At 41.0% G+C, this 234,309-nt stretch overlaps 2 protein-coding genes across 9 annotated transcripts; one reads left to right on the forward strand and one right to left on the reverse strand.

Moving 5' to 3' along the window:
* The first annotated feature begins 18,655 nt into the window (after positions 1 to 18,655).
* Positions 18,656 to 48,003, forward strand: CHRNA2 (cholinergic receptor nicotinic alpha 2 subunit). The gene is made up of 7 exons (XM_072633859.1): positions 18,656 to 19,126; positions 30,688 to 30,798; positions 33,629 to 33,780; positions 34,581 to 34,625; positions 40,045 to 40,154; positions 44,197 to 45,208; positions 46,562 to 48,003. Exons 1-7 carry the CDS (start codon positions 19,117 to 19,119, stop codon positions 46,685 to 46,687), a joined length of 1,566 nt encoding a protein of 521 aa, XP_072489960.1. The 5' UTR covers positions 18,656 to 19,116; the 3' UTR covers positions 46,688 to 48,003.
* Positions 48,004 to 48,436: 433 nt separating this feature from the next.
* PTK2B (protein tyrosine kinase 2 beta) lies at positions 48,437 to 214,682 on the reverse strand. Of its 8 annotated transcripts, none has more exons than XM_072633854.1 (33): positions 214,022 to 214,231; positions 179,939 to 180,082; positions 171,730 to 171,782; positions 121,877 to 122,117; positions 98,669 to 98,847; positions 95,285 to 95,372; positions 94,335 to 94,414; positions 87,854 to 87,916; positions 87,569 to 87,623; positions 87,083 to 87,223; positions 86,231 to 86,305; positions 85,455 to 85,556; positions 82,889 to 83,006; positions 82,018 to 82,057; positions 81,571 to 81,617; positions 80,927 to 80,977; positions 79,654 to 79,751; positions 78,386 to 78,470; positions 77,520 to 77,620; positions 76,223 to 76,338; positions 71,031 to 71,131; positions 70,730 to 70,819; positions 67,377 to 67,581; positions 65,263 to 65,371; positions 64,122 to 64,187; positions 60,227 to 60,352; positions 57,685 to 57,831; positions 55,748 to 55,783; positions 54,801 to 54,825; positions 53,517 to 53,563; positions 51,393 to 51,530; positions 50,956 to 51,036; positions 48,437 to 50,004 (listed from the first exon to the last, which is right to left on the reverse strand). In XM_072633854.1, exons 4-33 carry the CDS (start codon positions 122,078 to 122,080, stop codon positions 49,789 to 49,791), a joined length of 3,030 nt encoding a protein of 1,009 aa, XP_072489955.1. In that variant the 5' UTR covers positions 122,081 to 122,117; positions 171,730 to 171,782; positions 179,939 to 180,082; positions 214,022 to 214,231; the 3' UTR covers positions 48,437 to 49,788. The 8 variants fall into 8 exon arrangements, with proteins under 8 accessions (XP_072489955.1, XP_072489954.1, XP_072489953.1 ...); XM_072633853.1 differs by lacking the exon at positions 214,022 to 214,231 and adding an exon at positions 181,150 to 181,257; XM_072633852.1 differs by lacking the exons at positions 179,939 to 180,082; positions 214,022 to 214,231 and adding an exon at positions 214,311 to 214,682.
* Between the last annotated feature and the right edge of the window lie 19,627 nt (positions 214,683 to 234,309).

Raw genomic sequence — 234,309 nt, forward strand, 5'->3', positions numbered from 1 at the left:
TTAGCATGTTATCAAGTGATGCCCTGTTGCATTTGCATCAATATAGTTAACAATACTTATAACTTGTTACAAAGTGTCACTTAAAATAGTAGTATTAGCACAGAGATTTTGCTGATTCAAGATACAATGAAAAGAAATAAGAGCATCTAGATCTGTTAATACTTTTTTATCTGTGCAATAAACCCTTCATGTTTTCCTGTCACTGAGGGTACACCACCTATACGCTCACTAAATTTACCAAATTCAATCCAACTTCACAACATTTACCATGAAAGTTGTCAAAGATACCTATTTCCTGCCTTCTGTTGGCGTGAGTGCCCAAAGCAAGTAACTCTTTGTAGCAAAGAAAATGTTGTTATGACCTGAAGAAAGTATAAAATTTATGCTGTCAGTAGTATCAGTTGCCTCATCTAAAGCGATTGAATAATATCTATTTTCCTTTTAAATTATTGCATGAAGTTGTTTTGTTAAGTTGAAGTCTGCTTCATGCTTCTGATCAGTTGTGGTTTTTCTTGAAAGAGCCAGTTGTTTGTACTTTGAAGAGTTATCAGGGTCTAAGCATCCTACAACTTCGACAATGCATTCTTTCACAATTTCTACATCAATGAATGGCTTCCCTTCCCACTACCTCCGCACCCCCTGAGTATACAAGTTGCTTTGTAAGATGCTTCAGTGGCATTATTTCCAGGTCTTATTGCTGCTTAAAAGAATTATCTTTGCTTTTGCTTTTCATCTTTTAATTTCTGCAGTATGACCTTTCACGTCTCTCCCTCTAATTCAGAATATGAGTGTTATAATGCTGACGAATTTTGAATTTCTTTAATGTTGATGTTGTAGTATCGCAATGCAAGCAAAGCATCTTATCTTTAGCAGAAACAAGACAATATTGCAGTTCCCAATCCTCATTAAAAATGTGCTTTCTTCCTTCAGCATTCTCTGGTCTTCTTTGACATGATGGGCTGTTAAACAGACAGAATTAAAAAATACTGTTGAACTGTGCAACTATTCGCAAATTCAGCTTCGAACAGAAAAAACTGATAACTCAACCTCCATAAACTCTCACCAACCATCCTTGTGTGGTAGTGGTGCCAGTCAAGCGGGGGAAGCTAGAATTAAATAATGAACATAGCAACTGTCAATTTAGTCCTTATGACTTACCAATGTTCTAATTGTGCTGGTTGATCTGGGAGTATTATTTCACTGAAACTTTTTTTAGTCTTTGGTATTTTAAATACATTCATTTTAAAAATAAAATAAAAAAGATAAAAGATAAACAAAAATGTATTAATAAAAATAAAAGGATTTGTTCTGTAAAATTTGGACTCAATCAAAAGGTTTCACTTAAGGATCTAGAAAGCTATATGTGGCCTTAAGGCCACAGATTCCCCACCCCTGGGATAGAGTGTAGGGCCTGGAGTCAACAAGACTCCTCTTCCCAAATTCAGTTCTGGCCTCAGACATTTACTAGCTAAGTGAACCTGAGCAAGTTACTTAATTCTATTTGTCTCAGTTTCATCATCTATTATAAGAGCTGAAGAAGGAAATGGCAAACTACTTCAGAATCTTTGCCAAGAAAACCTCAAATGGGTCATGAAGAGTTGGGAATGGATATGGATATAGACAGTGAAGTTTATGGGTTAAGGTAAGATCTTCAAAAGAATCCTTGGAGGGGCAGAGCCAAGATGGCCAAGTAGAAAGAAGAACCTGCTCTAGCTCTGTCCCAATAGCCCTAGTCTTGACTTTCAGGTCTTCCTCTGATGGTATGCTTTGTTCTTCCTCATCTGAAAGGATGGAAGAAAATACCTTTTCACCAAGAAAGTAACCTTCTATAGTCTTACTTTTTTCCCTTTTGGGGGCATTTTCCCAGCCAATTACTTGACTTTTGAGTCCTTTGTCAAGTGGAGGTTATACTCTAGGGACCTGTAAGTTCTCAGTTCCTCCAAGGTGGCATAATCAAGGGAGAGGAGTTTACCCCTCTTCTGGCCTGCACTCTGGTCTGAGAGCAACCACAAGCACTCGTCTGCCCAGGATTTATGAGTAGGATTCTCTCTCCAGAGCCACCACCAGCTCTGCCAAGCCAGCACTCCTCCTCACCCCAGGACCACCACTCAGAACTGAGACCCAGATAGGCCGCTTGATTCCCCCGGGGTCTTTAAGCTGAGGACTCCAAAAGTGGGTGCTGCCACGTTGAGTGCCACTGCCCTGGGGCTAGGTCTGGGACCTCACTCCCTTCTCACCCAGTTGAAAGAGTTTTCTCATTGACTTTTGAAGATGTCTTTGGCTTTTGTGGGTTGAGAAATCTGAGAACCTCAGCTGCTGCCCATGATTCTACACCCTGAAACTTGCTCCAGTCCTGTCCATGAAGTGCCATACGGCCCAAGCTGGGCTGTACTCTGCTCTGAGCCCGGCATGATAGATCTTTCCTGTCAGCCTTCCAGGCTATCTTGGGCTGGAAATCTGTTTCACTCTGTCGTTTTGTGGCTTCTGCTGTTCTAGAATTTGTTTAGAGTTGTTTTTCTACAAACCTCCAAAAAATATGCAATGGTCTCAGGCCATGGAAGAGCTCAAAAAGGATTTTGAAAATCAAGTAAGAAAGGTGGGGGAAAAATTGGGAAGAAAAATGAGAGTGATGCGAGAAAATCATGAAAAGTGAGTCAACAGCTTGCTGAAGGAGACCCAAAAAATGCTGAAGACAATAACACCTTTAAAAATAGGCTAGCCCAAATGTCAAAATTGGTCCAAAAAGCCAATGAGGAGAAGAATGCTTTAAAAAGCAGAATTAACCAAATGGAAAAGGAGGTTCAAAAGCTCACTGAAGAAAATATTTCTTTAAAAATTAGAATGGAGTAGATGGAAGCTAATGACTCTATGAGAAACCAAGAAATAAGAAAATAAAACCAAAAGAGTGAAAAAATAGAGGACAATGTGAAATATCTCATTGGAAAAACAACTGACTTGGAAAATAGATCCAGGAGAGATAATTTAAAAATTATTGGTCTACCTGAAAACCATAATCAGAAAAAGAGCCCAGACATCATCTTTCAAGAAATTATCAAGGAAAACTGCCCTGATATTCTAGAATCAGAAGGTAAAATAGAAATGAAAAGAATTCACTGATCACCTCCTGAAAGAAATACCAAAAGGAAAACTCCTAGGAATATTGTAGCCAAATACCAGAGTTTCCAGGTCAAGGATAAGATATTACAAGCAGCCAGAAAGAAACAATTCAAGTATTGTGGAAATACAATCAGGATAACACAGGATTTAGCAGCTTCTATACTAAGAAATTGAAGGGCTTGGAATATGATATTCCAGAGGTCAAAGGAGATAGGATTAAAACCAAGAATTGCCTACCCAACAAAACTGAGTATAATACTTCAAGGGAAAAAAATAGAATTTCAATGAAATAGGGGACTTCCAAGCATTTTTTTTTTAAAAGACCAGAGCTGAATAGAAAATTTGACTTTCAAATACAAGAATCAAGAGAAACATGAAAAGGTAAACAGGAAAGAGAGCCTTAAAGAACTTATTAAAGTTGAACTGTTTATATTCCTACATGGAAAGATGTTATTTGTAATTCATGAGACCTTTTTTAGTATTAGGGGAGTTAGAGGGAATACATATATATATATATATATGTAGGTGTGAATGGGTATGTATGTGTATATTACATATATAGGTAAGTATATGTACATGTGTGTATGTGCATATGTGTGTGTATATGTGTATATGTATGTGTATATATACATATACATACATACATATATACATATATGTATATAGACAGAGGGCACATGGTGAGCTGAATATGAAGAGAGAATACCTAAAAAAAAAAAAATTGCTATTGAATAGAATGTACTAGGAGAAAGAGAAAGGGGGAGATACGATATAGTAAATCATCTCACATGCAAGAGGGAAGAGAGAGCTTCTACAATGGAGGGGAAGAGGGAGGAGATGAAAGGAAATAATTGAGCCTTACTCTCATAGGATTTGGCTTAAGGAGGGAATAACACACACTCAATTGGATATGGAAATCTATTTTACCCTGCAGGAAGGCAAGGGGGAAGTGGATAAGAGAGGGAAGATAATAAAAGGGGAAGCAAATTGGGGAAGGGAATAATCAGAAGCAAACACTATTGTGGGAAGACAGGACAAGGGAGAGAATGGAATAAATGAGGGGCAGGATAGGACAGAGGGAAATGTGGTTAATCTTTTACAACATAAATATTATAGAAGTACTTTGCATTGTTACACATGTATGACCTATATTGAATTGCTTGTTTTCTCAGTGAGGGTAGATGGGGAGGGGGCAGGGAGAGAATATGGAACTCAAAACTTTAAGAATGAATGCTAAAATTGTTTTAACATGCAACTGGAAATTAAGCTATACAGGCAATGGAGTATAGGAATCTCTTTTGCCCTACAGGAAAATAGAAGGGAAGGGGGATGGAAGAAGGATGAATAATAGAAGGGAGGACAGACTGTAGGGAGGACTGACTGGAAGGAGTGGAGGGGGTGCATCCCGTCCTGGGGTGTGGAGTGGGGAGAGATGGGGAGAAAAATTTGAATTCAGATTCTTGTGGAAGTGAATGTTAAGAACTGGAAAATAAATTTAAAAATTAATTAATTTTAAAAAAAAGGGCACTTGATAAATTGACCTGTAAAATGAGTTCATTCATTATTTGATATTATCAGAAAGGGACCTCAAACAGGATATGATTTAGAAATTTCTTTGGAACTATTAGAGCAATTCAATATGTATAAGCCCCAACCCAATTTGAGAAGGTATAGAAAATTACTAAAACATACTCAAAGCCTATGTATATAGGCATTTGTATGAAATTCATCAGTTGATATTCTTTTTTTAAAATTAAATAATTTATCCAAGTTTACTAGAGTATTAGCTTTTGAACTTCTAATTGTATACTCATTCATTTGGATTTTTCTATTAAAATACAGTAGAATTTCATGAAACTTATCTAATTTTGTTTTTATAAAGTATTAATAATTTCTTAAATGAATTTGTTTCTAATTTAAGAATATTTAATTTATGGAATAAAACAAGCATTTCCATAACATTATATAATAAAAAAAAGGTGATTTCATAGTAGAAAATCTATTAAGTACAACTTCCTATTCATTTTAAATATATAATAAAGTTATAATGTAAATTTCCTTTTTCCCCTTTTTTCTCCCTCGTCTTCTGGAGAAGGCTTAGTACCTTGCTCCACCTTTTCTTCTTATTATTTTTTTTTGGTTTTGTTTCTCACCAACTAGAACAATCAAGGGTTTTTATTCAATTCAGTTGAATAAAAAAAAGCACTTATGAAGTATCTACTAATCTGAAAGAAATGCAAAAACAATCCTTGCCCTCAGGTAACTCCTGTTCTTGGTCATTATTGTTGAGTAATTTTCCATCAAATCCAACTTTTCATGACACTACAATTTGAAGTATACTTATGTGAAGTTTAACATGTCAGAAAAAAACCTAGGGCATGTCAGCTTATGAGGTAGCACCTCACATCTATCAGACTAACATGACAAAATAGGAAAATGATAAATGTTGGAGAAGATGTGGGAAAACTGGAACACTAATGCATTGCTGGTGGAGTTGTGAACTGATCCAACCATTCTGGAGAGCAATTTGGAGCATATGTGGGCCTCACAAGGCTGTTTTGATTTGCATTTCTGTAATCAATGCTTCACCCTTTCTAGTCTTGTTCTCTGCTACCTCTAAGATGAATTTTTAAGTATATCAGTCAGGACGACCATCATTTTTTGCTTTATCTTTTGTCATTGTTTTCACTGACACAAGAGAAAAAAGCTTCTAATCAATCTTAGCTATTATGAGTCCTTTAAGTATATTCTTTGCTCTTGTTCAATCATGGAGACATTTGGGGTTTTCTTGGCAGAGATATTGGAGTGGTTTGTCATTTCCTTCTCCAGTTCATTTTACAGATAATGAAACTGAGGCAAACAGAGTTGAGTAATTTGTCCAGGGTCACACAGCTAGTGTCTAAGGCAGAATTTGAACTCAGATCTTTCTGACTCCAGGCCCTGCTTTCTATCCACTGCACCATCTACCTGCCCCATATATATGGAAATAGACGGTCCCAGTACCTTTAAAATAACTACATAGGTTATACACAAGACAGTAAAAACTATTTATACTTTGTAGAGAATACTTCAAGGAAGTATTATATTAAAAACTAAATGTTAGCTACATAAATATAGCTTTTGCTGTTCAAGACACGAAGTTAAGAATACAGGGGTATGACTTTTTCACTCTTACACTGCAATTTGAAATATACTTGTGTGAAGTTTAACATGTCAAAAAAAACTAGGGCATGTCAGCTTAGAATTTGTGCTAAACAAGTTAATTTTCTACTCAGACTCTGGCATATTTGCCATTTGAATTGCCAGTCACAATGACTAAGCCAGTTTGATCACTTACCAGTTTTCCCTACAGTGAACAAACATGCAAGTTAGCTCCAAATTAATAATGTCGTAGACAGAAGCATGTAGTGAGAACTGAAAATAGAACCCCAGAATTAAGCTGCCACACTTAACTATGCCTTAGCCAGGGAAATAAAACCGAAGTTCACATTTGGTTTTGGCCAAGAGGTTCAAGATTCATTGTGATTGTCTAGCTTCCTTCTCTGCATTTCTGCTTTGTGTTTGCTGGGTCTTGAAATGTCACCCATTTCAGTCATGTTTGACTCTACAAGATTCCATCTGGGATTTTCTTGGCAGAGATATTTGGCGGAGATACATTTCCTTCTCCAGCTCATTGTATAGATGAGGAAACTGAGGCAAACAGGGTGAAGTGACTTGTCCAGGGTCCCAGTGCTAGTGAGTGTCTGAGGCCAGATTTGAATTCAGGAAGATGAGTCTTTCTGAGTCCAGGTCTGGCACTCTATCCACTGTACCACTTATGTGTCCAGTGTCCTGAAAAGGATGGGCAGAATTCATGATAAGGATATTTTAAAGTATATACATTGAAACAAGCATAAACGAAAATTATTTGCTGCAAAGAATTTGGAAAATAACTGCATCTGAAATAGAATTTTTTACTGCTGATTGATTTATTGCTATTTTCCATAGTTCAGATGAAGCAGCAGCAGATCCTGTGTAGATGCTAAAGGACTTTAGGGTTTTTGTGAAGATAGAAGAGGGTGAGGACAGAACAAGGGCACAGGAGAGGAGGGATATCACAGAAATAGTCTTTAAGATGAACTCTGATTTACAATTGGTTGAAGAATTTAATTCCTCTGGCTTCCCCTTCTCCCCACCTTTAAAAAAAACTTCCAAATTCTGGCAACAAATCTATGATGAGGAAATCAAACTACACCAAGAATATGTGACCCAAATTAATCAATCTTACCCCAAGCTAAACCATTAACTCTTCTATTCAATGGGATTTCCCAAGATTATGATGCAAAAAACCATAAGCATAATATTAACATAAAAACATTATCATGGATTTAAAACATGGACAAAAAACTTGTTGCCAGGATGATAACATTAATCCAGCTGAATGTATCTCTAAATTTTCCTACAGTGAAAACAAAATCTATTCATCTCCAAATTTTAATGTCCTGTTCCAGGACATTTGCATTTAAAAACTATTATAGAGAAATTATCCCTTTTGCTTTCATAGCTACAAAGGTGTGGTCTCACCAGTTACCATTAGAAGCACACATCAAGTTTGCTTAAATAATAATTGTCCTCAATTAATTTATCAAACGCAATGGAAATCATAATTTTAAATCATTAACTTAAAATCCTGCTACATGATTCCAGATACTTTTCTACATTCTCCAGATCATGAAAATCTATGAAATCAAGCTTAGAAATCATGATAAATCACAAAACTAATTTTAATTTCCTGAGGAAGAAACATTTCTCTATGAATGGAAATCTCCCTATTCTCTTATCTCAATGAGGTTGAAAATTTCTTTAAACTTTCTGCAATATTTTGTTAAATATGTACCTTTTTGTCAGTTGGGGGGGGGGGGGCGGGATTGTCCATTCTGGAAATTCTGATGACTGGCAAAAATGAGGACTTGCATATATTCCTATTTTGGGGAAATCAAACTTGAATTGAATTTTTAAATTTTTTCTTTTTCTAAGACCATTGTTACACACTTCTCACTGCCATCTCATTGAGCTTCTTGTCCACACTGTCAGCACAAACAATTTCCAGTTTCCTCCAGTTGTCTTTCTCTTTCTACCCAGAGACTCTGACCAAAGTTCTGCTGATGACAGAATAACACCTCTCTCCATCCACTAATTCAAGACTCCACTTTCCTGCTACTTTCTTAATCCCATACCTCTCTGCTTCCCAATCATACTCAAAGTGTCTTCACAACTAGTTTCCATGTAATCCATTAGATTTCTCCTTTGTACATTTAGCCCTCTTTTCTTATATATCTCAAATACATTGTAAAACTTTACTTTCCCCTTATTATAACTAAATCTTCAAGGTTTATAATGTCTCATTTTGTCAAGTAAAATGCATCCAATTTTATTTCTTACTTAAGAGCTTGCAAATATATAATCTAGGGGCAGGTAGGTTGTACAGTAGATAGAACACTGGCCTTGGAGTCAGGAGAACTTGAGTTCACATTCAACCCTAGACCCTTGACCCTTACTAGCTGAATGACCCTGGGCAAGTCACTTAACCCCATTGCCTCACAAAAAAGAAAAAAAAACCCAATTCCTTTGAGAAACTTTGCTTCTAATTTCCCTAAGCATTTAAATTCTACTAAATCATTCACTGAAGATCAGTGTAGTAAGGTAAATTCTTGTTGCTCAGTCAATTAGTTGGGTCCAACTCTTTGCGACCCCATTTGGGGTTTTCTTGGAGTGGTTTGCCATTTCCTTCTCTATTTCATTTATACATGAGGGAACTGAAGCAAACAAGGTTAAGTGAGCTGCCAGGGTCACACAGCTAGTGTCAGAGTCCAGATATGAATTCAGGTTCTTCTGACTCGAGACGTGGCATTCTAACCACTGCACCACCTAGCTGCCCATGTAGTAAGGTAAAACCCCAAATTATTTGCTTTCTCATTTAAACAAGTCTTTTTTCTTTCCAAGCTGGAGAATTAATCGCTAAACTAAGAGGTTCTAAAGCATCTTACAAGAATTTGAAACTTCAAACTGAAAAACTACTTGCTCTTTTGGCCCTCTACTTTCAGAATCATTGGAGATTAAACTAGCTTCAGTTCTGTTTGACTGAGCATTCTCTAGTGAGGGACATCACAATTCCCCATACTAAAACAATAAATCTTTCACTCTCCTTGGAAGGTACAAAGTAAGAGAAGGGTCTGGGTGCTATTTTTCTGCAAATTTCAGCCTACTTTTAACAATCCTTGGGAGCTGCACCCCCAAAAACTCACTAAGAGATTTCAGCATATATAAAAACATTCAAATGATAACCAAATCATAATTTAAAAATGCATATTAAACAGATTACACTTTAGTCACAAATTTAGTCTCTAGTCTGTAATGTCATAAATTTCTGCAGATAAGGAAAGGATCTCTCCCCTTCCCCCCCTTCCTATTTGGTGGGAATTGTTGCTTGTGGTTTGTTCTCAAAGAGGGCCAAGGACATCTCCAGGGTCATGTCTTGACCTTTAGATTTTAGTGAGGCGGGGCTGCGTGAAGTCATCAGCCTCACTTTCACCTCCAGAGTCATCAGAGTCCAGTGGCAAGATATAGGTCAGGGTGACTGGCAATGTCTCTGATTCAGAATTAGGAACACAAAGATGAGACTATATCTTTTGAAAACTTTGAAACTATCAGCAGAAAAGTTCTGCTTTCTTCCTCTTTCTTTTAGTTGATTAGACCGCTGGAAAAAAGATCAGCTGAGTGTATTGGGACAGAATGTAGACAGTGCTGACAAGATCACTTACTCTACAATACACCAAACAAACAAAAATAAACCTTGCACACTCTCAGAGTCTCAGGGCATAAGATCTTTCATCGTTGTCCTAAGCTTCCTTTTCAGGGAACATTTTAGAAAGGAAAATATCTAGGCAAGAGGTGATCCTGGGATAGGGTGACTTTGTTGATTTCTTATTTCATCCAGTCTATCCACAAACTGGTCTATCCACATACTCCAACCTCCATCCCCATGCCCCAGGAGAGTTTGGCAAGCAATAGGACTCACAGTGTAGGAAGAACCTAGTCTACTCTCAGGCTAGATTAGAAACATGGACTGCCAGGGATTCATTACCTTCCAGATCTTTTCCTGGGTTTCATTTTAGGTTCAGGCTTATATATTCACTCACAGAATTACTGGCAGACTTTCATACATACTTGCAGCCCAACTAAGTGACCTCTGTTTATCTCATTGAGAAGATCAAGGAATATGAGGTTCAGACCAAACCCTTAGCCCTACCAGCTCTGGTGTTGATCAGGGATTATTGGGAGGTGTCTCTCCCACTGAATCATGGACTCCTCACCCTTGTGTTCTACTCTTCTTAAGAGAAATCTTGAGAAGTAGTTGCAACATCCAAAATGGGTAGACTCAGCATTAGCCCCTTTTATGACTAAGACAATCCCTGGGACTGAAGTATCTGTCTTATAAAGTCACCTAAAAACAGCACCTTTTTGATCACCCTTTATATGTGTTCCACTGATGTGGTTTCATGGTGTGTTGTGGTGGGACCATCTCAAAGAATTCGGAATCAGACCACCTCTAATCCAAATATAGACATTTATTGGGAAAGACATCTCCAATGGACTGAGTTCCAAGAGAAACCAGCAACATGGTAAGACAGCCCAGGCAAATTTATAGTGCAATGAAGCTGATTACACAACAGAAATTATGAATATTAAAGTCAGGAGAGATTTGTTAAGGGATTAAGTAATGGGAGAGGGGTCCCAACCTCAGTGAAACTGCATGTGATTACCCATAATGCATACAGAGAAACCCATTTGGGGGGGCTTGCATGTATGATAATGATATTACAATAAGCCTCTCTACATCATATGTTCCACTAAAGGACAGCTTTTGCTTTTACTGCACAGGTGTCTATTTAGTGAAAGTCTCTTCTCTTGTTTTGGGATTCACATCCTGCTTAGGCATCTTGGTGGTTCAGCTTTCTGATTGGCTGGCTATTGTTGTCCTGTCTGAGACTAGATGGATGTGGTTGTGGTTGAGTTCATTGACACACCTGCTGTTCTAGTGAGCAGTGAGGCACATATGAGAAAGTTAGGATATTGAGTGGGGCGGAGGTGGGGTGGGGGGAGGGAGCAGTGGCTAGATAGGGGCAGTGGCTATTTTGAATCTGGGGCCTGTAGTATGGTTAAAACCAGACTGTGTGGGTAAATCAGGGCATGCCTGCTGTTCAGTGGGGCTCATAAGGAAATTAGAATATTGGGGCTAGGGACAGCTTTATTAGGATTCCATCACCACCATGGCCTCCTTTGGAAAAAAGAAATCTAGGAAAAATGGCTTTTTTCTTTAAAAATATGGTTCCATTTATTTTGTTAAATATTTCCCAATTACATGTAAAAATTTTTTGACATTCTTTTTCTTTTCTTTTGGAGACAATTGGAGTTAAGTGATTAGCCCAGGATCACAAAACTGATAAGTATCTGAGGCCAGATTTGCACTCAGGTCCTCCTGACCCCAGGGCTGGTACTCTACCCACTGTACCACCTAGCTGTCCCTTTAACATTCATTTAAAAAATCATTTAGTGCCCAAAGGACTACAAAAATATGCATACCCTTTGACCCAGCAATACCATGCTTCTAGGGCTATATATCCCAAAGAGGTCATAAAAATGGGAAAAGGACCCATATGTACAAAAGTATTTATAGCAGTTCTTCTTGTGGTGGCCAAGTACTAGAAGTTGAGGGGATGCTCATCAATTGGGGAATGGCTAATTAAGTTGTGGTATATGAATGTAATGGAATACTATTGTGTTATAAGAAATGCTGAACAGGTGAACTTCAGAAAAACCTGGAAAGACTTATATAAACTGATGATGAGTGAATTGAGTAGAACCAGGAGAACATACATACTCCCTAATTCTACTTCAATATTAAAGATCCCACGTGCCCAGGAAATGCTTCTCCTGTCCTAAAGAAGGGAAGGCACCAACATCCAGATTGCATTCTTATGTAGGGATGACGTCATTTTCATAGCAAGCACCGAAGCACTACTGTGATTCACACTTGTCTTGGGAACCACTGACCTCCCCAGCAGGTACTGATCCCTTTCATATCATCTACAGACACTGCAACAGCTTTCACTCCAAACTGGTTTCCAAAACCTGCAATCAATCAAATCACCCGTTGAGCATTTACCAAGCCTTCCTAGTGTCAGGCATTTGCTTCCATCTCACTGTAATGTATAACCAGAATCAGTGTCTGTATATTCCCTTTGCTTACTTCTCCAGAGCTATTTTCCAAAAATACCAACCTGGGACTACTTCCCAGTGTTCCTAGTAACCCCAGAGGATTGCCTGCTTCCCTTGAAAACTCTGGGGACACACCTGCTTTTCCCTTTTCTTTCTCTTTGCCCACAGGGTCTCAAGCTCTTGAATATCTCATAAAGATCACAGAACAGCAAGGGTGATAGAGGTTATGGAAGGAGGAATGCTTTTTTATCCTCATGGACATCTCTGTCATTCCTCACCTTAGACCCATCTCTTCATTTCCTTCCCCCATCTCTCCTGCCTCTCTCCTCAGTCCCCTGCATGTAGAGTCATTGTTTCTGCAAGCAAGTCACTTATTCAATCCACTAAAAGAATATTTTAACTACTTCAGAAAGGAGGCTCTGCCTTGCCAGTCACTGTTGAGGCTTGTCATAAATGAGAATCCTCCCATTGCTCTTTATCAACCCTGTATAATTTGATAAGCACAATTTCTATGTTATCATGAATGAATAAAACAATTTTATTAAGTACTAACTATGGGTCAAGCACTGTGCTGGTGACACATATAGCAAACTGAGACAATCTGTGATCCTGAGGAGTTGATATTCTAACTGGAGGAGATATTCACACATGGTAGGGTTCAGCATAAGGGCAGATGCTCAGGTCCTGTAGTCCCTACAGTGCATGTAGATAGCAAGGGCCAGTTGACCTTCATCTTAGTTGGTGATTCCCAGTTCATAGAAGCTGTGTGAGTGGTCATGCCATCCTCAAAGCTAGGTTCTTAAAGGAACCTATCACCCATAATCACTAGGAAGGGTAGGTCAGTATAGAATCTAGGTAAGAGGTAGACTGGACATTGAGGGAAGGCCTCCTTTGTGGCTTGGTAGGGACCTATAATGGATGGGGATGGTGCCTCCAATTAAAGCCTGGTAAAATTTATCTTTATCATACATGCAAATAATTAAAAGGCCAAGGAAAGAGAGTCATAGGTTGCCACACCTCCAATTTTTCCACCAGTGGATAAAGCACGGGTGAAATCAGGAAGATTCAGCCTGAGTTCAAATACAACCTCATACACTTAGCTGTGTGACTCTGAGCAAGTCACTAAACCCTGTCTGCCCCAGGTCCTTACCTGTAAGATGGGCTGGAGAAGGAAATGGCAAACCACTTCAGTATCTTTGCCAAGAAAACCCCAAATAGGATCATGAAGAGTTGGACGACTCTCTGAGACAACCAAGGAACAACAAATATTACCATTTAGCTCACCTTTCATAATCTTATCTACATTCTATTATGGGAGCTTGGCAGACATTTTGGTGAACTCAAGATGTCTGTAATATTCCCCTGAACTATCTTTTTTGGGGGGTAGTTAGGAATATATATGGGAGCTGTTAATCCATTGTTGCAGGTGGATCCACCCTTCCCTGTTGAAAACCAGCAACTTGACTGTGACTTACAATCTTAGAGAAATGCTTGGGGAATGAGAGTTAAAGTTACCTGGCTCATACACATGGCCAATATATAGAACTTGAATCTCATTATTCCTGACTCTTAGGCAGGCTTTCTATGTATTTCCCTCTGCTATTCCTCACTCATATCTAGATTTATTAGAGATGGAAATAAGGCCATTTTGCCATTGATGTCAAACTGGATAGTGACTATTTTCTGGATCCATCCTTTCCTCTTTTTTTATGTGGAAGTTTGTCCATCTTCCATCTTTTATAAATTCTCTTGCTCTCTATGATTTCAGTGAGATGGTCACATCAATTGTCTGACACTATACGCAATACTCTCTATCCCCTACCCCTTGCCTCTGCAAGAAAAGGAAGAGAGGGACGTACATTTTCTCAACTCTTCTACTGGATCAAACTTGGTTATTATTATAGTTTTAGTTTTTTCAATCTTTCTATTTTCATTGTGGTAGTTATTGTGTATATTGTCTATCTAATTTTGCTTATTTCACTCTGCATAAGTTCATATTATTTTCCCTTGAGATTGTCACATTCATTATTATTATTCACATACCACAATTTGCTAATCATCCTCCCATTAATTGTCATTTCCTTTTGCTACCACAAAGGAGTACAATGGCGAATCTGATGTGATGAAATAAGCAAAATCAGAAAAACAATATACACAATTAGTACCACAATGAAGCAGTTTGGAATCATGCAATTAAAGGGACTGAAATGTGCAAACTTTTGGACCCAGAGATGTAGTTACTAGATTTATATACCAAGGAGACCATTGATAAGAAGAAAGTCCCCATCTATACCAAAATATAGCAATACTTTCTGTGAAAGCAAAGAATTGGAAACAAAATAGATGCTCATTGATTGAGGAATGGCTTAACAAATTGTGGCACCTGAAGGTAATAGCATATTTCTGTACTGTGAGAAATGATAGATGTGATAAAAACACAGATGTAAGGAAAGATCAACCTGAAATAATGCAGAGTGAAGTAAGCAGAATCAAGAAAACAATATTCACAATGGCTACGATACAAATAGAAAAAAACAAGAAAAATTTAAAAGGGAATATTCAAAATTAGAAAAAATAAGCATTGACTCAAAAGAATTCACTTTTACACTATCCCCTTTCAGAGGAAGGAGGTCCATACATATTTTCAGACTTTTTTTCAATGTATTAACCAGTTTTGCTTATTTTTTTTCCTTTAAAAAAACTTTTTTTTCATATGGGATAGCTTTCTGGGAGGGGGAGGGGAGGGGAAACAATAATAATATGAAAAATAAAAGACATCAATAAACACTTATTACCAGGAAGTTCCTATGTGTACAATAGCTGGTTTAAGCCAGCTTCATTTCAGCAAGATCTGCAAGACTCTCTCAGTCATATCAGCAAACTTTCCTATTGCAATGCCCTTGAAATCAATAAGGAGAGAAACAGTCTCAGTTCAGCCACTCACTGATGAACTGACTCCTAAGGTCCCCCTCCCACTTGGTCCCAGTAAATCCTCCCAGCAATAGCAATCAGGGATAGGGATGAGACTCAGAGTTCTGTGTTCTTGATCAGACTTCATCCCACTACACACCTACATCACTGGCTGTGCTTGTTGTGGGTCTGAAGAACTGGGGAGCCACACATGTATGTCTGTGAGTAATAGATGGCCTGACTTGTGACCTTTGAAAGCTTGTTTTCCTTCTAGGTCCATCTAGATCCATCATCTCCTCACAGGGACATCATGACATATATGTCACACCCCTTATAGGGCAGCTAGGTGACACCATAGTGTGCAGAACCCTAGGAAGGCTCATATTCCTGAGTTCAAATCTGGCCTCAGACATTTACTAGCTGTGGGACCCTGAGCAAGTCACCTAGCCCTGTTTGCCTCAGTTTCTTCATCTGAAAAATGAGCTGGAGAAGGAAATGGTGAACCACTTCAGTATCTTTGCTAAGAAAATCCCAGATGTGGTCACTAAGAGTTGGATAGGATTAAAATGGCTGAACAACAAAGCACCCCCTATAGAACAACTTCCCTGTCTCCCATTTAGACTTGTGGTTTGAGGTCCCCAGAGTGAGTCACTTTCTTCTCCCCTCTGGGATCTGGGGGTTACCCTGAGAGGTTGGAATTTTGTAGACTTGTGAATACCATTGCCTTCTGTATCAACAACCAACCAGTTGAACCTCCACTAACTTTTAGAAAAGGTATTTAACGAAGAAGTATAACAAGGAAATTTGTATGAAACAGTCCCCCTAAATAGAAACATATTCTTTCCTTTCACACACACTGTGAGGAGAATGGGCTCAAATGTATAGTACAATTGTAGTGAGGCACACATGTAGAGGATACATGTGATTAAGGGGCACTTCTTTGCTCTTGACCCTAGCAATACTTTTCTTGCTTCATGTAGACCTCATGGAGTTACCCTTAGGTATAGCTCTTGACTGGGTGGGACACGAATTGCTCTCCTTTATTAGACTGGACTCTTCTTCTGAGTCAGGCTGATGGTACTCTGCTTGGGTAGTGGACAAAGGGAATATACCAGGCATTACCCAGCAGGCTGGCTCATTACTTATGGGGTCCAACTGCTATTGGGCTAGACGCTTTGACATTTTGTCATCTCTCTAGACCTGGTAATGCCAACAAGGTTGCTGCTAAGTCATTTCTGAACTCCTAAGCCACCGTTATCAACTCTGCTGAACTCTACTACCAACTCTGATCACCAGTGAAAATTCACAAGGTCACTTTCTGGACGTCTACTACAGAATATTCATTTGCCTAATATCGGGAAAGAATAAAGATGGCAAGAAACAGAGTTGCCATGTGTTCACAAACACATGGCAACTTAGTGAAAAAGTGTCACCACTGTCCCTCTTCTACCCAGCTGCTCAAAGCAGCCCTATTCACTTAAAGTCACCAAGGGAAAAAAGACAGAGAGACTGGTGGAACATGTTTTGTAGTTTCATCTCAGGACATCCTGGGTCACTAGTTCTTTCAGTTTCATAGCCAATTAGAAGACTTTCTGTCATCATATAGTACCCACTTATGGCCAGATATAGGCTCATCAAAGATTCCACATGATTGAATTTGAAGCAGGCAAATGTCTGCTCATGCTCTAAGAACTAAAACCAAATGAGGAAATATCTTTGTATGTTTCAATAACTGGCCCCCATTGGGCAATCCCTCCATTACACACATAAATATATACAAAATAGATGGGTGGAGTCACAAACAGCCTGCAAAATCAGAAAAAGGTCTCATGTAGGAGGTAAATCTTGTGCTCATCTTTGAAGGAAAACTAGGAGTTCTTAGAGATGGAGATGAAGAAATAATAGAAATAATTAAACTGTAACCAGGGTCGGATTTAATGAAGTCAGCTTTGGACATGAGTTTGAGATGTGTCTGGAATATCTAGATCAGACTGATCAGTGGGTAAGAGAGAGAGGTTAGCTTTGAAAGGTAGATCTGGGAGTTATTGTCATGGAGATAATAATCATACCCAAGGGAGTTGATGAGATCACAAAGTAACTGTAAAGTGAAACAAGGTTCTAAGAAAGCACATTGGGGTACACTCATGGTTAAGGAGTCAAATATCCCTTTGATATTCTTTGAGAAAGAAGGGCAAACAAAAAATCTGATGTAGATAATGATCTAGAGGAGACAGAATCATCAGTCAGATAGAGGAAGAAAGTAACTGGTTCAAGTCCTATCTTGGGCTCAAATTGTGTCATCCCTGGGCAAGTTACTTCACATATCTTATTAACTCCAGTGGCTTCCTATTACATGTAATACAGGTGTGGCCTTGAGGTCACATATGGCCCTCTAGGTCCTCAAGTGCAGCCCTTTGACTGAATCCAAACTTCACAGAACAAATCGCCTTAATGACAGAATTTGTTCTGTGAAACTTGGATTCAGTCAAAAGGCCTCACCCAAGGACCTAGAAGTCCACATGTGGCCTCGAAGCCACAGATAGGATCCCCACCCCTTCAAGTCTAATATAAAATATCAACAAACTCCTCAGGCAATTAGAGTTCTTCACAATCTGGCCCCTTTCTACCCCTACAGTCAATCTTATACATTGCTCAACTCCATGCATTCTACCCTCCAGCCATACTGGCCTCCTTGCTATACCATCTGTCCCCATGTCTCTGCATTCACTGTTATTCACGCCTGGAATGGTCTCCTTCTGTCCATCTGCTACTTAGGGTCTCTGGTTTTCTTCAAGACTCAGCTCAAGCCCCATGTTATAGATGAGAAAACAGGCCCAAGAAAGCAAAATAACTTTCTCAAAGGCCCCCTTCTTCAGAGGCCTTTCCTGGTCTGCTCAGTTGCTGAAAGCCTTCCTATCCAAGGTTACTTGGTATCTGCCTCCTATATAATTAGATACCTACATGTTTCCCCCCCCCCCCCATTAGAGTCCATGCTTCTTGAGGGCAGTCACTACCCTACTTTTGTCTCTGTACCCCTATCATTTAGCACAGTGCCTGACACATAGTAAGTACTTAAGAAATCCTTGTTATTTGATCAATAGGTGGATTGTTCCCAGTTACTTCAAGTCCTGACGATGGTTAACACATAATAAAGGGCAGCATTTATGAAAAGGAGGGAGCACATCCTATTAAATCCTGAATGCTAGGTTCTTCTTTCATAGAGAAATCTGTTATCAGCTGAAGTAGAAGCAACTCTGCCCTCCCTCTCCACTTGCTAACTGGCTCCCACAGACCCAATAGCCACAGTGACTCCTCCTCTTCCATTTCCTCCTCCTCCTCCCTATCCTGGGATGCTAGTGGAAGAGAGAGAGGGAGGGAGAGAAAGAAAAAGAGAGAAAGATGACCAAAAAGAATGTATGGGTTAGGGGACATCTTCCAGTGAGGAGAGCCAGCTTTTCAGTCTAACTGCTGGAAGTAGAAGAAGAAACATCTATAACATCTGGAAAGAAGCTTCTCATGAGCTCTGCATGCACTGGGCAGCCATAGGAAAACCGATCTTCTTGTGAAACTTCCCTGGCCTTTCTGGATGCCAAACAAAGAACACAGAGAAAAGAACAGCAGACCACTGGATTTGACTATCTAATTTTAGTGCTTCTCCTACCTTGCTTCCTTCCTTTCCCACCCTTAGCCCTGCTCTCTAGCCATTTACTGCTTTGGGGGAAGGAGAGATCTTCCACTAGGCATCTGCCTCTTAGAAGAACTTTCAGCAGCAGCCTGGAAGCCTTCTGCCAGTCAGGTCATTGACATTCTCTGAATGGCCAACTCCCTTTGATGTCCCCAGGTAAGAACAATAGTCAGTCAAGGTCATCTTTCCTGTGGGAAACAGATGGAATATGGTATCAGTAAGATACTCATAGTTCTCCAGCTTTCTACTGGTGAAGAGGGAAAGGTTGTCAGCTGGGGTTTGATGTTAGAGGGATAGCAGCCGTGCTCTGCCTGTAGCTAGATAGGAGGTAGGGGTGTTGGGGGACAGTTTCGAGCTGTCTGCTCCTAGCAAAATGTTAGAGTGTCTGTATGATGATACTTTTCTTTTGGCCAAACTGGACTGTTTAGCTTCAGGGACTGCATCCACTGCACTACATCTGCATTTGTCTTTTAATTAATATTTTCCAGGTGCACCTTAATAAAAGCAAACAGATATTGGCCAATCAATTGAACGTGATTGGTGCACAGATGTAGAACGAAAAGGACCTTAGAGATCAAATGCCCTTATTTTACAGATGAGGAAACTGAGACCTTAGGAAATAAAGTAACATGCTCCAGGTCACACAGCTGAGAAATGGAAGAGACAGAATTTGAACCCAGGACCTCTGACTCCAGGTCGAATATTCTTTCCTTGACGCCACACTGCTTCTTTCTTATCCCCAAGGTAATAGAACAGACAGAAAAGGAATGCTCTTTTTCCCCCATCCCGAGGGGATTGCCTTTGGTTTCTACAGCAGACTGGAAACTGGGGGAAAATTAAGCTAAATCATGGTCTGAGTGAGGTTGATATTACTGCCTTACCCTTCACTTTAAGCAGGCTTCTTGGGGGAAATGGAATTAGAGGGCAGTGTTAAATCAAAGTAGAGTGTGGCTCAGTGATGCAGTGGGAAGGAAGGAAAAAAGGAAGGAAGAAAGGAAGGAAGGAAGAAAAGGAAGGAAGAAAAGGAAGAGAGGGAAGAAGAATTTATTAAGCACCTACTATGTGCCAGGCACTGTGATAAGTGCTTTACAAGTATTTCATCTGATCCTTACAACAACCCTGGGAGGTAGGTTCTATGATCATCTCCATTTTACAGTTGAGGAAACTGAGGCAGACCAAGGTCAAGTGACTTGCCCAGGGTCATACAGCTAGTAAGTGTCTAAGGCCAGGTTTGAACCCAGGTCTTCCTAGCATTTATAGCTAGCACCTCCATACAGCCTACTCCATATAGCACCAGACACTGTGCTAAGTGCTTTGCAAATATCACCTCTTTCGATTCTCACAACAGTCCTAGGAGGGAGGTGCTATTAATCATTATGCTATAATTATTCCTGACTAAAGGCCTAGAACTCTATCCATTATACTGCTCTAGCGAGGCTCAATTGAGAGCCACAGGACCTGGGTTCAAATCTGAGCACTGCCACTTATTACAATAACGCCTTTGAGAAAGTTATTTTGCTTTCTTGGGCCTGTTTTCTCATCTATAACATGGGGGCTGGAGGTGGGATTGTGAGGTGGAACTAGGGGACCCCTGAGGGACCTTCTAACTCTGAATGTGTGATCCCGCGAGGAAGGGAGGAATACACTGTGACACGGACCAGTGTGGGAGAAGACAAAAGGGCTAGAACAGAAGCAAACTAGGAATCAAGAGGAAAATGACTTGACTAGAATGAAGTCAGGAGGCCAAAGTGATGGGCTGGGGGGTGAGGGGGTGGGTGGAGATCATTGAAACCCAAATGTGGAAGGAGATGGCTGAAAAAAAAACCACTCTCAGTAAGGACCTTACCTTACTCATGTAAAGTACTATGTGCTCATGTCCACATTCCCAGTCCATTTATGTACAGAAACCAGCCAATCAAGGTCTCTCCTTGAAGGATTAAAGGAATATGTCCTTTCCCTACTCACATTTTTCTTGCATTTAGGCAAAGGACAATTAGTGCCAAACATCTGGAACAATTTCCTCTTTTGGTTTCCAGTTATAAATTAATGAATTTGCCCCCATAGGTTAATCATTTCAGAGGAGAGAGGGAGAAGATTTGACCAGTACTTCTTATACATACACTGGCTCCTTCATTTGTAAGAGGAGGTTAGATTGAGCGATTTCCTGGGAGTCCACAATTTTCAGACTGAGATTGCTCCAGTGTGAATAGAAGCTTGCTTCCTTATTAACCCTCTTGAAGCACCTGGGCTTCTTAGCTTTGCTGGTTCCATTTGGAGTGTAATTTAACTTACTTGACTCTTTACTGCTCCTCATCTGACCCTACCCTCCTGACAAGCTCTCCCCTACCTCTCCACCTCCCATACAGAAGTGGAAGGAAATCAACATTTTAGTCTAACTGCAACAACACTGGCCTTGGAATCAGAAAGCCTGGGATGGAGCTCCCAGGCTTACCACTAACACAGATAGTGGCTGTGGGACCTTGAGCAAGTCATTTCCTTAGCTTCATAACCTTGCGGGTGAGGGTGGAGACAGTTGGATTAGATGACTCTAAGGTGTCTGATCCGGCTCTGACAGGCTACAATTCTGGAATTCTATAAATTCAGATTCCTCTGAATTTATAGAATTCCCGAAGGGACTGGAGAGATCATATAATCCAGCCTCCTCATTTTACAGATGAGTAAATTTCGAGATCCAGGGAGGTAAAGCAGCTTACCCAAGAGCACATAGGCTATAAGTTGCACAATTGTGATTTGAACCCAGGTTCCAGCAGAATCAAACCTCATTATATGGAAGGAGGATACATTTCCCCCTCCTTAAAGTCCCATTCTTAGCATGGCTCATCTCCCTTCCCCTTCTTTATTGTGCTCAGTGAGAGTAGCAACAGATGATATGAATTGTAAAGCAAGAAAATTAGCGGTCTGCTGAGTTATTTTGCCTGTTGATGGCATGAATCCTAGAGACTTAATGAAGCTCCATGTTCTGCAGGGTACGCTTCACGTGAAGGGCTTTTGTAGTCAACATGAAAAGGGATGTGGGAAACTCTTTCCTCCAAGGCAGCCAAAGGAGCAGGTCACTAGCCCCATTCTCAAGGAGAAAATAAGAGATGAGAAGGGAAGAAAGAAGAAGAGAAGGGGGATGAGAAGGGGAAAGGAGAGGAGAGAATAAAGGAGGGAAGAGGAAAGGAGTGGAAAGGATTAGAGAGAAAAGTAGGGGAGAGAAAGAAGGGTAGATGAGGGGAAAAGAGAAGAGAGGAGAGGAGAGAAAGAGAGAGAAGAAAGAAGAGGGGAGGGGAGAAGACAGGAGAGGGAGGGAGAGCCAGGTAAGGGAGCAGAGAGGGGAAGAAAGAAATGGAGAGGAGGAGAGGGGTGGGAAAGAGAAGGGAAGGGAGAGGAAAAGAGAGAAGATAGGAAAGGAAAGGAGAGGATAAGGGAGAAGAGGGGAGAGGAGGGGAAAGGATTAGAGAAGGAGGGAGTGGAGAGGAGAAGAAAAGACAGGAGAGGAAGAAAGGGGAGGGGAAGGGGAGAGGAGAGGAGACAAGGAGAAGGGAGGAAAAGGGAGAAGAGAGGAAAGAAGAGAAGGGGAAGGAAAGAGTAGAGAGAGAAGGGAAGGGGGAGGTGAAGAGAGAGGAGAGCTTCCAGATATGAGAACTTTCAGGCAATCCATTAGCTATCTATCCATCCATCTATCCACTGATCAGTCCATCAATACATTCCAGGCACTGTCTTGTATGCTGGGGAGACAAAGACAAAATAAAGTTTTCTTTGCCTTCAAGGAGTTTCACAATATATTATCAGCAAATTTTTCTTGAGCAGCTGCTAAATGCTATGCTAGGCAGGCAAAGGCACTGTTCTTGTCCTTTAGAAGCTTCCACATTGACTAACCACATTAAATGGTTTATGGGAAGATGCCAAAAGAGTGATGCTACCCAGGGATGGGCTGGATTGATCATAAGGGCTCATGGAATAGGAAGGACTTCAATGGAGCCTTGAATGATAGGTAGGAATTGACTAGGGAGACAGCAGGGTGAAGGGGCGAATCATAGAAGCAAAGGGCTGAAGGAAGCAATGCATACAGAACTTATAAGAAAATATTAAAATCTATCCTATTCTGTTGATCCATCTTGTCCTATTCCCAGAATCCTCTGAGGAAAAAATATCATTCTGCCATTTTCCATTCTGCCATTTCCTGCCATTCCAGCACCTCCAGTTTGGTGTGGTGAAAAGCCTTGAGGACTAGGGTAATTAAATTACAGGATGCTGTCAAATTGCCAAGCAGGAACTTGAAGATCTGCCTCTTCTTCTTCTGGGCTTTTTACCCTCCCTGCACATAGGTACCTCGTTTACCTCAGTTTTCTCATATGTAAAATAAGCTGGAGAAAGAAATGGCAAACTGCGCTATTATCTTTGCCAAGAAAAACCCAAATAGGGTAATGAGTTAGAAACAACTGAAAAATGACAACACCAAAATTACTTTGAACCAGCCCTTTCTTGGCAATCCAGTGCTGCTGTGGGTCTCCTAACTGGTGTCGTGTGCTCAGTCAGTCACATTGTATTGTAGGGAGCTCCTGAGAAATATTATTAAAAACCCCAATTTCTCAGGGGACCCCTAGAACTCTGAGGGAAGTCGTAGTCATTGCCTTCTGAGGACCTGACCTGCCAATGGTTGCAGAAATTGGGAGAGCAATCCAAGAGGAAGGCATAGGCCAAGTAATCTCTGTTCTCCAAGTCTGTCATTCTTTCCACAATACCCCACATTCTCCGCCTTTTGGAGAAAGCTCCTACTTCAGTTGGGAGTCAGACCCTCAGAGATCCCTTCTAGCTCTGCGATCCTGGGATCCTGTTTCTTCGTACCTAGGTTGAAAGAAACTGGCATGGATTCCTAAGGAAACTTGAGAGTTCCCAGGAAATCTTCAGAACTATCTGGAAGGTTTGAGTGAAATACTAGCTCCCAGCAAGGAGGATTAAGTGATTAGAACTGAGAATTTAGGGATTACCTTGTCAAGTATATTCCTTCTTGATGACCTATTACTTCTCCTGCTTTGTTTTTCAGCAGGTTTGTTATACTTCTTCCTCCGGAAGGGGCATCTCAGTGCAAATGAAGTTTCTCTGCCATGATCACATCCTCATTTACTCCCAAATTAGAACTTGGAATGTGACATCAGGATCCCAATCAGACCTTCCTTCCCCAAGAAGGGGTGTAATAATTAGCTGGCATTTGTATCTGTTTGGTTTTTTTATGGGTTTTTTAAGACTTGCAAAGCACTTAAAAAGAGCAGACATTTAGAGCTAAAAAAGATCTCAGAGGTCATGGAATCCATGTTTCCTCATTTTGGAAACTGATGTCCAAAAGTAACTCACCCATGGTCACACAGGTAGTAAGCACTAAGTATTGGGATTCAAATGGGTATGGAGAACACAAAATGTATACTTAAGGCATGAACTGTACAATGACAAATCCACAGACTCCTAACTTGATATTACCTAAAGATTTAGCAATGGGCAGCTAGATGGTCACTCCTAGGACTGGAGACAGGAAGACCTGAGCTCAAATCTGGCCTCAGATGCTTAATAGCTATGTGACCCTAGCTTAGTCACTTAAGTTACTTCAGTTTCCTCATCTACAAAATGAGCTAGAGAAGGAAGTGACAAACCACTCCAGGATCTTTGCCAAATGGAATCATAAAGAGTTGGACACAACTGAAAAATGACTTAACAACAACAGTCTTTCCTTTTCTTGGAAATCCAGAACTGGGGGGGTCTCCTAAGCGGTGTCATGGGTTCAATCATACTATAGAGAGTCTGAGTGGTACAGTGGAAAGAGATCTGGCTCTGGAATCAGAGAATCTGAATTTATATCCTGTCACTCTCACTTAACACCTATGTGGTTGTGAACAAATCTCTTCACATCTTTGGGCCTCAGTTTCTCCATCTGTACAATGAGAGATAAGTTTGGATCCTATGACCTCCAAGGTCCTTTCTGGTCCTAGATTCGAGCCTATGCTTTCTCCTCTTCTGGTTCCCCATGTTTTAGCTCCTTTTCTTTTCTCTAAAAGCTTCCCTTTGTGGTTTTTATCTTTACATGCCCTGGGTTACCTACCAGCAGGTATGGATGGAGGTAATTTTCATGTCTTCAGATTTCATCATCTTCTAAGTTCAAACAGAATTTTTTTTGGGGGGGGGACATCCACAGTTTACAAATTACTATTCATGCCCATGTAGACAAGGATGGTTTCAAATTCATACAAGGTAGAGGGGTAGGAGGCTGGTGTAGAGAAACTTAGTATCTTCTGTTGCCTTAGCTCCCTATTTACAGAATGGCCATCAAAATACGCTCAATTCAACTGTGCTATGATACAAAACAAAAAAAATTTCCTGTCTTCAAGGAGCCTACATTCTACAGGAGAGAAATAATATATAGACATATAATTCAAAACAGGATAGATACAAAATTAAAAACAAAGTAATGGTGATGGGGTGGGGAGCCAAAAACTGGAGGAACCAGGAAAGGTCTCTTATAGCACTTGATCTGAGCCTTGATTGGAGCTGACCCATCTATGAGGCAGAGGTAAGAAGGGAGAACATTGATTGAAGGCAATTGCACAGGCAAATCCCATCTGAGTCTTAAAATTTTGCTATAATCCCTGATTAACCTTTCCATGCCACTATCCCTTGGTTCTGAGATCATTTCTCACTCTGTAGCTAATGACCGTCAAGGTGCCATCCATGAATGGCTCTTAGGTGAGAACTGAGACTTAGTTTTCTAGTGAAAAGGCAACTTAGTTTGTTCAGGTCCTTTCTGGGAAGGTTAGAAGTCAGGCTGATGAACAGTAGGTTGTGACCATATTCACATTCAGGTGTGTCCTCACCCATCACAGTGAGGAGACAGATCCACTGAACACCAGAATTAGTGTCAGTCTTTTGTATTTATTGTTCTAATCTTTGTCCAAATATCCAAACTGTTGGCTCATTCCATTGAGTTTCTAGCCTTCTTGACACCCTTTTGTAGTTCTAAGGAATCTGTTCTCTAAGTCAGCTAGCACAGTATGCTAGGAAAAGCAATGGATTTGGAGTCAAAAGGACCTGGCCTCACATGATGCCTCTCATTTACTGTGTGATTTGGGCAAGTCACTTAGTCTCTCTTGCCTCAATTTCCTCATCTGCAAAAAAAGGAGGGTTCAGTTCCTTGTCCTGTAAGGGTCTTTCCATTTCTGAGATTTAGTTTTCTCATGTGTAAAAGGAAGAGGCTGAATCCCATGATCTCTAAAGTCCCTTCTCATTAGAAATCTATGATCCTGTGATCCATGATCTACAAGACTGTTGTCCCTGCTTTGACTGGGCATACAGTGAAATCTCCTTACTTTAGACTTTGTTAATAGAAGAGTTGTGATCACATGTTGGATTGAAGGAAAGGAAAGATGTAGGGAGGGTAATATGTAGCACCTCAGGGGCAACGATCTTCAGGCTGTTATAAGGGGTAGAGAAGCAATAGTCTTTCAGAGAGCCTGACTTCAACTGAGTACCCACTCCCCAGCTCCACTAAAATCTCTGCTGCTCCTCTAAATCTCAAAGATTGCCTGCAGCACAATCACTTTCACAGTAGAAATGCACACTGAGTCAGGTGAAGGTCATGGATTTTATATGAGGAAAAGGGATTTTGCTGAATTTTCCCTGCTCTAACGTCACAGGCAGAGACAAGTCAGGTATTGACTAATTTGAGAGCTGAATTATTCAATTGGCTGAACATACAAGGAAGGATAAACATGAAGATTAGAAGAGGGCATCAGTCATGAAGAAGGATATTCCTGGTTTCTTGGGCAGATGCAGCCTGCCATTTGCGAGCCCCCGTGGGTCTGAGAGAGGCTCATGGGCTCCAGCTTAATTGAAAAATCATATGACCTATTATTCTTAGCCACCATTAACTTAGGCCCTCTGAAAACCTAGCTTTGGTCATCATTAGTATCTGAAAATAATGAAGCTTCTTTCTTTCTTCCTTCCTTCCTTCCTCTCTATCTCTCTGTTTCTCTTTCTCTTTCTTTCTTTCTCTTCCTTCCTAATCAGCATTTCTCTGTCAGACAGGTAAACTTTACACACATCCCAGCTAGAAAGTCGGAGTAGAGCCAATTTCTGAGGGAAACGGGGGTGAAGTGTGTGCATGTATGTATGTGTGTGTGGGGGGGAGGGTGACCACTGATAGAGGAAAGTTCCTCAGGGCTCTCCAAAAGCAATATAGATTATGTGAAGCCTGGCAGGTGACTTAGCACACAGGGTGGTTTGGATTGGGGGCTATAATATCCATGTTCCTCACAGCTACATTAGGCAGATTAAACTATCTGCTAATGATCAAGGATCTCTCTAGTCCCTGCTACCACTCAGTTGCCTTAAATTCATTAGTACTTGCTCACAACATCTGAGAGCCAGGTTGGGCAAGGTTCACCCTCCTGCCTGACGGGGCATGGCAGAGAAATTCCCTCTGATTTGGGGAAAGCTTCTTTTCTTTTCTTCCCTAGTCATTATGTGCTCTAGCACATGGGAAGGAAATTTCTTCCCAAGGTTACTCTAGAACTGCTATTATATAGATTGCCTGCTACCTGTAAAGTTTGGGTAGAAAGGAGAATGTAGCAGCCCATTGTCAAGAACAGTAAAAATAGCTGCCATCTCCATAGTGTTTTAAGGTGTGCAGAGTAATTTATATATGTTAACTCTCTCGATTCTCAAAACACCCCTGTGAGGTAGGTGCTATTATTATTCCCATTTCAAAGATGAGGAAACTGAGGTTCAGAGAATTAAGTGACTTGCCTAGGGTCATACAGATAACAAATATTTGATGGAGGAGTTTAATTCCTGGAATATCTGAATCCAAGTCTAGCACTCTACCCATTATACCACACTGCCTGCCCAACCTATCTTTGGTAAATAATCCAATCCTGACTTCTCCTAAAAACTCAGTCCTTCAAGTAAATACTTAAGTATATCTGTGATCTTCTCAGCTTGTGATTCCCTTCAGCAATGCAGATTGCAACCCACTCATATCTTCCTATCCTGAGCAACTCAGGTCCATGTACTTACAGCACAGGGAATCCATCCAAAATATTAGAGCCTTTTTTGGATTTCTCCCAACATTTTGAAGGTTCCAATAGAACATTCTGACTGTGTGTCATCTCTTGATCTGCTCATCCTTGTTTGTTCCTACCTGTGGTTTCACTGAGGAATTCCTAGTGAGGAAACTCTCATTGCCAAAGTAAACTGTCATCTTTCTGGCAGCTTAGAGTGTTGAGAGAGGTTCCTGGGACACGGACAAGTTCAGTGCCTTGCTGAGAGTCCTGTACCTATCAGCAGGTGTTAGATGCAGAATCTGAGCCCAGGTCTCTTTGACTCTGAGGCTGGCTGTCCATCCCCTGTATCCTGTGGCTTCTCATCCTCATCCTCATCATGATGAGATCCAGTATTGTATAGATAGAGAGTCAGATTTGGGGTCAGGATGACCTGGGTCGAGGTTGACAAGTAAATAGTGTGCATAAGTGGAGGGAATTTCTTCACCATGACTTGTATGCATTAAAGAAATCATAGGTTCTTTTCCAGAAAAAAAGAAAAGTCCTTTTTTAGGGGCAACGTGGTATAGGAGATAAAGAGCTGGCCTTAGACTTAGGAAGACCCGGGTTCAAAATCTGCCTCTGATGCGTATTGGCTGGGTGGCCCTGGGCAAGTCTTAACCTCTCCCCAGCAAGGTAGGTGTAAATCTCATGGGTGGAAGACATTTCCTCATTTTATTCTGAACACAGAGTTTGAGAGACCCCAATGAGATGCACAGAGTCCCAGAAATGCAAAGGACACCAAGGGTCATCTAGTTCAACCTGTACTGGAAGGAGTACACTCTATACAGTATCTCCAACAAATAGGTATCTAACCAGAAGCCCTCGAGGGAGAGTTACCCCACTTCCCCAGACCCTGAACCCATTACACTTTTATATGTCCCTGATTGTTAGGAAGTTTCTTCCTTATATTGATCGCAAATCTACCTGACTGCACCCTGTACCCATTAGGTGAAGCAGAACAAAGCTGATCCCTTTGTGTGCCAGCCCATCAGACCTTGAATACAGCTGTCCTGTCACTCCATAGGTCTTCCTTTCTCTGAGCCAAATATCATCAACTGATTTCAGAGACAGAAGAGACCTCAGAGAACAGCTGGTCCAAACCACCCCAGTTGTTAGATTGCTAGACCAAACTGGCTTTTGCAGAAGAAATGAGAAAATGGACCTTCTTCCTTTCTTGACAGAAGTGAGGAGACCATGAGTGTGCGACTGAATATACTGTCAGACTCAGCTGATGTGTCAGTTTTGCTGACCTGCTTTCCATCTCTTGTCTTTTTCTGTATCTCTCTGTCACCTGGTCTCATCTTTGCAACAAGGGATGCTAACTAGGAGAGAAGAGAGAGATATTTAAAAGTGGAGATGATGTTAAAAAAAAAAAGATACATCAAAGACAGGGAAAAGACCATTATATACAAAAAATTATCGTAATGCTTTTTTGCTGCAGCAAAGAACAGGAAAGTAAAAGAATGCTCACCAGTTGGGTGAATGGTTGAACAAATTACAGTATGGGATAGAATATTATTGCACAGTAAGAAATGATGAAAGGGATGGTTTCAGAAAAACCTTAGGGTGTATTTGTATGAATTGATGCAGGGTGAAGTGAGCAGAACCAGAAAAAAACAATTTATAGTACATAATGACTGCAATATTGTAAAGGAAACCAACTTTGAAAGCCTTAAGAACTCTGAACAATGCAATGATCAATCGTAACTCCAGAAGATCGATGATGAACCCAGTTTCCTACCTTCTGACAGAAAGGTGGTGGACCACAGGTGCAGTGTGAACCAGAAGTGTTTAGAAATGATTATGGGTGAATTTGTTTTTGCTACTACTCTTACTTGTTACAAAGGAAGGTTTTTGTTCTTATGTAGGAGCACTGGGGAAGATATTGATAGAAAGACCAAAAAAAGAAGGGAAAAATGTATCAATGAAGCATTCAAAATGCACAATAGAGAAAAAAGTTAGCTCAGAAGGGGAGAGAGAAAAAAGCAGGGCAATGTTGGTAACCCTGTGTTTGACTTTAATACACTCTTTATAGCAAACAAGCTTATATAACAGGGATTCGCAGTTTTCTATATAGTTTCTTTTCTGTTCTTTTATATGGAATTGTTCATGTTGTCAAGTTTATAATTTTAAAAAAGGAAAGAAAATTTGGACAAAAGTCAATCTAAGATTTTAAAATGCCAAATCTGAGGAACTTGTATTTTATCCTGGAGTCAATAGGGACCCACAGAAGCTGAGTGGGGGAATGGTGTGGTCAGAACTGTAATTAGGAATATCAGTTTAGCAGTTATGTGGAGAATGGGCTGGGCTAGGCAAGACTGAAGGGGACCAATTGCATGGTTATCATCGTAGTCTAAGAGAGAGATAATAACAGTCTAAACCTGTGTGATGTGACTACACAGGAGGGGATACATTCAAGAGATGGTACCTGCAATGGGGCGCCCGACTTTTCCAAGAAGAAGATCCTTGAATCCTCCTAGAGGACTTCTCTGAGTAATTGCTTCCCTGACCCTCAGGATCTGTGCTAGAGAGTTTCCCAAAGACTACCCAGGAAAATTAGACTCAAGCTAAGCCCACCAGCAAAGGCCTGGCCACCCAATAATTAATCCACTTTCTGATCTGCAGGAGAAACCCGTTCTCTGGCCTTCCAAAGTATGGGTCACCTCACCTTTAGACTTCCATCCATCATGAAACTTGTGGTATGGTGCTTCCTTTTGACATCCCATAGCTTGGCAGGTAAGTGGTCTTCATTAGCTATATTCACATATGAGAGGCATATATTCTATAACATATAGAAAGCTAGCCTCAGGGTTAGGAATATCTGGGTTCAAATTCCACCTACAATACAAATTACCTATGTGACCCTGAATATATCACTTAACCTCTCACTGCCCTTTAGAAAATTCTGAGAATGTGTGGTGCATTTAGTGATGGAGGAGTTTTCTCACTGAAAACTCATACAGAACAAGGGACTCAGATGGAGTTCTACAAACCCATGAAATCATAGGTGTGGACAAACCAAATATACAGAGTGCTTTTTTTTTCACAAGGATCCTGCAAAGCCAGTAGTGAACAAGAATTATTATCCCCATTTTACATTTGAGCAAACTAAGGCTCAGTGAAGTTAGAGGAGTTACTCATGATCACCCTTCCAGTAAGTGTCTGAAGAAGGATTTGAAAATCAACTCCATGTCCATCACTCTTCCCCCTCCTGCCTTTACTTAATAAACTTCTGAGATTTCTTGCGGGTCCATGTGGAATAGCAAAGAGTCACCCCTGAATACAGGATGGCCTGGATTCAAGTCCTGTCTCTGATTCAGACTGGTGGAGTCTATCAAGTCACTTAACCCTTCAGTAGCCCAGGCAGCTCTTAGAGATTTTAAGTTGTGTTTGTCCTTTATTTTTTGTTATTATCTTCGAAGAGGACCACGATATCAGAGAAATAATGACATGACTTGCACTTGACTTTGTTTTGAGTGAGGGAGGGCTGTGCAAGGTCACCAGCCTCACTTTCTCCTCCTGATCCATCTGGATCCAGTGACCAGATATTCATTAGGATGACTAGAGATGGCTCAGGATGCAATGGGAGACCTTGGCCTTTTAGGCTAGAGATTTTAAGTTATAGCATGATTGTCTATTTGTGTTAGGAGAGGGAGTTTCTCCACTAGGAGTGATGAAATCACATGTGTAGACAAAATATGTGTGTATGTACATGCATGTGCAAGTACAGACAGTCAAACACCTGTCACTCTAGAGCTACCTACATCAATACGCCCATAGTTACCAGCTTGAGATTTGTGCTGTGGCTAACTGGTAGGTTGAAGCTACTGAACCAGATTAGGAAAAAAGACTAGTAATCATTTGGAGGCTGATGACATATTGACCCAAATAGTGAAGATTACCTAGAGCCGAACAGGGTATAAAGCATCTATCCTTGTTTAGGGATCAATTTTTCTTGGAGGTGGGTAGATGGGGTGAGGTGAAGGAGGTGAAGTGTGGTTAAGAGAACACTACCTTTAGAATCAGGAGGCCCCAATGTGTATCTCAGCTCTGCCTCTAGATTTAGAGCTAGAAGGATCTTGGAGATCATTGGGTTCAATCCCTTCATTTTGTAGATGAGGAAATTGAGGTAGAGCAAGCTGAGGGGACTTGCCCAGAGTCATACAGAAGCCAGAGTTTGATTAGAGGTTCTCAGACTCCAGAGCCTGGGTATTACTCTCCTCAAAGAGGAGCCAGGCAGCTGTGACAATCTTTACAAAGAGGACCTACTAGCCCCATGACTAGGACAAAGTGCCCAGAACTTTAGCACGGTGCCTGGCATATTTGTTACTGTTAGTTGTTTCAGTTGTGTTCAACTCTTTGTGACCCCATTTGGGGTTTTCTTGGCAAAGACACCAGAGTGGTTGGTCATTTTCTTTTTCAACTCATTTTTACAGATGAGGAAACCGAGGCAAACAGGGTTAAGTGACTTTCCCAGGGTCACAGAGCTAGTAAGTGTCTGAGGCATTTTTTGACTCCAGGCCCAGGGCTCTATCTACTTAGCCACCTCACTTTCCTGCCTGACATATGGTAGGTGCTTAATAAATGTTTATTTTCTGACAATTAGTTTTTCTGGGCCTCTTTTCAGAGATGTAAAATGGGGATGATAATATCTATGCCACTTATCTCTCAAGGTTGTTGAGAAGAATGGACTTTGTTGAACTGTAATGTGACTTATAAATGCAAGCCTTAATGTGTACTTTTTGGAAGCACAAGGTGCAAGGCAATGATGATCTAAGACTTGGACATTTACTGCCTGACAAAGTCAGGCTTTTATGTTTTGATAGACCTATGACTGAGGGAGATCATTTTGACCAGTGTATAGAGGATGTACTGGAGAGCAGAAGACATGGAAGCAAGGAGATCAATCAGGAGATTATTGCAAATAGTTCAGGAGAAAAGTGATGAGGCCTGAGCTGGGGTCATTGTCACATGCATAGAGAGGAGACAAAATATAAAAGATTTCAAGGACATTGAATCAACAAGATTTGGCAACCAGTTGGATAAGGGGGTAGGGACCATGGTGAAAGAGACGATCGTGTATAGAAAGACTACAAAGGCATGAACTTGACTGACTGGAAGAATGGTGGTGCTCTCAAGATCTATAGGGAAGTTTGGAGGAAAAACAAGTTTTTAGGGGAAGAAATAAAATACTATTTTGGTCATATGAGTTTCTGATGCCCATAAGTCATCTAGGAAGGGATATCCAGCAGATAATTAATGATGCAAGACTGGAATTTAGTAAAGAAATGAAGACCTAGAACTAGGAGTAATCTGGGTTGAGGTGATACTTGAACATGGGAACATATGATATTATGAAGTTAGAGAAGAAAAGGAGATCCTGGAGAGTGCTATGGGGAATATGCACACTAAGGAGGGAGGAGAACATGGATGATCAACTAGAGAGAGACAGCATGATACAAAGGAAAACCCACTGGATCTGGAATTTACTCTGCAAAATGAAGGGGTTGAATTGCAAAGTCTCCTCCAGTTCTGAGTCTACACTCTTCTCTCCCTTCCCTTACAGCTCCAGAAAAGCAAAGCTCGCTTGCTCTTGCTGAAGACCGCCTCTTCAAACATCTCTTTAGGGGCTACAATCGCTGGTCACGCCCAGTTCCTAACACCTCTGATGTGGTGATCATTCGCTTTGGGCTCTCCATTGCCCAACTCATTGATGTGGTGAGTCTTTATCCCAATATGGGACTCTCCTGCTCAGCCCCACCAGGGTGGCCCTCTACTTTGCACTCAAGCTGCTCTCTGTTCCACCCAAATGGTCCTTTCTCTTCCATTCTGTGTGCTTCCTTTTCTTTTCAGTCTCTCCCATCCCTGTTCAACCCAGATCCTTCTCCCTACTCCAGTTCCGCTCAGTTGTAGCTAACTTTACAACTCAATGTGACTTAGCTTGGACCCTTTCCCCCTAAAGATAAAATAGGTATGATGAGAAATCATCTCCTTTCCTCCTTTTTCTTGTCTTATTCCTATAGCTAGTGTTTCTACAGATGTCAGACTTTTTTTCACTACATAGGCTAATTCTGTTAAATTGTTTTTCTCTTTTTCAAATTCTTTATTATAAAGGGAGCTCCCCAGAAGGGGAAAGAGGTGATGGATACTCTATGGCATATAGGTGATATGAAAACACAAGATATAAATAAAAAAATTTAAAAACATGTAATACTTGGAAGCCTACTTTAGGAAGGTGAGGGAAGATGGACAAAACTGTGTGGGTGGAGAAGAAAACTAAATACAAGTGGAGGTGGAGTCTGCCACTGCTTGTCACTTCTACTCCTATGGGTGTACTCTTTAGTGGGATAGAAAACATTGCCATTGTGTTCACAGGAGAGATTAAGGAGTAGCAGGAGAAGTAGTGGGTGTTTCCTTTGGTGAGGGAGCCTGTTATCAGCAGTTGTCCCCCTTTTCCAGTCTGGTTCAGTTGCTTCACACTGAATGAGTTCTCTTGTTTCTCTCCACCCAAAAACCAGGATGAGAAGAATCAGATGATGACGACCAACGTGTGGCTGAAACAGGTGAGATTCTGCCCTCTGCAGAGGTAAATTTATCTTGGTAGGGAAGATGCCCAAAAGAAAGAGTCAGGAATCTCCAGGGAAAACTTTTGGAGTTTCCAAGAATCTCATGGACAGCTATCATGCAGGCCTATCTCTCATTTCTCAATTCAATTCAGAAGCATTTATTAAGCACCTACTGTGTGCTCAAACATTGTACCACTTCTGACTCCATCTTCATCAGTTCCCTTGTCTGTGCCTACCAGATGAGAAAGGAAGTGCCTTTCAGAGAAGGAGGAAAACATCCTAGACTGCCTGGGCCATCCATTCTATCTCATTCCCTCCTTTCACCCTCTCTAGCTTCCTATCTATGCACCAATTGCTTTGTTTTAGCCTGACTTGGAGCAAGTACCCCATTCTGCTTTCCAGATACACACTGCTACCTGACATCTTGGGATGACTCTGCCTCAAATCTGAGCCCCCAGACATAAGGTACTCATTTCTCATAACTCAATTCTCAATATTAACAAACTCCCACCCTGTCATACCCTCCCCATCCCAATGATTCTGAACCCCCAGATATCATTGTTTCAATTTCATTCTCTATTCCTCTTTAACTGCTCCCTCATTCCCATTACCCTCCTCCTTCTGCCTAACATCCTACTCTAAAGCTATCCACTCTCTGGAATGCTCCATAGGTAATAAACTTATTTTCATCTTTTCCTTTCTAATTCCTTCTGTCTTCTTGTACTCACTGAGACCTGACTGTCTTCTGAAGGAATACTTCTTGGCCATCCTTTTCAGCATTGGTTGCATTTTTACTCAAATCCCCCATTATGATGAGAATTATGATGGGGGAGTAGGAATAGTCCCTTGTTCCCCATTGCCACTTCCAGGCTCTCCCCCTACCATGATCACTCAGTAACCTCTTTCCTCCTCTGAGGTCCATACAAATCTAAATTTATTACCCAATTAAAATTCTCATAGCCGTTATCTACTAACTTTCAGGAGTTCAGTGTGTGGATCACAGTTTCTCTTCTTCATAATTCTTGCCTTCATACTAGGGAACTTTAACATACATATGAACACTGCTTTAAACACCCTGACCTCCTAGTTCCTCAATTTTATTCATTTCCTGGTCATACCCATAATCTTGCCACTCGTCATCCATAAGTGTTCCATCTTCCATGATGACCAAGTTTCCATCTTCTGAAATTCCTTTATCTAATCATAATCTATTGTCATTCTCCCATTCCCTCTGCCTTGCAACTCCAAACTCCTAACTGCAGCTTTCAAACCCTTGACCCTTTAGTTCTTTCCCAAGACATCAACAATGCACTGGCTGCGTTCTCCTTCCCTCTTCCTCTTGATCCCTTGATGATCGAGTTAATCTCCACACTCTTCTCTTCTCTTGAATCCCTTGTCTCTTTATTATTTCCCAAATATGCCCTTACCTACTAAGTCTCAGCCTTGGATTACTTCCACCATCTGCTGCCTCCAATCCTACTCATATACTGCTGGATGAAACTGGAGAAAAATCACAAAACCAGGGCTGGCTGCAAATTTATGGACATAATCTCAATTTGGCCCTCACTGAGACAAGGTAATGCAATCATACCTCACTAACTGTCTTACCAAGTCACAGCAGCAACTTTTCTAAAACTTTTCATTCTTTCTCCAACCTCTGATGACTCCTCCTACTCCCATCCTCTCAGTTGAGAACGTGGTCTCATATTTCAGTGAAAAACTTGAGTACATTCACTGAGAGCGCCCTCTTCTTCGTCTCATATTACTCAGATGCCTTCTGCTACCATCTGCTACCATCTTCTCCTTCACCCCATCTCACATGAAGAGATGGCCCTTATCCTTGCCAAGGCAAACCCTTCCACATGCACAAGTGATCCCATTCCATTATATCTTCTCCAACAAATTTCTCTTATTGCCCCCACTCTCCTTCTAATCTTCTACTCTCTACCTTCTGGTTGCTTCACTACTGACTACAAGCATAGCTTTGTCATCCTCATCCTCAAAAATCCCTGCTACTCATTATCTTCTATCTGCCCTCCCTTTGGGGGATAAATTTCTTTAGTAGTTTGCCTACAAGTGATATACTTACTTCCTTTCCTATGACCTCAACTTTTTGTAGTTTGGCTACAGACTTCATCAATTTACTGAAATGGTTCTCTCTAGTTTACTAGTTGTTTTTTTCTAGTTGCATTCCTATTTCATCGATCTGTTCCTTCTTTCTTGTTGAAGAAAATTTGGTTGCCTTCCAAAAGTTTTGTTATTTTGCCTTGTTATTTGAAATATGCTATTGTTTCTATGATTTTTACTTTTACCCATAAAATTTTTACAAGTAAATTATTTAGTCTTCAGTTAATTTTAATCTTTTATTAAAAGGTCCTTTGTTGAATATATTTTTATTGCATTGTGGTTGGCAAAAGCTATGTTTAATATTTCTGTTTTGCTGAATTTATTTGCAAGGTTTACATATCCCAGTACATGGTCAGTTTTTGTGAAGATGCTGCACACAGCTAAAAGTATATCTGTTCTTTTCTGTTCCCGTATAGTAATTTCCAGAGATCTAACATAACTTCATTATCCTTTAATAAGATTTTTCTCCCTCTGAGAGGGATATATTGAAATCTCAAACTATTGTAGTTTTACTGTCTGTCTCTTTCTAGGAATCAATTAGTTTTTCCTTTATTTAGATTCCTCCATTTTGTGTCAGCTCTCTAGGCAAGCGCTATGCCCTTCAGTCCACATGTATGTATATACATATATTAATATGAATTCACTGTCTACAGTACCTTTAAACATTATGACATTTTCTACTTGATCTCATTTAATGGGGTTTATTTTTATTTTTGCTTTGTCTGAAACCATGATTGCTATTCTTGCTTTCCAGGGTTCACTTGAAGCATAATACATTTGCTTTAGTTCCTTATGTTAACCGTGTGAATTTTCTATTTCTATTTCTTATAATCAACAAGTTGTTACATTCTGCTTGATAATTCATCCTGCTTTCTCCCATCCAATTTATGGGTGTTCACCCTATTTACATTTATAATTATGACTGTTAAGCGTATTTTCTTCCATTATATTTTGTTATAATTTTTTGAAGCCTGCTTCTGTTTTATTATCTCTCTTCTCTTTCTCTCTCCAAGTCCTTGATCATAGGCTTTGGCTATTTCTTTCTTTCCTTTTATGGTACACTTCATGCTTCATTTTCCAAAAATGTAATTTATTTTGATTAATCCTTCGCTAAAATTCCCTTGCATCTTAGCCTCCTTCTATTTCTCAGCCCCTGCCTGACTCCCTGTTACATTTAATTCAATTTTATACCAAACTTTTTGTAACTGTGTGGTATTCAACCCTTTTTTGTCCAATTCAGTTGAAAATGAAATTCATCTATATCTCAATCTCCCTCTCTGTTCCTCCTTGAGTTTAGACCTAATTATAGTAAGTTCTATACCTTTCTTCCCTATTTTTCCCTAGTATATTCTCCTTTCTTTCTCTTTTATTTTTTTTCCTTTTAAAAAATATCAAAATGTAACAAAACTTTTCCCACAAACTCTGTCTTGTTTGCTCTCCTTCTGTGATTCTTGATGACAATAGGGTTCTGAGGATACACTTTTCTCCTATTAGAAGATAAATGTTTCACCATCACATATACCTTCCAATTGCTCAAATATATTTATCTTTTAATTCTTGTCTTTGCATTTCCAAATATCTATTCAGCTCTGGTACCTTCATCCGCAACATCTGGAAGTCCTTTGTTCACTCCCCTCACAGCAGTATATTCAGTGTTCTGGTTTTTTTTTTTTTTTAATGTTTATGTTTTGCCTTCTGGAATGTCATATTCCAAACTCTGCTCTTCTTTATAGTGGTCTAAGAGGTCTTTTGTGTTCCTGACTCTGGCTCCTTAGTACTTGAACTTTTTCTTTATGGATGCCTATATTATTTCTACTTTGACCTGGAAGCTATGAATTTTGGCTAGGATATTCCTGGGAAGTTTTACTTAGAGATTTACTTTTTTTTCAGGAGGTGACTATTGTATTCTACTTTCACTCTGCCCTCTGGGCTGTTTTAACTCATGATTCTTGAAATATGACATTTAAGGTTTTGCTTTTGCTTTTAGTGGAGATTATCAGGTTGTTTGATGATTTTTAGATCAATTCTCCTTGTACCCATTTTCCAGGGCAGTTGTTTTTAGTAAAAGACACCTTATGTTTTCTGATTTTTTTTTTTAGCCTTTCAATTCAGTTCTAATATTTCTTGTTGTCTCATGGAGTCATTGACATTTGTCTGATCCTATCTAATTTTCAAGGAACCTACTATTTGGGCATGACTTTGAGCTTTCTTTACTAAGTTATATATTATCTTTTCAGTTCTTTACTCTAGAACATTTTCCCCTTGCTCATTCTTTCCTCTAGAGCTCTCATTTCATTCATATCATCATTTTTAAATGCTAGCTTCATTTCTTTCAGGAACTCTAGTACAGGTTATGCAAAATATGTAATTTTCTTTAAGCTGTTATTTGTAAATGAGGTGTATTCTTACCTTCTGCTAGATTTATGCTTTGAATATCCCTGACTCCAAAACCTTTGTTTATTGCCACTATTTTCTTTTTTTCACTTGTTTCTTCAATCTTACTTCATTAATTGAAATTTTGTATTGGGGCCAGGCTTTGTGCACTTCTGGAAAAAAAATACTGAGGCTTGCTTTGATATTGATCTATATTATCTGGGGTATGGATAATGCATGCAGTATCTTTCAAGGACCTCAGTGCAATGCGCTAGAAACTCTGCACAGCAGATAGGACACAGGTCTGCAGAGGGCAGCATACTTGGGATGATCTGCATCAGAGAGGTCTGATCCAGGGAGAGCCATGATCGATGACATTTTGATCTAAACTTCACAATCATCTGAGCCCCAACTCAGGGTCAAAGCAACCCAATTGAAGCCCCTTTTCTCTATGCAAGAAGATTTCTATGTACTGTGCTCCTTGGCTGGACTGTTCTATTCTGGCTGGAGCCTTTTCCTAGGACTCATAGCCTCTTTATGTGGAGTTGGACTGACAAAATGAATTCACTGTAGTCTCTCTTTGGATTTCTTGCATTTCCCTGTCTGGTGCTCCTTTTACTTATCCATGCTGAAATAATTGCGAGAGAGTTGGTCCTCTTCCACTTACTCAGATGTCTTGAGGAGAGCCTCCCTTTTTTTTTTTCACTTTATATATATTTTATTTATTTATTTATTTGTAAACATGTTACTCCCTTCAAATCTCCTGGAAAATGTAAGTTCCTTGAGGGTAACAACTATTTCTTTTTTTTTAATCTTTGTCTTTTCAGGGCCTACCACAATCCTTGGCACATAGTAGATACTTAATAAATGTTTGTTGAATTAAATTGAATTGAAACTTCCTTTCCTGCCTGCTTAGGAGTGGAGTGACTACAAGTTACGCTGGAACCCAACTGATTATGGAAACATCACATCCATCCGGATCCCCTCAGAGAAGATCTGGGTTCCTGACATTGTCCTCTACAACAAGTAGGCAGCCTTTCCTTTTTAGCCAGAATCTGAATTTTTTGACCAGGTTTTGCCCTCTGGATTTGGGAGGGGTTAGTGCATGTAACAGTTCCAACTGGAGCTGCTGCTGTGTATAGCTTGTCCTCTCAACTAGATTGCCTTGATGGCAGGGAGAATGTCTTTTTCACCTTTGCATCTCCTTTAAAGTGCACAGCAATGGGTCTAGTATATATTTGTCCAGCAAACACTGATTGATGGTGATGGTGACGATGACAATGGTGATGGTAACAGTGATGATGCCTTAGCCACCAGATGAGGAAACTGAGGGACCTGTCCAATCACTTGTGAGCTATTTTATTCCTTGAAGCTCTGTAGTTCTTCTGGGCTTTTTTCTACTTCTAACCCCAGAATGAGGCAAAAGGAAGAAGGAAGGAGACACATCTGTGGCAGTAGACCTGACTTCCATGGAGCCCTAAAGAAACATTAGGGTCGCCTGTGAGATCTAGATTTGTTCAATGTACTTTGATTTTAAATGTGGCCTTTTTAGACGGGGGTGGGAGAGAAGTAGAGGTATCAGGAGGAAAAGTAGCAAAACTATCTATCTAAAACCCTCAGACAGATAATTTTGGAAGAGTCCTCTCTGTTTTTTTCCCAACTGCTAAACTAAATTTATTCTATCCTAGCTTTAGAGTTGGAAGACACCTTAGAGTTCATCTAATCCAATCTCTTTATTCTACTTTTCTGAATCCCAGAGAAGTGGTGGAGAGCTTGGGCCTGGAGTCAGGAGGATCTGAGTTCAAATTTGACCTCAGACATTTACTAGCTCTGTGACCCAAACATATTTGCCTCAGTTTTTTCATCTGTAAAATGAGCTGGGAGGAAATGCAAAATGCTCCAGTATCTCTACCAAGAAAACACCACATGGGGTCACAAAGACTTGGACATGACTGAATTCAAGAACTCTGGCATTAAATGGCAGAGCTAAGATTCTAACCTTATTCTTCTGACGCTAAAGCCAGAAATTATTCCATTGCACTAGATGATCTCTATTACTGAATAAAGTCTCAAGTCCTTAACCTGGCATTTTAGACTTATGTGTCCAAGTTTTCAGGATTGACCCAAAGGAATTTATACTTTTCCCCCCTTCCCTTGTTTATAATTATATTAACAATAGCTGATATTATACAGGGCTTTAAGACTTTTCAAAGCACTTCACAAATAGCATTTTGTTTAATCTTCTTGGATATAGGTGATATTATTATTGTCATTTTAAAGTTGGGGAAACTGAGGCTGGGGAGATTTAGGTGATTTTCCCAGGGTCACACAGCTAGTAAAAGTCTGAGGTAAGATTTGAACCCAGGTCTTCCTGACTCCAGATCCAGCGCCCTAAACACTATGTCACCTATAGATATTTCCTATTTATTTCTTGGTTCATCATAGTCAAAGAAGCCTTTATTTAGGGACCAAACTGTTTGGTTTTCCCCTGTAACAGGGTGCTATCTTTGGACACTCCTTGGTCTGCTGCCAGTCTCTCCTTAAAGCCTTTCCACATATGTAGGTTCCCTACATGCTGGGCTTTGCGGGCATAGCCTTAGAGATGCCCAAATACAATAAGCCATGGAGGGGAAAGAAATATGTGACACTCCCTTGATCTAGCCAGATGCTGAAATGGTACCTCATAAGCAAAAATGAGGTTTATGCTGCCACCTAGCGGTAAGTTCAAATAACAGAAAAATGGAGACGTGCTTCTAACACTTTTTTTTTTAATTGTTCATCTTTAAGCTCATTTCCTTGGCGTATGGAACTCTGACTCCGGGCCCTGTAAAAAGGCAGGGAGGATTTCATCTTTGCTTGTTACCTCCAAGTGGGCACATGGTGTATGTTTTCTCTGATTCATCACTTGTATGTCCTTGGACAAGTGACTTGCCTGCTCTGGTCCTCAGTTTCCTTTCCAGTAAAACAGAAGGGTTCAATGGAATGATCATTAACCTTCCTTTCAGCTTTTTATCTCTCTTCCCCTCTTTACTATCTACCTCCTCACACTTCCCCCTTTTGTTCCCTGCCTACACCCCTAACTTTCCTATTAATCTGTAGAGGGCTCCACTATCCTTTTGTTCCCCCAGGCGGGCATCATAGGAGTCTTCCTAGACTCTTCGCTCTCTCTCTCACTGCTCCCATCCAATATGCCACCAAATCCTACTGCTTTTACCTTCCTACCAGATGGTTCTCTCCTGAAACATTGCCACCACCATGGTGCAATCCCTCATCATGTCACAACTGCACTATTTCAATAGGCTTCTGGTTCCACTGCCTGTTTCAAGTCTCTCATTCAGTCACAAAGTGATTTCCCTAAAGCATATACCCCTGTCCCACCCCCGTTCAATAAACACCAGTGATCGCCTTTCACTTCTAGGACCAAATATAAAATCCTCTGTTTGATCTTTCCAGTCTTCTTACATCTTACTTCTGGTTGCTGTTGTTGTTTAAGCCATGTCTAGCTCTTCATGACTCCACTTGGGTTGGTTTTTTGGGGACGTGTTTTGCCATTTCCTTCTCCAGCTCATTTTACAGATGAGAAAACTGAGGTAGAGTTAAGTGACATGCCCAGGATCACATAGCTAGTAAGTATCTGAAGTTGCATTTGAACTCAGCTCTTTCTGACTCCAGGTCCAGCGCTCTAGCCACTGAGCCACCTAGCTGCTCCCTACATCTTACTTTCTTAGATCCGGTGATGCTGGCAAGACAATTCCATCTCCTGACTTTGTGCATTTTCAGTGGTTGGCCCCCATGACAGGAACCCTCTTCATCCTTCCTTCATCCTCATCTCTGCCTCTTGGTTTCCCTCTGCAAGAAACATTTCCTGGTTCTCTTCCATCATGGCATCTTCTCTCTGACAATTGTTTCTGGTTTATCCTGTATAAACCTTGTTGATGCATACTTGCAGTTGTCTCCCCCATTAGAATGTGAGGTCCTTGAAGGCAGGAAGTATGTTTTGGTTTTGCCTTTCTTTGTATCTCTAACGTTTGGCACAGTCCTTGGAACTTAGGTGCTTAATAAATGCTTTATTGACTTGACTTGATCCTATAAAGTGGGTAATAAGGGCTATTGTCAAGAGTTGAGTCTGGTAACTTCTCCCAATATGAAATGGTTCCCAGGATTCTCCAAGAACAAATCCTTCTTTAGGATCTGATGCAAGTTACCCCTACCTTTCTCCCAGGCACCTCCTTTCAGAACCTTGGAGTCCCCTTTGTCTCTTCCCTTATCTTACCCACTACATTCAGTCTATCACCAAGTTGTGTTGATTCTTTATTCTCAAGCTTTTTTGAATTTCTCCCTTACTTTCCATTCCTGTTGCCTCAGTACCTCAAAATGGTAGTATTCTAACATCCTTCAAGTGGTCTCCCTGCTCTGCCCCCATTCCTGCCATTTTTCTCACTTCCAATGTCTCCTACACATCCTTACAGATTAATTTTGAAACATAGCTTGGTTCTTTGCCTCCTATCCACTGAATAAAGTCTAGGCTCCTCAAAGCTTTCCACAATTTATCCTTAACCTGTCTTTCTAACCCGATCTTTTGATGTCCCCCTACACACTTTGTTCTCCATATAGAGCCAATCTAGACTACTTTCCACTCTCTGAACATTTGTTATTGTTCTGGAACTGTGATTTTTTCAAGGCAAGGAACTTCTGGGAAAGAAATGCCCTCTCTAACAACTTACATAGGCAACTCTTCTATGATAGAGTGATGTGCACAGCATCACACAACCCATAGGTTTTGTAGGAAGGACTTGAAACTACATTCTCCTGATGCCAAGGCCAGTTCTCTCTCTCTTCTACCACTTGCCTCTTTCTGAGTGTAACAATGACAAATCTTTATATTTATATAAGTTAAGCACAAAAGAAAGATTTAGGGACCAGGCATTCTTAAGTGATTACAGAAAAATCCATATACATGGCCAGAAAGGACTTTAACCTCCTCCCTCACCCAACTCAGCTATTCTGGACCAAGACTGACCTAAAAAGGTGTGGATGGTTTTCTAATTCTCCCTTCTTTTTCTTCTAGTGCTGATGGGGAGTTTGCAGTGACTCACATGACTAAGGCTCACCTGTTTTTCACGGGTACAGTGAAGTGGGCACCCCCTGCAATCTATAAGAGCTCCTGTAGCATTGATGTGACTTTCTTCCCCTTTGACCAGCAGAACTGCAAGATGAAGTTTGGCTCCTGGACCTATGACAAGGCCAAGATTGATCTTGAGCAGATGGAACAGATGGTAGACCTGAAAGATTACTGGGAGAGTGGGGAGTGGGCCATCATCAATGCTGTGGGCACCTACAATACTAAGAAGTATGATTGCTGTGTCGAGATCTACCCTGACATCACCTATTTCTTCATTATCCGGAGGTTGCCTCTCTTCTATACCATCAACCTCATCATCCCTTGTCTTCTCATCTCCTGCCTCACTGTCCTAGTGTTCTACCTGCCATCAGACTGTGGTGAGAAGATCACCCTCTGTATCTCAGTTCTGTTGTCACTCACTGTCTTCTTGCTGCTCATCACTGAGATCATCCCTTCTACTTCCTTAGTCATTCCTCTCATTGGGGAGTACCTTCTCTTCACCATGATCTTTGTGACGCTCTCGATCGTCATCACTGTCTTTGTCCTCAATGTTCACCACCGCTCTCCAGGAACTCACATTATGCCCTATTGGGTGAGGGTTGCCTTTCTGGGCTGTATACCTAGATGGCTTTGGATGAATCGGCCCCTTCCTGTCCTGGAGCTCCATCACAGACCTGGCCAAAAGCTCAGCACCACTCATCATTGGCTGGACACTAATATAGATGAGGATGAGAAAGAGGGTGAAGAGGAGGAAGAAAGCTGGGAATTTTCTGACCATTCATCACCAGTAATTGATACCCTCTATTGTCACTGTGGTCATCACCACGGGTCTCCATGTTCCAAGGCAGGGACTCAGTTACTAGAGACTGGATTCTTTCTAACCCCCAGCATCCAAAAAGCCCTGGAAGGTGTGCACTATATTGCTGACCATCTGAGGACTGAAGATGCTGATTTTTCGGTGAGTTGGGAATAGGAGAAAAGCAAGGCATCGCCAGATCAGATTTCATAGTTTCTTAGATCTAGAGTAGAAGATCTTGGAGGCCAACTTAGAAGCATCTATTCTATAGCTAAGCAAATGAAATCTCAAGGAGTTTAAGTGACTTGACTTGCCCAAGATCCCATAGATAAGTGGAAGAACCAGGATTAAAACTCAGATCAAACTCAGCACTCTTTCCATTGCACCACATTGCCTTCAAAGAGACTCTCATTCAATGGCATTGGCATTTTCGTTCTCAGACTCCTCCTTTGAGGTCCACTTCTCAATCATACATAACCCCGCATTGCAACCTGATGTATGTCTCATTTCCTCAACTAGATTGTAAGTTTCCAGAAAGCAGGGACCATAGCATACATTTTCTCATATATCTACTGGTATCAAATACGGTGTCATATTCTTAGCAGGTACTGGACAAATATTTGTGGAATGGTTAAAACTATCAGTAGTTTTATGATAGAGCTATCTAAACACTGACTAATAACTCCACAACAGAATAGCCCAAAGGCCATAAGACCATTTTATATAGTTGGGTGCACTGTGATGTCTCTACCATTCACGAGAATGAACAATGCTCACTTTTATGTACCACTATTGAAAGCCTGATTCCACAAGTCAGGTCATAGCTAGAGATTTCCTTCGCCTTGACTTCTGCATCCAGTAGGGAATATTAGTTTTTCTGGGTGACACTGGGGACTGGGTTACACTGGGGCCACTGCATATCACTGGGGACGTCTCTACCTTCTCTTATCTAAAACTCAAAATCACAATCATAGAATTTTGGAGCTGGAAAGAATCATAAAGCCTTTAGGACAGGGGTTCTTAACCTGGGAGTTCATGAACTTATTTAGATGTTTTGATAATTCAATTTCAATACAACTGGTTTCCTTCATAATATGTATTTGATTTGATGCATTTTAAAACATTTCTGAAAAGGGTGCATTGGCTTTACCAATCTGCCAAAGAGATCCATGACACCAAAGTGGTTAAGAAGCCCTTATCTAGGAGCTGGGGGGGAGGGGGGTTGGGTCTGAGGAAATATTTATGGAAAAATTGGGGGATTGATTATAGGAATTGGTAGGCTGTTTAAGCCTTGGAATAACGGAGACTTCTTAAAACAAAAACTGGCTTCTGGGGTCATCTTTTGAACCCTTCTTTCACAAATTGTTATCCTTTCTAAGGCCTCAATATGGTAAGCACTCACCTAAGCTGTGGCCAAGGTTAACCATTTATCTCATTGTCATTTGGGGAAACATTCATGTGCTACCTTTCTCAAATGTTCTGCTCCTTTCATGATGCATTGGTTTTCTGCCACAGGTAAAGGAAGACTGGAAGTATGTAGCCATGGTGATCGATCGAATATTCCTCTGGATGTTTATCATTGTCTGCTTCCTTGGGACCATTGGCCTCTTTCTTCCTCCACTCATAGCTGGCATGATCTAAAAGCACAAGTCCTGATCCAAGGGTGGCATTTCTGAAGCCTTGTAGCATCTCTGGATATCTATAACTATATTTGCACCTTTACTAAGACACTGGGGGAATAGGAGGCAGTCATTTAAGAGTTGGGTGTAATGAGTCCATTGGCTATTCCATTGTGGAGTTATTGTACTAACCCATACTGGAACTTATCCACCATGAAGCTATTGAATGTTTCATTCATTCATTCAGCAAATATTGAGTACCTACTGTATGCACAGCATTATTCTAGATATCAGTGGGAATATGAAAAAAAAAAGATGTATCCCTGCTCTCCCAGAGCTTCCAATCTAGTTGGGGAGAGAAAATATACATGGAACAATTAAGATACAATAGAAGGTGTTGATTGGATTGGGGAAATGAATGATACCAACTACAAGATCTATAACAATGGAAGGGGAGGGGAATTACAAATATAGGCTGATGTAGGGGGGAAAGATAAAAGTTGGACTTTGAAAAGTAGAGATGATTTGGACAAGTGGAGGGAGGAAATTCTAGGATTGCTGGTGTGAGGGAAAACAGAAATGAATTCATTGTGAAAACAAGCAAGGATTATAGGATCATAAACTTAGACCTCAAAGGTCACCTTGCACATCTTCATTTTCTAGATGAGGAAATTGAAGCCTACAGAGGTTATGACCTTTCCAAGGTCACACAGATGGTAACTTGCCAAGTCAAGGTTTGAATCCAGGATCTCCAAACCCAACACTCTCCACTGAACTTCTCTGGGCCACTAAGGAGATTAGCCTTGTTGAAGTAGAGAGTAAATGTTGGAGAATAATCAGAAGCGCCACTGGAAAGGTAGTTTGGGGGTTCATAATAGAGGGGCTTGAATAGCAGTTTGAGAAATTTGAACTTTATTCTGTAAACTGTTTACAGGATAAGGAAAATATTGGAGATGTTTGAATAAATGAGCGACATGGAGAAATCAATATTTTGGGAAGCTTTGTCTAGTGGAAAGGCAGCATAGTATAGTGAATACGCAGCCAGCCTTGAAACCAGAAAGACTTGGGATCTAGTGCTATGCCCAAAATATCCTGGCTGTGTGACCCTGGGACAAATCAGTTAACTTCTCCACTCTCCAGTCAGCTCTCTAAGATTTTAAGTTTCAGAGTAGGTGCCAATCTTTACTTTAACTCAGAGTCTTAGAAAGTTGTCCAAGAATGTCCATCTAGTCCCTTTACACATACCTCTTGATTCTGGGGTACTCCTTGATTTCATTCTTATTTGACTTCTCTTCTGATTTGTGAATAAAGGATCTCAAAGAAGGCCTAACTCTCATACCCATTTTGATGCCATCTTTACCTGATGTATCTTTATAAATTATTGTCCAAGCCCCACCATCTTGGTCAAGAATTTTCATTCCTTTCCACTGATATCTGATGGCATATGTCCCCGCTTCCTGCCCTTGGTCCAGCAACAACTCCCAGAATCCCAACTGGGCTAACACTGACTGATGTCAGGTTATAACCACCCACCCTGATCAAACACCTCTGGACCAAAAGCTTAAGAACACCTTAACACCCTGTGGCTAATTCATTGCCCTCAATCCAGGATCAGTGCCTGCCTTCTATCCTCTTCGTGCAGCAAAGGAAGGTACACTAAACACTGAAACCAATTCATGTCTTCCAGGAGCATAGTTCAATGTCAATAGAAATGTCGAAGAATAGGGTTGGGGAGGGCAGGCGGAGCAGAGGAATCAATCCAACCACAAAACAAATGGTACATTTTTAATTCAACCACAAATCAAATAGGAAGAAGATGGAAGAGTGTTTTATGTAAACAACCAAAAATAAAGGAGGGAAGGGAGGGAGAGAGGAAAAAGGAAAAGAAGGGATGAAAGAAGGAAAGGAGGGAGGAAAAGAATGAGGGAGGAAGGGGGAAAGGAAGGGGGGAGAGGGAGGAAGAAGGGAGGAAAGGGGAGATGGAGGAAAGGAGGGAGAGAAAGAGAAAAGGAAGGAAGAGAGGAGAGGGGAAAAAGGAAGAAAGGGGAGAAAAGGAAAGGAAGGAAAATGGGATGAAAGCATGGAGGGAGGCAGGGAGGATGGAAGGTGTGGGAGAGATGGAACAGGAAGGGGAGAAGGTATGGAGGGAGGTCAGAAGAGAAGAAGGGAGGTAGAAAGGCAAGAAGAAAGGAGGGAAAGAGGATGGAAGGAAATAAGGAAAAGAGGGAAAGAGGCAAAAAGAGATAGACAGATGGAAAGAGGGAGGAAGAAATGAAGGAAGGTGAGAGGTAAGAAAGGGAAATTATGGCCAGAATTCTTGTTCTGGCCTCTTCCTTCTCCCACTTTCCAGATCCAGTGCTTGTATCATTCACTCTACCAGTCTCCTTTCCCCACCTAGGCTCTTCTTGGCTTGTTTGGGGTCCCTTTTAGCAAGAGACATTCCTGGCTGGGAAAAATGGTCATCAAAACAGATCAATCCACACATTAAATAAACCCTTCTCTCTATACACTATACAAAAATATCAGTTCAGTCTGTGTTCTCGCAAGGCCAGTCCCTAGAACAGGGCTCCCCTGCCTCTGTACTCCAGAAGGTACCTCTGCTAACCCTGAAGGTCTCCAGGGATTCACTAATTGATCACAGAAAAGTAAGAATGAACAGCTTAATTCCAGCTCCTGGCTGCTGTGTCCATGCATGAGGCCAGGGCAGTTTTCACAGACACTGGGAATCCACTGATAAACACACTATGTAAAAGAAGAGGGATGAGCGTGGTAGGATAGACTGGGGTGGGGGGAACAGGAGCAGCTACCCTCAAGCTCCCATTGCTACCATCCCAGCTTCTGTAGTCCAGTGTCCTGTATATACAAATGCCTTCTTGGCTTAACAGTGTTTGGGTGTAGGGAGCCCTTTTCTGACTGGGGGCTAATGGAACAGGGACAGGAAAATGGGGGGAGATCGTGCAAAATGGCCCCCAGGTCAGCCCCCTAAGAAAATAAACATTACTATAGGCAAGACAGGAGGCAGGAGAAGAGGGATGCATGACACAAACATTGGGAGTGGGGGCACACAGGCAGGAGAGCCGCCACATCCAGGACCAGTGTATCTTGGGGGATGCTGCCTGCCATTCACTCGGCTGGGGGGCGGGCCAGATTGGCCACCATTTTGGCCTGGTCCACAGCATCCAGTAGGTTCTTGGCATCCACAGCCAGGGTGTGGGAGGCTGTGAGCATCTGGCGCTTGCATTCTTCACTCAGTGAAGTCACCGCGTTCTGCTGCGCTAGACGCATCTTGTTGATTAACTCTGCTAGATCTTTGTTCAGAAGCTTCTGGGTTCCCTCAATCTGTGATCAGTTAGAAAGAATCATGGAGGGTTAGAAAGCTGAGTGATGGGAGGCTGGGAGGATGAAACCCCTGCTAATTCTCCACACTTGTCCAATAATAATGGCTTCATAGACAGATAGCTGGCAGTGATCTCAAGACCACTTAGGCAACCCTACTTCCACCCCTGCTTTCACAGTCTATATAGGAAGAAGCTAAGGTCTAAGGAAATTCAATTATTTACCCAAGGTCACACAGGAAGAGTCAGAGGCAAGATCTGAACTCAGGTCATCTGAGGCATTGTTCTTTCCATTGTAATTGGTTGTGTCCCAAAGCAACTTACATACATTATCCTCTTTGATCATAACAACTCTGTGAAGCACAAGCTATTAGAACCCCCATTGTATAGATGGGGAAACTGAGGCTCAGAGAGCCCAGGGTCACACAGGTCTTCCTGAGTCCAAGTACAGTGTTCTATCCGTTAAGCCACACTGACTCTTCAACACTTTCACTGTCCCATAGTCACCAGCCTGATAATCAGTCACCATCCTGCCTTGGATGGACAGGCAAACATCCATCAAATGTCCATTAACAAATGGGTCACAGGACCGAGAGGTGGAAGGGACATCAGGGACAACTGAGTCCAACCCCCTCATTTTACAAATAAGGAAAGAGGGGACCAGAGAGAAGAAGGAGCTTGTAGAACCTGAGGATTGGCCTTAAAAAAAAAACAACCCAACTTTCTCAGGTTGTTGGTCCCTAGCATACTCCATACAGCATACTCCATCTCTATCCTCTCACATCGTTGTTCTCCTAGGCAAGCTCTTCAGACAGGTCAGCCCCAGGGCCCAGGGGGAGAAATAAAGTGAGCTATGATGGACCTCCTGACTCTTTTCTTGGGAATAAACACATCCCAGGGCAGGGGAGGATGAAACAGCAAAGGGCACAGTCCAGCCAGGCCCTAGGAAACTTACTTCTGTGCGTGAAGTCAGAGGCAGAGTGGGCAGAAGGTCATCCACACTTCCAATCAGCTTTCGCAGGGTTAGGCCTACATTCTAGGAAAGAAATTCACCCATGTGAGGGTAGAATATCAATTAGACTAGAGTGGGTTGAGTTATTATCTCTTCAGTCTCAACACTAGAAAATGTACCCCCAGCAAATGACCTTGGGAGGCAGCCCCAGGGATAACAGACTAGAATGTCAGGGTTCCCTTAGTCTTTCTTTCTGAAATCTCACATAGAGCTTTGTTTCTACCTCCCCCATTCACTTAATACATACTAATGTATATTCATGTATATATCATCACCCTTCCTAGGGCACAGGCTCCTTGAGGGCATGCACCACAGAGCATCACGCATCTAGTAGGTGCTTTCATTAAAGCACTGCTGAGTTTTCCCTCTTGGTTTCCCACCTTCACCACAACAACATAGCCTTCTGGGGGCAGCTGACTGAGTTCATTTTTGAGATCCAGGACAGCTCGAACCAGCTCCATGACGTTGATGTACACCATGTCATCCGTCCGGTCCAGGTTGGCTGTAGGTAGGATTGACTGAAGGGGAAGAAGTCAAGAAGAAATAAAGAATACCTACGAGTAAAGGACAGTGTCTGAACCCCTAACCATGAATGGGAGGAAGGAGGGGGAAGGCAGAGGCAGGAAGGTCCATAAGTCAAATGGGGCTGTCTCACTGGCATTCTGTTTCTGTCTTTGCATGATGCAAAAAATTGTCAGTAGTTACAGCCCCAGGCTCCGCTCTCTGCATTGTTCCTGAGACATTTTGGGGACATCTAATGTTCCAAAACCTAGATCATACTGTCTTGCTTAGCCCCTAGTTCTGTTCCCCAGTTGTCTTCTGGCTTTGGTCTTTGCACTGGCCTGATGATGGCTTGTTCCATCGCTGGAATGGTGAATTGTGTGCTTTGACCCCGAAAGTCCCTATTTTCTACCTTTTGACTGTTCTTATAAACCCCATAGAAAGCTGGCCTCTTCCCTAATCAAAAGAGGGCCAGGGTATTACGTATGGCTCCCTCAGGGGATACAACATTTTCCATGGACCAAAAGTCAAGCTAGGTTAATAGCCGTTATTATGGATAACAACAATAATAATTAATATTTATAGTGCTTTAAGGTTTACAAAACACTTTATCTCTCTCTAAATATATTTATTTATAGTGTTATATCTATAATTAAACATATTTAAATACAAATTATATTTCTACAGTAATTATATAATATAGTTATATATTAATTATATATTTATATACGAATAATCACATCATATATAATTATATTATCTTATATAAAGCACATATTTATAATATATTTGTATATCTATAATACATTTATATATTTGATCACATTATATATTTATATCTCATTTCATCATTGCAACAACCTGTTAAGGGAGACGCTCTTATTTCCTATTTTACAGAAAAGGAATCCGAGGCCAAGAGGTTCAATCGCTTGCCCAAACTCACACAGGTAGTACATGTCTGAGTTAGGACTCACACTCAGATCTCCCTTACTCTTGAGGCCAAGACTCTGTCACCATACCACCTGGTTACCTAGAATTCATTGTGCATGAAATTACTGTTCCAGATTTAAAGCTCGTTATTTGATTGTTGTTCAGTCACGTCAGTCATGTCTGACTCCTTTTGACTCCATTAAGGCTTTCCTTGGCAAAGATTCTAGAGTGGTTTGCCATTTCCTTCTCCAGCTCATTTTACAGATAAAGAAACTGAGGAAAACAGTGATAAGTGATTTGCCCAGGATCACACAGCTAGTAAGTGTCTGAGGCCATGTATGAACTCAGGAAGAGATTTATATAGAGAGAATTGTTTTGTATGTGGCACTCCTTCCCCACTGATCTTCTAGGGAGTAGAAAAATCATCTCCTTGTGCAGATAATGGGCACTGTGGGTACTGAAAAAAGAGGCAGGTTCAAGGAAAAGGTCCAGGGGGTGGGGAACCTACTTTCTCATTGTCATCTCTCTGGTCAATTATCATTGATCAGTAACAAGTGCCTGGCTCAATCATCAACCCTGATAAAGAAGGTGTTGTGGTATAATAGAAAGAATGCTGGGCTGAGGGTCTAAAGACCTGGGTTCAAATCATGCCATTTAGTACTCATATGACTGCAAGTCACAACCTCTATGACCATCAGTTTCCTCATCTACAAAGTGAGGGAGTTGGACTAGATGGTCCTTTGTAGCTTTAAATCCATAAAGTGTGAAAATACTAGACAAAAATGAGTTGAAAATTATTTCAAATGCTAACAAATTTTCTAAAATTGTACTTTAAAAAAATGCATTAAAAATGAGGCAGATGTTCCTATAAATTCCAATAAAGTTTGCCAATTTTTGAGTCTAGTCACTATGATCTCTCTAGGCCTGAGTTTTCTCTTCTGTAAGATCTGAGGACTGGATTAGATCATCATTAGCATCATTAGATCCTTGTGTCTAGAAAAGTGCATAGTTCTCTGTCCGCCCAGGCTTGACCCTAAGGTAGTTTACCCACTATTGCTAAATATCTCACCCACCTGAGCTCCCAGTCGTGGTGGCTTCTGAGGAGGTCCCGTGAACTCAGCTGTGACCACAGGAATAGAAAAGGAGAAATGAGTAAGGGGCAAGTCCGTAATCTACCATCCATTTTGGTCTGGGAATGATTTTTTTTTTCATTTTACTCAGGGACCTCCCCCATCCTCCACTTGTTTCCATTAAATTCCAGAAAAGTCAAGCAAAGACGCCCATGTGACTCAAATGAGAAAAACAGTAAAAAACAATCAGATCCCTTGGCTTGGGAAAGCATGAGTCTTCTGAGTCTGACCCAGCCCTTTTCCCACATGCTCCCTGGGCTTCTACACCTAGAAAAGGGGGGTTTTGACCAGATATTTTCTTTGATTCTTCTAAGATCAAATGTGCTGAGTCTGATTTCTAGCTGTACTCCAAGCTCTGGTGAAAGTTAAGCAGTCTGAATCATTTACTCTTGGTTTTCCTCTCATCTTTCACACAGATTCAGATGATGGGAGAGAAAGAAGGGAGGGGGAGTAGTTCTATTTCCTACTCTGTGGCCAGGAAGCACACATTCTCCCCACTTCCTTGTCTCCCATACTCTGTGGGCCAATGTAAGAGCATGAGCAGGGGCAAGCAGAATATGAATCATGCCTTTGCCCTCACTAGCCTGGTAGTGACAGAAAGGATAGGAGGGATAGGAGGGAGGCTTTGGCAGAATAAGAGACAGGGAAGGGGAAGAAGAGAGAAAAGGGGGTGAAGAGATAGAGAGACAGAGATGGGGGAAGGGAGGGAGACAGAAATACACACACACATACATACATATATTGGGGGCAAGAAAGAGAGAGAGAGGAAGAAAGGAGAGAGGAGGAGAGAGGAGAGAAGGTGAGAAGGAGGGACAGAGTCAGAGAGACAGAAAAAAAGAAGAGAAAGGAAGGAAAAAGGAAGAGAGGGGAAGAGTCCTAAATAAATGAAAATAATACAAGACAAAAATAAACACCAGAATGGAGGATTCAATGAGAGAAGGGAATTTAGGGAGATATGGGCATATGAGAGAGGAAACAGGATGACATAAGCAAGATGGCTGGAGAACAATGGACAAAGATGAGTTGAAAATTACCTCAAATGTTGACAAATTTTCTAAAATCATACTTTAAAAATAATAAATTAAAAACAAGGCAGCTGTTTCTATAAATTCCAATGAGCTTTGCCAATCTTTGAAACTAGTCAGTAGCACAGCCATCACACTGACAGCAGGCACCACAAGGGTGGGCCCCATTAAAAGACAATAATGACACTGGATAGAAACTTACTATATCCAGCCTCCTTCTCCGGGGTCTGCAAGAAAGAAGAAGAAAACTGATGTTACAAACATAGCTTTGAGAAAAGCATGCCTTCTACTTCCCTCCCCTGTCTCCTTTTCTTGAAGGTGGAACAGTTCTGACCATGGCCCAAGGGAGAATCCTAGGGAACCAAGAAGTGATTGCTACCTGACCATGTGCAGTTCATAGCCTCCTAGGCCTACTGGAGTTGTAAACAAAAGATCTTAACATGTATCTGTTGAATGAAAGCTAAGCATCCCTGAGACAGAACAGTAAGGACTCAACGCTACACATTCTATTCAACAAATATTTACTGAGAACCTACTGTGTATAATCTGCTGCATTTGTCACTGAACATGAAGATGAAAAACAATGCATGGTCCCTGCCCTCAGAGTCCACACTCTAGTAGATGACCACCAATAACTGACATAAGGTAAAAATTGAAAGGCAAAGATCAGCGGTGCCTTGAAAATTATGATTGAGGGAAGAGATTATTTTCAATCAAGAGTCTGTGTCTGTATGTGTACAGGTGCAAACTTTGTAGCATTCATTCTTTATAAACATATATACATATATACACATACACATCTCTCTCATATATATGCATGTATGTATGTATGTATCTTGTGTCCTTCAAGCAAACTATGAGCTGCTTAAAGGCTTAATATATATGTAATGCTTAATATATGCATGTTCTTAGATTAGAGAAAGTCAGGAAAGGTTCTTAGAGGAGATTTTCCATGAGGTGGGTCTTGAAAGGAGATTTGGGATTTTAAAAAGAATTCTTTGCTCTACCAAGAGAATAGATGTTGCACGGTTAAGCTTGGAAAAGGAAATGTCATTATCCCCCTGTGCTGGGGGTGATAGAACTCCTGGGTTGGTCATAGCAACACTTCCAGCATGTATGGTCTTTGTATTGCATGGGCTCATCACTTACCAATGGAGACTTATCATTCATGTACACCATAGGGTCCTAAAAATGAGAGAAGCAGAGGGCAAATTTTAGACCTTCAGTTTACTTCAGTGAAAGAGGGTAATTTTTTTATGAAATATGGGGAGGAAAACTGGGTTCTGGATTAATCATTTATCCTTTTTTTAGATGATGGACATACCGCATGAGGTCTTTTTAGCCCTCCCCTTAGAAGGAACAAGACATCGTTACTTGAGGATTACAATGGGGGGTAGTGAGTAGAACAGCAAAAACTTGAGGTCTCTTGACTGGTTAAGGGTGAGTTTTGGAATTGAAGCCAATGGATGAGCAACTAAGTGGGCCAATCCCATTTAAGTGGGCAGTATTCTGGAGCAAGAGATGTCTTTCTTGTCCCTAGAGGGATCTCTAGGCCTATAGAATCCTAAGCCAAGTCTGGGGACTTTAGATACAGAACAGTTTAGCAAGTTTGGGCATTGTTTTATCTGGAGTCATTTATTTTACATACACTTTACACTCTCTGCTCTCCTGTCATTATTATTTCTATATATCCTTCTTTTTCTTTATGAATAAATTCAAGAAAGCACACACTTCTGGGCTAGAGCGTGTGACAGTTGAATTAAAACAGAGTCAGTGGATGATAGAACCCATTATCAAGGTTCAGGGGCAGCAGTTGCAGAAAGGGAGAAAGTGACCAGAGAATAGTATGGAGATACTCAGGAAGGTGAACCCATGTTGACTAAAAGGCTCTGACAAGGTAGCTGGATCAGGATTTAGAGTGAGACATTAGACATCTGGCAATGAGGAATGGTTGACTTGGGAGTCAGGAAGTACCCAGTTCAAATTCTAGTAACTAATAAAATAGTTGACAATTATATATAGTTTTAAGGTTTACAAAGCACTTCTCATATATTGTCTCACCAGATCCTCACTACAACCCTGTGAGGTAAGTGCTGTCATGATACTCATTTTACTAATGAGAATATTGAAAGAGGTAAGGTGACTTGTTCAGGGCCACACGGCTAGTAAGTATTTGAGGCAAGATTTGAACTCAAGTCTTCCTAACTCCAACTCCAGGCCTCTATTTAGTATGTCATCTAGCTACTACTATAAATAATTAAGAGGAGAGGGAGAGGCAGAGGGAGGGAAAGGAGAAAAAAGGAAAAGGAGAGAAGAAAAGTAGGAAGAGGAGGAGAGAAAAGGAGAAGAGGGTCTTGGAATGACAAGCCAAAGGTCTGAGGTCTAGTTTCGACTCTGACAGTTGATAACTGTGTGACCTTAGGCAAGTCACTCTACATCTTTGGGTCTCAGTTTCCTCATCTGTAAGATGAGGGGATTGAGGAACTGTGCCTCTCCCTTTCACTGGAAAAGTGGGGGACTATGAACGTAGAACATGGTGAAAGGTGTTGGGCATTAGATTTGTTGCCAGGTTTTGCTTAAGTGACTTTTTCTTATTTAAACAGACAGTTTGCTTGTGGAGGGGGGAGGGCATACCTGGAAATCAATGATTGTGATGCAAAACAAAAGGTGTCAGTAAAACTTGTTTAAAAATATAAGAAATAATTCTAGGAATTGAACTAGATGATCTTTCAGTTTTCTCTCAGTCTTGTCACAATACGATTCTATAACTCAATTTCATATTTTTCCCCTCCCCCAGGCTCTCCAAAGCGTTTCACTGCCTGTTATTGGGTAGAAAGTCAAACTGAATGATTTCCAAGACTCCTAATTCTGATTCTGTGACTTTTTTTAAATAAAAGAAGCTTCCTATTTTTTAAAAATTTAAATAAAATATTTTAAAATAATTATTACCTATTATTGGGTAGAAAGTCAGACTGAATGATCCAACACTCCGTCCAACTCTGATTCTGTGATTTTTTAAAATTTAAATAAGAGAATATCCTTATACAGCTTCCTGGGGCCCAGTTCCCATTTCAGTTCCCACTCACCAGGGACTTTTCCTCCTGCCTGAGCCATTGGTAATCTTCTACCATCTGCTTCTGCTGCTTGTCCAAGATCTGACGCATTTTTGCTCTCTCAGCTTCCCACAGCTGCTGGGCCTCCTCTCGACTGCTAGGGCGGACAAAGTCCTCTTCCTGAGATGGCCCAAAGGAGAAGGAAAGGTGTCCTGAGAACCAGTCCTCAGGCTGGTCACAGCCTGAGCAGAGGGCTTTGGTCCAGGCAAAGTGATGACAGAAAGACCACTGAGGACACCCTGGGAAGTCCTCCATCTGCTTTTATTCCATGCAATAATAATATTAATATAATATAATATGATATAATAATAATATTCCATGTTTTTGTTTGTTTTCTTTAGGGTTGTTAAAGATTGAGCTGCAGATATAGGTCTATTATTAGCATTCCTGGAAATCACATACCTGCCTGTGTGGTGGTAATACTGAAGATTATTAGCATTAGGGAACACTGTGTAACCCATGCTTAGGTAGTTGGTTATATGTCACCTTATCAAAATAGGGGTTATTACCATAAAACGAGTTTTCCGATTGGTGCTATAACTAAATGGGTTAAAACATTATGTAAACGTCAGTCATTATTGTTATTATTAAAAGTGCAAGGTGATTTCCACTTAGAAGCCATAACTGTAATTCCAGTAGCTGCCAGTGGGTGACTTAATGGGCCCTATTAATGATTGTGTAGGTCTGATAGGCTCTTACCTGGCATGGGTATCTGAGAAGTACAAATAGCACATGATCTACCCAATGATGTATTTTCCCCCATAAAAATAGAATTCTTCATTAAAATAACAGCATTGTTTAATTAAAACCCTAGAATAAATGTATAAACTAAAATATAGACCAAGATCTCAAAAACCAACAAATAATTAAGTTCAAGTGAAACACCCTTTCTCCTAGGCATAATAAACTTAAGTATTGCTCAGTTGAATCCAATCCTGATTTAATTTTCATTCACATTAAGTGTTTTGTACCTATTCACAACTCAGCTTCTTAAAGAGGAAGGCATCAAATGCGTAGTTCACTGGAATTACTATTGTAATGATCAATCCAGTGTCTCCCTTCCCCATCTGCCAACTTTCCTTTAAAGCCCAGAACTGGTTCTCACTGCCTCCGACAATTTTATATGCCTTCCAGTATTTCAGCTCCCATTTCCTTCAACAGAAAGTATAGACAATGGTCACTTCTGACTTTCCGTATCTCTGTATAAGATGTAAGACCCAGTGTTTGTCTCTTCCAATGAGGAAGCCCTGACAAACAGGGCTACATGCTTTTCCTTCCTCTCCCTTTGACTTCCCTATTGACATTCAAATTATTTTGAACAGAATGCTCAGGATTGCATGTGAACCAGCCTAATTGTGAATGAGGTGGAACTTACCTATCAGAGCTGCTCTCCGCCCAAGTCCTACTATGTCTGAGGTTGTGGGCTGGGCTCCTGGCTCTCTTGATCCCTTTGAAAAGTTATCCTAACCTGACTCCTGCTGTGATTGTCTCCTGGCATATCTATATTTCCCTGTTACTGGTTCTGAGATAACACTGTCTAGATCTCCAGGCAGAACTTGGACTTAGCACCTCCCTCCACACATCTTACTTTCCCTGACCCCTCTCCCACCCCAAATCTCTCCCAGTTATTTTGGAACAAAATTCAACAGGAAAGCAAACTCTCTTCTATAGGAACTTTGCTAGAACATATCTACAAGCACTTAGTAAAACCACAGCTACTTGCAATGTTTGTTCTAGCTCACTTACAAGGAGGCTGGTGTGTAATTTTTGGCTGAGTTATTTGTTATATGTTTAAAATTACCTTTAAATGTCTTTGGATACAAAGTGAAGGGATTAGACTAGATCATCACCATGGACCCTTCCAACTCTACCATTCCATGGATCTATGAAATATATCTGCCAGAACTGACAGCAAGTGTGTTCAGAAAAGCAGCTTGTACCTGACATGCCCTGGAAGTAAAGTGACAGGACAGTCACTTTGCCACCCTGCTGGGCTCTGCTGAGTGACACCACTGCTTAAGAAACCAACATTCCCACAAGTCCCTCCACAAATAGCACTGCTTGCAAGCAGGAGGCAGCAACATCAAAGAAATGGTTTCTTTGGGCAATTCAGCACAAGTAACCAAAGGAAAGAGGTGAGAGAGAATTTCCCCCTTGGGGTAAAGAAGAGCAGCTACTCTGGAGTCGGCTCCTTGAGTCAGCTGGTTTTTATTGCTCACTGAACCTATGCCATTGCCTCTGGAGAGAGAGCCATTCCCCAGGCTCAAAATGGTGAAAGAATGTCATCTGACTGGCCACACCAGAGGGCATGCCCCTGAGAGAAGCTGGCTCATATCCTAGATTCCAGTATTCATAATGGCTAGAGGGTGCCTTCTGTAGGAACCTCAGGCCCACTCCGTGCCCTGGGCACTCCCCAGAGAGTACGATTTCAATGGGAAGTCACAGGGCATCATGCTCCTTCCTGTGAGTTACAACTACATCAAAAGCCAAGTCCCAGCATGCAGATTGTTCTTACCCTCATGCTGTGGCGTTTGAAGACATTGTGCCGGTGGAGAGGTGGGGTATGCAAGGAATTAACTGGTGATGGATACTCTATGGGGCTGGTGAGCGTAGGCGAGCTGGCACATAGACCCTCTGGTACCTGTTTGAGAGAGCAAGGCAGCAGGAGGCACAGGGACAAGGCAAGCGTACACAACAGTTAGCAGCAACATATACGCACACAGGCCACACACACAAGAACCAACACAAGCCAAAAGGAAACACCTGGACAATTCTCAAGAAGTACTTCATCCCTGAGAGACAAGAAAGAGCATATTTCATTGACCCAGCACTTCAGAAGCAGCAGGGTCAAGGTCAGAGCTTATTAGCCTAGTAATCAGTGTACCTAGGTTCCACTTCCAACTCTTATCACTGACTTCCTCATGGACTTGGAAAAGCAACATCATGTCTATCTCTCCTTAGTCAAAGAACAGAGAAACCTAATGCCACTTCTGTCTTCTGTTCACAGTGGGTACTGCAAAATGTTGCTGATTCAATGAAACATGCCTGCTTTCCTAGCTCTGAGAAGGCAGCTTTCCTTCCTCCCTCAGGTGCAGAAGTCCTTTTCCAACCTGGTAAATCAGGTTTGTTCAGGTACAAAGTAAAGCTTAAGTTAGGGCTTCAAGCATCATGGAACCAATTTTTAAAATAATGATGCTTAAACTGTTTTAAATTCCACAAAACATTCATCTTGATTATTTTGTTTATTTTTAAGGTCTGAAATAATGAAAAGAGCACTGGTTTTGGAAATAGCGGACCTTATTTCAAATCCTATTAATTAAAATCTATTTGAGCTTGAGCAGAATTATTTTAATTTTCTTGGCCTCTGTTTCTCCATTTGTAAAATGAGGGCACTGGACTAGATACGCTCTTGGGTCCTAACTCAAAATTTAGCATTCTATGACTTCCTATTATAAGTTATGAAACAATTTCTTGAAGGTATCTGGAAGTAGTGGGAAGAAGGCTACATTAGAAGGCAAAGAATTTTAGGTCTGGTTCCAACTGGGTTACCTACACCCTGTGCCTGTGTGATCTTGAGCAATTTGATTCAATTCGATGGGCATTTATTAAGAGCCTACTTTGTGCCAGGCACTGTGCCAGTATTGGAAAGGCATCATTATAAAGACAAAAAAATGAAGCAGTGTCTGCTTTGAAAACTTTACATTTTAATGGGAGTAAAACAGCATATTCACCTCTTTGGGCCTCAGTGAGTTTCCCGATTTATAAAATGAAGGTGTTGGACTAGATCACCTATAAAGTCATGTCTATTTATGAACTTAAACCAAGTTTTCTATTCCTAAGGGCAAGTTAGACCTGCCAATTTATTTTCCCCCATTGACACTTTTTTAAAATTTAAATTTAATTTTTTTCAATGAACATATATTTTTCTTCCTCTGCTATCCCTTTTCCCCCAAAAGAAAATAAAAACAAAATCCTTGTAGTACATATATTTAGTTAAGCAAAATCTCACATTGGACACATCTAAAAAATATATTAGACCTGCCAATTTGTAACTTTGTTGGTTTGAACCAGTGAGCAGAACCCTGTGGAAGGGTAGACAGATACTTGAACAAAGATGCTGTTGCCATTATCCCAAGAAGATTACGGTACTGTTTCACTCAATTTTGTTTGCTAGAGCCACCTATAAACTCGACATCAAAAGGTAAGAGAGAGGTAGGAAAGGCCAATCACATTCCTAGGAAGATGTGATTGGCATAAGATGATGTAGCAGTAAAGGTCAGAAAGGAACATGAGAGTCCCCCTTTCCCACTTCACACCTTTGCCCAACCACCCAATGCCCTTAGGTTGATAACTATAACTATCTGGTCTGCAGCACCATCCAAGCTGTGGAATTGTAGGAAGCATCAGGGTTGCCTTGACTGCAGAAAAGGATTCTCATAAGACAGTATAGTAGAGGTGAAAGAACCCCAACTCCATTCAAGACTCAGCTCAAATGCTACTTTGCTCAAGAAGCCTTTGTGGATTTGTCTAGGAACTGGTACAGCTTGGAGTTTAAGTGTTGGACCTGGAGTCAGGAAGACCTGAGTTCAAATGCTCCCTCAGATTCTTACCACCTAGACAACTTATTTAAACCTCTGTTTGCCTCAGTTTTTCCATCTATAAAATGGGGATAATAATGACATCTACCTCCCAGAGTTGTTACGAGGATCAAATGAGATAACGTTTGTAAAGGGTTTTGCAAACCTTAAAGCACCATACAAATGCTAGTTATTATCACTATTTTTAGTTCCCTTGCCTCCAAACATTGTATATTTTTAAAAAATCATATCCTTCATTTATATCTGTGAATATGTTGACTCCCCCTAGTACACGTAAGTTTAAGGGCAGGGACTGTTTCATTGTCGTCTCTTTATCCAGCACAGTTTGAGTCACTTGGGGGTGGTGGGGAGGTAATAATACTTATTGATTCACTAACTGAGGAGGTCTAGGCTTGAATCCTAGTTCTGATACGTTTTCTGTGAGAACTTGAGCATGTTGGAAAAATTCTCTAAGCCTCAGATCCCCACATGTAAAAAGGCGACAACAATTCTTAGACTTTCCCAGAGCTGTAGCTGGTACTTCTGGCACCTGTAGCAAAGACCCCAAAATATGCCCAGCCAAGGAGCATGGAAGGTACTTAAATCAACTTACTGAAACAAAATCAGTTGAGGGGGGGGGGGTGGAATGGGGAGAATCCCTGTACCTCTGAACACAAGACTTCATGAGTAGAGAGACTCCAGGACATTGACCTCCATGAGCAGAGGCATGGGGGACCCTGGTATCTTGCAAATGGGAAGGCCACTATAAGAGGAGGGGGTAATACAGGATATGATTGGGAAAGTGGCTCACCATCCAGTAGCTTATTATTGCAACTAATTATTTTGGTTAATTTGGTACTAATTCCAGTTGTTTCTATCAGCTGGAATACAGATGCTATCAGTTCCTTCTAAATTTTGCCCTGGGACAAGGTCAGGGTCACCTCACCCACACCAAATCAACTCTGTTTTGTTACTGGCCTTTACTCTGTCTCATCAGTTACATGTCTACACTGCTGATCTCACAGGGATTTTCAGAAAAAAGCATTTTGTAAAGCTTAAAGTGATAGACATTATAAGCTATTATAGAGGAAGAATACTAGATCTGAATCTGAGCTAGGTGGCTCAGGGCATGAGAAGCTATGTGTTCAAATCCTACCCCAAACCCTTACTAGCTATGTGACCAAGGTTATGTCAACTGACCTTTCCTAGCCTCAGTTTCCTCATCTGTAAAATGAGGGATTGGACTCAATGGTCCCCTCTAGCTTTAAATCTATGATCCTGTAATCACTTATTACTTGTGTGACTGGGCAGGTTCTCTCAGTATCCATTTCTTCATCTGAATGAGGGAACCATACTAGATGATCTCAACGTTCCCATCCATCTCCAATTCTGTAACCCAATTCTTCTTCTTTACTTACTACTAGATTATTACTGTAGGAGATGCTTGGCTGTGAAAAAAAAAGCTCAAAAGGAGGCAGGCACTTACTTAAAGCAAGCAAACATTGCGAGAGTTCTCTGAGGGCAGAGGAATGAAGATTCAGCTTTCTAAAGTGAGGCCCCAGCAGTCCTAAGCAATCGTCACTCAGTGGGGGAGAAGGGAGATGGTAGCTACCAGCTGTTCACTCTTGGGGCCTGGGATGACTCACAATCAAGTTCTGCCTTGGGTTCCCCACGCACAACAAAACAGATCAGGCACACATCTCTTCTTGGATCACCCTAATAAGTGGCTTCAGTTCTTCTTGGACACAAAGCCAGAATTTCGGGCATGATTCAGTGTGAATCAGCCTGAATTCTCCAGCATGTCCCCTGCAGATGCTCTACTGCTGTATTTACCTGGAACTGCAGCTTGGGAGCCAGAAGGTTGGTTTGTGGAGGCAGCTTGTACTTGGGCCGGCTGGGCTGGAAACAAGAAACAGATGAGTTAATCCCTGCAGTTTATCCTGCTCCTTGAGAGGGAGAGCTGAACCATACAGGAAGGGAGAACACTAAGAGGGCAGGAATCCTGGGTTCTATATGAAAAGGTACCTGCTAGACAGGGAGGGTTTAGGAGAGATGAGGGCAACATTAATAACTGTCAGTAGGGATCATCATCATTCTGAAAAAATATTCACTGAATGTATATCACGAATAATGAACTGTGGGGATACACATTTTGAAGCCATGGTGCCTGAACTTAAAAGGCTTATGGGGACAGGATACACATTTGAAAAAAACAAACCATAAGGCAGAGTAGAGAGTGGACAGCTAGGTGATGCAGTGGCTTGAGCGCTGGGTCCGGAGTCAGGAAGACTCATCTTCATGAGATCCAATCTGACCTCAGATACTTACTAGCTAAATCATCCTGAGCAAGTCACTTAACCTTGTTTGCCTCAGTTCCCTTATCTCTAAAATGCATTGAAGAAGGAAGTGGCAAAGCACTCCAGTATCTTTGCCAAGAAATCCCCAAATGGGGTCATGAAGAGCTGATCTCAACGAAAAAAGACTGACCCACAATTCCCTGTGCCAATGAAACCTTAGGTAGGTCCAGTTTTTTTTTTTGTTTTGTTTTGTTTTTTTAATGAACTGAGCATAAAGGATCAGGGTAAAGTAGGGAGAAAGGGTAGAAGATGAGAGAATCCAATTTTCTGATCCACCAGGGCATCAGCTCCAATTCTTGCCTCATAGCTTAGTGGCTCCTCAAGGTTATGTAACTTGTCCCTATTGGTCCCTAGGAAGAAAGATTCCCCAGCATCCTAAGGAAAGCTGATCTCATGTATTTTATTGACTTAACCATCCCATACTGTCACTTGCTGCATATGAATGGTCCAAAGCCTTCTGTGTACACATGTGAGAGGAACTAAGTGGAGGCAAGAGATTGAAAAGCTAAGAAAGAGAACAGCTATAGAGGGAGGTTGGCTGATCCATCAAGCTATTCAATATTCAAAGAGGCCCCTGTATGTATCTCAGCTCCTAGAGGCAGTAGGGTCTGACTTACCTTGGGTGGGGGATCCTGGAAGGCTGTGGGCTCCAAAATTTTGGGTGTCCGATAGCGGGTATTTCTCTCTTGTTCTTTAGCAATCTCCTTCTCCATCTGGTAAACATCACTACCAAGGAGTTGATAGAATTAGGAAAGACAAGCTATAAATCACAGATACCAGGGAAGTTCTCTTTTGCTCTCTGTAAATTTCCTCTGTCTCCCCTCTGAAGTCAGAGAAGGACTTAGGGTCAGATATTAGATTCCCTTTCCATCTACACAAAGCAGATCCTCAGTAAATCACCTATGAAAGGGACACCACTAAGAGACCTCCATGTTCAACAAGGTAGGTTAGTACTTGTGGCTCCTAGAATGGCCTCCTTTCCCATTAGTATAACAGAAATGAACAAAGAGTGGTACGTGAATATAATGGAATAATACTGAGCTGTAAAAAAAAATATGAGAAACTTCAGAAGTCATGCATAAACTGATACAGAATGAGATAAGCAGAATCAGGAGAAGATACACCCAGTGACTTCAGTAATGAAATTAAAGACTCCCCAGATATACTCAAGGATCTAATCCAAGGCCCAGTTTTGCATAAAGTGAAGTTTGTGTTCAATACTCATCTAATTATAAACCTATAACTGTAATAGCATCTCATATTCTTATGGTATTTTAAGTTTTGCAAAGCAAAGAGCAACCTCAGTGAGATAGGTATTGTAAATGTGATTACTTTCATTTTGTTTTTCAATTAAATTTTCTTTTTCAATTATCAAAGATTTATTTGTTCCTTACTGGGAGTCCCCTTCACCAGAGATATCAAACATGTGGCCCAGTGTCTTTTACTTTACTGATTTGCTTGGCCTGCAGAACTCTTGAGTGTGTTCTAAACAAGATTAAAATGTCATTGGGAAATACTTGAAATATTTGAAGTAACTAAAAATACAATAAAACCATTATAACATTACACTTTAAAATGAATTCAATATGCAACCCACAGGAATCCTTATGTAGGGATCAGTGCCCCCATTTTTATGAAGTTTGATACCACTGCCCTACACCAATGAAATCCCAAGTGTGAGCCAAGTAAATCAGTTAATTAATAAGTATTAGTTATTACCACTGCTGGGAAACTAGCCCTGTGATCCTGACAAGATGATGCTAACAGCATAGTATGGTTATGCTTCTTGTCTGCAAGGTAGGCAGGGATGGACAACCTGATGGACAGTTTGTAGACTCTAATGGTCAGGGGTGAAACACTGGGTTGGACATCTGTAGTGCTAGCACATTGTCAACGGGCAAAGGACAGGATCATTTCTAGGGGTGCAATGCAGAGCATCCTTTGGTTTATTTTTCATTTATTCCTTTTTCTTTGCATTAACATTTGGGAGTGAGTTATACTAAACAGTATCATGTAATAGACAGAGTTCTGAGCCTGGAGTTAAGAACATATGGGTTCAAATCCTGATTTAGACATTAGTTGTGATCACCTAGGCAAGTGATCTCTTTGATCCTCAGTTTCCTCAATTGTAAAATGGGAATAATAATACGTATGTATCTTTGTCACAGGGTTGTTGTGAGCCTCAAATAATGTGATATGGTGTGTGCCTGGGACAGAGTAATCCATTAAAAATGCTTTATCTATCGATTTTAAACTTTATAAAATCAATGCTTATTTATTGGGTGCCTACTATAGGCAAAGAGGTTGTTAGGTGACTCAGTGGGATAGAGCACTGGGCCTGGAGTCAGAAAGACATAAGTTCAAATCTAGCCTCATACATTTACTAGCTGGGTGACCCTGGGAAAGTCATTTAACATCTGTTTGCCCATACACACTGGAGAAGGAAATGGCAAACCACTCCAGTATCTTTGTCAAGAAAACTGCATGGACAGTATTGGTGAACTATGTTCCATGGAGTCATAAAGAGTCAGACACAACTATAGGTAAGACCTTGGGTTTGATTTGGGAAACATGGGTCAGTTTCATTCCAGGAGGGTTCACCATTACTGGCTATTTTGGGTTGACTTCCATGCAATCTTGTCTTTTGAAGTTGTCCATCACTGCCTCCCACAGGGTCAATCCCTTGCCCCTCTCCACCCTCTTCCCAAAGCCTCCCTGGCTCCCCACTTACCTAAGGCTGCATACAAGTTCTGTGAAGCGGGGTCGGTCACTAGGGTCATAGTCCCAGCACCTTGTCATGAGGGTATAGAGGATAGGAGGGCAGAGGTCGGGTTTGGGTAGCCGGTCCCCTTTCTCCAACACTCCAATTACATCCTTGTTCTCTAGCCAGAAGAAAGGCTGCTTCCCAAAACTTAGGATCTCCCACATGCACACAGCTAGGAAGAAAAAGGGATACAAAGAGAAAATGGGCTTAGCCACTAGAAGGAAGGCATTCTCACCCAAAGACTTCCCCAGGAGCTGCTTTGACAACTGATATGAACCTCCCAAACCAAATGCCCCCCAAACAAAGGAGATGCCCATCAATTAGGGAGTGATTAGACAAATGGTAGCGTGTGAATGTAACTGAATATTATTATGTCAGAGAGGTGAAAAATAGGAATAATTCAGAGAAACCTGGGAAGACTTGTATGAACTGATACAGAGTAAAGTAAGCAAACAAGGAGAGCAGTTTATACACTAACACACTGTAAAAACAATTTTGAATGACTTAGGAACTCTGGTCAATGCAAAACTATCATTGCAGAGGAGTGATGAAGATTATATTTGCCTCCTGACAAGAGTCATGATGGACTCAAGGTAGAGAATAAGACGTATATTTTTGGACACAGACAATAAAGGAATTTGTTTTGCATGACCATACTTCGATGCTATACGCTATGTGTAATTGTTACAAGTGCTTTGTTCCTTACCTCCTCAAGTTGGCAGGTGGGGAGTGAGGAGAGAAAAAGATTTTTATTAACTGAAAATAAATTTAATTTTTTAAAATGCCCTAAGAAATGACAAAGATAAATTCAGAGGGAAGTGACAAAGACAGAATGATTTAGATAATTATTGCAATAACATAAAGAAAAATAGAATAGGGACTTCAGGAGACTAATGATGAATTCTGCCCACCTTCTGGCAGAGAGATGATGGATTAGAGGTGCAGAATGAGGCATACTTTTATGGATATAGCCAATGGATGGATTTGTTTCACCTGATCATACTCATCTGTTATAAGAGAGGTCTTTTATTGGGAGAGGTTAGTGGGTAACAATGCAAATACTGGGTAATAATTAAAGAAGAAAAGAAAGAAAAGGATGCCAATGAAACTGTAGTGAGTCCGAAAAAAAGTCTATAGAGGTTTTATATTTGATACAAAATGTTAAATAAGTGTGCAAAAAAAAAAAAGCAGAAGAAAGTTCAAAAGCAGACCCAGATAAGCAGGGCAGTTTTATTATTACCTTCAAACATGACCCTGCATCCTCCATCCTTAAAATCTTTCACTATATCTTACTATCTCCTTAAATTATTATCCTATATTTCTCTTCCTTTTTTCACCTAAATTCCTAGAAAAAAAACTACTTTCACTTTCTCCTTCATCCCTTAATCTTTTGACTTCTGATATTCTCCCTCAACTGAAATTACCCACTCCAAAGCTATCCAAAATCTCTTAATTGCCAAATCTGGCCTTTCTCAAACCTCCTTCTTCTTGACCTCTCTGCAGAATTTTACACTATTCAAGACCCTCTTTTCCTGGATTTTCTCTTCTCTGACTTTCAATGCCTCTCCTCTCTCTTGGTTCTTCTCCTGTCTGATTTATCAGACCTTCTCAGGTTCCTTTGCTAGCTTTCTGATTGTGTGTGTGTGTGAAGGTCCCGTGCTGGGACCTTTCTTCTCTTTTCTCTCTCTCCACTCTCTCAGTAAACTTAGCAGATGTTTTCGGTTTAATTATCATTTCTTTGCAGAAAATGCATAGATCTAAATATCCAGCCTCGGGTTAATCTGCTTTAGTCCTATACCATTATCTACTTATTGGACATTTCAAACTGGATTTTCCAGACTTCTCAAACTCCACATATCCAGAATAGAACTCCTTCGTTTTCTCCTCAAATTCATCCTTCTTCCAAACTTCATTTCTGTAGATGGCACCACCATTCTACCAGTCTTCCAGGTTCTTAACCTTGGCATTAATCATCAAATCCTCCTCTCCCTTGCCTCATGTACACAATCAGTTGCCAAATATTGCCTTTCCTACCTCTAACATTTCATGTATGTGACCCCTTTTCTCTATTCACTCAGCTGCTAGCTTAGTTAACCTTCCATCACATCTTGCCTAACTCATTTTATAGTCTCCTAATTGGTGTTCCTGTCCCATGTCAATCCCCACTCCTGACCATCCTCCATACAATCGCCAAAGTGAAGACTAAGTGCAGACTTGGCTGTATTCAATCTAGTGGCTTTCATCTTTTAAGATATAATTTTTGTCTTTTGTCTTTAAGATATAATATAAATCCAAATTACCACTAACAGTCCTGTATGATCTGACCCAAATCTATCTTTCCAGCCTCATTGGACATTACTCCTGCTGCACTTTGAAATCCAACTGAACTGTTCTTCATACAACTTGTCATCCATCCTCTATTGCTCTGCTTTTGCACTGGCCAAGTCCTGTGTTGTAAAATCTGTCTTGTATAATCTCTTCCTTCCTTCAAGATGAAGCTCAGTCAGCCCCTTCTATATGAAGCATCTTGTCTTTGGGTCTATAGGCATAAAATAAGACATATCTTTTCTAAAATGGCCAACATGTGGATTTGTTCTGTTTTATCATACTTGTTTGTTACAAGGTTGGATGAAGATGGTCACTGGAGAAAGGCAGCAATGTAAAGGAAGAAAAGCACTTCAATAAAACATTTGAAAAGGGTGAGTGGGGGTGGGAAAAAAACCCTAAATAACATATAATTTTTTAGAACTAATGATTTCCTGTTCTTTACCCATCCTCTGTGCTGGCCTTACTTGGCAAGTCACTTGATTTCTTTAAATCTCAATTTACTCATCTGTAAGATAAGGAGGTTTGGATTAGATGATCTCTAAGGTCAAGCTCCATGACTTCTTAATAATTTCTGAATATGGAGTTGCTAGTAATGGGGAGTCAAAAGAAAGGACCCTGAGACCTCAGGCCTCTTCTCTGAGAGCTTAACTTATGCAATTAACCCCCTTCTCCAAAGTCACAGGACTATTCTTCAGCCTCATCCACTTTGAATCTTCAGAGCATTCCTGAACCTTAACTAGTTCCCAAATGACTTTCCTTTCATGATAATTGTTTCCATGAGTATCAACAGGCATTGCCCATGGTCAGTCCTTGACTTCACCCAGACCTCAACCCTTCTGGGATTCATTAGTTGTCATGGCTAAGCAGGCAGGACAGGAATGAGAAATGTACTGGCTTCATCCCTAGCATGAATCTGGGATGCCCAACCATTCACCATCAAGGAGAGAAGAGATAATAAATACTTTCCTATGCTTCCCTATGCTTTTACTCACCAAACATCCAAACGTCACTGGCAGTTGTGAACCGACGGAAGTTGATGGATTCCGGGGACATCCATTTGATTGGGAGGCGAGTAACAGAGGCTTTAGGGGGAATGAATATTGAAAAAAAGTTATTTTCAAAACTGGAAAGATCAAAGATGACAATATCCGTCTTTAGAGACCCTCAAGCTGAACTCCCTTCCCTCTCAATCTCTCAACCATTTACCAAACCTAGATCTTCCCAGTTCTGATTCTAGGTTTCATCAGCAGCTCTTGGATGGTAGAGTAAAGATTAGGAACAGTTACTTCTCACCTTTGTAATACTCTTCATCTTCAATGTACCGAGAAAGGCCAAAATCCCCAAGTTTCACGCATTCAGGAGAAGCCACCAAAATGTTCCTGACTGCAATGTCCCTATGGAAAGGATGATGATGATTGATGACAGGAAGAAGAATGATGTTAATAGGAAATGTTGTAGTGCTTTAAAGTCTGCAAAGTATATTACATGTATTATTTCATTCGCTCTTCACAACAACCTTGTGACTCAGGCACTATTATTACCTCCATTTTACAGATGAAGAAAGTGAAGCTGAAAGAGGTTAAAGTGACTCTCCCAGGGTTGCATATTTAGTAATTGTCTGAGAAGAGATTTAAACTCAGATCTTCCTGACTCCAAGTTGAACACTCTATTCATAATAGACAAAAAACTCCTGGAATGGGATGAATGGAAATGAATTCTGGCCAGGCCCTCTGGCATGTGTTACATATGCCAAAGCAGGATCCAACCGCCACTTGTTTCACTCCAAGGAAATATAGTCCCAGGATTTTGGCATCTGGCTCCAACATTCCTTCAGCATCACATCTCCATCACCAATGAATGGAAACCACATTTCCCTCTCCCAGGTAATCTTCCCTCTATTCTATATGGATCATATATGTTATACACACACACACACACACACACACACACACACACCTCCCCCATTACAGTGTTAACAAGCAAGTCAGTCAGCACTTATCAAGGGCTTGCTGCATCGCAGGCACTGTGTTAAGCACCGGGGATGCAAAGAGAGACACATAGTCCCTGCCCCAGAGCAACTCACAGTGTTTTTTTCTTATTTTTTTTTGATAAATACTAGAACCTAAACACATAATAAGAAAAGAAAAAGAATATGTCATGTGCACAACAGAACATAGGAGAGGATTCAGAATATACAGCAATAACTATCATTTCAAGAAAGCCTATTTATAAAATACTGTGCATTATGTTGAAAACTGTCCATCTTTGCTTTCTTGTGGGTTCTCTTTTGTCTCTGCTGTATACTTTTTGCTTTGTTCTTTTTTCTCCCCTTCCTCCCCCCTAAGGAAACAATGTACAAAGAATTGTGCAAAGGTGACCGGATTGCTTCAGAGTGCCCTCGATGGTGTCTCTTCAAATGCAGGAGGCTGGGAAGCCCACTTCTAAGAGAATTGGAATGATGTGAAGAGAAGTGCCTTGGAGAAGCATTGGGGCATTTGTAAGCATTCTGTAACTTGTTCTGGTCTACTAACCATGGGGTTGGGTGAAGCCTCTTTGATTGTCTGCATGGTCAGAACTGGGAGGGCCCTCAAAAAGTGCTAATTAGAACTTCAATCACTCTCTTTGCCTGATTTCTCTTGATGGCTCTCTCCTCTTGGCTCGACTCCTTTGCATTCAGTGAGACAGTGCTATAAAAGGAAAGTCAGCAGCTCCTTCCTTTCCTCACCGAGGCCAACATGTGGTCTATGAATATAAGGCTGAGTTCCTTGCCTACCTTGGCATTTACTGTTTCATTTTAGGTATGGCCTTATGGTTTTCCAAAAGTCAGGAAAATTAATCCTGACCTCAGTCAGGGAAACTAGGGGTCTGGGAGTATGAGGATCTGGGAGTCAGAATTCATGCCAGATTTTGCAGTCAGCCCAGCATTGGTGTCCCAAGGAGCAAGGACCTTTGGGGTTTAGCCCAGAGGTAGTTGAGACAAGGACTCATTCACATTTGACATAACCTTGGTAGGGCCAGAGTTATGTGGAAATTTTGCTAAGTCTGAGCTCACTCTCCCCAGAGATAGAGATGGTATATGAGAGAATATGTCCTGAGGTTTGGGGAGGAAATATTTGATTTTTGCCATTGCAATATCTCCAAAGTAAACATTCCTTTTTAAAGGCCAATTAAATGGAATTTGGGCATCCAAGTGGGGAGAGACACAATGAAGGGGGGGGCTTGAGCTGACAGCATTAGAGAAGAGATACCCCAGCTCCCCAGGGTGCCCCTAGAACCCTGAAGATGAGGTGTAACTGACTTTACTCTGAGGCAATAAGCCCAGAAAATACTCACCACACATATAATATATAAATGTCATGAAAGGAAAGTAACCTCAGAACATTAGTTCCTTGAAGACAGAGATTGGGTTGTTTTTATTTTTTAATTTGTCTCCTCAATACTGGCACATGCATCCAGGTCACAATAAATGTGAATAGCGAATCCCACGAAGTAGTCACATGTATTCAAATCTGCACTATTTGAAGTTAAATTACATAAAATATTGAGTTGGTTCCAACTCAATTGGAAATATGCAGTGTGAATTCCAATTCAAATATATGCAACCATTTCATGTTTCATATTATTCACACTAATCAGGACCTAACTATTGTAAGTATTTAATGAACGTTTATCGATTCAGCGATTGATTTTATTTTTAGAGGTTCTAAGCTTTCATGGTTTGATTACACGTCTTAGAGCTAAGACATGCAATAAAGTGAGAAAGAAATAGTTCCAGACCAGTTTTGTAGATCAATACAAGCTAGATGGAGAAAAGATGATTTTTGTGTAGAACTTCAAGTGGGAGAGCTGGGGAGATCAAGATGCAGGTAGGAACTAGGGCAAATCATTTACGTCAATACTTCAAAGATCTGTGGTTTCACAGGTGTGAAAACTCCCTTCACTGGTGCAGTTCACAGCTTTAGTAGATGGTCACCATGAAGTGAGGTGGCCAAAGAAAAAAAATCTTTATCTGGTGTTCTATCTCCTAATGATGAACCTCACCCAATTTAGCTGGCTGGTCCTTGAATGATGGACATATATATAGTCAGTCCATCATCCCCTCCTTGGAATCTTCTCCTACTTGACTTGAACTGGTAGTGCCCATTCTCCACTGACAAGGTCTTCAGGAGCCCAGGGTCACCTCCCTGGCATGAGGAGACAACCAAGGAAGACTTCAGCAGACCAGGATAAATGTCATCTCTTCTAGGAGCTTGATTCAGTGAAGGACATAGGTACTCTAAGCTAAGTTAAAAGGCCCTCTTCTCCCCAGACCTAGCAATTCCACATCATCCAGAATGAGTTATGAGAACTGACAGCCAAGATGAAGAAAGCAGATCTACACAGGTTAAGAGACTATCTCTAATAAATTCTTAACCAAACAAGAGATAAAGACACTTACAAAAGATCAAAGTGATCATTCTGGTGACATCAAATTGGAAAGCTTTTGCAATGTCAAAATTAAAGTTTTTAGGATAAGAAGAGAAGTGGCTAACTGGGGGGAAAGCTTTTTATCAGATTTCAAAGATACCACCAAGATAGAAAGAGAACTAACAGAAATAATACGGCCAAGAGCCATTCCCCAATGGAGAAATGATCAAAGTATCTGAACAAACAATTCTGCAAACTATTAATAACTATATGAAAGAATGCTCCAGATTACAAATAATAAGAGAACTGAACATCAAAACAACCCTGAGGTTTCACCTCACATTCACCAAATTGTCAAAGATGGCAAAAGATAGGAATAGGCAACGTTGGAGGGGTTAACGCATTGTTGTGGAGCTGCGAATTAGTACAATTAGTCTGGAAAGCAATTTGAAATTATGCAAATAAAGTGAATAAAATGTCTCTCATTTTGACCCGAAGAATCCACTTTGAGGCATATATTCCAGAGGTCATTAAAAAAAGGAAAAGCTCCACATGCATCAAAATACTTATAGCAGCACTCTTTGTGGTAGCAAAGAATCATAAACAAAGTAGATGCTCATTAATTGGAGGATAGCTAAACAAATTGTGATATATGAATATAATAGAATATTACTGTGTTGTAAGAAACAACCAGAGAAGCATAGAAAGATGTACATAAATTGATGCAGAATGAAGTAAACGGAGTCAAAAATAACATACATAATGACTTAAATAATGTGAATGGAAGGAATAACAAGCAGAAACAAAAATGAAAGTTGCAAAATTACAGTCAACAAACATGGCCCTAAAGAAGAGATATGGGAAGATATCTCCCCTATTGACTCCACTCCACTCTTTCACAAAGGTCCATGGGTGTGGAGCACTGCATATGTTTGTAGGCTTTTTCTATATATTGATTAATTTTGGTGACTTTTTTCTGTTACTGTTTTTCTTTTGTTTCTTTAAAAATATTATTTGTAATATGAAATGGCCATCTGGGAACAATGGGAGGAATTCTGGGACATGTCTGGTGATCTTATAAGAAGCAAAAAAATCAATAAAAATTTATGTTTAAAAAGGAACTGATAAACTCAGTACAGAATGAAACATATTTTTTAGAAATTTTCACTATTTTTCTTGCTTTTTTTAACAACATGGCTAATATGGAAATATGTGTGGTATGACTTCAAATGTATAATGGGCATTGTATGCTTGCCTTCTCAATGGGTGGGTGGGGGGCCTGGAGGAAGGGAAAGAATTTTGAACTGAAAATAATTTTTTAAAAAAATGAGAATTTAAAAAAATCTTTTCTTAAGGGATGACCCTCTGAGATGGGGGACAGGAAGGATATAGGGGGATATTTGGTGATATAAAAACAAAAGATATCAATAAATAGTTTTTTTCAAAAAAGAAACCACCTCAGATCAAAAGCAAAAGTAACAAAAGTATAAATATTAAGTGGGATTCAAATGGAGAGATATGAGAAGATACCTCTAACCTACCCCTTTCTGGAGGTGTTACGCATTGCACGTGATAAGACTTTCTCAATGTATCAGTCAGTTATACTAACAATTCCCCCTTCTCTTGTCATATGGGAAGACTGTTGGGGATACGTAGGAGTAGGATACTATGGTAATATAGGAAACAGAAAACATCAATTTTTAAAAAAGTATCTTTAAAAAAAAAATCTCCCCAAATTAAGGGATGGTCCTCATCAATAACCTTGCTCCAGCTCAAACCTCCTGGAGAGTGGGCTACTACAGACTTTCCCCTTGACCTGTTTAGCCTTAAATCAGCACAATGGAGTTGGAAGAAACCAAGTTCTAGAGTCAAAGAACCTGAATTCAAGGTCAAATTGTGAGGCTTACTATTGAGTGACACTGGGTGAATCACTTTATTTCTCAGGCCTCAGATGTTTCATCTTTAAAACAAAAGGGTTGGACTAAATGACCAAAGGTCTCTTCCAGGTTTGGGCCTATGCTCCTGCAGTTCCCTGGACTCTACCACTCTCCCTGTTGTTATTCCCCTCCCCCACCTACCTGTGGACACAACTGATGCTCTCCAGGTAAGCCATGGCTTTGCAGATCTGCAGCGAATATAAGATGAGAGTGAGCACCTTTAGGGAATTCTTATTGTGCTCCAGGTAGTGTCCAAGCTGTGGGAAAAGGGGAAAACATACCATAAGAAAAATGGGCTTGGACTTCTACCAAAAGTGTGAGTATAGGCCTTTAGGTTCCACGCTGTGGTCAGAGTTTTTGCTAAGTCCAAAAGCTACATCTGAGTCAATCCAACCAACACTTGTTAAGCACCTTCTCTATTCTAGATACAAAGAAAGACACAACTGGAGATACAAAGACAAAAATGAAAAAGCCCCTGCCCTCAAGGCACTACATTCTGCTGGGAGGGAACAATGTATATACAACAAAGTAATTACAAATTATAGATCAGACAAATACGAAGTGACTACAGGGATGAGGGAAGGGAGAGAGAATGCCACCTAAGGGGATCAATAGGGTCTTGCAGGATCCTCTTGTAGTATATAACTGACTCATGATCAAAAGATCATAGTCTTGGGAGCTAGAAACAACCTCAGAGGCCATGGAATCTAACTATCTCATTGTTCAAATGAGGAAACTGAGGCACACGGGGGTTAAGTGACTTACATGGAGTCACACAGCTAGTAGGTATTTGAGGTATTCAAAGTCCCCTGGCCTATCTATGACACCATACTGCCTCTCGGTAGGCTATGTTGCCTTCCTCAAAAACTTCAAAGAAGCTAGAGGTTGGAAGTGGAAGAGGTGAGGCAGAACATTCCAGGCACGGGGCCCAGAGAGGTTAGATATTATGGAATGGTATGTATAGTCAAGAAACATGGCAAGTGGAATATGTGAATGGGAGTGAGATGTAAGAAGTTAAATTGTGAAGGGCTTCAAATGCCAACTAGATATGTTTGTATTTTTTTCTTCAAGGCAAATAGGAGCCCGCGAAGGAGTCATATAGACAAACCTATGCTTTAGGAATATCAGCTTAGTGGCTATATGGAGGGCAAATTAAAAGGCAGGGCAACCAAAGGCAGTAACACCAATTGGGAGGTTACCACAATGGTCCAAGTGACAGGTGATGAGGCCATATATGATTATCTAAGGATCCTTTTCTGATGACAGCTGGGAGTCTAGTTACCTGGCTGCTCCTACTGAAAAAAGAAGGCACAGTGCTCAGATTCAGAGCCCCTAATCCTAACATGCCCACACCTAAAAGCCCAGTGTAAAAACCGATCACCAGGTCATTAAGTTGCCCCTACAGAAGCTTCTTTCCTCCCTCCCTCTCTGTGCTCACCTCTCCATATGGGTACAGCTCCATGATAATCCATGTGGGCTCCTCTTCAATGATACCAATCAGCTTCACAATATGCGGATGATCCAAGTTCTTCATTAACACTGGGGTGAGAACAAGAGAGAACACGGTCACAGAAAGCTGGGAGCATAAACAGAAAGATAAAAATGAAACTGAATACTGAGTGATTATGATAACCAAATTTAAGAGATAAAAAAATGTATCTTCTTCCCCGCTTTAATAGAAGTGGGGGACTATGGGTTTAGAACATGACACATATTGTCAGAATCATAAATTGATGTATTGGTTAGTTTTGCTATACTAGTCTTTCCCCCTCCCTCACTTCCCGTTTTATTCCTTTTTATAAGGGATAGATCTCTGAGTAGGAGAGATACATCAGGAACTGAAGGTAATATTAAAACAAAAGATATAAATACAAGTTGAAAAAGATCCATCTTAAAGACTACATCCTGCCCAAAATTAGGGGAATAGTGGAGATGATTGGGGGGGAGGGGGAGAGGCTCAGGTAGAAGGGACTACTCTTCCTTTGCTTCCCAAGATTCCTTGCTTGGACCTCATCAGCAATTCCCTCCCAGTCCTTCTGTCCCCACTGATTCCTCTTCCTTCTCCTCTTGGCCTTCCTATCTCTGAGACTACATTCCAACTTGGAAGCTCTGGGCCTGACAGGATTTTCCTCTTTCTGCCAACATGTACTTGCCTTCCTCAGCAAAGATCATCATCATGATGGGAGATAGGGTGGTTTAGCTCCAGAGTCAGAGGACCTCAGTCTGTGTTCCACTTCTGTGGCTTACTTCCTGAGTGATAGGTCTAGAACCATGATCCTATGACCTATCAGATAGCTGACTTACCTGCTTCACTCATGAACTTCTCTTTATTTTCAAAAGTGCAGTCCTTCTTACAAGTCTTCACAGCCACATTGATCCGCTCTCCTTTCTGCAACCAGAGATATGCTCAGGACCCTTCAGTCCAGTTTGAGAGTGTAGGAAAAGTGTTTCTGCCTGCCCACTTCCCATGGCATGACCCCCATGCCTCACACCCCATGCCCTTCCCATCAAGACTGTGCCCAGGTAAAGTCCAGAAAAAAAGCTCTGGTTTTTCAGTCCTAGTCTTTCTCAGACCAATTATCTCTGTCCTAACTATGCTCCCTTTTCCAGACTAGTACCCACCTCACTTCTGGAAACTCCCCTCCCACTCTGGGATCGTCTATAGACACTTCCAGTTTCCTAGCTGATTTGTGTCTATGTCCTAAAAGATGGGAAACCAATCAAACCAGGCTAGACAGAATTTACCCTCTCCCTATAAATAAAACACACAAATGACCCAGGTCTAGAGCTTCCTTGACCCCAAAATAGTTCCAAGTTACCCAGAAGGTTGGAATAGAGGTACTATATAGAAATTTAATTGTCAAGAATTCTCTCCTCCTGCCATTGGATCCCTGGCTATATGCCTGGTCTAACCCATCCCTGCTCTTTCTCAATCTGCTTTAGACACCTCAGTCCCAGCTCTAGTGTCAGGTAGTCAGTACCCCAGTATCCTGCCTTCCCTGGCTGTCCTTGCCTCCCTTTATGAGAGGCATTATGATATGGTGGAAAGAACCTTGTCTCTGGTTCAAAAAGTGTAGGTTCAAATCCCAACTCTACTATTTACTACCTATATGACCTTGGGCAAGTTAGTACACCTAGCTGAGCCTTAGTTTCCTCATCTGTAATATTAGGATGTTGGATCAAATGCCTGCTACCATCACACCTTATTAGAATTTAAGCTCCTTGAGGGAAGGGACTGTCTGCTTTCATCTTTGTATCCCCAGCGTCTAGCACAGTGCCTGGTACATAGTAAAAGCTTAATAAATGATTTTCACATGTTTCTCCTAGTCAACACTTCCTGTCTCCCTCTTCCTTCAAACTGTACTTCCATTCTATTCTTGGCTTTTGTACTGTTACGTTTCTTATCACCCCCATGACCTCAAACATTTCATGACCAATTCTGCTATGAGATGGTCACAGATTCAAGCTCCTCATGACTTATCACTTCTGCCCGTTACATGTTAATGATGTGGGCCCCAGACCATTTGGTTAAGTAAATGAGAGAGGAAGGGGTTAGACTGGTCAGTACTTACGTGGTTTTGGTAAACACCTTCGTACACTTCCCCAAAGAAGCCTTCCCCCAGGATGCGGCCCAGAACTACATCTTCCCGTGCAACACCATACTGCAGACCTGCGGACAGGAAGAAAACAATGAGCCCCAAAAAGGGGAAAATGTGGTTCTTTCCAGAAACCTTTCCAGGAAATAAAGTACTAGAAAATAGATAAAAATCCAGAACTTGCAGGGACTTTGGTGGACCTTAAGACTAGCACTTACATTTCACAAATAAGGGATCTGAGTCCCAGAGAGGCTAAGTGATTTTCTTAGAATCACACAGAGATACAGAGTCAAGATACTAATAAGTATCTGAGGTAGGATTTGAACCCAGGTCTTCTGAACTCCAAATCTAGCTCTCTAACCATTATATACACTGCCATTTACCTTAAGGCTCCAGGCTTCCTCAGTCACCTAGCCATAGTAACCCTGACCAGGACCCAGGAGTCTAAGCATGGGAGGGGCAGAGTAGTAATATGGAAATCAAAATGAATTGTCATCACTTCAGAGCACCTAGGATAGTCAACGGGTGATTATATGCCCTTGAGCAAGTAATTTAATCTCTCTGGCCTTTAGTTTCCTGGCCTAGAAAATGAGGGAATTGAACTAGATGACCTATGATAGACTCAGAGATTGAGAGCTGAAAGGGCACTCAGAGACAGTTTAGTCCCACCTCCTTAGCTTAGAAAAGAGGAAACTGAGGCTTAAGGAGGTTGTGACTTACCCAAGGTCATGCAACTGATATCATAGTTGGGGTCTGAACCCACATCCTCTGATCACAAAGCCAGTGTCTTTCCATTGTTCCATTCTTATCTCCCTCAAGTCTCATCTAGCTCTGAGTTTCTATATATCTGACCTTCCCTGTTTTCTCAGACCCAGAAAGAGTTTTCCCCTTGGAAGGGCTGGGACATGTCTATTTGTGTTTAGTAGAACCCAGCAGAGTGTCAAGTTCAATACATGCTGAATGAATGAATATTAACATTAATATCATTCAAATTAATAGTGACATATGTGTATCCCTGTTGATGCCCAGGGCTGTTGGTGCCAAACATGGGAAAGAAGGAAGGAGAGTTCTTTTCAGGACATTCCAATCACCTTATCTGTTCACCCAAGGTCTGGACACTGACTTGTGGTTTTCATCATTCATTCGGCAAATATTTTTTAAGCACCTTCTATACGACAAGTGCTGTGCTATGCACTGAGGATTTCTTTTGGGGGGCAGGGGAACACTTGTAACTTTGTCCAGGACCTACCTCCAGTCCTCCGCAGGGTTTCGTCAGGAATTTCTGCATAAATGTCTGACTCTAGAATGACAAAGAGAGGTTCCACCCCATTGTCAAAACATCACCAAACAACCTGAACTCAGCAATCCAGTGGGTGGCTCCATTCCCTATGGCTCAGGGATGATGGAGCTGGCACGAGTCCTGTCCCTATATTTTTGGAGGATCCGGCACCTTACTGCATGGTAATTCTCTCCATTTTCTGACAACAGAGGGGTCAGGAGGTTTTGAGAGGGAAAATGGGAATGATAGGTATGGATGAAAAAGCAGGGACAATGCTGCTCCCTGGACCTTTTGCCCACCTGTGGCTGAATCTTTCCAGTATTTCCTGCCCACCATCATCAGACCTGGTCCCGAGAGTGGGGCCAGCAGGTAGAAGGACCTCCCCCTCTCCTGCCTTCTTCTTCTTCATTAGCCTCAGGTAGGCATTGAAAGTCCAGTGAGAGAATGAAGTCAACCCTTGGATTAAGGCCTTTAACTGGAATCATGGTTACTGAGGGCAGAGCCAGCCATGGGTTGAAATTGCCTTTCTTTCTATTCTGAGGGAGTCTTAGAAAGGTTTTGAAGGAGGCAGAGCAGGGAGGAGAGAGGTAGATTGATTAATATATGGGACTTACCAATGCTGCAGCTTTCTGAGAATGGAGCTCTCCTGTCTCCAAAGTGTCTAAGCCAAAATTGAAAAAGCCAAAATTAGAAGTTACTCTGGGTTTACACCTTTGGATCAGACATCACTGAGTGCAACCCAACCCCCTCTTCTGTAGCATAGTCTCCTCTCCAGATAGTCTGACCCATGACCTTTGAAGGGGCTAAGCCTCTTCAAGAGTAAGAGATAGCTATTTCTAATATAGAAAATGGCCACCACTCCCCATTATCTCCAACTCCAGCAATGATTTCAATTATCAATGCCAGGTATGGTGATGTAGGGCGAAATGAACTAACCCATTAGAATGACCCAGTCTACAATTAAGGCATGAGAACACCCCAGGAAGGAATTGATGAGGTTTCTATTTGTCCTTCCTTCTTTCACACAGGACCCATCCCAGGTCCTACTCCCAGCTACTCACAAGGTAGGGATCTGAGGCAGGCTGTTCCGCTTCTCACCATCTAAAAGAGATAAAAGGAAGTAAGATTGGGGAGAGAGAAGGAGCCTGGGTTCTGGGTGGTCACCTGCCATCCCCACCACTCTTAGAGATCTGTTTCTGTTAGCTAGATTGATTCAACTCTTGACTCCAGATCTTGGAGCAGAGTTTAGATCTGAAGGTAGTCATAGAGTTAGAATTGGGAGAGGGGATCTCAGTGGCCATGTAGTCCACTAGTGGTTAAGGAACTGAGACTGAGAGACCCAGTTAGTTTCCCAAAGTCATCCAGTTAGTAAGTAGAAGATCTGGGATTCAAACCCAGGTCGTCTGACTCCAAATCCAGCTTTCTTTCCACTCTTCTTCATTCAGGTCTTGCATTCAATGTGATTTAATAAGCATCATGCTAGGTAGATAAAACAAGTCCTTCCCCAAGGAGCTTGCATTTTATTGAGGGAAAGAACACATATGTCCAAAATATTAATAGAATAAATACAAAGTAATTTTGGGAGGATTGGGACTAGCAACCTGGGGTTTCAGAGAAGACCTCTTGTAAGAAATGGCATCTAAGCAGACCCTTGAAGGGAGCAGTGAAAGGGAGGAGGGAGAGCATTCCAGGCATGGGGAACAGGGAGGAAGGAACCAAAATGATGAGGAGTTTGGACTATGGCCCATGAGCTCCCACTAAACGCAACAGCTCTGAGTCTATGCATCAGGAGAAAAGGCAGGGCCCAACCTAAGGACAGTCCTACTTCCCCAAGGCTTCTCTTCCATTGTCCCATTAGCTTCTTGCAGGCTTGACCTCCAGGATTCCTCAGCTCCACTCCCATCCCTCAATTACCTTTTAAAAGATGCTCACCTTTCTTGGAGGAAACAATGAGAGAGCCCTTATGTTCACCCTGTATCCGGCAATAACCATCAATCAGATCAGCCATGTTCTCAGCCTCAGCCAGGGAGGAGGTTTTGATGGACAAGGACTGCAGAGGAAAATGCAGTGAGGACTGAGATCCATGGGGGACTATGGTGAAAATGTAGCCAGTGTACATGTGGTGGGACCAGTACAGCACAGTCATCAGAATCTTCCCATGCAAGAGCTGAGGACAGCCCATGGTGTCTAGATATCCTATCTAGGCTACTTCTCCTTTCCTCCAATTCTCTTTCTCAGTTCCTCCTTCTTTATCATCTTTTTTCGTTGTTGTTGAGGCAACTGGAGTTAAGTGACTTGCCCAGGGTCACACAACTAATGAGTATCTCAGTTCACATTTGAACTCCTGACTCCAGGGTCAGTGCTCTATCCACTGCACCACCTAGCTGCACCTAGCTTCTTGAGATCAATCTCTTTGACCAGCTCCCCAGTAACAATGGTTGCTGGTGTTTACACAGCTCTTTTAAGGTTTGCAAAGCATTTTACAAATCGTATCGCATTTGATTCTCACAAAAACCTGGGGAAGTAGGTTCTGTTATTTGAATTCCCATTTTACAGATGGAGAAACTGACGCAGACAGAAATTAAACAAATTGTCCAGATTGATGCAGCTATTAAGCATCTGAGGTCACATTTGAATGCAGGTCTTCTTTACTCCAAGTCTAGTGCTCTATCTACTTCACCACCTAGCTGTTGCTAGCCTTGAGTCCTATTTACCTTCACCAACCCTAAAAATCAAGCACTGATATCTTCCACATAAGTACTGACCTCCTGAGACACTGCTCCCCTTACCCTTTCACAACCTGAAACACTCTTGAAGATCTGGATGTTCTTTAACCAATTAATAATAACAATCAGTTCAAATTTAATTTAAATTGTTTGGTGGAACCATGGGTAGAACGCCAGACTTATAGTCAAGAAGACCTGAGTTCAAATTCTGGCTCAAACACTTACTAGCTGTGTGACCCTTGGCAAGTCACATACCTCTCCAAGTCAGTTTTCTCATCTATAAACTGAGGATGATGATAATAGCACTTACATTAAAAGGTCAAATGAGAAAAAAAATGGAGACCTATGAGAAAACAGATGAAGTCCTTTGCAAACCTGAAAGTGCTACACAAACGTTTGCTTATGTTACTATTTACTGTATTGAAGTTTGCAGAGGACTTTTGTAGTGGATACCACATGTTTTCCCTAGACCATAAGCCTTAAGGGGCTCATTGGGCCAGATGGTGCAGTTGGAAATTCAGTGTACATGCGCAGCCCCTGCTCATGATTATGTAACATGGGAGACCCAGAACAAGGATACAGTTATCATAAAAGAAGATACAACAATAACACTCAGGGGACATTGAGCCTATTCAAGTCACAAATTAGGCAAGAGAAACCTGCCTGTTTCACTATCTGGCTAAACACGCTAAGTCCCACCATTGGTGACATAATGAGCCACATAAAAGCCAACACTGAGAAGTGGATATAATTCTTCAGACCTGATGGACTCCTCCCTTCCTCCCTATAAGCTGCCATTGTTACCAATCTGCACACATCCCTATGGGGAACTGGGGGATGTGGGGAGATCAGCATTCATCAATGCATCATGTAGCCTTGTTAAATATCTGCATGTATTGTTGCTGCTTTTACCTAGTTAAATCATTTTAGATTTTGCTTATTTATTTATTTTGCCAGCTGCTTCTTTGTCTCATTCTCACCAGATTCTAACCTTGCATTCAGGACCATTCCAGAACAATTTTACATAGATGATCTTATCTGATTCTTACAACAATTTTGTGAGATTGGTACTATTATCATCATCATTATTATTCTCTATTTCATAGAGGAGGAAACTGAGGCTCAGAGAAGGTAGTGACTTGTTAGTGACTCTTAAGTAGGTAGTAAGCTAGTAAGTATCACACGACCCAGAACTGCTTTCTATACTTTATCTCATCTGATTCTTACAACAACTATGTGAGGTATTATTATTATCATTCCTCATTTTAGAGGTGAGGAAACTGAGGATTGAAGAGGTTAATGACTTGTCTAGGGTCATGAAGCTAGTATTAGAAACAGAATTTGAACACTGACTATAAGTCCAGAGCTCTATCTACTATACCATACTGCCTCAGTCAACAGTGGGAAATTGAATGGTTAGAGTGTTGGACTTAAAGTCAGGGAGACTTAGGTTGAAACCCAAAGAAAAGGAAAAACTCCCTCAGCTCGCAAGAAGCTCACATGACAGCATGTGTGTGTGTGTGTGTGTGTGTGTGTGTGTGTGTGTGTATATACATATATATATAATATATAAAGTAGACCAGAAGTGATTTCATAGGGGAGCTCCCCCACAATGATGAAAACACAGGTTCTTCATGTATCCTCATAACCAGAAGCTAGACAGCTCTTTTCTCAATTCCAGTCACAACTAAATAGGACTTATGAGAGAGTCTAACCTAATTGCTCTTGATGGCTCTCACAGAGCCAACGGACATAAGGAAACGAGATCTCACCTGAGGTGCGCCTTCAATCCCCAGCTGGAGTAGTGCTTGTCCATCTTCCACTGGTGTGCACTTGATGGACTTTATCTGCTTGAACTCGGCCAGGCAGGTGGGCTACAGGAGATGTGATTACATTCATTCAGAGAAATGGAAATGACACCTAGACTTTGTTGGCTACTCAGAACCCAACTGGAACATTTGATAGGGGGAGATGTGGGGAAGTTCACTGAGCAGGAAAGAGGAAGGGAAAGTTCTCCTCTTGGGCTACTCTTACAGGTGATGTTTGGTCCTTGTATCTTGGCCTGGCATTTAGAAGGTGCTCAATAAATACTAGCTGAGGTAAAGTGAATTAAATTTCTTTCATGGCCATCTTCAGAGGACTCTTCTATGTCCCTTATTTCTTTATACCATATCTTGTGTCTCTATCCCCATTCTGCCCACTACCTTCCATTGTGCCCTCTGAAATCCTGTTCTATTATTAACAAATTACCTATCATATTAGACACATGCCCTCCCTTCAGAAATTATTTTGTAAATATCTGGTGTTAAACTGTCTCTGTACATGCTGTTTTCAAATAATGTAAGGACTTTTATTTCGGTTTTTGTATCCCAAGTGCCTAATACAATGTCTAGCACATAGTAGGTAGCACTTATTAAATGTTTGTTGAATTTCTATCCCCTTCTATTGTCTTATGGAGAAGGGAATAATGTAGGGGCAGCTCTGACTGCTATGCCATAAAAAGTTCCCCATCTCCCCTGTCACATGTGCCTTATTACCCCTGGCCTACCTTTGCGTCTGGACTTGTCAGCTGGCGGATGCCCTTGGGCCCGATGACCAGGTCTACAGTAATATTCCATCCTTGCTGGAAAGAAGGTAGAGAATAGATCATTGAACTTAATTCATTCTAGCCACACCTCAAGAACAGGCCTCCAAAAAGATAAGAAGAAAACTTGCTTAAAATGGGTCAGCCTTTGATTTTGTTTTGTCTTTGTATCCCCATGTAGGCACAAAGCAAGTCCTTAAGAAAAGCTTGTTGAATTAAGTTGCATTCAATCCCTCTACAGGCTTAGAATGCAAACTCCTTAAATTTAGGGACTTTCACTTTTGTTTTGTATTCCCCTCACCCAGCACTTTGCATGATCTGTAGCAGGTGCCTGGTAATGCTTGTGACTTGAATTTTTCTAAGAGAATGAGACAGAGATTTCTTACACCTCCAATGTCCCTCTTATTTTCCCTTAGTTCTGTTGGATTTCTATAGTCTTTTTCTTCCCTCAAATAGAGCCCCCCATATCCCACCTCTATATCTACCTAACACACACACACACACACATAAACACACACAAACACAACAACAAACAGTAAAGAGAATCATAGATATCAGAAGAGACTTCAAAAAACCATCTGGTTCAGTCTCTCAGATTGAGACAGGTAAAGTATTATATAATCGCATTTTATAAAGGAAACAACTGTCGCCTACTTCAGTAGATATACTTCATCTGGATGCTCTGACCCTCAAGAACTCCCATAGCTGGCTGTTGATTTTTTTGGTTTTCTCTCTGCTGGCCTCATTGGGCCCAGACACTGAGAGACGTGGAATCTAGCACTTGAAGGAGTTGAAGAAAACTGGAAAAGTCATTACTATGAGTTCACAGTGATAGGTCTCCTGGTCAATGTTGGCGAATCCAGCAAGTGTGTTGAAAAATTTCCTGACACATTCCTCTTCCTTCAGTGAGGCATACTGCTGAAAGGTTTGCTGGATCATCTTTCGGAACTGTTTGGGCTGTAGAGGAGAAGTGGTAAGAGATGGAGGTGAAAAGGTGGAGGCTTTGTAACTCTGCTTCTCATGATCCCTACCTTACCCTATAGGCCAGGTAATGGAAGGACCATAGTATAAGCATGGCCAGAGAGTATACTATTTATAGAAAAAATCCCCAAGACCCCATTGGCAGGCCCTACAAATTTAAACATTTGACTTTACATAGAAACATAGCTGAGAAAATTACTCCTTTCTATGGGCCATTCTGCCCCTAAAACAATATTCATTAGTTTCCCAAAGAAAATTTCTATCCTTCCCTTTGCCTAATGACTAATTTGGGGAATTTCTCTTCTCCTTACTCCTCCTCACCTTCAGATTCTCCTGCATCTGTTTTGGGAAAAACAGGTCCAGTCCCACCTCCTTCCTAGAAGAGAAATCAACCAATGGCAGCTCATTCAAAACGCAAAGCTTCTTGTCCAATCAGAGATAAATAGGAGGACTTGGATTTGGGGGGAAAGGTCCCACTTGGTCCAGAATGACTGGATTCCCCCAATATGGTTCATCAAAATCATTAAGGATCTGGGGAATGGTAGAAGAGAAGAAAGAGAATGCAGAGACAGAATGGGGCAGAGGGGAAGCATTGTAGATACTTACTCCAAGAGCTCAAAGTTGGATTTCTTGTCAAGGGCATTGTGGGGCATGTCTTTAAAGAATCTCCTATGGAGAACAGGAGAGGTGATGGTTAGTACACCAGGGCTCAGCAACTAAATCACACATACTTATGCACATTGGCCTCGGGGGATTCCAGGCACCTGGAGAAACCCTCAATGGATAGTTACAGAGTTCCAAAGTCTGACTTTAAAAAAAAGATCCCTCCCCCGGGGCCATTCCTAAAACGAGACCCATTACCTATAGCTCTAGGGTGCAAGGCTCTCACTACCTCAACTAGATCCATAGACATTGGCTCAAGAAGGCATTTGGCATGGGAAGAAGAGGCAGTTTTGTCAGCTGGTGTGGATAAAGAATTGAGATTCCTATATACACACCACTTTTCCTTCTTCCTATGACCAAGGAGAAGCAGGTAGATATTTTCAGACGTAGCTAGCATGGGAATTTGTTTTACTTGATAATATCAATATTTGTTATATGGGTCTTATTTTTATTTTATAAAGAAAGAGTGTCAGAAGGGAGTCTTTTTTTAAAATTCAGAGAACAGAAAGAAGACCAGAAAGAAACACAGACAAACAGGATAGCTTTGAAAGGTACAGGTTGAACTTACATACTTACAAAGAAAAAGAAGCTGTACATAACAGAGACTTATAACTTCTTATACACTCCCCCTTCTGATGTATGTGTGTATGCAAATGCTCATTTTATTTAGTGTTTGTTAAATTCAGAATAAAAATTAAAAAATTTAAAGATAAAAGCAGACAGAACTCCCTCTTCTATTTCCTCTTCCCCTCAATCCCTTTAGGCTTCATGTTGTGTGATGTTTTTTGTTTCCTTCAAAACTGCCTTGGATATTCATTTTAACTTGATTTCACCTACTTGGGGGCAGGGGTGGTACATAGAGCTGCGCTATGCTAGGGATGGTCCCAGGCCATACACCCACCTAGGCATAGTATTTCTTATATATATTCCCCAATATATTAAGGACCCCTAGGTCCTATCCAAACTTGGATTAGCCCAGTGGGCAGGGCTTTCATTTCTGTGGAGAGAAGTCAAGGAAGCAGCAGCTGATGATATTAGCTTGACCTTTCCTGGTGCTAAATGGCTGCTCCATATTGACCCATCTAAATATGTGTCTCTACTCCCCTCTGACACTGGTTACCTCAGAGGTCAATCTATCCAGCAATCCCTGCTTTTCTGTGGACCTCACATAGCTTCTCTTGCTATATTCTTATGTCTCTTTTATCTCCACAGAAGTCCTCTGGAAACCTTTCTATGCTACAGTTCAATTTTTAAAAAACCATTGTCACTATAGAAAAGGTAAATAGCCAAACCATAGTAGGAAGTTTGCCTGAGATGGCTATCTTCCCAGACTCTTTGGATTAGAAGGAACCTTAGGGGTCATTTAGTCCAATCTTTCACTCCAAGAGGAATTTCCTCTTCCATATTCCTAACAGACAGTCATCCTATCTCTGCTTGAATATTTCCCCTGATGGAAATATTTCCACTCATTATCCCTCAAGGCAGCCCTTCACACATTCAGACATCCCTAAACTGTTAGAAAATTCTTCATTATATTGGGCCAAAACTAGCCTCCCATAGGTCTGGTTGCCTCGTGGAACTGAATTATACAAAACAAATCCCTCTTCCATATGACAGCCCTTCAAATATTTGAAGATGTCAACTGCCCCCCCACAAATCCTCTTCTCCAGACTAAACATTCCCAGTTCCTTCAACTATTTTATTTAAGCAAAGAAAAAATGGCAGGGAGTCAGAAGAGAGAATTAAATAAAGAATAACAAAGACTGAAGGGTAGCTAGGTGGCTCAGTAGATAGAGTGGTGGGCCTGAAGTCAGTAAGACCTGAGTTCAAATCTGACCTCAGACACTTATTAGCTGTGTGACCCTGGGCAAGTCACTTAACGCCTGTTTGCCTCAGTTTCCTGTAAAATGAGCTGAAGAAGGAAAAGGTAAACCACTCCAACATCTCTACAAGAACTCCAAATGGGGTCACGAAGAGCTGTACACAACTGAACAGCAACGGAAAATAGGGACTGACCCAAATAGAAAGACTTTTATGAACTTATCCTCTTCTCCCCACCCCCACAAGTCACTCACTCTACAAGTTTAGTAACTTTTTGGTCTCTTAAAGACTGATGTTGATGTTCATTTTAACCAGATTTCACCTGAATACAAATACCTGATGGGTAAAGGCTGGGGAGAAGCAGAGCAGAGGAAGACCAAGGCTGATGGAAAGTTGGGGCACAGACAAGAATATTATTAAGGTGTAACCGTAATGACAGAAAACACCATTGACCTTGATGGGTCTCCTCTTCCTAATCTACTCAAACTGAGTTACAGACTTAGTCTGGCTAGTTTCCTAGACTGTGCCCAGGCTATTTGGCAGTCAAATCCCTAGACCATTTCCTGTAGTCAGGGTAATTACTTGGACGACCACGTTCTGGATTAACCACTCTTCCTCCACTAAACTCTTTCCTTGAAATATGGCATTTATTTATAGGATGAAAGAACGAATGAGAAATATTTATTGTATGCTTATTTTAAGCCAACCACCCTCCCCTGCTAATTGTAGGGATTTGTTTTAAAATTGTCCAATGTAGGTTTATAAAAAATATTTAATCCTCTTCACCTCTCCCCTCCCCACTCTTCTGAATCATCTAGATGCATTATGAATTGTCATGCACAGCTTCTTTTAAACATAGTTTCATAATAGAATCATGGGGTCTAGAGGTGAAAAAAACCTCATGGAGTCCAACCCTCTAATTCTATAGATGAGAAAACCCAGGCACAGATAATTTTGACTTGCCTAAGGTCACGAATTTAAGAAATAGCAGAGTTCTGATTCTAAACTCTCAATCTGCTTTATAAACTCTATTTATTACATCCTACAGACTTCCTCTCTGAGTTTCCTCTTATTTGTTTCTTTGAAGATGCCATTCACTTTCTCCCCACCCATACGTATATCTGAAGAATCACTTAGAACCAATCAAAACTCAAAAGAGAAAAAGTCACATATAATAATCCAAGTACAAATTGATCTCTGATCTGATCTAAGTAAAACAAATCCCTACAGAAATGGGAACTGATCAGTCGTTGCTGTCAAGGTCTCTAAAACAGCACATCTCTTGAGTGCTTTCTAATAGGTTTATTGTTCTGTTTACTCAGCTTACTTGATGTTTATATTATGTCTCAAAACTTGGACAAAGTCCATCTCATCATTAGAAAAAGGAGCATTCTTATCTCCCAATGGAGAAGTTTCTGGATAGAAATCACCAATTTCAAATCCCAATTTGTGTGGGGGGGGGGGGGGAGGGAGAGAAGAAAGAGAGAGGGGCATGAAGATGATAGGGGCAATAATCAAATATGTAATACACACACATCTGTATATTTCTTCTTAAGGTAGGCAATTAAGACTTATTGGAAAAGAAATAGTGGTGATTTCATAGCTGACGAGCTGATTTCAATGCAGTCAGTATTCACTGTTATTGTTGCTACAGTTCAGTTGTTTCAGTCCTGCCTCACTCTATGTGACCTCATTTGGGGTCTTCCTGGCAAAGATACCAAAGTGGATTGCCATTTCCTTCTCTAGCTCATTTTGAAGAAACTGAAGCAACCAGGGTTAAGTGACTCGCCTAGGGTCACACAGCTACTAAGTGTCTGAGGCTGGGTTTAAACTCAGGTCTTCCTGCCTCCAGGCCTGGTACACCATCCACTGTAGCACCTAGCTGCTCTGTAGTCAACATAGAGGATTCTTATAGATAATCCCTTTCATCTAACCCCTAGCACCTAAGATTAGCGGTTCACGATTAACTGAGCAAAGGATAATATAAATTAGCTTGATTTCTCTTGGAAAAGAAATTTTATGTAGGACCAAAGACTACAGAGGCCCAGGAATGTCAAAAGATTTGCCCAAGGTCACATGGATAATAAGAGGCAGAGGAGGATCTGCCTCTAGGAACCAGTGTCACTAGGAACCTATTAAGGTAGATAATGTCATCTCTGATTCATTCCAGGACAAATAATCCAGTGACTTGTTGGCTTATTGTGAATCTTTCAGGAAATGGAGATGAAGGGAACAGGCATGGGTCTGGTATCAATCTCAACCAATCAAAAAAATAAGCATTTATTAAGTGTTTACTATGTACTAGGCACTATGCTAAGGGCTTGGAATACAAAAAGCAAAAGCAATTCCTGTCCTTCAGGAGCCTACATCCTAACAGAGAAGACAATATGTACCTATACAAGATGCAAAGTAGTTACAAGGTTCCCCTAGAAAGGAAAACACCAGCAACTGGGGCAGGGGAAGTGGAGCCAGAAAGTGGGAGGTGAGCAAAGTCTTAAAAGAAGACATGGACACAAGGCAGCAGTGAAGGGGAGAGCCCTCCAGGCATGGGGACAGCCACTGCAAAGGCATGAAGACAGGACATGGAGGCTTGCATGTGAGGAACAGTAAACAGGCTTGGACAGTGTAGCTAGGCTGGACAGGAAAGTGGGTGGAGGTTGACTGAGAGGATGCCAGTACCCTTGAGAGTAATAAGGAATTTTAGATGGCAGTGGATGGGGTGGGGGACAGGTTCAGGGAGGGGAGGTGCTGAATTTTGGTTTGGACTTGTTGAGTTTGAGATGCCTATGGGACATCAAGTTCAAAATGTTCAAATAGACAGTTTGGAATGCAGAACTGAAGTTTAGTAGAAAGACTAGAGCTGGGTATATGGATCCAGAAGTAATCTACATAGAGAGGATAATAGAATCCACGGGATCTAAGGAGATCACCTGATGAAAGAGAATAAAGAAAAAGAAAAGAGGGCTCAGGCTGGAAACTCAAGGCTTGGCCACAGTTAATGAGGGCATAAGATGGGTGAAGATCAAGCAAAGGATGCTGATGGGGAGCAGTTAGACAGAAAGGAGGAGAGATCATGGAACCCCAGAAAGAAAAGAGCATGCAGGAGGAGAAGGTAGTCTACAAAGTCAAATGCTGCAGAGAGGTCAAGGATGAGGAAGCCTGTCCATTAAATAAGAAACTTGAGAGATCACTGATAACTTGGGAGAGTTTACATCCTCAAATCTGTAGGAAAGGACTTTGTACTCTGGCTTGCAGAGCTGTACTGCTTTGCTGAATGTGTACCATGCTGAAAATATTCTGGAGTAAGGGAAACAAGGAGAAATGATGGGGAAGGCCAAGCATACTGTCCTTGGAGAAGAAACACCTATCCCACATCCTTTTGGGTACATTTTGCCACAAAGCCAGCACTCCCTTCTGGCATGCTGGATCAGTTGAGGGGATTCTCCACTCTCCCCAACACTCATCTGTCTCTGAGGATTTATGGGAAGTTCAAATCATCCATAGCTGTGATGTTGAAAATATTGGATTTGAGGTCAGAAGATCTGAATTTGCATGCTAACTCTGCCTGTGTGGCCTAAAGTTCTTATTGGCCCTAACTGGGCAGGAATTTCTTTCTCTGTAAAATGAGAGGATAAAAATTTCTAGATGGTCTTTAAGGTCTCCTCCTGCTGTAGCAACCCTTATGGTCGTACCTGGGCATCCTATACTCTGTTTTTTAGAACAAAAGCCTCTAGTCAGTAGGAATAGAAAACATTCCCAGAATCTCCCAAAGATTTGGAATAACCAGTGAGCTGAATAGCTTTCCAACGCTAATCCCTACCCCATGACTCCCTCTCTTTGCAGCAGACTGGGGTGACCTTGAATAGAATATGCAATAACTTGGAGATGTAACTAAGTGACAACGTTCTGTCTCTGTCACCACACGGTGCTAAATATAATGTCTAGACACAAGTGGGTATTAAAGACAAAGGGGAATTAGTGAATGAAGAGGCATTCAGACAGTGAAAGAACAGATAAGGACAGAATATCAAAGATGAGAGGAGCATTAGAATTCATTGTGGAGGTAAGGAGGCTGAGACATAAAAAAAGAGAAGTTACCTGCCCAAGGTTACTGAAGGATTTAATGGCAGAGCCAACAAGGATAATGAAATTAGACCCAAATCTTCTCTGCACCTCCCCCCCCCCCCACCCCGCACCAGACCCACCCAGGCTAGGGCTCTGTCTATTCTACCACAGTGGAATGCCTTGTTCAGTATAGTTTGTAAATGAGGCTAGACAGATGGGTAGAAGATAGGCTGATTTTAGATAGCAAGACAGCTTAGGGCTAAGTGCTAAAGATGCAAACAAGAAACTGGAAGCAAATGCAGGAGGGAGGCAGGGATAGTGAACAAAAAAACAGGTCAATATGTACTACCAAGCAGCAAAGTCTTAGTGCCCAAGTCTTAGATCTTCTACTATTTCTCCCCTTTCCTATTCCCTCCCTTTGTCCCTGGGAAGGAAACCTCAGTCGATTGTGTGCAGGGAAACCAAGAAGAGATGGGCAGACCATGGTGACTGGCTCACATGCAGATGGTACCCTAGGAAAAGACAGGAAGTCACATACCTGAGTTCCAGACAGCCCAGCTGGAGTGCCATGCCTTCACTGACCTTGCTGGCATAGCGTTGCATGTAGTCATTCCGTAGCTGTGGAACAAAAAGAGACATCAATTTATCAGTGAGCATTTTTTAAGTGTCTACTATGTGCTATGCACTGAACCAGGATAAGACAAAACAAATAGTCCCTTTTCTCAAGGAACTCACATTCTATCAGAGGAGACAATATGTATATACAGTATATTGCATTCAGTAAATGCAATATACATGTATATATACATATATGTGTATATATATATATGTATATATATACACATACACACACACAAATTAATGATAAGGTAATGGGGGAGGAAAATGTACTAGCAGCTAGGGAGATCAAGAAAGGACTCATGTATGATGGGGCACTTCAACTGAGCTTTGAAGGCAGCAAGCAAGGGATTCTAAGAGGCAGAGATGAGGAGAGAAGGCATTCCAGACATAGAGTGAAGCCAGTGGAAAGGTATGAAGAAAGAAAATGGACCCAGAATCCCTATCTCTTTCTTTTTCATACTCCTCCTCATTGAGAGCATAAGATTCAATTTCAGTTTTGCCACTGACTTGTAATATGCCCTGGGGTAATAAACTCTCTTTCCCAGGACCTGTTTTCTCTTCTTCAAGAACCTGTTCTTCCAGGCAAGACAGTTCCCCAGGAAAGCAGAAGAGGCAGTGGGAGTCTTGAATATAGGTTAAACTAGGGAGATAGAAAGATGATAGCACAGAGCTGCCTGGGGAACCAGCTCTGACATTCTAGGATTCCAACCTAGGAGTAGAGTACGGAAACTGGACAATAAGGTCAGGGAATGAATGCCATCGCAGAGCTGCCTGCATTGGCTCCCTGCAAATGCTGGCTTCATCATGTCCTCCCACCTCTGCTCCCAAAGAAAGGACAAATGAGACTCAGGGTTCCCGAAGCCTCACCTGTTGGTAAAAGTAAAGCAGTGTGGTTCTATCTTCTTTCAGGGCCTCCATGAAGTCCTCGGGTAAGTAGCGGATCTGCAGGTCATACCTAAGGCAGAAAATTCAGAACCTCTGGTCTGGGGTGGGGCAGTTAGTGCCTGAAGGGGGTAAAGGGGCCAGCAGAGGAGGGGCATAGGCAGACAAGGAGCCTGGCATGCGGGGGGTCCTCCTTGGACTATGCTGGGCTTTCTCTGAATTCTTAACCGAAACCTGTTCCCTCCCAAGGAGACAACATAAGATGGTGGAAAGAGTGATGGATTTGGAATCAGAGGAACTGAGCTCAAAGCCCCTGTCTTCTACGTGTTAATGGTATGACTTTGGGCAAGTCATTCACTGCTTTGGACCTCAGTCTCCTCATCTATAAAATTATACTAGATGGCCTCTGAGGTACATCCCAGGGCTAGATTTATCATCCAGTGATCACTGGGGTGGGGCAGAGGGTATAAAATCACATACTCCAGGTTCTTGGATTCTGCTTTAGCACCTGCCCCATCACATGATGACTGCCTCTCTAACCACTAATAATAATAATAAATAATAATAACCAACATAAAGCACTTAACATTTCTCAAATCACTCTTCATACTCTACCTCATTTGAGCCTTACAATAACCGCATGATGCAGATGTTATAATATCATCACCTCCTCTTTACAGATGAACAGACTGAGGCTTAGTGAGATTAAGTGACTTGCTCATGGTCATCCATTTTGTGTCTCCAGCAAGATTTGAACATAGGTCTCCTCGCACCCTCTTCATGAAGTCATGTTGTCTCTGACAACTCCCTAATTATCTCTATCTTGAGCACCCTTCGAGAGTTCCAACAGAGTGCTTCTATAGCACTTCCCAACTGAGGAAGTTTCTGGATCACCAGCTTGGAGGCATTGTGGTACAGAGCGAAAAGCACTGGCTTTGGAATCAGAAGACTTAGGTTCAAATCCTGCTTCCGATGCTCACTAGCTGTGTGACCTTGGATAAGTTATTTAATCTCACTAGGCCTCAGTTTCCTCAATTACCAAATGAGGGTGTTGGACTGGATGGTTCTTGAATCTCTTTCAGAACAAAATCTATATTTTTAAGTCCCTATAAGCTCCATTAAGTGAGAATGGTAGGCTCATGGTGAGTCCAAGATAAGCTTTCCAGAACTCAGTGTAGGGGAACTATGGGAGGATATGAAGCTATGCCTCTGCTCAAATTCCCTAGAATCCTCTCTCTCACTTGACTAGGATGAACCTTGGCTATGAGACAAAGAACTCTCCCCTTATCGTTAATAGTTGGGGCCTTTCTAATGTTGGGAACTGGACGGATGGTCTCTGAAAGAGCTAATCTTGGACCTGGATGGAAGGAACCCAAAAGGTGTCTCTGAACAGGAAGAGGGACCTAGAGCTGGATTTAGGTGAAGCCTTCCAAGGCAGCAGGAAAACTAAAAATATAGCAGTGCCAGGAAAAAAAACTAGCTACATGGGAGTGGAGCTAGTTAGCTCAAGCAGTGGATGATGCCCCCATGGTTAGGACAGGACTATCTTAAGATGGGTTCTGAACTCTGAAACTCAACAAACTCCAAGTTTTATTTTATTATTATTACCTTTTTTAACTTTGGCAGAAAATAGAGTATTTTTAAAAACCTCACCTCTGTCTCTGATGGAGTAGAAAGTGGGGTATCAAGTAAGGAGAATTCAAGGGTATAACCCAGGAAGCTTGAACATGGACTGGTTACCATGGTAGAGAGTAGCATAAGGGCCTCATAGTAGCTTTGGTAAAGTACATTTTTTATTGTGAGGTTTTTTTTTGTTTGTTTGGTTTGGGACCAAGACTATGATTTCATTGGTATAAGGAACTCCCAGTGAGGAAACTCCCTGTACCAATGAAAACCAGTGACATCATCTTAGGGAGTACCTGGTATAATGAAAGATTAAATAATTAACCCAGGGTCACAAAGGTAACAATTATTTTTATGATAATGGCGAGCGTTTATGTGGTCCTTTAAGGCTAAGATAGTAACCTAGTGATATTTGCCAAGTGCTTTATATTCTGTCATCTCATTTGACGGAGTGGGTATGATACATATAGTATCAGGGACAGAACTTGTATCCAGATCTTATCCTAGGCATGAAATGGATAGATTAAATTGATATAGCAATGATTACAGATTTTGAGTTAGAAAGGATTTTCGGTCTGACATAGTGGTTAGAGTGTTAGACTTGGAATCAGGAAGTCCTGGATTCAAATTCTGCCTTAGACATTTACTGGATGAGTGATCCTGGATAAGATACTTAACCTCTGTTTCTCAATTTCCTCATCTGTAAGATAAGGACAACAACAGTAGCTACCTCCCAGGTTTATTGTCTGTGTTCATCCTTCGTTGCCGAAGAAGACCATGCCATTAGAGAACTCATGACATGACATGACTTGCACTTGACTTTGATTTGAGTGAGGGAGGGCTGTGCAGGTCACCAGCCTCACTTCTCCTCCAGAGGCATTTGAATCTAGTGACCAGATATTCATCAGGATGACTGGAGATGACCCAGGATGAAGCAGTTGGGGTTAAGTGACTTGCCCAAGGTCATATAGCTAGTGAGTGTCAAGTGTCTGAGATGAGATTTGAACTCAGGTCCTCCTGACTCCTGCACTGGTGCTCCATCCACTGTAGCACCAGGTTTGTTGTAAGGATTAAATGAATTAACATATACAAAGCTTTGAAGACTTTAAAGCACTATCTAAATTCTAGCTATTAATATAGAAATGCCAGCTATTAATAATGTCACTTAGGCAAATTTCTTCTCTTTTTAGTTGAGGAAAGTGAAGTCCAGAAGTCAAGTAATTTTCCTAGGATCACAGAGGAAATAAATGGCAGAGCCAGAATTTGAACCTAGGATTCTTTCTGATTCTGAGGTTAGGTCTCTGGAGAAGGAAGAATACCTCTGGACTAGGGCTTCCCAAACTGATCCTCTTTCTGTGGTGCAACTACTACTTAGGAGTCTCAGAGAAAGTACTGGGATGATGGAGAATTCCCTTGGCCTCCAGTCAGCCCACTCTATTACATTCTCTACTCTGCTGTTGTTTTGTCATTTTCAGTCATATCCTAATCTTCATTACTCTATTTGGAGTTTTCTTGGTAAAGAAACCAAAGTAGATTGCCATTTCCTTCTCCAGCTCATTTTACAGATTAGGAAACTGAGGCAAAGAGGGTTAAGTGTCTTGCCTAGTGTCATACACCTAGTAAGTGCCTGTGGCCAAATTTGAACGCATGAAGATGAGTCTTCCTGACTTTAGGCCCAGCACTCTGTGCACTGTAGTGCCATCTGGCTGCCCATTTTTACCCCATGGATTTGCTTCTCCCTCCTACCTCCATTCGGCTTCGACGTGTAGACACTCATACTTCTCCTGTACCTCTCCCACTGTCAGCTGCGGGTGCAACCAGTGGATCTCATCAGATTTCATGTGTTTCAGTCTCAGGCCATAGCACTCAGTCAGTTGGATATTGGGCCCAATCCTCCCACTTAACAGGATAGAAGTGATGATCTCCTAAAGAAGAGATGAGAGGGAGAATGTGAAACTGAGGGAAAGAAAGCAAGGATCATAGATTTAGGGCTCAATGAGAGGTCATCTAGTCCAATGGCCTCATTTTACAGAGGAGGAAACGGAGACCCCAGTGAAGTTAAGTGACATGTCCAATGTCACATAAGCAATAAGCCACAGAATCAGAATTTGAACTCAAGTCCTATGACTCTTTGCACTGTCCATAAGGGAGGGAACAGAAAGAAGAGGAAATATAAAGATAAGAAAGGATAACATGGGGAGGGGGGAAGGAAAGGGATTCATCAGTAAATTCCTGCAAGGGATTTAAATCAAAATGCCAAGTATCAATTGAATTCATATGATAATAAAAGGCATTTCCTTGAACACAGGAGAATAATAGGAAAGGAGAGTAGAATAGGGCAGGGATTGAAAGTGAAGCCTATTTGGCCTGAAGAGACCAAGTTCAGCTGAACTGGACATCATCATTGTGACAGAAGAGCTGATCTGGGAGTCACGAGACCTGGGTTCTGAAATAGGCAAGTCACCTATCTCCTTGGGCCTCAGTCTCCTTATCTGTAAACTGAAGGGCTTAAACTAGATGACTTCTAGGGTTTTTTCTAGCTCTCACATTCAGTGTCCTATGTCTTTGATTATGAGTTACTCCCAGTTCATATCTAATTGACTATTGTCCATCTCCCAACCCTGGGCATTTTTATTAATTATACCCCATGCTTGAATGCTTTCCTTTCTCATTTCCTCCTCTTGGCTTCCCTCAAAATCTTACTTTCTACAAGAAGTCTTTCTTGATCCTCCCTAATTCTAGTGGGTTCCTTGTATTAATTGCCTCCAATTTTTCCTATACAGAGCTTGTTTAGATGTAGCTGTTTGGATATTTTCTCCATTAGACTGTGAGATCTTTGAGGGCAGGGACTGTCTTTTACTTTTCTTTTTATCTCCAGCACTTTGCACAGTACCTGCCACATAGCAGATGCTTAAGAAAATATTTATTGACTGCCTGGGATGCCCTCCTGCCTCCTTTCTACCTGGGAGAATCCGTTGCTTCCTTCAAAGCATAGCTCAGGGATCAAATCTTATGCAAGTTCTCTCCAGATGCCCCTAGTTGTTAAATGTTCTTGCTTTCTTTTGAAATTACTTTGCATTATTTTGTGTATATTAGGTATATGCATGTACTTCACTGCATAATACTATATCCAAGGGATTGTGTAGCCAGCTCAAACCAGCCCCTGAGACGGGACTGGTAAATTTTCAGTGTGTGCATTTAACACCTTGGAAATCAACAAATGCTAAAAATAACAAAAAAGAAAGAAAGAGAGAGACAGAAGGAAAGGAAGGAAGGAAGGAAGGAAGGAAGGAAGGAAGGAAGGAAGGAAGGAAGGAAGGAAGGAAGGAAGGAAGGAAGAAACAAAGAAACAGAAAGAAACAAAGAAAGGAGGAAGGGAGAAAGGGAGGAAGGGAAGAAGGAAAAAGAAATCAACAAATGCTACAAATCATTGTTTTATTGTTTTGTTGACTGTCTAGATTTAAGAAAGTGATGGAGAAAAGTGATAATAATGCAAATTAGACTTAGAAGTATGTCCTGCTTTTCTGGAGAGTTAGCAGTTAAACATTTACCAGCACACCCCTTTACTATCTTCTCAGTAGAAGGAAAATTCCTTGAGGACACAGAGTCTGTTTTGTTTTTGTCTCTGTACCATTCCAACACTTAGGACAACGTCTGGTACACAAAAGGCACAAGATAGGTGCTTACTGAATGGAGTTCAAAAAGTACATGGTAGGTATTAGACAAGCGCTTAATATGATCTCTCCTTTTTCTGAATGTCTATAATGCTCAATAATAGCTAACATTTACGTAATGCTTTGTGATTTACAAAGTGCGTTTTATCTCTTTTGGTTCTGGAAATACTGTGAGATAGATGTTATTTTTATAGATCAAGAAACTGAAACTGAAAGAGCATAAATGACTTGTCCAAGATCACACAACTACTAGGTGTCTAAGAAAGGATTGGAACTCAGATCTTTCTGATTTCAAGTCCAACACACTATCTACTGTACCGCCTAGCTGCCTATAATACTTTGTTTGCATCTCACATTCTGCCTTTTATCATCAATACTTACTAATTCTATTACTTTACTTCTACTACTAGACTGTGAGCTCCATTATGGAGACCAGCCCTATTCATCTTTGTACTCCTACAGTCTACAGTATAACGCTCTGCCCATAGTAGGTACTCAACTCATTTGTTCACAAATGAATGAGCCAATTAAATGGGTATAGACTAAGTGTGAAAAGTAGCGTTCCTCAATGGAGAAAAAGAACATCAACAGGGAGTCAGGAATCTAGGATTCTAGTGTTGTCTCCATCACTGACTGGTAAGTAAGTCACTTTCTTCATTCCCTGCTTTAGTTTACTTGTTTGTGACCAGTTTTTCCTAATAATAACTGTTATCTATCTATCTGATCTACCTATCTAATCCACCTACCTATCTAATCTATCTATCTCAGTTTAGGGGTTAAAAAGCACTTTAAAAATACTCTAAACTTCCCTTCAATCTGTTAGGTAGGGACTCATTCCTATTTTATAGATTCATATGGATAACACTGTGCTAATTTCAATCAGCCATAGAATATTATAGAGTCTCTTAGATGAGGTCCATAACCATCCTAACCATCCATACAAGAAAAACTGAGAGCATGAAAAATGCCTCTTGTTCAGATTATGACAAGCAAATATACAGACAACCTACAGAACCCACTCATATTTATGGAGTCCCACATGCTTGGGTTGCTAGATGGAAAGAGAAAGAGAAAGAGATACACACATATATATATACAGACATATGTGTATGCATTATATATAGACATATATGCACATAGAAATGTATGCATATACAAATTTATGCATGTAGATGTACCCATATATATGTGTATGAATACATATATATACACATATACATACACGTACATACACCATACACACATACATACATACATATACACCCACATAAATATATGGGACAGCTAGGTGCCCCAGTGGATAGAGCATTAGATTTGGAATCAGGAAGACTCATCTTCATGAGTTCAAATCAGGCCTCAGACACTAACTAGTTGTGTGACCCTCGACAAGTCACTTAATGCTGTTTGCCTGTTTCCTCATCTATAAAATGAGCTGAAGAAGAAAATGACAAACCATTCCAGTATCATTGCCAAGAAAACTCCTTATGGGGTCATGACGTCAGACATGACTTGAAACAACTCAATAACAATAAAACGTATATACATATATATGCATATGTGGGTACGTGCAATCTACATGTAGACATGTACACCTATATACAATGCATATAGATATATGCATATATCATACACATACACATATATACACATACATCAATATCTATATTTGTTTGTTTATGTGGCAGACATTGCAAATAGACAATGAATTCAAAGAGATGGTTCATTTCTTTTTCCATATACTGTTTCAAATCTGGCTAGCCAGGGCAACCAACTCTGAAATACCAGCAATGGGAGTTTATCTGGAGACCATTTGGCTGCTGATGGTGTGACTGTACCACCACCTGGTGGGCAAGTCATGCACTATATCCTCTTCGAAGGACCATAGCTTTCTAGTTGGAAAGGACTTTAGAGATCATCAACTAATTAACTAATTGATTAATCAATTGGTTGAAAGCCTGCTTTTCTGTAGGTTTGTAGAAAGTTGAAAAATATCTAGGTCTAGAGCAGAACTGCTATGGAAGTATCTCAGGTGTCACCTGAGACACCAACCAAGTGTATACTGAGGGCACACCACAGTTATCAAAATAATAATAACTGACATGTATATAGCGTTTTAAAGTTTTCAGAGCACTTTATAGGCATTATCTCATTTGATCCACCTAACAAGCCCAGGAAGTAGATGTTAGCATTATCCTCATTTTACAAATGAAAAGAGGCTAAGGGATTTGTCTGTGGTTGTATATCTGTTAAGTGAGGTAAGAGTGAAATTCAGTTCTTCTTGACTTCAAGTACAGTGTTCTACCAGGATACTACACAGAGGATGCTGATGGCACGATCTATATAATCATCAAGTTCACCACCCTAATTTTTAAAAGGAGGGAAACTGACTTGCTTAGATTTAGTTAGTGGTCAGGGTCATTACTCAATCTCCTTAAACTGCCTATGTGCCTATGTGCCTATGCCTAAATGACTTCTCCTAGTGCTTAGCAAAGTACGGGGCATATAGTTGGTGCTTAATAAATGCTTGTTCACTGACTGATCCTTCCACAAGTAGGAAATCTTACAAATTGCAATGGACACTGGAAAATATCAACAGCAGACCCAAGGAGCCTACAGAGACAATACCAAGCAGGGGGGTTAAACAGGTTGTGACCTCTGAAGTCAATTCCACCTTTGGTTCTAATTTATTCTAATTTAACTAAATTCAACAAGTATTTATTTAGTGCATACCATATACCAGGCACCATGCTAAGCAGGCACTGGAGACACAAAAAGAGATTCCATTCTTCTAGGGGCTTCTATACAGTTAAGTAAGTACAAGGTCATTTGAGGAAGGAGAAAACACTAAGAGGATAAAGAAGAGGGCTCTTCAGATGAGTCTCTTTCTTTTGTTTTGTTTTTCAATTATTTATTTTATTTTGCTTTTGTGAGGCAATCAGGGTGAAGTGACTTGCCCAGAGTCACACAGTAAGTGTCAAATGTTTGAGGTGAGATCTGAACTCAGGTTATCCTGAGTCCAGGGCTGGTGTTCTACCCGCTAGCTGCCCCACCTAGCACCAGCTAGCTGCCCCACTTTGAATGTCTTAAAGAGAGATAAGCCTTATAAGAGCTAGAAGTAAAAAGAGAGGGTGTTCTAGGCAGATGGAGTCACCTGTGCAAAAACACAATGGTGGACAATAGAATGTTTGAGGAACAGTAAACAGGCCAGTTTAAAGGGAAATGGAAGGGAACAATCATTTATTAGGCACCTACTATGTGCCAGGCACTCTGCTAAGTATTTTATAAATATTATATCATTATCCAGTTTAGCTGGAGAAGATATTGCAGGGAAGGGTCTAATATGAAATAAGTTTGGGAAAGTACTCTGGAGTCAGACTGTTGTAATATTAATGTAAGGTTAATGGGGGTGGAAGGGGAAAGTTAAAGATCTTACCTGTCCACTAATAGGCCTCAATACCTTTTGTTAATTTCTATTGAGGTATTGGGTCAGAGGGTTGTACCTTCAAGGTCTGAAAAGTATATAAATACTCTAAGGTGAGTTTTTACTTTGGGGCTTACTCATTGGAAGTGTTTTTTTGGCCAGATAAAACTCTGGGTAGCTGCTAAGGAGCCCCCCAGCTTTGAAAACCTAGATGTTGAAAACCTCTGGTAACTATGTATGTATGGTTACACGGTTGCATCTGTCTGTTTATCTGTGATGTATGTATTACTTACTGTCAGACAGTTGGAAGCCCTGTCTGTTGTTCTTTATTTCTCTGCTTGTATTTGATTAAAGTGATTGTTGACCCCTCAAAAGTTGCTTTACTTTTAGAAAAGCAGATCTAAGAATTTGTACAGCAGGCCCTCCTGTGAATGCCAGGGTCCTCACTGTTACAACTATTAAAGGTTTTAAACTTCTAATTGAAGAGTTGATATTTTATCCAGGGGAAATAGGGAGCCAATGAAGCTTGTTAAGCAGGGGAGTGATAGAGTCAGACCTGTACTTTAGGAAGATGCTAGGGGTTGTTGTATGGAGGATGAATTGGAGAAGGGGGAACCTAGAACCAGGTCACTCCTGAAGTATTTTAGGCAAGAGATGATGGGGGACTAAACTGGGATATTGGACATATGAATGAGAGAAGGGGACAGATGTGAAAGATGTTGAGTACTACTTTCCATTTTCATAATGCAATTTTGGGTGTTTCACACCCATATCTTGGTCAGAGTCATGTGGTAGATAGAAGAAGGCCAGTCTTAAAGTCAGGAAAACCAAGGTTCAAGTCCTACCTAGGACACATAATGACCCTGTGTCTTGGTCATTTTACTTCCATCCTAAGACCTACAGGCAACTCTCCAAAACTATATGTTGGAGAAAAAGTGTCCATCTGCATTGGTACAGGGAGGTCCCTACCCTGATAAATGCTCAGGTCTAAAACAAAGGGCAATTTCCCATAGGCTCACAAATTCATAAATCTACAGCTAGCATTTATTTATATGGTATCTTAAGATTAGCAAAGCACATTATATACATTATCTCATTTGTTCCTTACCACAACCCTGGGAAGTAAGGACTAGCATTATCCCCATTTTATAGATGAGAAAAATGAGGCAGAGAGGTTAAATGCTTTGACCAGGATCATGCAGCTAAGAGGAATCTGAAGCAAGATTCAGTCAAGTCATCCTAACTCCAAGTCCAGTGCTCTACCCAAAGTACCACCTACTGCCTCATAGGCTACCCAATCCAACCTCCTTGTGTGACATAATAATAACAAACATTTACACAGCTCTAAAGGTTTATAAAGGCTTTACATGCATTATATGACTTGTAGATGAAAACTCCCAAGTGTATTATCTCCCCTATTAGAATGTGGGCTCCTTGAGAGCTGGAGATTGACTCCACTTTTCTATTTGTCTCTCTAGTGCTTAGCATGAGTGCTTTGTCTATAGTATATATATATAATAAATACTTTTTAATTCATTCATTGATCACTTCATTTGATAGTCACAGTAGTCTGACAAGGTAGGTATTATTATTACCTCAGTTTCACAGACAAGGAAATTGAGGCTCAACGAGTCTAAGTGGCTTGCCCAAAGTCTCAGAGCAAACAACAAATGTCTGTGGTGGTACTAGAACCCAAGGATCTCTGAAGTCTACTCCAGGACTCCACTTACTGTATAGTAAGCACATACTATGCTATGGAGGAGGAGGCAAATGGGGGAAGAAAGAGGGGAAGAGAGGGGGAAAGAGAAGTGGAAGAGACAGGGAAGAGGAGGAAGAGAAGGGGGAGATGGAGATGGATGGGGAAAGAGAAGAGAAAGAGAGAGAAAAAGGAAGGAGAGAGGGGGAAGAGATGGGAAAGAGAAGAGGAGACAGAGGGAAGAAAGGAGGGAAGAGAAGGGGGAAGCAGAAGAAGGAAAGGGGAGAAAGAAGTGGGGAAAGAGGAGGAAGAAAGGAGGGAAAGAGGGGAGAGAGAGGGGAGACAATGGGAGAGAGAGAGAGGGAGGGAGAAAGGGGGAAAGAAAGAGAACACGCTAACAATCAACAAATAATTAATTAGGCACCAGCATTTTAAACCAGTGTCATCCCATTTGGTATAAGGATCTGCAGCTTGTTTCTTTATAATCAAGGAGAAAGGGTGGGGGAGATCCTAATGGGGGAGTGGGGATTCAAGAGATCCATCGGGGAGGAGTGTTGGACAAACTTGGCAAGACTCAGAGACATTCCTGGTACAGAGTGTTCAGACTGATAAGGGACAGACGTGGAAGCTGTAAACAGAGACCAAGTGAAAAAATGGAGAGTGCTTATGGCTTAATCAAAGAAGGCCGGGGGTGGGGGATGGGGAGCAAGATATTTCTGTTGACCCAGGGCCTGGGTTTGATCTTACAGTGGACAAAAAGGGGAACTGCCATTTTCTGGAGTAAAGCTTCTTGTGGCCAAGATGTGAGGAGTCTGAAGTGTGTACGTGTGTGTTGGGGGGGTGTATGTGTGCATGTGTGCATGCGTGGGTGGGTCTGGGTGTGGGTATGTGTATATGTGAGTGTGTAGGTGTAGGGGTATGTGTGTGTGTGGGGGGGGGGGGGGGGGGGGTTAAGCAGGGGCCTGGCCTTTTGGCACAAAAACCACAGGAAATCAGACAACTGTGTCTGAAAAGGACCCATAAAGTGAAGAGGAAGAGTGTCCAGGCCAGAGAATCAGACCCAAATGACACAGAAGCTGGGAAGGTGGGCCTGGCCAGAGAGAAAATCATAGTACTAGGAGGCAGGATTCCTGGATTCCCAGCTCCCCCAGGCTGCCTCATTTCAGAGTGTGTGTGTGTGTGTGTGTGTGTGTGTGTGTGTGTGTGTGTGTGTGTGTGTGTGTGTGTGTGTGTGTGATACATAGATCATTCTCAAAAACTGAGCAAGAGAAGTCCACTTTATTGCCTGTAAAATTAGGGGTTGGATTCACTAGAAGATCCCTGCCAGTTCTAAACTTTTGATTTGGACCTTTACTATGGTTCTACATTGGTCAATCAGCACATCAGTCGGGAAGAATTTATTAAGCACTATTATGTGCTGAAGACATAAAGAAAAGTAAATAACAATCCCCATTTTCATGAAGCTTACAGTCAAAGGGAAGAGATAACACACATGCACAAATAAGATTTAGACAGGATAAGCTAGAGATAGTCAGCAGCGGGAAGGTGCTGGGGCTAAGGGATATTGCAAAAGACTTCTTACAGAAGGTTTGGCTTTAGATGAGCCTTGAAGGAAGCCAGGGAAGCTAGAAGGCAAAGGTGAGGATGGAGAGTCCCAGCCTGGGGGACAATAAGTGAACGTCTAGTCTGAGAAACAGCAAGGAAGCCAGTGTCACTGGATCACACAGTATGTGAGATAGGAGAGAGTAATTTAGGAGGGACAAGATTATAAAGGGGTGTGAATATCAAATAGAGGATTTTATGTTTGAACCGGGAGCTAATATGGAAACACTAAGTTGACTAAATGGGAGGATAACATGGTTAGCCTTATGCTTTAGGCAAGATCCCGCTGGCAGCTGGTAGAGGATGGACTAGAGTGGGGAGAGACTTGAGGCAAAGAGAACCAATGAGCCAACTACTGCATTAGTCTAGGTGTGAGGTCATGAGCGCGCACTCCAGGGTGGTAGTAATGTCAGAGGAAAGAAAGAGTAACATGGAGAGATGTTACCAAGGCAGAAATCAGAAGCCTTGACAACAGATTGGACTGGGGCAGGGGAGAGGTAAGGGGACAGGGTGGTGAGAGAGCATGATATCTAGGCTGAAAGCCTGGGAGACTGACAGGAAGGTGGAGCCCTTCATAGTCTTGATTCCTTTTCTCTTTAAAATACAACATCATGGCAAAGAATTTGAAATTGAGGGGACGCCCTCCAATTGGAAAATGGCTGAACAAACTGTGGTATACGATTGTGATGGAATACTATTGTACTATAGGAAATGATAAGCAGGATGCTCTCAGAAAAACCTGAGAAGACTGACATGAACTGATGCAAAGTGAAGTGAGTAGAATCAGGAAAACATTATACACAGTAACAGCATTACTATGTGATGATCAACTGGAATGACTTTGCTATTCTTAGCAATACAATGATCCAAGATAATTCCAAAGGACTAATGATGAAAAATGCTATCTACCTCCAGAGAAAGAACTTATGGAATCCGAATGCAGATTGAAGTATACTTCTTTTTACTTTATTTTTCTTGTTTTGTTGTCTTTTACATCATGGCTAACAAGGAAATAAAAATGAAAGAAAATACTACCTCAGTCCCTGCTCTGTCCCAATTTAGATCTAGTTCCTATAACTCCCCCACTCCCCAATTACTCTGACCATGAAATAAAAAGAACACTTAGGCAGCAGTTGAATGGATGGAAAGCCATAAAAACTTTGAATCTAAACTCCTCAATTCCAGTCACTCTAAATATTATGAAAAAGTCTTTCCATCAATCAGATGGAACTATCAAGGCTTTTGAAGCTGTGGACTTGACTTCCAGTTCCCTTTTTTTCTGGAGAGGGTAATCATTGGATCTTTTTTCTATACCTGAATTTCCTTGGCTTCCACAGGGAGAGAAGCAATGATAAAGTAGAAAGAGGATTTGGAGTCAGAGGATGTAAGTTTTAATTCCAGCTTAGCTTTTTGTTTTTGCTTTCATCTGTAAAATGGGGGTGCAGCATGATGGAAAGAATGCTGAGTCAGAAGGCCTGGGTCCCACCTTTAACTTCTTACTACCTTTATGACCTTGAGCAAGTTACTTAACTTCCCTCAGTTTCCATTTCCCCATTTGTAAAATTAGGGGATGGGTCAGGGAGCCCCTGAAGTTCCTTCCAGCTGTGGTTCTATGATCCTGTCATGTTTGTACTATGCATCTCAATGTTATTGTAGAAGAAGGATAAGGATGGAGACTGGACCTGTGATTTCACCAGTATAAGGTGAGGAAACTCAACATACCAATTCAAGTAGGCACCTTCAGTTTGGAGTCTTACAGAGTTCTCAAGAATAGTGTTGTCAAACTCAAATAGAAATGAATTGAGGCAGATAGGTGGTGCAGTGAGTAGAGTACCAGCCCTGGAGGTAGTAGGATCTGAGTTCAAATCTGTCCTCAGATACTTGACTCTAACTAGCTGTATGACCTTGGGCAAATGACAACCCCAATTGCCTTACTCCCCCCCTAGCAAAAACAAACAAAAAAGAAATAGATCCCTGTGGGCTACATTTTGACTTAGGAAACCACACATCAACATTATCTATGTTATAGCAATTTTTATTTATTTTGTCAAACTTTTCCCAACGACTTTTTTAATCTGATGCAGGTAACATTGGGGAGTTTTTCTGGGCATGGCAGGCAAATCTGACTTTGGCTGATTAAATGAGAGGCTAAATGCCTTGCCTAGGCTCTCATAGGCAGCTAGGTGGCACATGGTCAGGATGACCAGATTTCAAATCCAGCCTCAGATATTGCTAGCTGTATGGTCCTAAGCAAGTCATTTAACCCTGTTTGCCTCATTTTTCTTATCTGTAAAATGAGCTGGAGAAGGAAATGGCAGATCACTCCAGAATCTTTGCCAAGACAACCCCAAATGGGCTCACGGATAGTTGGACAGGACTGAAAACAACTGAGTAACAAAAGTTTTCATGGGGAGTATGTGTCAGAGGTTGGCCTTAAACCTAGGTCTTCCAGGCTTCTGTTTAAGGAACCACATAAATGCAAACTATAGTCTTTACAGTTATTTTGTGTCCTCTCACTCCCTATCTCTTCAAAGCCATCCCAGCACCCAGAGAAGTGTTCCGAACATCATAGGCATTGATCATTAGATTAATTAAGCAGCAAAGGATCTATCTGAGGCCTTTTTTGATCCTACTCCCTACCCACAATCCCTCCCCCATGTTACAAAAATTCATCTATTGTTTACCTTTTATGTATTTTGCATTTTGTGATCTGTGGCCATGTTATTCTCCCCAGTAGAATTCGAATTCCTTGATGGCAGAACTGATCACATTTTGGAGAGGCAGTTAGGTGATGCAATGGAAGCTGTGCTGGGTCTAGAGGAAGATTTAAGCTCAAATCCACCCCCCAGACACTTACTAGCTGTGTGACTCTGGGCAAGTCATTTAACTGCTCTGCATCTCAGTTTCCTCGTCTGTAAAATGGGGATAATAATAGCACCCGTCTGATAGGGTTGTTGTGAGTATTAAATGAGTTATATATGTAAAGCGCTTTCCAAGCCTCAAAACACAATACAAATGCTATTATTACTATTACCATGTTCATACCCCAATGTATAGAACAGTGTTTAGCACACAGCAGGTACTTAAAGATGATTGAGAGCAGCCAGGTGGTGCAGTGGATAGAGTGCTGGCCCTGAAGACTCATTTTTCTGAGTTCAAACCCAGCCTCAGACAGTTACTAGCTGTGTGACCGTGGATAAGTCACTTAACCCTGTTTGCCTCAGTTCCCTCATCTGTAAAATGAACTGAAGAAGGAAATAGCAAAGCAGTGTAGTATCTTTTCCAAGAAAACCCCAAATGGGGTCATGAAGAATTGGACAAGACTGAAAAACAACTCAACAACAACATTCCAATGTCTGCAATGGTGTTTGGGCCAGAGCAGGCACTTAAGAATTACTGTTGGTTAATTAATGGGATCACAAATTAGAGTTAGAAGGGACTTTGGGGGTCACCTAGCCCAACCCCTTCATTTTATACAAAGAAAATTGAGTCTCTAAAGTTGAGGTGCCATGGAAGGTGAGACCGACCAGAATTTGCCTGTGAACTGGATGATGGAAACTAAACTAAGATGAGAAGGACCATGAGACGAGGCCAGAGACAGGCGGGGAGCCTGGGCACACCTGTTTCAACCATGGAGATCAAGAACAAAAGGGCAATGGAAGACTATGAGAGCAGAGAATGAGGTGGGATATGCACAAGGACGTTTGGAGACAAAAAAACTAAAAGTGAAATGAGAATAGGGAGAAAATTCAAGAGAGGAAGGAAGAGTTGGGATGGGTGCCCAAACTCCCTTCTCTCGCAACTCCTGTCGACTTCTCTCCTTTAGTCACTGCAGCCAAAAGATATTCATGTAGCAAGCTATAGACAAATCACTTTCTATTACTGCATTAAAAACTTATGATTGGATTAGTTACATCTTTAGAAGTAAGACCTGGACAAAGTGGTAAATATGAGGTACGTGGCTAGCAGAGCAGGAAAACATGGCACTGGTTGGCATGTGGCAATGCACATTCATAGCATTTGCCAGCAAGAGGTGTCAGGGGAATTTGTTTATAAAGTCTAAACTCTTTAACCTGGCACTCAAGGATTTGAAAGATCTGTCCTCCATCTACCTATGCAGCCATATCTCATACCACCCTTTGATGCCCAACACACCACCTCAACCTGCCATTCCTATCACACACTTCCAAATGTTCCCCTCTCTATCTTTGCACTAAAAGATAAAATGTCACAATAGGTGGAAAGCCTGACCTGGTGTCTGGGAGATCTAGGTTCGTGCCCTGCCTCTAAAACATAATGACTGTGTAGTCATGAAGGAATTCATTTAATTTTTCAGTGGTCTAAGCAATCTTCCTAAGATTATAAAGTATGGATAAGTTGCACACCTGCATTGGGGAAGGGAGGCTTCAAAATAGAAGTTTCTTACACTGACAAAAACAACAATTTATCCTTTGCCTGAAATGCTCTTACTTCTATCACTGTTTATTGAAATAGCCTGCTGATCCTTCAAGGTGTGGTTCAAATACCATTTCTTCTCTGTTTTCCAGCTTACCCTCCTCCCTGTCCAGCCAGAAATAATTTCATTGTACTTTATACCCCTCTTAGAGCACTTATCTCATTCTCCTGAAATTGAAAGCCATTTACAAGGCTGGGAAGTGAGCCCTAACTTCCCCATTACAAAAACTAATTCTTCCTAAATGCCAAATTTCTGTCCATCTCTTTACTCCTAAATCTAACAAACATTATGAGCAATGCATTATGATGGGTGCTGGACACTAGGAATACAAAGATGAAAGAAGATATTCAAGGAATCCTAAGCCCCTCATGTTCCGTTTGGTTCTGTGTAATACCTCTAGCACTGTGTAAATAATGATTGTTGAATTATTCCGTGGAAGATTTAGAATGTCTGTTTCTACATACTTTTTGGCTAGATAGTTGCCTAAATAGGAGGTAGACTACCCAGCTCCCACAAACCTACTCCACCAAAACCCTGAAATTCCAACCAGACAAAATAATGATGATAAAAACAACTAGGGTAAGTGGATTTTTTTCTACCCCAGAAATACACAAAAAGACACTTAGAAGTGCATGGACAATAGGAAAGAGGGATGTCAACAAATTCAATGCTAGCACAGGCCATCTGGCAGCCTCCCAGACTGAACAGAGACATGTATGGTCTGCATGTCCAGAGGCAGCAAGAGTGGAAGGTTCCCCTAAGGACTCAGGGTGGTGAGAAAGACCTATCATAGTCAGAAAACCCAAGGAAAGGGACATTGGAGTTCTCAGAGACCAGCAGTGACTTGTGCTGGCATGAAAGTATTCGGAATGGTCCAGGCCCAGTGGATCTGAGATCTTTAGCACTCTGTCCTAAAGATGTATCACTACAAACTTCAAAGATCTAGGGAGAGCCTAATTTTAGGAAGCAGAGATCAGTACAGTGACCCAAAGGATTCAGGGTAAGGCCAAGTAGGACCAACCACCCTTCCCCCAAAGGGTAGCATGGGGAAGAGCTTGGCCCTTGAACAAAACCTCAATTCAGGAACTAAAACTGAAGAGATGTATAAATCAAAGAAAATATTGATCAATATAAAGAATTATTGTAGATACAGAGATTCCGTCCAGAAGAAGCAAGTCCATAACAATTGTAAGAAGTGACCCAAATGGAAAAAAAATGTTTTCCATAAAGAAATGAATACCTAGATAAAAAGCATGAGATTTAAAAAAAGAAGTCAAAACTCAAGAGGAAAGAATTGAAAGGAGAATTAATAGATAAGAAGAGAAAGTGGAAGAGCTTACCCAATCAATGGACTCCCTGAAAACTAGAATAGACTAAATAGAAATTAATGATAGCAAGAAATATTAGATAAAAACCAAAAGACTGAAAATATGAAAGAAAAGTAAGATATTGGATATAAAAATAATTAACCGGCAAAACAGGTCAGAGGGAAGTAATTTAAGAATCACTGGATTATTTGGTAAAATTTTTTCTCCTGTCACCTGCAATCTCCCTTCCGTTCTGATTGCCTTGTAATTCACTTATGCAATGTTGCATATTATAGTTATTTCTTCATCTTATTCCCCCATCACATTGTGAGTTTCACAAACACACGGTCCCAAATTTGTATCTCCTCCAATATCTGAAACAGCTTTGAGAAAAATAATAAATGTTTAAAGAATAAATCATTAAAGAAAGAATCATTGAATTCTCTAAAAACCATTTTTTAAAAAAATCTGAACACTATATTTAAAGAAGTTATAAACAAAAACTGCTCAGATCTATTAGAATCAGAGGGGAAATTAAAGATAGAAAGAATCTACTGATCATTTCCTGGGGAAAAAATGCTCTACGGAAAAGTCCAAAGAATATCATAGCCAAAATCAGACCATCTTTGTTAAAAAAAAAAAATCAAACACTCAGAAAGAAGTTGTTCAAGTATCAAGGAACTATAGTCAAGATCATATATATAAAACCAGCCACCTTCTACCATAAGTGAGAGAAGATTTTAGAATCTAACTTTGCGAAAAGTTAAAAGATATAGGCTTACAACCAAGAATAACTTACCCTGCAAAGTTGAGTATAATCCTACTGGTGAAAAAAGAAATGAACCTTCAATGAATATAGGACCTTCAGTATATCTGATGACTAGACCAGAGCTGAGTAGGAAATTTGAAACAGAAAAACAAAAGTCCAGAGAAATATAGAAAGGTAAATATATTGAATCAATTTTAGGGTTTTGAATGATGATGTAGTGCTAAAATCCTACTAGGGAAAGAAAAAATATGTATCCTTTCAGTATCTTAATATCTTCAAAAGATATTGGAGGAATTAAATAAGAAAAATGGAGGAACTGGGGGTAGATTGGTTCTATTTTGACCGTCTGAAAATAAGAAAATGAAAGAAAGATAAAAGGAACACACTAATCTAGAAAAGAGGAAGAAGGGGACAGAATTTGCTATTTCTCATAACTAGAGATAGAAATCAGACAAACCTTACTGTTATATGAAACAGACAAAGGAGGATTGAACACACACACACACACACACACACACACACACAGGCTTGGTGTAGAAGTTCATCAAACAAGCAGAAATGGGGAGGGGAGAGGAGGTTAAAAGAGAGAATAATACAAGGGAAGAAATATTCACAAGTAAAACAAACTTCCTAATGTTGATTAAAGGATTAAATGGGAAAAAGGAAAAGCAAAGACCAAGAATCTGGGGAGGTTTTCATCAATTAGGCAATGGCTGAAGAAATTGTGATCATAAGAAATGATGAAAAAGATTATTTCAGAGATTACTGGTAAGATGAACTAATGAAGACTGAAGTGAGCAGAACCATGAAAACAAGTTATAGAAGGACAACACTATGAAAAAAAAATCTTTGAAAGATTGAAAAACTTTGGTCAAAGCAATAACCATCCATGTATCCAGAAGACCAATGATGAAACATGTTACCTACCTTCTGACAGAGAGGTGACGGATGCAATGTTCGGGAGAAGACAAACATTTTCGGAAATGGTTACAAGTGGATTTGTTTTGCCTAACTTGTTTGTTACAGAGGGTTTTTTTCCCCTTCTTGGTTTTTAATTGAGGGTGTGTGTGTGTGTGTAGGGGAATCAGGGGTAAGGGTAGCTAGGTAGCACAGTGGATAGAGTACTAGGTCAGGAATCAGGAGAACCTAAGCTCAAATCCAACTTCAGACACTTGCTAGCTGTGTGACCCTGGGCAAGTCACTTAACCCTGTTTTCCTCAGTTTCCTTATCTGTAAAATGAGCTGAAGAAGAAAATGGCAAGCCATTCCAGCATCTTTATCAAGAAAATGCCAGATGGTGTCACAGAGTCAGACATGACTGAAACAACTGAACAATAACAAAATTAGAGTTAGGGGGAATTAGTCATAGTGATAGAGAGAGAGAGAGAGAGAGAGAGAGAGAGAGAGAGAGAGAGAGAGAGAGAGAGAGAGAGAGAGAAACATTTAAAAAATTCACAGAAGGAAACAAAGAAATTTGGAAGGGTAGTTTTGAAAGCAATGTGGAATTATTACTTGGTCTTTTGTTTTAAGTGAGCCTAGATCTGTAAGCCAAAGAGATGATAAAAAAGAGAAAAGGAACCACATATACAAAAATATAACAGCTCTTTTTGGGGTAGCAAAGAATTAGAAATTGAGGGGAGGCTCATCAACTGAATGGCTGAACAAGTTGTGGTATATGAATGTAATGAAATATGATTGTGCTATAAGAAACGATGAGCTGGCAGACTTCAGAAATACCTGGACTTACGTGAATCGATGCTAAGTGAACAGTGTGACAGCAATAGCAACACTGGGAGGTGATTAGCTATGATAGACTTAGCTCTTCTAAGCAATTCAATCATCCAAAACGATTCCAAAAGACTCATGATGGAAAATGCTAAAGACATCCAGAGAACGAACTATGGAGTCTGGATGCAGATCGAAGCAGACTATTTTCCCTTTTTTGTTGTTTTTTGTTCTTTCTTTCCTATGGTTTTCCCTTGTGTTGTTCTGATTCTTCTTTGACAATGTGACTAATGTGGAAATGTGTTTACTGTGATTATACATATCTAACCTGCATCAGATTTGTTGTGTTCTTGGGGAGGAAGGAGAGAAGAGAGAGAGGGAGAAAAATTTGAACCTCAAAATTTTACAAAAATGAGTGTTGCAAATTATCTTTACATGTAATTGGAAATAATAAAATACTATTAAGGAAAAAAATAGAGAAAAAAAGCAAGCCTAGAAAGATGCTGGGTAAGGATCACAAATTTCAATCTGAGTGATCCCTGAGAGACCAACTAGCCCAATCCCTTCATTTTACTGAAGAGGAGCTTGAAGTACAGAGAGGTTAAGTGACTTGCCCATGGTCACACAGCTAGTAAGTGTCAAATCTGGATACAATCCCAGGCTGCTCCTGACTCTTAAGTCCAATGCTCTTTCCACTGTGCCACACTGCCTTCCAAATGGAAGACATGCTCTTTGCCATCCTAGAGGGCAACTTAGAATCCAGTTAGGGAGTCCTTCATACTACCTTTCTAGTCTTTCTATGCCTTACTCCTCCCACATACTCTGTGATCCAATGACAGCAGCCTCCTTGCTGATTCTCTATTTCCCAACTCTAGGCATTTTTATCTCATGCCTGGAATGCTCTCTCTCCTCATCTCCAGCTCCCAGCTTCCCTGGCTTCTTTCACGTCTCAGATAAAACCTACCTTCTACAAGAAGTCTTTGCTGATCCACTTTAATGCTCATGCATTCTCTCTGTTGGTTGTCTCCAGTGAATCCTGTATATATCTTGTTCATACATACTTGTGTGCAAACTGTCCCCCCCTTTAGACTGTGAGCTCCTCGAGCAGAGACTATCTTGTGCCTTTCCTTTTATTCTCAATATTTAGCACACACTTGGTACTTAATAAATCCTATTTACTGACTGACAGATGAAAGACTGTCAAATAGAAGCAAGGTAATGGAAATCATCAGAGGACTGTGTGACCCGTTTGCTATGCAATAAGAATGAGGAAGAAATGGACAGCCCACGTGCTCCATCAGTATCTACCCAGGCTTCGGAGAACACAAGGAAGGCCCTGAAAAACACTAGGAGGGCATCCCCATGATGAACATATTGGGGGAAATGGATGAGGATTGCACAGAATGGGGAAGCATAGATGGGTTACAATTCTTATCAGTAGTGGTAATACTCCCAACAATGAGATCATAGATCTGTTGAAACTGGAGTATTGGATCACTTCTCAATTTGAAACTTTTCTCCTTTAGTTTCTGTGACACTATTATAGTTTGCCTTTCTGGCTGCTTCTTTTCTGACTTTTTTTGTGCTGTAACTTCCTCCTGCAACTAAAATCAAGATGTACCCCAAGGTTCAGTCCTCACCTTTTTGGTTTTTTGCTGACATTTGGAAGGCTCATTTACTGTATATCTGAACTCTAGGCCCATATTTGAAACTCTACTATCAAAAATTGAACTTACTCTCTTCCCTAAACCATCTCTCCATTCCCTCAAACGTCATCACTTTCTCATTCACCCAAGCCTAGAACATCAATTATCTCTGAGTCCTTCCATTTCCTTGCCTTCTTGTGTCTAATTGAAAATCACACCGGTCAATTCTTATTTCAAAACTGCCTTCCCACAAAGTCATAGAACCAAAGATTTAGAGCTGGAAGGGACCTTAGAAGTCATCTAGTTCAAGCTCCTTATTTTTACATCTAGGGGTTAAATGTTTTGCCCATAGTCATTCAGTCCATATTAGCCTTCTGACTGTTGCTCGAACATGCTATTCTATTTTGTCTGTCCATGCCTGGAATGTACCCAATCAGCACTTTTGTGTCTAAGAATCTCTATTTCTTTTAAATTTGTATTTAAATCTCAGTTCAAATGCTATTGCTACATGAGAATTATTATTATTTTTGCCCTTCTCCTCCCTAGTTGATGGTGCCTCCTTCAAAAACTTACCTCATATTTCTTTTGCATACATTATGTATATACGTATTTATGTTATACAAGTTGTCTCCCCTGAGAGAATATAAGCTCCTCGAGGGTAGGGACTGTTTCATTTTTGATTTTGTATCCCTAGCTCCTAGTACAGTGTCTGAGACATAACGGGTGCCTTATTAAGCTTAATAAAGCACTCAGTATATGTAAATGTAGGTGCTTAGCAAAGCATCTGTTGATTGACTGATGAGTGACAGTCAAGACTGCATCTTAATGCTGAATCCTACTCTCTTTCCACACATCTTCCTTCCTTTCTTTCTCTGCTACTACCACTTTAATTCAGGTTCTACAACCTCATAGCAGAAATTTTGCAATAGCCTCCTAGCTGGACTCCCATCCTCCCACCTGTGATCCATCCTAAATGCCACAGCCTGATTAATATCCCCAAAATAACAATTTCATCACATTTTTTCCTGCCAAAAATCTTCAGTTCTCTAAGTACTTATAGAATAAAACCAAACTCTACAGTCTTACATTTAAGATTCTTTGCAATCTGGTCCCTATCTACTTTTCCAGCTTCGTATCTTTCTATTCCCCACACGGACGGTCTGCTCCAGACAGACTGACCGACTCGATATCCCCTCTCTCCCAATGCTGGGCACATTCTTGCCTCTGCAAATTTAGCCATCCCACTCCTCTGCCTAAAATATCTTCTTTTCCCTTAGCAACATTAGAGATGCTGAAAAATGTTTTATTGGTCCCTTTTTTCTTTCTTATAGTGTTGTCAATTCCCAATGACAGCCCCTTTCATTCTTTCCAGCAGAATCCTTGAAGCCATATAGCAAAGAAGAAAAATCAAGCAAAAACATACCAACATATTAGCCATGTCTGACAATGTAGCCTCATTCTACAGCCATAGTCCACCATCTTTGTCCTGAAGAGGAGGCATCCATCACTGTTAGTCCTTATTGGTCAAGACTGATTATTACTTTTAGTTCCTCCGTCAAACAGTCTCTGGATAATGGCCAAAGCACCAGGATTTGGGCTAATGGGATTCATTTTTCTACTGACAATACAATAATGGATTTTAAGCTATTTTTTCCAGTTTTAGGATCAAAGACCTGAAAATTCTAGAAGACCAGAAAAAGGTCTCAACTACTAACAAACAGGAGTCAAGTTGCAAAAACAGAAACAGTAACTGTGAAGCAACATGGAACATCTCACTAGAACTGCTGAGTATTTAAAACATGTATATTAAGTTTCTTTTTGAGAAATTATCATCTTGAACCTTCTCATGACTAATATGTTAACAGTTCCCCTATGTTTTCTTTACTGTAATAATAAGAATATTGATATTTTTCCATTTTTTACATTATTGTGACGATTGTGTGGATTACTTTCCAGACTCTGCTGACTTGGCACTGTATCAGTTCATGCACCTTTCCAAAGATTCTCTTAATTCTTTACATTTGTCATTTCTTGCAGTTCATTAATATTCAATTACATTCATGACCACAGTTTGTTTAGTTACCAGCACTTCCCAGTGGATGGCATCATGTCGTTTCCATTTTTTCTGCCACAAATACTACCATAAATGTTTACATGAAATCCTTGTTTCTGTCTTTGATGTGCTCTGATAATGTAAGTTTAATACTTTGTCAAATATAGCTCACCCGTAGTCATTCTCTAAGGAGCAGTTCATGTTCTTCACGAAGAAGAGGGATTGTATATACTTGTTCCACTATGCCCGAGAGGGCAGAAATTGGTTGAAGTACGTAGTTGTTGTTCAGTTGTGTCTAACTCTTCATGACCCTATTTGGGGTTTTCATGGCAAAACTACTGGAGTCTTTTGCCGTTTACTTCTCCAGCTCATTTTTCAAATGAGGAACGGAGGCAAACAGGATTAAGTGACTTTCCCAGGGTCACGTAGCTAGTAAGTATCTGAAGCCAGATTTGAACTCATGAAGATGAGTCTTCCTGATTCCAAGCCCAGCACTCTATCCACTGTACCACTTACCACTGTACCATTTTCTTGTCAAAGATATTGGAGTGGTTTGTCATTTCCTTCTGTAGCTCATTTGATAGATGAGGAAACTGAGGGAAATGGGATGAAGTGACTTGCCCAGAGTCACACGGATAGTAAGAGTCTGAGGCCAGATCGGAACTCAGGAAAATGAGTCTACCTGACTCAGGCCTGGTGCTCTATCCACTGTACTACCTAGTTACCCCAACAGGTAGAAGTTACAAAAAGGAAAACTCAGATTTGATGAAAGAAAAAATCCCCAATAATTAAAGTCATTTGAAGGTGGAATAGACTGCCCAGAAGGTAATCAGCCTAATAAACATGTAGGACAAGCCTGGGGATTTATCCTAGGAAAATCCCTACCAATTCCATACTATGCCTCCCTAGTACGTCTTCCGTGCCTTTCTCAGTTTAAGAATTTGATTCTAGGTAGTTTAGATACTATAGAATTCTGGACACATGGTCCTCTGGCCTCTGCCTGAAGACTTCCAAGGAGAATGAACCCACCTCACCTTGAGGGGATTCTCATTGTTAGGAAGTTTGTATTGCCAATAGAAAATTGAATCCCATTAGCTCATATCCTGCTGCTTTGGCCATTACTCACAGAGAGTGATGGGAGAACCATTTCTTAAAGTAGTTACCATTCTGGCAAGGATTCATACATGGGGGGAGAGACTAGAAGCAGGGATCCTGAAAAATAAGGACTAGGCCTTCTAACAGGACTCAGACTACGCGTTCTAAGAAAGCTTACAATTCATCTCATCCATCCTTTTCATCTTACAGACTGGGATACTGAGGATTAGAGAGTTCCAATGAACAAGTCATCAGGTCAACCAGAATTTATTAGGTGCTTACTGTGTTCCAGGTACTGTGATAAACTCTGGGGATGCTAAGAAAGGTAAAAAACCAACAAAAACAATGACAAACCCAATCCATAGTTTCTGCCCCTACTTTCCATCAAAGAGCTCACCTACTCAGTGGAGAGAGAATACATATAAACAGCCATGTTCGAACAAAATATTTGAAGTGAGGGTGGGTGGTAATCTCAGAGAAAGGCACAATAGGTCAGAGGGATCAGGAAAGGCCTCTTGAAGCAGCCAAGCCTTGAAGAAAGCCAGGGGAGCCAAGAGATGGAGGCTGGGGGGAAGAGCCTCCCAGGCATTGGTGACAGTCAGTGAAAAGTCATGGTGAGCCATGTCTGAGGAATAATGAGGCCTGTATAGACGGACAGCAGAGTATATAGAGGGTGTAAGGTGTAGGAAGTCTAGAAAGGTAGGAAGGAGCCAAGTTATTGAGGGTTTTAAAAGTCCTTTAAGGAGAGAATTTTATATTTGATTCTGGAGGTAACAGGGAACCATTGCAGTTTATTGAGTGAGGAAAGGGGTGGTGATGCGGTCAGACCTATGCTTTAGAAGATTGCTTTGGCAGCTGAGTGGAGGAAAGACTGGAGTGGGGACAGACTTATGGCTAGACCAGCCAGAATGGTGTCGTAATAGTCCAAGTGTTAAGTGATTTGTCCAAGGCCTTACAGGTTCTAAGTGTGGGCTACATTAAGAGGGATATACCTTCCAGGAATAGGGAAGAGATAGATACACTGAACTCTGCCATCTTCAGATCAAATATCGAGTGTGGGATTTAGTCCTGGGCACCTCAGTTTAAGAAAGATATAGATAAGATGGAGAGTGCCAAATCAATCAAGTAAGTAAACATTTATTAAATGCCTACTATGTGCCAGGGCACTGTGCTAGGCACTGGGGATACAGGTACAAATAATGAACCAGTACTTTCTTGCAAGAAGCCTACATTCTAATGGGGCAGACAACAAGCATATCAATCAATAAAAATGAATGAATGAATAAGTGAATGAACGAATAAAAGAAAATTATATAGCACAACATATATATTGCTCAAAGGAAAGAAAAGATCATGGGATGAAGAGCTGAAAGTCATCTAGTCCACTTCTTTCATTTTACAGATGAGTAAACTGAGACCCAGAGTGGTTAAATTTGGCCAAAGTTCACACAGCCATTAAGAGACAAAGGTGGGACTAGCTCAGTCCACCTCACTCATACCCAACCCTTACCTGGATCTCTGTCTGCACAGTGCACTTGACCAGCTTAAAGTTCTTCCCAGGGTTGAAGCTGTTGCTGTAGAAGCAGACCTTAAGGATTCTCACGTCCTCCTTTTCCACATCCACAGGCACCACCACCACAGGTTCTGGGGGAACGTCAGGCCGGCGCAGGGTGCCCACCCTCACCCGGCTCAGGGGCTCGGACACCCCAGACATGCTGCCAGAGAACAGCTAGGGCCAGCGCATCTCAGTCCTGTTAGGAGACAGCAAAGGGAGGAGCTTGAGTGAGACTCACTGCAGAATGGCTCCCCTCCCCCACAGGGAAAAAACCCAGTGCCCCACACACCCAAGGGCCCTTGAAGCTTCCCCTAGAAAGCAGAGAGGTGTAGAAAAATGATCCTTCCTACTCTATAGATTAGGGAAATTGAGGTAAACTATTATAGCATAAGTCATGGAAATGTAGAAGTTGAGCCTAGAAGAGAATTTTGAGAATATCTACTAGAATACACACTGCTACAGGTTCCCCACTCCTCAACTAAATCCTTGTACCTGAGAGTGACAGATACACTTTGGGAGCCCAAGAGTACAAGTTGGGGCAATAAGAGAAGTGGTTCCACATAAGCACATATACAAAACCTAGTCCAAAAATAAATTCATCATCTTCTATTCAAAACCCATGGGAAGTGGGCCAGAAAGGGCTCTAGATTTAGAGTAAAAATAGCTAGGTTCAAATCCTGACTCTGTTACTTATCACCTGTGTGACCTTGGACAAATTATTGAATCTCTTTGGACCTCACTTTCCGTATCAATAATAACAGATGAGATTTATTCAGAATTTTTAAGTTGTTCAATGCTTTACATACATCAGGTCTCTTGATCCTCACAACAACTCTAAGATGTAAGTACCACTTGAAATTTTATATCCATTATGTAGAAAAAGAAATTGAGCCTCAGAGCTCAAGGCTGTCACTGCTGTTTGTTCCTTGTTCTCGAAGAGGACATGACATCAAGGAAGTGATGCCATGATGTGCAAGTGAATTGGATTGAAGTGAGGCAGGGCTTTGCAAAGTCACCATACTGTCTCCTCCAAAGCCTTCTGGGTCCTTTGGCAAGACACAGACCAGGACAACTGGAGAAAGCCCAGGATGTGTTGGGAGACCTTGGCTTCATTTGGTCATTGTTTGGACTCTGATGACTCAGAGTAAGTATAAAAAGCAACTGTTTCTGTTTGGGCCAGAAAGCCTAGGGGTCTTCCTCCTTCCAATATATGTATGTATGTAGGTAAATGTATATATATGTATATGTATGTATAATTTGACTAGGTAAAAGAGGCCATGCTTTGCCTTGATTCTTACCTAATCTCGAGCACTTGAATGGGTGTTGCTCACAGTCACAAAACCAATAAATGTCTAAGGTAGGATTTGAACGCCAGTCTCCTATGATTTCAAAGCTTAGTGTTTTTTCTACTACTCCACATTGCCCACTGATATTACGGAGGCATCTCTTCCTTCATACTCATTCACTTGTATAAGGGTGAACTATTTTCAGTTAAGTGTTCTTTCCCTCTGTTTATGCTCATGCTGTTCCCTTTGCCTAGGATGCCCTGTTCTGCCACCCCCACCACCGTTTTTTCTATCAAATTCCTATTCATCATTCAAGGCTACAAAGTCACCTCTGATCTGTCCCAGCCAACAGTTAGCTTTGTTTTCCTTTAATTCTCCCCTGGCATCTTCTGTACATTTCTCCAATGATGCTTATTCCATTTTGTCTTGTATTACAATTCCTGAGTGTCTTATTGCCTTTCTGGGTTTTAAACTCTAGCAGGGCTAGTACCAGGTCTACTTCACTTTTGTATTTAGCACACTGCCTAGCATAGCACTTAGTTTATTGCATTGAATTTAATCTGTTTCCAACAGCTAGAATGGCATGGGTATTCAGTCTTCATCTCCCAAGAACTTTTCATCATATTTTACTACTTATCAAACACAAGGAAAGGAGTGAGTGGTAGATTGTACAGAGTGCTGGAACCAGAGTCAGGAAGACTCATCTTCTTGAGTTCAAATCTGACCTCAGACACTTATGAGCTGTGTGAGCCTAGGCAGGTCACTGAACCCTGTTTGCCTCAGTTTCCTCATCTGTAAAATGAGATGATGAAGGAAATGGCAAACCACTCTAGTATTTCTGCCAAGAAAACCCCAAGTGGGGTCACTAAGCATTGGGCATGACTGAAAGAACTTAACAACAACAAAAAACATAGAGATAGGAATGCAAAGTTTAGTGGCATCCTATCTCCTATCCGCTCAAAGCATGGAAGTCCAGATGGAGAAAGGGCTCAGTCCAATCTCCTTGGCTGGCCTGAAGGCCAAATCCTGCCTGATTGTTTTTGCATGACCTTCAAGAAAATATCTTTTGTCCCCAGCTATTTCAAACACAACAAAACTTTATTTCAAAATGTAAGAGCCATTCTTAGCTTACAGATTAGATTTGGTTTTGCTAAAGTCTGGCCCAAGAGGGCCAGATCAAACCTGTTTTAGAAAAGCACTGCAGGAGGCCATATTTGTTTAGGTATATTCCAGAGTGGGCCTGACAAAGGTATCCACAATGACCGAGGCTTCTGAATATGGCCCAGTCAATTGGAGGTTATTATGAAATAAAGTAGGTCTAAAGGATCCCTCTCAAAAGATAATTACACATTTAGGCAAAATTTAGACCAGTAGGTTAGGAGTTGAGTGAAGGAGTTATCTCTGGACACCCAATAAAGCTCCATACTCCCCAACCACTGCAACTCCATGTTTATCCCAAGGCTTTATCCCATTTATCCTCTCTATACCCTAATCTCTGGAAATGAGCAGTCTTCACTTTTAGACCAGGGCCTCTGCCTTTCCACTGGATACGGTACAGTTAGAAAGAACCCTGGTTTTGGAGGAGGAAGACCAAGGTTCCGTGGAAGTACCCCTGAGACTGACATATCTGTTTTCTATGAGTTACCTTGCCAGCCAGATGCACTGGACACAGAGCAAGGCTACTTGCTGAAAGGAGCCAGTCAGGAGCCTGCACAGAGCCAAAGTCTTGCTCACTCAGATGCTTTTGCTGTTCACTCACTGACCTTGCTGAGCTGTGCCCCCCACCCCCTCCAAACTTGCCCAAACCAGCCTTGCAGTCAACTGTTCCTTCAAAATACCCTGCCTCTATGTTTACCTGTTCCTGGGAAAGACTATCTGTTCTTTTCCCCAACCCCTCCCTGAACTTCCCCTTTGTGGTTTTCAAGTATAAACCTCCCCTGTCTCTCCTGGGCAGGGTGCCTCCGTACCTTGTGCCAGGGACCTCAGCACTAGTATCTGATTTTTCTTCTAATAAAACTGTTCCACTTTCAACCCAGCTTGGACTCCTCTACGTTTTGAGCAGTGGGTTTCACCTGGTTGACAGTTCTAATCTCATCTTCTAACATTTAGTACCTATGTCACCTTGGCAAAACCACTTAGCCCTCTGAACTTCTTAGCTATAAAATGAGGATTTTGAACTATATCCCTGCCAACTTTGTATCTCTGACCTAGACTCCTATGATAGTCCTACATCCTATCTTTTTCTCTTTTAAAATATTAGTCCAATTCTTATCATCTTCATCTTGTAGTGTTTTCTGACTCTTAAGTAGAGGGACCATGAGGTACGGGGTTTTGGTCACAATAACTGTCTTGTGGGCAGAGCACTGACCAGCAGTGTATGATAAATTTTATTTTAATTTTGAACCACTTCCCCTCTAAGGTCTGTGTTCTCTGAAATGAGGTCTTTCCTACCAAAAAGGGCCCCAAGCTGACTAAATCAACTAATTGGCAGTAGCTTTTCAGTACCGAAGAAAACCATGGGTGTTTCCCAATGTCATGGGCTTTTTGCAGTGGTATTATGGGTAATGATCAACCTTTCAAGATCTTTTCAGTCTCCATTCTGGAGTTGCAGTCATGCCTTGTGCTCCAGAGAGTCAATTGTTGGGCCAACCCCTTCCATACCTCTACGTGTATGTCCCACTGACTTGCAAGGGAAGAAGCCAGCAAGAAATTGATAATGATTGGCTTTCTTTCAATTCCTCAAATCCTTAGCGAGCATCTTCTGTCAGGGGCCTGCCTTGGCTCTCCCCCATACCCATCACCCAGCAAGCTCTTTTCAGGAGCCATCACCCACAGGCCTCCAGGCCTGTCTAATTCAGAATTAGATCTCTGTGGAGATGAGTGGGGCTAAAAAGCTGCAAGAGATGATTCTGCTATTTCCTATTTTCCTCCTCTTCCTTATATTGTTCCTGCAGATCTCCTAAGAATGGATCATTTATCAGACTTTGAATGTCCTGCCTTGCCATGGACCTTTCCACTTACTGATTTCTTGGGTCCTGTCTCAGTCTGGCTACTCCTATGCCCCTGACTTTGCCCTTGCTGCTCTATGACTAGCTTTGCTCAGATCTTTGGCTTATCTTAACTTTTTGTAAGTATGCCAGCTTGGATCTTGGAATCATCCTTGATAAGCTGCCAAATCATCAATTCTAACTCCACATCTTTCACCATTCCCTTCTCTCCACTCATAGCCATCATCTCAGTGCAGACCATAGAATATTGCAACAGCCTCCCAAATGGTCTCCTTGCTTCCATTCTCTTCCCTCTCTAATCTATCCTCTGTCTAACTGCCAAATAATCTTCAAAAACTCAGGTTGGACCATATCAGTCCCATGCTCAAGGATCTTTAGGGCATCCCTATGACTTTTAGGAAAAAATACAAATGTTTCACTTTGGTATTTGGCTCTTCACTGTCTGGTTCCTGCTGGTTTTTTCTAGCCTTCCTTATTATCTCCTATTTCTTTATCCCATTACTCTCCAACATGAGCCTGACACTCCAACAATGTTGGTCCATTCCCAAATATAGCATACTTATTTCTGCCTCCCAATATCTGCTCATGTTCTATTCCCCCTACCCCCACCTTTCCAATTCTTTCCCATCCTTCAAAGCTTTATTCAAGTCCCTTATGCTTTAAACAGCCTTCCATTACTTCTCCACCAATCCACCAATGATCTCCCCAATTCTATTCTCCAATGATAATGTAAACTCCTTGAGGGAAAGTATCATCTTGTTTTTTGTATTTGCATCTCCAGAGATTGGCATGGCATCTGGCACAGGGTAAGTAAACATTTAATAAATGCCTTTTCACTTCTACATTCATTCATTCATTCATTCTCAAAGGGCAGAGGCCATATATACCCATTCATCTCCCCCCACACAGGGGTTGGCAGTGGATAGAGACCTGAATCTAGAGTCAGATGATGGGCTGTCAAGTCCCCCCTTTGATGCTCATTATACAGATGACATGAGGCGAGTCATTGAAACTCTCTGATCCTCAGTTTCTTCATCTATAAAATGAGGGGAGCAAAGTTGGGGCCGTTCCCTTCCCACTCGAAATTTATGAGTCTTTGAGAGGACTTATGCCCATATTAGGTTCTCAATAAATATTAATCAAGGAATGAATGAATTTCATTGAGAAGTCAGGGAAACAGTGAAATCTTACAAGACAGGTTGGAGTGATAAGCAAGACTTCCAGAGGACTCCTACACTCAATCTGGGCCTAGAAGGAGGGGTAGGATTTGGATAGTAAAGAGAAGGGGAAGGAGGAAGGGGTTATTCCAGGTACTGGCAGAGGAAGACAGCCAAATGAAGAGCCTGCCTCCAGGTTTGAAGGAAGCTTCACAGCTACTCTTTCCTTTCCATCCTACAGATTAGCAGTCACCCAGAGAATTTAAAAAGATGTCAGACTAGTTGTAAAATAATGGTAATATTATGGTTTGCATCCTCACTGACTATTAACTCAATTACAATCCTATAAAGAAAAGGTTCTACACAGACTTCATTAACCTCGTTCATTTATCAGCCAAACAACCAAGCATTTATTAAGTGCCTATGATGTGCTAGTCCCTGAGGCTACAAAAAGAGAAGGGAAACAACCTGTACCCTCACGGAGCTTATTTCTACAAGGTGAGGCAATGCATATGCACAAAAGTATCTACAAAACAAATACGCACAAAATATATAGAAGATAAAGAAGAGGTAATTGGTGTCAGGTAAGGCACTAGAAACTGCAGGGATCCAGAGAGGTCTCATGTGGGTAGTGAGGCCTATGATGATGTTCAGTCATTTTTCAGTTGTGTCCAACTCTTTGTGACCCCATTTGGGGGTTTTCTTGGCAGAGATACTGAAGTTGTTTGCCATGTCCTTCATCGGCTCATCTTACAGATGAGGAAACTGAGGCAAACAGGGTTCAGTGACTTACCCAGGCTCACACAGCTCATAAGTGTCTGAGGTCAGATTTGAACTCAGGAAAACAAATCTTGCCTACTCCAGGCCCAGAACTCTATCCACTGCCCCATTTAGCTGCCCTTGTTTTTCTACATGGCTAAAGAGGCTTGATTAGATAGCTTCAAATCCTGTCTCACAGACACTTATTTGCTATGTGATACTAAGCAAGATACTAGGCATTCAATTAAACTTCTGTGAACTTCAGTTTTTATATTGTGTTGCATATAATATCTTTATAAGATAATAGTGTATGTGTACATAGCATCTCCAGACCTCTGAAAGTCCCCTCAAGCCGTAAGATTCTATCAGTCCAAATACAACTCCAGAAAACCCGGTTGTGTAACGGGCCTTATGGACCTTTGCAGATGAATTCCCCTGTGGGTGGAAGAAATAGTTTAAAACAGGGACTCAACTATTTTTTGTGACATAGCTCCTTTTGGAAGTCCTGTTAAACCTCCAAAGCCCTTCTCAGAATAAAATTTTTAAATGTATAAAGTAAAATACAAAGGAACAAAAAGGAAATAGTTATTAAAATATTTTTTAAAAAACAAATTCATGAACCCCAGGTAAAGAACCCATTGTTTAAACCTGTACTGAGCACCCTGGGATTTGCATCCCCTCTCTCCCATCCTGGGGGATGGGAATTTGGAGAGCAGGGTTTCCACTGCAGTATGTCTTTAAAAATGCTCTGCAAGAGTCAAAGGGAGAAGTACGGAAGAGAGATGGGCCTTGGTGGTTACGCCATACATGTGGGTACTTACTGACCATGCACATTGAGCAATTGAAACCTTTCCTTGCTTGGTGCTTCACTTAGGAAAGAATCCTAGTTCATTGTGCCTATCCTCAGATGAGGCTGAGACTTTTTGAAATTCTTCACTATTTTTTTCTTCTGCTCTGTTGCCTATTAGCAAATGAGTGACACCGTTTCTTCTCTCTCTCTCTCTCTCTCTCTCTCTCTCTCTCTCTCTCTCTCTCGCTCTCGCTCTCACTCTCTCTCTTTCTCTCAATTGGAGTCAAGTGACTTGCCCAGGATCACATAGGTAATGAGTGTCTGAAGCTGGATTTGAATTCAAGGCCTCCTGACTTCAGGGCCAGTGCTCTGTCCACTGTGCCACCTAGCTGCCCCTGACACTGTTTATTCTTAAGCACTTCCTTATTCTTTTAAATGTTTATGCTTGCTGTTTTGATACTACTGGCAATAATGTTTTTTTCCCCCTAGATAAAGACAAAGTGATCTTAATTCCATTTTGAGTGGTATCTTTGTGGATTGGTTGTGTAACACAAGGTTGTGAAACAAAGAGTATGGATGATGCAAACTTGGAGACTATTTGAATACACAGAATTTAACAGGTCAGGTGTCTTAATCTCTGGCCTGACTATTAGAGGTCCCTGAGGTCTGAGGGCTTTGAACTTTTGTGATTTTATTAATTATCTATACTTTTCACCTCCCTAACTCCCTTAAGAAAAGAATTCATGTGGACTCAGGCAAAAAAAAAATAATAATAATCCTAGACTACACAGTAAGGTGATCTCTTTACCTGATGTGACATGAGTAAGGGCACACAGTGCCTGACACATAATAGGCAGTATATAAATGCTAGCTATTATTACTATTGAGGGCAGCTAGATGGCCCAGTGGGTAGCACACCTAGGCCTGGAATCAGGAAGACTCATTTTCCTGAGTTGAAGTCTAGCCTCAGACACTTACTAGTTGTGTGACCCTGGGCAAGTCACTTGAGTTTGCCTCAGTTTCTAAATCTGTAAAACAAGCTGGAGAGGAAAATAGCAAACCACTTCAGTATCTTTGCAAAGAAAACGTACAATGGGTCATGAAGAGTTGGACACAAACAAAATAACTGAGCTACAACAACGTTATTACTATTATCATAAAGCAGATTTGAACCCAGGTCTTTCTGACTCTAAGTTCAACCTTTTTCCTTTATATTTATCTCCTCCATAAGGCCATTCCTAATCCTACCTGCTGCTAGGTATTTCATCCTCCCATGAACTTACCCTAGAATTTACTTTGCATATATGTTGATCGTCTCCTCCTTTCGCCCTTTCCCTCCCCCAACAGAATGTAAACACCTTGAGAGCAGGGGCAGTTTCACTTTTACCTTTGAATCTCTAGTTCCTAGCTATCCTCTAAGTGAATGTTTCTTGACTGACTGCTATGTGGCTATACAATCTTAAATATTCTTTACAAAATTTGAACTGCTTTTCCAAATGCTTTATTCATGATATCTTGGGGAGATAAATGTAGTTTACTAATAAAACTCAGAAAGAAACCTGAATTTCAATACTAGCTGTAACGCACGCTAGCTGGGTGACCTTAGCCAAGTCACTCAAGATAACTCCCTCACAGAGAAAGCTGTTATTCAGTTGGGTTCTACACTTCGTGACCCCATTTGTGTTTTTCTTGGCAGAGATCCTGGAGTGGTTTGCCATTTCCTTCTCCAGATCATTTTACAGATGGGGAAACTGAGGCAAACAGAGTTTAAAATGACTTGCTCAAGGTCACACAACAAGCAAATGTCTGAGGCCAGATTTGAACTCAGGAAGATGAGCCTTCCTGACTCCATGCCCAGCACTCTAACCACCGTGCCATCTAGCTGTCCCTGTTATGAGGATCACATAAAACAGAGGGTGTGAAATGTATTGTAATTTGAAACGAATGCTTGTTTGATTCTAGCTGTTGGTGCTGACCTTTCCCTTTGGTCCTAATAAAGTGTGTCACATTGTCACTCCCTGATGTATCTAACCTGATTATTATGGCTGTCTGTGTATGTGCCTTCTCCTTCTTTCTAAGCCATAAACTCCACAGTCTTGTCTAACCTCTGTCGGTCTGGTGTGATGCTCTCTACACAGAGCAGGAGCTGTGCTGAATGTTTGGTGAGTTAGTTAGTGAATGGATAAAGAGAGGACTGTTGGCTGTGACATTTCCCATCCTTAGAACAGCTATCACAAGGCTGGGATCCAGGGCTTTGCAGCCCAGTGCACTCGAACATAACGAAGTTCTCATTGATTCCTTTTTTAATCAAATTTCCTTGCCCAAGCCCCTTCTTTGATGACAAGGGAAGAAGTTTGGCAGAACTCTGAGAATTCTGGCGACTCCACTCTTTTCATATCCCAACTAGGAGATTTTCCAGGTTGAAAATCTCCTTAGTTTGAATTTTCAGGAATTTACAGCTTATCAACTTGGTCAATTTGCTTCATAAAACTTAATGGACCATATAAATGCTAGGTGGCATTATCATTATTATCACTATGATTTTAGTTAATTTAACATTCATTCAACATTCAATAAACAACTATTGAGTTTTTATGATATGCCAAGCACCATGCTAGGCCCTGGGGATGGAGGTAATGGAATGGGTTGTCATTTCCTTCTCCAGATCATTTTACAGATTTTGGAAACTGAGGCAAACAGGGTTAAGTGAATTGCCCTGGAGTCACACAGCTTATAAGTATCTGAGGCCGGATTTGAACTCAGGAAGATGAGTCTTCCTGACTCCAAGCCTAGCACTCTATCTGATGCGCCTCTTAGCTCTATTAATAAGTACTTAATAAATGCTTATTGATTGATTGAGGAAAGAATCATTTCTGCCTGGGTGATGTAGGGCCAAGGTATGAAAGACTACATGGAAGAGGCATCATAATGGCTAGGATGTCAACTACAGGAGAAAACAGAAGAAACGTTCAAGCTTCTTGCTTGATTGCAATGGGATTTTGATAAAGTTTTCTACACTGAGTAAAACACTATTCAGTTCAATTTAATAAATGCTTATTAAGCACTTGTTAGGTTCCAGGCACTGTGACAGGCAAAGACAAAACTGAAAATAGCCCCTACCCTCAAGGGGCTTATCCTATTCTTGGACTGTCGGGAATCAAATACCAAGGGGAAAACCCAACATCTAATTTCCAGAGCCTGTGGCATAGTAGATGTAGCTTATGGGACTTAAGAAGATCTTAGTTCAAATTTCACTTCTGACACTAGCTATGTGACTCCAGATGTCCCATAACGTCTTTTAATTTCACTTTCCTCATCTGTAAGTTGAGGGGGTTGGGTTAGATGGTTTGTGGGGGGAGGGGTCCCTTTCATCTCTAGATCTAGAATCCTATGAACATCCTTGAGAAGAATGGAATTTCCTGAGCACAAGGCAGCCAGGATGATGGGGGGACAGAAGTAGGCTTGGGAGGAAAGGACCAGATAAGCAAAAGGCACTAAAAAGTTTCAGAATCAAAATGAACCAAGCCTTTCCCTCGGCTGCTGGGGCCCCACCCCACCTGGGCTCAAAGCACCTTAGCTACCAGCCAGCAGAGGATGTATTTGACTGGGCCCCATACATAGAGGCCATCCTCCACAATGTTCTGTAGAAGGTAGACCATGGGGGAGGGGAGAAGGCTTGGCAGGAAATGACTGGTGTCACCACACCTGGGTTCTATTTTTGGTTGTTCTACCGTCTTTAAAGTAATACTATGCTCTTGGCTATACCAGATACAAAGCTATGTTTAGCAGAACATAACCAGCCCCTCCGACCCAACACCTCCGCTTCTGCTGAGGTTTCTAAAGCACACAGGAAGTCAGAGCCTAAAAGATGACAAAAGATTTTCCCGGTCTCTCCCTCCCCCTCCCCATTGATACAAAGCAGGAAGGCAAGAAGATTAAACAGGGAGGGAAGGGGAAGTCCAGAGCATCTGACACAGAGGGAGAGGAGAAGATGAGAGGAAAGAGGAGGAGAGGGCAGGGAAAAGAGAAAAGGAGAGAGAAAAGGGGAGGGAAGGGAAGAATGAGGGATGAATAGATAGGGACTCTAACAAGGGACGCTATTCTAATAAGACTCAGAATCTGTTTTCCCTCTCTGGTTGAGGTAAATGGTGAAAGGGGTGTGTGTGTGTGTGTGTGTATGTCTGTGTGTGTGTGTGTGTCTGTGTGTGTGTCTGTGTCTGTGTCTGTGTCTGTGTCTCTGTGTCTGTGTGTCTGTGCCTGTGTCTGTGTGTCTGTGTGTGTCTGTGTCTGTCTGTGTGATGTGTGATTGCCCTACTAAAGTTTTCCCAGGCTCTAAAGGCAAGCCAATTCTTTTACATTCAAAAAATATTCATCTAAAGCCTACCATGGACCAGGAACTATGCACAACAAAGACAAAGTAACTGTTATATAACTGTTCTTAGAAAGCTTCCTGGAATAATCACACGTTAAGTGACTTGTCCAAGGTCACACAACCAAAGTGAGTCAGAATCAGGTCTTGCTGAATCTGAGTCCAGTTCTCGATCCAGTTCTGTTCTAGTCCAACTCCTTGGTTTTACAGAAACTGAGATTCAGAGAGGTGAGAGCACTTACTGAAAGTCATGCACCAAAATTTTCTTCCATCTCCTTGCATTCCATCTAAAAGCAGTCCCTGAGACTTTCAGGTCCCCATACCTCATGTTTGTCTATGAATAGTAACAAAACTGACATTGACAAAGGGCTTTTGGTCTACTTTATCTCATTTGAGCCTCACCATAACCCTGACAGATAGGTTCCCATATCACAGATGAGGAAACTGAGACTCAGGGAGGTTACATGATTTTGTTGCACAGTCATTAAGTTTCAGAGGGGAAATTTGAACCCAAATCTTCTTGAGTTCCTCTCCAACATTCTAGTCACTGCTGATGATTCTTCCCTTGTCCCTTCATTGCCTTCTACAATATAAACTGAGCACCATTTAACCTCCAACCCTCAGGACTGTATTCTTGGCTGCTTCATTTGATTTGCCTCAGAACCATTTATTAAGTATCTAACTGCATGTGGAAGAACGTCAGAAATAACGTCAAAAGGGAACTAGGGGACATGGACTCAGCTGCTCTTGAGTTGATAGCATTGCTGAACAAAGGGGGCATCTTGATGGAAGAATTGGACCATCCAACCACTGCAGGCACAAATGATATCTCTTGGGTAGATGAAGGGCATATGTCATCTTATGGCCAACAGAACAGGGGGAAGGAGCGAAGGGAGAGCGGCTGTGGGAGAGGCAAGGTAGGGCCTGGAAGGAGCATGCAGGAGCATGCAGGAAGCATGGGGGTCATCTCTCTGGGACCCCGCTGACTCCTTTATAAAATATAGATTATAGCATCCTAGGCCTCAATCTAGAAGGGACCTCAGGAGCCATCTGTCAAATTCCATCATTTTACAGATAAGGAAACTGAGGCCTACAGAGGCGAAGTGACACAAGGAGAGGAGTTTAACCCAGTTAACTCTTTACTCCAGAGCCAGTATTCTTGCCACTGAACCTGTACCTTGCTTGCCTAAGGCAGTAGGTTAGACCAATTAATGATAATGATCATAATCATAATTAATAATACTATATTATGTATTATTTATATTATATAAAATTATATATCAACATAGAAGATATGCCCACATATTGGCAATAGTTTTTAGTTTCGGAGGTAATACAATCCACAGAAGAGAGGGCTAGATATGTGATCAGGACCTGGGTTTGAACACAGGCCCCTGCATGACTTTGGGCAAGTCACCTTCTTCAGTTCCCTCATCCATAAAAAAGAGGTTTGGACTAGATCAGTCAGTCAGTCAATAAGAATTTATTAAGCACCTACTCTGTGCCGAGGACTGTGCTAAGCACTGGAGATACAAATAAAGGAAAAAAAGTAGTCCCTGCTCAAAACCCAGTGAGGGAGCCAACATGAAAGCAACTATGTACAAACAAGATCTATGAAGAATAAACAGGACGCAATCATCAGAGGGAAGTCCCTGTGACTGAAGAGGACTGGGAAAGGCTTCTTGCGGAAGGCGAGATTTTAGCGGAGTTGTGGAGGGAGCCAGAAGGCAGAGATGAGGAGAGAGCATATTCTAAAATTGGGAAGCGGCCAGAGCACAGGCCCAGAGTCAGAGGAGAGAGAGTCTGGTGCAAGGAACAGCTGGGAGGTTAGGGTCCCAGGGTGTCGAGTACATGGAGAAGAAGCAGTAAGAAGACCAGGAGAGTAGGAAGGGTGAAGAGGGGTTTAAACACCAAACAGAGAGTTTTATAATAGATCCTGGAGGCAACAGGGATCCAATGGAGTTGATTTAATAGGAGGTGGCATCATCAACTTATGAGCCTATCATGTCCCTTCCAACTCTAAATGTAGTCATAAGTAGAGAACAGTTCCCTTTCTACACTCCATATTCTTAGGGGGTTACCTGGGTCCACTGAGAAGTTAAGTGACTTGCTCCGGGTCACACAGTCAGTGTGTGACAGAGGCAAGACTGTGAACCCAGGTCTTTCTGACTCTGGGTCAGTTTGCTAGCACTGTCTCTCAATTTTTTTTTTAATTAGACCGATGATCTCATTGGCACGAGAATGTCTGGTGAGGAACTTCCTCTATCTTTTCTTGCAATTTACATTCTTAGAGAGCTGCTTTCAATAATAAACCTAATTATTATAATTACATTACACACACATCATTAAAATTATATTTCCCATTTATGGTGATTTAATGTTTATGAGATACTTTTCTCACAATTACTCTGCGAAGTAGGTGGTGCCCATGTTATCATCCCCATTTAACTGATGGGAAAATGGAGGCATAGAGAAGGTGAGTCACTCCAGATTACAGAGATAGAGAGTACTCTCACCCTTAGATTGAGTCGTTGTGATTTCAAGGGTTCCACATTCCTGAAGAGTAGGGGGAAAGGGTCATGCTCTGATTTACCAGAGAAAGGAGATGCTTGAAAAATTCAGTCTCATTCCCTACTCCTTTTTAAAATAATTATAACAGAATGCATTTATATAGGATATTCTCTCTCTTCCTCTCTCTCTCTCTCTCACCCTCTTTCTCCACACACACACACACACACACATACACACTTGCATATGTGTGTATCTATGCATATATGTATATATACATGCGTACACACACATATATATGTATACACACACACATATAGATCTATATTTATCTATGACACCTGGATGGTGCAGTGGACAGAGCACCATGCCTGGGGTCAGGAAAATCTGAATTCAAATACTGCATCAGACACTCATTAGCTGTGAGACCCTGGGCAAGTCACTTAACCCTCTTTTCCTTGGTTTCCAAAATCCGTAAAATGACCTGGAGAAGGAAGTGGCAAGTCATCCTAGTAATATTTGCCAAGAAAACCCCAAATGAAGGGTCAGAAACAGTGCAACGACTGAATAGCAACAGTGTGCCCAAGTACCAAGGATACAAAAAGGGGTAAAAGTCTGCTTTCAGGAGCTCACAATCTAATCTAATCATAACCATTTTTCTCTGCCCAGATGCCAGCTCCTCCTTTCCCAAAAATAACTGCTTTGTGTATGTTCTATATACCTGTATATGGATATGTTGTCTCCCTTGACTAGATCTTAAGCAGTTTCCCTTTTTTCTTTATCTCTTCAGCACGTGGCATAGCACCCAGCACATTGCTGGTACTTAATAAATACTTGTCGAATTACTGTCACCTTCTACCAGTCTGATAAACATGGCCACCTCTGCCTAAGACTTCTCCCCATGGCCTCTGCCTTCTTTTGCCTTCCCTACCCCTAACCACAAAGCACTAGTTCATGGAGGAAGTTGGAAAAGACCCTGATGGGCCCCATGAGCCCCATTACAACCACTGTCACCTCCGTCTTTTATACCTGCCACTGCCCCCAGCCCCTGACCTACTCAGTCCTGTTCCTTTTGAAACCATTGCCATCTGGATGCCTCAGGTCCCCAGCTCAGCCGGAGTCTGTCCCCAGTTGCCACATCAATGGTGCCACGAATAGAGCAGTGGGCCAGGGGTCAGGAAAAATCAAGCTCAAATACAGCCTCAAATACTTACTAGCTGTGTGATACTGGGAGAGTCATTTGACCTTTGTCTGTCTCAGTTTCCTCAGCTGTAAAATGGGAGGAATGATAGCACCTACCTACCAGGGTGGTTGTAAGGATCAGATAAGATAAACTTTGTAAAGCACTTAGCCCTCATAGTAGATAGTAGTAGATCCTCAGCAAATGCTTGCTGCCTTTCTTTCTGCATTCCTTCTTGTCCCATCCCCTAGGTTTCTCTCAGTTGCCTCTGCTGCAGTTCAGCCCTTGGAGAGAGCCCACAGAGTAGCCTTTGCCAGAAATCAGCGATGCTAGCTTTGCAAACCTCCAACAATCTTATGTACTCTCCCGGGGTATGTCCAGTCATTGACTCCTTGGAAATCACTGGTTTAAATGATCTCTAAGCTCCTGCCCAGCTCAGACATTCCAGAGTTTGTGTGATCCATTTTAAAACTAAGTCAACATGCAGCTCACAAGGATCCTGATCTACAGAGGAGTGGCCCCCACTTCCACTTGAGCCTTGAGGAAGACAGTTTGCTGGGAAAGCTTGGGGCAAAGGACTAGTTGGCAGAACAACCAGGAAATCCTGGAAATTTGTCTCTATCCCATGTCCCATCCCTATCAAGAGTCAGTAGGCATTCATAGCACACACTTGTCCCATTTGCAGCTGACCTGATCTTCGGATTAGGGAGTCTACCCTCCTAACCTCTGTCAGCATCAGGAAGTCTTTGAGGCCAATACTACCCAGGAAAACCAAGACATCTTTACCTCTTCCATCTGGATACTTTGTATTTCTTCCAAGGGCAATATCATCTTTCCTCAGATCAAGAATATTGGGGTCATCCTCTGCTCTGTGTTCTCACTTATTCCTCTTCCAAGAGTCCATCCAAATGCCAAGTCTTGTTGAATCTACCTCCACGTCACCTCTCCTATTTGCCCCTTCCTATCCAATTACATGGCCACTACTCTAGTTCAGGTCCTTTTGCCTAAATAATTACAAAAGTCTCCTAAATGTAGAGGTCACCTCTTGCCTTAATAATTACAATTGTCTCCATTGGTCTTCCTGCCTCAAGTCTCTCTCTTTTCCAATCTCTCCACACAACTGTCAAACAAATATTCCTAAATCACATCTCCTGATGCTGCCATTCCCCTTCTCAAGAAGCAGACATAGCTACCTGTTGCTTCTAGGATAAATTAAATTGCCTCTGTCTGTCATTTAAAGCACTTCACCATCTGTTTCCAATCTGTCTTTCCAGACTGATCACATATTACTCCCCATCATGAACTCTGTATTCTAGTCAATATGGCCTGATAGCTGATTCTTGTACACAATATTTATCTCCCGCCTCCACACCTTTGCACAGAACTCCTAGATCTCCAAGATCTGGAACACTATCTCTCCTCACCTCTGTCTCATAGAATCCTTAGTCTTCTTTAACACACAGTCTAGGTGCAACCTCCCAGGGGAAGCCTTTCCCTGCTGTACTGCTACCTCCTCTTCTCTCCTCCCCAATATTTCATATTTACTCTGTTTAAGAAGCAGTTTAGCATAGTGGATTGAGACCCAGTTTTGGAACCTGAAGGCCTGAATTCAAGTCCTGGCTCAGACATTTCCTAGCTGTGTGACTCAATGTTCTAGGCAACACCTCAAGATCATAATCTGCAGAAAGATGCTGCCTTTCATTGATAGAAAGAATTTTCACACTTGGGAGTTCCCTACACAATGAAATCAAAAGTCCATCCCTATCAATTCCCATTTACTCTGTACATATTTTTTATAGAGAAACAGTGTAAAATAATGGATAGAACTGGTCTTGGGTCTAGAAAGAATGGGCATAAGTCCTAACTCAGATACACGCTGCCTGTGTGACTCTGGGCAAAAATTTCTCAGGGCCTTTTGCAACACTGTAAAGCCATCAAGAATAAAGTACAGAGGAAGTTCTAACTGGCATGGGTGAGGGAATTGCTTCATCAGGATTTCCCTTTACCAGAAAAGTACTGATCTGGTTCAAAAATATTTTGACCATTTTATCTGTATATATACTATTTCTCCCCAAAAGAATATTATCTCCTTGAGAATGGGGACTCTTGTTCTTTTTTCTTTGTATGCTACAGCATGCAGTAGACACTTAATAAATTTAATTACTTAATTGAATTGAACGGGCTCCTCAAAATTACAAGATGAAAAAACTGAGATTCACTTGAGCAAGGCTGCCTTTCCAGCTGCCCATGAATTCCTGTTCTAAATGATTCAGACCAGCTTTTTGGTACAGAAGAGACTGTATCTACACTCTACAGGATCTGGCCACAACCTGCTGATATTTTTATTGACTGCCTAGCTATCGACCTGTCAAACACCCAAAGAGTTCAGAAACTTCATTAGATCAATTTCAAGACAGCTTGACTACTAGATCTTTCTGAAAGATTTCCAAAGGCCAGTTTATGGTAAGATTACACTTATTTGTTTTTCCTTAAAAATCAGAGGGAAACCGGTGGAGCTATGGATTGGTACAGTTATTCTAGAGAATAATTTGGAACTATGCCCCACACTTACTAAACTGTGCATACCTTTGGCCCTAGTGATACCACTGCCAGACCAACCCTAACCCTACCCCCAAAGAGAGCAAAGAAAATGGAAAAGGACCCATATATACAAAAATATTTAAGCAGATCTTTTGGTAATGGCAAAGAGCTGGACACTAAAAGGGCACCCATCAATTCGGAAATAACAGTAACAAGGTATGTTATGTGAATATTGGTCCTCTTTGAGCGGACAACCACCAAACCTAATGAGTATAATGTAATGCTACTATGCTGTAAGGAACCATTTCAGAACAACTTGAGAAGACTTCTATAAGTAAGCAGAATGAAAAAAATAATTTCTACAGTAACAGTAACACTGTAAACAACTTTGAAAGACTTGAGAACTCTGATCAGTGAAATAACTGTAGGATTAGTGATGAAGTATGGTACCTACCTCCTGACAGAGATGTGATGGAACAGAATAAGACACATTTTTTGAACATGGTGAATGTGGGAATTTGTTCTGCTTGATTGTGCACATTTGTAAGAAGAATTCTTAGTTTTCTTTTTTTCTTTCTAATGGACAGGTGGTGGGAGGTAGGAGGGAGAGAAAATAGATTTTTGTTAACTGAAAAAAAATTATTTAAAAATCAGAGGGAAAAAATGGGGGAAACTGTCTTATGATGAGACAAGAGAAGGACACAAGATACCATTCCCCCTCTTTCTCCTAGCTACTATAGGAGTCAGAAGAAACCGAAGGGTTTTATAGCAAGACTAGAAAACTAGACCACAAACAGAAGCATCTAAAAACAGCACACAGATAGAGTCTGACGAGCCATGAACAGGAAGGGCACAGATGTTTCAAAGCAAGGTGTCTTCTTTCCTGAAGCTATCTCTCCCATGATGTTGTTCCATTCCCTTAATGTTGAGCCAAGCTCAACAGCAGAACTAGGAGGGTGATGAGATGGTGGTAAAGTCAAGGAAATCAGATGGATAGTAATGATGAAAAAGGACAAAGTCAACAATTTGGGTAGGAAAAATGGGGTAGGAAGGAGAGAGTGTAGATGGGGCACTGCCCTCAAAGACAGTAAGACCTAAGTTTACATACTGCCTTAGACATGAGGCATGCCACAGACTAGCTGTGTTGTCCTGGGCAAGTCACTTAATTTCTATCAGCCTCAAACACAGAGGAGCAGGGCTCCCTGAGGGAGAGACAGGAGGGAAGTGTATGTCAGGCACAGCAAATAAACCGCAGTCACTATCTTAAACACCAATGTCCTTTAGACACTGGTGGAGACAGCCCAGGACCCCGAGTCCAAGCACCTTGGGAACAGTAGTGTCCCCTAAACCAAGAGACCTGCCTCCATGCTCCACAGTCATCACTGAGGGGACCTGCCTTCTTCATCACTACCAGTAATAACTACTAACCAATTGGCAGCAACAGGCAGATGAGCGCAAGATTCCTGAGAATGGCACAAGTGCCTCTTCCAAGATCACCAGCCCTGCCCTCATAACCTCCATGCAGGGAAAACAACTCCTGTGGAGGAGTCAGCCATCCCCACCAATCGCTGACCATCTTACAGTCCACTAGTTTTAAGCTCCTTGAGGGTACAGACTGTTTTTCTTTTTTTATTAACTGTATCCCCAGTGCTTAGCACAATGCCTGGTACCTAGTAGGCACTTAATGAATGTTTATTGGATTTCTTGGAACTGCTACTTACAGGGCCAATGGGTCAGCCCAGATGAAACAGTAAGACACCCTAAGGAAGAGAGAAGAGGCAGCACATGCCAGGCAAGTGAAACCACCATCACCACCACCAGCACCACCATCTTCCTTTGGACCATGATGGAGACAGTCCAGGAAACTGAGCCCAAGAACCTTTGGAATAGCAATGCTTCCAGCCCACTGCCCACAACTATCATCCTGGGCAACAATCACTGCAGAGATACAGCCTGATCACTACTCCTACAGGCATTACAGTAATCTCTATTGAAGACCCAAAAAAGAAAGTTCTTGTCACTAAAGTTCTTGAAACCCTCAAATGGTTCAACATGAGAAACTGATATAATTTGATCAATGGAAGTGACATTACAGAAGAGGCATGACCATCTACTGAGCTGCTATACCTTGAGGCCCATGGGCCTTTTCCATCTGCCTTGCAGCAGAAACTTTCCATATGTTGTCTCCTGCATTCCAACGTGAGTTCCCTGAGGACAAGGCCTATTTTACTTTTCTATTTGTATCTCTGTGCTTTGCATATACTAATCAATTACAGTTAGGGCAGAAGTAATGAAGAGAGGAGCAATAGTATGTAGACTTTCATGCCCTTTTACTTTCCAAGACATTTAGTTACCAAGATTTGCAAAGACCCTCACGTTCCTCATCCCAAGGAAACTGGAAGGCACCCCCATTTGTATTCCTCCATCTTGAAAGCCACTGTTCTTCATGAATATGATATATAAAAAATGCTGGCTTCATGTAACACCAATTGCCAGTACCCTGTGTGGTAGCCCAAAACACCTCTAGGGACCATAGAACTTATATGGGTAGACTGTTTCTGCCCTAGATAAGCCCTTTCCTTCCACTTGCCAACCCTTTCTCTGTCTCTTTTTCAGAACCCTCTGTATCTACAATCTCTCATGCCCTATGCTGTATTCAACTTCTCTGAATGGTATCTCCCCATCTGTGATATCAGAGGCAAGAAAATTAACCAGACTCTCATGAATGAGACCTTCCTTGTCTCTAAAAATCCCCCTTGTTCTGGTCTGTTTGGTTGATGTACTAAGTTGCCCTATAGAGTAGGCCATCTAAGTACATATGGAGAGTCACAGTCTGTTGTCCATCTAGCTACCTTGATGTGTCAAAGATAATAATAATTGGGGGCAGAGCCAATATGGCAGAGTAGAAGGATGGACCTGTAGAAACTCCCCCCATAACCCACAAAATGACTGTAAAAAATGACTTTAAACAAATTCTAGAGCAGCAGAAGCCACAAAATAACAGAGTAAAAGAGGTTTCCAGCCCAAGGCAGCCTGGAAGGCCAACAGGAAAGGTCTATCACACTGGGTGCAGAGCAGAGTGCAGCCTGGCCTTGGCCATGAGGCAGGGACAGGACCAGAGCAGGCCTCAGAGTGAGTAGAATCCCTGCAGGAGCTGCAGTTTCCAGATCCCTCAACTCACAAATGCCAAAGGCAGCTTCAAAAGTCAGTGAGAAAGCTCTTTCACTTACATGAGAAGGGAACATGGTCTGACCCCAGCGGCCCTAGGGCGGCAGCACTTGCTGCGGATCAGTATCCATTTTAGGAGTCCTCAGCCTACAGCCCCTGGGGGAATCGCGAAGCTGATCTAAATTTTAGCCCTGAGTGGTAGCCCTGAGATGAGGAGGAGCTCTGGCTGGCCTGGTGGAGCTGGTGGAGGCTTTGGAGAGGATCCTGGGAAGAAAAGAGTGCCTGTGGTTGCTCCCAGACCAGAGGGCAGGCCAAGAGAGGAGTGAACTCCTCTCCTTTGATTAACTACTCTCCTTTGATTCTGCCACCCTGGAGGAACTGAGAACTTACAGGTCCCCAGAGCATACCCTCCTCTTGATAAAGGCCTCAAAAGTCAAGTAATTGGCTGGGAAAATGCCCCAAAAAGGGGAAAAAATAAGACTATATAGAAAGCTACTTTCTTGGTGAGCAGGTATTTTCTTCCATCCTTTCAGAAGAGGAAGAACAATGCACGCCATCAGAGGAAGACCTAAAAGTAGCCATGGAAGAGCTCAAAAAGGATTTTGAAAATCAAGTAAGAGAAGTGGAGGAAAAATTGGGAAGAGAAATGAGAGCAATACAAGAAAATCATGAAAAGCAAGTCAACAGTTTGCTAAAGGAGATTCAAAAAAATGCTGAAGAAAATAACATGATTAAAAATAGGCTAACTCAATTGGCAAAAGCAGTACAAAAAGCCAAGAAGAAGAAGAATGCTTTAAAAAGCCGAATGAGCCAAATGGAAAAGGAGGTTCAAAAGCTCACTGAAGAAAATAGTTCTTTAAAAATTAGAATGGAGTGGATGGAAGCTAATGAGAAACCAAGAAATTATAAAACAAAACCAAAAGAATGAAAAAATAGGAGACAATGTGAAATATCTCATTGGAAAAACAACTCACCTGCAGGAGGAGAGACAATTTAAAAATTATGGGACTACCTGAAAGCCATGATCAAAAAAAGAGCCTAGACATCATCTTTCATGAAATTATCAAGGAAAACTGCCCTGAGATTCTAGAACCAGAGGGCAAAACAAATATTGAAAGAATCCACTGATCACCTCCTGAAAGAGATCTGAAAAGAGAAACTCCTAGGAATATTGTAGCCAAATTTCAGAGTTACCAGGTCAAGGAGAAAATATTGCAAGCAGGTAGAAAGAAACAATTTGAGTATTGTGGAAATACAATCAGGATAACACAAGATCTAGCAGCTTCTACATTAAGGGATCAAAGGGCTTGGAATATGATATTCCAGAAGTCAAAGGAACTGGGATTAAAACCAAGAATCACCTACCCAGCAAAAGGGAAAAAATGGTCATTCAATGAAATAGAGGACTTTCAAGCATTTTTGATGAAAAGACCAGAGCTGAATAGAAAATTTGACTTTCAAACACAAGAATCAAGAGAAGCATGAAAAGGTAAGCAGGAAACAGAAATCCTAAGGGACTTACTAAAGTTGCGCTGTTTACATTCCTACATGGAAAGATAATATTTGTAACTCTTGAAACTTTTCTCAGTATTTGGGTAGTTGTTGGGATAATCACATATGTGATTATAAAATTAAGGGGTGAGGGAGGAATATATTGGGAGGAAAAAAGGAGAGATGAAATCAGGCAAATTATCTCTCATAAAAGAGGCAAGAGAAAGCTTTTTCAATGGAGGGGAAAAGGGGGGAGGTGAGAGGGAAAAAGTAATGCTTACTCTCATCACATTTAGCTTAAGGAGGGAATAACATGCACACTCAATTTGGTATGAAAATCTATTTTACACTACAGGAAAGTAGGGGAGAAAGGGACAAGTGGAGTGGGGGGAATGATAGAAGGGAAGGCAAATGGAATGAGGGAGTAATTAGAAGTAAACACTTTTGGGGATGGACAAGGTCAAAAGAGAGAAAAGAAAAAATGGGGGGCAGGATAGGATAGGGGGAAATATAGTTAGTCTTATGCAACATGACTATTATGGAAGTCTTTTGCAGTTTTGCACACATATATAGCCTATATTGAATTGCTTGCCTTCTCAGTGGGGATGGGTGGGGAGGGAGGAAGGGAGAGAAGTTAGAACTCAAGTTTTAGGAATGAATGTTGAGAATTATTTTTGCATGCAACTGGGAAATAAGAAATACAGGTAATGGGATATAGAAATCTATCTTGCCCTACGAGAAAAGAGAGAAGATGGGGATAAGGGAAGGGAGGAGTGTAATAGAAGGGAGGGCAGATTGGGGGAAGGGATAATCAGAATGTATGGTGTTTTGAGTTGGGGGAAGGCAGAGATGGGGAGAAAATTTGGAACTCAAAATTTTGTGGAAATGAATGTTAAAAACTAAAAATAAATAAACATTTAAAAAGATAATCATTATCATTATTATTAGTAATAACTAGCATTTATATGATGCTTAAAGGTTTACAAAGTACTTTATAAATACTATTTCATTTTATCCTCACAAACATCCTGGGGGATAGGTACTATTATAATCCCCATTTTATAGATGAGGGAACTGAAGCAGAGATGAAATGACTCAGTCAAGGTCACACAGCTAATGAGAGTCTGAGGACAAATTTGAATTTATATCTTCTTGACTCCAAGCCCAGAGCCCTATCTGCTTTGTCACTTAGCTGTCCCTAGTCCAATGATCCAAGTTCCCTACCCATCAAGCAAGAAAGAGTGATGGGAGCCTGGCATACCTTGGGTGTAACAAATCAAAGGGGCAATCTTTCATAGAATCACCAAACTCCTTTTCTTCTTCAGAGCCTGGCCCCAGGAATCCAGTTGCATCTCTTGCCCTGAATTCTCTTTCTGTTCCCTACCTGCCCTACCCCCTCCTCCCCTTTGGTATCCCAAATTAGTCCTCAAGTTTTTTATCCTGGAATTAATATGTGCCTTTAGTGAAGGCCTTTGGATTTATCGTTACCGGCCAATCTGCTTCCTTAGTTAAAGTGTCTTAAGCAGCTACGATGGCTTTTCTGTAAACCATAGCAATAAGCTTCCATCTTAACAGCTTGAATACATGATAGCAATTATCTAAAGACATTAGCATGATGCAAAAAGGAAGAGCCAAGATTGAGGAGATCTGGGCCCAGGTCCCAGTTTTCTCTGTATGAAGTACTGAACAAGTCATTTCTTTCTGGACTCAATTTCCTCATATGTAAAATGAGGGGGCTGGGCCCAATGATCTCTAAGGTCACCTCCAGCTCAGCATGGGGTAATGGAAAGAGTACTGGCCTTGGAGTAAGAAAAACCCTGGCTTTTATTGGAGATATGTAAGATATTTGCTTAAGATTGGTGTGTTTAAAGCCTTTGTCATAGGCTGTTACGTTCCAAGTACATAAGCAATCATTCATGATGGAACTGAAGGGTTTCCCTGGACAGCTCTATTTGGTGTGGAAATAAGCTTTGTAATCTGGTAGTATTTTGCTCTTTTTCCTATTGGCTTGTAAATAAATTTTAGAGAATGAAGAAAAAAGAAAACTGGTATTCAAATTCTCTCCGAACCTCAATAGTTATTAACAATGTGACCATAGACAAGTCACTTGATCTCCCTGAGTCTCCGTTTCCCCATCTATAAAATGAAGGCAATGATACCTGTACTGCCTCAAGGCCTTTTGTGAGAGACAAATGAGCTAATGTTTACAAAATGCTTTGAAAAACTTACAGAGCTATAAAAGCATCCGCTATTGTTATTTTGAGATTGAAGAAGCAAAACTAGAGGAGGGGAAAGCATTCTTAGAACCTGGCAGATTGGGGAAAAGAGGAGGCCAGAAAGATGACAGAGGGAAGGGGGAGGGTACAGAGAGAAGATGATTTTTTCTTTCTCCTTATCGCAGTATCACAGCTCCGGTTATTCTCAGCAGCACCAGCTGCAGGTTCAAAATAGATGTGCTGAGGAACATCTCAAAGGACAGCGAGTGCTGCAGGGAGAACCGAGCCAAGGTTAGACAGCCCTTTTCAAGGGATGGGTGAAGAGGAAAAGGGGGGAGAGGGGATGGCACCCCTGAGGCATTTTTTGCTTCATTCCAATGTCTTATTGACCTTTCAACAGATCTATCTGTAGTGCAGAAAAAAAGACTTCTTTCCTAAAAATCCTAGATTTAAAACTAAGAGGTGGAAAGGTGGCACCCCAGACATCCTCCCAGGTTCATGCACAACCTTGCTGGGATTTAGGATTAAAGTCTGAGTCAGCAAGCATTGATTAAGCACCTACTATGTGCCAAGCACTGTGATAAATTAATGCTGGGGATACAAAGAAAGGCAAAAAATAATTCCTGTACTCAATGAACTCACAATTTAATGGGTGAGAGAACAACGCAACAATGGGTAAGAAAGAACTCTGGATAAACTACAGATAACCACAGATGGAAGACACCAGCAATAAGAGGGCTAGGGAAAGGTTTCTTGCAGAAGGTAGGACTTTAACTGAGGCTTGAAGGAAGCCAGGAAAGGCAAGAAGCAGAAATGAGGCGGGAGAGAGTTCTAGTCATGGGAGACAGACTCTGAAAATGCTTAATCTTTTCATCACATCCTATCTGATTTTTCTGAAGGCAGGGAGGGAGACAGAAAAACAGAAGATACTAGGGGATTCCCTCACTTCCTTTAAAATTCAACTTCTATGCCATCTCCTATATAAGGCCTTGTCCCTATCTCTCCAGATGCTAGGGCCTCTAGTGAAATGCCTTGTATTTATTTTATATAGATGCGCGCGTGTGTGTGTGTGTGTGTGTGTGTGTGTGTGTGTGTTGTTTTCCTAGATAGAATGTAAGATCCTTGAGGGCAAAGGACAGTTTGGGTTTTTGTCGTTGGGTTCCCAGAACCTGGCACCTAGGTACTTTAGTACTTTATTAAATGTTTATTGATTCAATGATTGACACAGCCACTCTAGGCACCAATAAAAAAGAGAAAAGCAATGGCAGAAGCAGAGCCACAACTAGAGTGGGACAGCCCAGGGCTTGTTCCAGGAGCCAATGTGTTGGAGCACACTTCCTAGTTGCCTTTAATGAAGAGACAATGAAAGGATAGGATTTACTAGGCACTTGGCTTGATGCGGGGCTGATGGGAAAATGGCATGTTCCAGGAAGTAACTGACTCCCATACCTACTGTTGTGACTAACAATAACCCACATTTGTCTATAGCTCTCTACAAAGCACTTTCCTCACTACAATTTTGTGAGGTAGAATAATTATCTCCAATATATAAATGAGAAGAGACAGGGAGAAGCAGGAGTGATCTTCCTGTTCCTGAGTCTAATGTCTTCCCACTGTGTCACACTGCCTTTTGACTCTCCAAAATATTGACTTCAAGCATCAAGTCCTCATCATCACCACATCCCACCCCCACCCCCACCCCAACTTCCTTTTCATTTGGCAAACATATTGGCCTACAGTGGAAAGAAGGAAAGGACAGAGAGCAAGAGGAGATAAAGACAAAAGGAAGGGTTAAAAGGTCATCCTAGGATACTTTGGAGAAGCATCAAAAATTTATGAGATAGATGAGGACTTCAGATATGTCCCAGCAACCACACAAAGCCAGTCTGGCACATAACATTGGCAACCAAGTCCTTCCTAATGTCCATGATCAATGCTTTGGATTATACGAAGACCCTGAACAGCTTTGAAAATAGCAGTGGATTGATTATATTCTTTATAAGAAAAGCAAATAATAATAATAGAGATAAATAATAAATAAATAAGAGATTCTTGGTTTCATGTGCAGCCCTCCCAGTTGCTACTGTGTATATATGGAAGGGTTAAAAGTTCAGAATTCTTTAAGAGGGAATAAGCAAGCAGGTCAGTGTGGTCAAAGTGGAGAGTACAGAGAACGGCACTCATACTATGAAATAAAAATGGCATGGTAGGCTGCTGCCATACTGAGAAGGGCTGAGCTCTCATGGCTGGCCTAGATGCCAGTATGGCAGATTTTCTCTAATCTCTCATCTTCAGCTAGAAGAAAGCAATAATCAAAGGAGCCTGTGGGCATTAGAAGTGCTGGAGCAAAATTCTAACTCCACAGAGTGAGATGAGACTGGCCCAGTTACAAATATTGGATTCTACTCTTAGTTTGTCTCTGCTCAAAAAATGCTATGGTTCTTTGGAGATCAGCCTTAGGATCATAGCCTTCATTCCTCACCAGAAATACCCCCAACCACCTAACTTTATTTCTTCCTAAGTCACACAACCTGGCCCCCTACCTCTACTTCCTACCTCCCCCACCCACAAAAAAGAGACGTACACTCACAGCAGAAGACATTCAGCTGGCAGGATCCTCTGCTGGGCCTTATACCCCTTTAGAAGTCAGTAGCTTCAACTAGGCCTTCCTACCTCCTCTGAAATTCTAGGACTAAGGCAGAGTAAATTTGCATATTATAGACCAAAACCCGGAACCTCAGCTAGAAAGCAGCCTCCCCCACAGGTAGGAAGTGAGCAGTCAGAGGGAAAGGAAAATGAAAGGAGCCAGAAGAAAACATCAATTAATTTAAAAGCATTTATTAACCTTGTGCTATGGGCAAAGTACCAGGGCTAAAGGATGGGGATACAAATAGGAAAAGCAAGATTGTCCCTTCTCACAAGGATCTCACATCTTAATAGAGGAAGAACACCCATGGAGGGAATTTCTACTTTAAGCCAGATGGGCAGGCTTAGCGGTCCTTGGAGAATAGTGGCAAAGAAGGTGCCAACGCATCTTCTTCCATGTTATTTTCATTGATAACACCCTATCTATTTGTAACATGGAACCATTTGATGATGCCAGTGACTTTCTTTTCTGAGTCTTTAGCAGCTGTGGCTACAGAGGAGGAGGTCCCTGAAGCACCTGCAGAAGCAGGTGCTTCACATCTCCATGAGGCTCATTCCCCTTGATCTGAAGAAATGTGCTGGTAGCAGGGCCAAAGGTTTGGTGTTCTTGGGCCTATTGTTAGCAGCTGGTTGGTAGTTAGTGTTGGTGATGGCCAGAATTCTAGACCCTCTTTCGTAGGGGCTGCTCACCTTAATGACATAGTAATATTCAAGAAGGACTTTAACAAACAGAGATGGGAAGAACTGAGATAAAGGAATGACCAACATGGTGGCCTGTTCTAGCCTTCTGTCACTCACTGCTTGCCAGAACAGCTTCTGCCCCTAATAGACTTGGTCACATTCTCAGTCTGACTCAGCAGTGGGACTAGCAGGCAACAAATGGTTTTTAATAGAAAGAGCGCTGTACTTGAGTCAGAAGATTTGGGCCTGAGTTTAAACATCTCTCTCCACTTACTATCTTCTGACCAAGGTCAGTTCCACCTTACTTCCTGTTTGACCAAGGACAATTCATTTCATCTCTCTGGCCTTCTGTCTTTTTCTATAGAAAGGGCACAATAATCATCCTACTTGTTTTATGGGTCATTATGGGATTCAGACAAATGCTTGGTATGAATAACTATATAAGATATGAGCTATTACTATTATTTCTGATAACATACAAGTTCCAGTAGAATGTAAATTCCTTAAGGATAGGGACTGCTTTTAAATTTTATCTTTGTATACTTCTATCCCTTAAATAGCCCTATTCACTGAATGGGTGCTATCTCAGTCCAAGTGAGAACTCAAAAGACCTTAGCTTTAAAAGGTCAAGGTCTCCGACTGCATCTTGGGCCATCTCCAGTTATCCTGAGCTACATTGGACCGCTGAACTCAGATGGCTCCAGAGGAGAAAGTGAGACTGGTGACTTAGCACCCTTAAATCCAATTTCACTTGAAAGTCATGACATCATCTTCTGATGCTATGGTCCTCTTTGAAAACAGATGATAAATCATAATCTTTTCATCCCTAAAACCTAGTACACAACCTTGCCCATTTGGGGGAGGAGAGAGTAAGGGAAGGTCCAAACCTGTGATCATTCAACAGCAGAGCTAGAGTTTGAACCCACATTGTCTAACTACAAATCCAGCATTCTTTCCACAATACAACGTGGGTCCTATTTTGTGCTTTGTTATTGTTTTTCCTATGGGAAAGATTTGCTCTGTGTGGGCTGGTGGTCAAGACCTGACAAATACAAGGCCATTTTCCTCAAGAATATCCCTCAGAACTGCTCTTCCTTCCCCACAGATGGAGCCTAGGCTTGGCCCTCTTGCTGTCTTGTAAGCTGGTACCCAAGACAAGCTCTTGCCACATTCAGAAACTAGGGAGAAATGAGGAGAGCATGCTTTCAGTATGAAGCTTCTGGTCCAACAGATAGCCCACTATTTCCTTCTAGGTGTCCCTTTAAATCATATCATTTTTGTCTGAAGGTACCTCACTGGCTAACTAATTCAAGGAAAGCTCCAATTGTTAGGATGTTTCTCCTGACATTAAATCTTAATTTGTTTATTTTGTACCTTCCACCCATTTATCCTAGTTCTGTCTTCTGGAGCCAGGTAGAACAAACCTAACCCCCTCATATACTTGGGGGTAGCTCTCATGTTTCTTCTGGAGCAAACTGGACAAACACTAATGTGTCTTGTATCTCATAAAATCTATGGCTAATATTTATGGGATCTAGGAACAAAGGAAAGTGGAGATATTAAGTCATGTGGTTTTGTTGAAAGTTCAATAATATATAGTCATGAGAATGCTATATGATTGTGATTATACATCTTTGTCCTGGAAAAAGAATAAAGATATGCTTCCCTCCTTCAATAAAGAGGTGAGGGACTATAGGTGCAGAATGTTGCATATACTATCAGGTATGGTCCCTATGTCTTTTGGTTTTGCTTAACTTTTATTCTTTGTTATAAGGAACAGTTACAAAACTGTGGTGGGGAAAAGTAGAGTACAGCCAAACATGACTAATATAAAAACACATACAGAGGGCATTATGTCAAGAACATTAACTATTCAGATCTGTGGACAAGGGAAGTGTTTATAACAAAACAAGACACAGAGAGAACCACAGGAATAAAATGGATAATTTTGATTACATCAAACTAAAAAAAGTTTTTGCACAAACAAAACCCAATGCAACCAAAATTAGAAGGAGAGTAGGAAACTGTAGGTGGGGTGGGAGACTTAACAGCAAGTTCCTCTGATAAAGGCCTCATTTCTCAAATATATAGGGAACTGAGCCAAATTTATAAAAATAAGGGCCATTCCCCAACAGAGAAATGGTCAAAGGATATGAACAGGCAGTTTTCAGAAGAAGAAATCAAAGCTATCAGTAGTCATATGACAAAATGCTCTAAATCATTATTAATCAGAGAAATACAAATGAAAACAACTGTGAGGTGTCATGACACACCTATGTGTGACTAGTTTATGTGACAGAAAAGGAATGCTGGAGGGGATGTGGAAAAATAGGTACACTAATGCACTCTTGGTGGAATTGTGAACTGGTCCAACCACTCTGAAGAACAATTTGGAACTATGCCCAAAGGGCTATAAAACTACACATATCCTTTGACTCAGCAACATCACCACAGGTTTGTATTTCCAAAGAGATCAAAGGAAAAGGATCCATATGTACAAAAAGATTTATAGCAACTCTTTTTGTGGTGGCAAAGAATTGTAAACTGAAGGGATACTCTTCTTTTGGGCAATGGCTAGACAAGTTATGCATATGATAATAATGGAATACTCTTGTATAGTCAGAAATAATGAAGAGGATAGTTTCAGAAAAATCTGGGAAGACTTATATGATGCAAAGTGAAGCGAGTAGAACCAGAAGGTTATTGAACATAGTAATAGCAACATTGTAACAATGATGAAAACTGTGAAAGACTTAGCTACTTGAATCAACACAATGATCCAAGAAAATTCTAAAGGACTCAGGAAGAAAAATGCCACCCACTACCAGAGAGAGAACTGATAAACTCAGAGTGCAGATTGAAGCATACTTTTTTCACTTTATTTTTCTTGTTTTTCTCTTTTTTTGCAACCTAGCTAAACATGGAACTATGTTTTGCATGACTTCACCTGTATAATTGATATCTTATAGCTTGCCTTCTCAATGGGTAAAAAAAGTGCTGGAGGGAGAAAATTATGAATGTGTAAAAAAAAATGAATGACTTAAAAAAAAAAAAAGAACAGACTAGTATCCAAAGATCTGTGTTCAGATTGTGCCTCTGATACTACTTTTCACCTTAGGCAAGGTACTAACTTTCCTTGGGGAAGGCACTTAATTTTCCTGGGCCTCAGTTCCCTCACCTATAAAATGAAGGGATTAGATTAGATGACCTTTAAATCCCTTCCAACTCTAAAACTAGGATCCTATGAAATTATTTAAAACAACAACAAATTTATTGGTATAACCTTATTTCGATTTCAATTGTTGGCTAGAGATGGGCAAATCAGAAGGTTCATGGGGTCAGTGTCATCCTCATGTGTAACTAGACTCATAAATTAAATAATTAAAATTAATTAATGTAAAATATTAAAATATTAAATAATTAAATTTTATAATTCACTTTTCTACTTTAGGCAAAAAAGACAGGAGAAGTTAGAGGCTTCAGGCACCAAGATGCTGAGGTCCCTAACTTCTAACCTGAATTTAGCAGTGGTCTTTGTCTATCTCCATTTCTCAGTGAGTCACATAGGGAAAAATAATCTTGACCTATAAGCCCCACAGGAGGAGGAATGACCAACCAATAAAAAAATGTATATTTAAAATGTAGCAGAAATGCTAAGTGACCCACATAACTCATCAAGAGACAGGTCCTTCCCAGGGCTTATGCCAAGAATCAGCACACGGCTCACCACAAGCACCGGCACGGACACAGACAAGAATGACTAACAGTCTCATTCTGACTCAGGGGAGAAGACCCTAGTCTGAAGAAGGAGATAGGTAGGCTATAGCGAAGGTGTCTCTGGGCTTGATAAATAGGCCGAGTGGGAGGAGAATCTGAGGATAGAATCTTAAGATTTGATGGGACCTCAGAGGGCAGCTAGCTTAGCTCCCCACTCCATGCTAATACTCTCTTTCTAGCCTCCCTGGCTGATGACCAGAGGGCCTGGGTTTGAACAGTCACAGTACAGAAAGCTCACTTGGTATCTCTCAATGCAACCTGTTCTATTTTCTAACAGCTCTTTCCTTTACTGAACCAAAATCTTCCTCCCTAAAACTTCCACCCACTGGTCCTATTTCTGTCCTCTAAAATGGCAAAAGATGTCTCCTCTAAATGATAAGCCTTCAAGTATTTGATGACAGCCTATCTATCCCCCTTCCTACCACCCCTTTTCCAGGCCAAATATCTCTAGCTCCTTTGATCACTGTACCTTGTTATGGTCACAGAATGGTTACCCTTAACCATTCTGGACATCCTGTCTGTAGATGCTCCAGTAGAATCCTCCCTTTGCCCCCAATGAGTAAAATATTCCAGATATGTTCTATACACACTGCTCTGAAGATGCTACAATTAATCTAGGTTTCTTTAAAATGAAAATAATTATCCATAGGAAGTCTGTGTGGTATAAAATGGAGGTAAGATGAGAGACTAAGTGAAGCTTTCCTTAGTGGAGAGGGTACCTGAAAATTGTGTAGTGAACTGGTATCATGATATACCTACTTACCTGCACTACTTTGGAGCTGGACTGTAGCAACAACTATAATAATAACTAGCAAAATTATAGAGTGCTTTGAGGTTTGAAAAGCACTTTACAAATATTATCCTATTCTTCACCTTCACAACAACCCTGAGGTAGGTACTAACGGAGGCTAAGAGAATGACTTACTGGGGGCACAAAGCTAAACAGCTGCAGCAGGATTTGAATCCAGCACTCTATCCTTGGTACCACTCAGCTGCTTCATAGACATAGCACGGTTTGAGGAAACCTGAAATTTCATCTGCATATTATACTTTTTTAATGTAGCATAATATGCAGGGCCTTGCAGTTATAATCAGAAAGACCTGGGTTCAAATCCTGCTTTAGACACTTACTAGTAAGACTCAAACCTGGAGAAATGGCCTTACCTGTCTTCTCAGTTTTCTCTTCTATAAATCATTGTGGAGGGGAGGGGGTCGGATTCAATGGACTCTAAGATCCCTTCCAGCTTTAAAACTATGAGTCTATAATCTGCAATACTTACCTCAAAGGGTTATTGTGAGGATTAAATGAAGTAAGGCATACAAACAACTTGGTAGGCTCTATATAAATATCAGTTGGTAGTTTCCCCAATGACTCATTTTTAATGAGGAAGAGTGGTACGGTTCTGAAAGAACTGGGGCTCAGAGGACACCTTGGTCCTAGGGATAAAAAATCCTTACAGCTCAGAGTTAGGTTTTCATTGTGCTGGAACTCAACACCCATTCAGCCTCCTTCAGAGAAGGCTAGTAGAACTGAGTTATTTAGAGCACTGCAAGTAAGTTTCCAGTAAACTATACAAAACTCAAACCCTGCCTCTGTGCCTTTGCCTAGACTGCCCCCCCATTCCTGGAATACTCTCTATTCTCATAAAATCATTGCTTTTTAAGTTGGAAAGGATCTTAGGGATCACTTAACCCAACTCTTTATTTTATAAATAAGGAAACTGAGGCCCAAACATTTGCCCAAGTCTACACAGTTAGAAATTAGAAGGCTGGAATTTGAATCTGGGTCATCTGACTCTAAAGCCTTTCCAACGAAGATGAGTTTCCAATGAATATCCAAAACTCTAACCATTCTTTCCAATGCACTGCTCCTCACCTCTGTTTACTATGATCCCCATCTTCCTTCCATCCTCAGCAGGTGATCTCCCTGCCCTCTCCCACCCTGGAAACTACCTTGCATTTGTTTTATATCCACCTATCTGTGTATATGTTATTTCCTTCTAGTGATAGAATGTAAGTTCTTTAAGGTAGGGACCGTCTAATTTTTTGATGAACCTCTCAGCAAACAAATATTTATTAAGCATCCTACTATGTGCCAAGCACTGTGTTAAGCACCGCGTAATCTCAATAAATACTTGTTGAATTGAACTGAATACATGTTTTAATCATTTTCAAAATCTCACAAGTCCACAGATCAGGTTGCTGCTATGGAACTCTGAAGGGATAGATGACAATACAAGGAAGAAGAGGTCTCTTGGAGGACGATGAGGAAGGAGGTTTAGGGCTATAGATTAGAAGAAGAGAGAAAGCTCTCAGGAATGGGAAAGACTCAGAGAAGAATGCAGAGGGCACACCTACAAGGTCCAAGTCTTACCTTCCGTGAACCCAAAGTCAAACAATTCATCTTATCAAGAAATCAGGGAACACTTCTTTATACAATTGAAACAGCTTGAGCTCTTTTGGGGCAATGGGGACTAGAACGATGCAGTCCTTAGCCCTAATCTCCCAAGAGCCAGTCACATGGGGACCAATGCAAGTCTGGGTTTCACCAACATCAGGAAATGACACATAGCAGCCAGGCAGAGTTGGGAGGAGGGAGGCATGAATCACACCCCGGAAGTGGCAAAGGAAGAAAGGAGGGAGGTCCTTAGGGAGAAAGAGAATGGGAAATGCCCTGGGAGAATCATACTAGACATGGGACTGCCAGCAGGTCCAACTTTTCTACTCCTGACTCTGCTGGCAGGGTAACTAACCCAGGAAGCCCTGAGTGTGACTGAGTGAAGATACCTGCTTCAGTGAGGTGATCATTCTGTACATGCAGGGAAGTCTCAGAGTGAGACAGATGCCTCACCTTCCCCAAGCCAGTCATGTTAGCAAACATGAGACATAAATCATTATTTCACTATGTGCATTATTTTATATTAAATAAATTATTTTCTGACATGTTAAGCAGACCTTGAACTTGAACCTGAAATGGGGGCAATTCCTGACTGAGGGGATCTTTGATTTTTGAGCCCATGAGAGCATATCTGGGTAAATCAGAAACTCCCATCATTCAAGATAAAACAGAGGTTTCTAGGACAACCCCACCTGAAGCATGAATTCCCCCTTTATACCATCTCTACTAGGAGATAATTCAGCTTCTTCTTGAGTATTTCCAATAACTGAGACTTTCACAGTCTGGCCCCATTCTTCATTTCTCTCTATATACCCTATGTCACATACAAACTGGCTTATTTCCTGTTCACTGAATTTGGTGTTCTATCTCTCACCTCCATGCCTTTGTAGTATGTCTGAAATGGATTCTCTCCTTAATTATGCCTCTTAGAATCTGTATTTCCTTTAAGGCTTGACTCAAGCACCACTTCCTGCATGAAGTCTATCCTAATCTGCACTACCTCGTCTCCAGCTGCTAGTGGCTCCTCCACAAATTACCTGTTGTTTACTTCATGTGTTTTTTATCTGCTTATATAAGTATATATTTCCTCCTCCCCTATAAGGAAAGCTGCTTGGGATCAGGATCTATTTTATTTTTGTCTTTTTATCCACAATGCTTCTATATCATGGGTTCAAACCAAGATATGGAATTCAACAGTCTCCAAAGAATTAAAAATAAATGTCATACAGAGGACAATAGAGAGGCTCATGGTGGGTGTGAATAAACTGCAACATATAATCTACAAGAAAATCCAAAGAAGAAAAGGAGTAAAGGATGCTATTGAAGAGAAAATGAGCTAGTCATATGGAAAGTATGAATGGTGACAGGTGGATAGTCAGAGGCCTCCACTAATGTCCTACTGATATAAGGAAAAATTAATAAGTGGTCCCCAACTGGTAAATGATCAAAGGATAGCAACAGGCAGTTCTCAAAGGAAGATATCCAAGCTACCAATATTCATATGAGAAAAAAAAATGTTCTATATCCCTACTGATTAAAGAAATTCAAATTGGAGCAACTTCAAGCTTTCACCTTACAATCATCAGACTGGCAAAGATGGAAAACATTAGATGTTGGAAGGGTTATGGAATAAACAGTCACATCAATGAACTGTTGGTGGTGCTGTGAATTGGAAGCAATTTGGAACTATGACCCCTCCAAGTCACTAAACTGTGTATATCCTTTGATCCAGTAGTACAACTCAGGTTCTACCTCATACTCATCAGATTGGCATAGTTGCAGAAAAAAGGTAAATGGCCAATAATGGAAGGGCTGTGGGAAAACAGGAACATTAATACACTGCTGGTGGAGCTATGAGCAGGTCCAACCATTCTGGAAAGCAATTTGGAACTATTCCCCAAAAACTATTAAACTGTACATACCCTTACCCCCAAAGAAGTTAAAAAAAAAAAAGAGGAAAAGGACTCATATGTAAAAAAAAATAATTGCAGCAGTTCTTTTTGTGGTAGCAAAGAACTAGAAAATTAAGTGGGCACCAAGGAATGGGTGAAAAATTTATAATATATGAATGTAATGAAATACTACCATGCTACAAGGAAGGATGAAAAATATAATTTAAGAGGAACCGGGGAAGACTTACATGAACTGATGCAGAGTAAAATCAGCAAAACTATAATAATTTACAATGATAATAACATTGTAAAGATAACTTTGAGAGATTCGAGAGCTCTGATTCACGCACTGACCAACAGGGATTCCAGAGAAAAGATAATGAAGCATGCTAGCACAGTACCTAGTACATAGAAGGTGCTTAATAAGTAAATACTTGTTGACTTGACTCTGCAGATGCAGAATGAGCATGCCCTATATTGCATACAAACTGGTCTCTGGTTCCCAGAATTTGAGATTCCACCTCTGTCCTCCATGCCTTTGTAGTACATGTCTGAAACCTTAATTATGCCCCTTAGAATCCATATTTCCTTTAAATCCTTATCTTTTGGATATGACCAAAAAGGAAATTTATTTTGCTTAACTATGCATACTTGTTACAAGGGGTTTTGTTTTTCTTTGTTTTAGTTGTGGGAAAGGATAGATGTTGAGAGGGAGGAGAGAAAGCAAACACTTATTCATTGGGGAAAAAAGTAAAATAAAAGTTACATTTAAAAAATAAATCAAGAAAGTCCTCTAGCATGTTGGGTAGCCCTCAAAGACAAATTTATGGGGACATACGGACAAGCGTCAGATAGTACAGGCAGTCACGGATGGGTTGAAACTTGATGAAATCGCCGGTCCATCAAGCATTTGGGTTCCCCAGTGCTTGCCTAGAAAAGTGTCTTGCATCTAATAGGCAGTTAATAAATGTATGTTAATTGATTAATGTAAGTCTAGATTCAGGTGCCACTTCCTATGGGAAGCCTAAATGTTTGTTCTCTCTCCTTCCTTAAATTTTCTTGCATTTACTATTTCGTGCATGAAACATATCTGCTGGGATGCAGCAGCTGGTTTGTTTTTACCTTTGTAGTGCCTGTGTACAACACAGTACTTTGCATATGTAAGATGCTTAATAAATGCTTGATGAAACCAGTTCAACTGTATGGGAGAACAGGGATCCTCACTATTCTATTTCACAATGCAGCTATTGTAATTGTTAGGAAGTTCTTTACACTGAGTTAAAATCTCCTTCCCAGAGGTAGCCAGGTAGAGCAGTGGATAGAGTAATGAGCCTGGGTCAGGAAGATCTAAATTCAAATTCAGCCTCAGATTATATGACCCTGGACAAGTAATTTAACTTCCATCTGTAACAGGTTTTTTATCTGTCAAATGGGGATAATAATAGCATCCATTTCCCAAGAGGGTTGTGAGGATAAGATGAGATGATGTTTGCAAGACACCTTTGCAAACCTAAAAATGCCATATAAAAACTATTTGCTGTTATCATTATTATTATTTCCTATACATCCTACATCCTAGTTCTTCATCTGGAGCTACATGCTACATATAAGTTAAGTAATCTTCCGTATGACAAACCTTCAAAGAATTCATGATGGTTATCATACTCTGCCTGTTTCCTCCTTTCCAGGCTATAAACATTCTCAGTTCCTTCAACCTTTCTTTCACATAGTATGGTTTCCACAGCATCGCATCATACATAAATCATTGAAGGGACCTCAAGGAAAACTAAGGCCTAAAGAAGTTAAATGAATTGCCTAAGATCACCAAGTAACATTTGAACCTTTGTGCTCTGGCTCCCAATCCACTCCTGCTTTCGTACAATGGTGTTATCCACTCTCCAACTTGGGCACCCTCCTCTAGACTCTATATGATGTGTCAGTATGGTTTCAGAAATGTAATCCTAAGAACTGGATATGGTGTTTCAGATGCATGCTGACCAGTCCAGAGAACACTGACAGCTTAACTAGCACCTCTAGCCTTAATCAAATCTGAATTCCTGGCTGTCAGAGTACAGAGGTCCAAAGAATAAGTAGATAGCTAGGAAAATTGAAAATGTAAGATAACCAGACTTCAATAGTACTCTATTTCTATCAGTTACTGAGAGCAGATCTGAAGGATCTGAGTGTACAGGAAAGTTTCATACCTTTCTTCCTACTACCTCATTTCCTAAAGACCAAAAACCACAAAACATCTCACAACTTTTTTTTAAGGTAATAACATACCTGGTAAATTGCTAGAATATCCTGGGAGAGGTAATAGGTGTGACCAATCTTGGTAACAGACCTATGCACCCACAAATTGGAGGTCCTGGGCTATTACAGAGACTAACTAGGCAGCTACAGTTTCACAGTGGAAAAAAAAGGAATTTTCACCACTGGACGTTTGGTTGTTTCAATCTTATCTGACTCTTTGTGACCCTATTTGGTGTTTTCTTGGCAAGAATACTGGAGTGATTTGCCATTTCCTTCTCCAGCTCATTTTACAGATGAGAAAACTGAGGCAAACAGGGTTAAGTGATTTGCCCAGGGTCATATGTGTCTGAGGCCATATTTTCTGTCTGCGTTTGTCTTTCATTTTTGAAGAAGACCGATGACATCAGAGAAATGATGACATGACTTGCACTTGACTTTGTTTTGAGTGAGGGAAGACTGTGCAGGTCACCAGCCTCACTTTCCCTTCCTGAGTCATCTGGATCCAGAGACCAGATATTCATCAGGGTGCCTGGAGAAGGCCCAGGATGCAATGGGAGACCTTGGCTTTTTCAGGTACTCACTTAGAGTGAGATAATGCCCTTTCAGTGAATAGGCTTCTTTAAGAAGTAATCAGGGAATGGTCCTTTTAATGAGCAAAAGAAAAAAATAAGTAAATCAAGCTGGGAGGGAAAGAGCCATAGCTACTATTGACAATTACTGTGAAGCCAGGAGAGTTCCAAAAAAAAGCCATTAAGTGGAATTTGGGGCACGGACCTATTGTTGTGCAATGTATAGTCTTCAGAGTGCAGTGAGTTTAAGGTTTTGGGAAAGACAGAAAGATGGAAGGAAGGAAGGAAGGAAGGAAGGAAGGAAGGAAGGAAGGAAGGAAGGAAGGAAGGAAGGAAAAGGAAGAAAAAGAAAGAAAGAGAAAGAAAGAAAGAAAGAAAGAAAGAAAGAAAGAAAGAAAGAAAGAAAGAAAGAAAGAGAGAAAGAAAGAAAGAAAGAGAAAGAAAGAAAAAGAAAGAAAGAAAGAGGAAGGAAGGAAGAAAGGAAGGAAGGAAGAAAGAAAGAAAGAATCTGGCCCATAAACCCCAAGATAACTGGGAATCCTGTGGCCATCCAAATTTACCTTCCTTTGGAGAGGAGAAGGAAGTGGGGGACAGAAGGGATTGGATGAGCTCAGTTACCCAGCTAGCTGGGTCCCCATTCAGGCAGCTCAGTCTACTCATAAGTCTGTTCCCTCACTCAAAACAAAGTCAAGTGCAAGTCATGTCATCACTTCTCTGATGTCATGGTCTTCTTCAAAAACGGAGGCCATATTTAAACTCAAGAAGATGAGTCTCCCTGTCTCCCAGTCCAGCACTCTATCCACTGTGCCAGCTAGCTACCCTATTGTCATCACTAGATAATGTTTAAAAACACGAGAGAGAGAGAGAGAGAGAGAGAGAGAGAGAGAGAGAGAGAGAGAGAGAGAGAGAGAGAGAGAGAGAGAGAGAGAGCAGGAGGGAGTCCTAACAGCCTTAGTTTCCTCATGGCATTGCTTTTCTATGGCAAGGCAGCATGTTACTGTGAGTCAAAGCACCTGTGTGTCATCTTGGGCAAGTCCTTAATCTTTCTGAACTTCAACTTCCTCATCTGAAAAATCAAGGTATTGGACTGAATGAAAGACCACAACGTACATTCATGTGTAATCAGCCACCAAATCTCCAAAGGGCTGACCCACCAGCCTTGGACTGCCCAAGCCTTCATGCTACTGCAGAGTTTTCAGACCACAATGGGGATCTCCTGCTCTGGCCACATAAATCCTGTCAAGCCTTGAATATTCTCCCATCATGTTTTGCTTTACTAAGTGTAGTTGTTACAAGGATTTTGATTCTCATGTCTATTTCTAAGAAGGAGGTGGATGGGAGAAAGCATACATTTTTGTTCATTAAAAATATTAAATTAAATTTAAAAATAGAGAAAATTCTCCCATTTCCTGGGACAGTTGTCATTGTTGGATCATAGACTGAAAAGAACCTTAGAGGTCATCCATCTAAACCCTTCACTTAATAGAGAAGGAAACAGGCTCAGAGAAATTGATTTCACTGGTTTGTCCAAAGTTAGAGACCCTGTTGATACAAAGGTGAAGCAGTCCCTGTCCTGTCAGAGAAGATTTGGTGGCAGAGCCAATGTTTGAATCCAGATTTTCTGACTCCAAAGATCGCATTCTATATACACTGTACCACAAATACTAAATGGACCTCAGAAACATTGCTTGGCTGTGGTGCCTCCTGTTAAATATTAGCTCTTTAAGGGTAGGGAAGTAGTCCAAAGGATGGAGTGCTGAGCCTAGAGTCAGGAAAACTCCTCTTCCTGAGTTCAAATCTGGCCTCAGATTCTTACAAGCCTTAGACCCTGGGCAAGTTATTTAGCCCTGTCTGTCTCAGTTTCCTCATCTGTAAAATAATATAGAGAACGAAATGGCAAACCAATATCTTTTTCAGGAAAATCCCAAATTAAGGTCATGAAGAGTTGGACACAACTAAACAACAATGACATTTATTATTCTTCGGGGCAACTAGATGGTACAACGGCTAGGGTGCTAGGCCTGGAGTCAGGAAGACTTGAGTTCAAATCCAGCCTTAGATACCTAACCCTATGACTCTGGGCAAGTTAATTAACCCTGTGAGTCTCAGTTTCCTCATTTGTAGAATGAGCTGGAAAAGGAAATGGCAATCCACTCCAGTATCTTTGCCAAGAAAACTACAAAATGGGGTCATGGAGAGTGAGACAGGACTTAAATGACTAAGCAGCAATTAAAAGGGCAGAGATTATCTCACTTTTTGTATTCCCAGTTCCTCACATGGTGCCTAGCATATAAAAGGCAATTAAATGCTCATTGGGTTGGATTAGATTGCTGCTTTCCAGCTATAGGTTCTGGGCTACATGGAGCAGAGTAATGAACCTAGCAAGGGGAAATAATATGGAGAACTGAGAAATCACTTCATCCCCAAACCTTCTAGTTCTTACCCTCCCCCCCCCTCCCTACAACAGTTTTCATGATTTCACAACTAATATGTAAGGACAATGTCAAATTGTAAAACATCCTTGGTGTGTCATCCTAGGCTTGGTTTCCTCACTCCTCTTTGCTGATTTGAAGTCAGAGAAGTAGAAGTTGGGGTAACTACAGTGTGGTCTAGTAGATTAGGCACCAGACTTGAAATCAGGTAAGCCCTGGGTTCAAATCCCCCTCCTCAAAATATGTTTTACTTTATTGCACATGCATAACCTATATCAGGTTGCTTACTGTCTTGGGGAGAAGAGAGGGTGGAAGGGAGAAAAATTTGGAACTTAAAATCACAGGACAAAATGAATGTTGAAAATTGTCTTTACATGTAATTGGAAAAAAATACTATTAATTTTTTTAAACCCCATCTCAGATAAAATCTGTGTATATGCCTGGGTAAGTGAATTAATCTCACCAGGTTGCAGTTTCCACATTTGTAATGAAGGACATTGGGCTTAATGTTCCAAAGGTCCTTTTCTATGCTAAAACTATGATTTTAAAAATAGGGAGTAGTCTTGCCTCACTTGCCCTTTCCAGACACACCCCTCAGACCACCTGTAACATCTTATAAATTGTTAGAATAAGAACATACCAATATAGATAGACTCAGGAAGACCTGAGTTCGAATTCTGCCTTTGGCCCTTGCCTCAAGCACTACCCTAGGACTTTTCTTTTAAGGTCAGATACATTTGGATCTGAGTCATTTCAAGGAGTTTCCCCCCAGGGAGGTCTCTTTGATGAAGTCACAGATCCTTTCAGTTTGGGGCTATAACCTTTTAGAGCTGGAAAGGACCACAGACATCATCTAGTCTAACCTGTTCACTTCACAGAAGAGGAAATTGGAGCCCAGAGAAGCTGAGTGTCTTGTGCAAAGTCACACAGCTAATAAAAAAGAATTGGGACAGAAGTAATAGTTCAGATCTCTTCTTTAGAAGCAATTGTGGCATCCAGATCTTAGTTTTAGAGTTGGAAAAGACTTCAATGGTCAACTCATTTAACTCTCTCATTTTACAGATGAGGAAACTAAGGGTCAGAATGGTTAATTGATTTGCTCAAATTCACACAGCTGGTAATTAGTGGAGCCAAAATTTGAACTCATATACTCTGATTCCAGTTCCAGGGATATTTCCACTGTGCTGAATTGCCCCTTCTCTTTCCCTTTAAGGCTGCCCTTGATGTTCAGCCTAATCACCTGCATAAAAATGTCAGCACTGGGGAGAGGGAACCCAGAGAGATCTACCTCTTGAGAAGGATGGCCCTACATGTGTACATTTACCAGTCTAGCCTAATCCCTATTTGTAACAGCACCCTCCCTCCACCCTAACCCCTTCTTCTCACCCCTCCTCCATTATTCTGCTCATACCTTCCTCTCTCCAGTGATCACAGGATCATCTGTTTGGAGATGGAGGAAGCCTTGAAGTCTACCAAACCCAAAGAGGAAACCCAGGTCCAAAAGTTATGTGACTTACCGAGGCTCATACAGATCATGTCAGAAATGTGATTTGTACCTAGGTCCTAACTCTAATCAACCACTCTGTCCACAACACTACACTTCCCCTCAAATGACATTTATATGCAAATAAGAGATGTACAGACCTCAAACTTCATACATGTGTTTTAGTGGGAAAGAATGGACAGGAGAATTAGTGAAATTGAGGCCATCCTCATTTGAAAAAGTGGAATGAAAAGTAGAGTCTGGATTTGTCAAAGAAAAGTAGAAATAAACAATTCCTGAAAAAAAAAAAAAGTAAGGGTTTATCCAAGAGTGTCACCAGGAAATGATAAGGGCTGTAAAGTCACTCTTTCTCAGCCCTCCCTGTCCTAGGAGAGTGATACTTTTTTTTTTTAACTTAGCAGAACATTTCACACCTCATTAGAAAGACATAAAAACACTTACCAGTTAATTGTCATGGACTTTTAAAAGGGAGCTTCAAAACATGGCTTCTAGTTCCTACTCATCCTTCAGTACCCAGCCCAAAAGTCACCTCTTTCATGAAACCTTCTCAGATCCTGCCTGTGAGCTCTAGGTCTTCTCAGTCCTTATATTGCTTCATAGCTATCTCTTGTTGCTTCCTCACTTCCACTTTGGTAATTATTTGCATATGAGTCATCTCACCTACTTGATTTTCCCCTTGAGGGCAAGAACTATGACTTATTCATCTCTATGTGCCTCCCCACAGCTTAGAGAGAATGAACTTCCCCCAAAATGCTAAAACCAGCCTAAGACTAAATGTGAGCTGTGGCCTTTGTGTGCTTGGATGGTGCTGAAATCCAATGGTGGAATGGGAATATTTGGTAGAGATGGGAATCAGACAATGAAGAATAAAGACAAGCAGCTCTGAAAGACACTCCCAAAGTCCTGAGAAAGCTTGGAGAACCACTAGTCCAACCTCTTACTTTAGAGAGGAAACCTAGACCCAGAAAGATGAAATGATCTATCCAAAGTCACACAGGTATTAAGTAACAGAGCCCAGCCCTCTAGGCACACCTTGCTGCCTCAATTCTAATCAACCAATCAGGAAGCAATTGTTCAATGTCTCCTAGGTGTCAGGCTCTGAGAATACAAAGATAAAAATGAAACATTTCTTCCTTCAAGGAGGTTACTTTCTAGCAGGGGAATCACAAGTATACAGAGAAATAAATGCAAAATACGTATAAAGGAATTATGAGGCAAGGAAATAGGAGGAGATGGCCCTAAACTCTGGGTGGGGAGGGGAGGAGGGTAGAAATTAGGAAAGGCTTCCTGTAGGATGTGTTCCCTCTGGTGACTTTTGAAGGAAGCTAGGGATGCTAAGAGCCTGGGGTGAAGAGGAAATACATTCTAGACAAGAGACTATGTAAAGGCACACAGGGGAGGTGGAATATTCTAACAGTTAATAAGATGTCTCAAAAGGGCCACATGCAGCCTGAGAAATGTGGATAGAAACAGGAAGGCAAGACCAAAGTCTTCCTACTTCTAGGATGATGTTTAAATACAAATTCGGGAAGTGTAAACAAAGCGTTCTATGTACACAAATGGAATTCTGCAGTAAAGAAAATGCCTCCAATAGACTAAGACTTAGATCTGGCAAAGACTTGAAATAGCATTTAGTTTCATTCTCTGACTTTTCACAAAAGGAAACTAAGGCTTACTTGAGGAGTCATTTGTCCATGTCACCCCCACTAGTCTCTGGCAAAAGCAGGATTCAAACTCAAGACTGAGTAGACTATGGGGTGGTTCCTTCCAGCACTAAATATATATTCCTATGATCCAAATTCACCTCTCCCTCCCTGTGCCATTTTTGTTCTTATAGAGAAAGAATCCTTTGTAAACAAGAGCCTTTTCTTAAAATAAAGAAATCTCATACCAATAAAAAACAACAAAAAAAATTTTTGTAAACTACTTGAAACAGGGCTGATGCCTTTGCAGCCAGGAGATAGCAGTAGCTTCATGTACATGTAGAGTGTACCTCTCCGTCCCTGGTGAGCGCAAGGTCAAGAGAGCCTACCCTCAGCAAGGCTGCACAGCCTGTCCTCCTGGTTCCTTACATTCACATGCCATTTCCCCCTTTTCTGTCCCCACTGGTGACCCTTTCCCTACTTTAGGCACATGTGATGCCCTATTCTTTGCTTCCATAGATCTCCCATTAAAATGACTTCGGAAGAAGTCTATGACATGTCATCAATATTCAGTGAATGGTTCACTGTGTGTGTCGATCAATATTAACAATAGTAATAGGTAGCTAGGCAGTGCAGTGAATAGAGTATTGAACTTGGATTCAGGAAGCCCTTACAAGTGGCATTACCCTACCTCCCTCAGCCTCAGTTTTCTCATCTCTAAAATGGGAATAATAATAGCATATACCTCAGAGAGTTGCTGTGAGGATCAAATGAGATAATGTGTCAAGCACTGGGCAAACTTTAAAATGATATAATCACTAAGTATTATTATTAATATTATTATTACTATAGTTCAAGTTTATGTAGTATTTTCATATTAAAAGCATTTTCCATGCCATACTAAGAATTAGATTCTCAAAATTAGCTAATATTTATCTAGTACCTACTATGTGCCTGGAATTGTGCTAAGAACTTTGCAATTATCTTATTTTTTCCTCTCAACAACACTGAGGGGTGGTGTTATTAGTATAAACCCATTTTACATATGCTATTACATATATGTCATTATTATCATTATCCTTATTTTACAGCTGAGGAAACTAAAGCACACTATGGTTAAGTGACTTGCTCCGAATCACACAGCTAGTATCCAACCATTCCCACAAACAGGATAGTAGAAACCTTATCTTTTAATAGGAAGAACTCCCTAGAGAAAAAAAGACTTAAATGTATACGTGCGAATATAGAGAGAGAAAATATACCTGAAGCTAAGGGAAAAACAATTAGCAAATATATTCATTGTCCTCTTTATATTTCAGGCAGAAGAGCTAACACATAAGAAACCAATCAATAGGCAAGCTTAATTAATACTTAGTAACAGCTATAATCAAGTCAAAGAATACTACTTAATAAATAAATTAGTTGAAGTACTATTTATAAATTTACTAATTGTTCTTCAGTTGATAAAAGCTTCATTTGGTCTTTTGCTTTACCGTAATGGATCTACAGGGGTCCATGACCAGTCATCTTGACTCATATCTTGCCGCTAGATTCCAATGACTCTGGAGGAGAGTGAGGCTGATGACTTTGCCCAGCTCTGCCTCACTTAAATCCAATTCACTTACAGGTCAAGACATCACCCCTCTGATATCATTAGTCCTCTTCCAGAATGAAGGATGAACAACTACAACAATGGATCCACAACTTGTTCTCCATGATTGCTATATGACCCCCTCTTCTCTATTTCCCTATATTTACACTTTAACCAGGATAAATAAAATTCCATTTTAATTATTGTTTTTGTTCATTCAGTCACACACAATTCTTCATGACCCCATGGAACATCTTATCCTTGGAGTTTTCTTGGCAAAGATACTGGAGTAGTTTGGCATTTCCTTCTCCCATTTCAGTTATAACACAGTTTAAAAAAAACATTGAATCTTGGAGTCAATCAATCACAAAATTTTAGCCTTGGAAGGGACTTTGGCAGACATCTAGTCAACTAAAGTCCATACACATAAAAGATTCCCCTTCTATAATTTACTGTACAAGTGGTCACCTGTCTTCTGCTTGAAGACAGTCAGCTCAATACCTCCCATTTCACACTGGGACAGCTTTAGTTCTTCCTGAGGCCTACAGAGGCTGTCCTGCTTTATGAATTCAAACAGACCAAGCTGAACATGATAATGCTACAAACACTTGGAGACAACTGTTGGTTTCCTTCTGGCACCTTGTCTTCCCCAGGTTCCATATCCTTAGTTCCTTTACCTGATCTTCACACGGAATGAGTTCAAGGCCCTTTACCATCCTGGTCATCCTTGTTTGAATGTTCTTCAGTTTATTATCCTCCTTAATTCATAACATAAATACCCAACAAGTAGATTCCTCTCTCCCCCACAGTGAGACAAGACAACCAACAAATTCTTCCGTGGAATCAGTCCATAGAGTCAGAGGACATGGATTCAAATCCTTCTATGCCACTTAGTACTACCTGTGTGACTTTGGGCAAAGTACTTGACCTCTGTGGGCCTTAGTTTCCTTATCTAAAATAAGTGGGTTAGAGCAGATAGCCTCTAGTTTCACTTCCAGCTCTAAATCTGTGATCCTTTGACCTGTGGGACCACCCCACCTTCAACGTCCCTGACATCTGCTCAAACTCCACACCTGAATATTTCAATGGCTCATGATCTTACTCTTGAGGACACTCCCTCTGCTGGTACAGATCACCATCCACCCATACCTTCTCATCCTTTTCAATCTCTTTCTGTAAGTTCTCTGTTGAGGATCTACTCAACATTCAAGAAAACTTCCTTTGTCTTAGTTCATGTAAACAAATCCACAGCATAAGAGCATGATGTACATGGTCAATGTGAAAATATTATTTGCTTACATTTTATATGTATAACCGATATCATATTCCTTTGCCTTCTAAAATGAGTGGGACAGAGGCTGGAGGAAGGGGAGAATTTGGAACTCAATACATTTTAATGCTATAAATAAATGAACCAACAAACAAATAAATAATATAACATGATGTGGAAAGAATGATAGACCTAGAATCAGGTGTCATGGATTCTGGTCCCAGGTGTGTCAGTAATAAGCTGTGTTGCCTTGAGCAACTCATTTAACTTCTCTAGGTCTCAACTTCCTCATGTGTGAAATGAGTATTGGATTGAAATGGGATAATCTCTAAGGTTCTGTGTAGGTGCAAATTCTGTGACTCTATGAACTTCTGTGGGAAGTTTCCTCAGTCTGTTGTCATTCTAGTGAGACTTGTGGTGTTGCTGTTTACTCACTCAGTCATGACCCCACTTGGGTTTTCCTTGGCAAATATACTGGAATGGTTTGCCATTTCCTTCTCCAGATCATTTTACAAATGAGGTAAATAGAGTTAAATGACTTGCCCAGGGTCACACAGCTAGTAAGTGTCAGAGGTTGGAGTTTCAACTTGGGTCCTCCTGACTCCAGGTCCAGTGCTCTATTCATTGCACCACCTAGCTGTCCTTCTAGTGGAATTAGGACTCCTTTAAAGCCATGCTGCCTAGAATATGATCCTATGTCAGGGAAGAGTAGAGGGAAATAGGGGACGCAATCTAGGACCTGGCCCATTACAAAGCCCTTGGCTTCAGAGTCAAGACTGGTGTCTTGCTCTGCTGACCAGAGTTTAGATTCAGTTCAACCCCTTCTGCAGTTTTTCCTCAACCTCCAATAGCAAGTGTCTTCTCCTCCAATATTATTATTCACCTATTTTTTATGTATCTTTTATGTACATATTATCTCCTTCATTAGAATATAAATTCCTTGTAGGCAGAGATTCTTTCATTTTTCTTTTTGCATCCCTGGTACTCAGTGTAGTGTTTGACATACTAAAATATGACTCCCATTAGAATGGGAAGAACCATGTCTTCACATGAATTTATAGCCTTAGAGTCTAGCACATAGAATGCACTGAGTAAATGTTTGTGGACTGCCTGACTGACATCTAACATTTTCTGACTGATTGGACTGGGCTGGTAACAATAGGGCATAAGCAGAGTGACCACACTAGTTCCTAGATGGAAGGAAAACCAAATTGGTCCTGTGCTTTGGTTTCTTTGCCCATGGTTAATGTTCCTCAGGCATAGACATACCCCTGCCCTTTATCAATGGGAACAGTCAGCCCAAACTTCTCCCCTCTCCATTAAACCTTCATGGTCCACTGCACATGGCCAGCTCTTGGTAAATTTGTGAAGTCAATCAAATTTGTCTGGAAATTCCCCCTCCTTTAGAGGGAAGGGAGAGTAGGAGAGATTTTGAAGCTCAAAATTATAGAAAACATGAAGGTTAAAATTGTTTTCACATGTAGTTGGGAAAAAATAAAATATTAAATTTAAAAAAAAAAGAAATTCCCCTACCTTCCTTCAGCAATACACACTTCCTTTCCCTAGGCATTCAGCTTTACATTTTTTTTCTTGTCTCCCCACACCTAAACTTACTCTAAGTTTTCTGATAAACTCATTTGAATTGGTAGGTATATCTGTAACCCCTTTCAGTCATCATCTCTTTTTAACTTTGCTATTTCTATCAAGGGTACCACAATCCTTCCAGCCACCAGGTCACCAACCATGGGACCATGTCTCCTTGACTCTTCACCCTCAATCAGCCCCCATCTCCAAGAAGTTGCCAAGTCCTATCAATTCTACCTCCACAACATCTTTGACATTCATCTCTTTATTTCTTCTTACATGAGCATCACTCTAGTTCATACCCTTGTGACCTCTTGCCTGTAATATTGCAAGAGCCCCCAAATTGGTCTCCCTGCCCTCAGCCTCCTCATGTTGCTATCTATTTTCCACATAGCTGTTAAATTAATATCTCTGAAGCCCAGGTCTGACTCACTTACTCAAGAAGCTTTAGTGGTTCTCTGTCATCTCTAGAATGAAATAGAAATGCCTCTATTTGCTATTTAAAGCCTTTCATAAGTTGATACCAGCTCATGTTTATGAACAAATTGCATATTTCTCTCCCCCGTGAACTCTATGTTCTAGCCAAATTGCTTTGCTTGTTGTTCACAACACTCCCTCACTAAGTCTTTGCCCAAGTCATCCATCATGCCAGGAATGCCTCCTGCCTCACCTTGATCTCACAGAATCTCTGGATTCCGTTAAAGAACACCTCGTCGCTCTCACTTGTCAGGTATGGTACAGTGAGAAATCCTTTGGTGGATGGCATGGATTAGATGGTTGCTGAGGTCCCTTTCAATGACCAAATCCTATGTATCTATTCTTACCTGGGTTTTTAACTCTGGGACCTTTTGCATGTTCTGCTTAGGAATGACTCCAAATTTATGGAGAGAATGCGGATATAAAATTGCGTGCCTAAGTGAGGGGGAAAGTTGGTGTGAGAGTTTTGGAAAGAAGAAATACGAGAGATATGGCTAAGATGTAGTAATGTGAGTGTGTATGTGTGTGTGTGTGTGTGTATGTGTGTGTGTGTGTGTGTGTGTGTGTGTGTGTGTGTGTGTGTGTGTGTGGTAAACAGAAGCCAAAGGCTGTACTTACCTAATACCAGGAGGTCACAGGTCAGATCTCAGTTAGGCCAGGCTTCACTGGAACTGTGGAAAGGAAGAAGATAGGCATATCAAGGAAAGAAAAGGGATTGTAGATTATATATTGAAGGACATTAGAGTTGAAAAGGTCCTTGGGGGTCATCTAGTCCATTGGTATCAAATAAACAGAATATAAACCAAAAAGGAGAATCTCTATGGGCCCCATATTGATTTAGAAAACTATGCATTAAGAGTATCTATATTCTATTATATTTTTATTCATTTTGTTCAATATTTCCCAATTACATTCTGCGTCATCCACACTTGGGAGTGGAGTACAGGCCTCATGGTGGTCCATAGGCCATATGTTTCATACCTCTAATCTAGTCCATCTCCCTTGTTTTATGGATGAGGAAACCAAAGCCCAGAAAGGAGAAAAGACTTGTTCAGGTGACAGTTAGTTAATGGCAAGGATGGGACCCAAATCCAAGTATATTGACTCCTGGTTCAGGGATCTTTCCACAATGGTAGACTTCCTCTTTAATCCCTATTCTGAGTACCTCTAAGATTAAGAGGGCAGCTCATTGGTGAACTGGTTACAGTGTGTGGGGCTGGCCCTGACCTTGGTCCTGAGTGGTTTCTTTTTGGTAAATGGATTTGGAATCCAAGCAGCAGTGGTAGGAACAGGTTAATGAATTGACTGGGGCTATATCTTTTTCAATTGTCACATCCCCAGCACCCAGCATAAGTTTCTGCACATGACAGTGCTCAATAAACTTCAAAATGATTTACCATATGCAAAGTTCATCACCTTTACTGGCATGATCTTCAGTTTGGCATAGTGGAAAGAGTGCTGGGGAGAGAGTATGGCAAAGACCTAGTTCTGAATTGGACCTCTGATACAAACTCTCTGATCATGAGCAAGTTCATGAAATCTTCTGAGTCTAGAGGAGATAGGATGATACAGTGAAAAGAATACAGATCCCAAAGTCACAGGACTTGAGTTTAAATCCTGGCTTCGTATGAACTTGGGTCAAGTCATTTCATCTCTCTAGGCCTTAATCCCTTCGTGTGGAAAGTGAAGACAGTTGAACTTCTATGCTTTTTCAGATACATTCCAACTCTAACTCTATGATCCTCAATTTCTTAACCCAGAAAATAGGAATATTACCTTTGGGAACCAATTCATTAGAGTCATAGTGAGTATCAAGTAAGAACATATAATTCAAAGTGCACTACAAACTTTAAAGTGATATAAAAATGGCAGCTGATGTCAGCCTTCATCCTACTCTGCCTCTCCAGAATTTCAGTTCTTACTCCTCAATTATCTACCATGCATTTCAAATGGAGTGTCCCAACAACTTCTCATACTGGGCATATCCAGGCCTGAATGCCTTATCTTTCCTCCTAAACTCCCTCCTTCCTCCAAACTTCCTTATTTCTGTCACAGATGCCACCATCCTTCTAGCATCCCCAGTTTGTAATCTTAGTCCCCATTCTCCCTCACCCCACATATCCAAGCCATTGCTGAATCTTGCCTTGTTTACCTCCTCACCATCCATCCCGTGTGACCCTTTCTGTCTATGTACAAGCCTATCCCCTTCAGGGAAGTCCTCTTCACCTTTCCTCTGGATTGTTACAGCATAATCAATCTCCTAGACTCACAGGCCTCACCACTGTGGATCAGTCCACATACTACTGACAAAGTAATTTTCCTTAAGTGCAGAGGGCAGACAATAATAATATTAGCATTATTAAGCACTTACTAGGTGCCAAGCGATGTGCTAAATGCTCAGGGTACAAATATAAAAATGGAGACAGTGCTTTCCCTCAAAGAGCTTCCATTCCAGTATGTAACGCAGTGCCTGACACATACTAGGTGTTTTATAAATGTCGACTGATGGATTGTTTCTAGTAAGTAGAAACAATATATGTAGGGAAGTGGTGGCCAGCATGGCTTATTTTAATTGGGAAAGTCACTTGGATGGTAAATGGACTGACACATTCTTTCCAGTAAAAATGGCATATTAAGTTGATTACCTTTCCAGGACTAGAAAGAGGGAGAGTGGGAACGAAGTACCTGAAAAAGGCAGTTAATAAGAAGATACCCGTATTCCAGTGAATGTAGCTAAAAATGCTATAGATATAGTGCCCAAGGAATGGAACCAGGCCCTGCTGAACAAGAATCTGAATCATATTTACTGAGAACAGCAGAAGAGAAGTGACAGATGAGAAGGAGGAGTTAGTGTTGCTTTCGTAATACCATTAACAATGATTACCTCTCCTCTAATTGGAGGAGTCTACTGGCTGTGGGCTAAGGAAAGCCAATATAGCTTCAGTTCTCCTTCTGAGAATGTTTTTAGCCTTAATAACGTGTCAATAGATTTTTTTTTTGCCTTAAAGGTGTTTTATTTCTTAGGTTTTCACTCTTAGAATAAGAAACATTAACTTCTACTGATATCACTCCCTGGTACCTTGTTGTGATATGGAAGTGACCCTGTACCAGGGGCATGCTGGTAAATGTTTAACTTTCAGCTATCTAGGGCAGGGGAAGGGTAGAGGCAGGGGTAAGGAGGAAATGTCTATACAAGACACACTTTTAAGTTTAATTAGCCTTATTAACATTTTCTCCATCATGAATTCAGGGGAAACTTACTGTAGTCAATTGGGTTCGTCTTAGCAGATCATAAAACCTGTCTACTAAGGTGTGGAGGGGCTGGGAAGGATCTTAGAAGAGAGGATACCTACGTTAATAAAAATAGTGAAAGAATAGATCTCTTGATACATGGTAGGAACATGTATCTTGTGCGTGTGTGTGTGTGTGTGTGTTTGTGTGTTAGCTCCTGAAGATCACTAAGTAGTCCCCAATAACCAAGGACCCCCCCCCCTTATAACCATGGAAGGAGTATTTATGACATTCAGTTCCAAATACAGAGATTAGGGACTGATTTCTAAGCACATGAACTGCGTCCAGGGCATGTACAAACTCATTTGGTGGTATGGTATTTTTTTCTTCCTCAAGTTGGGAGGACTATACATGCATACAAGCTACAACTAGAAGTCTCAGACTAGACACCAAATGTTCCTATTCAGGGTTTTCACCTGGTAATATCTTTGGCTTACTTGGTCATTAATTCTAGAAGGCATCTGGGACAGTTGGGGGTGGGGAACTGTGTGTATAAAATTCAAACTCATTATTAAATTATTATTTACTAATTTATTATTAAAAATTAAAATTAAAACTAATCATACCTGTAACTAATAGCTGAGGGAAGGGGGAGGATATGGGTGGTACTCCCATCATTTCTTAGAACCATCAAGTGATAGGGTTGTCAGACACCTTCAATGGGTCTCAAAGTGGGGGCTGTACCACACAAAAGTGCATGGGCACATGAAGAACGTAAAGACCCAAGTCCTCCCTACTTTGGCACATCTTGTTGGCTGCTGTGGCAATGGGATGGATACAGGTTTCTCACTCCCTGTTTACCTCCTTCCAAAAAATGGGCTATGGCAGAGGCAAACTGGGCAAAGGCAGGCTGAATGAAGGCCCTGGGAAACAAGATGGAAAGAACCTGAGGGAGGGGCTTGGAAAGGTAGGGTCAGACTGAGTGAGGACCTAGAAGGCAGGGACAGATACAAGTTGACTCAAAGACCTGGGCAGGGTAGGTGCCTAGGACTCAAGGACCCCTAACTTTGAGAGGCCTGGGGAAACAGCTGCAGGACCAGGACGCTGACCAAGGGTAGGAGTCCTATATGGCAGCAACTGCAAGAGACTGGGGAAAAAGAGGCGGAAGGAACAGCACAGAAGCGTAGAGTCCATAGATGATAATGATAATAGCTAACATGTATATAGTGCTTATTATGTGCCAGGCTTTGTCCTAAGCATTTTGTACTTATTATTAAATCTGATTCTCACAGCAACCCTGGGAAGCAGATGCTATTATTATCCATATTTTACAAATGAAGAAACTGAGACAGAGGTTAAGTAGGGACTTGTCCAGTCACACAACTAGGAAGTATCTGAGGTTGGATTTGAACTCAAATCCTCTTGATTCTAGGGCCAGTAGTCTATTCTCTGTGTCTCTGTCTTCTTTCCAACCTCCCTTCAAGTATGGGATAGTGGGACAGTGTCAACGCTGGGAGAGGGGGTTGATGTTGGATATGAGGAAGAGAAGTCATAGATGAAGGCTCAGAAAGGGGCCAAAACAGCTGAGACGCATCAAGATACTGGACTCAGGGACTGGTAAGAGGTAAGAATATCAACAAGCACTTATTAAGTGCCTACTTGTGTCAGACATTGTGTTCGGTTTAGAGAGTTCAAAGACAAAAATGAAGCAGTGTGGTCTTGAGGAAATTACAATCTAGTTGGAAGAGACAAGCCGTAAGTATATGGGTGTATGCAATGCACATACATGGTCATTATTTGGGAGAATCACAAGCAGCTGGAGAGTCAGGAAAGGCTTTTTGTAGGAAGTGGCATTGGACTTGAGCCTTGAAAGGAGCTAAGGAGGATGTGCACAATTTTTTTACCAATAAGTGTACAAACAAAAACGGTTTGGAAACCACTGCCTAAGGAATGTCTTCAAAGAGTACTGGATTTGGAATAAAATGACCTGGGTACAAATAACATTATTATCTCTTACTATCTGTGTAGCTCTGGGCAAGTTACTTAACCTCTATGTGTCTCAGTTTCCTCATATGAAATATAAAGGAATTGAACCTGATGAGTAGATTTTACAATTCCTTTCCAGCTCTAAATCTATAATTCTATCTCAACCCCCTCATTCTAGAGATAAGGAAACTGAGGCCCAGAGAAAGGAAATTACTGATCAAAAGTCACACAATGGATTAATGGAAACAACAGGATGTGGAGCAAAGTTTCCTAAACCCCTGGACCATTGTTTCCACTGTAGTAGGGATCCTCACAGGACCTGACCAGGTATGGTTCTAACTCTGAGGGTGGGAAGGTTTGTGGGAGAAGTTGAGAAAAACAGACAGAATAGCTGGTTATTATGCCTCTGGGTTTGGATTCCAAATGTTGTACCCTAGGACTGACTCCCTCCAATGGTCACCCCAAAGAATATGGTGACTATACTGTAGAAGAAAGCCCAGAAACTGATTGTGGAAGGGGGAGGGGAGGGCACTCTGTGCTCAGAATGTAGAAAACACCACCAGGCAGTGGGAAAAATAACACCATACCTTTACGGAACAAGTCACTACCTATAAAACATCTCTGCATGCATTATCTCATTTAACTGTCATAAGGCAGAGGAGATGGTGCAAGTATAATTATGCTCATGTTACAGATAAGAAACCTGAAGCTTAGTGTGGTTGGGTAAAGGTATGGTACAATAGAACAACGCTGGGTTCAAATTTTGACTCCTCAACTTACTATCCTTGTGACCTTGGCAAATTATTTAACCTCCTTGGGCCACAATTTCCTCATCTGAAAAGTAAAGGGGCTAGACTATGTGGTGTGCAAGCTCCCCTCTAACTTACCCACCCAACTTGTTTGACTAGTAAGAGGCAGGACCAGGACTTGGAAGGAGGATTTTTTATTTTAAACCCTTTGCTAAATTCACAGAATCACAAATCTAGAGTGCAAAGGGACCCCAGAGGCCATCTAATTCAGCCCCCTTATTTTATCGATGAGTAACTGGTGCCAGGAGATATTGTCTGACTTCTTGTTGCTTCAGTTGTGTCTTGCTCTTTGTGACCCCACTTTGGGTTTTCTTGGCAGAGATACTGAGGGGGTTTGCCATTTCCTTCTCCAGTTCATTTGACAGATGAGGAAACTGAGGCAAACAGGTTTAAGTGGCTTGCCCAGGCTCACACAGCTAGTAAGTGTCTGAAGCCAGGTCTGAACTCAGGAAGATGAGTCTTCCTGACTCCAGCCTTGGCACTCTATCCACTGTGCCACCTCACAGCCCCATTATCTGACTTACCCCAGGTATTAGAGTGAGAATTTGAATGCCAGTCCTCTGATTCTAGAACCAGTGTTCTTTTCCACTGCATCATGCTGCCTTTCAATAGACCACACCTTTACACTGAGTTATGTATAAACCAAGGTCAGGAAGAACCTCAAAGATAAAGGGTAAAGGAAGGGATTACAATGACGGAACACAGAAAAGTACCCCAAGAATGGAACATGAGGGGGCTCTGTAAACCATGGGCAGGCAGGGTACAATGACAGGCTGCGTGGGAACAGAGACAATTATCTAAGCTGCCCTGCCTGCATCACACAGCATCAAGAAAGCAAGAGCAAGTAGAGAAATACAAGGCTCTGAGAACCACCTACCCAGACGCCCCCACACAAATATTGCCAAACTCAAAAGGTAACTGACGCAGTAACCAATCCTGGCCCCAGGAAAAGGAACCTCTATTTCCAGAACATAATGCTGTCCACCTCTGAAAGCAACCTTTCACTGGTTGGAGAGTGACCAGGGAACCGTTTGTATTGTTAGGACACCTGTGCCGTGTTGGGAGGACGGGTGATCCCACATCCCTTATTGGTTGCTAAGCACATGGTCGCTAAGCAACAAAATTAAATGAAGGGCAAGGCTGAAATTTCAGGCTCTGTGTGTGTTGTGGGGGGGGGGGGAGGAGTAATGAGGTTAAAATTAGGACCTGCTGATGTTGATTTGGCTGGGGAATCAAAGCAGGTCGGGTCTTGGAAGGACCTAGTCCAGCTCATGTGGGTGATGGTGGATGCGATAAGAGATCTGAATTGTGGAAATTACCAGAAAGGATGTACCAGAAATGACTCCAATAGCAGGAGTTAGGTTCAGACCTCCCTCTCCTTTGAGCTGCTGCCCTTCACATCTGCCATCTTCCCAAGACCATGGAGAACAACTGGCCTCACAAAAGATGTGTGGGCCCAGAATCCCAGTCATGGAATGTTAGTGCTGGAGGTACCATTAGTGACTGGCTTCCCTTCCTCACTCATCACTTTATTCAGAGACACCACTAAGGGGAGTTTCTCAAACATCATTGCTTCAAGATACTCTTAAAGGTATCCACCTCATTCAGTTCAGATTTTTTTTAATGGAAAAGATAACACATCACCATCTCTTGTACTTAGTAGCATATAGTAAGTGCTTAATAAAAGCCTGGTGACTGAATTACTAAACAAGACACCTGAAATTCATTATCTCATGTACCTCCGTTAACTCATGTGCATCCATTATCTCATTTAACTGTCATAAGATGGCAATAGATGGGATAAGTATGACTATCCCCATGTTATAAATGAGCAAACTGAGGCTAGGAAGTTTAAGTGACACACTAGCAGCAACCCATACACAATCTCCTGGTGAAAGGGCTAACTAACTCTAAAGGTAAAATTACTCAGTTTCTAACTTTTTTTTAAACTAAGTCTCACTATCTTGCTCAGTCTGAAAATGGAGGAGCCACTCATGAGCCCTGTCCCACTCTGGCTCGGGAGCATTGACCTGCTCCATTTCCAACCTTAGGCAACCTGTTCCACTGCCCACCATGTTCCCTGACCTCACCATATTAATGCTAAACTTGACCAACTTAGCCCAGTGCTGCTCAAAATTCCAGAACTTAAGAGATCTACCAGCCCCAGCCCTACTCAATAGCTAGCTGAGATTATAGGCATCACTATCATTTTCAGCTCAATTCCTAATTTTTCAGTCTGATGCTCAGCTACTGGTCTAAAAGAATCTACCACCTCTCTGTTCTAGCCTTCCTTCCTTAAGAGAGATATGGGAAAATAGTCACAGACATTCCCTATTGTAGCAACTTGGGGGCAGGGTGAGGGGTTTTCAACTCAACTTCTAGCTTTTATTACTTAGTAAATATTGTGTTCAATTCTGGGCATTAAATTTTAAAAGAGATAGTGGCAAACTAAAGACCATGGAGAGAAGAACCACCCATTTGGTTGAAGGACCTAAAAAACATATCATATGAGAAATAACTAAAATAAGAATTTTTAGACTGAAGAAGATTCATGGGACCATGTTAGCTACCTTCAAGTGTCTGAAAGTTTGTCATGGGGAAGAGGAAGCCTTTTTTTTGGGCTGCTCTAAAGATCAGAATTAGGGAAAATTGATGGAAACTATATGGAGGTGGATTCTGTCTTGATATAAAAGAGAGAACTATCTAGTAGACCTCACCACCTACAGGGAAATGCTTTTCAACTTGGACCATCACAGTGGTAAATATCTTCAGCAAACACATCTTCCTGTTTCATGACTCACCTGATGTTTACAAGAAGTCACTAATCATATCTTCTAATGTCTTTTAAGGCATCTTGGAGGATTTTAAAGGATGAATTGGAGCCTTCTTGTTGAGAGAAGCCCTTTGAGATGGTATTTTGCTTTATCCAATCAAATGCTTATGTTCTGATGGAACAAGAAGTTGATGACAAACTTAGGGGAGGAGATGGACAAAAGCAGCATAGGACGGGCAAGCATATATGAGCTGCAATCTGCATCATTGGAAAGAATAAGCATTCAAATCTGTGAGACTAGAGATCCATTGGAGTGTCCTGCCAAGTGTCCTCTCTATAGCATATCAAAAAGAGGTCACTTCATCTTTGGAGCTCCTTACATAGCAGGAATCCATGATGGCACAAAGGAAATCATTCTATTCTGGGAGAGTTATATTTGTTGGAATTTTCCCTCTTAAGTCAAAACATGCCTCTCTACAACTTCTACCTATTGGTTCTAATTAGTGAAGGCAGGGTAGTACAGTGGAAAATGGGCTTTGTACTCAGAAGACCCAGGTTCAAATCCTGGTTCTGCTAGTTACTTCTTTTGTGATCTTGGGCAAATCTATCAATTTTTATGGATCATAGTTTCCCATTTGTGTATTAGTCTCTGAGATTCCTTCCAGCTCTAAATCTACGTTCCTCCATCCTCTGAGCCCAAGCAGAGCAAGGTTAAAGCTCAGACCTAAGCCCATTCTGCTACTGTGGCTCTCTTCTTAGGAAGATGAAGAAAAATGGAGTCCTGAATAATTAATGATGGCCCCAGAGAGTACGTAGTGAAACAGACTTCTCATGGTAGAGAGGTGGAGGACTACTAGGACAAATGTTGTATATGTCATCAGATATAGTTACTGTTTATTTTCTTTCTTACAAGGGCAAGTTCAACCTAGAGAAGTGGGAGGGTTTTTTTTCCTCTTCCAGGAATGACAGTTCTATAGAGACAAAAGATGTAAGTAAAATGCATTTTTAATAATTTTTTTAAAGAAAAGTTTTCCTCTCTATGGAAGCCATCAAAGCCTGTCTTCAGCCTTATTATCTATGGTTCAATAATTCTACTGTTCTTAGATTTTTCCCAAAGGTTGAATGTAATTGGGCTAGAATGTCCTCTTTGGTCTATATGGAATTTCTCCTAAGGAGAGAAGGGATAGGATAATCCCACAGTGCTAGAGGCAAGCAGGAAAATTATATTTAGGGTCATACTCTTCATAGAATGTTGGGCCTGGAGTCAGGAAGATGAGTTCAAATCTGGCCTCAGATACTTCCAGCTGTATGAAGTCATTTAACTGCTTTCTGCCTCAGTTTCCTCACCTGTAAATAGAGATAATAATAGCACCTGTCTCCTTGGGTTGTTGTGTTGATCAAATGAGATAATATTTGTAAAGCCATTAGCACAGTACCTAGAACAGAGAAGGCACTAACTAAATGCTTTTTCTCTTCCCTTCTTCTTTTAGGGGAAACAGAGGCAGACAAACAGTGTAATATAGTCCCCCAGTGGAGATGTCAAAGAAAAATATGGGGACAATCTATGTGGACAGGTTACTGAACATGAAGTCAGAAAATTATGGAGTGTTAGAGTTGGGAGAGACTTAATCATTTCTAGTAAAAGCAGGGAAGTAGAAAATCCTAGGAATCTTTCTAAATTGTCTCTTTTCCATTAGCTGAGAGAAGAGGATGACAGGAAAAATGAAACTTGAAAAGAATAACAATATGTTATTATTAGTTAACAAAAAATGAAAGAAGAAAAATTAAGAAGAGATGAGATAGGAGACCAAAAAAGGGGGTATGAGGAGAAGATGTTATTGAGACTAATTCCTTGGAAAATGAGTTATTTGTCTCTCAAGACATGTTCTAAGGTATCAGCAATACCTAGGACAATGGTCTCCAAAGGAGTAGCTCCAGACCCTCTGGGGCAAGACCCCAGTAAATATGTAATCAGCCAATCAGAGGGTCAGAAGATAGGATACATCCCACCTTCCCCTCACTTGATAGCCAGTCAATTATAAGACATCTCCAATACAACCATATCTAGTCTTCATCCTATTCACCCAATACTCCCCCATTTCCCACCATTATGCAAGCCCCCAACTACCCAGCCTCAGAGCCAGGCTTCAGCCTCTTAGGACAGCTATAACCTGCCTATCACCTAGACACCCTCAGTAGCAGCTATGCACATACCATTGGGAACTACCCTCCCCAACAAACTGCCTCCTATCTCCCCCAGGGTGCTATCCACAGGCAAGCTCCATGCTCTGGAGTCAGGGAATAAGATCCCTACCCCCTCTTTTCATTGTAAATGGCACAAAAGGAGTCCTACAGGATAAACAGACATGGATGGACAGCAATTTCAATTCAGGTTCATTATTTCGTCTTTCCCTCCAAACCTATCCATCTTCCAAACTTTCTCACTTCAGTCAAAGGCACTTTTCTCCCAGTCACCTAGGCTGACAACCTAGGTGGTGTCCTGCATTCCTCACTCTTACTCATTGGGCCCATCCAAACAGCTGACAAGTCTTGTCCTTCACAACATCTCCATCCAGCCCCTTCTTTCCACCACCCTGGTCAAGGTCCTCATCACCTCTCATATGCAGTGGTTTTCTGATTGTTTCCTCTGCTTTGAGTCTCACCTCAGTCTGAAGAATTCTTCACTCAGCTGCTGAAGTGATTTTCCTAAAGTTCAGCTCTGATGATCTTACCTTTCCCCTCCAACTCCATCAACTCAAGAAACTCTTTATTAACTAGACCCTTCCTTGCTATCTTCATATCCGTACCCCACCCCAAAATATCCAAACATGAACAGGAAATTAAGATATAGTACTATCCATTAAGCCAAACCACACAAAGAAGAATGGGTTTATATTTAAAACTTTCTGTTGAATTGAAATTAGAAACAATTTACTTTTGCTGTTGCATTGCTTATGAAAAATATTTCTATACAGAGAAAAATATAATTCCTACTTAAAAGCTGTTATGTATACTTATTATCATTTGACTAATATATATATCTTTCAACAAAAAGTATCTAAAAGAAAGTAATTCAGCTGCATGTCTAGCTTCATTGATTAAATTAACTAAATAGTTATTTACAAAGTTATTTGCAAAGAATTTAGTACTTACATGTTCATCCAGGATAAAATAGGAATTTTTCAAAAATAATGAATATTATAATAATAATTTCAAAAGTAATGAAATTGCTCTCACAAATTGTTATTATCATTTCTTATAACTGTTGTCGTTGTTCACTCATTTCTTACTCTATGTGACTCCACTTGGGGTTTTCTTGACAAAGAGAATGGAACGTTTTGCCATTTCTTTCTTCAGCCCATTTTGCAAATAATGAACTAAGGCAAACAAGGTTGTTTCTTGCCCAGGATCATACAGCTAGCAAGTGTCTGAGGCTGGATTTGAATTCAGGTCTTCCTGAATCCAGACCTGTCAATCATCTATTGCACCACCTAGCTCCCCAATAATATTTTAGTAAGAGCAAAAGTATTTTTTCTTCTGTTAACAAATCAAAAAATTAAATGAAGAGTTTATTTCATCTTTATCTCATTCCTTTTTAATTTCTATATTTGTGTACACTACACAATGTTTATAATGTCAGTACAGTAGTACAAAATACACACATACATTTTATATGTGTATGTGTAGCATGTATCTATGCTCAATTATTTTTTTGTGCATGCTCAATAATTTTTTTCACAGATAAGAGTACACAATCAAAACATTTGGAGATCATTGACTGAGTCATGAAGAGAGGAGGAAAAACCACAGAGTAGTACTTCTAAAAGATGCGTCTGGGGCCTTGCTATGGGTCCCTAGAATTTCTTATGTTAGTAGGGGAAGTAGCCCTGGATATAGTTCAGAAGTGAGGGCAATTAGGAAACAACTTAGGAGAGTGGAATGAACCTTGGCCCAGAATTTGGGAGACCTAGGTTTGAGTTCTTGCTCTGACATGTCAAATTCAACAAACATTTATTAAGGGCCTGGTACATACAAAACAGACGCAGCCAAGTGGTGCTGAGAATAGAGTGCCAGACCTGGAGTCAGGAGGACCTGAGTTCAAATCTATCCTCAGACACTTATTAGTTGTGTGACCCTGAGCAAGTCACTTCATCCCACTTGCCTCAGTTCCCTCATCTGTCAAATTAGCTAGAGAAGGAAATGGCAAAACATTCCAGTGTCTCTGCCAAGAAAACCCCAAATGGGGCCCCCAAGAGTCTGAAATGACTGAATAACTGTGTGCACAATGACTATGGGCAATTCACTTAGCCCCTCAGTCTCAGTTTTCTTGTCTATAAAATTCGGACAATGATATTTATACGACCTCATAGGGTTATTCCAAAGAAAACACTTTATAAGCCTCAAAGCACTGAACTTAATGTTATAGGAAGAATCTAATTATCATAGATAGACACCAAATAAGGTTACCCTGACCAACGTCATTTCACAATAACATCACTCATATATTTACAGAGAAAAAAAAATGAGACAAAGCCTTTTCACTGGGGAATAGCTAAACAAATGATGTTACAAGAACATTACGACATTATAAGAAGGAATGAATGTGAATATAACCCATGTCCCAAAGCCCATTGATATGGGACTCTCCTCATTGGTGAAGATGAAGGTCCTGCTTATCTGAGGGATGAGGCAGAGTTGATGAGAGGTGAAAGAGTCTCAGCCTTCGCCAGTCCCCTTTGGGATGTTCCAAGGGCCAGTCCTCCTTTGGAACTTAGCAAGCTTCGCGTTTTCAAGTTTTACTGAGCCTCAGGAGGGAAGAAGAAACAGACCAAGCCCACTTCGAGTTGCTGAAGGAAAAGATTCTGGGAAGACATGAAGACAGCTGGCCATCTCCATTGTGCCCCTATCTCCAGCTTGCTACTTTGGAGACTCCATAGAGTTTCCCTTTGGGTGAGATCTAGGATACTCTGTCTTGGTTGAAGTAAGTTATCTTACTCCCAAGGGAAAGCTCCTTCATTCTGTATTGTCTGGTACATATTTCTCTATGTAGACCTTCTCTGATATCTGTTTTGCTGCCAGTTTGGATAAATGGGTTTCTTTGCTATTCAATGTGTGTGTTCAATGCAGAACTAATATTTGGTAGGAAAGGGGTCAAGCCTTGGATATAAAGCTTGGGGCCTTTTTTCCCCAGCCAAAATGTCAAAGTAATCAGATAAAATCTGATCATATCTCCTAGACAAACAAGACTTAAAGAAATAGATAAATATAACTCTAGCTTGGTACCCCTTCTCTCTGAGAAGAACAGAGCAGCTTCTGGCCCAAACCTTCTGCCTACCCTCCTGTCAGGAATGAAAGCCTTCCTTGGAAAAGGGTGGTGGGATAAAAGCTTAGAGATATCTATTCTGCCTCCCTATGAGCCACACAAGAGCATGTGGGACTCAGACCTCACCATACATGGGCCCTTCTCTACAAGTGAAGCTCTAATCTAATGAGAAGAACTCCAAGAAGCAATGAGAAGACTTATACGAACTAAACCAAAGTGAAGTAGACAGAACCAAGAAAACGATATACATGATGACTACAATATGAATGGAAGCAACACCTCCCCCCTACTCCCCTGCCAAAGGAAACCCAAGTAAATACTGTGTAAGTATAATAAATAAACTTATCCCTGAAGAAGAGGAGGAAAAGTACATCTGCCTCCCTCCATTCTTTGCAGAGGTGGGAGACTATGATTAGGGAATGCTTAATATACTGTCAGGCTCACCCGATGTGTTGGTTAGTTTTGCTGAAATGTTTTTCTTTCAAAATCTGTTTTTTATTCTGTTTCAAGGGGTGGTTTTCTGGGGGTGGGAAGAGGGAAGGATACATGGGAAAATAAAGGTGAGGAAAAACAAAAGATATCAGTAAAAATTATATATCATAGCTAACCCCTACTGTAAAGTCACAAACAGCCACGTCTCCCATGGCTCCTATGGAGCTAACTGCCCACCCTCACTCCAAATAGCATTGTTTAGTCTAGCATCATGTTTTTATGAAATCAGCTAAAGATATTTGGTACAGAATGACTGTAGGAGGTAAGGAACAAGAACTAGATGATTTCTAATGGGAGGAGAGGACAATGACTAGAGGTTATTTAGGGAGTGGGAATGAACAAGGGTAAGAATCATGTAAACAGAAAGAAATCTAGTCTGTAGGATCAGGAAGAAGAGGAAGTTGAGGGCTCCTACCCATGCCAAGGGATGGATGAAACTGATGCATACTAAAGGTGAAAAGCATTCAGAAATACTGACCTCAGCAAAGTCCTAAAGAATTTTCAGGGCTGAAAATTCCCTAAACGTTGATCCTGAATAGCCAGAGCTAACCAGTTTCAATCAAACGTTGACATCCTTTGCTCCTTTCACCTTAGCCTCTTCTATCCTCTATTTTCCCCCCTCCCTAATCCCAAACACTCTGATCTAGGACATACGTGCCACTTACCTTCCTAGCATTTAACAGTCCTAAGGAAATAATATTCAGTGGAAAGAATGATGGATGTGGAATCCAGAAGTTTTAGATTCAAATCTCTAACACTTGCTACTTGGTATGTCTTTGGGCAACTCAATAAACCTTCCTGGGCCTCAGTTTCCTCATCTGTCTTCCAGTGACTTGATTAATTGGTTCTAAACTTCAGTCACTCATTCATTCAACAAATATTTACTGATCATCTACTATATCTGTATGAAGCACTGTGCTATGTTATGTAAGAAGTAAAAAGAAGTGTGAGACTCCTGACCTGTCCTCAAGGAGCTTCCATTTTAGTTGAGGCAATAAGACAAATATTCTCAAAAAGACACTAGCAGCACAGTATATAAATGTGCATGCCAGATGAGTATAAGGGGTAGGGATGCAATAAGAAGGCTCAAAGAAAAGAGAAGTAATTGTTGGGGGCAGGGAAGTTGGAGGGACAGAAAGAAGAAAAGATTTTTTTGGTAGAGGTGAAATGGAAATCCCTGGCATTTTCTAACTTCTTTATATTCCAAACCCTAGTTTCCCCTATCTCTTATAGAAAGAGCATCTTCAGGTCCTGAGGATACAGATATGCCAAGGCCTCCTTAGAGGAATGTTTCCCAACTTTTGAACTACAAGGAACCTTTTTTAATGCCAAAAAAGTTCACAGACTCCCCACAGGAAAGCAGTTGTATCCTTTAATTAAGAAAACCTGCAAAGAACTATGACCAAAGGGCTACAAAAATGCACATACCCTTTGACCCAGCAATATCGCTACTAGGACTGTATCCCCAAGAGATCATAAAAATGGGAAAGGGTCCCACATGCACAAAAATATTTATAGCAGCACTCTTTGTAGTTGCCAAAAACTGGAAATCAAGGGGATGCCCATCAATTGGGGAATGGCTGAATAAATTGTGGTATATGAATGTAATGGAGTACTATTGCACCATAAGAAATGATAAACAAGAAGACTTCAGGGAGACCTGGAAGAACTTATATGATCTGATGCTGAGTGAAAGGAGCAGAACTAGGAGAACTTTGTGCACAGCAATGACCACAATGTGCGAGAGTTTTTTCTGGTAGACTTGGACCTTTGTAATAACGTAAGAACTTAAAAAAAAAAATTCCCAATGGTTTTCTAAGGCAAAATGCCTTCCACACTCAGAGAAAGAACTATGGAATTCATTCGCAGAACGTAGCACATCATGTTTGTGTGTGTGTGTGTGTGTGTGTGTGTGTTATATTTTGATTTGTTACATTATTTCTTCCACTTATTTTAGTTCATCTACATAGCATGACTATAGTGAAAATGTATTCAATAGGAAAGTATATGTAGATCCTATATAGAATTGTATGCCATCTTGGGGAGGGAGGGGGGTGGTGGGAGATAGGTGGGGAGGGGTAAAAATCTAAGTTTTATGGTAGTGATTGTAGAACATTAAAAAAAAATAAATAAAATAATTTAAAAAAAGAAAAGAAAACCTGCAATGGCAAAAGGTTACTGTGAATTTAAAAATTAATCAACAAGCATTTATCAGTTGAGTTAAGTGTTCATACCAGGATCTGAACTCAATCAATCAACAAATATTTATTAAGATTTACTATGTGCCAGGTGCTCCCAATATAGGATAGAGACTAAACCTGTGATTCCAATGATCTGGAGGATTCTCAAATGAGGAAAGTCCTTCTGTCAACGTAGAGTGGTACCTTCTCTGCATTTGAGAGTCTTACACTTGCCTGAAACACCAAGAGGTTACATGATTTGCCTAGAGTCACTTGATTAATATATGTTAGACTGTGGGGGTTGGCAAACTCTAGCATGTTCCTATTTTTTTTATGGCACTCAGCATTTACATTTTGAAATAAAGTTTTGTTGTATTTTAAAATGTAAAAACAACTCTTAGCTGGAGCTGTACAAAAACAGGCAGCAGGCAAGACTTGTTTGGCCATAGTTGCTGACCTAGAGGCAGGTCTTGAACCTATATCTTCCTGGCTTTAAGGCCAGCACTCTATCCACTATGCCATGCTGCCAAAGACAAAAAAAAAAAAACTGAAACAGTATCTGCTCTCAAGGAACTTACATTCTAACTGAATTTGTATTTTATCCATCACAAGCATCTAAATACATTTAAAAAATTACATAGTGAATTCAAAACATATCTTTTATTCAGTCCACAGAAGAGATGTTTAGTTATTTATTTCCTTAAAATGCTTAGACACAGTAACCCTTCACAATAACTTCATGGACCCCAGGAGACTGCAGTTCCCAGGCTTGGAACCACTTTTCCAAAGGTAATTGTTTGCCCTAGTGATAAGTGCCCTGGTTTTGGAGTTAGGAGAGAGCTAGTTTCAAAACCCACCTCCAACACTTAACAGCTATGGAACCCTGAACAAGTTACTTAGATGCTCTGTGCCTCAGTTTCATAATCTGTAAAATGATAATAACGATAACTGTAGTATTTACCTCCAAGGGTTGTAGTAAGAATCAGAAATGATAATTATGTAAACTACTTCACAAACTTTGAAAGTATGAATATGTGTGTGTGTGTGTGTGTGTGTGTGTGTGTGGGTGTATTAGAGCTCTTCTCTGAGCGTTAACAGTTTGTTACTAACTTGGAGGGAAAGTTGAGCCAACACATAGTTGGCAACAGTGGAGCACAAAAGGAGTGGGCAGCTTTCAGAGATTTGGTGTACAGAACTGCATTTGCTCATCTGGGTCAGAACACTCGCAAACACCAAGACTGGTTTGATGAAAATGATGGGGAAATTCAGAAGTTGCTAAACAAAAAATGAGAACTCCGCAGGATTTACCAGCAGGATAGTTCATCCACCTCTAAGAAGGCAGAATTTAATTCCATCAAAAGCAAAGTACAAGCAAAGCTTAGAGAAATGCAGGAATCCTGGCTCAGTAAGGAGGCAGATGAAATTCAGTTTTATGCTGATAGTAGCAATCCAAAGTGCTTTTATGATTCTCTGAAAGTTATTTATGGACCAAAAACCTATGGTGCATCACAACTACTCAGTGCTGATGAAGCCACATTGATTAGTGATAAGGACATGATCCTAGAGAGATGGGCTGAACACTTCCATAATGTTCTCAACAGACCATCATCAATCAATACTGAGGCCATTGACCCTTTACCTCAGGTTGAAGGCAATTGCTCCTTAGCTGAACTTCCAACTGAAGAAGAGGTTTTGAGGACCATTAGGCTCCTTTCATATGGCAAAGCACCTGGTGCTGATTCTATTCCAGCTGAGATTTACAAGGTAGGGGGACCACTGCTCATACAAAAGTTGACTGAAATTTTCTAGTTTATATGGCAAAAGGAGGTTATCCCCCAGGAGTTCAAAGATGTCCATCTCTATAAAGGTAAAAGGAATAGATTGTCCTGTGACAATCACAAGGGATCTCTCTCTTAAGTCATTGCTGGCAAAATTTTGCTAATAATAAGCTCCTTAATAAGCTGATCCTTCACCTGGAAGATGGTCATATACCTGAGAGCCAATGTGGCTTCAGAAAGGGCTGAGAAACAGTTGATATGGTGTTTGCTGCCTGACAACTCCAGGAGAAATGCCAGGAGCAGAACAGAGAGGTCTGTACACAATGTTTGTAGATCTGACAAATGCCTTTGACACTGTTAGTTGTGAGGGCTTATGGAAATTATGTCAAAATTTGGTTGCCCAGAGAAGTTCATCAGTACTGTACATCAGTTTCATGATGGTATGTTTGCCTAGGTTCTGGATAATGGGCAGTGCTCTGGTGACTTCTCAGTCACCAATAGAGTGAAACTGGGCTCTGTGCTTGCTCCCATGCTTTTTAGCATGATATTTTCAGCTATGTTGTCAAATGCTTTCAATGAAGATGAACACAGCATCAAGGTCAACTACCATACTGATGGTAAGTTCTTCAAGCCAAGACCAAAGTGAGGGGAGTGTTGGTGCATGATTTTCTGTTTGCAGATGATTGTGCTCTCAATGCAGCCTCTGAAGCTGAGATGCAACAAAGTGCGGATCATTTCTCTGCTTCCTGTGCTAATTTTGGCTAATAATTAACACCAAAAAAACACAGGTGCTCCATCAGCCACCATCACATCATCTATACGTGAAACCACTAGCTACAACAAATAGAGAAGTTTTGATAATTTCATTTACCTCGGTAGTGTACTTTTCAGGGATGTACACATTGACAATGAGGTTGACACATGCATTGCCAGAGCTAGCTCAGTGTTTGGGAGGCTCCGATGAAAAGTTTGGGAGAAAAGAGGTATTAGATTGACTACCAAACTGAAGGTATACAGAGCTGTTGTACTGATCTCATTGTTGTATGCCTGTGAAACATAGACAATCTACAAGTGCCATGCCCGGAAACTGAATTGCTTCCATTTGAACTGTCTTAGGAAGATTCTGAGGATCACCTGGCAGGATAAGGTACCAGACACTGAAGTCCTTGCTTGAGCTGAACTGCCAAGCATTCAAACTGTGCTTCAGAGAACACAACTGCAATAGGCTGGCCATGTTGTTCAAATGCAAAATGTACTCTTGCCAAAAAGACTATTTTATGGAGAACTCATATGCGGAAGGTGATCACATGGTGGTCAGAAGAAGCAATAGAAGGACACTCTCAAGGTCTCTCTCAAGAACTTTGAATTCACGGGAACACTCAGCATGGCGTGCCCACATCAGAAAAGGTGCTGTGCTCTATGAGCAAAGCATAATTGAGACAGCACAAAGGAAACATGGGATGTGAAAATTTGGAGTAACCACCCCAAATATTCACATGAACTATCTGTGCCCAGTCTGCGGCAGAGCATTCCGAGCTCATATTGATCTGATCAGTCACAGTCGGACACACTGAAACTTCACTTCATCATGATGATGTAATTTTGGTCCTCTTAGAGAACAAAGAACAACAACCAACCAACCATATGTGTAAAGCCTACATATACAAGACCTCTTGAATTATAGGAGGTCTTCTAGCAAAAACTGAAGAAACCACTTGTCATAGTAGGGCTTCCTTTGGTGTATACATTAAAGTAGATGGCCACCAAAGTTCCTTCCAACTCAACTTCTGTGCTGCTACTATTCCAACTACTAGACAGAACTACCAGACAGAAAGGGTTCCTATTAGAGAAAATTCCTGAGCTGAGCCTTAGAGAAAGCTAGGCATTCTAAAAAACACGTTAGGAAGAAGCGCATTCTGGGCATGAGGAAGAGGCAAGGCAAAGACTTGAAGGTGGGAGAGTGAGTGCTATAATCAGGAAATAGCAAATAGGCCATTCTGGCCAGAACATAGAGTCCGTAAGAGGGAGAAACAGGAAATGAAACTGAAAAAAAAATAAGCTCTGTCCATCTTTTCTTGCCAGAAAACTCTAACCATATGGATGGCATCAGGGATGCTGCAATTTGCTCCCCTTGGGTTTCTAGCAACTTCCGTCAGTCATGTCATTATTTCTGGCAATCAAGACCACAGAGAGAGTACGTAAAAGCCACTAGATTGCTAATCCAGTAGAGGAAATATGCAATGGCTCACAGAGGGAGGCTATGGAATCTCCTACCTTGAAGACATTTAAAACTGGTGACATATTCCTTGGTTGTCTGGTTTAAAGTCTGTCACAAATCCATAGAATTAAGGAGTTGGAAGAAACTTCAGAAGACATGCAGTCAAATTCTATACTTCAACATCTAGTCAAACAAAAATGCCCTCACCACAGCTTTTGTTTGAAGAATTACAATGATGATTACTACTTTCTGGTTAATCTTAGCCCACTTTTGGACAGATCCAGTGATTAGGATGCTTTTCCTTATTTTCTGACAAAATCTATCTGTGACTTCCCCTCCCTGCTTTTCACTCTACCTAACTCTTCTCCAGGCTATATACCTCCAGTTCCTAGCATGGTTTCCAGTACCTTTGTAATCTTGATTTCCCTACTTTGGGTACATATCTTATCAATATCCATCTTAAAACATGTTATCCAGAACCAAAAAAAAAAAAAATACTCTAGATTGGCAGGGCAGAACAAAGCCAGCCTGTGATCTCCCTGGAGCTGGACCCTGGGCTTCTATTAATACAGCCCTGTCTATAAAGAGATGTAGGGGTCACAGGATGATGGGACCATAGATCTAGACCTAGAAGAGACCTTAGAAGTCATCTAGTCCAACCTTCTTATTTTACAAATAAGGGAACTGAGGCTCAAAGAAGTGAAATCACTCTGCCCAGTGTTACACAGTGTAACAAGTGATAGATGTAAGATTTGAATGCAGGTCCTTTAACTCTAATTTTAGCATTTTAAGATCTCCCTTCCAGTTTGAGAGTCTAAGGATGAAGTCAACTCTAGAGGAAGGAATGGAAGCCTGAGTCTGTCTATCCCACTTCTAACCCTCCCACCGCTAAACAATGATTTCCATAAGGAGTGACAAAAACCCTCAGTCTATTTTATTGCCACTATCCAGAGACAAACTTCCCATGAGCCTTTGCTCCATCCACCACTGGTCTAATCTCTTGGTTGACTCGTTGGCAAGTGTGTCTAACTTCTTCTTTTCTCTCTCCTTCCCCTTTCCTACAGCGAGAAACTTGAAACAACATCCCCATTAGTTTCCTTCCCCGAGTCTGCTTCTTCTTGACTTAACTGACTTTCTCATTCTCTCGCTTTATATCTCCTTGGATCATGGATCTCAAGCTGGACTGAAACTTAAAATCCATCTTCATTTTATTGATGAGGAAACTGAGACGTAGAGATTAAATGATTTGACAATGATTTGACACCATAGTAAGTAGCAGAGCTGGGATTTGAATTCAAGTCCTGTGACCTTTGAGTTCACCACATCACCTTCTTTTCTCTTCCCTCATTTCTCCAAGGTCCATCTTATCATAGATTTATGAGATGTTAACACTAGAAGGGGCTTGGATGATCTCTAGATTTATCTAGCCCTACGCTTTCACTTTATACATAACAAAACTAAACTGTGAAGCACTTGGGAGAGACTTGTGCAAGTTGTAGCTGTTGTTCAGTTATTTTAAGTCATGACTCTTTGTGACCCTAGTTGGGTTTTTTTGGTAAAGACACTAGCGTGGTTTGCCATTCCCTCCTCCAGATCATTTTACAGTGGAGAAAACTGAGGCAAACAATGTTATGTGACTTGTCCAGGGTTACACAGCTAGCAAACATCTGATGCCAGATTTGAACTTAGGAAATGACTCTTCCTGACTCCAGGTACAGCACTCTATCCACCATGCCACCTAGCTGCCCCTTGTCTAAGTTACCATGTGTTATTAGTGGTAATCAGAATTAAGTGCACATCTCCTCATATCAATCAACAAACATTTATTAAATGCTTTACTATGTCCCAGTCATTTTGCTAAGTACCAGAGCACAAAGAAAAAGCAAAAACAATCCCTGCCCTCAAGGAGTTTACATTAAGTGGAAGAGTCAACATGTACACTAATAGGTATACACAAAATACTCTACTATCCCCCTTCCCAGCTTATGAGAATTACTTTTTAAAAAGAGGACTGAGAAGAAACAGGGAATGATTTGGTTCTAGTTAAGGCCACCATGATAACTCTGTTTAGAGTAGAAATAATACTGTTTTTGAAGTCAGTGGTTCACAATCAGTTTCTGCTACTTACTATCTGTATGCTCTTGGGTAAATCATTTAACCTGTTCCTCAGTTTTCTCATTTGTAAAATGAGTAGGTTGAGCTAGATGGACTTTAAAGACCCTTGCAGCTCTAAATCTATAATCCTGTGATCTTTGAGCCTCAGTTTTCTCCTCTGTAAAATAAAAGAAATGGACTAGATGGTCCCTAAGATTACTTCCAGCTCTAAATTTACAAACCTCTGATTTCATGATTCTGGTCACATCTTCATAATCATACAACTGACTGAAAGACATTGTAATTACAAAATCCCACTGTATCTATTGTATGCTGATTGGGGAAAAAAAACATTTGACTATAGATCAAAATCTTCAAACACAGTGTCTCCTGTATGTATGAAGATCACCCAAGATTCTGTAACAGTTGCAACCACAGGTATAAGTGACTTCCTGTGAATATCCCCATCAAGTCAGGCACCCAATAGGGAGATAGATATTCACCAACAGTGTTCACCATTATCACAGAGGGCTGTTCAAATAGAAGGGAGATCTCCTATCGATAAAAGAGATTCTATGTATACTCCTGTTTGTGGGTGACATTGTGTTGCTGGATTCCAGCCCTAGAGTCCTACAAAACTTTTGTCAATGAACTGGTCACTCAAAAGAGCCTGGCCAAATAATCTAAGCAGGAAGAACCAAATGCATGAAGAATTACCCAGGTTACAACGTGTTCCTTGGACAGTGCTATAGAGAGATAGTGAGCTGGGTCCAGAAATGAATAGGAGGAAGAGATCTAGTGGGTTTGTATGGGGTAGGTACCTAGTACCTAGTATTGTACCCAGTAGTCAGCCACAGGATGTAAAGGGTCTCAGGCTAATCATTTCCAGAAAGGAATAACTTTTTAATAGCAATATTTTCCCAGTGATGCCCTATGATAACAAACCAGAAAAATCTCAGAAGAAACAAAGTATAAGGGGACTTAGGATGGGTATAGGAATGGTACAAGAGGAAAGTAACCAGAAACAAGAGAAGAAACAATACAATGGCCACAAGAAAGCAAAGGAAAGTATTTTTAAAAAATAAAGAAATAAGACCCTAGCAGAACTCTAATCAATGCCAGGATCCAATCCTTCCTTTAGAATGCTAATGGTAAGACATATCTCCACCTTCTTAGCAGGTATGCGGTGGTTCATAGGTGCAGAATCAGTTGTCAGATGTGGCCAGTGAGTTAGTCTTTTTTGCTTAACTACATTTCTTTGTTACAAGGGAGGATTCTATGAGGTTGGGGCATTAGGAAGGGATAACAATACAAAGGAAACAAAAGCTTTGGCAATTTTAAAAAAGAAAAACATTGTAAACAGTATAGAGGAGAAAATCTGGGGAAGGGTTTTAAAGGAAGAGATCCATTAGAGGAAAAGATGGGGGTTTTGAGGATGATGTGATTTTAGATGCAAAGGATAGATTTTAGGATAAGAAAAGGATGTATACGTTAGGATTAGTTGGCTGAGGAAAGAGCTATCAAATTAATGCTTTATAATTAAAAGTTTTTGGGACAGTTCTATCCTGTTAAATATAGCTTTGTCTTGCATTGGATCAGATTACCACTGATAACTGGCCTGAGATGTGGTACATGAGACATGATCAAAGATATCTATCTATCCATCATTTATCTATTTATCTATCTATCTATCTGTCTGTCTGTCTGTCTGTCTATGATTTTTCTAAAATACAGCTCTAACTATGTCATTTCCCTCCTCAATGTATCCCAATGACTCCTTATTACCTCCAAGATAAAATATAAAATCATCAACTAAAGCTCTTTACAAGCTGAGATCTTCCTACCTTTCCAATCTTCTTGTATTTCCCAGCCCTCCAGGTACTCTATTGTCCATCTACGCTGACCTACTTGCCATTCCTCAAACATGACCTTGCATCTCCTATCTTGGTGATTTGTTCTAGCTGGTGATTTTCCGTTCTTAGAATGTTCTCCCCCCTCACTTCTGCTTCTTGGTTTCCCTGACTTCCTTCAAGACTCAGCCCAATGCCTATCTTCTGCAGGAGGTCTTCTCTGTCCCCTCCTTTACTATCATCCCCAGTTACTAATGCCCTTTCCCTGAGATTGGTTTCCATTTACACTGTAGATATCTTGCAGCAAGGTGGTGCAGGATGGAGCAATGGGCTGGAAATCAGGAAAAGTCATGTTCCTAAGTTCAGATCTGGGCTCAGACACTCATTAGCAGGACCCTGGGCAAATCATTTAACCCTGCTTGCTGCAGTTTTCTCATCTGTGAAATGAACTGAAGAAGGAAATGGCAAATTACTCCAGTATCTCTGCTAAGAAAACCCCAAGTGGGGTCACAAAGAATCAGACATGACTAAACATCCTATGTTGTGTGTACATAGTTATTTCCATGTTGTGCCCCTTATCTGAACGAGCTGTTTTTGCCTTTCATTTCCCCCCAGCCCTTAACACATTGCCTGACACAAAGTAATCATTTAATAAATAATGGTTGACTGATTGTTGACCGAGCACTGTACCTATAGTCACAAAAAACATGAAAAGATCCAGAAGGTGATCTTGAGTGTTCTCAGAAGGTCTCCTATGGAGGGTTTCCAAAAAGACATGTATAAGAATCTCACAACATTTGAAGGCATGGATGATTTTGGTTCTATACTAGCAAAAGAAGTCACCATACAACCAAAGCATTTATGTCATGCTGCCATCTTATGAATAAGTAAGAGAAGAAAAAGTCTTCAAGGTCACCCCATGGAAAGAATCCATGGCCTTTGCATGGGAGGACTGGGAGATGGGAATATAGATACATCTAAGAAGGTTGCCACCTGACCCTACCTCTTCTGAGTCCACATCATATAGCTCAGGTCTCCTGATCCTTGACCTTTACTACTATACCAATCTACCACTTCTAGTGAGCTTCTAAACAATAAGTTAAAACTTAGCAAGATGAGGCAATCAGGCTGAAAGTGAAAGGAAAATGTCACAAGATGCTCACAGAGTACACTAAATTCAATTCCATTCAACAAGCATTTATTGAGATGTACTATGTGTACTAGGCATAGTTATATGGCTATAGAGAAAAAATAATTGGTCCCTGACCTCAGGGAGCTCAGAGAGCTGGGTAATACATGTACAAAAATAAGCAAATAGAAAAATAGACAAACACAAAGGAATTTGGAGGAAGGATTGGGGAAAACAGGAAGGGCTTCTCAAAGAGATTGACCTTAAGCTGAGCCTCAAAGAGACCTAGGAGTTCTAAAAGGTAGAAGTGAAGAAGAAAAGCATTCTGGATTCCATCTGAGCCTCAAAATTTAGCTATAATTCCTGATTACCACTCTGGGTTATTGCACCAATTTGAGCCAGTGTGATTTGGGAAGGGAAAAGATTAAGAACTAATATAGCAAGTACTTATTGTGTGCCAGGCACTGTGCTAGGCACTTTGAAATAATATCTTTGATCTTCAAATAATTCAAATAATATCTTTGATATTCAAAAGATAATATCTTTTGATCCTTACAACATCCCTGTAAAGTTAGGTACTATTATTATCTCCATTTTGCTTGAGGAAATTGAGGCAAACAAAGGTCAAGTGACATGACCAGGATCACACAGCTACCAAGTGTCTGAGGCTGGATTTGAACTCAGATCATCCTAACTCTAGGTCCAACACTTAATTCACTGCACCACCTGGTTGCCTGTGGTTTGACCATGGGTCCACTTCTGTAGCGAAGTCTGTTCAAGGTCCTTTTGTGAATGGATCTCAGATGAGAACTTCCAGAGGTCTGCGAAGATGGCTCTCTAGGGAAAAGGGAGGCTAGTTTGGTTAGATGTTTCAAACGGCTACAGAACTAAAGTGGGAGATGGAATGCAGTTAAGCCAGAAGGTTGAGTCTATGCAGGGGAGTGATGTGCAATAAGTCTGGAAAAGCAAGCTAGATTCAGAGTCTGAAAGGCTTTAAATGCCAGGCAAACAAGTTTATATTTCATGCTAGAGGTAATAGGGATCCCTTGAAATTTCTTGATGAGAGGAGTGATATGATCAGACCTGCATGGTTTTAGAATATCAGTTTGGTCACTGTGTGGCAGATGGAGAGAGGGGAGAAATGTGAGGCAAGCATCTCTTAGGGTTAGGAGACTCTGACAATAGTCCAAGCCGGAAGTGATGAGAGTCTGAACCAAAGTAGTGGCAGAAAGGTGCCAAGAAATGTTTAACAACCGGCATTTGAGGAGGGGGGGCGGGGCTTGCGGAAGGGTAATATACCCAAGACTTACTTTTAAGTTTAATCTTCATTATTAAGATTTTCCCATCATTTTGTTGTCTAAAAATCAACAAAACAATAAATCAAGCTGGATTTATAGTGTTTGCAGATTTCTGAGGTTAAAGACTCACACTGAAAATACAACAAAGGAGGCCCAAGGGGAGTACGGTACACAAACTGGCTCCAACAGGCCCCTGGTGAGTGGCAGCCTACATGGAGAGAGGGGGAAGGATACAAGAGATGCTGCAGAAGTAGAAACAACAGGCCTTGGCAAATGATTGGACCTGGAGGGTGAGGGAGACGGAGAAGGAAGAGCAGAAATGACTTTTAGGTCAGGAACTTAGATGATGGCAAGAACAGTGGACACTGCAACAAAGACAAATCAATCTAGGGGAACCCAGGTGGTGCAGTGGATAGTGGGCCAGGCCTGGAATCAAGAAGACATGAGTTCAAATCTGGCCTCAGACACTTACTGGTTAGGTGACCCTGGGCAAATCACTTAGCCCTGCTTGCCTCAGTTTCCCTGTTTCTAAAATGAGCTGCATAAGGAAATGGCAAACCATTCCAGTATCTTTGCCAAGGAAACCCCAAAAAGGGTAACAAAGAGTTGAACTGAAGGTAACTAACAACAAAGATGATGAAATCAGGAGGAAGGGTAAGGTTTGGAGAGGAAGATAATGAGGCTCAAAGATGGGACTAGGAATAGATGAATAAAAGGGGCAGTAAGTAGCCTTGAAGGGAGTGGCATTGGGGCCATTTACCTCCCTGTGGCACCACAGGGATGAAGGAGTTAACAGATGCTGGGAGAGCAGAAACCAAGTTCAAAGTCCACTCTCCAAACAACAGCTCTTACCAGCTGTATTGTCTCTAACTGTTGGGACAAAGTCCAAGTTATTGAAAAAATCAAGCCCTAGGACTGATTCCCTCCCCCTTCCTGCACTGCCCAAGCTGTGTGTCACTGTCTATCCCAGAGATTCTTCACACCAACCATCTCTCCCCCACCTCCACCCCCTTATTGCCTTCCTGGGCTCTCCAGACCAGACCAGACTTGCCAGGCAGCAAGTATTATAGAAGACTGACAGAAGGGAAAGGAAAGAGGACTCAGCGAGATTAGTGGAAGTAAATGAGTGGATTGATTGATCCTTGAAGTCAGGGCCAGGAATCACCGGTTCCTTCCCTCTGACTTTTGTCTGCTAAACTGCTGCTTTCACTGAGAAGCAGTATAGTCAAGGGGAAAGCAAAGCTGGAGTTAGGAGTCAGGAGAACTGGGTTCTCATCCCTGATCTTCCACTTCCACTAACTAGCTGGGGTGACTCTACGTCTGGGGAATGAGGAAGGCAGTGTCTGGACTGGGTGAGTAGCACATGACTATTTATAAAACATTAAATCACACTTTCCCAGCACTTGAGGAGTTAGATGGGAAAAAATACTGTTTGTTGCCTATCAGCCGAGTGCCAAGCATGACACAGGGCAGTTAGTTACAGCTTAACACAGTCCCTGCCCATGAGGAGATTACACTTTAGCTGAAGAGACAGGACACAAATTCACTGGCAAAGCAGGGAAATCCATATAGCTACAGGCTACATATACTTGAAGAGATCAAAAGGAGAGGCCACATGGGACCAGAATGGGTCTGGAGGGCTTCACAGAAGTGAAGTAACTAGTTAGGCCTTCAGGAGTAGGTAGGATATAGGCAGGTAGCAGAAGAGTACAAACAATGTCTCTCCCATTAGAATGTAAGTTCTTTGAGGGTAAGAATTTCTTCACTTTGTCTAAGTATCCCCAGCCTTGAACACTCATTGCAATATAGTAATTATAAATAATAACAATAAGTACTTACATAGCCCTTTAAGGTTTGCAAAGTGTTTCATGAATATTATCTCATTTATTTTTTCACAACATTCATGGCAGGTTGGCGCTATTATTCTATCCATTTTATAGATGAAATAACTGAGGCAGACAGGCATCAGATTTGAACTTAGGTCTTTCTGATTCCAAGTTCAGACATTTTTATTGTTGTTGTGGTTGTTATTGAGAAATAGATTATAAACAAAGAGTGTGCAGTGATTGATTGGCTGTGGACAGTGAGATAGGGGAAAGACTGAAGAAGACTGACATTGTGATCCTGGATGATTGGGTTAAGGAAGTCATTTTGCAACCTAACCTAGTAGGCCCTCATTAAGTGCTTGTTAATTGATTGAAGTAAGAATGTCCAAGTCATGTACAGGGGACGGTAAGCAGACAAAGTTGGCTAGGGCAGAAGGTTTATGTAGAATGAGTGATAAACCTGGAAAGGTAGAAAAAGGGAAAATTGTAAAGGCTTTTGTAGGGATTATAGGGATAAAGGAAAATTGAACTGCATCCTGCAGATGGTGAGGCCCCAGTGAAGGTTTTAGAGCAGAAGAGTGACATGAAAAAGCTTGATGGAGCATTTTTAAACTCTCCCATCAGTGTTCATATCTTGGACAGACTCTGAAAATGGACAGAGAGTTGGGCCCAGAATTAAACGGAAGGAGGAAAATGGGCTGGAATGCTTTGGGGGAAAGTGGAAAAAGTTGCTCTAATGACTCTAAGTTTCCCCCTGAAACAAAGGTCCTTCTTTTTGATACTAATATCCTTCTTGGGATATTATGTAGCTGCTGGAATCACTGGAGAACTGAATGAGAAATCACCCAGAAGGCAATGGAAAGGCTCAAGGCTGGTATAGGCAGGTGGCAATACATTCCAAACAAGAAGGGGAATAAAGGATGTCATCAAAGAAACTTTTATGGGAAGAAAAAAGTGGGCTGGTCATATGGTAAGAGCAACCAATGTAACAAAACCCAAAGTAACATATGGCAAAGATAAATAATGGGGAACTCATATGTTCCACTGGGACTGATGGGGGACTTGAGTGCCTGTGCTTGGACCCCAATTCTAAGTCACATTTCTCTGTAAAAATCACATTTCTCCCCAGCCTGTCCCTGGCAGCTTCTCCCCAGTCCAAGGGCAGCCTGCCCTAGAAAAATCCTTTCTCTCTCTTCCTGTTATAGTAGCCAGTTGCACCTATAGAATTTATTAGTTTGAACCAGCTGTGTACTGGCTGAACTGGCTGTGTACTGAGTCCTAAAGATATTTGCTACTCACTGATGTATCATATGTATCCTAGACTTGGATATATGTATACTCCCTTACGTTTGTCTTGTCTAACAAGACATTGATGGGAGCAGCCTGGGTATTTCTCAGTCAGTCCTGACCGTTGGTTGACTTAGTGATGTTTCAGGCCTAAAATTATACTTCCATGTAGCACACCCCCTCCTCCCTTGGGTTATTTCCCACTGAACTCTGGGTAAAACGCTTTCCCAGTAGATACTAAATGTGCATGTTCCTTTAAGCACTAACCACTCTTTAATCCCACCCTGAATCACCTAGTTAGCAGATTTGGCACATGTCTTACTAGAGAATATCCTATATAAACTTCACCTGTACCCCTTTCAAATTGCAGGTTCCTTAAGAACTCTTGCCTGCTAAAAAGTGTAGCAATAAATCTTTGCTACTTTGACTTCAAGAATGCTTGAGTCCGAGAATTCATTCTAGATGACCCTGCCCCTGAACTCTGGTCTTTGGGGGAATCCCTGAATCCCTTCCTTTCCCAACCCTCATCAGTACCCTCATAAGGTCAAAATGAAAAGTCCCCAGCATGTTGAGTGGATCCCATGTGGGAAATGTAGCATAAGGCATGGATAAGGATTGTACAGAATGGGCAACCATGGATGGACTGTGATCTGCACTGTTGGAGGGAAAACCCCCATCCACAAGATCCCAAATCTGTTGAAGTTCCTAAGTACAAGATGAATTTGAGATGGAGAAAACTGGAGGTAGAGAGACCAGAGGCATCTGAAATGAGGTCTAATCTAGGGGTGTGTGGATGGAAATGGGGAAAGAAGAGATGGACAAATACATTATTTAAAAAAAGAATCTGTAATCTTTAGTGACTGATTGGCCGTGGATAGGGAGATAGAGGAAAGAGTGAAAGAAGACTGACATTTGGAATCTTAGGTAGAACAGTGGATTGAGTGTTGGACTTGGAACTCAGATAACTTGACTTCAAATACTGTCAGACATCAGGTGATCCTGGGCAAGTCATTTATCTTCTCTCAGCCTCAGTTTCCTCATCTGTAAAGCAGAGATAATAATAGCACTTACCTCATAGAGTTGTTGTGAAGATCAAATGAGCCATAAAACATATATATGCAAACCTTAAAGCATAAAACATATGCTGGCTATTATTCTCATTATTAAAATTACAAGAGTGGAGATTGGGACAGGGTTCTGAACTAAAGTCATACACCTCGAAGTCATCTTCACAGCAGCACGTTCTCGGAAGAGGTACATGGAAAATGAAAAAATAAAATGAGGAGACCTTGCGGTTCAGAGTGGTAGATGCTCATCTTACAGAGTTAAATAAACCTATTTAATCACATCTTTTCAGAGTCAGAAAGGACGTCAGAAGTCACCTATTCCAACCCATACCTGAACAGGAATCCCCTCTGTACAATGAGTAGCCACTCAGCCTTCAATTGAAGTTCTCCAACATGGGGGAAGCTACTGGCTCCTAAGACAGCCAGTCCCGTTTAGGAATAGTTCTAATTTTCTTTCTTAGTCAAGCCCAAATTTGGGCTTTGCAGCTCTTTGCAATTTCTACTCTTTGTCCCTAGCTATTCCTTCTGGGTTCAAATAGGATAAGTCTAAGGTCTTTTCCCTACATTTTTTTTTCTCCTCTGGGCTAGTCATTATCAGTTCCTTCTGCATTCTTGCACTGCATATGGCCTTCTTTCAAGGCATTCCACCATCCTCCTTGCCCTTGTAAAGATACTCTTTTTTCATCTCATCTCTAATGTTCCTCCTAAAATATGGTACCCAGAATTGAATCTATTACTCCACATATGTTCTAGCCAGGGCAAGACACAGCAGGAATATCACCTTCTACTCATTACACTGCCATATTTTGACTGACTCACTAAGCTTACAGTGCCCTAAAAACCCCAGATCTTCCTGTAGGCGACCACAAACATTGACTTTCAATGCATACGTGACAAAGATAAGAGGGCACAGAGGAAACAAAACTGAAATGTGGATTATTTGAAGGAAGACTTCTTCATAAACCAAGCACAGAGAAAAGGAGAGCAGTGGGGGGGGGGGGGGGAAGGGAGGTAGAGGATGATAGCTTAAATACCCAAGACAATCTTTCCTACCATCCCCCACAAACCCTATATTACATCCATAATCACCTTACTACCCTTCTCTGAGGTATCTAGTCAGCTGAAAGTAGAAAGTGGTGACTCAAACCCTTTGTCATGCCCTCAAATGAGCCAGTAGACATATTTCAATCCCTCCCCCTAATCACAGATTAAACAAGATTATCAAGATTATTAAACAGATTATCAAGAAAATATTTTAAATCAGTGTTTATCTCCTAAACATGTCAGCTCTCAAAGGGCACAGCCTATACCTTCCATATCTTCCACATTGCTGGTTACTCTAAAACATTTATCACAGAATATGTTTTGTAGCAAGGACTGTCCCCCACACATAGCATGGGGTGTTATTTTGTGGCTCAAAGGGAGATAGAGTAGACATCTCTAGTCTCTTCTCCCCCTCAACCTTCTCCAAAGTTGGGGAGATTTTATATCTTGCCAAGGGGAGAAGCAAGAGAATGGGGCCAGAAGCCTAGTCACTCTGTTCTCCTCAGGGAAAGAGGATACCAGGCTACAATTATACACACACACACACACACACACACACATTATATATACACCATATATATATATATATACATATACATATATGTATATATACCCTCATATATATACATATATATGTATATATATTATATACACATACATATGCTTCCTTAAATAGTATTAGTCTAGGGGATGTGGTTTTCAGGTTAAAATTAAACTTTTGATCACTGTTCATTAGGGGGAAACAAGACCCCAAGCTTTATCCCCAAGTTCCATTCCCACTAAATACCAGTTCCATAATGAATACACATACTAGGTAACCAAGAAACCCATTTACCCAAGTCAATAGTAAATCAGATATCAGAGAAAGCATACATAGGAAAATAAATACCAGATAATACAGAGTGAAGGAGCTCTCCCATTGGGAGAAATAGCTCAATTCATCCAAGAGAGACATTCTAGATCTCAAAGGCTTTAGAGTAGCAATCTGGGGATAAGGACATGATGGAGATGTTGGCTACTGTCATGTCAGCTTCTTCCCAGAGCCTTATTTTCCTTTTAGCAACCTGAAGCTTTCTCAAAGCTGGACGTAAGAAGCACCCAAAGTGATTATAGAAGCCAAAGAGACTAGAAGAGCCTGGTTCTCTTCTCTCTTCTGCTCTTGCCAGCGCCACTCTGCCCCTCACAAAGGTTTATCTCTACCAATAGGCAAAGTCTAAACAACTGGTTTTAAGACAGTTTGTATTTTATTTCTATAACTCCTTTCCTTTAAAAAATCCAAAAGTTCTTTCATACAAAACAACACACCTCCCATAACCTTCTTATCTCCTCTCATAAAGGAAGTAAGTTCCTTGAAGACAAGGGCAGGATTTTTTGTCTTTATGTTCCTAGAAACCAGAACCAAGCCTCAATCATTTGGGGGAAGGGAGTGACTAGAGATTTCATCAGTGAATGGAGTTTCTGGCAAGGGCCTTTCTCTGCCAGTGTAGACTGGTATGTTCTCTACAATTTGTAGTCTGGTAGGACCATCTCCAGTCATCCTAATCTATATCTTGACACTGGACCCAGATGGCTCTGGAGGAGAAAGTGAGGCTGGTAACTTTGCACAGTCCTGTCTCACTTAAATCCAATTTAATTGCATATCATGGAATCACCTTCTTTTTGGAGAATAACAATAACAACAAGTTTCCTGAGTGCCCAGAGTCACACAGCCAGTTTACCTCAGAGGCCAGACTTTAACCCAGGTCTCCCTGACTTACACTCTGCTGCTAAGGCACACTGCTCTTTGGCCTTGAATATATTGGCCATTAAATAAATACTTGTTGAATTGAATTGAATTGAACCAAAAAAAAAAAAATCAAAGCACTTTAGAGGTAGAAGAAAAAACATCTAGTCTCAGTTTCTCCTTCCCCACTTTCCCCTCATTTAATGTGATAAATCCTGAAACTAGAGCCAAGAAAGACCTAGGTTTGAATTCTTCTTCCTCCAATATTAGCTGGGTGATCTCTCTGAGCCTCAGTTTCCTCATCTGTAAAATGGAAATAGCAAAACCTGTAGTGTTAACCTTACAAAGTCATTGTGGGGTATCAAATGAGATAATATATGCAAATTGCTTTCTAGATTTTAAAGTGATAAATATACATACATAACATATATACACATGTATGTATATGTATATCTACGTGTGCGTGTATGTGTGTGTATATCACTGATCATTATTGTCTTTGTTCTACTTTGCCAAAAGACTAGGAATTAACCTCCTGAGAATATCTCACAGAAAGTCAATGGCAAAAAAGTGACTAGGAATCCTACTTCTGGCTGTGCCAGCCTTTCTACTGGAATACACCATCCTGACCTGTGAGGTTCAGCCAGAAACTCCCGAGAAATCCAGGAAACAAAAAACAGAATGAAAGCTTAGGTCTCTGAATTTGAATCCCAGCTTCACCAGGGAGATCCTATGTGACCCTATCATGAGTCATGGCTCCTCTCAGAACTCCATGTCCCTCAATCTGCATAATAAAGAGCTAAAGGAGGGGGTGGAGAAGGGGGACAGAGTGGAAAACAGCCAGAGCCCCAAGATTATGATACTAAGAACAAATGATCATCCTGGCTCTACTTGACCAGTGGCAGAATCCTTTGCCACCTGAATTATACCACAATTTTCTGAACCTCTGGCTTCACTGTACCTGCATTTTAACAGGGTCTCCTTGGAAACAATGTTTTACTAACACAAAGGAATGATCTGATGGGGACAATTGCATACACAATGTCAAACAAAATGGAGTCAGTCAATAAATGTTAATTAAGTTCCTACTATGTGCCACTCACTGTGCCAAGCGTTTTACAAATATTATCTTGATTCTTATGACAACCCTGTAATTATTTTTGTGATTATTATGTTTTTATTATTATTATGTGTTATTATAATCTCCATTTTACAGATGAGGAAAATGAGGCAGACAGAGGTTAAGTGATTTGCCCAGGGTCACATAGGTAGTCAATGTCTAACACAGTATTGAACTCAGGCCTTCTGGCTCTAGGCCCTGTGCTCTCTGAAATGCATTGTTTCCACTAACATAGTTAATGATTCTCTACCTTTTCTTTGCAAAGTTGATCAACTGATCAACTTTGAGCTAATAGCCTCACCAGCAGGTGAAAAGGTTGTCCATTCATTCATTTACTCCTCTCCAAAAGCACTTAATTAAGAATCTACTGTGTACGATGTTTCAGATAAGAAGACAGAAACAATTTCTGCCCTCAAGAAGTATGTATATGTGTATACATACAGAAACATGTATAAACATATGTGTGTGTGCCCCAGAGGAGGCAGATGGGAAGGTCTGAGGAATGGTTCAGTTACGGTAAGAAAGAACTATGTGTGTGTGTATGTGTGTGTGTGTGTGTGTGTGTGTGTGTGTGTGTGTGTGTGTAGAGTCATTCTCTCTCCATATGTTATATTGTACATATACTTTGTAATATATCAATATAGTACGCATACACATATATGTATGTCTTCTTTTTATATAGTTCATACATACACACAAAAAACCAGAAAATATATAAAAAGAAAATGCAAAGTAACACGGGGGAGGGGAAGTGGAGGAACTGGACAACTGTGAGAAAAAAGGAAAATCTGCAGCAGGCAGAGTCGGTTGATCTGAGCCTTGAAGGAAGTTAGGGAATAGGCTCTGATGAGATAGCCCCTTGTTCCCTAAATTGGAGGATTTCAACTCTGCTGAAACCTTGAGAAAGAACTTTAAACGTTGCTTTGAAAACTATTAATAGTTAGGCTATTAAGTAATAATTAGTCAAACAGAAGTTATCTAGAGAACAAAGACCCAAAAAGCACAAAATCAGGAACCAAAAAAGTATTGAGAGCTCAAAACATCAATGGTGGAGGTAATTGACATTAACTAAGACATAAGAGCAAGAAAAATAGTAACCGTTCTTATTAGTAATAATAACTGAGATTCGCAGAGGCTGTTAGAGCCCTTTTAAATTTGCAAAATGCCTTTCATATGTTATCTCATTTGAGCCTCATAACAACCTGATGAGGAAAGTACTGTAAATAGTATTGTCCCCATTTCACAAGTGACACTGGGGTAAAGAGAGGTTAAATGAACTTGCCAAGGACCAAAGCTTCTAAGAGTCCAGAAGGTTTAGGCTAGATGTTGCTAGAATGAACCAGGAAGGGAGGTGAGGGTGGTTTAGGGGTTACAATGGGAAAGAACACTAGCTCTAGGGCAGAAGGCTTGGGTTCAAATGCTGTTTCTGATGCTTACTACCTATATGACATCTTAATTTCCTTGGGGACTCACTTTCCTCATCTGTAAAGTGAAGGACTTGGATTAGATGATCTGGGGTCTCTTAGAGCTCTAGGTGCTAGTAGAGAGCCATCTGGGCCTTAAAGAATGGGTAGGATTTGGGAGGGTAGCAGAAGAGCACAGAAGATGTTCTCTCCATTAGAAGATTACGCCCCTGGAGGGCAGCGATCATCTCATTTTGCTTTTGTATCCCTAGCCTAGCATACTCCCTGCAACATAGTAGACACTTGATATGTTCTTGTTGACTGATTAAAAGTAGGAATATTCAAGAGAACATGCCTACAAATAGCTCAGAGAGATGCATGACAGAAGGCGGAACAGAATCAGAATTCTTAATTCATTCATTCAGAAAGCATTTATTAAGCCAGGTCGTGTGTTAGACGACAAAGATACAAATACGAAAAGGCTCACTGGGAATACATTCTCTAAGTTGCAAATATGTTTATACCTAACAACACCTCACCATAGTAAAATTGTTCGCCATTTTATCATCATCTACACAGAAGAAAAAGGGATGGGGCAGAGAAAGGGAGGAGAGAGGGACAGTGGGGCATAGAAGATGGGTCATGCAGAATACTGGGGTACAAAAGGGAGAGAGGATTCTCCCAAATTTAGTAGTTAGTGGGAATAGCAATTTAAGGGGTTCATATGAGAAAAAAAGAACAAGCTAAAGAAGACTCAGGAAGCCAAAAAACAGTAAACTCCCATGATCCCATTTTGCTACAAAGTGACTTAGAAATAAAGGAAAACAGAATTGGCAAGGATCTGGGTCATCTAGTCTAATCCCTACCCCCCTTATCTTACACTTGAGGAAACTGAGACCCAGGTATATTATGTGACATGCCCAAAGTAGAGAGTAGCAAGTTCAGGATTTGAACCTGAGCCACTAGCCTATTCTACTTCAACACACTGTCTCCCTTTTCCAAAACCCAAGAAATCTGCCCTACTCTGAACATCCTTGTCCCATAGTCAGTAACACATACATACATACATACATACATACATACATACATACATACATACATACATACATTCTGGAGGAAAGCAATAGAGGAATGCAATATTAAGGCTCTGTTCTCTTAATCAAACTGCCCTCTGAGTAATAATTATAGGGGAAACAGCTGAGTCACTCAAAAGGCTTCCCCACCCCCCACTTCCACCCCCTCAGACCTCTCCATGAGAGTTGCCTGTCACCAGAACACCACCACAAAGGTACAGTCACCATCTTCTCTGGCCTTGCAGCATTTCAAAGGATTGCTTCCAATCAGTGGGAAAAGCTCCTTACTGGGGTAAGGGTGGAGAACGGGGGCTTGGGGAGAACAGAATCTGTCATGGTATCCCTACTAATAGCAGTGGGTCAATGGGTTTGAAAGGCCAGAAGTAGTGCTCAGTTTCTTCTCTAGGAACAATGGACAGCCTCTGGTGGAAACAGAACACTATGGGCCTCAAAGGAAAACACTCCACTTTCTCCTCTTGTCTCTAATCGTTTGTTTCCTTTCCTTGTCGAATCCTCTAGTTCTAGAACTGGGAACAGCAGCATAGCTCTCACACACACATACAGTTGCACACACTCTCTCACACACACAATTTCTGATAATGTAACCAATAAGGATCTGAGAGGGACAATGGAGACCATCTAGTCATTTTGTAGATAAGGACACTGAAGCCCAGGGAAGTTAAAGTAGCTTGCCCAGGGTTACATAGGTAATAAACACCAGAGGTCGGATTTGAATCTAGATCCTCTGACTCCTGGGCAGCTAGGTGGCACAGTGGAAAGCCAGGCTTGAAGTCAGAAAGACTCAACTTTGTGAGTTCAAATCCAGCCTCAGACACTTAGTAGCTTTGTGACCCCAGGCAAGTCACTTAACCCCATTTACCTCAGTTTCCTCATCTGTAAAAATGAGTTGGAGAAGGAATTGGCAAATCACCCCAGTACCTCTGCCAAGAAAATCCCAAATGGGGTCATAAAGAGATACAACTGAAATGACCAAGAACAAAACCTCCAACTCCAGAGCCAGTACTTGCAGTATTCTTTTCACTGAGCTTGGTTTAGTTCTTTTTCTCAATCCTCAAGTAGTCTTATATTATTTATGAATAGTTGGCAGTGTAATGCCTGGAATAGTGGCCTTGGAGTTAGGAACATGAGTTTGAATCCTGCTTCAAAACAATTATTAAATATGTGACTCGACAAGTCACTTGACCAGCTTCAGTTCTCTCATTGATAAAGTAGTAAATTAGTAAGCAAATTCTAGCTACAATAATAAAGTATACCTCAAAGGGTTGTTGTGAGGATAAAATGAGTATTGTAAAATGCTTTGTAAGTCTTAAAGCATTACATAATTAGTTAATAGTAATGATAAGAATAATAATCATTATGGATTTCAAATCACCCTTTGTGGCCATGACATAGCCCTCGGTAGAATGGCTAGGCTTGGATATGATGACCATGTAACCTTCATGGAAAACCCAGGTCTAGGGGTACCTTTCAAAAGTGGCACTGGCTCAGCCACAATCGGAGCTGATCACATAAGGCTCTTCTATCTTATTTCATGTTTGCTGCCCACTCATGTGTTAAACCCAATACAATATATAGTGGAGCCATAGTCACCATTATTAGAAGACTTATAATGTCCCCAGTCTACTGAGGGTCAGAAGTTTGGATATTCCTTCTTTGTCTCATTTGAATAAGGGGTAAATCATCATGCCTTCCACAAAGTAAGCCATTTAATAAACGTTTTTTGAATGAATGAACAAGAATTTCCTGATAGAAAAAGATATGAAGAATAGTAAAGTACATTATGACTGGAGCCATGAGTTCAGTAATAGCCTCTAGAAAATCCTCAGTCCCAGAAGGGTAGGGATAGAATTTATTTTGCTTCAAAAAAATTCAAAACAGCAAGTATAGCAATTATGATCTCAAACAAGACAATAGTTAAAAACAGAGATGGTTAAAATAAATAGGGAGAATATATTTGCTTAAATACACCATCAATAATGAAATAATATCAATACTTAATACATATGCATTGAATGGCACAGACCTAAGTACTTGAAGGGAAAAGTAACTGAACTACAGGGAGAAATAGACAACAAAACTATAGTAGCTGGGGACCTTAACATGCCCCTTTCAGACCTAGACAAAACTAACAAAAATAAAATTGCAAAACTACTAAGGACACAAATAGAAAGTTAGATATGTTAGCTCTGTGGTGATTAGTAAATGGGATTAGAAAGGAATATAAATATTTCTCTACTGTGTATGGCACCTTTACAAAGGGGAGAGATGGAAGAATACTTAGAGGTACAATTCTTTAACTTATTAGCTAGGTTTCACAGTATATAGAGTGCCAAGCCTGGAGTCAGGAAGACCTGAGTTCAGATCCAGTCTCAGACACTTGCTTGTGGTCCCAAGCAAGTCACTTAACCCTGTTTGTCTCAGTTTCCTAATCTACCAAATGAGCTGGAAAAGGAAATAGCAAAGCACTCCAGTCTTTGCCAAGGACCCCCAAAATGGGGTCATGAAGTGTTGAACATGACTAAAGCAACTGAAAAACAACAAGCTCATAGAAAGGAAAACCCCAGAGACAAACATGACTTTACATGATGTTTAACTTCTTCTCTGTTCCCTTATAGAATTAATAGACCCCCTCCTAAGTTTGCCCCTAAAAAAACATCCCACAGAGAATCAGAATCATAGCTCTTAGTCATTCCATAAGACTGGAAGCTGATATGCATCTCTGAAGCAAACAGAATTCACCATAATGCTAAGGACTTGCCTCTCTTGGAACCCCAAGTTTGCTTCCTGTCCAAGAAGAGTCTGAGGCATAGGGTGGCATTATATATTGAGGGAACTACATAAGGCCCTAGCAGAAAATTGAAATTCACTAATGAAAGCGGAATAACTGTGTTATTTACATATTATTATATATGCTTGATGTGTTTTCCATATTTACTGTGGAGTGAAATAAAGGTTGCCCTGTTCTTAATATGCATCATTACCTTCAGTGTTTGTATAAAAGTTGGGGACTCTTTTACCCACATTTGTGGAAATCTACATAAGAAACACTTCACATTTTAAGATTTCCAAGACTCAAACCTAGCTGAGGGCAAGATGAATCAAGGAATCCTCATATAATGGGCAGCCTCCAAGATTGAGCTCAGTCTGCATAAATGCAAAGCCTTTAGTACTGAACCACAAGTTATATATATCCAAAATTAAGAACAGTATAATAACCTCTATAAAACTAAACACTGTCTCTCCCTTCCTCCAATAAACTACAAGCTTCACTTTCCCTCCTGCTGGTCCCACCTACTCCAAATCCCCTCCAAAACAAGACTGCAATGAATATTTGAACTGAAACGAACCAAGAGAGAGAAAAAGAATTCTTGCATCCAGATTTCAACATAATAAATCCTGTTTTTAGTCAAGTTTCAACCCACCACTGAAAGATGCACAATAATACTGAAATATGTTTTCCTTGTGCCTAGTAAAGAGCCATTAATCCTCCGAAAGATAAGCAAAAATTGTATTTAAGGAACTCCAAGCACTTCCTGGTGACTTATTTTCTTAGTCATCTCCTCTATGGGAGATATCTATGACCAAGGTGTCACCATGATACTCTATAAGTCTATCATGCTATGATCTTCTTTCCAACCCTAAAGAATCCTCTCAATAGTTTACATGAGTGAACGGAAGTCCAGTCCTGGGAGGTATCCTGTCAAAGTTCATGGTTTAGCTTAAAGAAGAACTGAGGAGAACTGATTCTCAAACAAGAGATCCGTCTCCTGGAGTCTTTCTCCTTGAACTGAACACTGCCCACATTAATTACCTTGGATGTATAACATCCATAGCTATTCTTAGAGCCAGTAGCATACCTGGGAAATCTCAGGCCTGGTGCAAAATGTCCAACACTGCCACATTAGGAGTAACAGGGGAAGGAGTAGATCCTGTTTGTGTCATCTTGGGTAAGTCATTGCCTTAAGTATCATCTGTATGCCCTGGTCAAAGCATTAATAGTAAAATGTCTAAGTTCTGGTTTCCAGATCAGAATAGTTTTCTTGGCCTTGTTGAGAAGTCGGAAGTGGGTGGACACTCTACGTTCCCCCTAAACTCACTGTCCCTAGTATAACTGGGAGTTTTTAAAGCCATTATCCCTCTGGTCTAGAAGTTAACAAATGTTATATCCACATCCTAATGCTGACCCAGCATACACAGTATGTCATCCTTCTGGCTGCAGCCTGCAGTCCAGCACCTGGAGGGAGCCCAGGTGCGTCAAACTCCCATCCTCTAAGAGAGACCAGAAGGTAAGGGATCTTCATGTCATGTGATGGAGGGCTAAGGCAGGTGGTAGAATTCGGTGGGCATGGAATATCACCCATATGTTCTGCATTCACCCACCAGGAGGCTGCAGCCCTGGGCTTTGCCCACGCACAGCCTGACAGCCAGAAGATATGGGAGCACAGAACTTAACCCTTTAGCAGTTACAAGAAGGAATGAGTTTAAGAAAAGTACTGGCCTAGAAAGTGTTAACTTTGTCCCCCTCCAAAGAGATCAAGCCCCATAGATACCACCTGCTTTGTGATACCATGTTCATAACGTTCCCTATCAAAAGACAATAAGGAACTAGGGGCTGGAGGATGTGGGGGTGGAAAGGAGGGAGAGAATATAGCTGGAAGGCTTTTTAAGAAAACCAGAGGGATTAGAGAGAGAAAGGAAGCATTGATATTTAGAGAAGCTGTTGAGCTGGAACTGAGGCTGAACCCTGAAAGCCCCTGACCGGGTTTAACCATCTCTCAAACCTAACTTCTAAAGACCCATGGGGATCTCTGAGACTTCATCTATATATAACCTTTTTTCTCCTTCCAAGTGTGTCAAGTGAACCAAAAAGATATTCAGCCCCACAGTCTCAACTCACACCTCAAAATAGGTTCACCTTTCCCTTGGTGAACACACCTCAGGCACACCCAGCCACACACATCCACATCCACCCCCCCACCTCAGGCGCACACACCCAGTACCTTTCAGTTATGAATTGCTGATCTTCCTGCTCTTGGGAACTCCCAGTTCCTCTGCACTGCACCCCCTCCCCAGTCCCGTCCAGGTAACCAGAGCCACAGGCCATTCCACTGAGGCAAAGCCAACAACTTTCCACAACTGCTCCCACCCACCCTCACCCACTGGAATTGAGAGAGGGGAGACTCACGTGGAAGGAAGAAGTGGCAAAGAGTCTGGTTCTTCTGGGGGTCTCTCCTAAGCTGGAGCTGGTAAGGTGGGGGATGCTAAGCAGGACAGGTAAGGGACTGAGCGGCTAGTCGCCTTCACCCAGTTGCTGCCTATGCAGAGTGAGAGGAGAGCTGACAGGTTTCCCCCTTTCCTCCTCTGAGTTGCTAACCACACCCCTGCTTCTCTGCTACCCACTTCCTTAAAGGGCTGGGTGTGTTGTATGTGTTTGTATGTGTGTGTGTGAGTGTGTGCCTGCACCAGCCACTTACCATAAACTCTGAAATAGAAGCTGCTGTCGAATCCCGGAGTTGCTAACGGCGACCTGAATGGAAATTCTGCCACTGCCACTCATTCAAAAGGAGGGGAAACTCTCAAGTTTTCCGTCTTCATAAGTTGAACCCCCTAGCTCTTGCCATGATATATCCCCTATCCCTCTGCTCCACACTTCCGATGTCTGGAAAGCCCACTCTTTAAATTGAGTTCAGGCTATAGCCAAGCTATATACTTAAAATCAGTGGCCTGGAATGCAGGACTCCTGGGTTCTAAGCCCTCCCACCCCCATTCATCACTGTGCTGGAGTTTCTCCAGAAGATCATAGATATAGAGCTGAGAAGAACCTCACAGACTATCTAGTCCCTACTTTCAAATAATGAACCTAAAGCCCAAATCAGCTAAATGATTTACCCATGGTCACACGGGTAAGAAATACTCAGATTTGAACTTCGATCCTCTGGCTCCCTCCCAATCCAGTGCTCTTTGGAGACTCCAGTTTTCCTCTCCCCTTCATGAGGTACGCAAAATGCTCCCCCTCTCTGAGCCCCCACCCCCTTCTTTTAATGACAGCAGGACATAGTGGAAACAAGGAAGAATGAGAAGTCCTAGGGGCTAGTCCCAGTTCAGACCCGATGACTAGCTGTGTTATATTGGGTAGCCTCTCTGTGACCCAGCTTCCTCATCTGTAAAATGGAAGTATTGCACTTGGATGCTGATCTCTGGCATTCCCTTCAGCTCTCATATTTCATTCTCTTCTATCAGTTGCTTAGTGAGAGGGGGTGGGTTCTGGCAGGGACAAGGCAGGGGGATGAGTTGGAAAGTAACGGTCCCTTCCTACTCATGACGTCTCTCCCCTAAGTGCCTGGAGACCTCAGGTTTCTTCTTTATTGAAGAGATCTTCCAGAATTTAGGATCTGCCACCCCACTTCAATGTGAATGTTCAGTTCTCCCAGGAGATTGAGATATTTAAAGCTTAGGTGGGTGGAAGGGAAGGAGAAGCTTTTTCTAATGGAATGAGGTGCTGATAACATCCTTTAACATACTTGGAGCACATGTCCCTTAGCCAATTCCTCCCCCAAACAAATCTAACTCAAATAGCCTTATCAAGGAGGCAGGATCAGGATGGCAAACACCCTCCCTCCCATCAGTATAACTCCCCCCCCAATCAATCAATCCATAAACATTTATTAAGTGCCTACTACATGCCAAGTACTATTGTAGGAACTAGAACTAAAAATACAAAGAATAGGATAAGCCCTTCCACCATAAACCTGGAACTCTATCGTCCCTATGCCCATGTCTTATTGCCACTGTTGCCAGCAAAGCAGGAGTGGGTTTGGTGGTATTTAGTGATGATGGTACTGAGGAGAGCCATTCATTCATGCATTCATTTAAAGAAATATTTATAAAGTGGGAATTAATTGTGGTTAGAACTTAAAACCCAGTCTGCTAACTCTAGATCTAATGCTCTTTCCATTATTCCATGTTTCCTATCCTTCACACTTCTGTCAAAATAACCTGCCTAGTGTATAGATATAATAGGGCACTCTCACTCACTAATTTTCAGGTGCTCCCCATTACCTACAGTGTAACACACAAATTCCTTATCTTGGCATACAAGGCTCTCAGCAGTCTGACTTCAAACTGCCTTACTCCACTTTCCACATACTACATTCTAGCCTTACTAGAATATTAGCCATGTTCCCATGCCCATTCTGCCCTCTGCTACCTTAAAGCATTTACTCAGATTGTCCTCCATGACTAGAATAGATTCCATCCACATCTCCACCCACTGAAAGCTTTTTCTTCCTTCAAGACTCAGCTCAAGTGCCAGCCACCTTCTTCTTAAAGTCTTCCCTGATCCTGTTCCACTAGCTAAAAGTGATCCATTCCTCCCTCCCTCCCCAGCCTTTCAGCCCTCCCTTTTGAACCTCTCATGTACATTTTTAACATTCTAACCAAGCCTCTACTAGAGGGTCCTGCTGCTTGCTAGCTGTGTGACCTTGAGTCAATCACTTGGCATGTCTAGGCCCTAGGTTTCTTATCTATAAAATAAGGGAGTTGAATTAAGTGTCTTCTGAGGTCCTTTCCAGTCCTCTGAGCCCAATTTCCTATGACTGTTAATTCCCCGAGGCACAGAGTGGGAGATTGCAAATGAGAGAAAAGGGAGAGGAGGGGCACTGATATGCTAGCATAGACGCAAAATATGCATGTATTGATTGGAATCGGATGGGATGGAGTGGGATTGAAATCTATCTGGGTAGACCTCCCCCATGAATATGGTAGTTTCTTCTGTGGCCACGAGGTGGCACCCTCAGTGACAATATCAGTAAGTGATCAACTATAATCTTCATACATCTGAAGGTGAAATTACTGACCAGGTTTCCCAGGTGAGCAGTTGGATTTGCTCTCAACCAGCCCCACTTTCTCATCATCAGCTCCACCTAGTGATCAGGAGATGGTGAACAAGGCAAACAAGTGGGGAAGCCCAGCTAGGGACTAATCATCAGGCATAGATTTAGAGCTGAAGATAGCCTCAGAAACCATCTGGTCCAACACTCTCATTTCGTATTTGAGGAATCTGAGGTCAAGGAGGGTTAAGTGTCTTGCTCAAGGTCACACAAGTGATAGACACATGATTTGAATTCAGGTCCCTGTACCACACCACAGCTGGATACACACTTCATAAGTAATGATGATAACAATTACTATAAATGATATTTATTAACACTAGTATATAATCTAATTAAAATTAATATTATTTTGTTGTATATGCAATATTATTGATATAAATAATTGGTAATAACTGACTTTATGTAGTGCTTTATGGTCTTCAAAATACTTTAAATATATTCTAAACAGTGGTGTGTTAATAAATGTTTAACAAATGCCTCTCTGAAAAAATGTATACCCAACACACTTTTAAGTTTAATCTACATTATTAATATTTTCTCCATCACTTTCTTAAGTCTAGACAATCAACAAAACAACAAGTCAAACCCTGCTTCATAGTATTTAAGAATCCCATAAATGCTCACATGGAAAATTTAACAATGGGTTCTGGTTAGAGCTGCCTCCAACCCACCCCCATTACAGTTCACATTAATTTGGCAAGTTTGGCAAGTGCTCAGTTTATGCCAGCATGGCACAAAGCTAAAAGGTTAGAATACAAAGACAAAGGGGAAACAGTTCTGATCCTTAAGAAGTACGCATTCTAACAAGGGAAATAATCTGCAGGTGCACCTATACTTGTACATGTGCAATACCTGGCACATAGTAGGCACTTAATAACTATTTATTGACCAACGGACACATACAAGTATAGTTAGAGTATTATGGTGGGTGAAAGATGAAATGACTGAGGAAACGAAGGTTTGATCTTCTGTGCGTATCAATTTATTTAGCAATTGAATGGCCATTGACTAACCATCCAGGCCCAGACCCATTCTTCTGCTTAGAGCTGAATACAGGGGAAGACAGATTTACTTTTATACATTAAAAGCAATTGCTCAAATAAAGCCAATTAATTAAAAGGAAACATACAACATTAGGTAATCTGATCTCTAATTGGATGAAAGCTTAGGGACTTTCCAAGTTGAGAAGGGGAGAGCAAACAGGTGAAATTCTGTGAATTCAGAAAAAGAGATATCCTATGCCTCTTCCAAGTGTCTATAAGCAATCATAGGAACATGGAAACAGCTGGTTGATCAGTACAGGACTAGTTTTCAGATAAGACATTCAGATTTCTTGAGATTTACAATTGGGAGAAAACTCCTTGTATCCATCTTTGGATCTGACTGGGTTTCTGGTCAGCATAACCCAAGGGTCTCTAAGCAGCAGGGAGAAGTGATCCAGTTTCCCTGTCACACAGTGCTAGGTTCAAACAATGCAATAAAGTTTTCTCCCAATTCCTACAACTGAACAAGGGTTTCTCACAGTACAGAATTTGGTCTAGATCTATAATTAATTAGAAAGGGAACTGAGCTAGCTCCAGAATTGAGTCGTAAAATGGAGTCTACATGGTTCACTCAATTCCCACAATTAACCACTAGCTGTCTTAATCCCCTCAGTTCCCTCTCTATATACAAAATGGATACAAGCTAGCTTGGGGAGAGAAGGCACTAGTGTAGTTTGCCGGGGAGTGGGGGGGAGAGATGGGGGGCAGAGAAGGATTATGAAAGGTTCCAAGTAGAAGGTGGAGATTGGGTTGAGTCACATGACCCATGGATTAAAGTTGAAATGGATCTTGGAGGTCATCAGGTCATGAAGGAAACCAGGGATTCCACAATACAGAGGTGTGAAAATGAAAGGAAAAACAGCATTTACTTTAAGCACTTACTACATGGCAGGTGCTGTGATAAAAGCTAGAGATACAGATACAAGCAAGATAGTCCCCGTTCTCAAAGAGATTATATTCTAATTGCAAAAGATCACACTTATAGGGGAGCAAGAGTAACAAAAGAACAGCGTGAAGTAGACGGTCCAACCTTGTGGTATGGTTGGCCAAGGAAGTGATGTGATGAGCCCAGGACTAGGGTAAGGTAAGGCAAAAGCTCACTTATCTGAACCTAAGTCCCAGGGGTGGGAGTCCAGTTCCAGTGAGAGGAGGCTGAGTAGGAGGCTAGAGTACAGATGCCATAGAGGGAGTACATTTAAGACTTTGGGGACAGTTAGTACAAAGGCATGGAGATGCAAAGTAGTATCCTGCGTGCAAATAGAAAGTAGGCCAGTATATGTGGAATGCAGAGTGAGGGGAGTAATGTATAAGAAAACTAGAAATGTAGGAAGAAGGCAGGATTATAAATGCTGAAGATTTTTTTTTGAAAGGTAACAGGGAACCACTGGTATTCATTGAGTGGGGAAGAGAGAGTGTCACATTGTTCAGCTTGCTCTGTAGCCACTTTAAGGATTATAAAGCTATACAGCAATTCTATATAAGCCAAGTAGTCCACGTATCATTCTTCCCATCTTATAGATGAAGAAAATATGGTTCAAAGAAACTTGCTCAAGGTCAAACAGTAGTATTGCTGGCAGAACCTCTATTCAAACCTAGATCCTCTTACTCCAAATATAGTCTTTTCCACTGAACAATGATTCTGTCTTTGTAATCCAACCAATTAAGCTAACAAGCCACAATTCCAAGTACTGCTGTCTTCTTGACCGTGGGCCTGCCTTCTAATTCAATTCAGTTCTTAGAATTTTAAGATGCCAGAACTAAAGAGAGCTCCAGAATCATGTGATCACCCATTCACCTAATATTCATTGAACATCTATAGCAAATAGAAATGCACTGTGCAAGCTACTGGAAGGAGTTACAAAGAAAAATCAGGACATAACTCATGTTCTCGAGGAGGTTATATTCTAGCGGGGATCATTAAATCATAGATATAAGTAGCAGGGATTGAACCCCAGAAAAATGGAGTGGTTTCAGGGAAACACATGGCTGACCAGTGAAAGCTTGTTACTTTGGGACAAGGCAGGAAATCCTGGGTTTTCCCTATGCCAACCCCTGACAGATGAAGGGAGGTGTCAGCCCTGCATCAAGGGGATTTGACAGCTATGCCAAAGCCATGTAAGGGCCATTGGCCACTAAGTCAATTAGAGTGCCCCAACTCAGTGGACCTTAAAAAATGAGTTCTACATCTATGATAATGGTGACCACAGGCTTAATCACCAACAGAACCTCACCATTTGCTTGACTATGTCCTTGATGCTGATGTTCGCTAGGTAGAGCTGATGAGAAAAAGTAGCTCTGCCCTCTCTTTTTGTCATCTGCCAACTGAGTCTATTATACTATTATACTATTGAAGCCTCCCTCAAGTGCCCTTACCCCATCACAACAGCATGGTAACTTCTTCTATATGGAAGTTGAAATAGGAACTTAGGCAAGCTTTATCCTGGGTCTCTGACTGCCTCTTCTGTTTCTTTGTGTGTCTAATTTGAGCAAATGGTGATCCTGATAGGGACCTTCTGGGTGGCTACCTTGGGTTCCTCAGCTGGTGCTAGCTGAACTCTGGGAGGAAACAACTACCCTAGGGCTTCTTGGAAAAGATGAACACTTGTCAGGAAGATGAGCCCAATATCTGGTCTGGCTTACTAGAAGATATGTATTTTGAGGGAGTAAGTGCAATGTAGTTTAGATGAAATGTGAAATGTTTATTTGGCAGTCTCACAAAACATTTCAAGTTAAGTACCAACTTGTGTAGTGTAGTGGTAGTTATAGGTTATTTCTGCTTTTTGTTTAAGTTTTTTCTATCAATGAACATTTATCTTTAATTATTCCTTTGTGTTAAGTAGATAGCTGTCCCATACCTGATTTACATTGTACATTGATTATCTTTCTATTCTGTCCTGCCCACTTCGGAAACAAAATGTAAGTGTAACCCCAGTCTCAAAGCCCATTGGTAGAAGACTTTCTTCCAGTTGGTGGAGATCAACATCCTGCACCTATATAAGGAGCAGGGCAGAGTTAGTGAGAGCAGGAGATCCCTGGTCTCCACGGTCTTCTTCAAGCTCTTTTCTAGTCACTGGGTCTCTGGACTTTGGGAACATCTGACTTCTAGCTTTGAAAGAAAAGATGGAAGATGCAAACCTACTTCAGTTTGCTAAAGGAAAAGCCTCTGGGAAGAAGCCAACATTAGAGGAGCTGATAGTCTTTATTATATCCCTATCTCTAGCTTGCTGCTCCTGAGACCAGGGAACTTCCCCTTAGGTGGGACCCAAAACTTCTCTTGGTTGAGCTGAGTTACCTCACTCCCAATGAGAGAACTCCTTCAATCTGTATTGTTTGCTATATATTCTCATATATAGACTTCTTCTGATTTCTGTTTTGCTACCAATTTGAATAAATGGGTTTCTTGGCTAAGTAAGTACTATGTGTATTCATTGTGGTACTAGTATTTGGTGAGAAGAGAGTCAAGCCTTAAATATAAAGCTTGGAATCCTGCTTTCCCCCAATAATGGGGGCAGGGAGAAGGTTGACCTATTGTTTCTTATACATAACCCTTTATATTTAACCCTGCCTCTATATCTTTTCATTGGCTATCCCCATTCCTGAAATGTATTTTCTCCTCATCTCCATCTCTAAGAATCTGTAATTTCCATCAATGTTCAACTCAAGCACCATTTCCTACGTTAAGATGTTCTTGTTCCTCCAAGCTTCTAGAACCTACCCTATGAAAATTTTTGCATGTAACTATACATGTAAATGAGTAGCTAAGTAGTACAGTGAATAGAGCACTGGGCTTGGAATTAGGAAGATTCATCTTCCTGAGTTCAGATCTGACCTCAGACATTTACTAGCTGTGTGACCCTGGGTGAGTTGCTTAAGCCTGTTTGCCTCAGTTTCCTCATCTATAAAATGAGCTGGAGAAGGAAATGGCAAGCCACCAGTATCTTTGCCAAGAAAACCTCAAAGGGGGTCATGTAGAGTTGGACACAACTGAAACAACTCAATACCAATGACAGCAACAAAATACATGAAACTGTCAGTCCCTCAACCAGACCTCAACCAGAAGGTGATCATCTTATCTTGTATCTTTGTATTCCTAGCGCCTAACCCAGGGTCTAGTGCATATTAGGCACTTAATAAATGCTTGATTGATTGATGAGATAGGTAGAACAAGTATAATTCCTATTTCATAGAGGAGTAAACAGAAGTCCAGAGTGGTTGAGAATTGTCCAAAGTCCTTTTTTTGGTCCAAATATGTTTCCATCTGTGCATGAAACTCCTAGAATGGAAACAACAGAAGGGAGAAGATAGTGTGCCCCAAAAGGAGCTTGTGACCACCCTCTAAATTGTCCACATAAAGCAAGCCTAGCTGTTATCACAAACTCCACTCCCCAGTTGCAGTTCTGTCTGAGTAAAAGAGGACAAGGAACATTCTTCCCCGTTTTACAGAAGATCTAGTGAAGTCCTAGAAAGAAAGAACATAAATGTTGCCCCAGGTCCCAGAGCCTTCTCTTATTAGGCTACCTTCTATCTACTTTGTTTATAACGTGCATGTCCCAATTTATCTATATGTGGTCTCCACTATTAGAAAGCAAACACCAGGTTTTTGCTGTTTCTTGTATCCCAAGCACCTAATGCTCTCTCTGGCACACAGAAAGCACTTAATAAATGCTTGCTGACTGGTTCACTGAATATGAGGAACTCATAACCAAACCTGAAACAAAATTGAAATATCATCTCCTAGGTAGGGTCAGTCATCAATCAACAAGCATTTCTTAAATGTCTACACGTGGCTAAATGCTGAGGATACAAAGACAGAAGTGAAAATAGTCCCTGACCTCAAGGAGTTTACATTCTATTGGGGTGGAGACAACATGTACACATTTAGTTCTATGTAAAGTTGAGTCACTAGACCACCTAGTCTTTTAAGTTGTCAAAGACCAAAGAGAGATGCTGTATGTACCAAAATATTCATAGTGGCACTTTTTGTATTACAAAAAAAACCAAAACCTAGAAAAAAAGTAGGTCCTCATCCTCAATTGGGGAATAGCTGAAACAAACTTTGTTACAAGAATGTAATGGAATACTACTGTGCCATAAGGGATTACAAATATGAAGGATTCAGAGAACTGAGGCAGACTAAATTAAGCAGAATCAGGAAAACAATATACACGATGATTACACCAATGTAAATGACAGGAACAGCAGGGGATGGGGGCAGGGAATCCCATGTAAAACTGATGAACCAATTTGGCTCCAGAGAAGAACTGAGAAAATATATTCCCTTCCTTTCATTGTAAAGGTGGGGAACTATGGATGTGAAATGGTACATATACTGTCAGACAGATGATGTGTTAGTCTTGCTGAGCTGCTTTTTTTCTCTTTACTTTTTATTCTTTCTTACAAAAGATGGCTTAGCAATCTACTGTTTTGATAAACCCAAGGACCCCAGCTTCTTGGATAAAAATTCACTGTTTGACAAAAACTGCTGGGAAAACTGGATAACAGTGTGGCGAAAACTAGGTATAGACCAATGCCTGACCCCATGCACAAGAATAAAGTCCAAATGGGTGCATGATCTAGATATAAAGGCTAACAGAACAAATTAGAGGAGCAAGGAATAGTGTATTTATCAGATTTATGGAGAATGGAGAAATTTTTGACCAAACAAGAGATAGAAAATATTATGAAGTACAAAATGGTTAATTTTGATTACATTAAATTGAAAAGGTTTTGCACAAACAAATCCAATGCAACCAAGATTAGGAGGGAAGCAGAAAACTGGGAAAGAATTTTGCAACTAGTGTCTGTGATAAAGGCCTCATCTCTAAAATATATAGAGAATTGAGTCAAATTTACAAGAATATAAGTCATTCCCCAGTTGATAAATGGTCAGTGGATATGAACAGGCAGTTTTCAGAGGAAGAAATTAAAGCTGTCTATAGTCATATGAAAAAATGCTCTAAATCATGATTGATTAGAAAGAAACAAATCAAAACAACTCTGAGGTACCACATCACACCCATCAGATTGGCTAACATGACAAAAAAGGAAAATGATAAATGTTGGAGAAGATGTGGGAGAGTTGGAACACTAATTCATTGTTGGTGGAGCTGTGAGCTGATCCAGTCATTCTGGAGAGCAATTTGGAACCATGCCCAAAGAGCTACAAAAATGTGCGTACCCTTTGACCCAACAATATCGCTTCTAGGACTGTATCCCAAAAAGATCATAAAAATGGGAAAAGGTCCCACAGGTACAAAAATATTTATGGCATCTCTCTTTGTGGTGTCTAAGAACTAGAAATTGAGGGGATACCCACCAATTAGGGAATGGCTGAACAAGTTGTGGTATATGAATGTAATGGTATACTATTGTGCTATAAGAAATGATGAGTAGACAAACTTCAGAAAAATCTGGAAAGACTTACATGAACTGATGCTGAGTGAAATAAGCAGAACCAGGAGGAACATTGTACATAGTAACAGCCACAGTAACAGTGTGAGGACTGTCTCTGAAAGGCTTAACCCTTCACAGCAATGCAAGGACCTAAAATATTCTTAAAGGATTCTTGAGGAAAAATGCCATCCACATCTAGAGAAACAACTATGGAACTGGAATACAGAATGAAGCAGACTGTTTTCTCTTGTGTTGTTTTGTTTTGGCTTTTCTCATGGTTTCTTCTATTCATTTTAATTCTTCTATGCCACATAAGTAATATGAAAATATGTTTAATAAGAATGTATGTGAAGTCAAAGGAACTAGGACTAAAACCAAGAATCACCTACCCAGCAAAACTGAGTATAATACTTCAGGGGAAAAAATGGTCTTTTAATGAAATAGAGGACTTTCAAGCATTCTTGATGAAAAGACCAGAGCTGAAAAGAAAATTTGACTTTCAAACACAAGAATGAAGAGAAGCATGAAAAGGTAAACAGCAAAGAGAAGTCATAAGGGACTTATAAAAGTTGAACTGTTTACATCCCTACATGGAAAGACAATATTAGTAACTCTTGAAACTATTCAGTATCTGGGTACTTGGTGGGATTACACACACACACATGCACATGCACACACTCATAGAGACAGAGTGCGCAGAGTGAATTGAATAGGATGGGATCATATCTTAAAAAAATGAAATCAAGCAGTGAGAGAGAAATATATGGGAGGAGAAAGGGATAAATGGAATGGGGCAAATTGTCTCTCATAAAAGAGGCAAGCAAAAGATTTTTTTAGTTTGGGGAAAAAGAGGGGAGGTGAGAGAAAAACATGAAGTTTACTCTCATCACATTCCACTAAAGGAAGGAATAAAATGCACACTCAGTTTGGTATGAAAACCCATCTTACAATACAGGAAGGTGGGGGACAAGGGGATAAACAGGGTGGGGGGGGGGGACGATGGAAGGGAGGGCATAGGGAGGAGGGTACAATTTGAGTTTGACACTCACGGGGAGGGACAGGATCAAAAGAGAGAATAGAAGTAATTGGAGGCAGGATAGGATGGAGGGAAATATAGTTAGTCTTATACAACACGACTATTATGGAAGTCATTTGCAAAACTACACAGATTTGGCCTATATTGAATTGCTTGCCTTCCAAAGGGAGGGGGTGGAGAGGGAGGGAGGAAAAGAAGTTGGAACTCAAAGTTTTAGGAATAACTGTCAAGTACTGTTCTTGCCGCTAGGAAATAAGAAATACAGGTAAAGGGGTATAGAAAGTTATTTGGCCCAACAGGACAGAGGAGAGGATGGAGACAAGAGCAGAGAGGAATGATGGAGGAGAGAGCGGAGTGGTGATGGGGGCAATTGGAATGCTCGGTGTTTTGGGGTGGGGGGAGGGGACAAGGGGGGAGAAAATTTGGAGCCCAAAAATTCTGTGAAAATGAATGTTAAAAGTGAAATAAATAAATTAATTTAAAAAAAAAAAAAGAATGTATGTGTAGAACCCATAAAAAATTGCATGCCATCTCTGGGAGGGTGGGGGAGAGAAAGGGAGAAAATTTAAGACTTATGGAAGTTGTTGCTAAAAATTGAAAACAAATAAATTAATTTTTTAAAAAGATGGCTTAGTTACAGCACCTACCTCCTAGGGTTGTGGGGTAGCCAAGTGGTACAGTGGATAGAGCACTGAACCCGGAGTCAGGAAGACCTGAATTCAAATCTAGTCTCAGACACTGACTAGATGTATGACCCTGGGCAAGTCACTCAACCCTGTTGCCTCAGTTTCCTCATCTGTAATATGAGCTGGAGAAAGAAATGGCAAGCCACTTCTTTATCTCTGCCAAGAAAACTCCAAACGTGGCCCCATGAACAGTCAGCCACAACTGAAAAGATTGAACAACAACATCCCCAGGTTGTTGCAATTTGTAAAGTCCTTAGCACAGTGCCTGACACATGATTAATGTTACATAAAAGTTTCCTTCCTTCATTCCTTTCTCCTCTTTTTTCTTTCTTTCTTTCCTTCCTTCTTTCTTCAGTGGGTAGAGTAGAGATAGGAATACATTCAGAAATTAATATTATAAAATCAAACATTAAATTTAAACATTAAACATTATTAATGTTTTATAAAAAACAAAAATAAGTTTTTCTTTAAGATAGAAAATGCTCCTGTCCTTCTGCTCCACTTCTCACTCAACCAGTTTTTCCATTCCTCAGGCACACAGGCACCAATATCAAATTTCTTCAGGTCTAGTTCTAAGTTGGAAGAACCAGTGCTCTTGAAGTGTTCTCTGCCACAATCTACTCCCATTTTCCCAGAATCATCTGATCAGGCTGCTTGAATGATTGAATTGTATAGGCAGCAGGTTCCAGTCTTTTACTTTCAATATCCAGCTAATACTTTGAATAGATTGGAGTAGCTTCCAGTCACTACTTATACTCCAGAGATAACTGGTGGGTCTAAACAAAACCAAAGTCATAATGTCACCTTCCTATTGATAACTTCTGTTGGAAACTTCAGGCTTATTCTGCTATATCCGAAATATGCATAGTCACTGTCTCTGAGACCCTGGAGCCCTAACTCTCTCGGAGGCTAGAAGAGTATTTTCCTCCATGTTTCCTTGAAAAATGATTGGCATACTATTGTCACTTGAGATCCACTCGAGTGTAGAAATGCATTGTATTTGTTTTTAATTTCCACTCTCACTTCTGCATGGAGTCAAGATGAAATGCCCCTATAAACAACCGGTGAAGTCTGATTCACTATTTTGGAGGATCGGGAAGGATCGTGGCTTTTATTCTGTTTCCCAAACCTGTTAACTGGAATGCAGCTTCTGGCACATGAACTCTGCCTTCTTCTCTCAAATACATTCATTATTCATATTCCATCCAGGCCAACGTAGAAGCAGAAGATGCTTTTTGCCTCTGCTGATGGTGTTTTAAATCAACTTATTATGTCCTCTGCCGCCCTGATCGTTTACCTTCCAAGTGGAATGTTTTTGTCCCAAGTTCTGTCTCTTAACAAGTTTTATGTTTTATTTTTTTACTGCCCTTGAATCAGTGTGACCAATGAAAGCAATAATAGCAACAATATTAATAATGAAGACTTAAATAGCACTTGCTACGTACCAAGAACTACGATAAGCTCTTTACAATGATCGTCTCCATTGGTCCTCACATTAACCCTGGGGGGCAGGTGCTATTATTATCCCCATTTTAGAGATGAGGAAACTATGACAAACAGAGGTTAAGTGACATGCCCAGGGTCACACAGCTAATAAGCATCTGATGCCAGATTTGAACTCAGATCTTCCTGACTCCAGACCCTCTGATCTATCTCCATTATGCCACCTGGCTACACTAAAGCAAGTCCTTTGCTTTGTTCCACTGGCCCCTACATAAAACATATCTGGCCTTGGTGGAAATTTCTCAGTTCATGTACCCCATACAATCCCAGTGCATTCCTTGACTATTTTTGCTCTTCCTAGCCACCACTAACAACAATTATTTTTGGTTGTGTATGGCCACATCAGTTCCCCAGTATCTCACCTGTCTCCTTCCCAGTCAGTACTTCTGGGGGGAGGGGAGGAAAAGAGATAGCAACCATTAGGAACATCTTATTACATTCATATCTATAAATTGGGGGTAATAATAAGACTTCACCTTATAAGATGATTATGAGGACCAAAGGACATAAAATCATTGAGTGATTTGCAAATCTTAAAGCACTATACAAAAATGAAAGCTATCATACTTATAATTGTTGCCATTATTATTTCAGTGAACTTTTTTACTTGTACCCCATTGATTTCATTTGCATTTCACTCCTTCTTGTCTCTTGAGGTAGAGTCAGGAAGTAGAATGTTCCAGCAAATCAAGCCCCCATCAATTACCACCTTGACCATCATTTACTATCAGATCCTTATGGATACAGACTAGGACCCTAAGCCAAAGGCCTTGGGAATACTGGAGTACCCCAAATCAACAGACTTGTCTCCAGCTCCCATAGCCGCCATTGAGTGAGAAATCATTGTGAAGAAGGGGTTCACCTTCTTCATCACTACCAGCAATAGAGCTGCTAACCAATTACCATCAACAGGCAGATGAACATAAGAGAGGTCTAACCTCCCTAAGACCACCAGCCCAAACCTCACAGCCCTCAGAACACCTATGGAGAAGGGGTCAGCCATCCCCACCAACTGCTAACCAGCTGCTACTCCTAGGGCAGGCAAGGTACCCCAAGGGAAAAATGGGAAGTAGCACATGCCAGCCAAGTCAACCCATCACCAGCACCTTGACCACCATTTCTCCTCAGACTCTGATGGAGACAGCCCAAAACACTAAATCCAAGAGTCTTTGGAACAGCAATGCATCCAGTCCACTGTCTGCAACCTTCACCCTGTGAAGCACTCCCTGTGGATACGAAGCCTGACAACCACTCCTAAAAGTGCTATAGTCGGAGTTACTGAAGACATAGAAAAGAAAGTTCTCTTCACCAAAGTCCTTGGAACTGTGAGTGGTTTCACATCATGAACTGATGTGATTTTAGCAGTGGAAATGACATTAAAGAAGAGGCATTACCATCTGCTTCAGTGCTGCACCCAAAGGACCATGGGTCCTTTCCCTTTCCCTTGCAGCTGCAATGTCACATATATATGTCTCCCTTACTAGAAGGTAAGCTCCCTGAGAACAGGGTCTGTATTACTTTTCTATTTGTATACCCAGTACTTTCTTTTCACATAGTAAGTACTTAATAAATGCTTCATTCATTTTCCTCTGGACTTTAATCCACTAATCTTTCTCTCTCCCTTTCCATTACCTCCTTTCATTTTGAATATAAACATGCTCAGGTTTTTCCTACCATTACAAAGAACGCTTCTTGGGGACAGGGTCTTTTTTTTTAAATGTACCTTTATGTCCCTATAGCTTATCTTAGTGCCCAGTACATAGTACTTAATGTTTGCTTGTTGACTAATCAATTTGTATTTATATATTTACTTATGACTGCCCCACACTCCCACCCCATTAGAAGGTAAGCATCTGGTAAGTAGAAATTATTTCATTCTTTATACTTGCACCCCCAGTCCCTGGCATGTAACCAGTGCTTAATAAAGCTTTATTCATTGATTTGATGAACTTGGCCTGTAGAATGTGCCTTGATGGACTGGTGTCAATTAGAGGTAATGATATATGCCTGAAATGCAGCAAAGGGCTAGAGGGGACTTGGGATCCAAATCCAGAGCAGTTGGAACAACATTCCATGAACTTAAAGTTTCCTTTGAACTAGAAATCCCCAGAAGAACTTAATTAAAAAGAGGGATTTATTGCCTGTACTATTTATATCACATAAAAGTTAAAAGATTTCTACCATAAGTGAATTTGCAGGTGGTCATTAACACATTTCTTTCCATAAAAGTTACATTGAAAGAATTTCTCTTATATTGTAACTCTAATAAACATGAAAATTTATTGTCTTACTGAAAGCTTTCCTCTGCACGTCACAGTCAGGGCTTTTCTCCTGTAGGGACCCACAGGTAAACAATAAGATTTGCATTATGGAAGAATCCTTTCTTGTTCTCATCACATTTGTTGGAGGTAGGGCTGTATATGTATACATATATGTGTGAATATATAATATACATACACATATACATAGTATACCTCAGGACAACTTCATCCCTTTACAAGCTGGATGGGAGTGGAGGAAGGGGTGTGGTTATCCCAGGTTCAATGTATTCTGTGGGTCTGTACTCCTGAAACTATAGCTCCCAAGTACCTGTTGGTGTGTTTGTCTTCAACAGTCAAAGGATACAATTAGCTCAAAGCAAAAGTATGAATTGAAATGATATAGTAATGCCCAGTGAACAAATGGTTAAAAAATGTGAACAGGCACTTTTCAAAGGAAGAAATTCAAGTTATCAATAACCATATAAAATGCTACAAATCATTAATAATTAGAAAAATTTTAAATAAGGTAAGTCTGAGGTACTACTTAAACTCATCAAATTGGCAAAGTTGACCCAAAAAATGACAAATATTAGAGGGACTGCAGGAAAATAGGCACACTAATGAACTATGAAGAGGAAAAGGTATGAATAGGTCAACCCATTCTGAAAAACAATTTCCTGCCCCCAAAGTTACTAAACTGGGCATATACCCTTTAATCCTACTACACCACTATTAGACCTATACCCCCAAAGAGATAAAAGAAAGAGTATAGTACTGTACATACATACATACATGCATATGTATATATGAATATAGATGTACATATACATGTTTGTGTATATAGATATAGATATAGATGTATCTCACAGCATTTTGCAAGCCCATCAATTGGGGAATAGGTGCATAAAATATGAAAGCAATCAAATTCCACTGTGTTATAAGAAATTATAAAAGGGGCAGTTTTGAAGAAAACTGGAGACTTCTATGAACTGATGCAAAATGATTGAATACAAGGAGACCATTTCAAACAATAAGTCAATAAGTCGAGCCAACAAATTCTTATTAAGTATCTACTATGTTCTAGACATGCTGCTAAATAACATTGTAAAGACAGGCAATTCTGAAAGATTCGTAAACTCCGATGAAATCAATGACCAATTCCTAATCTCAAGGATCAATGCTGAAGTATCTACCCTTACTGATAAACTCAGAGTACAGAATAAGATATATTTCTTGGAAACAATCAATGTGGGAATTTTTTTTTGCTAGACATATGTGTATTTGTTACAAGGGTTTTGTTTTTGTTCTTTTCATTGGAAGAGGAAATGAATGAGAAAGAAAATGAATTTTTTAAAAAATTTCAAATGAAATTCTAAAAGAGAAATGGCACAGTAAGACAAAGTATTAACAAAACATCTCACCTATAGGGCTGTGTTCTTCTATGTACCTACACAATACCAGTAGAAAGAACAGAAACACAAAGTTTTCATAAATGGAGAGGGAAACACATAGGGCAAAAGCATGGCCAAAGCCTCTTACTCCAGTGCAGCTATGATCTCCCTTCTACCTCAAGTTCTCATCACATCTTCAAGACACTTCTCCCAAGCAGTAGTATCTCTGTTAGACAAATCATTCTATCCCTAATTGTAAATGAGGTATATGACTCTCATGCTTGGTCAAGGTCTCCATCACCTCCAACTTCAAGTTCAGATGAAATCCTAGCTTAGGTTACTACTAGGCTCTTTCTACAAAAGAGTCAGAATCCCTACCCTCAAACCAGCAAGAGTTGGCTCTAGGGCTGCCAGTTTCCAAGGAGGATTTAAACTCCAATTCTCATTCCTCTAATTGACTTGATTTGACTTCACTGTGCAACTCATCTGCCTCCATGTGCTTCTATAAAATACCATTGCCAGTGGGAGTGGGAGGAATGAGGGGACGTGGGAGAAGAAAGGATAGAGACCCTCACTGCTGCCCCTTTCCATGCCCATTTGTATATTCTCTAAAGGGCACAAGGTAAAAAGGGAAGAGAACACTCAAGAGCTGTGCCTTCCTTCATAGCTGGTTCTCTTCTTAACTCTGTCCTCAGATCTGCTTGACTTAGAAGGGGGTCAACTTCCTTTTTATCTGGGCCAAAAAGATTATGACTGATGGTTCCTCTGAGAAGCCCTTCCCACCCTCAAAAAGCAAGCTTCCAGCTTTAAAGTTCCATTTACCTAATGACTCAGTTTCCAGACTATGCCCAGACTTTATGCCCTGTACAAATCCTTCTTGCAAATAACAGTAGTAGGAAGATTGCTTTGGTTACTGCCTTTACTTGCGTGCTTCTCAGAATTCTACATTCTCCCCTTAGGGTCTCTTTTCCACCCTCTCCCTTCTCCTTTCTTCTCCAAGAGATTAGGACAAAGCCCTGCCAAGCAAGTAGTAGTCATGGTTCTCCATCCCCACTCCCTACCCCGATCAAACCAAAGTTTACCTTAGTTACCATAGCAACCTGCACCTTCAATCATTCTTTCCGGCAACTCAGGTCAATTAGCACTGAATAAGCCTCTTACTACTGTACTGCCAACAAAACAGCTTTAGAATGTTAAGAACTGACTCCCAGCACTCTGCTTTGAAAGGTTGTGTGGGTTTTCCCTACCCCACCCCCACCTCTTCCTTCTAAATCTTTTAAATATTTTTCAAGTAACACAACAGAAATTTACACAGAATTTCTTTACAAGGATGTGACATGATGACATAGCAGTAGTTTAGGATAATTACTTAAAGAAAGACAGTGTGGTACCATCGAGTTCATGACTCATGTTTGACACATTACCTATATTACCATAGGCAAAAGTCTTCACTTCTTAGTCTTCAGTCTCCTCTTCTGTAAAATGGGTGACATGAACTTGGATAATGTACTATCCCTTTTATGTTTAAATCTATGATCCTATAATCTGTAGAACCCTAATAAACACAGGGACTAACATGGTAGAGATGGTGTACTTCTTCCCTCCATAGGCAAACTTCCTACTCCATATTGGCCCTCCCCCCACTAAAACAAAAAAAATTCTTTGGAGAAACAATGAAAACCCCCCCTCTCCCAATGTGACTGTATCTCATCCCTATACTACACCCCTGGAGCTCTGCCTCCAAAAAGTATTTCTACTCAGTCCCGGTTAATTCGGTAAGTAATATAGGATTGCCTGGATAGGAAAGAAAAGGACAACTTCTAGGAAACTGTTGTTTTAGATCAGAAATAAGGTGATAGGAGCCTAAATTAGGGTGGTGCAATGGGAGTGCAGAGGAAAGGGTGAATTTCATATATTTCAAAGGGAGAAACAAGAGATTTGACCAACATACCTATTACATAGAATACCTGTGTAATATCTACTCTGGAATCCTTCCTCAACTTATTGAAAGTGGATTTTAGAAGGACATAACTAACTCCATTTTTGTACTATATTTACCATTATCATATTTCTTTTTCTATGTAATGCTGAGTGTTCTGAATGCCTCTTTCAGTGTTTCCCTTTCTCGAATCACTTCATGGTTACAAAAGAAAATTTATAGGACTTTGGATAGTTTTAGGAACTCACTTCTCTTATTCTATCTAATAAGGCACATAGTAGGAGCTTAACAAATGTTAATCAACAAACTGACTGAAATGGTCTTCTATAAGTAGCTATATACTAAAGCTTTGTAACAGTTTAGGCATCTTTTCTTTTGTGTTAAAAATTTAGTTTTTCCTATGTGCCCTACCTAATCTTACCCAAACTCTGGTTCATTTAGATTAGGAGGAAAGACCACACACACACACACACACACACACACACTATATATATATATACACACACATACATGTGCATATATACATGTATGTGTGTATATGTCATCTTCGGAATTGTGAGGCACACACATGTCCATCGGCTGCTGATATAGTATGTTGCACTCTTGAGTAGAAAAACAAACCATAGTCTTCCTGTCTGTTTGTAAACTATGCTGACTTATTCATAGAGTGGCTAAGGGTCCTGAAAATTCTTGCAATAGCACTTATATTCAAAGATTATGTCTGCAGAAGGTCTCTGATTTTAAGGGTAATCCCATGGGTCTGCACTCTTAACAGTAATATTGCTGAGGAGCCCCCATCCATATGCTTCCCATTAACAACTCGATCTATTAGCTTTTAGCAAAGGAATTTAGTAATTTAGTACAGTATATGTGATTGGAGCATTACTTCTTAGGACTTTGCAATGTAGGTTCAGATAGCTTTTCCTTAGGATCTGCTCCGCTCCACATAGCTTAAGCGAGTTTTACCTTAAAAGGCATTGAAGTTGTCCTCAAGACTTGATTGACTCAGGCGACCAATTTCAAACTGGTTACATAGCTTCCTGACCACCTTAGCAAAACAACAACAAACAAACAAACAAAATCCACAGAGCACGAGTCAAAGACTCCTCCATAATACCTCTGATGGGTGGAATACTAGCATGACCAAAAACTGGGATGCTGGGCTCAGCTGAATCTTCATTGCATCTTCCCCCTGGTATGGCTAAGTAAGGTTTGTTAACTTAAACATTTCAATTCATTCTTATTTCAAATCCAAGGTACCAGCCTGCTGGAGCCAAACTAGCCTATGGCAGGATAGAGTAATCAATTGTTAAGGTAACCCATTGCTAT

Source organism: Notamacropus eugenii, chromosome 1 (assembly GCF_028372415.1).
Source record: "Notamacropus eugenii isolate mMacEug1 chromosome 1, mMacEug1.pri_v2, whole genome shotgun sequence".
Classification (NCBI taxonomy): Eukaryota; Metazoa; Chordata; class Mammalia; order Diprotodontia; family Macropodidae; genus Notamacropus; species Notamacropus eugenii.

Excerpts from the sequence above, each read along its gene's own strand:
- CHRNA2 (XM_072633859.1), top strand. Across the intron at positions 33,781-34,580 it reads TTGCCCAACTCATTGATGTG|GATGAGAAGAATCAGATGAT; the intron begins GTGAGTCTTTAT and ends CCCAAAAACCAG. Across the intron at positions 45,209-46,561 it reads CTGAAGATGCTGATTTTTCG|GTAAAGGAAGACTGGAAGTA; the intron begins GTGAGTTGGGAA and ends TTTCTGCCACAG.
- PTK2B (XM_072633852.1), bottom strand. The coding sequence starts at position 122,080 with ATGTCTGGGGTGTCCGAGCCCCTGAGCCGGGTGAGGGTGGGCACCCTG. Across the intron at positions 77,621-78,385 it reads GAAGTTCATGAGTGAAGCAG|TGTTAATGAAGAACTTGGAT; the intron begins GTAAGTCAGCTA and ends TTCTCACCCCAG. Across the intron at positions 67,582-70,729 it reads CAGTGACGTTTGGATGTTTG|CTGTGTGCATGTGGGAGATC; the intron begins GTGAGTAAAAGC and ends TTTTCTTCCTAG.